Source organism: Lonchura striata, chromosome 2 (assembly GCF_050655825.1).
Source record: "Lonchura striata isolate lonStrDom1 chromosome 2, ASM5065582v1, whole genome shotgun sequence".
Taxonomy (NCBI): Eukaryota; Metazoa; Chordata; class Aves; order Passeriformes; family Estrildidae; genus Lonchura; species Lonchura striata.
Window position 1 is genome coordinate 111585050 of NC_140704.1, and position 288087 is coordinate 111873136.

Sequence of the window (288087 nt, forward strand, 5' to 3'; positions counted from 1 at the left end):
CATTGGTTGCACCCGGGCAGCCCCCTCTGGCGCAGCGCGGGGTGGAGCGGGACGGGACGGGACGGGAGATGCGGGAGGCGGGCGCTGGGAGTGCGGGGGCACCTGTTGTGGGGTCTGGAGCATCTCATGAGGAGAGACTGCGGGAGCTGACCCGGTTAGTCTAGAGAAGAGACGATTCATTAATCCATGTACACGTCTCAAAGGAGGGTGTCAAGAGAGTGGTGCCCAGCGACAGGACATGGAGCGATGGCCATAAACTAGAACACAAGAAATTTCCACTTCGACATGAGGAAGGGCTTTTTTACGTGGACGGTAGCAGAGCACTGGAACAAGCCGCCCAGGGGCTTGGGACGGCTTTCCTCGATGAGTTGTGCGGCTGCAGGTTTCCTGCCCTAAAAGTGAAACAGAGCAAGAAGAAGCAGCATTAAACATAAAATTACAAACGCTGGAAGCCCTGAAACCAGCCTTGATTTGTTTCAGTGCAGCCACTGGAGGGAATCTCAGTGTCGCTGGAGAGCCTTGTGGACAAGTCTGCAAAGTCTAAGACAGATTTTGGAAGAATGAAGAGTTGCAACCAGCAGTTGGTACAGGGACATGAAGGTCCCCAACCAAAGCATTTTAAACCTTCTTGTTCCTGGGCACATCCTTTGCCCAGCCTGTGTGCATTCCAGTGCCACACTACAGGCTAGGGTACAGAGTTGGCCTTTGGCCAAGTGGTGGCTGCTCTTGCAGCTGGCCGAGGTGTGTGTGCTTCCATGGCTGGCAGGACATTGCCTGCCCGGTGACAGGATACCACAGCCCACGCCACAAGACGTGAATCTTGAGCCTTGCTTGCTTGCTCTGGTTCTCAGCAGTTGCTGGCGGAAGGCCCTGGCTAAAAAAGCCAGGCCTTTTGGTCACAGCACACGTTTGTCAGTGGCATCCATGGCTGTGCAGCTGCTTCCCAACTGGCATGCTCTCTCCTCACACTGGATTTATGCTGGCTCCTGTCCCCAGCCCCATGACGATTACTCATGCTGGCTCTGCTGTCTCAGGATATGCTGCGACTGCCCATCACCCCCTGCTTTCTCCCCCAGGCTTGCTGGCTCCAAACTATTGCATTCCTACAGTATCCCACTCCCCAAGGGCTTGCCCCCTGGACCTGATGCTCTGTGTTACCAGAATGACGCTACTGCCCCGCCTCTTCAGATTATACAGGACCCAGAGTTGATGGGATGCTAATCTGGTTTGCTTTTCTCTAGGAAATATCTGTGGCTCAGTGCTTGCTCTGTAGGTTATGCTAAGATGGATCAATGCCAGCATGTCCTTTACTTTGTGTTTGTAACCATTTCACTCACCACTGTGGTCCATTTTCTGGACTATTTTAGTCCATTTTTTCTGTCTGTTACACACTTTATCATCACCGCCATCATCATCATCACTACTACAATACTTGCAGGAAACCAAAAATAAAAGAGGAAGATTTGAAGAAACCATATTTTTCTAAAGTTGATACGCTTCATGGTGATCTATGGTTATTATTACATGGTCTTGGAGTGAACTCAGAGAGTAACTGTTGTAGTACCTGTGTTCAAATTGGTACTTTTTTAGTTACTACAAACAGCAGCAAAGAACTCTACAAATGAAGAATTCTTCATTCTTCATTTGTAGGGTTTTCTGATTTGGCCGTGGCCAAATCAGAACCAACCATCTCCTACCCAGTTAGTAATAGAATTATGAGGACTGTTTTTTTTTAACATATACTTGTCCCTGAAGAACTGGTGAGGTGTCAGAAAGTGTCCCAAGGCTGCAGGCATAAGAAACACATTCCTATGAAATATACTGAACACTGGTATTGCCACAAAATGTTTTCCCTTTTTCACAGGTGTGACATCTGGATGTCCTACTCTGGTTACCTGACCCCTGTGTATAAAGTATTTTGCACTGTGATGCCTTGATGATCACAATGTTTGAGATGATGGGTTAGGTGCCAGCCACATAAACACTGCTTCTAGGATCTGAATGTTACATTTTGTTCTTCCACATTTTCAGGTTGGCTCTGAGTTGAGGGAAAAAAAAATAATCTTGTGGGAGGCCACAGGTGAGGAACCTTAAAACTAAAGCAGTAATTTCTCATTTTATTTCCCCAGATAGTCCAAACTATGTGATTTTTTTTTAGTATATTCCTTGTTCCATGCAAAATACAGGAGAGCAGTGTTTGAAATGCAACTCTGTCAGTTTCTAGAGGAAAGATATAAGATTATTCATTCATTGTTGTTAAAACTATCTCCTTTGACTCATTTTGTCTGAGGATTAAATTAAATTCTTTTTTTTTTTTTGCCATTTGTGATATTTTTTCATTCATGTGTTTAACATTTTGGACTTCCACATTCATAAATAGCAGCAAATCTAAACAAACATTGAAAAAAGCAAGTCTGAAGCTCTGGGTTTTATTACCATGCAAAGAGAAATTCACATTCAAAATCAACATTTAAATAATGGCACAGATGCATACAAGCAGGGAAATAGATAGCTACAATGGAAATGTGCCACATGTCTCAGAACACATAACCACAACAGGGTGTCTCTTTTATGACTTCCTTAATGCACTGCAATATGTCTAGATATCAAAGGACATATGGTATATTTTCCCTTTAATTGCACATTTCTTTGCTCTTGTGAGTTACTCACAACCTTAACATTATTTAATTGTAATTTAGATGAATAAATCTCAGTCATCATCAAGAGTTTCAAATGCAAACATGTTTCAATGAGATCTTATTTCCACCTCTATTTCAACTTTTATCAGTGTAGTCTTTCTTTTTTGTTGGTGTGCATTTGAGTAAGTCATATTTTTTGGAGAGAGAAAAATTAAGACAGAGGAGGATCAGTCCTTTTCTGGAAGACTTTTTTCCTATGTTTCCAACTCATATTTCTTAGTAACAACTTGTTGTCTGCCACTTGTATTATCTGAATTTCCTCAGAGTCAAGGACATTTCCATCCACAAGAAGGAAAATAGAGAATGCTGATTCATTAACATTCTCAAATGTCCATTTTAAATTTAAAAAATTTAAATGTAGTATTTATGAAGCTATATATGTAAGAAAGGGACAGCAAAGAATTTTATGGTAGCACCACTTGCTTAAAGACTTTAATGACTGCAGGTCTTGATATGAAAGTTAAGAATTCTTCCTATGAGCCAGGTGTTTCTTAGACAAATCTTTTTTGGTGAGAGCACCTAATTTTCTGTACTCACTCCAACTGACAGCAACACACTCATTTTCTTTGCTATAGTAAGGATGGATGATCGCTCAGGATCTACTGCTAACAGATAGGATAGCGGTGAATTTAAGCCTCTTTTTCAGAGTAGACTACTTTTGCATCTTGAAATTTAAAAAATAAAGGAGGTGTTTATCTAGGTTTTTTGTAACATCAACAATACCATCAGGTAACAGAGCAGATCCTAAAGAAGAAGGGTCTTTCAGTAGATGAAAAAGGAAGATGGCAAAAGGGAAAAAATTCAATTTTTGGTTTAGTATTTCTTTAACAACTAAATTTGGTGATCTCATCATTTTTTGGGATTTTCTACATGCCCAGTCTCTGTGTTAATTCATCTTGTGGCAACATGAAGCTTGCACTTTAAGGTCTGTCTGTGTAAATGGTTGATGCTCAAGTTCTGTTTATTTAAAACCCAGCAACTTGTTATCAAAATACAGAACAATATCAGAGTGGGTTTTAGAGTAAATGGTGCTTTTTGCTTCCTAAAAGGGATGATGCTAACAGAATAAATTTGTCTTGAATTTATTCTGACAGCTTCTTACCTGATTCCCCCCCCCCCCCAAACACACACACACACAGAATTTGGTAATTTCTATTCTGTATTGGCTATTGCATGGAATAGTAATAAAAAGTAGCACCTGAAATGCAAGCCTGTATGTTCCAGTATAAAATGAAGTTCTCAAACAGCACTGCACACTACAAGGATATTGGTGGCTCTGCCATATTCCAGAGGGGCAATAACAAACCCAAAAAAAATCATTGGGATGCTAAACTTTTATTCTACTACTTGTCATTTTAGTCTGCAAATATAAATATTTAGAATAAAGAAGCTCACAGCAGGTTCAGCGGTTTGCATTAATGGGAGTAATTGCAATATCTGCAGTGAGAAAATCTTTCCATGTCCTGATTTTATTCTTCAAAAGGGAATCTCCAGCTACTAGGAACATATGCTATAAATAAAAAAATAGCATAACATCTAATCTAAGCCTCCTTAGAGCTGCAAGTTCCTTAAGTATTCTTAGAGGTTAATATTTTATTCTATGGCATAGAAGCAAAGTGCTACAGTTCACTAACTTCTTGAGTTCTTGAAAGCTGAAAGCAACATTCAAAAGACAAACATGAGAGGGCACTGCCAAGACATACTGAAGAAAAGTCAGCAGTGATCTTGAAGATCGCTGAACCTTCATATCTGGTAAAAGGCAACACATTTGCAGTGGAGAGTCATACTGTTCTTCTGGGGACTCTTACTTCTGCATCATCTGCATCATCTCCAGCATCTGCCTTCTGAAGGACAGAGGAGATGGCTGAACAATTAGAGGGCAGGACTTCCGCCTTATCACAATTCCAATCAACTCCTGAGGGGAAATAGAAAGTGCAGATTATGTCAAGTGTGATTTCCTTTCAGAGACTCTGTTCCCATGAGGTAAAGAAGACTCCCCTAATTCTGCTGGCAATGCTCTTTCCAGTGCTGTCCAAGATGCTCTTGCCCTTTGTGGCAAGGGCACGTTGCTGGCTTACAACCACCTTGTCCACCAAGACTCCCAGGTACTTCCTGCAGTTATCTCTCAGCATGAGCTGGTTCATGGGGTTGGTTCTCCCCAGGTGCAGGACTTTGCTCTACCCTTTGTTGAACTTCATACGGTTCATGTCTGACTATTTCTTCAATCCACTGAGGTTATCCAAATCAATGTGTATCAACAACTCTCACTCTTGGAATATCTGTGAACTTGTTGAGGGTCCAATTCCTTGCTGTCATTCAGGTCAGTAGTGAAGAAGTTGAGCAGCATTGGCCCCAGCAGTGGCTCCTGAGATACATCACTGTTGACTGGCCCCAGTTGGACTCCGTGCTGCTGATCCCAACTCCGTGAGACTAACGGTTCAGCAAATGTTCAGTACTCCTCACTGTACATTTCTTTAGTCTGTGCTCCATCGGCTTGCCTATGAGACTGTTGTGGGAGGTAATGTCTAAAGACTTACCTAAAGCTGACACTATTAAAATACCCCTCTCTGCTCAGACAGTATTTCTGTATTATTCCTCTAGATCGCCTGTCCTTGCTTCCACCTCTGGTATGCTGCATTTTATGTTTGAGTTTTGTCAGGAGCTCCTTGCTCATGTTCATCCACGCAGACCCCTTGCATCTATGCATGTGTGTTTCTTTTCAAGAAGGAGCAAAAAGGAGGAGAGGGAAGATGCTTTGTGTAAGTACAGTCTATAAGAAGATGGTCCCAAGGCAGAGAAAAACAGGAAAAACAAGAGAAAACATAGAAAAAAATAGTAACTATGTAGATTTCTATTATGAATGTAACAATGCTTTTTACCACTCTCTTTTCCTTATATTCAGCATGAAATTTTAAACCATGCCTCTCATGCAAAAAGATACTTTAAAAAAGTGTTATCCCATAATTGCAATATATTCTTTTCCAATTAAAATAGCAATGTATCTTACTATTAAGTCAGTCTGGAAATCAAGTTGAGTTTGCTCTTGGTATCAGTAAGAAAATTTGTAAGTTAAAAGACTAATTAGAAGCCTTGCTGATGGGAATGTGGGCCATAATAATAACTTAGGCCTCTTTTATGTTGATTCTATAGGAATAAGAAAGTTTTTTCCCTAGACTATAACCTTCATTATTAAATACTACTAGTCTTAGAGTAATAACAAAATGTGGTTTTGTGCAATTTTCTAGATACATCACAGTCTAGCTATTAGTGTGTATAAATTTATGAAGGAATAAGTACTATTGCTCAAATAAATTCATTACCCCATTTTGCTCTTTGCTACTCATAAGTGCTCTATTCTTCCTTAGTCATTCCAAGTGAGCCTTTGATTCTGCCATACATGATGAATCATTCTACCATGTTGATTTAGCTAGTGAGAATAATTCAGTTTCGGATAATTATCTTTTGTAGGACTCAATATTTATGTATCTATTGAAAATACTATGCATGGATTTTATTTTTCTTTGTCTTTCTCAGAATTCCTCATAGTACTTGGTCAGCATCAACTTGGAAGGCTCATTAGAGATGGTAAATTTTAACCCATGAATGAAGAATGGAAGTAACTTTGCCCTCTGGCAAAAGGAAACAAAAAAAATTTGAATTCATCAGAAATTATGACAAAGAGAGCCAAGTGGAAGAGAGAGTGATCAAATCTGGTGAGGAGAAGTAGATTAAACCTTCTATGTTTATGGATATTTATTGGTTTGGACCTAATTTTTCTAAGCAATGTGAAGAATTTTAAGGATAGAACAAAGGACAAAATTTTAGTGGACTGACATGTAGCATGAAACTGTTTATAAAAACTCTTTGCTGGCATATTTTAAGATAGAAGTTTTATGAGCTGTAAACCAACATTGATGGCTAGATTGTATGTAGCTATTGGTTTGGACTTTTGAAAAGAGCAAATATTTTATATTAGAAGTATGAAATCATAGCCTGTTATTCTTTAATGACCAAAATATCAGCTTATGTCTTTTAAAATAATACATCCTTTTCTACACTTTTGCAGATAATATTTTACCCTGTGTGTACTTTATATAAAATACTCACAAAAATTGTAAAGTTTTATGCTGGTTGTGATATACCAAAGCTCTGGTCTTAGGTAAATGATAAGGAGAATATTTATCATAAGAAAGTTGGGTAAAAAAGGGATGAGTTTTGTATGTAGTGTACTAAAAGAGCTTATTTTTCTTGAGTGCTGGATAAGAAGATACATTTCTGCAAGGAAAGGACTAAGTGTGTTCCTGTAAGCCCTCTTTTACATCAATTCATTAGTGTTAGTAGGAGAGCATCTTTGAAGACTGACTAGGCAAGGGAGGGGTTGCTTATGTTGTATTTCAATCATGCTTGAGATGTTCAGCTCAAAATCCTTTAGGATCAATTTATCACTGATACTATCATTCATTTAATTTCTTCAGTCCATTGTCAGATCTGACACGGTGCTGGTCAGTTTTCCTTTTTATTTATTTGCATCTTCTAAGAAAAAGGATTTATGAGGGGAAATGCTGAGCCTCAAATAACTGAGACAGCAACAGAGTTCTTATCTGCTCTTGAGATGTTGACTAACTTTCATTTCATTAGTCTCTCTCAGAAATTTTCAAACCAGTAGCTGTCCCTTTCCCTTTCCCTTTCCCTTTCCCTTTCCCTTTCCCTTTCCTTTTCCTTTTCCTTTTCCCTTTCCCTTCCTTCCATTTCTCATAAATCTCTGTAGTGCATCTGCCTTCAAAACTCATCCCCACCAAAATATTTATGACACCAGTCACAGTGTTTAAGTTGCAGTCTGGTATTACCCTACAGCTAAGTAAACCTCACAGCAAGCTTTTACCAAAATTCTTGTTTTTCCTTCAGTCCCCTCTACACTCACTTGCGTTCCCCCTCTGTCTCCTGTGCCATCACTTTTACTTGTCTGATCATGTAGCGAGATGTTTAAGGAGGTTAAATTGGCAGAAAACCAATTTTCTTTCTTTAAAAGTGCTTTTCTGACTGATCAGTTTCACAGATTGGGAGCAGATGAGTTTCAATATCAAAGCAAGGGAAAATTATTCCAGGGCAGAAGAGTGGAGCAGCTTTACCCTTCTTTGTCAGCAGTTAACTTTTAGAAGATTGTAGCCATGACTACACCTATAAACAGTGAATATAATTCAAATACTACTCACCACAGTGATCTGTGGTGACTAGTTATCTGCCTGGGCTCTCATGTCTGTAACCACCTTATTTCCTTTCTTTTCTACTTGGTTATAAGCCTTTTTTCCAGGAGCTGCCTATCTGTACTGTTTTTGTAAACCACAACTTTTGCAACTTCAAAACTTTTCAGAATTTTTCTTTTTTAACAGGTGTCAGACATTATTATTATTTCTAATTTGGGGAGGACAACACAGCCTCCAGATAACTGTTTGCCAATGTCCTTGTGAAAAGGCTTATTATTACAACATCTCCTCTGCATAACATAAATAAATATGTGGATAAGAAAAATTTATCCTTACTTAAGAGGATGGAATTTGAGGGCTGAATACAGCTGTGTTTGGTATATGAAAACAAAAATGTTACCAAGCTTCAAGAGGAAAGAAGTGTGAGGAGAATGTGTGCACTGGTTGATCACATTTGTTTGGCTTTTGCAGGTATTGTTACCAGTTACTGCACCACAGTATGTTGCCTTGCAGGTATATGGTACGTAGGAGATCTTTAAAATTAAATTTATGAATATTGAATATATCAAGATAATTGAATAACTTGAATAAGATTGAATTATGAAGATAATTGAATAACTATGAATTTATGAACAATATTGTGAAGATGGACACTATGGTTTGGGACATTAGAACTAGGACATGAAGGCTTCTACACAACTGTTTTGAATATGACCAAGGGATTCGTATGGGGCCAGTGGGAATCATTTTGATTTTGCAAAATTAGAAAATTAGTGGTACTTTATTTTTTTTATCATCTTTTAGGTGTCTGTTTGCATTTCATTATTAGGAGCAAGCCACTTGGATAGCAGAAGTTGCTCTTTACTAATTCCAATGGCAATAGACAGACTGAAAGGGACAGGAAATGCTAACCTACAGATAAAATTAATCAAAACAAATGAGGAAGATATTGGAAATATTTCTGGAGACTTGGAACTCAACTTTGGGCTTAAATCTCTGCTGCTGTCCTTCTCCCCTGCCCGAGCTGCTGCCTCTTGACAAGTCCATCTCTTAAAAGAGACCCCTCTTCCAAACATAAATAAGCCAGCGCTTTAAAACATTTGCCACCACAAGGAATATTTTTCTTCAGATGAGAACTGAATGAAGGCAAAACTGCCTTCAGTGGAAGCTCAGCAGACAGTTAGCAGAACTACCTAGAGCATGCATATCATCCCTCTGTACAGTTCCATGGCACCCCTAAAACAACTGGTCATTGCTACCTGGCACCTCAAGGCAAAGGTCTTACCCCAGGCTGTGCTCTGCCACTGTCACTTCTGTAGTGGCCTTGCTGCCTGGCTGGGGTGTGGTAAACCAGGCTGCAAGCCCTGCAGGGCAGAGAGATAAGCCAGGAAAACCAGAGAAGGCTTCTTGCAGTGTCTCACCTAGGCCAGGTGAGAGACACAGACTTGGAAGAAGAGGCAATTCAAAGAGCAAAGCCACAGCACTGACTTAGATCAGTCTAAATATTTTTGTGTGCTACTGGGTGGTGGCACTTCTTCCTCCTGCCTCTGTTCTGTCCTACTCTGTCCTAAGCATTGTCATCTTCTCCCTGGTACCCTTTCCGATGGTGCTTTGGAGCCCTTGTCAGTTGACTCAGCTCACCAACCTCCCAGAAAAAACAAAAAAACCCAAAAAAACCCTTCACTTTCTTGTTGCATTGTTTCAGTGGGCAGCCATATGTATCCCATACCTGTGAGAGAAAGGAAGTGTGAAGGAAGTAGTTGGGTGAGGAGATGTAACAGTCCTTTTTTGGGGGTCAGACCATTGTGATTATGCAGACCCGACTGCTGGTGCCACAATAGTGATTGAAAGCACCAGTCTGACTCTTGAGGGTCCAGCCACAGCAGAATACATCACACACTGTGTTGCAACTTTAGTAGATATGGTTTGACACTTTTGGGTTTCTGCTTAAAAGTGTCAGATAATGGTGAGTATCATGAAGAGGTATGGAAGCTGGCTGAGGAAATCCTCTGGCTAAAGGAATAGTCACACCTGACACCAGCTGGTGTTGTCCATACTTTGTACTCAGTCCAACAAGTATTTACCACTCTAATCCAGTGGAGTAATTTCATTGTTGCATTTGTGCTTAGTAGATTCTGAAAGCTCTTACAGTGCCTGAGCTGATGGGGCGCCTCTTCACTAGTGAGCAAAACTGCTGAAGACCAGGTCTTGTCCTTGAGCCTGTTTTCAAACCAGAATCTCCTTGCTTCCAGAATGGATCAGCTGTGCCTTGGCTGCAGGTTCCCAGTGTGTGCCAGAGACCATTGAAGAAATAGAGATGAGCATGCTCCAGTGCCTGATGACCTTTCTGTTCTGGTATAGGTATAGCTAAGGCAGCTGCAAGTTGCTGCACTGGATTTGTCTCCCCAATGCACAGTGGGTGTCCACCTTCACTGATCAGTTTTAATTAGTTCTCTTTGGTAAGGCTTAGTAGGAGGGAGGAAAATAGTGTATCAGCACATTTTGTAATTGCTTCCATTCTTTGGTTATGAATAAAATGGAACAATTTTTCTGTCGAATTAAAACTCCCCCAGACCTATAAGAGTATGTGCCTTGGTGAAGGCAAAATCAAGGGCCTTTGGCTTTGAGGCAAAGGACTGAAGGACATAAGTATCCTTAAAAGGCTTACATGAATTTTATATATGTTCTGTGTATTTCATGATTTTCTCTGCTTTTATCCACCAATAAAATAAAAAAAAATTAAGGTTGAATTGTGCTAATTACTTCTGTGTTGACCTATCATTATTTCTAAGTGGGTAGTTTTATTACATAAGTACTTCTCATTATTGTGTTGATATGCCAGTTCTATCAATTTATCAATTTTGCCAATTTTCTTTAATCTCTTAATGTTATTGATGCTTTGAAGTAGTTGCTAGAACTGGTAAGTATACACTTTGTGTTGTCTCTACTTAAGAACCTTGGTGTGGAAATTTGCTTTCTGATAATTTGCCAGGTGGTAGCCATTCTTGCTGTTACTATTATCTCCCTCTTGATTCCTTTTTGCTCAGAGATTTGGGCTCTTAACTTGGAGGTTATGGACAAAAGGTAATGACAAATCCTAATTCCTTCTTTTCTCCTTTCTTAAGTACTGCATGTTTGTTTGTGTGGTTTTATTTTTCCCAAGGTAAGCATAGAGTAGCAGAGTTACTTACCAATGCAAGTGGTGATGTTTAACTTTGCAGACTTCTACTGTTCTATACTCTGATGTGCCCATCACACCTTCTTGGCTCCCTGTCCTTCTGGGACCTGCCTGTACTTGCCTCTTATTCCTTAGTTTTTTACTCAAGAGTGCAGTTAATTGGATTACTGTTCACGTTCTCTGCTTAATTCCCAAAAGAGAGAAAGCAGGGAAGCCCTTGCCCCATCTGCTTTTCCCATCCTCTGAATACACTTTTTTTTCCCCACACTGTAAACAGTGCAGAACACCTTTCTTGCCATTCTGATTTTAGTTTTTAAAAAATGATGATGTATTATGCTTGTCTTCAGGATGGGTGAGCATGTGTTGGCAGTTGGATCACCAGGGATACCATTTATTGAACAATCATGGCACAGGTGAAAATGGTTGTAATCAGTTCTTCAGTAAACCTGGGTGAAGCTTCTGTCCACCTTCTGCCCCTCTTCTAAACGAACAAATGCTACTGGTGTTTTTTAGTGCTATTATATTAGAATAATTTTTTTATTATTAAACTTCAGGGTGGGAAAGATAATAATTGAACCACTACAAATATCTATTCTCTAGATAATGTAAGAAAAGAAAACACAGCACTAGAAGCTAGTCTTGCACATTAGACCATTGAGGACAATCTTCAATTCACTAGGAAGCTGATAGTGATTTAGATGCCAATGCAACTGGAAAAAGTTTGGAATTCCATTTGTGAGAAACCCCATCATGCCTTATTTTCTTATCTAATGTAAAGAAGTACGTACCAAACTTTGCAGTTCTTTCAAATAGAGCTTCTCGTCTGTTTTTGCAAAAAAACCCTGCCTAACTCAGCCACGACATTCCTAAAATGCTGAATATAGATCTACATGGGTTAGTGAAATAGTCTCTATCCCAGCTTACTTGGAATGCTTCTACCCATGGACAGAATTTGAGTTCCTTCAACTGTTGCTCACAGGAGTGTGTTAAAGGATTTAAGTTTTTGTGCTTTCCATAGCTGTTGATCAGAAGAGATTTTGGCAAACAAGTTGCCAGAGAACAAAGAAAAAGACATGTGGCATAAAATAGTTGAGAACTGCTCTCTCACGTAATTATTTCTAGATATCCTAAGATGAAGTACTGGAACGTTATCAGAGTCTAACTACGAGCTGCAAGGGGAAATGGTTGACCTGGCAGACAGAAAAGTTGTGCACTGCATGTTACATAGTGACTGTGAGGGAGTCCCTCTGCAAAATATACGTGAACCTTTATAAGATCAATTTAAGCAGGTAAATTCATGTGTGTTGTGGTGAGATTGGCAACTTCCTTTCTGTCATCTGCAATTGGTGGCAATGCTAAAACTGGGTAAGAGTTTTTGGAACAGAAATACCCCAAAGTTGCTCCAGGAGCTCAAAAGACACCATCAATAGCTAAGAAGTCATCCAGTACTAAGTGCATGCCAAAAGCTTCAAGAAAAGCCTGGGCCTCTTTCCTTAGTGAAAATGCAAAATACTTGGTAAATGTACTTCTTTTATGATTTCATTGTATGCTACACTGTGAAATCTGATGGAAAAAACATTGAACTTTCTATGATAAGGAGAAACCAGCCATCCCAGGTATGCATTAATAACTCTATAGGAAACAATTACATAAATGGTATGCAAAATCTTCTCACAAAAATTATTCCAGGTGACACCTGTGCATTCAACTTGATATATGAAATCTCCCCTAACATCTGGTGGTATGATGTTAGGTGACTTTTGTAGTGTCTCTGTAGATTGACAGAGCTGAGAGCTATAATGGTTGCTACTGATTTATAATAGTGTAAGACACTGTTGAGAGCATTTCATGCAGGAAACAGTATAAGAAGGTGTATGGAAAATGCTAGTTGTGGGGGTTGTCTAAGACATTATCATTGTCTTTGAAAATGATGAAAATTGTAGCAGTGTTTTATCCTATAGTGATCCTTACCACAGAGTTTCTGACATGTTGTTGTCCCTTTGTACCTAAATAGCTGCTGTTTCCATCACAGGTGGAAGATACTGGCTATATTGTGTATAAAAAAATTTGCATTAAAATATCATCAGAATGCAGAATTCTCATTTTTCATGATAGTTACTATAATAATACCTCTATAAAGTACTGCCAGCAGGTTAAAGGAAGACAAACACCTGGAGTGGTGTATTCTGGTCTGGGTTCCCCAGTACAGGAGAGACATGGATGTACTGGAAAGAGTCCAGCAAAGGGCCCCAAGGATGATGAAAGGACTGGAGCATCTCATCTGTGAGGAAAGGTTGAGAGTGTTTGGATTGCTTAGCCTGGAGAAGAGCAGGCTCACGGAGATAAATGTCTGTAAGTATCTGATGGGAGGGTACAAAGAGGACAGCGCCAGTGTTGTTCAGTGACAAGACTGGAAGTAACAGGCTGAAGCTGAAACACAGGAAGTTATGTTGAACATCAGGATTATTTATTTATTTATTTATTTATTTATTTATTTACAATGAGGATGATGGAGCACCAGAGGGTATTGTCTGTCTCCAGCTATTCATCTTGAATAACAAATTTTAACAAGTGTGTACTTTGAAATTCAGTACGCAATTCCTCTCTCCCAGTATGATACAGTAAGTGACTGTGACTTGGATGTTTCAGAAACAGCACAGAAAAAATAGGGGAGGGAACAGTATGTAAATGCATTTTCCCAAATGTTTAGATAGGGCAAACAATTTGCTTTGCATTAATGCTTTTGAAATTAGACTAATTTTTCAGTTTTAACATTTGTTCAAAGTTTAAAATACCCCTCTTTCCCCCTTCAAATATGAGAACAATGTGAGGGAAGGAAGAGGAAGGGAAAAAAAAATCTCAATCTTTTTATTAATGACCAAAAGGAAAAAAAGATAAATACAGGTATTCTTTGCAGGTACTTTTTGATCAAGTAAACCAGCTTCTTTTAATTATCTATGGAACGAAAACAAGAAAAAAAGATTGCAGTTCCAGGTTCAGAAATCATTAGCTTTCTATGCTTTTATGCTCTTTGTGTATTAAGGGGGAACCAAAATATGAATTCCCAGTGGAAGACCAGCAGTTCATCTAAAAAACATGCACCTGCTTAATCTGAGACGATATGCAAGCATAGGGAAGTGGAAATTTAACACACCTCTCCAGCAATAGTCTTCTACAAAGTGATATTTTTGAGGATAAAGGAAAAATAGATTGGAGCATCACAATTGAAAATCCACAGCATTAATAATTTTGTTTTACTCAGATTTTTAATACAAAAGAAACTGAAATGCAAGTTAAAGAAGCAGAGAAGGGAAAAATATCTAAGTGACAGAACAATTATGACAGCATGTTTTTGAAGCCCTAAGAGGTACTAATTGTCCACAGTGCACAGAATTGCTGAATGAACTTGTTTCTGTCTAAACTGAGTTTTGTGTTTGTCCTGAAACATGATGGAGCTAGGGTTGTGCTACTTCCAATATGCTTGAGCTGTGTAAAAAGAGGCTTTTTTCCCTCGCACATATATTTTTCACAAAAGATTACTGATATGTTTTCCAGAAGCTGAGGATTGGCCTGGGTTAGTGGTGGTACAGGATATGTAAAATCTGTCAGAACATCTTTTTTCCTCCTTTTTTATTTTAATTTTTGCAAATAGGCTAATTACTGCTCAGTGGTACTATGAGTCCAGTAAAGATCTTGTGTTATGTTTCATTTACTAAATGTTGCAATATTGTACACTATTCATGAGCAATATCAATAAATAAATAAAATAGCAATGTCACCTTACATAATGCTGTATTATTATAGGCCACTGCAGCGTTAGTGATAAAACTCTTTTCTTTGAGTGAGTTTTACTGGATAGCAAGTGGTATCCACTATAATTTCATGGTATAATTCTGTAATTCTTACCATATTAAGTCTGAGATCAATTGATTTTATTCTGTGTTCTGTAGTGAATATATTTGTGCTCAATGGCTAAACTTTAATTTGTGGATCTCTTTTGTAGAGGCATTTTTACTGTACCTGTTTCCTGTTACTGTTTATTTTCAGTTCCTCACGGCTATCACTCATGCCCATTCCTCTGTTCTTTCTCCCTTTGTTCACTTTGTTTTCTGATCTATCTTTCTCACTTAGAGCAAAGCTTGTGAGGTGCATGTGCTTTCTAGACCTTCCCACCTCACCAGGTCACTTCCAGCTGAACATGAGCCAGCTGTGCCCAGGTGGCCAAGAACGACACCCTGGCCAGTATCAGGAGTAGTGCGGCCAGCAGGACCAGGGCAGTGATTGTCCCCCTGTACTCAGCAATGGTGAGGCTGCACCTCAAATCCTGTGTTCAGTTCTGGGCCCCTCACAACAAGAAGGACATGGACATGTTGGATCACGTCTAGAAAAGAGCAGTGGAGCTGGGGAAGGGCCTGGAGCACAAGTTGTTTGGGAAATGGCTACAGGAGTTGCTGGGAGAAGAGGAGGTTGAGGGATGAGTCTCTTCTCCCAAGTAACAAGTGATGGGACAAGAGGAAATGGCGTCAGATTGTGCCAGGGGAATCTTAGATTGGAGATTAGGAAAAATTCTTTCACTGAAAGGGCTGCCAGGGCTCCTGAGCATTGGAACAGGCTGCCCAGGGAAGTGGTTCAGTCATAATTCCTGGAGGTATTGAAACAATCTGTATGTGTGGTACTGAGGGACAAGGTTTAGTGATGGACTTGGCAGTGCAGGGTAACGGTTGGACTTGATCTTGGCGGTCTTCTCCAACATAAATGTATCTATGACTCTGTGATGTAGCTTGAGGTTCCTCAAATCAGCTGGCACTGCAGGTGTACAGCCAGACAGGAATTTTTCTGCTGGGACTTCACATGCCTCACTGTTAGCTCTCTTGCTGTTAGTAGCTCAGTATAGTCAACCAAGATTTATGTCATATAACAGTATAAAAATATATGCCCAATTTTTTTATTATACCTTTCTGTGTTATTTTTAAATGTTTTATAAGGTTTTAAAACTTCAGGGTATTGTACCTCATGTAACAAAGACTGTGATTTTTGCAAATCTCTATATACATTGTGACCTGAATATCCAAAAGAGGCATCTCCATGAAAAGATCATCAGTCAAGACAAAAACCAGGGCAGACTGTATCTCTGACTATAAGCAAGCAAACAAACAAATCTACTGAAATTGCAACCAAAATGCAGGTGTGTTTACTGCTGACATTAAATAGCTATCTGTGATTTCACTTTGTTTTCATTAGTAAATATATACACGTTTACAACTTTCATTCCCCTTACTTAGTCTTTTTGCTCATGTATTATATTCCCGAATTTCCAACTAAGAGAATATAAAACTTTTGTAAAAAGAATCATGGACAAAAAAAAACCCCAAACAAACCTTGAAGCATACTAAATAGATTTTATAGGATTATAGGAAGCTGAAATCATATTGCTGTATGTGAAACTGGCTTAACACCTAAGGACTTAAAAAGGTCCATCTTTGGAAGAGTTAAGTCTTGGTGTGTGGATAGAAATTTTGGAGGGCAAGTGGCTTTATTGAGGGTGGTTTGTGTTTTAAATATGCTTTTTGAAAGCCTCCAGAAAGTTTAGAACAGCACAGACTGATTCAGTGTGCATTGTGAAGGCCTCAGCTGTTGGAAACAGGTTATGCAGAGCAATTACAGGCAGTATCTATCTAACCTAATAGCTCCTGGAAAGGAAATCTGAGCTGCTGTTTGCTGTAATGCTTTCCTGTGCCTGGAAGGTGAAGAAGGGACATCCATATGAATGTCAGATGCACCCATTCATGGGTTATTTGAAGTAGTAAAGCAGGTCAGTTTGCCAAGGCTGGGTGTTCATGGAAGGAACAGTTACATGGTTAGATGCATCTTCAGCTGGCTTTGGAAAGCAATTACCATGTTTAGCAGTATCCCTTAGATAAGGTCTCATGGGAAAAAAGAGCGTAGACAAGAACGATGACTTAATTCAGAGTTTTTCAATGCTTGGTTTTTGGGGTTTTTTGATGGTGATATTTACCCAAGAGAATAGAGATTTTTAAAAACCCCAAATCTCCAGGAAATGACAAAAATAACTTCTTTACATGTGTTGTAACCTCTTAAGTTATGAAAACATCTTTCAAGTTCCAGATCCTTTGTTCATTTTTATTCTGAATGACTTTTTGTATTTCTCTTAACTATGTTAATAAAGAGTGCATACTGGACCTCTAAGAGTGCATACTGACCTCTGTTTATTGATGACACATTTCCAGTGTGGGAAAAGGACTCATTTCCTCTGCAGTTTCATATAATGATGGGTGCCCTCTGCTTTGTTTGGAGAAGATACTTATGGCACTTTAATTTTTTAAAAAGATATTCATATTTCTGTATATTGTAGGTATGTTTTTTTTTCTCTATATTGCAATTGTGGTATGTCTTTTCTTGTAATGCATTCCATATTGCTTCCTTCACTCCTTGATTTGTGTATTTTTTTCTCTCACTATGCTGTATTTTCTATTTCTCATTTTCACACAATACCTTGCAGCTTCGGTGCATACACTTCTGTTGTCTTTAGCTGTTTCTTTTTGCCTCTTTCAGATGCACATTCATTGCTGAGCATTTGCATAGGGTCTCAGAGATTCCCTCTAAAGTTAAATAACTGCAAGAAGATAAAAACTTTAAGCAAAAAGCCAACTCCATTCTTCTTGAAGTCCAAGAATAAAAAACATGATGCCTTGCTTTGCATCCTCATCCCTTCTGCAGTCAGTCACTGCTGGCCTTCGCTGAAATCCCTTGAAGCATCCCTCTCTCCTGGTCTCTGTGCATCCTTTGGCATGTAGGAGGTAACTCACTGTACCCTGGTTGTTACTTTATTTGTGTAACACAGCTTCATATGTGTAAGAAGTGATGTAATTTGGTCCAACTTGGCAGAGCTGTAGGAAGCACAGAGGATGCTCTCTCTTGCGTTACCACCTCTTATTTTTCACCATCTTCTTAGCTCGCTCTGACACTTGGAAACTCTGACCATTGTTGCTGCCACCTCTTTGAGATTTTGGGTTGATTTGCTCTGGAAGAGAGTAGGCATGGCAAGAGGTAAGAAATTTCTCTTCTCTGTTTCTGCTGACAGCAATATAAAGCACTAATGCTGTGGAATCAAGCAAAGTTGTTACTCAAAATGGCCAAAAAGAGGAGTGTTTACCTTTTTTGTCTACATTTCTATCTGAAAAACGTAGTTGCAAGGGAAGTCTAATACAAGAATAATTTTTTTTCCTCCTAATATTTTTTGGATTTCGAGCTTTTTGTACCACTTTAATGAACCATACAATAGGCCCTGTATTTTGTAATTGTTTATGTTGTGCTCAGTTTGAGTAGTTGTAAGCAATACTCCTTAAATTTTATGCATAAAATAAAGCATGTGCATCAACATGCTTCAGAATGTACTGAAATTTAATCTAGACTCGGCTACAATACACAACGACCTCAAAGCAGAATTACTGAAGGTCATGCTGAGTTCCATATCACAGTTGCAAAAACTTTCTGTTATATTCTAAAATTTGTTTTTAGAGCTGTGTCGTGTGTATTCTGTCAGCATCACCCTTGCTTCACAAGGGGGACTGAGTTCCACGTCCTCTCTCAGCCTTTCTTCAGGTCGAGCCCCGGGCATGAAGGTCAAACGAGACAACGCTGTCCCCTTCATCCATACAGATCCGCGCTGGCTTCGCCGCCTCGGTCTGTCAGCAAGTTCCCATCACGACACGATGAACTCCCACACTTGCCGGAGCCGCTCCTGTTTTAAATGGAAGCCCAAGGGCACCTGCAGCCCAGGTACAGCCGGGGGTGGTCTGGCGCAGGTAGGCGGGCCGGAGGCTGGCAGGGCGGGAGGAGCAGCTCCGCGGCTCTGCCGCGGCCACCCGCGCCTCGCCCCCATCCCGGGGCTCCGGGCGCGTCCCGCTCCGCCCGCCCGGACTCTCTCCGCTGCCGCCAACTTCAACGCGCCACGGGCGCTGGAGTCCGCATGGCTCCATAAATACGGGCGGGCTGAAAGGGGCGGCGGGGCCGGGCCGGGCGCCGCCGCAGTAGGACGCGCTGGCGGCATCGGACCGCCCTTCTTCCCTCCTCCTTCCCTCCTGCCCTCCCGCCGCCGGCAGGGGAGGCCGGGCCGGCCGGGCCCACGTGCGCGGCGCCCGGGAGCCGGAGGAGCGGCGCTGCCATGTGTTTCCGCGGGCGAGCCGCCGGCCGGGGCAGCGCCTGAGCGCACCCCGCCCGCGATGCTGCGGGGCGCCGCGGGGCTCTGCGCGACGCGGCCGCCCCCCGTGCCCCCGCCGCCTCCTCCTCCATGAGCGCCTCGGCGGCCCCCGTCAGGCTGATGCCCGGCGGGCACCCGGAGCAGGCGGCCGCCAGCACCCCAGCCGCGGGCTCGGCGCCCGAGCGGGGCCGCCCCGCCGCCGCTGTGCCCGGCGGCCCCGCTGCCGCCCCGCCGCGTCCCGCGGCCGCCCCCGCGGGGACCCCGGCGGTGCGGGGGGCCGCTCCCGGCGGCCCGCGGCCGGTGGCGCCCAAGGGGCCGCCCACGGCCGCCCTCCAGTTGCCGGCCAACTTGCAGCTGCCCCCAGGTGAGTGATCCCTCCCCGGCTGCCCCGGCTGCGGGCACGTCCCGTGTCGCGACTTAGCCGGCATGTCGCGGTCGTCGCTGCCGGGCGGGCGGTGGGCAGGACGGAGCCCGCCGCGCTGCCCTTGCTGCTGGAGACGAGCCGCGGCGAAGGACGGCGGGCGGCGGGGGCGGGGGTGATGTAGTGGTGGTGCGTGTTTCGGGCTGCTTGTCTGCCCCAAACTTCTGGGAACCGGCGTGTGAGTCTGCCTTGCGGGCATGGGCACTGAGACTAGATTCAGTCGGGTAGCCCTGGGGATGCTTACAGCCTGTCTGGAGGATGGATCTGGAAGTCTCTGGATAAAGGCAACTTCTTACTTTGGTGGATAGCACGAAGAGCAGAAGTAACCAAAAACTCAGCTAAGCTGCCCTTATATGTGACTTGAAAAAGGCTGCTCGAGGCTTTAGTGGAACTTGGATGAAGGAGTACCTCGGGGAGGGGGTGTGAGCGTGGGCTGGCGGCTGCAGAGCGGCTCCGTAACTTACGGAGGGGTCAGGCCGCCGCACTCGCCTCCGACCGGGCGGTCCCGCGGGAATTTTTGTCACCGGCACAACCAGGCCCATGCGACTGTTCACGGAACAAAATACTGCCGTGCCTAAAGAGGACAGAGTTGATAGTTCATTACGTGTTGCTCCTTGAAACCCTTCTTTTCTATAAACCCTCTGTGTGAAACATCAGGGTTCGGAGATATACCGCCCTATTTATAGATGTGCTTCCTATAGCAGCAGTGAAAATAACGTAGGAATTGCTCAATGCTGATACAGGCATCTTAATACTTGGATAGCAACAGAGGATTAGCAAGAGCTTCCACCTGCACTTTCTCTTAAGAGGAAGAAGATGCTGTTGGTTCTGAACTTCCCACTTCTCCCTGTTGGGCTGTATTTAAGTGCTTTAAAAAAAAATGGGACATTGCTTCCACTAGTTTTGATCTCACTCTGTTGAGACCCCGAGATATGTAATGACTTCATTGCTATTTGATGCTATAATTATTTCCTGCCAGGACAGTTCTGCTGTTGGAGCATCTGTTGCAATTACTTTCAGGTTGGATATTGCTGAAAAGGATGACTGGCTTTACAGTAATCCCTGTGCTGGTAGTGCATATTTGGTTTTTTTTTTTCTTTCCTCATTTTTTTAAAAATCTCAGTGTCTTTGATAAAAGACATGCACCTCCCAAGAAAATATATAATGCTAATTAAAAAAAAAAAGTCTTTAGTCAGTCAGTTTGACTGTAGATTTCCCAGCACTCATGATGCTGTAATGTCTGGGTAACAGCAGTCAAGGATGAGTTTAAATCCTTGCCAACTTTCCTCTGAAATGAACCATAATGGAAATAAATTAATTTCTTGTAGCAGGGCTTCCCAGGTATTCAGGTTTTTTATCTAATACTTTTGCTTTCTGGAATGTATTGATGTTGAGTTAAACACCTTTCTGTGAAGGTGGATGATCATGTGAGTTGCCTGTGGTTTGGGAACTTCAGGTTATCAAAACTTACAGGTTTTTTATAGCAGCTTTGGTTTGATTGCATTCAGGTATAGTGTTAAATGTCATCTGATTTGTATTGTGGTAGGAAGCAGATGTCTCAAAAGTAGTATTACCCCTCAGTTGCATCAGATTGTTTTCCTTGCTCCTGGAACAATGCAGTCTCTGTATCAGAAGTTCAGAGGTGCTGGTACTCTGCAGCATTGTAAATAAGAATAACTGCATGGACTTCAGTGCTTCAGAAGAAACTAGATGTCAGATTTCAAATTGATCAATGTTTCAGGGAAACTTGTCTATGTAATTGTTGCAAGGTTGTATAAAAATGCATTCTGTCTTGAAAAGATGTTAGTATTTTACTTCTGTCTTGTAGGTGGATTCAATTTTTAATTAATAATAAAAAATGCAAGATAGCATTAAAGCTACAAGAGTTAGCAGCATTAAAAAAAGGAAGTGGAATAAACCACCAAATTCCTAGGCTTGAAAAGTTTTTTATTTCAAATAAACCGCCAAATCTAGCTATACAGAATAAAATACAGAATGGAGACTGCACTTAGGTTTAAAATCATGGCATTCATCTTTTGTGGCACCTGTTAAGAAAAATGCGTACAGAAAACATCCTTCCCTTGAGTTTCAAAGGGCCGTATTTGAGGTGGCTTGTTCTCAGGAAGGCTGGACAGCACTGCCCTTATTGGTCGTGCTGAGTTACTCATGAGCTGCTTGTGGCCTGGAGTGGGCATTGCTTCCATGGCGCTGCAGTCTGGGGAAGGAAGGGCACCAGCGGAGCTGTTTGCCTCTGTGACCTGGAGGGCAGTGGAGGTTCATGGAAAACTGGGATTTACGCTGTTCTTTCTTTTCTGTCTCTACCTCCCCTTTACTCTTGCTCAGAGTAAAGCCAGGAATTGGGAAAAGCAGATGACTAGATAATGGCTGACTCCTCGTGTCCCTGAGCACAGGTTGCCCATCTGCTAAGTGCCTCTTTTTGTCTGATTGCCCAGGAAGGACAACTGTGCTTTACGAGTTCTCTTGGTCTTGAAGGACTCAGGCTTGCTCATGGTCACCTTCCTATGATTTCCTCTACAAAGTGCTGGTTTTCAGTGGGGCAGCCAGCTGTCAGAGCACTGCTGCAGATACCCAAGGCCGTCCTCCTGCTCCAGTCCATCCCTGGCTGACCACCACCGGAGGTTTGAGCACTCACTAGGACTCAGTTGATCAGATTTCAGGGGTGGGTTTGGTCTTCTTACTGTGCTACCATCAGCTCTCAGACTCAATGGTTGGGCTATGTCCTCCCACATGAAGGGAATTCGATCTACTTAAGGGACCTTTCCTCAGTTGCCCTCTTTGCTGACGAGAGCAGCGAGGCTAGCAGCATTTCAGAAGCTTTGCACGTAGTGGTCTGGGTCTGCAGAGAGCAGAGCAGCATGGTGAGGACAGCGCTGCCTCAGTGCTGAGCTCCATGTGGCCTGTGCTGATGTGAACAAACCTGCAAAAGTCTCATGTCATGGACCATCTGCTTAACAAGATATTGTGTCCTTGGTTAACCGGAGCTTAATGGGGAGGAGAAATGGATGGGCTGTGCTATTAAACAGGAGGAAATAATTGGGAAGGGAGAGACAAGGACCGTGACAAATGTCTGTAGTTCACCTTAGTGTCTTTGGGCCCCACACTGCTTTGGAGAAGTGGAGGGTAGAAAAAGAGCATAAAAAAACCAAAAAGAATGTTTTTTCTTGCTTTTGTTTGCTTTTCTTGAAGTTAGGTTTTTGTCACTTCTCTGTCTGTGTTTTCAGTCTATCCCTGGCCCTGGAATGCTCATTACAAGCAGGTCTTGAAAGGACAAGATAAATCTGCTTCTCTGCTGATGGGATGAAAAAGTACAGAACTGAGCCAGATGCCAGGGATCCTCCACTGTTACCTTCAGTTTGCTTAAAGCAGGAAAATTCTTTGAAAACCTCACCTCATGCCATGTAGGGCTATGGCAGCAGCTGCCATCACTCTCCACTGTAGCATTGGCTGCCTCTGGTGCGTGTATTTCTATTTTATGCTTTCCATTACTGCTAACACTGGTGGGGCTGAGCAAGCACGGTGTCAGCAAAGAAAAGGTGCCCTGAGTGTGCTGTAATTTCACTAGTGTGGTGCAAGGCATGCTTTCCATGTAAAGTTTCCTTTACACCTGACTTACAGGGCAACAGCAGCAAGTTCAGCTTCCTGGTTTCTGTTTGCAGCTCAGTTGTCTTTGCTTGGATGTTTTGCCTCGTCTGTGGCAGGTTTTCCACTGCCTGCAGCTTATCTAGGCTGATAGTGGGTAACTTCAGAAAGCACAGCCACTGTTTGTGTCAGGTGGCTGGGCTGTGTGGCGTGAAGCAGGCAGGCAGCATGTGGACTCCTGTGGGTGGGAAGGAGAGAACTGGTGTAGATATTCCAAAACTGCAATGGGATGGTATGGAGCTGGGTCTTGTTGAGTTTCTCCTAATTGTCTGTAGAACCTAAGGTAAGAGGGTAGGGCTGATAAACATTTGGATGTTGCTGCCTTCTGCTTTCAAAGTTGACCTAATACATCTCATGCAGAGCGCTGTGAATCTCCATCATCATGTTCTAGTTGTTTCTATGGTTTTTCAGTGGTAAAACCGTATGAGGAATTTGATATTTTTCATATTTGTATCTGGTCCGTTGCTTTAGAATAGGAGGGAATGCTGATTTTAAAATATTTCTTAATTTATATTATGTTTGAGTAGGAGTAGGCTATCTAAAGATTTCTTGTTTCAACAGGCAGAAAACTGTAGAAATTCCTTTAAAGTATGCAGCTTCTGGATGTTGATAATCCCATGAAGTCTGAGCATAGTATTTGTGGTTAGACGAGAAGGGGCTAAATAATCAGTGCTTGTAACTTTTTTTACGCCAATAACATCCTCTGTTTAGCGGGGGATAGATTCTCTGCAAACTTCTCTATTCACATTAGGTGACACTGATTAACTTTTTTTTTTTTTTCTGAGGAGGGCTGAACAATGCTAGAAGAACTAAGTCAAACTTAGATAACAGTGAGGAAATGTGTTGTGTTGTAACTAGTTGAAATTTCAGCTGCACTGTAGGACTTGATTTTGCTTTCAGGAGTGAGTGTGTCTAGCAAAATAATGCCTTCATATGATTAAATGCACAGCAATGTGGGAATTAAGATTTAACTCTTGGCAGAAGATGTAAAGCTAATGTCTAGATATATTGTTTCCCACACACAGAAAAAAAAAAAAGACGCATTCAGAATACTGAAGCATGGAAATATGATACTCAGTAAAATTAATGTTAAATGCTGTTCAGACTTTTACCATTGATTGGAGTGTATTGCAAAGAATTGCAGCTACAGTTTGGTGAATAGTAAACTTTTTTTAATCCTTAGAAAACGTGAGCATGATCTCTGTTGTTTGTGCAGTATTTAAAGGACCTTTCAGCTTGTAGCAGTAAAAAATAGCATCATCCACACAAGTGAGAGCTGGATGAAGCACTAATTATGTTTCAGTATTCTTTTTCCCAAAGATGCTGTTAAAATCTAGGTAAGTTCATGTGCTGTTATTTTGAGTAACCATTCCATGTTTTTAAAGTTGTTTTAGAGAACCAGGTATTTGTTATGCCACTTGATTGGAGTCTGTGCTGTGCCTAGTGAAAAGGATTGTATTTACAGATATGTGTATATGCTACTTTTGATGTCAATTGCAACACTTCTGATAACTATAAAAGATTAATAATTATTACTGCATTAACCATTTAGACAAAAGCAAAAGGCACATACTTTTTTTAGATTGCTTTTTGCATGAAGCGATTTTTCTGAAAATTGATGTCAGAAGAAAACCAGGTATAATTTGCAAAATGGAGAAGATCACCATAGATGTTTTTAAGTGTCTTACTCTTCAGTTGGTCAGGATTAAGGTCTGCTCTGCCATCTGGGTCACCTTTAGAGCAAAGTCCACTAACAGATCTTTTCCACCAGTATCTTGAGGAAATAGTCTCTGATTGCAACTGAAGTGGGGTAACGGCAATAGATGGAAGATCCTTGTTGCTAATGAGCAAATCTAGGGTCTGTTAAGGCTGGAGAACTGGTGAAGCTCAAGTGATCTTACTGTGCCATAAGAACAGTCCAACCATATTATAACAATTTTCATAGCTTGTGTTTGCAGACTTCTTCCAGTGCACACTTCCAGTTTGGTGGAGGTAGAGGAGATGCTTTCATTAGTACTGGCTGCTCCTAGGAGTTGCCTGGGAAATCAGAGTTCTTTGGGTGGATATCCAGTCTAGATAACAACTGGATGAAACAGCATGCCCTGGTTGGCACAGCACCTGTAGACTTACCCTGGCAGCTTGCCCAGTGGCAGTTGCCACCTGTTCCCAGTGGAGTCCTGGAAGCCAGGTCCAGCTGACTGGTGGGTGGTGCATACCAGGCAGTCTCAGTGGGGCAGCCAGTGTTCTCTGTTGAAGGGGATTAGTGCACTCAGAACACCTTTATACATAGCTGGCATACTAGGCACTTAATAAATATTACACATTTTCCACAGTGACAGTTTCCACAATATCTGTGTAGACAGAAGTTAATGCTTCCCATGAAGGTTTTGCTGTCTTCTGCAATAATTTTTGTTTGCTCCATCACACTTAGAGCAAGGTGGCGATCAGTGTTAAAATTCAGTGTTGATCCCTTGCTTGCAAGTGAAAAACCATCCAGCCGAGGAGTGAATTTGCACTTTCATAAGTGGAATTCAGCTTTCTTCTGGTCCTCAAGTGAGCAATGAGGAAACAAATGTCACATTGGAAAATTAATCTGAATTAACTGACCTCTTACTTAAGTGAAACAGAGCTTTAAAGGGGGCTGATCTTGTCTTTTGTTAAAACACCAATGATGTTTTGAGCAACTCTTGGTTTAAAATTAAGATTTTTAGTTCAACATTTCAGCTTCAGATTTCTCTGTAACAGCTAAATGGCTGTTCCAGAAATGGTAAGTACAGGGTGTTGGCATACCTTCTGGTCCTTAGAAAGCTGTCTGCTGTATATATATATGACTGCACTGTGCCAAACATATAACTTGCTATTTGAAGAATTTCACTCCAGTGAATCCTAGGAGTACACAAGAGGTTGTGGTGTAGAGAGTCAGTGCTTCTTTCAGTGCAGTAGGAATTGTCTTGAGAGTAAGGAAGTGTCACTTTGCTCCTTTGCAGTACTATTTCACTGCCATCAGCTGAGTCCCCAGCAAATATTTGAAACTCCTGTATGAGGTAATTTGGGTCCCAGAAAATGTTCAAATCAGATCATCTTCACTGTAGACAGTCCTAGAACTGTCTGATAGGAAAGCAACCAAGCCTCAAGGTGCAAAGTTGCAAACCACAAAGATGTGATGGGGAAATGCTGATGGGAAATTATCCCAGTTGCTGAAAGGTGTGGCCCAAGGACAAGAGCTAGATGCTATCACAATATCAAATAAGCCTCTGCCTTGTGGTACACAGCATTGGCTGGGAATCCCTGATGCCTACACACAATAAAAATAACACCTCTTGGGATTCAAGTGTAATAAATACACTCTGAATCCAAATAGAAACAGTAGTGTCATCTTGTAACAATGCTCAGAAAACCTATTGGTTGGGTTTTTTATTGTTGGCTGTACAATTATGCTTTTGCTTCAGAGTTCTACTATAACTGTAAAATTATGTGGATATAAATGTATTCTCAAGGAAAGAAGCTCATCTGTATGTGCAGTCAAGGAGAACTTTTTTAACGCTGAAATGTGGGCCTGTATTCCGTGAAAAGGCATCAGAAAATGTGAAAATGATGGGGGCCCAGTTGCTAGACTGTTAAACAGATATCCATCTGGGCACCAAAATTCATCGATGAGCAGCTAGTCTCCAACAGCTGGTTGAGCAGTGTGTGAAACTTGGCTTCAGATTTTTGCAGTTTTAGCACTTCATGTCTAGTTCCTGGAGTAAGGGAGGGAGAGGGGACTTTGCTTACATCTTTAGAAAGATGTGTGGTGTCCATTATTCCAGACTGTTTTAAACAATAGGATACTAGAGTCTGCTCCATCCTGCCTTGAAGAGATGTCATCATCCCTTTCCTGGCCCTCTATGCTTGGAAAGCCTCTGTCTGCACTGGCTATCTCAGGAGCTGGTGCCTGCTGTTAGCACAGAAGGATGCTTAGCTAGAGAAAAATTTGAGTTACTGGGGGCAAAGGCTGTGACTGTAGGACTGTAAACCCTTTGAGCTGTTAGTGTGTACATGGTGGCTGTTTAAAACACTGCTCACAGCAGCCCAGACAGTCTGGGAAATGTTAATGCTGGTGGAACTGTCCTGTCAGCTGGACAGTGATGTCTGTAAGGAAAGCTGGTCACTGGCTTTGAAAAGGTGGGATGTCAGACATCAGCCTTGAAAGTTGTGTTCCAGAGTCTACATGAATCTGCAGTGCAGATTGTGCAGCTAGCTAGCAAAGATGCCACCAATATCTTTAAAGAGTTTACAGGTATAACATTGTCTATAGACTGTGTTCTGTAGCATGGACGAATATGGGGAATTATGCCCTTTGAATTTTTCTCCTGACATGGAAATTAATGATTTCCTTATCCACAGGCAGAGAAGGTGTCTTTCATTGGAATTCAAAATCTGACATTTCATTGTGACTCTGTAATATCTACATGCTAGGCACTGGTCCTGAGCCATTACTATGAAGATCCATAAGTTTAGAAGCTTCCCTGGAACAAAGGGAATGAGCACAGAGGGTGATTTCTGAGAAATGTAATTACTTAGTTTCTGAAAAAAAATGTGAATGGAATTAATTGGTAGAGGGCCTGGATGTGTGGTGAGTGATTCTGGATGCTGCAATAGCAATTTTTGATTGTGGGTTGGACATTTCTGAATTCTTATATCAGCTAGAATTGACTTTTGAAGGTTGGAATGATTTGCTGTATGGAGTAAAATGTTTTGTGGCTGTAGTGTAGATGCTAAACAACTTATCTTGACCCTATATAGTGTCGATGAGCCCTCTGCCCTGCTTATCTGGGAAATATGAGAACAATCATAGGTGTTTTTCCCAAGAAAAGCCTAAACCAGGCAATCTTTGTGACTTCACAAAAGATCTGTTGTCTGAAGTCAATTGCATTTAAAAACAGAAGTTAAGAGATCATTATTGAGAGCCTGTGATGAGGTAACTTGGTGTAGTCTCTAGACCACTGTTGTAGCTTCATTCCTAAAACAGTGATGCGTAGCTAGGTGTTGCCTCCAAATTGGGCTGTTGTCCTTGTTTCTTCATCTCCACTACAGTGTTTGCATAGACATCTAGGAAAGCTCAGGTACTGAGTGAGGCTCATAGGGAGTAAATAGTTCTCCTGCGTGCACTACAGACCAAACTTAATCTGAAAACATTACAGCCCCTTCATATTAGAAGGATTATGTCAATCATGTAGAAGTTAAATTACTGTCTTCCAATATTTCATTAACACTTTATGCCTATTTAGCACTCCTTTTCAGCTAACCTACTGACATAATGCACCTTGATAGAATCACTGCTGCAACAGTCTACATCTCTAATAATGCCCTCTTTTGGTCTGTCTTCTTCAGCCCTGTAATGTATTTCTTAAAACTTTTAAGTGGCCTATTCTGTGGGGCTCAATAAATGGAATTTAAGAGGAAAAAACAGGATTTTTTTTCCTAAAGAATGGCTTTAGAGAGAGAAACTGTGTGTTCTCCTGTTGCATGGATTAGTAGTATTTGGTATGTTATTTTCCAAAATTTGAATAATCCTAAACAGTCAAAGAAACTTAAAATCAGTATTCCTTTTTAATTGCCACTTAGTTTCCTATTAAAACATCCCCTTTAAAGCTTGGTCTTAGCTTGAAATAACTTCCTTAAGAGCTATTGCTTTGTTTTGAATGGTTCAGTGAAAGAATGGGATTTGTTTAAGAACAGAGACCTCTGACACATTACTGTTGTTTTAAAACATTTTTGTTGTTTAGTTACTGATTTGAGACCTGGAAGTTCCTGTTTAGCCTTGTTTTTATAATTGGGTTGAAGTGTGCTTTACTAAGATTGGCAACACACCTGATGCAGGCGCTCTTTGTTTCGAAATAAGATAAATTTACCCTTCTATGAAGGCAGCTTCTGTGACTTGTGTTCTCTTAAATGAGCTTGGTCTCATTGTGGTTTGTTTTAGCTTGTATTTTATAGGAGCAAAAGACTTATTTTCATTTCCTCAGGTTATTCCCTAAGCAGCAGCTCCCAAGAGCTGTTTGGTTGAGCAGCTCGGTTAGAAACCTTGTAATCAAAATGGTGGCTTAACTTGACAACTTCAGCTTCACCTGTAGTAACAACATAAGGTGTATCTCCACTGGAGCACAAATGCCAGCTGGTTCATCTCAGGAAATTCCTGGGGGAAGTTCCCCTTCAGAAATGTCTCGGGCTTGTCTTATGTGGTGGAAGTTGCCGTTGCGGTGGGATGCCTTTAGCATTCATTGGTGTTCAGTGCTGCTGGATGAAGCCCAGAGCTTCAGTTGGCAGCACAGGTTTGTGTTAACAACGTTGTGGTTTCCTTAACACTATTCCCTGAAACACAGTGAAACCCATGCAGGTGGCATTACAAACAGTGGCATAAACAGATCTCTGCTGTTATCCCCCAGCTTGCTGCTGTCTCCAGTGAGGCTTTGGTGCTTTCCAGTTAAAATGCAGCGGTATCTGGAAGCTGCTCCTCCTGCTGACCTGTGTTTCTTGGTTCTCAGGTTGGGAGCTAAACCAAGTTCAGAAAAAGTTGGGTTTCCTTCACCAGTGGTGTTGGGACAGTGAAAATTTGTAGCAGAGGGATCTCAAGTTAGCAAAATGAAATTTCATCAGAAGGGTTCTGGTTTCCATTGCTTGCAGTGCTGGCATGTCTAGGTAGAGGCTGACCTGCGTGGTGGCTGCTGGAGCTTTGCAGGATGGCTGCATGGCACTCATCAAGCTGGTTGTCTGCTGCCCTGGTTCCAGGAGAAGGCAGGGCACTGAGTGTAGATCTCAATGAGACCTCTTGCCAATGAGGCAAGAAGGTATAGCATGACTCTTTCTGTGTAGCTTTGGAAGAAACTGAGTTGGGTTTTGGTTGTCAGGTACTTCCCCTCCAGGGAGCCCTTCACAGGGTTACAGCTGAAGAAAGATGTGCAGAGAACAAATGGCTGAAACAACTGACTGTGTTCTAACTACCTTTTCAGCCATTGTAGGAGAACCAAATAACTTTGCAAAGTACATTTTTTGGCAGGACAGGCAGAATATCTAAGGACAGAAATCTCAATTAACTGCAAAATGGTTTTGGTTGTTTTTGATCTGCAAGAGACATCTGAGTACTCCAGTGAAGCATGTTAGAAGTAATCCCTGATGGTAACTGGTCACTTTGGTTTGGAAATAGGAACAGCTTTGTAGCCACAAAGGGGTTGTGCCTTGCTCTTCATAACGAAGTGCATGAATAGTGAGGAAGTCATTCTTGTTCTCTGAAACAACTCCAGTAAACAATGTTCTAGGAAGTTCAGCCCAAAAGAGGGCATCTCTAGTGTTATGAGGATGCTTCATCGCTCATTTGCTACGATTGATGCTGATATTTTGCTCAGATTGCCAATACCTTTTCTGTTTTTAAATGCAGTGGTGAGAGGTGTTGGCTGAAACTTTATGCTTCAGTCGTTCAGAGGTCCTGTGTTGTTTCGTATGTTCTCTCTTCCTTCTCCCCGTTTTCTCGTGGAGTTGCAGTGACTGCAAGACATGATGTGTTTTCACATTTATTTTGTTAGTATTTGCCTTCTACTGAACATGAAAACAGCTCTTGATAAGAAGTACTATCTCTCCCCCCTCCCCCCCGCCAAGTGAAGAATGTGGATTCTTGCACTTACCTTCATTTCTGATAGTAGCATCTTGGTATCTGCACAAGTCTGTTTACATGACCTTTCTATTGAGAGCTTCAAGGTTACCATCACCTGCTGTTCCCTCATTTCACACTTGTGGAGCTGTATAAAGTGTATGAGACTTCAGGCATTGGTTTGGAGAGCCATGGAACATCTTCTTCTGTCATAAGAGACCTCCTGTGCCACCTCTTGGAGTCTGTGCAATTGGCTGCAGTATGGGGTTATTGCTTTTGTTTCCAGGTGGAAGGGGAGTATCAAAGTTGTGAAAAACTGTAATTAAACTGTGGCAATGGGAAGTAAAAAAGAAGTGTTGTTCTCAACAGCGTTCAAAGTGTTTCAAGCAATTCATGTGTCAGTTTAGTGTCCCTTTGTGACATTAGGTTGTAACTGCCCAGAACTGTCTCTCGTCCTTGGACAAGATGTGGCTCTTCATTGTGTGGAACTGTAGCTCTAGCAGCTGTTTCCAATTTGCCTTCAGCTTTATCTGTGCATCAGGCATCAATAGCATTAAGTCTGCAGAAGCAGTAGTTAGTAGATTATCATTATACTGGTTTGGAGTTAAAATTTTGCGAGTGTCACAAAGAGCTGCTGCCATGAAAAGGTTACTATGCTTTATTAAAAATTCTGCCACATGGAACAAAGATAGGGAAATGATTGTTTTTTCTGAGGGGATCAATTTCTTACTCCAACTTATATTCCAGTAACAGGCATTATCATAGTCAAATGTTCCAGTCGAGGCTATGGCCGCTGCAGTGACCTTAGGTAACTTCTTCTGTGGATGCTCTCACCAAGTTATTTTCATTTAGTGTGGATGTCCTTGTGTTGCCTAGGGGGAAGGTTGCTTTATGTTTTGGGTTACATCCTTTTTGGGATCATTGTTATCCTGCTCAAATATAAAGGGGCTACTAGTTTACCTTTTCTTTTTTGGCGATATTAATGAATTTACATATGAACTGTATTGTATTTGCATAAACTTTCTAGCTTGCTCTTGAGGTAATTTCCTGTCAAGCAAGTAGATTGTGCTGGAAACTCACCCGTTCAGGTGACTGGAGGATGGGATACTTTTCCAGCAGGGTCTCCATCTCTGGTGAATGCCAACTGAAAATGCAGAACAGTAGTGCAAAACCAGTCCCAGCCCTGTAATCAAGTTGACTGGTATCAGCATGGTTTCTCAAATGCAGAAGTAGAAAATGCACTTCTGATAATTTGACTTAACAGACAAATTTAATGAGTAGTGACAAAATAGCCAAGTACATGAAAACTAACTCTTAATGCATTCCAAACCTCTAAAGGAATGAAACAATAAGTTTATATGTGCCTTCCCAAAGTAGTAGAGGTGTCAGTCATGTTTTAAACCAGGCTTATAAAAGAAAAGCCAAAAATCTCCAGTAGCAACCCTTCTGCCATTCTGAATGTAGACCTAGAGCACAGAGAAATGCTAGTAAAATGTGGTCAGCTTTCTCTCTTTCAGTGAAATCTGCATAAACATGTGGTCTGAACAAGGGAAACAATGCCCTTTTTCTGGCTGATGATAAATTGTTTGCCATGAATCACTGTCTAAATAAGATGGTGTGAAAAGAAAATGAGAAATCTAATATGTTTTCTATAATTCCGGTTATTCATTGATTAAATGAAATGATCCATTTGTACCTCAATATAATTATAGTCAAGTCATCAGTGGAGGAGGAGAAAGCTGAGTTGTCAGGTGGAGTTAGCAGTGTTTTTTTCTGAATATGCAACTTGCCTTGTGCATCTGCCCCATGTAGTAAAAGCTTATTGAGAAAGGAGGGGATCATGTGGATGCTGCTTTTGCAATTCTCAGCTTGTGTCTGCTATGTAAATGGCAATATGTTGATGTTACAGAATTTTACACCAGGTTTTGTGTCATCTTGCAATATCCTCTTATGCTTTTAGATGTGGAGGATGAAAAGCTGTTTCTAAGCATGTGGTTATAGCTTGATTGTTTAAAAAAAAAAACCAAAACATACTCAACAAAACCCAACTTGTGGAGCTTGTGGCTTTTTCTGTTGTATGCATTTAAACTCCGACAGAAGCAGTGGTTTAGGCTGTATTGTATGGTTATATTTTGACAGCTTTCAGACTAACCAAGCAGTAAAAAGACTTTCATTGCAGTCTTGTTTTACACTAGGAAAGATCGTTAAGTGTGCATAGAAGATTTGGGTTTCAGACATTGGATAACTTGAGAGAAAGTGTAATGCAGTCCTCCAGAAACTTTCCTTAAGGAAGTCTTAATTATGTATCTGGATTTTCCTGTACTTCCTCCTTCCTTTTATTTGAAAGGCTGGTGTTAACTGAGGGTGTTTGAGGATGGTCTTTTCAGTGGTGGACTTTGCAGCAGCTGCTGCTGGAGGCAGAGCAGGTGAGACAGCACAAAGGTAGGATTGTCTGCAGCTCTCTTGAAGGATCTCAGATGGTACAGACCAAGTATCCATCCAGCTGGCATTTTGTATTTGTGATTGTTTTGAGTCCTCTGAATTTTTCAGAGATGAGCCCTTAGGGGAAGAGGCTTTAGTAGCTGAATGGTCTTTCCCCGCCCCCCCCCCCTCCCCTTTCTGTTTTGTTTTTAATTCTTTCCCACTGCAATCTCCCTGCTTCAATAAAACCATGGGTTTTAATGCTTGACAGAGGGACAGCTTCAAATACTGCAGTGACCTTGATTTTCATGGGAAACTACTGCCCTCTTGGTTGGGGAGGATAGTCTTGATGGAGGTAGGTGAGTTGATACTAATCAGGCTTCAGTTCCCACTGCAGTTTTCTCTAAGCTGTGTTTTCACCTCTAAGTATGTGCCTAAATGTTCAGAAACTGAAGAGGCAGCCAAGTGTGATAGCAGTGATGAATTTTGCAGGTTGAAGAACTGCTTAAAATTAGTGCCAAAGTAATCCCAGTGTGTGTGTGTGTTTTGTGTGTCTGTCTTTTTAATGTTCCAAATATCTTTTGACTCAAATGGTGAACTGCTTTGCAGTTTGCATCTTGTATGCACACCGTGTTTCAACATGGCCAATGGTTAAGTTTTTCTCTTGAATTTAGGAATTCTTTTCTGTCATAAGATGCACAGTAAAGCTGATGTGCACTTAATTCTTATATTTCTTGGCAGCTGTTCCATGGAGTAATAAAGTAAATATTGCATTACCAGTGTGGTCTAGTTATTTCTTCCACAGAAATATAGGAAAGCCATAATATAACTTAATTTCACAGCCTGAATGTGTTTGGGTTTTTTTTTTTTTTTGCAACAGGAACTGTTCTTATCAGAAGCAGTAATGGTCACCTAATGCTGGTATCTCAACAGTCAATAGCAAAACCACAGAACCAGACACAAAACAGCACAAGTGTGAGACCATCTGTGCCGACCAGCACACCTGCAGTCAGAATATGTGCTGTGCAGGTAACTTCTCTCATAACTTCAGTTTGACATAGCTGTATGGTATGTAGTTCTAATAGGGTTTGCAAATAAGTTGTGGAGGGTTAAATAAGCGTTTGAGCCTTTTCTGAATGGGGTGACGATGTTTGGTTTTGCACCAATAAACATCACTATGTGTTTTGCTTTCTTGCTTGGGAAAAAACTTGCGAGCTGTTATATATGGTAAAGGTCAGATTAGTGAACTCCTCTCTGATGATGATGATGATGTAAACCATTTTAAGAAAAAAAATTGCCAGCCAGAATTGACTATATCATTACTGCTAGTGTCTAAAACATTGTGATCCTTGTTGGGATGTTTCTCCAAATCTGAGTAAAGCTGAGGACCTTTCCCATGTCCCTAGGATATTCCTCCTTCCCTAAACTCTGCTGCCTTTTTCTTCCATCTCTTGTAGTTTGGTCAGCACACAAGGCTAAGGAGCTACAAGAAAGTAACAATTTATGTATTTCTTTAACCATTTTATTCTGATGATGCATTATCTCTAAATGTCTCTGAATCTGTTATTGAATATTAAACTGACAAAGAGCTTTGTTGAACAGTGTTTAAACTATATGGACTGTGTGAATGACACCTGTGTTGTTACTGTAAGAGAATGTGTCTCGGTTTGTATCTGACCCCAGCTTCAATGCCTATTTTGTCATTGACTTGTCTGACATCTGTTTTCTGCCCATGTGTAATTATTTTTTATTTTTATTTTTTCAAAGAATTCTGGCACACAGTTAGTAAAGAAAATAGCAGCTGCTCCTGTGAAAACGTTATCCCAAACAACAAATGCTGTGGTTTCTACTGTTCAGACACCTGCTGTAATACAGGTACTTTGCGAACTTTATAGTATGGTGGAATGAGTGGTGGAAAGAACTAGAGAAAATATGGATGCATTCTTGTTATTTCTATCTGTAATCAGGTTTTCAGTAAGCTTAGTAACCTTTGTCCTCATAACAAATTATTTCCCAAATCGGTTTTTTTAAATGCATAATTTAATTAGGCTTCTGTCAGCATGTGTCAGATAGTCTTATCTCACTACAGTAGAAAGCACATGAACAATGAATAAAAGCAATAGTTCAGAGAGTCATTTCCAGTGCTTTTGTATGCTGTGACAGAGCTCCTTCAATCTCTTGCTAAATCTTCTCTGGGAGATGTGCACATGTTGGAGCACATTTTCCCCTGATTCCTTAGTGGGGAAAAAGGTATACCTGAGATGATGTTGAGGGGAAAATGAGGTCTGCACCAATCAAGCTGTTTTTCATGTGTATGATGTTTTTTCCCCTCATTATAAGCTGAAGACCTGTTCTCTAATTGAGTGTGGCAGATGGGTTCCACAGGTACAACTGTAAATAGGCAGTGGTTGAAAATGCCTCATTATTTTTAGGTAGTAGTTCTGTCTTATTTCCTAGGTTTTGTTTTGCTTTTTCTAGAGAAAAATGTTGTAGCCCTTTTCTGAAGAGGCTTTTATCACCTGCAGAGTGAGATTTTTCCTACATATGGTTCATCATCTGTTCTTGGGGAACCAGATTTCTGGATAAGCATGTGGAATGAAAAGAAACCTACATTTTTCTGCAGATAGTATGCTTTGTTCTCATAATCTGGAGGAGATATCATGAAGAAGTCTGGCTCATATCTCTATTTTGTGACAAGACTTTGAAGGAGACTGAGCTATAGCAGCTGACAAAACACTCTGTAAATGAGCAGGATCAGTCATTCAAAAAATCGTGCTGGATGTATGTTCTTGAACCTGAGGATGTTTGAAGGACTGGGGGATGTGTGTACTGACAGTGGTAGCAGTCTGACTAACAAGTTCATCCTTCTGTTCTTCTGTATCAGCAACTGAACACTACTCACACTCTGTGCTCTTTTTTCACTTCCCTCTCACTACAGATGGATAATGTTGGGGCTAAAGTGGAAAACCTAGAGGCCTCTCTTAATACATTTTCTATTTTGCTCAGAATGGAAACAGTGTACGCTTTGTGTCTGAATACAGTAATGGATATTCCTTACTTTTGCTTTGGAATACTAGCTTGCAAACCCTGTATTTGTGATCTCTGAATAGAGAGAGGTCTTTAGGATAGAAAAACAATAGTCATTTACTATACTACCCTTGCACAGGGGAAAAGAGATGAAGGTCATCCATCATCTGATGGATGAAGTCACATACGTCCTCGCACTCTCCTGTGGGTAAACAGTGAGATTCATCATGCTATTAACTTCTCTTCTTAAAATTTTTATCTCCCTTTGGCTTGTTTTTTCTGTACTTTAATTCAGTTTTGATGTAGTCTATTGAACTTGTGTTCTTCTGAGATATTTAAAGACATAGACTTGGAGAATTTTTTGTGACTTCCTTGAGGCCCCTCTGTTTTACAGAGGATTTCAAAGCCCTCTGTACAAGCTCCTTGTGCAATGAAGAGTAAATAGATGCAATGCGGATATATCATGCCATCATGTGGTCATGTTGCTCCTCATCCTGGGGTGGACAAGAGTGCTGAAAAGGGAGTCAGTGCAAAAAGTTGACATAACGATCTGGGGAAAGGATAGCAGAGCCCTTGAGTCTGATTTCCTTGGCAGCAATTCATTCATCAGTCTCAAAATAACTTCCTGACCTTAGTCTCGATAATTTTTTGAGGTCACAGGGAGTGGAGTGTTGGTGTGGAAGTGTGATGTCACCACAGAAAGTGGTGGAGAGTAGAGAGGAAATAATCCTTGGCTTGGTTGTGCATCTTCAGTCTTGTGTGAAATACAGCTTGGAACACTCTCTGCAAAACTCTGTAGGTACTGACTGCAGGATTATTCTTCTCATCAGTGGAAATATTTCCCTTTTCTGACCTCCTGAATGTTTAAGCTATGAGGTTAGACAAAATTCCTTGCACATTCTTATTTTTTACCTGTTTCCCAGATGGGGTAACAAACCTGCAAAGTGTCTAATTAGCATCATGCTGGGGCACTTTCATTTAGATGCAGAGCACTTCTCTTGAAATTACTTCAAAATATGCAGGATTAATGCCATTTTTTTGTGGTGACGGTTTCTCTGTTGATCAAAGTGAAAATGAGAATTGTCAGTAGTGAAAAAGGTTGATGGCAGATGACAGAAATTAATTCCCATGTATTCATTTTCTTGGGAAAAGGGTCCAGGAGACTTCCTGTTTTTTCCTCCCTCAGCTGATAAAATACTATTCTAGTCTTGATGTGTAAGCATGCTGGAATTTGCAAGAGATCAGCTCCTGTTTTCGACTTTTAAGAGCCCAGGGCATTGCAACTTGGCAGATCTGCACTGTGTCCCCTTCCGTCTTCCTCCTGCCCATCTGTTTGTGGGATTCCTGTGCCCAGTTTGCCTCCCTGTGGTCTCAGAGCTGTTGAGCCTCATCCTTGGAAGAGGCAGTGGTGGTGGCAAAGATCCTGCAGAGAGCTATTAAAGTGTTACCAACAGTGGGAGCCTAAGTTAGAAAGCTTTCTGGTAGCTGCCTGCTGCTTTCATGTCAAGCTGGCAGCAGCTTGGGGAGGGGAGGGCACCCACCTAGAAAAAGAAATTGTAAATATATGACAAAAGTGTTGAGGTTTTGCTTTACCTTTAAACGTTTGTTGTTTCATTTTCCCTATCCTGAAAGACTGCTATTCTACATGACGTCTATCCCACTTTTAATTATTTTTTATTTTATCCATGGTAGGGTAAGTTAGACTCCTGTCTAACTCTCTTATGATTGATGCTATTAGCCAGTATTAGTTGTGCCTGTTCGACTAAGCTGGGTGCTTAAATGTGTTAAGAGTCAGTGGAAGCCATTACATAGTGCAGATCTGAACCTGGAATTTGGACTACAAAACCAGACTTTCCCTTCCTCTTCACAGGCTTGGAGGAGAGATGACATCCAACTTTAGGTTTCAAATGTTAACCTGGAACTCTGCCTGTGGGTTCCCTCTAGCTTTAAGTTGAGGAATCAAAAGTAGTGGTTTTTTGCATGGGCAGATTATTTTATTCGTATTTTATTCTGTTGTATCAAATGAACTGTGTTGGGGTTTTTTTGTTATGGTTTGTTTGTTTGTTCTCTTTAAAATCTGAAGTAGAAATACTTCAGTTTAGTGGGTTTTAGATTTAGCCTAGTTTGTAAAGAAGGGAGGTATTTTTTCCTAAGCCTTAATTACTCTCCTGTTGCTGGAGCTTCTGAATCTGTTGGTAAATTATAATGAGCTTTTAAAAAGAGGCCTCAAAAATAACTGAATTTTGTGATAATTTCTGTAAGGGCAGAGGAGAAGGAGATCCAAATTGCAGTCCACGAGGAAAAGGCAGGAAGAACATGTTAGGTCAATTTGCTGAGCTGGCTGCTTCTGCTGGCATTTGTATCCTTCCAAAGTGGATGTGATGTCTTTTGCCTGCTCTGTGTGTAATAGGAAAAGCAAGGGGCGTTGCCATTGGGAGAGGAGCTTCAGGGCAAGACTGGAAGATAAATAATCACTGCTGGTTCTGCTTGTCTTCAGAATAGTATCATCTGGCTTAGCATTATCCAAAATCCATTAGTCTTAGATTGTAGGAGCCTGGCAAAGTTAATATACTGGTTTCTTCAAGACAATTTTACCTTCCTCTCTTCCTTCAAAGTTGCCAGCAGTGCTTTGGTCTGGATGTGCCTCTGTAATTTCTTCCCAACACTTTTGACTTGTAAATAGAACTTACTGTATTAAATAGAGCTTCCCAAAGTAAATGAATCTAAACTCTTAAAAACAAGAAGAATTGTTTATTTGTGTTTCAAATAGCAGTGTGGAGGGAGGTTGCTACTTTTTATGCTAGCAGAATCCAGGGTAGTCGCTACCTTATATGCTAGCAGAATCCAGTATGTTTGTCACGTTGTTCCTTGGTTAAAAAGTGTTAATTTTTCTCTTCAGCCAGCAGCTGCAACAGCTAGTGTTACTACAGTTACTGCTGTAAAGCCTTTGAGTACTGGAACACCTGTAAAACTTCCAGTTACAGGACCACCTGCACAAGCTATCTCCCAAAAGGCAGTCTCTGTGAAAGCAGAGGGCACAACAGTAGCACAGACCAGCACTTCTACAGTAAGGAAAAAAAAGTTTTTAATTAAAAAATAACATTCTGTATGTTCATCAGAGGTTGAAGAGACAGTACAACATCTAACAGTCTTCTCTTTATTTCCACACTAGGAGATGCTAGAGAATGTGAAGAAATGCAAGAATTTTCTTGCTACTCTAGTAAAATTGGCATCTAGTGGACCTCAAGCCCTTGAGATGGGGCAGAATGTGAAGAATCTGGTGCAAAACCTACTGGTGAGACTTGTTTTTCAAAACAAAGGCTGCATCATTTGTCTATGGATTTTTGACATTTATCACAGTTTTGTTCCTGTTATTTTGTAGATTTTATTTTTAACAGCTCAAGAGTTGGATTTGTGTCTGAGTGCATCTGACCCTTGTTAAGTCTTACATTATAAATTTTATTTTAACTGAATCCCATGCTGTTTTATTTTCCCCCCTCACATTTCTGTTTCACTTTATGCACATAGGTAACTGCTAGCAGGAGGGGCTGGTAGCGTTAATACAGCCTCTGGGTCTGTATTTTTTTTTCATGTTAGTGTAGTTTTGAGTCCTCAGTAGCAAGAGTCTGATGTGCAGGTTGCAATGCAGTCCTAAGTCCATACTACTGCTTTACTCCAAGACAGAACTGAACAGTGGAACAAGAATGACATTATCAATAGCTTAAAACAGTAGGATGGAGCAAACAATGTGGTGGCTGCCAACCTCACTCTCTTTGCAGGTGGCTTCCGTATGGTGCTTTGTGCTGTATCCCAGCACAGCTGGATTTTCCTGGTAACGATTTCTCCTGCCACTTCTTGTCATGGCATTTGACCGCTGCTGCTGTGTTGTTGTTCCACCGTAGCAGAAGGCTGTGTGCTGGTGGAGGGGGGTGGCTTTGCTAGTGGGACCAAAGGGCTTTTCAGTCTAGGAAGGTGTGATGTAGACAGGTGTAATTTCAGAGAGCAGATTGTTTGAAGAATGCAGCCTTGCAAAAATTTGCTTCTTTAGCCCTCTGTCCCTGCTGGAATATACACCTTCCTTCTGTGGGAAAAATAGAGTTGTTCTTTCTTGTGCTTACAGTACTTGTTGTTTTTTGGGGTTTTTTTAAAAGATCAATTATTAAGAGACGTTAATACATTAACTGCACACTTGCTTGCTTTTTGTAGTAGTTTAAAAATCTGCTATTCAGTATGTGTATGATTTGTGTGTATGAGAGAAATGAGTAAATTGCAGCTGGGAAGCAAAATGACTCTTAAGGCAGCATTTCATGAAGTGGGTGTCAAGCACCCTGTATGCACTGAGCCTTAGTGTGCCAAACCACTTGCATCTGTGTCAGTGAGACCTGGGTGACCCGTGTCTGCATCTCAGTGAGATCTAACAGTCAACAGATCAAGTGGCTAAATGGGAGAGCTGCTGGAAGCTCTGTTTGTCTGCAAATACACAGTCTTTAAAATCCCTGTTCTGGTTATGTAGCAACTTGGAGCAGTTTCTCCAGAGGTGAATATGAGTGAGAGGAGTAATTTCTCAGCAGAAATGGAGATTGGTGCTGCTCTTTGTGTGTCTGTACCTTCTTGGGGGAGATAGTGTTCTTGATGACTCTGGGAGGGTGAGGAAGAGGAGTAGAGTCTGGGGGTTAGCCCTGTGTACAACTAAGGGGTCACAGAAGCTCACTGCAGCTTCCTAACCCTCCTGAGCCTCTGAGTCAGGTGTTTGTGTTGGGACAGGCTGGAAAGCATTAAGAAAGGAAACAGTACTCTGCAATTCAGACGACTGTTACCTGGGGATATGCAGAAATGTTTTGATTGCTTTGAAAAGAGTGTGTTAAATGTTCTATTATGATGTGAATGCAGTAGTCTGCAATTGTCTTATAAAAACTGCTAAGTTGTCATTAGTCTTAAATGTCTCTAAGTTTATTTTTATGCAGATAAACTACCTTTACTGAAAGAAGTACTAGTAGTTGATTTAAAATATATCTACATAACAACGGGATACTCAAAGGGATCAGTGTTGCTTATAAACTTCTTTCTATCCCTTTACTTCAGTGACTAGTTGTGAGCACCTATCCCTAAGTGTATTAACTGCCTGTAGCTGAAGAAAGCATAAATAACTTGGGCAATACTATATGAACATGACAACATTATTCTATCCTAACTCCCCTTTTTTTTCTTTTTTAAATAAAGCAGGAAAAAAGCTTTTGAGTACTGAAATTGAACGATGCCATGATAATACAAGTTTCCATGACCTTTTGATACATCTTGGGAAAAAACTGTGGTGGATTCCGTTATAACTTATTATTGTACTTATATTTTCCTCTTAGGAAGCAAAAATTGAGCCAGAAGAATTTACAAAAAAGTTGTACATAGAGCTTAAGTCATCTCCACAACCATATTTAGTTCCTTTTCTCAAGGTAAGTGTCTGATTATGGATATGTAGTATTTAAAGAGGGAAGGGAGGAGGACCAGAAAAGAAAAGAGTTGGGGGATTCAAATTTGTTCAGGTCAGTTGAAGAATGGTACTTAGGGATACCTCTGTGACTGTTGTGCTTGGAAAGGCAGTTCTTAAGGGGAAGGGGAGTTTTTGAGGAGTAATTTATGCTGTGTTCCTAATGTTGTAGAGTAATTGCCTTCTAGGTGTTAGTGGAGACTAATATGCTGGAACCTGTGCATCTAATCTACAGTAGAGCAGCTGTGTTAAGATGTCCTCCTACTTTCTCATCAAAATTGTAGCAGTTCTAACTCAGAGGCTGACAAGAGTGGTAATGCACAAGCTTATGCCATGTTAAAGATCAAAGAATCTGCATAAAGCTATTCATCTTCTGCTGGTTTACCTTTAGCGGGCGGCAGAAAAAATCTCTACCCCTTGCTCCAGAAAGGGTCTGACAAGACTACTGTAGCTTGGGAAAAGGATCCCAGGGACTCTACTTCTGTTCAAGCAAATAACCATATAAAGGAAAAAACATGCTTCCTTGGGACTCTTAATCATATTATAGAATGGTATTAACAAAGTAAAGATTAATTATACAGCAAGCATTAAATCTCAGTGAAAACATGGAAAACTATGTTAAATTTACTAAATTTCAATGTACACCATACTCTTAGGTTTGTTAGATCTGTACATTCATTATAGGCATGATGGTGAATAAAAGAACAGTTAAGTAGTAAAACTGGGACAGAGATTTTTTGGAATTTTCCCTTTTCCTTGGTATAACAATGGTATAACCTTTTCCTTGGTATAACAATGCATGTGCTAATGTTGAATTTGCTCTAGATGGCTGGTGTTAATCTGCAGAAATCTGGGATAAAAATTTTCCAAACTTATTAGCAAGGCTTCTAAATGCCTTGCTAATAAGTTTGCCAGGAGTCTGAAAGAGTGCAGTCATCTCTTTAAGCTGAGATGGGAGATTCAGATTTGATATTAGAAAAAATAATTTTCACCGTTAGGATAGTCAGACATTGGAATGTGTTGCCCAGTGGGGTGATGCAGTCACCATCCCTGGAGGTGTTTAATAGGATCTGGATCTGGTGCTAGGTGGTGAGATTTAGTGGTTTAGGGGATGCAGTGTTAGTGCTGGACTGATGGTTGGACTTGATGATCTTAAATGTCTTAAAAGTCTCTTCCAACCTTAATGATTCTATGGTACCCAAAATTTTCTAATTGGTCATTTATTGCCTGTTTAATTTCTTGGAGGCTTCTTAAATGCCCATGCAAAAGCCAGAAAAATAAACAGCTCTGAGAATGGGCTTTCTGCATCCAGTGTGGCTCTGGCTGCAGAAGGACCAGGCTGAGAGTACAGGGTCAATGTGACTGGCACCCACAGAAGTGCTCAGCTGTTACAAGAAGCCATCCAACAATGTGAAGAGCTGCTACACTTGATGCAGAGAACTCAAGGCAATTCTGCAGGGGTTAAGTTTGCTTCATCAGCATGGGTCAGACCCTGACCTGTCACAGCAGAGCCCTTGTGTATTTCACCTGCGGTGCACTGCCAGGTACTGGCATCATCTAGGCTTCCTTGATTTGGGCAGTGTCCATACCACATAATCCTTGGCATGGTGCCCTCTCCCTGTTGTGTGCTACATTAACAAAGAGGCACTGTGACTTCAGAAGTGTTGTTCAGACGTGGTCAGAGTTAGCTGACTTTGCGGTGCTGCCAATCCTTTAAAACTACTTGCACCCACATTGCCTTTTCCTGAAACCCTGTAAGGGTGTGCAGTTGATACAGACAATTAGGTTGATCTGTAACTGAGCAGCTGTGACAGGACTGAGTGCCAAATGGAGGATAACTTCAGGAGCACTTCTCAAAGGTGCTAAGAGGATCAGTGCTGGCCTTGTTTGTGGGGGAAATGTTTGCAGCTTGAGCCTGGAAAGAAATGTGATACGGCTTTTTGCCAACCCACTTTTAGCTAGTGAAGTGGAATTTTAGGGAGGTCTCTCTGGAGTCAGCTCTTATCTTTGAGCTGCAGGTTTTTGATGAAGTTTTGCATGTGTTTTGTTTTGTGTGTTCCAAGAGGTGGAAAAAGAACAGTGGCTTTGGCTGTGAAGCCTGCTTGATTTTCAAGTCTGCTGGATGCTTTTGGTACGTAAATTGCATCAGAAGCTAAGCAGCTTTTTAAAAGAAAAAGAAGTGAATGTTAAAAAACAGATGGGCTGCAAAATGCTCAGTTGTAGAAACAATATGATTACTTGATAAGCTGGCATGTGAGACATGCACCTTTTGCATGAAGTCCGAAGTGGCTGCACTTTGTTAGGAGCTCTTTGAAACTTTAGCAACTGTTAAAAGAGGAAGAAAAAACATAAGGGTTTTCAAGAATATACAGGTAGCTGCAGAGCTGATTTCCCCTGGTTCAGAGCCATAGCAGATTATGAACAGTGAAGGAGAAAAATCTTTAGAGAGTTTGAAGATTATTCTGTCCATTAACCTTCTCAAACACAGCTGTAGTAAAAATGAGATGTTGCCAGATTCCTTTACTTTTGTTCTCCTATTGCAGAGAAGTAGGCGGCTGAAGTTGTGTTGCTGCAGCTCTACAGACATTATTAAAGTGGTATCCCCCCCTAGTGTAGATACAGCTGTATTGGTATAGAAGTATTCTTGTCTTCAGAGCTTGTTCGTGACTTTATTGGTTAATTGGTAGCTCCCTATCAGGCTCCATGAAATAAACACAGCTGTTCCAATACAGCAGTTTTTTTTTTTCTGGCAAAACAAAATTCTTTGAGGTAATAAAGCAGTTAAAATAATCTTACTCTGAAACATAAATTCCAAATTGAAAAATCTAAACAGAAGAGCAAAGTTATAAGGGTTTCCCCATAGATGAGATTACTATGTGTAGTGTAGCTGTGGTGATGGTTGACCTTTGTTCAGCTGGTGTTGGTGTTCCTTGTCATCTTCACTGAATGGGATTGTTATGAATTTAAAGGTGCCTGAAATTTAGCAAAACTTGTTTGCTGTTTATTGTCTCATGAAAAATTTAATTGGAAAATGAAGAAGAGGATTCAGTTACAAATGTATTATTATTGTAGAAAACTCTGCTGCTACTACATCCAGTGTTTTTTCATTTTTCTTTTAGAAAAGCGTGCTTGCCCTAAGGCAGCTAATGCCTAATCCTCAGAGCTTTATCCAGCAGTGTCTGGAGCAGACAGCCCCAACTCAAGAAGTGGTTTCTACTTGTCCCTCTGCAGTACCAGCTCCTGTGACAGAAGCGGCAACTTCGACTGTAGCAACAACTGCTCTTCCAGCTGTAAAACCTGTGCCTGCCTCTGCAGCAGCCACAGCCCCTCTCGTTATCACACCAGTCCTTGCCAGCACATCAGCAGCTGCTCCTCTGCAGGCTGTGAAGGCCATTCCTTCCCCTGCCGTGGGGCCAGCATCGCTCAGGCCCGCAGCTCCCGTCCTCGGCACGCCCGTGGCATCGGCCGGGCTGACCGCTGGCCGGCCTGGCAAGCTGCTCTTCACCTCCACGCTGCCAGCGCCCTCCCTGCAGGCTGCAAAGCCAGTGCTGGTCTCTGCAGTGGCATCTTCAGCAGCAACCCCTCTCCAGCCTCTGAAACCAGTCATCGGAACCCCAGTTGGTATTAAGATCTCGCAGCCCAGCTCCATGGTGGCGCGGTCAGTGGGTGCTCAGCAGGTGGTTAAAGTGAAGCAGCTGGTAAGGCGGATTCTCTGCTTCTCTGTAAGAACCCGGCTCCTTTACTTTGATTCTTGCCATTTAATAAAGAGGATACCTGTTTGGACCTCTGGTTCTTCTTTTGTTTTTTTCTTTTACTATATGAAGCTAGTCTGTCTTGAGTCCATCAGTTATGTTTGTGATAGTTTAGAAACGCTGAGCCCTTGTTGGAAAGGTGAATCGAAAGCCAAGCTGTCAGCTTGGTCTCTTGTAAGACATGTTGATGTTGACCACCATTTCACCAGACTGAACATCCATCTTGAGACACAGGGGAGATGGGGTCTAGCCCCCACTAGGCCCACAGCCAGGCACCTGGAAGAAAGATTAGGAAATGCAAGTGTCAGAAACAGAAACTGCTGATGAGAACTTCTGTTGTGCTGAACAGAAACTTACATTAATTGCTCCTGGATGCCCTGTTGGGGCTGTGCCTCAGCTAGCCACCAGGGATGCCAGTCTCTCTCCCCTGGTAGTCCCTGCCCTGGGTACTAGGCAGGCACAGGTGGCTTGATATTGTTCAATGATATGTTATCTGAAATGCATGAGCTACCTCAAGGAGCTTTTCTCATCTGAGTTCTGACCTCCACATTTACTAAGACGTGTTAATTATAAAGTTGTCCAAAAGTGAGTTTTTTCTATCAGGCCTCATTAGCTAACAAATTCCAGGAGGAATAACTGTCTTATTAAAACAATACCCTCAAAAGCAATGTGTTAACATTTTTTATTCTTGGCACAGGTTAACTTCTTGCTAATATTAATATTAAATACCAAGAAACTGTGGATCACAGGTGTGCCCAGAAGAACAACTTTGTGAGATAAATTAGGTTTGGCTAATATTAGATGTTTAGGATACCAAGTAGCATAGTGTCCAGCTGGTCTACCTGTTAGTAATGCCTTCAAGTATTTTGAGAGAATTAGTCTCCCTTTGGCAGATAAAGAGCTCAATTCTTGGAAAGGAATTCCTTATAAAAATTATTTTTCCTTACAAAAGGGGGAAAATCTATTAGACTTCTTCTGAAACCAGATTTATGTTCCACAGGTAAGGCAGGACATCTGCAGTATGAGTTTTCTTTTTAGCTTGGATATTATGTGTACTTGATTTAACAGTGTTCAGACCCCTAAAATGTTTGCGTTTTTAATTCCCTTCCTTTCAAAGGGCATAAGGTAGATGTAATACAAGAATCTTGCATTCTAAATAAAGAGTTCATGCTATGGCTAGCGTAAGCTAGCATAAGAATGAGCTTTTCACCTTTCCAGACTTGCTTAAAAAGAACAAGACACTGGAATGGATCAGGAGACCTTTTTCTGAGTAGATTAAAAAAAAAAAAAGGCAAAATACCCTTAACCCCAAAACTCCAAAGAAGAGTTATTAAGCATATGCACTGACAATCTTGGCTAGTAATAGCTAAAGTCAAGTTAGAAAAGGAGTTGGTACTCATATTGTCTTTGAGGGCTACATTATTTGAAATTCCAGCCAGAAGAAAAGGAGAATTTCTTGGGTAGTACAGGGGCAGGAGAGGAGTTTGTTGGCTACATAGCAAGTCTTGTAATCCAAGGGAAAGGTTGACCATCTGTACAAATAGGCAAGGAAGCTTAGCTCCACACAGGGGAGTCAAAACACTTTTGAATTTGATATTGGTGAACTCAAGAAATGGCTTCTGCCTCTACACTGCTGCACTGTGGCAGTCTGCTGCAATTGCTTTTCTTTGCTGTGCTTACATATATTGAATTGCATACAAAACATGTTTTTATCCTCATTTGGGTATGTGCAGTGATTAAAATACTTGCTCTTCTCAGATACAGTTGGAGGACTGAGTTGGCTGCTTCACAGCTTAGCCATATCAGGAGCTTGGTGTTTGTTCAGACAACTTACTAGCACGAAGGGCAAATTAATAGAAATGGCTGTATCTCCTATGGCTTCCCTGGTGCCTTTTCTTGAAAGGGCAGAGGGACTATTTTCTCCCATAAGGAAACAAATCTGGACTGCCCTTCCTAAACAGAAGGGTCCTACTGCCAGCTGAAAAAGGAAGCACACTGCCAGCTGTGCAAATCTGTTCATACAGTGCTGCCAGTAATTTTTTCCCTTTTCAGCCCACAGGGATGTCTGATGCCATACACTCCCTCTGCATGCCCCTTTCTAATTTTGGCCTCTCGTGCTTGAGAGAATTTGAACTCTCATGTGCCAGCTCCATTATAATGTTGGTGGTGCTCAAGAATGCAGCATCACTCAAAAATGCTGTATTTTAATATCAAATTTGTGACTGGAGTGATGCTACATGAAACTTTTCATTTCTGTATCATTTTTAACAAAACTCTGTGTGGACACTTCAGGACCTGTTCTTCAAGGGTGCTCTTGGGATTGATTGCACTTCTCTGCTGTGAGAGTTACACATTTTGAAGGATTTTCTTCTCTGACTTTCTTAACACCACCTCATTTAAGGGTGTTGGCTTACAAAGACTTTTCATCTTGGAAATAAAGTTTGTCTTCCTCTACTATTGCTTTGTCTCTTGTTAAAGCACCATAAATGAAAATTTACATTACCAGATACTGGCATCCATTGCTGAGAAAGCTTCTGTGAGGTTACAGCTTCATGTCAGGCATAACCAGCTAGGGGTTTATGGTGTAGTCCCCACAGTTACCAGTGAGACACCCTGCCTGGAGATTATTAATGATTGAACCAAGGAGTGAAGTGTTTATGCTGCTGCAACTGCTTGTTCTTAGTGAGTTGTTAATGTCATGTCCCGTCAGAGCTGAGCTTTCATGAACAATCATCTCCATTTTTTTTTTTTGTCCTGGTTATTGCTCTTGCATTCAATTAGTGAGTCTTCCTTCATGAAGCAATACTGCTTGTGTGTGATGATACCTCAGCATGCCTCTGCTGATATCCAGACTTTGTTTTATGAATGTAAAACAGGTTCAGTGGGGCTAATCAAAGTCTCTTTCAGGCAGCTGTCTCTTCATTGTCAGCTGAATATTGTGTTGCATTTCTTTTAACTTAAGAACATCAATAATTTTATTCTGATGTCTGTGTCAGCCTGCTTAACAGCACACAAAGGAGAAGTCCCTTTTCTTTATTATTTCTTGCTGCTAGCCTGGAGAAAGGATAATCTCACAGATATTACTGATGTTGGTAATGCTTCATTCTGACATTGGATCCTTGTTGAAATTTCCAGTGGTGTTGTTCTCTCCTACTGCAACTCTCAAGGACTTCCAGCTTTTGTTAGTCTAGAGCTAGAAAGGCAAACAGAAAATAAACTCTACTGCCAGCACATCCTCTCTGTTTCTTGGCAATGTTGCCTCTTTGGTTACTTGACTTACATCCCAGTCTCCACTTAGACCATTTTTGTAACATTGCTATCTCTGTTCTTTTGTTTGCTGTACCTCAATCTGTAATGCTTATGTTTCCTCCTGTGCTGTTCCAGTGTTTTGCACACTGAAGATGAAGCATCATTCTTCCTGGTGGTAAGAAGGATCTCTAGGTATGTATTAGTGCTATGGAGCCTATGAGTAATGTGTCCAAGCTGGTTGGCTTCTCATTAGTACCTGAACTCACAGAAGACACTGCTCACATTATTCACAACTTGCAGTTCTGGAAGCCAGATCTTTCTGAGAGATCAATCTGAGCTTTGCATAAACACATAGTAGTGAATGTTAGCATCTGTTCTGTTCCATGAGGAAGTGCTTCATATGTGAGCCTCATCTCTGTCCACAGTCTGTCCCTGTATTCCGGCGTTCTTTCCTCCTCTAGATATTAATGTTGTCTGTCAGATTTTCAGATACCACTTTCAGCTCAGTTATTCTATTACTGCTGCTACTCCCAGCCTGAGTGCTACCAGTACAGAGATGGTTGCCTCTTTGATACACAGACTTGACTCTGTCATACACAAACTATCTTTTTGTGAATGTGTGATGCTTATGTTGATGATATTTATTAATAGTGGAGAGGTGACAGGAGAGAGCATAATTTCTCAAGTATTGTAAGTGTCAATTCTTTAATTACACTTGTGCAAGCACCTTCTAGACTTTCTGAAGTAAGAATGAAAGATGTAGAGGAGAAAAATGGCTTCTGGACCCTGACATTTTCTTTGTTAGTTTTCTGCTGCTAATAAAATAGAATTCATTCTGAAGATGTTGATCTTATGCTTTGGTGAAGTAACATCTTTCTACTGTCCGTAATCAAGAACTTTTTAAAAGATGTATCAAAGCTGAAGCCCACATTCTGCTAGCTAGGAGGCTTAGAAGTGAGATTTTTAGGGATGCTGCAATTTTACTGCTGCAATTTTATTACTTTCTTGCATTTTAATAGCTGCCCCTGAAGAGGAAGGATTAGCATTTATGGGCTGTGCCTGTAGGTCTGTGTTGTGATGACATCCTGCTGTCTGGTTTTGTTTCTTTGAAGAGTCTCTTTAAACAAAACTATGAACTGCCTTCCTTTTTACCCTTCAGCTGTGTACTGATGTCTTTGTGTAGAGGCTCTACTTGCTATAGGTGTTGCTATTTAGTACTTCATGTTCCTGGCAACTGTTTAGAGTGTTTTAGCTTAACACTTTGAAACTCAGCGTCTAAATTTACAATTGAGGTTGCAATTCCAAAAGCACATCAGTAATTTTATAGCATGTACTCTTTAATTCTTAGCAGGTGCAGTATTTCATGCAAGACTTCAGTTGTTTTGGTGTTCTCCCTTTTTGACTAGGTGTTTGTGATACCTATGCTTTTGAAGTTACTGGCAGACTCACTATTTAATAGCCTGCTGAGCGAGACTTACACAGAGAAAAGCCTCTCAGTGTAATGGCTTGTGTGATAATTAGTGGAACTTGTCAAACAGTCATCAGTAGAGAACAGGGGTGAAGTGTCTGTTAGAGCTCACTGAATGAGCTTAAAGCTCACTACCACTTGTTAAGATTTGTTGACTTGAAGTTAAAAAAAAAAAAGGCCTTTCCTGAGCAAAAGCTGTTTGCTTTAAATTGGAAACTAGACAAACATACCTGCCCAGTGGCATTCCTGGCTAAAAGGAAACATTGATACTATTTACTTCTCTGTACTTTTAGCTCTTCTAACTGTTGATATTGGATATTCCACTTCCAGGTAGTCCAACAACCATCGGGAACCATTGTCAAGCAAGTATCCACACTCCCACAGCCCTCAGTGCTCACCCTACAGACATCTGCTGAGAAGAAGGTGCCTCTGAATGCACTTGTTCAAACCAACCAGTTTCCCGCAGGTAAAGTGCAGGAACTTCTTTCATGGAGAAAGGGGAGGACTGCTGAGTGTAGAAGTGCATGCAGGTGGTTGGTGGATTGTAGGAGTGCAAGAGGGTGGCTGTCTGCTGGAGCAGCCAGCTCTGTGCATTAGGTTGAACATCTTTACTGTCTGGAGCTCTGATGAGAAAATCAATGTAACATCTACTTCCGGCACTTGTTAAGAGCACATCAATCAAATATTTGTTCTTGTTAAAATACAATGACTGAGCACCTTGCAGTGAACTTCCTCTAAGCTGATGATTTTGAGAGTTGTTTCATGAGGCCTTGCTTTTTCTTTTAACAGGTTCAGGTTGATGTACATTAAGAGTTTGTCTCAGCCAGTTTTCACGGAAACATTTTCCTGGTTAGCACAGAAGGGAGGAGGGAATTTGCTGGGAATGTGTGAGGCTTTGGGCTATACAGAACTTGTAGAATGTAAGATTCTAGAGTGTCTGGTTTTCAGATGGATGCAGTTAGTTGCTACTGAGTCTGCAGTAGCCTTGCTTAGAATAATGAACTAACTAAACAGTTGTCTTAGCATTTTTCTTTCTACTATAGCATGTTCTTTGTTTTGTTTTAGGTTCCACTCTGAAGCGAATTACCTTGCCAAGAAATAAAATATGGTCGCTTCAAGCATCTCCTGTTCAGGAAGCGAAAATGAAAGAGAATGGAGCAACATCCTTCAGGTAAAAATGAACAATATCAGGAGTTAAGTATAGAAAGGAACAAAAGGAAGAAACAAGCATAGGGGTGGGAGTGGAGCCCAAATATTAGCAACTTTCTTCAGAAGCTTTTTTCCTAATACATGTTTTTCGTGTCACACTGCTCATGGGCAATAGGTAACCTTAAAACTTCTATGCAGATGTTAATTATTCTTAGTGTAAGAAAACTGCCCTGGTGAGGTTGGGTTTTTTGTCAGTTTTTCACTAACATGTTTTCCATCCTATGAATACAATTACTAATCTAGTTATCTTGTAGTAAAGTCTCTCAAAGCAGATAGAACCTCTGTTTTTTGCATATAGTCTGATAGCATTGAACTGTTACTTGAGCTGGTTTGTAACCTGTCTAAAGCTCTGTGCTGCATTTTAGAATCTTTTATTAGCTCCTTGTTTCTGTGTGTAAGGGTGAGTCTTTGACTACATCTCTAATCATGATTTCTAACATATTTTCTAGGCCTTTAGACTGCAAGAGTGCTTAAAGCTTTTCGCTCTGGCAACCAATTTAACTTTTCAAAAGCAGAAATTATTTTTGCAGCAATGAAGTTTGATGTTGGAACAGAGGTACAGACTGCCATCAGCATTATTAGTCTTATCACTTCAGGGCAAGTTTGACATTTCTCTTCCAAGTTAAAAAAGCAGACATGATGACACCTCTATTTTATTGACCAGTTGACTTACCATCTGTTGAAAGCTGCAGCTTTGAATGCACTGGTAAAGACAGAAAGCTGCTACTGTTTACAGTAACATACAGTATACAGTGAACAGTGGTTGCCAGAAGCTGAAATGAAAAACTCATATTAAAGCAACAGCTCTGTTCATCTGCCTCAAGGTCTTTTGAAATATACTTTAGAAAGTAATGTGGGATTTAATTTTGGGTAGTGATGTTGAAAAAAAAAACCTTCATAATAAAAAAAAGTAACAATAAACAAACTCATACCCAAAAAAGAAAAAAAAAAAAATTCCATGATCTTCCAAATTGAGTATATTAGCTGTCATACATGACAACTTTGAATTCTTGGAAGTCTTTCCCTGAATTGTTAAATTCATAGCGTAGGGAAAACCCTGCTTTTACAATGTGTTTAAATAGAGCTTTTTCTTCTTCCTTTTGGTTTGTGATCCTCAAAGTAGCATATCAATGAGCACATTCATATCCAAAGTAGCAAGTCCATGAGAATTTGGGTAGGAAATCTCCAATTCACCCTAAATTTTCTTTGAAGAGTCTCTTGTCTCTGAAGAATTTGTCTTTGGATACACCGTTGGTGTTTCTTCTATTAACTGCTATAATCAAACTTTCTTACCTGTGATCGATCAAATGCTGATCATGTGTGATCATCTTTTCAGGTTTTGTGATGAAATTTGTTACAAACACACAGCGTGTCTTGTAATTGATGTGGTGACACGTCTTGTAATTGATGTGGTGACACATGTGGCTCTAACGAGAGTGCTCTCACTGTGCACTCTCATTGCAGTGTGTCCTCCAGCCTGACTCCCTCTGCCATTGTGTCACTAGGCTAGCTTAGGATTTGAAGACATTCTACTCACTAAGCTGTACTTAATTAGCTGCAATTTGACCTTGTCTGCTCTTTAACACTCTGGTTTAGGTAGCTCAAGATAAGCAGTAGAAAGAATGGTGATTTCCTGCCCTTCCAAGCAAACAAACAGAAAAAAACACAACAAAACACAAAGCATTCCAACCGTCTAGATCTTGTTTCAGCTAATGGACATTGCACCGTGTCATGTAAAGAAATAGTCTGTTTTTAAAAAATCAAAATTTTTGTTAACTAATCTACACGTTTCTGTAGAGTATATGCTAGAGTACTCTGGAAAAAAATAAATTGCATATTTCATCTTCAAATATTCATTTTGAATTTATTCTCTTTAATAGAGTTGTTCTCCAAAGCACATGCTAATTTCTGGCTTGGCTGGAATTGTTCTGGCCTGGGTAGTTATCGGGGATGGTGCACAGAGGTTTGGGTTCAGTGTGTCTTTCTAGTTTTCTCTTTGACTCTTGGATAAAATGGAGTAAAGATAAAGGGATTCAGAAGACAGGTGCAGTCGTCAGACACCAGAGGGTGCCCCAGACTCACTTTTCAGGCAGCAGGCAAATTCAAAGATGTGAGGTGTGTCTGCATTGCTTGGGCTTATTTTGCAGTGAATATCCAGTAGAAATGTCAAACCTGACTTTGTGCAGTGTATCACTCAGAACTCCTGAGTTCTGCTTTCCACCTTGTCCTAGTAAGCTTAAATCACTGGAGGCTTGTAACAGCTGGGTGAGTTTTTCCTGGTCATTTCTAAATGTGACACGATCAAATGTAAAGAGCATTAAAGCAAGTGGTGCAGAAAAGGGGCTTTATGAGCGGGATTGCTGAAAGTGAAAGCAAGTCAGTATCCAGCAGAAACAGCTTTGTGTACACTCTAATATTTTGAATTTATCACCTTTGTAGAATGATTTCAACAGCTTACTCAAAGTACAGGGTCCCTTACTTAAAATGATTGAAGTTTGTTTGAATAAAGAAAAAAGAGTAGTAAAAAGTATGAACTTACCATGGCTTCTGAAACTTCCATTAATCTTTAGTGAGCACTTTTCTAAGGAATATAGTGGCAATTTCTTTGGGTTAAGTAAAATAAGTGCAGCGGTGTTTTCATATATTTAATCAAAGCTTGACTTAATGCAAACTTATGTCTCACAGTGAAAAAGTTAGAATTAGTACTGAAGAACACAGTACAGGTCTGCTTGCATATAAACTCTTGCATGCTTGTACACTCTAGAGAGACTGTGTGCGTGGAAATAATCAAGAAAATAGTAACCTGGTAAAGGCAGGTTATAAAGAAATGAAACTTTTGTATGTAGAAAAATTGATAGAAGTTTATCTATTCTTTGCTTGAGTGTTTTCAGTATGTGGCCAGATTAAAAGCAGAAATTATTTCCTGAAACTGCATGTTGTACCTGGGATGCAAGCTTCCTTCCTGGGATTCCATAAACAGTTCCACTGGAGTAATGTCAGGTTCCAGCACCAAGAGCTTGTGATGTGTGTTCCTGGTGCTGGTTGTGCTGATTTTGTCAGCAGATCTGTGGCAGTCGCTGTGCTTCAGTGGGATTCTTGTCTCTGCCATCAGCAAAGATTTCTCTGTAGTGGTCACTAAGAAGAGGAAACTGGAATGTACTTGTGAAGATCAGTTAGCACTCAATTATCATCCCATGAAGATTCATTGACACGCTTGTTGAAAGTTCAGAGTCTGTTAGGCTGATAGAGCCTGAGTATACACTTGGAGCTGTTCAGCTGCTGGTTGAGAAGGGGTAGGAAGAGGGAAGCTGTTCTGGCACTGTTGGCTTCAGCTTTAAATTGTAACTGTGGACATCTAACTGTTCTGACAGTCCTGGAATTTAACGCTTTCCTTAGCATGATGGATTTGGGGCACAAGCCTGGTTGGGAAGCTATTGTGTGTAGTTAGACCTAAAGAGCTGGAGCTAGTTTGAGAATCGATTGAGTCTCCTTTTCCCTGAACATACACACATAGGACCTGCTAGCAATGAGGGCACACGAATGGAAGGAGTGACAGAAGAAGGCTGGACTCAAGGCTAGACTCCTTTTCTGGCCAGGTCTCTCACTGGAAGTTTGCAGAAGAATTGTGCCATAGAAATGGCACACTGGTTTGTGCACTGAAACCCAAAGGAAAAAATGCATCTATAGTTTTAAGAAAAATATCCTAACATTTTCTTTTGTCTTTCGAGTATTGCTTAACCTCAATGCCAACTCATGTTCTAATAACTTTAGCTTCTGCCTCTAGTCAGTCAAAGGATAGCCTCCAAGAAATATCATTTCACCTTAGAACGACAGATTTCTGGCTAACCCCTTGTTCAAGAGTTATTGAGGCCACGCATTGTTTTCTGAAGGTGAACTTTATCAAACCTTGCTGGAGAATACTTTCCAAGAGGGGGTTTGTTTTCTGTGCTTTCCAAATAAAAAGATGTTCAGATTGAGTGATTTTACTTATCTGTCCTAATACTATGGATGTCTGTTTTGGATTGGTCCTGAATCCCTGAAGGCACCATTAGGTCCTTTGTCACATTGTGAAGTAAAAATGCTTTCTCTTTATGGTCTGAACTCATTTGATAAAAGCTTGGATTGTTTCACTGCCAAAGTAGTGCAAAAACATTTTCAATGTAAGATTCATTCAGTATTTTAACTTAAATGATCTCCAAAAAAAACCCATAGGCTGAAGCACACTGGCTACTATAGCTAGTCTGAGTGATGTTCACCCTAATTGAGTTTTCATTTTGAACACATAGTCCAAAGCTGCTACATGAGAATCCAGCTAATAGTGTTACCAGCTAGAGCTCTGGCATGTGCTTCAGAAGCTGTGGCATCTTCCCTGCTATATACACAAGTATGGTAGGACTGATTCAAAGTACAATGTCTGGACTGTTTTTAGTAAGTAATCAAGGAGTGTTTGTATCCTGTGTTTTAAGGGAACTCGCTAAAGAAAACTGAAGATCATGTCTGTGCTAATAAGCCTGTGCTTTAAGCCTCAGTTTGCAAGATGTACATCTTGGTTAGAAAATGGGTTGTTTATAGTCCAGTGAATCAACATTCAACTTCATTCCACACTTGGTTCTATCTGGTGAATTAATTTTCGAACAAATTTCAGGCTGCAAGAGTGGTGGTGCAGGGTTAGGGCTTGTGGGAACTTTTAATCTGGGTTTAACTCAGTCCTAGTTTTCCAAGGTGGCTCAAAATTTCAGTTTCATATAAAGGATTTGCATGCCTAGCAACTGAGGCATTAGCCAAATTAATGTTTCAGAGGCACCTTGAAGAAGTGTGAGAGCTTTTAGGAGCTCCCTATCCACACCCACACTGAACATCTATTGTATGCAGGATATGTTAATGTGGCTGCTTGTTGATAGTTGAGATTTTTTCTTTGTCTATTCTGAACAAAGTTTAAAGTGTTGGTATTCTCTTTTGTAGAGATGAAGATGACCTAAATGATGTGACTTCTATGGCTGGGGTTAATCTCAGCGAGGAGAATGCCTATATTTTGGCAACAAACTCTGAGCTCATTGGCACAGTGATTCACTCTTGCACAGATGAACCATTTCTGTCTTTGGAAGCTCTTCAGAGTAAGATCATGAACATAGGTGAGAACAAAACACACGTAGCAGATATGCATGGATGTAGTGTTTCCTTGCCTCTTTCATCAGCCAGCCTCCAGTCTTTGAAGAAGGACCTGGAACTGTTAAGATCTGCCATCTCAGTTCATCTCATGTGTTTCTATGAAACAATAATGAGTTTTCACTTCCCCTTCTAGGAAGCAACTGTCCTTTAAGGTTTTTTTTACATGGAAACAGTCTGAAGTACAACCAGAAAAAAAACAACTGATGTCACTTTAACATGTGAGAAGTGATCAACTTTTTTACTCTTAAACCTAATGTAACACTTAACAACAATAAAGGTGCTGGTGTCAAAACACTTAAATCTGCTTTTGTCTCAGCAGCTTCTAACTTGGTGCATTACACTGATTTCTCTAACTATTTTTGCATTCCTGAGCTGGTTCAGGAATATGTACTCTATTGAGTAACATTAGGAAGAAGTTTCAAACTTCCGATACACACAGAGCAGAGCTTTGTGTATGACTCCCTCCGTGGAAAAAGAGATGTTGGAGCAGTTTGTATGTATAATGAATAATACTGTGGAATGTACATTGAATGTTACAGGAAGTTTCTAGTGTAGATATAATTTCAGCTATTATCTTTTGAGCAAAAATAACATGTGTTGCTTAATAATGTTGTATTATGTCAGAGCAGGGAGCATGCAGCTGTGTAGCAGCACACTGGCTGGTCCCACTGCTGTCGACAGCAAACTCAATGCATGTTGCTCCTTGCTTATGCCCTCTGCTTGCTACTTGCTGTACTGAAACACTGAGTTTTACAGCTGAGTATCCAGGAAAGCCTGAATGTGCAGTCACAATTCTGTCACAGTGGCTTAACCATGTGTTAACAGTCTTTCTGTTTCCACATACTACTGGTTCTTAGACCAGAGAGAGCAGCTAGCCTGTGACAAGCACATAACCTGCAAGTGCTACCTGTGACCTTGGTGCTCCTGCCCTGGTCAGCCAGATGTGTCATCTCGAGCTGTAAGGGGCATAAGAAATGCTGTGTTACTAGTGGCAAAGGGAAAATGCACATCAGACCTGGTGCCTAGAAGATGTTCTCAAAGTTCAGTAGAAGATTAACCAGTCATTCATGGGAATAAGTGGGTATAAGGAAAAATAAAGAGCTCTGCAAAAACAGAGAGAGTATTTCTAGAATAATTTGCTGGTTGTGGATGTAAAGACAAGGTATTGAAAGATGGGAAATAGAAACCTGACTGTTTCATAACTAGAATGGTAGTTGTTCCAAATTAATAATAACAATAATAATAGCAATGTCAGTAATTCATGTCATAAATGATGAGTGCTTGTTTGCAAGGAAAGGAATGCTGCCAGGGAGTAGAGCAATTCAGAAGGTTAACTTTTTTTTTTTTTTTTGAACTGAGCCATCTTTGGATTAAGAAATGTGTGCGTGCATGTGTGTAGGGAGGTCTTGATGTTTGGGGGGGATTTTATTTCGTCTTTAAGTTGGTGTTTCAGTAATCTGATAGTCTAGTGAGAAGCTGCAGAAGAAATATTGAAAAGTACTTGAGCAAAATGAGCTTTGCAGTCAGTTAAGTTACAGGCCAGTGCTTACTGATCAAACAGAGTTGATTATGGTTGATTGTATCTGGGACATTATAGGTTCTCCCCGCCTTGTGAGATTGTCATTCATTTTTAGTTACAGTAGCAAAAGCAAATGAAATAGGTGATTAGTTTTTTTACAGTGCGCTGTTTATCCATTCTTAACACTTCACTTGGCAGTAAATACTGAAATGGGCTTTGAAGGCGTGCTGTATATTGCATCATAAAGCATTACAGCTGCTGTAAATGCAGCGTAGGGCAAGGAAAAGTGCTTCTGACAGGTACAACGTATGAGGCATGTGGAACTGCTGCCTGCCGTGCCTACCAGGGAAACGCCGCTGCCGCCCAGGTGTCTCTGGAGCCGCGCTGAGTGATGGATGCTGTCAGCCATGGCAAGGCTTCTCTGTCGGCAGCCTGCAGCCGCGGGAAGGTCGCAGAGGTGATGCCCAGCTCTGGGTGCAGGGCCAGCACAGCCTTGCCTGGAGCTGTCAGCAGCCTCGGTCGCAGCTGCTGAGCCGCGGAGATGCGGCGGCAGCCCGAGAGGAAAGGTTGAAGGTGGCGGCAGGATGGAATCTGCGCTGTCCGAGCGGCTGCTGTGCGTCGGTCGGGTCGGTCTGCCCCGTCTCGGTCAGTCAAGGCAGTTCGGAGGGTCTCGTGCGCCTGCAGTGCGCTGCTAAACCCATTCCTGCTCGTCAAATAAATGTCATGAGTTGTTAACAAGCACGGTGTCAAACAGGGCAAAATGTAATTCTGTATTTTTTTAATTACTGGAATTAACAGAATATGGCACTAATTTCTACAGCTACCGCTTCTCCCCCTCCCTGAACATGAAGCTTGATTTGTGTTCTTATTAACTTTGTCCTATAAATGACCTTGCAAGGAGAGTGGTTCTGGAGGCTAAGTGAAACAATGTCTATATTTTCTGAAGCTCCAGGCTAAGTTTTATTAATGTAATGTCTAAGATCTTTGAAGTTGTGACTTTACCAGGAAAATCATAATCTCCAAACCTTTATTCATAATGGGTATGACTTCCAGGGGGAACAGAATACCTGCTGTGCTAATTATTTCAATTATCAGCTACTACTAAAACACGTAATGGATTTTCTCTGCTTCCACAGGTAAAAGGCATGACATTATGGAACTTAACTCTGATGTTGTGAACTTCATCTCCCACGCTACACAGGAGAGATTACGAGGACTCCTAGAAAAACTAACTGTAATTGCTCAGCACAGAGTATCAACCCACAAGGTAAAGGAAATCATTAGTAAGTTTTGCACAAAGTTTTCCTGCTTTGCAGCCTTGAAGGTAAACCTCCTTCCAAGTGTAGGCACATTACAGGCAACATTTGTGTTCTCAGTATCTACCAAAGGCTGGTTTTAGCTATGTCTAGCCCAGCATGTAACTGTTCCCTTTGATTGTTGGACAGGTACTCTTAAAACCCAAGACTAAATGAATGTGTTTCTTCTCTTCCTTAGCAGTGGTGGCTGTTATACAAAGTCTCTTTAATGGTAAATGGAAAGCTAATTTTGAATGCTCTTGATGGTGGGTTGATTTAGGGTCTTGTGTTTTCCTTATGCATATAGTATTGGTGGAATTGCAGCCAGTATTGGCTCAGTAAAAAGCCTTGGGAAAAGAAATTGATTATTTTACTTTTAGAAAATGCTTCATGAAGGCAGAGGCCCTTTTCATCTTAAGATTTTTTTTTTCATCTTAAATCTTTTTTTAGCTTCATTCAATATATATTGTGTCCCAGTGAGCTAGTATCCCTTAAGATGCTTGTATGGTGCAAATGGGAAGTGATAATTTACTGGCCAAACTAGCTCTTTCTTTTTTCTTTTGTCATTCAATAGCAAGATGCTAATCCTTGCTTACAATGTGAAGCTGTTCTAGGAAAAAAAGAATTGAGAAGCAAATGTGTCCATCAACTCATAGTTTCCTGTTTATTCAGGTTGAGTATTTTTGCAAGAACTTTATGTTTAATGAAATTTAGAAGAGCATCCAACTGATAGGAGTTATTTTTGTACTGAACACTCTTTATAGGCTTTTCAGCACTGGAGCAGCAATAGTAAAGAGGAGCAACCATTTGGAAACTTCTGAGTATTTATGGTATTTTCTGGAGCAGCAGGAGTATTCTGTTCCTTGCCAGAAGGAGATGTTATAGAAAAGAAAATCAAGACAGGACAGGCACAAAGTTTTGAATGAAAATACTTCAGAAATCTGCACTTGTTGTATGTTGTTTTCTCCGAAGTGGGAGGTACAATTGAGCTTGTGAGCAAAAGTGAGGAGAAAGCTGAAGTCCAGAGTAACCAGTAGGACATGGTGTCTTGCAGACACCAAGAGCAGAAGGAAATGGTTTTGGACAGTAGGCCGGATAGGGCTAGTTTCTTTCTCATTGAACTAAAGCAATAGAAAAACAGGTTTTTGTCTGATTGAATTGCCAGAAGCAATGATAAGATTATGAGATTGCAATAAGCTGGCTTTCTTTTCCTCTTTCCTCAAAAGCAAAACAAACAAAAAAATCAAAAGTAACGGGCACAAGTAATCTTAGAGGCACAGATACCCTCTTTTGTTAGGAAGATGGTATTACGTGACAGAGGAGTGTCCTACAGGATTACCTTTGTGAGCAATGTTATTGTGAGGGATGCTGACAGGCTTTTAGAAATCTTAAGTTCAAGAAGAGAACACTGCAGGATGCTGGAGTCCTGTTATGTATTAATAGAGGTATTTATACAGCCCTGTATTCCATCTGCCCTGGTGCTTACCCCCTGTTCTCCTTTCCCTCGTGGCTTTTGATTGGTACCCCTGCACAATGTGGGCTACATCTATGTCAGATAAATTCCCAGAGTCTTTCCAGGAGGGTTGGGTGGTTGCTCCATAAGGGGCTTTGTACTGGGCTCTCTTCATTACAGAAATACAGTAATAGGGCTAGTTGTGGTGAAACCAAAGTAACTATTGTTAGGGTAGGAGTTGGTGTAAAAAGGCCAGTAATTGATGGGATCATAGTCAGGAAACTCTTCTTCCCAGTCTGCTCAGCTCATGCCTAGCAGCTTTCATCTGACAGATAGCCCTGCAGGGAAAGTGAATTGGCAGGGTAAAAGCTTCATGCTGTGCCATCATGTAGACTTGTCAACTGTAGTCCTTTTTTTGTTAAATTTAAGAAATTATATTTGGAAGCCACTGACTTAATTGGGATAAAGCTATGATGGTGGTCTCTTTATGTGAAGTAGGAATAGCCTTTCAGATGGTTGGGAGCTGCTCTCTGTGATGCAGCTCTTGTTGCAGTGCTTGTATAGTCTTTGGAAGACCATAAAGGGAAAAGGTTTTTATGTGGATTCATAATCATGATCAGCTGCCATGCTCCTGTGTTTGGAGCCCCTGAGCTCATGGCTCTGAGAGGCATGGTGTGGTGCTGAGCTATAAATGATGCACCATGAACACATTTTCCCTTCATGCAGTGGCACTGAAATGCCACAGCACTAAACTGCATTACCTGTAGGGCCATGGGATGTGGATGATAATGCTTCATCATAAGAGCACTGGCTACAAGTCATGAACAGGGCTACAATGTAATGTTTTCTGTCTGAGCAATTCCCTGCTAAATGACCACAGAGAAGTTAATTGAGTAGGACAAAATATAACTGCAGGTGTTCCTCTTTAAAAATTCCTGAAATAAGCTATCTTAAAAGGTGATGAGCTGAAATACTGTTACGTATGCACCTATTTCTTGTCCCATATAAGCTCATGGTAGTGCATTGGGGAGCTTCTGCTTGAGAAATTTGCATTGGTGGTTGGTATAGGGTCATGGATTTGTTTTAAAATGTGTAAATATCTGGCTATTCCAAAGCGAAACACTTCTAAACTTTGGAAAAAATAATCTTCTGGTACTACAGCTTTCTTATTTGTCCTTTTAAAAGGATTGTGGCATGGTGGTGGATTATTATAAACTGCTGCTTCAAAACAAGTTGTACTGATGTACTGAGAATGACTCAGAAATAGCTTATGCTTTGTGGGGAGCAGTTAAAAAAGACTTGAGCAGTGACAGAAGTGGAGGGGAAAAGGTTTGTTGGACTTTTTTGCAGAGCCACAGATGCTGCTTGAGAAGGTCTCTGTTGCAGCATATGGTGTGTTTTGAGCCACAGTTGGTAATACATGACAATGAGGTGGCTCATTGAAAAGGACCAAACGTAATACCAGAAAGGGGATTGATTTCATGCTCTGACTCAGTTGTGACAATTCAGATCAGAAGACAACAGTGCTCCACAAAAAAACTTTTACTTTCCTTCTGTCTTTTCATAGTGCACAGCTGGGTGTGAGAAGAAGAGTCTGAGTGTCTTATCCTTGGAAACTAAAAGCTGAGTAACTGAAGTCATGGGTAGTCCATATACTTAACATACAACCTTGCCTAAAATACAGCTGTAAAATATCCTGTGCTTCTTTTAGAATAGTTGTATGTCAGAATTGTTTCATTACAATGTGAGCCTGGTGTGAGATAGAACGAAGAGTCACCGGAAGTGCATAGTGGTTTGGCTGGTAAATGCTTGAGGATAAGTTTCTCAAGAAAAAAATAAAACAAGTTCACAAAGTAACAGAGAAAGAAGGCAGCTGTAGGACGTGTACTAAAAAGTGGTACAAACAGGTGGCACAGACATGCCTCATCTATAATGTGCTCCTTGTCTTGTGTTGCCTAATTGCCATCTGGCCAACGCATGGCTGAAGAAGTCTGTCTTGGGAAGAGCAGAATAGTAAAACCAAGCTTTTCATTGCCAGTTGACAATGTTTGGGATCTTTCCTTTCTCTGCCTTTCTGAGCTAAAGTAAATGTCAACTCAAGCTTTCCAGTAGGGGCAAAAATAAAACATAAAATAAACTACTGATTGATATTCTTGAGACCAAAAGGACTTCAGTCCTGTTTCAATGCCTGTGTGTCCAGTGATTCTTGGACTAAAACTAATCATTAGTATTCACTGGCCCAGCTTTGTACAGGTGGCTGGACCAGATGACTTCCCTAGGTTACCTTTCAACATAAGCTATCCTGGGACTTGAAAGATTCACTGAGGCAAAAATATGTATTCTTAAAGCTATAATAAACCTTATATAATATATTTCACCTTCTTCAACCCTAAGACTCATTATAACTGGTTCTAGACCACCCCTCCAATACATAAATCATCTTTTTGGAAATCCCAGGTGATGCTTGTTTCAACTTCTGCATTAAATGGCTGAAACTGGAACACAAATCACTAGAAACTTATAATATCAAATTCTAATTATTTTTCTCTAAAAAGGAGAAAGGAGATTATGTCCTGCTGCTTTACAATTCCTTTTTCTTTTCCTAACGTGTTTACTGGATAGTAAGTTGATGTTTTAAAACAAAATTTCTTTAGTCTTTAGTCTAAGATTAGGGAAGACTTCTATTATTATAGTCGATATAGACTGGATGTTGTTAATGTCACTTGTTCAATAACCTCTTACTAGTCACAGTCACCTGGAAACATACTTCAGTGGAGAGGAGATGTGTAAATGACTACCTACCACCTGAAGTCTTGATAAAACAGCCCACACTTTTCAGCCTTGAAAAATAGTGTTGTTCTTCTCAGGTTGTTCCCATTAGGTTTATCAGCTCAAGGTTGTCTATAACAAAGTTGTTTTTTCAGGGAAGTGATAAGTACATTGTATGTAGTGACACCAGAGCACAACTGAGATTTCTTGAGAAGCTCGATCACCTGGAAAAGCAGAGAAAAGATGAAGAGGAACGTGAAATGTTACTTCGAGCAGCCAAGGTAAGACTCTAGGTTTCCAAGGAAGTAGTCATATCCTCTACATTGGTGAGCATCTTCAGATTTCTCCTACTTCTGCTTTAAGTATAGTAACCATTAATTCTGTCACTGCAAATCTATAATGTTTAGGACAATTGAGGCTATACAAAAAAGGATTTAACCTATTTACATTTTTTTAAAAGTCCACAGGAGTTCTTTGAAATGTGTGGTGGGGTGAACTGCTCTTTTGAGATTATTTCTACTGGTCAAAATTAAGTAAAAATCTATAAATGTCATTCCTGTATCTCTTTTTGCCTCTGAAACAGAAGCCTGGTGAGATCCACCACCTTTGCAGGTGTATTTGTTTTCTGTAGTCAAGTTCAGAGGGTTAGCCTTGGAGCTGGTACCACAGGATCCATGAACCCCTGGTGGAGCTGTTGCTTGTACAGAATAAGTTTCTTCTCTCTTCCTTCCCCTCAGGAAGAGGAGGGGAAAAAAAAAGCTACGACAGTAGATGTTGTTTCATCAGCTGTGACTTGACCATCTTCTGTTTATTCTTTTCTTTTGGTTTTGTTTCAGGCTGAATTCTGGAGCCGCTTGGGTGGAAGCCTGATCTAGGGTTGAAGGAACAGTGTTGTGCTTGCATGAATAGAACTCCTTTCTTTCCTATACTTCCTGTCCTTTTTTAAGTGTCTGCTGCAGACATGAACAACATCATGCCTAGACTGGACCTGACTGACAGTGTTAGCATCATTTTCAGCTTAATCTTGCCTCTGGCTAGAGCAGAGGCAGCCGGCCCAGTTGAGGAGGGGTGTGCACGTATGTGCATGGAGGGGGATGGAAGCCCGTCTGGATTGAGGCATTCACCCCTGGAGCTAAATCTTTCAATCACCAGAGAAAACTGTCATTTATTAAATATTCAACAGATAGGATGGTGTTTGGACACCAGTAATTTCTATTCAATCTTTTTCTTCTTCCTTTGGCAGAGCCGTTCCAATAAAGAAGATCCAGAGCAACTGCGGTTAAAGCAGAAAGCAAAAGAGGTAAGAGTTTCCAGTTACCATGCTTGCCTTTGTGTGTTGAGAGGAGGTTGGCAGCCCTGTCCTGGCAATTAGGTCAGGGTTTATTTTGCTGCTGCATACCATTTGCAGAGGCCTTGGGGAAGGACAGGAACTGCCACAGGCAAGGGCAGTGCTTCAAATGAGGTCAATGAATTATGAGCTCTCTTTTTTTAACATTTTATTTTTGCAGTTTCAGTCCTGTCTCGAAGCAGTCCTTTGTAAACTGCAGCAGTACACTTGGTAGGAATATAATGTGGGATTAGAAAAAAAAAAAAAAAAGAAACTTTGAGATTTAGCATCTGGGACTGTACAATAGGCTACATTTTTCCAGGGTAATTGTTCGTTTTGTAAATCTGATACTGCTTATAATTCTTTGGCTGGGAGGCGGTACTGGGATTTAGTTTTAAATGGAAAACGCCTCTGGCTTTTAATTTTCTGGGCCCAGCAGTTTTCTGTTCTGGAATGGAGCCCTTGTTTCACACAGTTCATGTTTAGCTGCAGGGGTTTTAGTTTATAGCTTAGACTGGTTAAGCTTTTACTCCCAGAGGCCTCTGCATAGCAACTGTAGAAATCAACAAATAAGTTCATTTATGTCTGCAGCCTCCTCTCAGTAGCTGACTTTTTACATTTCCCAATATCCATTTCCTGACTTTTCTAGCCTGAGAGAAAAAAGCTCCACTAATTGGAGCTTATTTTAATTGAGCCTTAATATTGGATCTCACTGGAGTTGCCCCCAGAGCTACTGGGAACAGAATGAAATGAAAGTACCTAAGGTTGAAGATGTGTGTGCGTGTGTATGTGTGTGTGAAATTTTTCACTTGACCTACAGATTCTTGTCCCTGCTGAATAAATCATCAAGCCTGTTCACATTTCTGATTAAGGATCTGACAGCAGACGATAATAAAGACAATTGAGGTGTGAGACGTGTGATACAGAGCTGAAGAAATTGGTTTCTATAGTTACTTGACTGATTTCATGCAATTTTTAAGGATCTTTGTGCTAAATGAGAGTGATTTTCTGAGCAACCTTTTTCCTTAACTGTGCCTCTTGAACTATGAAATTTGTTGTTGCTTAACATTGCTGCACTTGGCTCCTAGGTGCCAGCAGCAGCAGGTTATTTATGAATGCTTTAAAGGCCCTTATTGTTTGGATTAATGTAGGAGCCCAGGCAAAACAAATGGAAATCCAGTAAAATAGTATTTGAATCAATGCTCTGGATTTGGACCACAGTAGATGAAATTTGTAAAGTGAGAAAGAAGGAACTTGCTTTACCTACCTATCTTTTAATTCTTTGTTTCTGCTTACAACTCTTTCTTCATTGCTACAATCTGTGAGTACAAAGTTGCCCTAAAGCCCTTCCCACTTTGCCTCTAGTGCCACCAGGATCAACAATCAGTGGGTGATGCTAATCTGTTTTGTTTTGTAGGTGACTTCACCTCAGCATCATCTGATAATTTCTAGATGTACTTTCTTTTAATAAAGGCTGCAAAGTATTTCATTTATGAAGCTTTTTTTCCCTTGTTTTCTGAACAATAATGTGTAAAATTATTAAAACTATTCTGTGGTTTGCATATTTAGAACACAAAGAAGGTTAGATTAGATTCTCTGATATTTTTCATGAGATCTCTTTTAAAAAGTGGCATGGTGGTGTACAAAAAAAGGAGCCAACAGAGCAGAGAAGGCATATAAGTTTAGTGCTTGGTGTTCTAATATGTCTTGAGTTCCCATCCTTCAGTGCATCTCATCTTGTGCCAGACTAACTCAACCTGCATCACTCTTTGTCCTGTGTATTTCTCCATACTGTGCTGCTCCCAGAGTGACAGTCTCCAACTGCTTCACCAGAAGAAGAGGAGGCACATGTGCCTCTTGGGGCAACACAGATCTTTGTGTTGGTATTCACTTGCCCTCTGTCCTGCTGCTTTGTTCTCCAGAGAATGAGGCAGCCAGAAGCTTCTCCAAGCTTCATATGGAGAATGGGGACACCCACCTTCTATGCCAGTGGTGCTTTTTCATCTGAGACCATCTCAAGATTGAGTGGAAATGAGACAAATCCATCTGGAAAGAATTAGCACTTTATTGACAGCTTAGGAGAAAACTGGTCAGCACACATTTGCATTGAAAAAATGCAAGCATGAATAGGACTGGAATAAGAACAAAATAAAAATCAACAAGTATCCCAAGACTAAAACTGGTAACACAGAAGCATGGTGTACAGTGGGATGAAGGCTTGAAATGGCTTACCCTTGTCTGTCTGTCTTGTCATGTTGTAGTTATAGTCTGCTCCTAAGGAACCAAACTTGGAAACATTGATACCTTGTCAGCTGGAATCAGATCCTTTCCAGGCCACTGCAGTCGAGTATCTGTTGGAAAGCCTGATCTGATTGTCTGCTTATAGTTCTTTAAGAATTAATATGGACCTGCCTTCCTCAAAGCCGTCTTTTGTACGTTGATGGGAGAATGGAGAGGGTGTGGAGTAATGGCACTGTAGCATGTTCTAGAACAAAGTTTCCCAAAATGCAGGGTGTACATCCTGACAATGAATACTTATAAATCCAGGATGTGCTGTCATCCAGTAGCTGGAAGCAACATCTTAACATTGCTGGAAGTACATCCAGAGACTCTGCAGTGGATTCTTTTATCCAAAAAGCTATGCATAATTGCTGTGACCTTTTCATCCCTTTTTGCATGACCTATTGCCTCAAACTTCTCCTATGCTAAGTCCTTTAGTTTCCTATATTCTTAGTCTGTGTAGCTTGCCGTGAATTAAGTCTGTATTTATTTCCGTCTTTCACCTGTTTCAGCAGATTTTAATACCTATGGAAAGTGCACATTCCTTCTGAGACAGCTGCAAGGCTTGCCCCAAGCTGCTGCATTGTGCACTCAAGAATTTTGTCCTTGCTCTCCTCACGGACCAGCTCTTTGTGCAGTGGCGTTCCTGCAGTCTGGGTAAATTACCCCTGTTTTTCATTCTGCTTTATCTGCCTCTTCAAGCTGAGAGGATGCAGTCCTCTCATTGTCCATGATGTTTGCACTATTAAACCGTGACTTTTTTTAGGTGGTTTCTGCTATTTCCTGTTCTACTTTCCACAGTGCTTCCAGTTACAAAGAAAATGTTCAGTCAATGTGATTCTTGCTGCTGTATTTATGGTTTATCTGTGGCTTCTTCCCCTTTCCTAAAATGAGCTTTCCTAAATTGAGTAGGTGTAGGAGGATACTGTCAAATGTGCAAGCCAGACATATGAACAGTTCATCGCAGAAGACCTGTAAAAATGTCAGTATTAAACAGTGTGTACTATAATTCTAAATATAAACTCTGATCCCTCAGAGTCATTTAGGTTGGAAAAGACTTCTAAGATCATTGAGCCCAGCTGTTAACCCAGCACTGCCAAGTCTCGGTCCATCACTAAACGGTGTTCCTAACTGCCACATCTAAATATTTTTTAGATTCCCCCAAGGATGGTGACTCAACTACTTCCTAGGACAGCCTGTTCAAATGCTTGACAACCCTTTTGATGAAGGAATTTTTCCCAATTTCTTTGTACTTCTGTCCACCCTCATCTTGTACTGTGGCTTCAGGAAGCTTCAGGCTGAGCCTGGGCAAACCTTTCAGAATGTACCTGGGCAAGATACCTGCTTGGGGTTGAGCAGGTGAAGAGGTATTTTACTGAGAGCATCTTTGTTTATTTCCATAGTAGCCACCTCTATCCCTGCTCTTACCTTGTCTGTCAGCACATAAAGGGGAGCAGATACATCTTGAGCTAGGGGAGGAGTGTGTGAAGCAAGCACCTGATGGACAGCAGATTTGCCTGCCCCATTCTTTGCTCTCTCAGCAGCTCTGTTCACTTGGGACTGCACAGATCTTCCCATCCCCTTGTTCCTGCCTGATTGACAAACTCGTGCATTTTTTGACACAGATACAAGATGGCAGTAGATGAGATGCTGAGAAAATTCAATACCTTTAGTATCAGCTGACTGGGAAGAAAATGGCAAACCCTAGAGTTTCTGTAGAGACAAAACAACACCAAACAAAGAGCCAGCATGATTCCAGTGCATTCTTACATAGTAATGACTGAATTTGAGTTTTTCTGTAGCATCTTTTCAACAGTTACCATCTTTTGTTTTGTGATTCATATAACCTTCTAACTCCTTATTTCCTCCCACATGCTCAGGTAACAAGTTACTGTAACTTGATTCTTTGCTGCTTTCCCTACTACCTCCAACTCACATTTTCAAGCTGTTTTCTTTTTCCTCTTGTGCTGCTTCTCTATCTAGTCTTCTGGACCCAGTGTTCAAATTATTTAAGACCACTCTTGTGGGAGGGGAGAAGTTAACCATAACCTCTCAAAAAAGCAAGTACAGGTTGCTGCAAACAAAACAAGACCTTGTTATCAATTGGCTTTTTTTATGAGCCTTCAGTGGCAACCTAAGAGCTTCTGCTTAATTACCTGATTTATATTATCTTTATTGTTCTGTAGTGTTTCTTAACCTGCTTCTGCATGTTTTGGAAAAAAAAAAACAAAACCACATGATAATCAAAGAGACATAAATTTTATTAGCTGCAATGTTGCCTTACAAATTACAAAGGGCAATCATCAGAGATTTGGTGTGTTACAAGTCTTGTAGAAAGTCAGGAATAGAAATTCCACATGTTAGATTACTGGGCAAACTACAAAGCAAATCAAATGGCTATAACCAACTCACATTGGTGTTTTGAAGGAATGTAAGAAAAGAGCAGCTGAGACACTGCATCTAATACCCTAAAACCATCTGCCTGAAAGATGGTAACAACTATCTTTAGTGAAAAACAGCCCCCCTCAAAACTCCATAAAGGGTGTTCTTGGATTTACAGTAGCCTTTTCTCAGTTTGTCTGAGAGACAGAGAATGAACATATAGCTGGTTGTAAGTATGGCCTTGTATTTGAAATTTGCTAATAGAGGAAACTTTAGGGCTGAAAGTACAAAAAGAAAATGATAATGGCGATCTGGAGAGTTGTCTGCCAAGAAGAGTTGGGTGGACTGTATGATGAGATGGACAAACCTGCCTGCTGAAGGTCATTGAACAGCCTTCATCTAAGTGATAGCATCTGAAACAAAACCTGTGGAATATGTTGCATTGGTGGGGGGTACTGTAGTCTGTTTCTTGTCCTTGCAGCAAAATTAGCCTAAGCAGTGTCTAAAAGCACACAGAGAGTTTGATGGTGGATGCCTGATGCCCGAGAACTTCCATGGGTCGCCAAGTAAGGCAAGCTGACGGTACTGCACAGGGGAAATCATGTTCCAAGTGTCCTAGAAAACACAGAAATGTATCCATAATGGTTAAGAAAACAAAAAAAAACCTGGTAAAAAGAAATACACACTCCAACACATTGGAAATTCTTACCAAGAGTGGGCAAAATAAGGGGTCAAAAAATCACTGTGCCCTGGATTTTTTCCTCATGTGGAGTTAATTATATATTAGGAAATATCCACTAAGAATACCAGTTTTTTTCCCCCTCCTCCTGTAGATTACTTCATGGGTATCCTAGGAAAATGTTCTGTTGTTCTCCAGAACATTTAATTGCACCCTTTTAGACAGGCAAAGCACCTGGTCTTGGGGCACACAGCCATGGTAGGGCCTGTTCTGCCACTGAGACAAGTATGTGGTATATTAACCTGAAAGAAATCTACAGTACTACATACAGCTCTATTATAAGTCAGGGCTGCATTTCAAAGCAGTGCATGCTATTCTGCCTTTCCGCTGTTAAATCTAAATTACAACAGAGGGAAAAGTCAGTGGAAACTAATTGTATGGCTAATTAAAACAGTTTGAAAGGAAGCAATTGCAAGAAGAGAAATTGCATTATAGGCAGGAGGAGAGGATGGTAAATGTTTAAATATGCAGCCTCCAAGTGTCAGTTTTCCTCAGAGAATGTCCCCCATATGAGAAGTCTGCTATTCAGCCACGTTCAACCTGTAGGGCAGAAAATTTTGTATAGGAAAGGTAGAGGCTGGAGGCAGTAATGCTCATTGAGCTTTATGACAACCAGTGTGAGAGGCTTGGGATTGAAAGCAGATTTTAAGGTTTATTTTTCATTTTCTTCTCAAGTTCCTTATAATGCTTAAAGGGAATGTGAAAAAAAATGCAGTTCTTTCTTCCAAAGACAATGAAGAGAGAAGTGACTGAGAGCAGTAGACAACTTTCAAAGCACTAAACAGAGGACTTAATGAAACCCAGTGAAACCTTGCTTGAAAAAGCTGGTCAAAAAGAGAAAATGGATATAAAAAAGAGAAAAGTCATTTCAGTGGAATAAGTGGACCCACTAAAAAGGAACCTTGGTGTTTAATTCTTTAAAAATACACTGTAAAGGGCAAATAAAATGCTCAGATAGGTCCTGAAGTTTCTCTTTCACAGATGCGGGCTAAAAAAGGTAGAAATTGAAAATTGGTTACAGTTTCTTTGACTGGCTTTGACTTTTACTATTTTTAATTTATTGTTTAGTTTCTTCATTAATGAATCTGATAGGATTGGGAGCTTCTGACTCTTTTGTATGCCTATATTCCTTTCTTGCCTGCCCCCCCCAACAAGTCTTATAAAAATTCTTGTTCATCTACTTTAGTGCTTTTATTACTCCTGATGTACTTATTGCTAGATAGCACACATAACCCTTAGGCATACATTAAGTTGTCTTCAGCATCCCCTGGTTTCCTTTCCTGCCAGTTCTTCTGTTAGTTTAAATATTTATTTAATCTGTCCTGTACTCTATCTGCCTGTAATGTCATATATGGAGACATCCTCACTTTCTACTTAATATTAAACCCAGTGTCTTGTACATGTACTTTTAAGTCTTTCTCTTATATTAATTATAACCAAATCCAGAATTGTGGTGTTTAGCCACATCAGTCTTGCTAGCATTTTTTCTGAGCTCATTTACATCCATGGGGCTGTATTTATTTGTTACTGCATTGCCAAGACAATTTTTTTGGCTTTTTTTTTCCCCAGGCATAAGTTCCTAGCATTCAAATGAAGAGAGATTTCTTTTCTCTGCTCCTCAGATTTGTTTCCTAGTACTTTGTCTATTGAAGTGCCTGCAGAAGCAGACAGTGGTATGAATTTCTCATGCCAACACAATGCTGGTGTGTCATCTGCTGGACAAGGGCCGCCTGTCTGGATTTTCTTTAACCTCAGTCCTGTTACTGCCCTGTGAGCCCTGGCTAAGACAGGTGATCTCATCTCTACCTGTTGAAAAACCTTCCCTGGTAAAACCATTTTCTGAGGATCTAGAGCAAATGTTTCATGTACTTTGTCCATTATGAAAGCTTATATCAAATACCTGAATCCTGTCCTGGGTACTGTGTGATCAGACATGAAGACTTTAATCTACTCTTTTTTCCAAGGTGAACTTGTATTCAGCTAGGTAACACAATTTTTCCCTACCTTTGATAATACAGCCACCCTCTACTGTACACATCATGGATTAGCTGCTGTGAATTAGCTGACTTTATTTGTAGCAATGTATACTTTTCATCATTTGTGGGATTTAAGGGATTCTTTATCTTTAGGGAAAGCCTCAAGATTTGCATAACTTGCATTATTGAGGCTCTGATAAGGCAGGCAACCACATTGTCGTGTTCTTCGTAACCAAAAGAGTTTAAAACCAATCTGCAGTATTGCTTTAAGTAAAAGTTTCAGCATCTCATAGTTGAAGTACTTCTTGTCTTCTTATCCAGCTTGAAATTTTTTAATATTAAAGTGCCTCAAAAATGTCATTGGTGTAACAGTAAAATAGATTTTGCGTATTTTCTGAAATGTGGTGTATGAGACGTGAGAGAGTTTCTGTGAGCAGGAAAAAAATCCTTTTCTCAGAGGATTGAGTGAAGAACAGAGAGGTCAATTTTAAAACCTTTCATTTTGTGTGATTACAGCCATGCTGCAAATGCCATTTCACTATACAGAAGGACTTTAAAATGTACCTTATTTCCTGATTTCTGCTGCAGGTCAGATTAACTAAAATGGTTATTGTGTCACCCTAGAGATTCCGGCTTGCTGGAAGACCAGACTTTAAACCCTATTTTTATTATTAAAAAGGCCAGCAGCAACAAAGACTATTTTACAAGTTCTGAGACGTTTTCGTAGCAATTTGATCTTTATACACAGGTTTTTAGAACTCTTTGTACTGCAATTCTGAGCGTATGTGAAATCGGAAAGGGGAGGAAGGAAGCATGAACATTCATTTGCCACTTGCCTGTAACCCATCCCTTCATAATGCCCTTCTTGGGGAATGAATTTTGAATAGGGCATGTGTTGGGTTCTTGTGTTGTGATGGAAGAGAAGCAGCTTGCTAGTTTGGGGGTCCAACGTATGGTGCAGCTCCCCCCTGCTCCTGTGGAATTACCATCACACACTTCAGTCTTCAAGGAAGATCAGTCTGTTGTCAAGATAAGTATGATGGTGTGATTTCACCTGGGTGTGACAGTTCTCTTTGTATCCTATCATACTCAAAGACAACAATGATAATAAAGCTGACCTCTAGAAGGGAAGCCATGCAGCTTCTCTATGTTATAGTTTAATAAAGTGTATATACTACTTTTACTGCCCTTATGCAGTGATCTTTCTTCCCTAACTTATATGCTACAAAACTAACCATTCAAGAAAGATTTGACTCCACATAGTCACCTCTTGCTCTTTCCTAATCTTGTTTGAGAAAATCTGGGAGTAGTTAGCCAGCCAGTATCCTCAGGTACCCCTTGACATTATCTGCCTGTCTTCTCCTTATCCTGTGCTTTTAACTGTTCACACAATATTTAGACACTTAATCTGCAATTTTTAATGGAACAAAACTTGATGAAAAGATGATTTTGCTGGCTTCAACTGGGTAATTTGGATGTCTGCCCATATCGCTTAATGGGGATCTGTTGAGTCTGTTATAGAAATTGAGTGTTTAAATTCATTTGTCTTAATTATGTTCTCAGAAAAATCCCTGAGATGTGTGGAATGCAACAAGATTATGACTTTTTTTCTTCTTTTCCTCCAAACCCCTGGTGAGATTCTTTATGGTTTGAAAAATCCTTTGACTAGCTAGGAGGTGCAAAATGTATTGGAGAGAGCAGATGTTGGTAATGACATGTGATTCCAGCATTGTCTTGGGAACTGCCTGGTCGAAGATGCATCAGTTCTGTTTCTAGAAAGCACATCTTTTTTATATAGCCTCCCAAGTGTCATTCTCTCCTTTGTTACCTCTGTCAGCACTGCCCTCCAGCAGCATTGCTCCCTCCTGCAGAGTCTGTGCCAGCAGCACGCTTGGTCTGCTAGAATTCCATGGGGTCAATGGTGATGGTGCCAGTCCTGCATCATGAGAGCCTCAGCTTGCCCAGTCCCTTCCACCCCCTGCTGATGCCAGCCCAAAGCCCTCTTGGTATTTAATTCATAGCTCTGCCTTTTGTCCTCACACTTGACCATGGCTGCCCATCAACAGCATATGTAATTATAAAGTTGAGAGGGAATGGGGGATGTGTTTTCCAGTGGTTCCCAGGGATGGAAGACTAATAAAGGCTTTTGGTTTGTTTTGCTTTGTCTTAAGTTTAATAGTTTTAAAAGTTGTTCTACTTTGAGTGTAATGGTTCCTAAATTAAAGCAAATCATCTTTCCCCTTCTGGTTTTCTTTTTCACTGGAGGCTTTAGGAGTTTAATCTTTCCCCAGAGGGATGCTGTGTGCTTGACATGTTGCAGTGCCCCTTCTCATGGCAAGAAGACTGTGGTGTACATGTGACCATCATGATGACTGAACTACACTGCTAGCAGGAAGGAGTGCTTTACTTCTGCAGGGATACTCCATAGCTGCTTGCAAGGATGGGTGGCTCCAGGTGTTGGAGTCCTGGGCAGCTGAGGCTGGAAGTCAGCACCTGCCTCTGCCAAAAAATCTCAGCATTTTATTGCCGAGATTTAATGCTTATTCGAAGCATTTTATTGCTCCTGCCTAAATCTTTCGCCATTTGTGATGTTTCAAATTTTTCTTTTAATTTATTTTCACTTTCCCCCATCTCTGATTGGCTGGAGTGTGTTACTGAATATAAAGATATGATATTTAATCTTTATGTGAGATTAAAGGAAAATTTATCTTAAACATTTTATGCTAGTAGGCTGGCTGGAGTTAACCTCAGACAATTGCAAAATACTAGTAGTTTGAAAGTTCATAGTCTGTAAAGTATTCTTGAAAGCAGTTGTGTGTATTTGGATAAAAACAAGCTGACTGAATTGAGTGAATTTTGATAAATAAGGTTTTAATTGTGTACACTGCGCACAAAAGCAAGAATAGTGTGTGTGGTAAGTGAATGATGGTTTCTAGCTTTGAAGAGCTACTACTGTGTGAAGAAGTACTACTACAATAAAAGCCTCTATAGGGTGATAAAAGATGACTTGCAAATAGTGCTGTTTTCAAAACTGAAGCATACAACCCCCCAAAAACTCTAGTCTCAACAAATTTGTTAAAATCCCGCTTTCCCTGATTTCTGCTGAAAAACCTTGAGCAGTTTGAGTCTTCCAGGGAACACTGTCCTTTTTGGAATCTTGACCTGAAATACTGTTTTTTTTTTAAAATAGCCTAGTTGTTGCAGTACCAGATGTGAAGTTGCTACCATCACTGAAGTCTACTTACATGATGTAAAGTAAGGCTTGTAGCAACACTCCCCCAGAAACCACCCAGCCAAAAGCTCTCTCCCCCAAAACACTCCCCCTGAACCCCAAAGTATTTCTTTGTTGTGGATTCCTCTCTATTTAAATGGTAGCAAGTAGGAGACTTACACCATGTAGGGACTGCAAGCTCAGTTGTTCTCAGCTGCTCTTCTCCTCTCCAAGTGGGATCTCTGAGAGCTGAAAAGCAAGCAAAATCATAGAGTGTTGCAGGCTTGGAAAGCAAGATATCTGTATTGACTGGGTGAGGAAGTCCAGGGAATTTATTTGGTTTATGATGGGGGCAGGGAGGAAACTTGGATGCTTTCCTACCCATGGTATGGTTGTACTTTTAATTTTTTTAAGATGTGGACACACATCCATGCAGAGAATCCCCATCTGGACAATCTTCTAAGTCCTAAGTTTGTGGGCTACAGAGCTATACTAGTTGCAGGTCAGACCATCCCAAGGTTGACATCAGCCAGAGGTTTATGTTTGGAAAGCCTTCCTTCTCCACCCATACACCAAGTTGGACAGCTGGTGTATCTGGAAGCAGTGTGGTTGTATTAGCAAGGTGGCTGATCTAAGACAGTAAGTCTGTCAGCAGACTTGACTGGGTTGGGCTCCAGAGCAGCTGGCATCAATAATTATTGAATAGAATGTGTCTTAAAATGCAAGAATAATTTTTTTTCTTTTTTTTTTTTCTTTTTTAATTTTTATCCTCTTTACTGTGGTTTTCTATCCCATCCCAAGTTTACCTAACTCAGATGAAGGTTGTTTCTGATGACTTCTTAGTGTTCAAAGTTTGGGAGGTGAGTGAAAATAAACATGCACTGTATCTCTACCTTGCTTCAGATGTTCCTGAACATTCAGATATTTGCTGGGAAAAGAAAGAATAGTAGTCAACTAGCAGCATACTGTTAAATTGGGTAGTACAGTGTTTTACAAAGGCAGTATTAAGTGCTGAGTTCAGGTAATAGAGGAAATTTGGTATCTTTCTTGTGCAGTCAGGAATTGAGATTTTGAAATAAGAATAAAACTAGGTCATATAACCTGGTAACTTCAATTTTTAATACTAATCCAGCTTCATAAACCAGTTCAGACCAAGATTTTTCATTAACCAGAAACAACAAACCTTATGAGGTAAGGAAGCAGCTGCAATGCTCGTGTTAAGGCTGCATTGGTACCACAGTGTGGTCTCTGTAAAAGGTGTTACTTAAACAGTGCTGTCCATAGGGCTCCAAGCATGACTGAGTACTGGAATTTGTCAAAAGTGACCAGAAAGAGGGGAACGATGCTGTGAAACACATTGTTTCTGTAGGAGCTACAGAGCCATCTGAAACAGCTCTAAAAAGAGCCTTTAATATAATATGTGTCATAATTAATGTAGATATTTTTTTTTTAAACTAGATGCAACAGTTGGAATTAGCACAGATGCAACAAAGAGAAGCCAACCTCACAGCTTTGGCAGCCATTGGACCAAGGAAGAAAAGACCATTGGATTCATCAAACGTTGGATCTGGGCTCGAGGTACAGACGTGGCTTGCAATGACTTGCATGGTGTTACATCTTCATACTGAATTGCATTTACCTTTCCCTGTAGGAAGAAGTGGGAATTCTCTAACACAAAATGGTTTGTTGAGTTCTGTAAGAAACCTAGATTGTGTGTTTGGTGCTTGAAAGGATTGTTTCTGGTAAATTTGATGGGAGGGTGTAATTGTGTGTTAAAGGAAAGATTGTGCATAAGAGCACAGCGTGTAAAGGACTAAATGAAATAATGACTCCGAGAAATTCCCATCTACAGGAGAGGATAACCAAGTTGTGGTGGCCTTCCACAGTGGAAAATTGTCATGGCCCCACAGGTGAACTCACAGTTCCTGGTTTGGATGGCTTTTGAAATGGCTCTTGATTTAACATTTGACTGAGCACATTTATCTCTGCACAATGCACAGGGACTCTTCTCCAATATTCTGTAAGTCCAGCTAGGTTATCCCAAAATGCTGTACATAAGTCAATAAGACCATTCACTTCTTGAAACAAACCAGATCATCTTCTATGGCTCATGTTGAATACCGAAAGTGCTTTTTACAAACCTTTTCTGAGTACATCTCTCAATATGCTGAAGAGTAACTGTTCCCAGTACCTGGGAAGCTTTTGTGGCTGCAGAAGTCCTGAGGAGACTGACAGCCTACTTCTGTTAGAGGTCATCATATTTGCTGGAGATGGAGAAATTGGTGTTACAGCCAGTTTTGTCCCACTGTCATGAGGCCTCGATATTGCTCAAGTGACAGGCTGGTTGGTCTGACATAATCAAAATGATCAGGAGCCTGGAAAGTAACTCTTGTGTGCAGGCAGTGGTGATAAAGTTGTCCTTTCTGATCAACCTGCAGTCTTTTTCATTCTTGTTGTCTGGGAAGTTTAAATAGATGGTGGGATTGAAAACACTTGCATTTTAACATATCAGAGTCTGGGAGGACCTTGTCTTCAGTTATTTGCATTGTAACTGAGACAGTGGTGGCAACTGTCCAGTAGTATTTTCTTAATCTGGACTGTGACAAGAGGCCTCACTAAGCAGGTGAGATAGAGTTGCTTCAGTGAATTTTTAACTTATTTTTCCCTGACATGGATACAGAATTAGGTCTTTGAATACTCCCTGTTAACCACAAGTGAAGGGAAGCAATCTTTCTCTAAACAAGCTGCAGAAAGCAGTGTTCACAGCTTTTGAGCGGCTTTTCTTCTCTTCTTTGAAGCTTTTAAATGCACTTTCACATGAAGCAAAATGTATGGTTATTTTTTTTTAATACCACTGGAAAAACTTGAAAAAAACAGTCTAGCACAAGAACAGTTTTCCCCATCCTTTTCTCATCTTCCCCCAAGCTTCTATCGGGTAACTATTCCTGTTCTTCATAGTGGTTTTCTGTAATTAATGCCGGATTTGTTTCTGAATATTTAACAAGTCTGCCTGTTAAGTAGCTTTCAGTTATTTCTCATCATCTGTGGTATGTCTGCTTTATTAAAGGCTTCATGAGATTATGCCAAAGTGAGGCAGATAACAGTGTTGCTGTTGAAAGCTGGTGATTTACTTTGCCACTTCAAAAGAATGTGGACACAACATGCCTAAAACTGACCATAAACCTTGATAACATTCCATTGTCACAAATTTACCTGCTGTATTTTAAGCAGCTTCTGTTATGTTTGCCATATAGACTGATTTGTAAGGGCAGTAGGTGAAACTGATGCTGACAGTGAAACCACTTTGGTTTCTTGCATGCAAGCGTGCATTCCAGTGCTTAGTTCTTAGGCTTCATGCTACCAGAAAGCATTTCTATGCAGACCTTTTTTTTTTTCTATTTTGTGAAATTATGCAGGATAGCAATCCTTGAGAAGGATGTTTGGATTTAAATGTTTTTAAGTGTCCCAATATATCTGAGCAGGATTTATAAAAGGCTTAAGACTCCTCATGTAGAATAAAGAATGGTTTTGACAAACACTCTCTAGTTCAAGAAGCAGAACATTTGTAATACATTCATGATAACATTGCAAAACATCCTGAGCAGTAAACAACATTCCATTCTTCAGAGATGAAAGGAGGTCTTTGAAACTGAAAGCAAGTACAATATGGCCTTAGGCTGATACACATTTGGGCATCTTTAAAATCATCTTTTTGGGCAACCTGTCTGAGAATAATTTAAACAGGCAGCATGTACTGTTTCATTTCAAATTGCAAATACAGACAAAATACAGAGTGTTTATTCGCAAATAATCTTAAATGTCAGAACTTCTAGACTATGCAATGGCAAGTAAATCTATGCATAATACTCCTGTGACTTTTTTTATTATTATTTTTTAAGACTATTAACTTGGTAGACATGTATGATAGAAGAAGTTATCCCTAAATATTAATGATATATAACATTATTAAGTGAAATCACTGATGCTAACTGGATTAAGATTTTTAACTATGACTTCAACTTTCTTTGGATAATGTTCTTTGTACAATGTTTGTGCCTCCTATGGCCATGTCAGCTCTGTACAGCTTCTTTTTATGGTTGCCTACTGCAATAATTAAAGGAAAGGAACTGTTTCAAGCAATTATCAATGCAACCAAAGCCCTAATGTATTTGAGCAGACAGGGAAGAAATAATCAGTTACAGTATGTATTAAAAAAGTGAAACTCTGTAAGCAAATTTGTCATATATTTACCTTTCTTTATTCAGTACCAAAATGTATTGGGATATTGGGAAAGTTCAGTTCAGCAAACTGGGTTGGTTGGATCTGCTGCCTACTGTTGCAGTAAATGTGAAGGGCTCAAACCAGCATTTTAGGGAGCATGGTGTGCTGACTTACCCATGCATGAGTATCTGTGTTAAACTGGGATGATTCTTCAGCCCAAGGTTTTCTATTTCTCTGCACACCAGCACTGGGCTTTGCTCCTCTTTTGAAAAGTCCTTTTCTCAATATACTTAAGCACATGATTCCTGCACGTTCATCTTATTTTGATGTCTGAAATTGTGCTTTACTTGGTTTTTCCAGGAGACCTATTATGGGTCATTTTAATGTGGTAACTAGAACATGTGGTGACACAAGCATGTGCTTTCCAGCTAGAAGCCTGCTTGCCAGCAGCCTCATCACCTCATAGTGTAACAAGTACAGAAAGAGGCTCTTCTCCAGAGGAGTGCCTGTCAACTAATTTGGACCTAAAAGCAATACAAAAAGCATAATCTGTATATTGCCACGATTGCTTATGTATCTCTAAAGTTGAAATAGCAGTAGGGACAAATCCGTGATGATCATGGAATGAGAAAATAAGGCTAATGCTCTAGGCCTAATTAAAAAAAAAATAAAGAAAGAAAAGGCATCAGTGTAATGGGAATTCTTTTTCCTTGTTGGAAACACTAGTTTGGGTAGTTTCGCATGTTCTCTTCACTGCAACTTAACATTTGAATGGTATTGTTCAGAAAGAGCAATTTGAGAGAGCCTTGGTAAGAAAATCTCTCTGTTGTGAAAATGTGTTAATTAGTCCTACTTGTAATCCAGAGGTGGCAATATCTTCATCTCTCTCATTCTTATCCCTCTGGACAGTTTTGGATACAATGAATAGGAGAGGCCTTCGGATTTCATTTATATGTGTCTTGGGGTTTGTGTATTTGTTACCCACCTCTCCTCCTCCCCTAGTTTGAGGGCATGTGGTAAATAGTGATGAATTAAAGGGTAGGAAGAACTGAAAACTAACTCATCTTGGGAAGGGAGGACACTTCTAAAACAAATAAGAAAAAAGTAAACTTGAAACCACAGACTCATTTTCTCAATTCTTTGTTCTGTTTCATAGCTTTTATTGGTTGGTAACACACCCCATAATGTTTTCAATGTTGATAAATAGTCAAGAATTTTTTGTATTTTTTTTATTAAGCTTTACTGCTTTTCTGTTGACAGAGCCATTTTGGAAACAGCTTTTTCTTATTTCCACTGTAACTGGAATCTTAGAAATTTGAAGACTACAGTTCTGAGTACTTAAACTTTCTTTTCTTTATTCAGAGGTGTCTTGGGTGCAAGGTCATCTTTGGCCTTGAACCATGAGCTGTGTATTTATGCAGAATCATGCACCAGGGAGGAAAATTGTCTGCAGATGTTTCTGAAAGTAGACTCAGAAGACTGGCTGTTACACTTATGGTCATCATCTGAATACTGTGGTTGGGTCCTTCTTCTTCTTTGTATAAGAAAACTTAGTTGAATACTAGAACTTCTGTGTAATTTTTTGGGGTAGACCACTTGCTTTGCATTACTTTTCTGGCTCCATGATAACACATTAGAACTTATTATAACTTAGAAGTGATGCAGTCTCTCCTGCCCCAAAGACTATTGGTGCCGAGTTCTTCACTTGCTTTCTTCCAGGTTGGTTCCACTGACTGACTCAGGGGTGTATATTTGTGTCTTTTCTTTTTGGTAGATCAAATGGCAAAGGAAATTCCTTTTTCCAGATACTGCTTGTGTCTGCTGTGTCCCTTGCCAAGACTGTCTGCTCTGTTAATAAGTGTGGGTCTTGCCTCATCACAGGCTTTGCTGTGGAAAAATAAACTACTGCAAATAGTTGCTACATACGTAAATCATGCAGCTGATATGCTGTGGTCAGTGCAGAGCCATTCAAATACTCCCTTTCTGTCAAACTCCTAGCCCTGGCCAACGTACTTAAAATAATGTGATAATTCTAGGGTTGTGCACATCTAATACAACAGTCCACACTTGCATTCTCCTTCTGCAAAGAAGTTTGGCAAGCAAAAATGGAAGAAATGCCTTGTTTACCACAGTGGTCATTGTTCATTTTTAGTATTGACTGTGGGTGGAGGAAATGAGCTTGTCATCTTCTCTTGTGTTTGCCACATCTGATCATTGTTAGCAGAACTTAAACTTACCCTTCTTGCTTTACGACTTTGGGATGCTGGTATACACATTGATTAAATATACTCTGTATACAGTGCTCGTTTAAGCTTTGGAAATGTTCTTTAGGTTGATGGGGGAAGAAGTAAGCCTCTGAGCAACAAGTCCTTTCTGCAGAATAGAAGTAAAACCCACCTCTTCCAAGTGACTGGGGAGGATATATGATCTGTTTTCTCTGGTGTGTTGACAATCCAATGGCTTATTTTATTTTATTTTATTTTATTTTATTTTTTATTTATTTTATTTTACTTATATTTATTTTTATTTTTTATTTCCAGAAGGGGTTTTGCTCTTATAAGTGGTAGCTGTAGAAGCTACTGCCACTCATTTTGGCCATAAGCTCTTCTGATGAGAGAACACACTGGGACAATTCATCAGCTTCAGTATTGGTGTTAAGGACATGACTGTGTCTAAGTGTGAGTTTAAAGGCATGAATTGGCTCTGTAGCAAATGATAGCTTTCTGTGCAATGAGGCCACTCCTTGGTCTTTGGCATGGGTACATGATAGTCTGCTAAAGTATTTTCTTAGAAGCTGCATAAAATTAATTTAAAAGCAATCACTTTAAGTTGGGCTACTTATATATACATAGGTGTTCATAACAAGGCTATGTTTCTACACTTCAGTCGTTTCCCTCACTTTCTCTGTGTCTTTCTCTCTCTGTCACCCCTTCCCCCAACCCACAGGTATTAAGTGATACTAGAGGGTGAGGTTTTTTCCACTTTGCATATGCTTAATGTATGCAGACTCTTGATTTCAGTTTCTGGTTCTTACTTAAGCACTTGGGCAACTGAAGTGTCTATGACATGGTCATACCTTTGGGGAAGAAGGGAGCTAAAAGTTACTGCAGTTATAAAATGTCTTCAGCATCTTAGTTACCTGTTTCAAGACCTAACAAAGCACAGCTCTGTCAGCTAAAGAGTTTCAGTTTCTGTGCTGAATTTGCTGGCGCCTGTCAGTCTAGGCTGTACACTTGATCTGAATTTTTTCCCCATGTAAGTAGGCAAAAATATTCTCAACTGCCATTCACACACTTCAGAAACACCGTTCATTGGCCCATATCTGTGCCTTCTCTGTACTAGAGATGAACTTAGTTCTTCTTATATGTGAAAGAGATCTGCAATTTAAATGACTAATTGCATTGTAGCTTTAGGCTGAACATATTGGTAATGCACAAATGTTGATGACATGTGAAGGGTCAAGAGATTTATAATTTAGTTGACAATACATTGCTTAAAATGATGTGGCAAAGAGCCAGAAAATTTCAGCTTAATAATTGTCTGTTAACTAACATGACATATTTGTATAGGATTCATTACCTCCAGGTACAGATTAAGCATCTGATGTACCCATAAGAAGTGACATGCGTACATGAATCTTGGGTATAATAGTGAATAAACTGACATTGCATTCACAGTAATTTGTTTCAATATGTAAAACATGTTGTTGCCTACATTTGAAAGGACTTGTAGGAATGTTGCAATGAAGTCTGAAGAAAAATGTGTAATTGAATGGAGTTTTCTATTATATAGATCTGACAGCTCTGTGAGGCTTTTTTGTAGGCTGCAGATAACATCATAAATACACATTTGTTTTCAGCTGCACAAGAAGCAGTCTGGACATAGAGATCTGAGTTTTTCAGCCATTGGCTTGAACTACCCTAATGGTCTATAGGGTTAAAAAAAATATAAAATCCCCAGACCCCAACCTAAGACAACCAACTTTACTTTTAAAAAAGAATCATATATATACTGAGTCATGTAATATTTTAATGTTGTGAATGTGGGAGTATTTCTGTCAGACTGAGGTTTGTTAGAATAGGCAGCATCAGTAGGCTGGATTGCCACCAGACTGCTAGTCAAACTTCTTTCACTTTGTCTTCTCTGGCCTACATTAGAGCACTTGTGTGTTTGAGCAAAAATGTCACAATTTTGCCAGGGTCTATTCCTTTCCCCCTGGCTGCTGGAGGAGACTCAGGTAAGTGCTTGAACACAATGTGTTAATGGTATTTTAACTCTTGTTTCCTCTTGTGAGACAGAAATGTGTTGTGTGTTTTACAGCTGGAAAACCAAGTACAGCATACACTAGATATCAATGATCTCGGGGTGACCACACATGACAGAGATGGGGGTTGAACCTGGATGCTTTTGCTTCAATTCACTAGGTGCTCTTACCACCTTTCAGCAATGTCTCTGCTGCACACAGCTGTCATTTTTCAATGTTTGGGGATGTCATTGTAGTGTCTCATGACTTTGCTTCCTTCTGCTGGTGGTATTTTTATAATGTGCAGCAGAGCTGCAATAACAGTTTACTCTCTTGGGATCTTGGCTCTGGGCCTGTGATATGTTTATGCCACACCAAAAATTGAAATGAGAGCTCTTGGCTTGACTTTTAAACATTTGACTGAGTACTTTTCTTCCTTAAAGTTTCTCCCTCCCAAGAGTTTAAAATTTTGAATTATGGTTGGTGTCATTGAAGTAATTGAATTTGGGAAGGGAACGTGTACTCCACCAGGAACAGCTCACTGAACCTGTCTGGAACTTGGTGGGGAGGGACATGTCTGCAGACCTCTGTGGGTTTTGTATCAGGGCCTGTAGAATAGCTCTGAGCAGTTTTGAAATCTTTACTGGTATCCATGGTCCAAACTTAGAGATGCCAAGCTCCAGATACCTTGCAGACTAGAAGTAAGGTGGTAGTAGTGGCTCTGTATTAGCTTTACTCTTGCCTTTTCAGCAAATTTGTATTTCATTCTCCATCCAGCCACTGGAGAGAGCTCTAGAGATCTTTAAACAGGTTTCCAGAGCAACCTCTGAATGAAACTGGCTGTTCAACAGCTTGGGACTACAGCAGGAGCACCACAAAGGGTTCTGCTGCCAAGTGAGTGTAACTGATCTGTGTCAGGTGTTTATAAAAGACTCTAAGGGTGACAGTGTGCTGCTGTGGAAAAGGTGCTGATTTGGACTCAATTCTGAGGATAGTTCAAAATCAGGACTGCTGCTGTTGTGACTTCCTGGGCCTGATTTTCAGTCAGTTGTTGTCTCAGTACGGGGATGGGTGGTTTACAGTGGTGCAGTTACGCTGCTGTAGTGCCTCACCTGGCTTACAAACAGGGTCAGCTGTGATACCCAGGCTGGCTGGCAGAATCTGCACTGGTAGCTGGCCCTCCTGGGCTGCATGTGTCTGTCATTTCCCTTTTGGAAGGAAGGCAGGAACTTCAAGGTAACAACAAAAAGCAAAGAGTGAGAAAAAAAGAAGTTGCTAGTTAGAGCACTACTAATTAGATGTTGCAGAAGGGGGATGCAGGCTGATCGCAGTACCCTTTATTAAAACTGATTCTACAGGGATGCATTTTCTCTTTGTTTGTCTTTGTACTTGTCTGTGACCTGGTTGAAAAGCAGCACTTTTCCCCTAGAAATTGACAAAGCTGTCTTGGTGTATGCTAAAGACTAGCGGTGGAGAATCCCCCAGAACAGCAAGACACAAGTGGTTGCTGCCCGAATGGGAGGGCATAATAGAGATTATCTGGGAGCAAGGAGTCAGCTGGTGTTTTTCAGGTCTCAGAAGTTTTGTGGTTTTGAGGAAGGCATATGTGAGATCTAAAGGAGAGGATTATTGACTGTTGCCTAGGGCCAGAAAAGGTTGACCTCCTGCCCAACAGGAATTTGCTCAAGTGGAGCAGCAGAGGACCCTCCCCTAAAGTGTCCCTTGTGTCAGCTTGAGAGCTCAGAGCTGGAGATTGAATAAGTCTTGGACATTAACAGCGGGTTTGTGATGGTTCTTTGGGATGTGCAGGTCTTGGACCACTGCTTGGTCCAAATTCCAAAACAAAACCAGGAAAATCCAGTGTTTCAGTACAACTGTGGAGACAGTAGCCAGCAGGAGATAGTGCTCAGCACTGCATAAATTCACTTAAAAGTAGGTTCCCTAGCATGGTCCCTATCTGGACTGGAATGACGTAGGCTGTCTGTCAGCTTCTTTAATTTTAAACCATCATGTACTGTGAGAGAAGGACACTTTCTTTTAACTTGTGGTAGGAGCTGTTGGTTGTTAAAGAGCTCCTTGGCCCCTGAAATGCTGTGCTTGGTAGCTTTGATAAGCCAGAGTGATGCTATGGGAAATTTAGAATTGTGAATGGCTGTCTTAGTAAACAGGGGCCCAGGATAAGCTTTGACTTTGGATGTGGTATTACTGCATAATATCACTTTATGTCTCTGCATTGGGCATGATGGGTAAGAATTTAAGAATAAACAAGTCCATAACACTGTCTCAAACTCAGGCAGCTTGGTACTTCTGCCCTGTTGTAGCATCTTGCAGCTACAGCAGCTTCCAAAGCAGGCTGGGTGATCTGTGCTCTCTGTCTGCCTTTTTGTAAAAGTGAACAGGATTGAGTGGCTTTGTTTGGTGTCTTCTTAAAGGTAAGACTTCTAGTCTAATGACTTATTTAGAGAGGAAATGCTTTCACCTCAATAAAGTTCTTTGAATTATAAAGGACATTGCTGTTGGGTTACTGAAGACCCTTGGGGTTTGTTTCATTTATAACATTGCCTCGGGCCTTCTGCTGCATCCTGTTGGACTGACCTCCTTTTCAACCCGAGCTGGCAGCTGCATTGCAGAGCTATCTTTTCCCTGGATCCTTCAGGGTTGTCATATGACAAACTTGAACTGTGACCCTTTTGTGTCTTACCAGGACAGCAGTGCCCTCTGTGCAATGTGGCCAGCAGTCTTCCCCATGCACGCATTTGTTCCAAGCCATTTAACAAACTGAAAGTTTCAAATGATGGCATTTCATAGTGTTTAATAGTATTGACTGTAAAGCAAATGAAATGGTGCTGAATACCCTGCGTGCTGCTTGTAAAAAAATACAGCTATTTCTACAGTGTGCCCTGAGTTTTCTGTGGCTTGCATGTGCTCTCTGGTGAATCTCTTTATATTTTTAATAAATTTCAATGTTTCCACCCTAAGAACAGTAGCATTTGCTGCTATATGTAGTCCAGCACTGGTAGTCATTTCTAATAAATGGGAGGTATAAACAGATTTCTCTAAGCAAAGTGGGCAAAGTCATTTTGCAGAAGTCTTGCAGAGAGTGTTAGGGTAAGAATTTATATAGTTAACACTGCATCCAAGCAACACCATCTCCAAGTGGTGTTGATGCTGGGAGGCATTGCCTTGCTGAAGTTACAGAGACTGAGCACTCGTATTTGTACAAATTACATTCATTACCAAGAACCCTCCAGTAGTGATAAGAGACTGGCTGTGCAGCACAGATTGGCTCCAAGATAAGTAGCCAGTCTATTGTGCAGCTCATGGTAATCTTCCTCTTCCACACCCCTAATAATAAATCTTGGGGCATTTTGGAAAGCATGGGGGTTGCTCATTCCAGTAGATTGAATATAAAACTACTAAATATCATAATCTCCTACCAATTGTATTTTCATAACCAAGCAAGACAGCTGACTGTGGTGGATAGGTTCAGATACAGTGTTCTGAATATCTGGATGCTTTCACTGAGTATTTGTTGCCTTCTTAAAGGACAGAGCACAGATGATGGCTGGGATGCGTTTCTCCTGGCCACGTTCTAAACCTAGGGTGTACTCACAGTGACAGTATTCCTCATAAAGAGATGGAAACCTCTGGAGTAAGCAGTAGTAAGAGCTGTGCATGAGTGGGGCTCTGCATAGGTACTGTATTAGTACCTTCTTCATAGTTGCCTGATCCTTTCTCAGTCTGTTTAGCAGACTTCAGTGAAATGGCAGTTATTTATCTTACCATATTAGTATAATTTTAAAGGAAGAAAGAACTTTGTGGTTGCTTTGACTGAAATAAACCATCAGCTGGCAAGTGCTTGCTTTGTCTTTCTCAGTATCTAATCTGCAAGGATTTTTGGATTGAAGGTTTTCAATGTGGAAAGCTGAGCATCAGTGGGCTAGTTTTATACAAGTAGGCAGTATAATCCAACCAGTTTAGTTAAAACTTCTATTTACATGAAATTCTAATGTTTCTGATGGGTTTTTTCTTCCTCTCTCCCCCATTTAGGGTTTGAACAGCAATGGAATTGCTGGATCATCAGGTTTTAGCCTTACGAAGCAGATGCTCTGTCCAAGAGTAACCCGTGTCTGTCTCAGGGACTTGATATTCTGCATGGAACAAGAGAGGGAGATGAAGCATTCTCTACGCTTGTACCATGCTCTTCTGAAGTGATTTGAATCTTGCATTTCACCATGCTGTCTACTGCCAAAGATAACACTGAAGCATTGTTGCACTGTCTTGAAGTTCCAGTTTCTGGAAAATGATCCGTTGTAAGGATAACTCTTGTTTACAGATAAACATTTTTATTAAATACCTAACTTAGCACCTGGAAGGTTTTCAGTAATACTTGGCTTAAATCAGTCTGTAAACCAGTGAAAACACTGAGCTGCACAGATAAGCACCTATCTGCTTGCATTTAACTGTCTTACAAGGTCTGAGGGCTTGATAAGTGTCCCTAGTTTATGTATGCCACTTGCTTCAGTACTCCAGAGTCTGCAACATCTGTTCAATGTGTAGTGCCACCTTCCAACCCAATCTTATTTAGGGAAACAAATATCATTATAATGGCACAGCATAGCATGGCAACTGTATTTAATCATGAACCAGCAGTCAGTAAACATGCTAATGTATTGCCTGTCTGATTCAATATCTTAAATTTTCTGGGTTTAGAATTACTACTGGGTGCTCATTTGTGGAGATAAAAGTAGCAAGCAAAAGGAATGAGGGGTCCTTTCTACCCCACACTTTGCCTCAATTGCCCTCAGCCTTTCCTCTGAGAAAATGACTGAGGCAAGGAGGACAAATCAGTCATTCTTGTAATTGAAGTACATCACATAGTGTAGTTAGGGCATACTTGGATGGTCATGGAAAATTTGGAGTTACTAAAAATAAAAGGAGTAAAAGATCCTAAAAAGGGAAGGTAAACAGAAAGAACAGTTTATCTTTATGTGGATACAAAAAATAGCATTGAACTTGAGCATAGATGGAAAGATATTTTAAAAAAATGTTCTGACTACAATAAAGGAAAAAGTTGAGATGCATTGAAACTCTGGAGGTGAAGACTCTCCTTGGAGAGGAGCAGTGTTTGCAAAGCACAGGATTCACTGCTTTAGAATATTGTTTTAATACTTTAATGTGGTGTAACAGGGAAGCTTCTCAAATAGAAAGTATTTAGGCAGTTGCTTTGTTCCCATTCAGTGAGAAGGAGGACTCTGGATTATAAAGACTGTTTGAACAGGTTCAAAGATTGTCTACTTGCTGGTAAAGACTGCCTTGTGGTGGAAGGAAAGCCCTCTGGGTCACCCTTCTCCCCAGGCTCCAAACGTTGCCTTTCATGACACAGCACTGTATAGTATGGCTGTTTCCCAAGACTGGTGGGAAAGACACTGACTGTATTTGTGGAATCACAGAAAATCCCGAGTTGGAAGGGACGCCCCACAACGATCATCGAGTCCAACTCTAAAGTGAACGGCCTACACAGGGATTGAACACAGAACATGATTTACACCATGCTCTAACCAACTATTGAATGGCCTCCTGCTGAATCTTCTTTTCTTTGACAAGAAACAAGCTTCCTATGGTTACTTGGCATGCTGCTTCAAAACTTGAAGCAACTGTTCACACAACTACTCTGCACTGTCAGAACCACTGTAGATGGTTACCAAATTCATTAAGTTGTGAATTGGTTATGTTGGTTTTTGTTGGAACAGTAGTAAACAAATTAGTAAATGAATACTGTAAATTATTTATATATGTATATATAGCATATATATATATATATATATAAGAAAAGCAGTACTTTGACTATAGTTTGCAAGATATTGATGGCATCGGGCAAAATTGTTTTGTATTATTAAATGCTTAGCTTTACTTTTTATGTAAAGTGCAGCATTTTCCATACTTGTGTACTGTTATTGATCAGATGTTAAAAATTATTTTAAATACTGCATTAAAGCAATTATTTTATTAAAAATAATAAATTGGTGACTGTGTTTCCTGATGTGAGAAGTTCAGCATCTGAAGCTGTCAGCACCATGACTGATGGTGTGACTTGGAGAGCGAGTCCCAGCTGTCTGCCCATCGCAGGAGCTGGCACGGTTTCCTCACGTGACATATTAACTATGAACATCCCTGTTTGAAGGGGTTTTAAACAGGAATAGGTGACAGAGAAAAAGATTGCTGGACATGGGTGGGGTGGGCAGAAAAGGCAATGTCTCATGTCTGATTTCCTGCTCTCAGCATGGAGACTGGGTTGTGGGGGTTTTTGTTAACAGCTGGGCAGCGGTGAGAGCTTTGCACATGTTCTGGGAAGCAAAAGGATGAACTGTGTCAGACTTCAGCAATGTGCTGTGGAAGCACTGTCCTAAATTATTTTTAAAGCAACTCACAATTAATTAAGTGCAGGCTGGAGAACCACCAAGAGCATCTGCAAATTGGCCTGCCTCTTTCTCTTGAAAGTAGTGCAATACTGAAGTGAAATATGTTGGAGAAAATAATTGATAAATAGATATATCTAAAGGATTATGGATTATTTAGGTGTTTTTATGGCCTGCCTATGATGCAGATCACATGCTTTTATTGCTGCCAGAGCAAGTTGTCTCTCACCAGTAGACTCCCTGTGTGCTCCTTCTTCCCCCATGTGTCATGTCCACACCCATCCCACTCCCAAAAGATCTCTCAAATTCAAAAATGTTACACTGTAAGGAGTAGCAGATGTTTCGAAAAGGTTTTTGAGCAAGTCTTTGGGCCTAATTTCAGACAGGGACAGCTTTGTCTTTGGTGCAAAAACTGAAAATATTTGTCTCCTTGCCAAGAGTTCATCCTGCCTCCCATTTGAGATCAGCTTTGCTTCTGAGAAAGCTGTCCTCTAAAGTGGCATTTAGGAAGTACCTGGGCTTTACTCAGCCACATCAGGAATTAAAGGAGATATCACCAGAGGTTCACTTCCCTGTTTTTCCCCACTCTTCCTGCCCTTTATGGGAATACTGAAATCCCAGTCATAAGATTATGAGGACAAAACCTGCTATCATACTCCCTTGCCCTTTAGTTCTCTGTGTGCTCGTGTTCAAGCTGGGGGACCTAGGGGAACGGTCTGTGCCACTGGTGCTGAGAGGGCTCTAAAGCTTGCTCCAGGCACTTCCTGCTTTCCAGCTGGCCTGCCAGCCTAGTGGCTGTTTCTGCTGCACTGAGCAACTATCCCTGCCACTGAAGTGCTCAACCTTCAGACAAATGGGTATACACCTGTGGGGGGAAAGCTGTTGTTGCTTGCTCTTTACTACTATCTCAGCAGCATTCTATGCCAAATTTCGTGTATTACTTGCTGACAAAAGGGGGCCAGTACTGTTTCTCCTCCAACTGCTGCTTTTTCCTTTTATTGCCATTTGGAAGTCTTAGCACTGAATCTAGCCCTTTGCACTGTCTTTGACTCCAGCTTTTCCCTTCTCCCCATGGGAAAGCCTAGCTGGAGTGCACTAACACACCCTGCAGCTTTGTTCGAGGTTTAATGAGGAAGGTAGCAGGGGATCATGAGACAGTGCTGGATGATTCCTCAAAGCCATTGCACTCTCTTGGACACTTTGACACGAGTAGCTTAAGGCTACTGTTTGCATCAAGTTGTTCTAGGCCCCCTCTCTTTGTAGGCACCTGTGTCCTGCCATGTGAGTGCACTGTGCTGAGCAAAAGTGCTGTCAGCTGTTCTCCAGGTTCATTTCTTTGCTCTGTTCTTTGCTTTCCTCTTCATTTGTAATCACTGGGGTGAAGAGAGAAAGACTAAAGCAAGTGAGGATGTCCTGAAGGGGCAGACAGTCCAAGTGATTGGACTTGGTGAAACAGGCGTGTTCCCAGCAGCTTTTCAAATGAGGGCTGCTGGGTTTCAGAGGCCAAGTGCTCCACACTCTTCCCTGTGCATGTAGCACGTGATGTCTGCCCATGTTGTGAAGGCTGGATGCCATTGTTATCCCAGGTCCTGTGGCTGTAGCTCTGGAAATAACTTCAATCTGTAGTGAAGGCTTTACTCCTTTGAGGGGTGCAAAGCTGAGCACCCAGACTGAAGACCACAGCACACCATACCTGTCTGTTTTGACACTTTGGGTTTTGGGCTCATTACAACGTGTCAGTGGCTTGTCCTTCCCTTAATGGATGCAAAGGCTGCTTGCCTGCAGGCCACAATGCCACTGTTTCAATTGGTGCAGGCCTTCAGTAACATAGACAAGCACCCCATCTGGCTTTGTAACATTGAAGGAATAAACTTTGTCTATATAGCCTATGTCCTCTTCTTTCCTCTCTTGAAGGCATGAGATGGTCACTCATCGCCTGCTCTCTGTAGCTGTTCTGTCATGTAAGCTGATAACTTTGCTCATGAGCCCCTGCTTCCCAGTTCCCCTTCTGGGGAGCCTGGTTTGGAAAGAGTTTTTTGCTGTGAAGAAGGGAGGAAAAGGAGGATTTTTATCCTGGACTTTAATGGTTATTCTGGAGTGGAAGGAGATGGTGGCACAGCTCAGCCCACAGCCTGAGGCTGCTACTTTATGTGCCGGGAAGCTCCTTGCAGGAAGTTGGTGTTTCATTGTGGCCAAGACTTCCACCATTAAGTCCTACTTCAGTCAGAGGTTTTCTACAAGGTCCTTACAGCAGCAGGTACCTGCCATCTCCCAAGGGATGTTTCCTTGGCAGCCATCCAAAGTTCCTGCTGGACACCCTGTCAGAGATGGTCATCCATTCTCTTCCCCAGTCCCATCTCAGAGCCCCACAGCTCTTCCATGTGTCTCGTTGTCCACCTTTGTGTCTCAGAACTAGCAAAGGGTACAGAGCCTGTTTTGTGTGATTCAAGTGGACACTGAGGAGTGTCAGGATGCCACTGAGGCCCCAGAGCGTGACCAGTATGTGTTTCACCAGAGTTCTGCCTGTTTGCAATGTCACTGGAAGGCTACTTCCCCTGCATCCTGGTGGGAGGGACCAAAGGTGGGGGTCTTCTGCATAGGTACTGCTAAGGCATAAAGTGCCTCTTAGCAGCTTGGCATGCCACGCTCCCACTCCACAGGCTTTGTTTGATAACTGCTTATCAGTAAGCAGTTACTGTCTCTACCAGATCACAGGGAACAGTATTTTTAAATCTATTTGAAATGAGAAATTATCTGACAGATCATCTGTATCTGTTTTTGAGAGCTAATTCATAATTATGTGTAGTTCCCCAAGCTTCTTGAGATATTTGCTCTTCCACTTTGAAGTGTTTAGCATGACAGCATTATTATTTACAGTTATTTTAAGGTGTTTCTTATTTCTGTTCTTAGAAGCTGGAAGGGAGGATGGAAGTATTTTTTCAATTATGTGTGAATATACATGTACTCTGTGTGTATAAGGATGGCTGAGTAACTTTTTAAAAGAAATACTCTATGTAAAGACTGAGTTATAACAGCTCCCAGGTGTGAAACTCCAGCAACAAGGAGAGAGGCAGGAAGGAGATAAATTATCTTCTTTCTTTAAGAGGTTTCAAGTTTTAATGTGTTAAAATCCTTTGATACCTTTGTGCAAAATTGGGCAGAGAATAAAGACTCCCTTGAAGAGCTGATCAGCGGGAAGTCTCAGGAAGGAAGGGTAGGAAAAGGAGAATGCATACAAAGAACAGAAAACAGAGCTTGCTCCTCTTCAGGAGCTTCAGTGATACACTTATGTGCATCTGGCAGACCCTTTCTTTTAGACAAAAGACATAAAAGGACCTTCCTCGAAACAAAGTAGGTGAATACATGTACACAGACTGTATATTTAACAAAGCAGACTTACTGAGGAAGAAATCTTTATATTGTTGCTTCCTGCTCAATGCAATTTTCATTATTAACTCCATGTCTCTTACAATTTGGAAAACACTTCTGTTATCACCTCATGTCTCTTTGAAGCAGTAGCACGTGCTATCACCAGCACAGAACAGCTACTGTGGGCTATGGGCCACATGCTGTCTATGGGAGTTGGTGGCCCAACGCTGAAAGAAGAGGCTGGAGTAAGGAGATGTATAGCTACATTTGACATACCAAGAGATGTGTAAATACAGTGTGGGCTACTCAGCATCTCGTAGCTGAAGCAGTTTTCCTCTACTGATGTGAATAAACCACGGCTGGAGGCTTATAGCCTGTGTGAGCATCCGCCTTGCATCAAGCTGAGGTGGTAATCAGGCTTGTGCTACCTCTTGTCAGGGCCAGGTCTGTAATTTTCTGCACCCTGCCTTTCACCAGCCCATTCCTTAGCCCTTTGCAGACGGGCTGGCAGGTGTTGCAAGCTCAAAGAGGCCTCATCTCACACAGCTCTCAGTCTTTGCTTCTAATTTGAAAGCTTTAGCCTTCTTTATTACAGGGAAAAAAAAACCTGAAAGTGACCCAAATGTCAAGTACAGAGGGCAAATATTAAAAGTAAGCTTGTTTTTGCCTTTGAAATTCCACACTTCTTAGAAGCTGTTGGTGCCCCAGAGCTGGGGAGGATGGCTGCAGAAAAAGATCCCCTCAAGTGTGCAATCAGCCCTTCACAGCAGTCTGCTGAGGATGCTGGAACAGAAATCAGCGTTTCGAGTTTTTTTTTTCCCATGCCGTAAAGAAGAACCTGTGGGAAGGTCCTGCCTATGTCCTTACACAAAACCAGGATATCCAGTTATTAGTGAGATACCTCCAGGGCAAGCTCAAATTTCGCAACACTTCCCAAGGCAGGGAAAATGCCCTGGGCTAGGGCAGTCTTGGGAAGAGAATGAGTCAGGAGCTCTTTCTTTCTTTTGTTCTCTTTCTTTTCTTTTTCCTTTTCTTCCTTTCTTTCCTTTCTCTCTCTTAGATTCTTCTTTCTTTCTCTTTCTCTCTTCCTTTCTTCCTTTCCTTTTTTTTTTTTTTTTTCTTCTCCGTAATCCTGATTAAGTAAAAACTTTGTAGGGATGAAAACTTTTTCAGAGACCTGACTCTTCCAGACGTCCCCTGTACCTGGGTGAGGCTCCTCCACCTTCTGAGCTAGACTTCTGCCTTTTCAGGCTTTTTCTCCTTAACAGGCTCAACTTTCAGCAGTTCTGAGCCACGTCTGGGAACGGGGAAGCCGAGCTGACCCCAGGTGCAGCATTCCCCAAGGAAGAAAGCCCGGGAGGTGCCACCCAGCCCTCGCAGAGTGGAACGGGTAGTGTGTGCTGCCTCTTTAGGGGATTCTTTCCTCTTCCCCAGAAACACACGGACGATTTAAAGAAGGGATCGAGAAGAGGTTTAAGATTCCTGATTAGGTGACACATGGGAGCAGCCGAATCAGCCCAGGGCCGGGCAGGGGGGCTGGCACAGGGGCGATGGATGGTGGTTGACCCTCCGGCAGCTCCTGCGCCGCGACCCAGCCCCGGGAAGGGCGGAGAGGCTGCGCTGGCGGAGGCAGCCTTGAGAAAGCTCCTGCTTGGCCCCGGGCCGAGGAGCCAGCACCGCCCTGCTGCCCCGGGGCCGCCGTGCTGCCCGGCCCAGCCCCCGGAGTGGACAACGGAAAGGCCACAGATGTCACCTGAGTGTCTGTAAAGCCTTTGACACAATGTCCTACAACATCCTGCTCTCTAAATTAGAGAGAGAACAGTCCATCCAATTTGGTGGATGAACTCTTAGATGGATAAAAAATTGGTTGGATGATCATATTTGGAGGATAGTGGTCAATGGCTCAGCACCCTGAAGGACATCAATGACAAGTGATGTCCCACAGGGGTCCATATTGGGACTGGTGTTATTTAGTATCTTCATTAATGACATAGATAGAAGGTTTGAGTGAACCTTCAGCAAGTTTGCAGATTACACCAAGCTGAGTGATGCAGTTGACACACTTGAAGGATGCTATCCACAGGGACCTGGACAAGCTCAAGAAGTAGGCTCATAGAAGCCTCATGAGATTTAACAAGACCAAGTGCAAAGCTGCACCTGGGGTCAGGGTAACTCCAGCCATGAGTACAGATTGGGGAAGAAGTCACTGAGAGCATCACCGATGAGAAGGAGTTGGTGGTTCTGGTGGATGACAGGCTGGACATGAGCAGGCAACATGTACTTGCAGCCTGGAAAACCAACTGTGGCCTGGGCTGCATCAAAAGCAGCATGGTCAGAGGATCAGGAAAGGTGATTCAGCCCGTCTATTCTGCTATGATGATTCTGTGAATTCTGTACTGGGAGGGACTGTCTGCTGCATCCAGGCACCCTCCAATCTGACTTGAACTTCTGTGCTTAGGCGAAACCCGAGTGAAATGCTCATGGACCAGCAACAACCAGACCAGGTGCTTCCACCTTCATATTTTACAGCTGTTGGGTGTTTCTGCTCTGCCTAAATGCCTGCCTTCCTCTTCAGCTTCCATGGCTGCTCTGATTCTCCTCCCCATCCCTCATATAACTTGTTTCCCTTGGATGACTGCCATCGCTTCTCAGCCTTCTTCAGGTTTGCTGCTTTGATTGCCTTCCATAGGAGATGTCTCCTGCACAAGCAAGTCCTCAGCTGCCCCTTGTCTGAGCTGAGAGCTCAAAAAGCTTTATCACAAACCTGTTGTCCAGGAAGGAATTGGAAGCACTTGGGGGTCCCTGTGTGCATATTGAGACAGTAAATCAAATTGAACAGGGCTAAAATAGGGCTCAGTTACCTTCTCTGCCATTATCTTTGTTAATGAGTAGGCAGTGTCAGTCCTGTGGTATTTGCGATCTTGAGAGCTTCCAAACCTTGAATGTAATTTCTGGAGAGCCTTGAGGAGTGCTGGCTGCAGAAGTCTCTGCTGTCATTTCTGCTTTTCCAAGGTGTCAGAGAAGTAGGTTCCCTCTTCTCCAGGGAAGGACTGCCAGGGTGGAGCAGTTTTCTTCCCTAGATTTTTGTGTGCACCTCCTGCAGAACGAAGGCAAGCTGTCCCAGGCAGCTGCAGTGCTTTTAGGCTATTCAGCTGTTTCAGATGTCTCGTTCAAGTTGGGCTTTGCTGTGATGCCAATAAAAACTTGCTTCTGCAGCATCACAGAGAATGCCATGAGACGGAAGCACTCACTTCTCAGCAGCTGAAACCCTGCACTGGGGATTTCCCTGCATCTATTTTTTGGTAGTTCCCTTTCCCAATGTGCCACCATCTGTGGATGTCCATGGCCCATTGCTTGAGGAAATGTAGACCAAGGACAGCACTGTGTTATACCTTCCTAAGATTTACCACAACAAAGCTTTTTCCTGAAATTAGCTGTGAATCCTAAACTGACTGGAAGGTCACATCTTGTAACACCTCAGAGCATTTGAGGATGGCATTTTGCAAACCCTCTCCCTTATCCCTTTGCTTCCTGATTCTGCTTTGTCTTCAAGTGGGCAGGGAGCTCTCAGAGAAAATGGGAAACAGTCTCCACTCCATAGGTTCATAGTTTTACCTTCCACTGTGCCAACAGCAGGCTGTCTGAGGGAATACAAATGGTGCTCAGCACAGGGCTTGGATAATTAATACTGTTTCTTTGAGCTATGGTATTACTTATGCCTCTGGTTGATATCTACAGTGATAAAGATACAGTCCTTTCTATGACTGCACGAAAGAAATATATGGGAGGAAAAAATGGAATTTTTTCTGATCCAAATTAATGTGGACCCAAAAATCTCACATTAAATCTCCCAGAACAAAACCATCCTATTTTCATGACCCCAGGAAAGGCCCTTACATGCTCTCCTAGGAGCTTATGTGCTTGCATGTACCCAGACCTCCCTCCCCAGAGCAGCTGGGGGGGACAGGAGCTCACCTTTCCCACAAAAGCATGTGGGGACAGATAGGTCACATCCATCACAATGGTTCAGGGCTTGTTTGCCACCCCTAGCATGGCTGCAGTGGGGGAGGCAGCATTTTCCTTCTCCTCCTTGGGGAGAAAACCCCTGCTCAGTATATCCTGCCCCAAGGCAAAGCAAAAGCCGTGAGGAGTCGCTCCAACCTGCTGTGTTTGGTTTAGACTGTAAAATTGTGGGGGATTTTTTTTGGTGTTATTTAGTGAGAAACTCACTGTGAATTTAATAGATGAGTTTTGCTATCAGTAACAACCCCCCTAACCCCCAAGCAGTTTATTTCATGTGTACAAGAGTAAAAAAAGGGAAAAGTAAGAACACCTCTGGGGAAAATAAGGGGTTGGGAAATGGCTGTAAGTGTAAGCGCAGGATTGCCAAACCCACATGTTCAAAAAGTATGAATCAGATCTCCAGGAATCACAAGACTGGTGGTCTGAATTCCAAGTATGAAATCTGGGCAGTTCCTGAAGGGTATTTCCCTCCATGTTTTCAGTGCTCTAGGGGAAGCTGTATGCCCTCCCTTGGGGAGAGAGTGTTGGTGGGCTACAGTTGAGGCTTACACATGCTTGTAAATCCATTCTCCCTTTGCTGGAGCCTCAGATGGTTGTCATGCCCTCCAAATCCCCCAAGCCTGCCTCGTTGCATTGCTCTCTCTCCAGTGTGGGGCATTGCTGCTGCTCCCTCGTATCCCTGATGCCTGGAAGCACAGCCAAGCCCCAGTGCCCCCCTTGCAACAGCGGGGAGCGACAGCTGCGTGTACCATGGTTATTCTCCTCCCTGTGGAGAGGTGCTGAGGAAGAGGCGTCTTTATTTAGACCTCAGACTTTAATAGGAGAGAGATGCCGCTTTGAATAGTCCAAAGATGTACTTAGCCAGGGCCATAAAACCAGCTCAGCACTGCCTGAGGTAGGGAGAGTTGCCTGCAACACCTGTTCTGGAGGGACATAAATTGTTTTTCCATACTGTGCAGGAGCTTGCTTTAAGACAAAGCTGAGACTTTTTTTATCTGGGAGTACAAATTAATACTTCCTCCCACAAAGTTATCCAAAACCCCCAAAAACCTGTGAGGACTGCTGTGGCAAACTTCCTCTGTACTAGACCAAGTGGCCCAATTTGTTGGTGCCTGAACCCCCAGGCAGGGAGCAGCCGTCACCCACACCTCCAAATATGGATGTGCTGGCAGGAGAGGGAAGCTTACTTTGTCTCCTGCCTCACTTGAGGGCCTCTAGATCTATAACTGATCTAAACTACAGTTGCCCAACTTAGCCTTGCAGAGTCAGCTTTGCTGCAAGTCCTTTCTTGTTTCCCTCTGGAGTCCTTCAGTTACTGTCAGCGCCACAATGTTGGTCCTTGCAAGCTCTTTGGTCATGCTGCAACTGCTCAGCTACAGCGGTTCCCACTGAAGGAGCAACATGACCTCCACAGGAGAGGACTCCCTAGGGGATTGGCTAGACAGCACCATGAGATGGTCTACCCAAGCCCAGCATGGTTGTGTTGCTTCTCTGTGCTGGACCAACATCTCTTCTGTTCCAGCAGAAGCCACTCTCATCCTTCTGTGTTGCCTCCTTGTTGCTCTTACATCTCAGCTTGTACCAGTCAGGACTCATTGGTGTGAAACATGGGGAAATCCCAGGCTGCATGGCTCTTCCTGAGCTCCTGTTGGCTAGGCAAATCACCTGTCGCAGGGACAGGATTCAGGAGTTTGAGGGAATTGCATGCAAATGGGAAGAGTAACCAAAGAGCCTCAGTTCTCCCAGATTTGCTGAGGCTGAAGACTGCAGTTGGCAGTGCACCTGCTTTGGTGAGGGGTGGAGCTGTGCAGTGAGTAAACCTCACAGCATTTCTCCTTCAAAGCCAAGCATCATATTTTGCTCTAAAGCACTTGTACCACCCACCTGTGAAAGTGGAGTACCAGTGACTTCCAACCAGGTGGAGAGCAACTAGCAGGCAGCGAAACCACTCACATCTAACAGGAGCTGCAGCTCTTGCATTGGTAGCTGATGTGCAGAAGCTGGTTGGTTTCCAGGGCAGGAATGACTCACACCACATCTGTGATTACCTGTGAGTCCTCATGTCCGGCTCCTGGCTCCCCAGGGCCTGGTGCAGCAATGTCTGCTTCCTGAGTTCAGTGAAAGGGAAAAATGTCTTGCTCCCTGTTGATGAGTGTGGATTAATCCCTGCTTGCCCTAGGTTGAAGGTAATGCCAAGAGCACCAAGCACTTCCTCCTGCTGCATATCAAGTGTGGGAGTATCCTGGCCTGAAGGACCAGACATATTAGCCTGACCCATGAGTGAAGCATCTGCATCAAAGAGTACAGAAGATTAACATGTACATGGACAGCTTGTGGCAGCAACCCTTCGTAACTATGCCTGCTTGCCTCACTAGAGGCCCTTTATTTGATAGATGGACTCATTTGCCAATATAAATAAACACTTGCCAGCAGGGGTCAAACACAGTGCATAAAGTGCTGGGGAAACTGAAGAGCAGAATGTGTCCAGCATACACAGCAATGCCAGGAGAAGAGCGCCATTGGAGCCCAGGAGAACAGAACCAGCCATATCACAGTGTAGTTGTGTCTTTGATTTCTCTTCCCTCAGTCTCTCTATAGCCATGGCTGCTGGAAGGAGAGACAAAAAGAGCAGAAGTCCCTCTCAATGCTCACTGCAATCACATAGATGACATCAACCCACGCTGTTGGTTGAAGCAAGGTGGTGGGACCTTCAGCTGCTCCCAGGCCAGCTCTCTGCATTATGGTGTCTCCAGGCAGGAAAAATTTGCTCTCTTTCACTCTCAATGTACAGCTGACCCTCACAACCCTCTCTTCTTCACATCAACAGAGCATGTGGGCCATGCTTCCTAGGACATCTGCCAACACAAGACTCCTACTCTCCCACAGCACTGGCTCCAGGGATAAAGGATGTGGACACGACAAGGAGCTTCTGCTCCCTTCCAGCAGAAGCTCTGCTACAGCTGGATCTTCATCTGAATGCTGCTCTAAGTCCACACAGTGATCACCCACCAGATCTTTGTGGAGTTCCCACTCTTCCTTGGGACCAGGAGTGCACAGGGTGCAAAGCTTAGCGTACCAAGCTCTTATCCACATTGCAAGTCTGGTGAGTGATTCCTGTTTGCTAGGTTTCCTGATATGGCTTTCCATGTCTGGATTCTGCCCACAAGCTACCTGGAGAGCCATTCCCCGCAACCCCCTTGTACACTTCTCCCAGCTGTCTCCCTCTCGGGAGTCACATGCAGAGTGGATATTTTGAGATTTGGAATGTCAGTCCAGAAGCAGCAAGTGAGCACTTTTGCCTGTTCCAAGCTCCCCATAAAGTTCTTCTGTGTGCAGGCTCTGAGGAGCTATCAGGTTGTTTCTGTGACGAAGTACCTGTCTGGTTGTAGCTACATTTTCCATCACTCTGCTGAATTCTCCTCTCCTTTGAACAGGGAGGGATTTCCCATGCTTGCTGTGAACTTTCACTCATGAAAGAGCACATCAGTGTGGTCAAGATGGCCTCACAAGTGATGGCTCCATTCTGGAGTTCTGAATACTGCTGACTCTTCAAAAGACTGGATTTGCTGCTCAGCCTTTCCCTCAGAGTAGCAGCCCTTATCCAGCTAAATTCAGCTGGGGGAATTCCACCTGTAAGATGTGCAAGTAAGGGCAAAGACATCCTTTGCCTTGTCCCTGTCAAGTTTCTGCTCCCCAAGGCCTTGCTTTCTCTCTTGGTAGATCCTGCAAGCAGCAGCAAGTCTGCTCCCTGCGTGTTTCGCTAAAGCCAAGATGCCCACACATTTTTTCCAATGTGAACCTGGCTTCATCCCTGTCAGCTCACGCAAGTAGCTATTGTTAAGTAATTGTTTGAGTCATCCACTCAGCCCACACCCAAGCAGCCTTTTCAGATTTAGAACATGGGAGATTCACTACTGTTGGCGTGGCTTTGGGGTACCCTGCCTCCTGTCTCTACCCAGGAGGAGGGCAGCAGTGAACACACTCCACATGGGCCATTTCAGCCCATCTTTGCTTTCCCAGCCTCCAGGCACCAGTAACAGAAACTTAATGCAATACAGAAGAGCCACCATCTTGCACACAAGCTGGAGCAAGGGGGTTTTCTCCTGATGCTGCTGGAAATCAGGGGTATCCCTTTCTTCCCCTTTTCTCCCTATTCCCACAGAGCAAATGTCCAGAGCAAATGTCAGAGCTGCTTCCCTCACCAGTGATGATACTTCCCCCTCAACCCTACTTGATGAGTGGGGTTTATTTTAGTTTGGCACAGTTGCTACTCCCCAGCTCTGGGAATTAGAGAATTTGAGAAGTTCGTTATGGAGCCCCAAGTTTTCATATGGTCATTCTGGCTGACAACACACTTTTTACTACCTTTTGACATACACAGCCAAAATACTCGGCACATTTTCAGAAGAGGAAAGATTAAAAACCCAACCGAATAAAAACCAACCAAAAAATAACCCAAAAAAACACCCAGGAAAAAGCCTGAAGTGAATTACTAAAGTTTATAAGGCTAATACTTTATAGGGCTAGTATGCACAGGCCTGGGGCCTTCAAGATAATATAATCTAATACTTGGAGATCCCCTGATGAAAGGCACTATATATGCAAAGTGCTTTATAAACATTAATTAGTTAATGTTGAAAATTTTGCCCAGGGCAAAAAAAAATCCTACCAAAAATCCCCCTTCCCTCCCTCTCTCTAGTCCCTAACTACACAAAGTTAATGATTCTGTGTGTGCAAACTTAGAGTACATTTTAATTTCTGTCTACTTCTGGGGAGATGGAAGCACTGGAAGTACTTTCATATACTTTATGCTTCTGCAATCATTAGAAACATGGTGGCTTCTCCTATCAAGTGTTTAATCTCCATGAATGAGGACACCCCCAACATTTACAGCACAACTTTGGACCACAGTGTTTGCAGCAAAACTGCCCAGGCTCATCCATTCATAGTCTCTAATCACCAAGCAAGCAAGCAACCAACCAACCAACCCATGTGTGAAGATATTTGTGACAACAGTTTCCATTCCAGGCCACCTTTTCAAACCTTGGGCAATCAACAGGTAGTTTCACTGTCATCACCACATCATATGCCACCACAGAATGTATGCACAAGGAGCAATGGACAAAGTAATACACATGTTGCTTATCACAAAAGGAGGAGTCTGAAGAACAGAGCAAACATTGCAGGATGAGGTTGGGTTTCAAAGTAGGTGGTGTAAAAGGCAACAAGTTCTGCATTCAATGATATTTCCAGCAATGATGTTCCAGGTATATTTTATCTCTCCTTCATCATCTTTCCCAGGGAAACATTCAGCTTTTAGATAACACTAGGGGTTGTTTTCCCTGGAAGCCCATGTTTGCTCTGGCATAGTAGTCCACCACAGTCCATCCCACTCCTTTCAGAGCACTGTGCTCCCTTCCAGGCTTTGAAAAGCTTAGCGACCCTCATAAGCAACACTTTTCTCCTGAAAAACCCTTTGCATCCCTGACAAGGCCTTTACAGAGTCCACTCAATTCAAGCAAGTCTGCATTATGTATGCTCCTACTATGCCACAGACTACCAAATCAGCTGCCTGACTTGGACCTCCCTTTACCACATCCACCAGCAAAGGGCCAGCAGGCCACATGCCCTATGGCCAGGATGGGTGACCGCTTCCCACCACTCTTCCCCCAGGTGCAAGGGCAGCAAAGACCCCAAGATGTGCAGGCAAACTCCTTCCCTGAAAAGCTGGTGGTATCTTCTGGAGTTCTTTTTCCCTATCTGTCATGTTGGAACCTCAAACTCATGCGTGTCAGCCCAGACACTGGGATAGAAGTGCTTGATGTAGCAGGAGAAACTTTATTGACTGAGAGGCAGAATGCAACCTGCTTGCAGGACCAGAGTCTGGCCCAGCAGGGTTTGTTAGGGCTGGGTCAACCAGGTCCCCATGGAAGTGACTGGGTGCAGAGAGACCTTTTATTCTGCATCTGATGCCTTCCCTGCCATCTGGGTTTTTGCAGGCATCTGATCTTCTCTCAGTACCCACAGCAGCTGCCTCCCTGACAATGGATCTTTGGCGGGGGATGCTTTTCCTTTCCCTCTCCTGGGTCCTGGGGGTCTCAAGGGCTGCTCTTAGGATTTTGGCTCCGCACAGTGCCACCCTGTGAGATGTTGCTGTGCACGAGCAGCAAGACACTAAGCTAGACAATTTTCTGTCTGCCTGGACTCTCTCTGGGAGAGGCAGCATCATGGTACCACCACTTCCCTTAGCCTCAGACTTGGTAACTGGTATGAGCAAAGTCTTAAAGTGAAGTGGAGTCAGCCCAAGTGACCACAGGCCATGCTGATGGTGGCTGTCTTGTGCCTCCAATGCTTAGCAGCCAGGCAGCTGCATGGCTTGGGAATGCATCTCCTCTCCAGCAGCTCGTAGAGGTGACTTATTGAGCTTCACTGCATGTGGGTGCAGCACTGTGCTCAGCAGGTGAAATAATGGGACTGAGAAATCAGTGCATTCCCAAGGACCTCAGCTCTAATGACAGCCCCCCTTAGTATCAATGGCAGCTGTTGATGGAGTCTTTGGAGAATCAAAGTCTGTAAAGGTTTGCTCTGGTCTATTCCAATCACTGCCACCTCTGGGGACAGTCAGAGTTCAGCTGAGCATCTGACTCAGGTGAGTTGTCTTGGGGGAGTTTTACCTGTACACGAAAGCATGATCAAGCTAGTGGAGAGCAATTGCTTACACACGTCTGGTGCAGATGTACCTGAATGAGCTAAGCTATACTTTCATCTTGTGCAGTTAGGAATGTTTAATTTTAATCCTGTGTCAATGGGGAAAAAAATTGTATGAAGTCCTAATAAATAAATTATGCTGCCGAGTGCTTGTATCAGCACATCCTAGCTAGAAGCAGTACAGAAAAAGCCACCTTCCAGCACTGCAGACTGCTTTAAAACATCTCTTCAAATAGATGTTGTTGCAAGCCAGTGATACCAGTGCTGTTGTGCTGGCTTCAAGTCATGAAGCATTTGCCATACTGAGGGTGTGCAACTCTGAGGAAGAAAAAAAATTAGAAATATTTAGTAGTATTTGGTGATCAACTGGAGAACTCTTGAAGAACTCAGATTTTTCAAAATCATTGCACATTTCCTCTCAGACAGCCTGGCTGCTTTCAGGTGTATCATGCTGGGCACCTGCCAAAGCAACCACTGAAATTGCAAGTCTGCTTGGAAAATCTAGATGAGAGATTGTGATGGAGGAAGCTGTCTGTGCAACTGTTGCTGAAGTTACTGATTTTTACCTCCTCTGTTTTTAAATTACTTTGTGGTATTATTTGCTCTCAAAGAGACAGCTAGGGATGCAAGGAGAAATTGGAGACTGGAAGCATGTTTTATATTGCTACGGGCAAAGTAGCAATATAAAAAGACTTGATTTTCCTGGGATTTCTTGTATACTTAGACCCTGGTTAAGTTCCAGGGACAGCACAGGTGTGTAGGTCAGATACTAACAGTTTCACCAAATGTGTTGGTCTGTGCTGCAGCAGAATATTTGAAATATGTATTAGGACAGAAGCTGTTTACCACCCACTGATGAACTTTTATGTGTAAAACGTCCCTTTCAATTTGTACTGAAGCAGGCATTTGCTTTGATAGTTATATGAAAAAAACCCTTAACTTTGCTTTGGGATATTTATAACCAAAACATGCAGAATTATTGCAACATAAAATCTGCTTCACTGGGTCTTGGTGATATAAAACAGGCAAAAAAAAAAAAAAAAAAAAAAAAAGGTTAATATAATAAAAAAAAAAAAGACAGATGAGTACACAGAACACACTTCAGGTCTACACCACTATATTGTCCCAGCAATGCCACCAATTCAATTTAAATCCTAAGGAAAAAGCTAATGCTATTGAGGCACTGCAAATTAACAACAGCCCTGGCCTTGTACATCACCCCTTCACAACAACCAGCCCATCAAACACCTTTGTGGCTCCACATGAAGACAGAGTGGAGGAAAAGTGAAATAGTTTCTCATCCTCTGCCCTGCCAGAGGCAAGTGCCAGCTCTCACTGTTGTAAACTGTAAGGCAAGGCAATCTGCAGTGCTATGGAAAGAAAACAAATACCACAGTAGCAGGCAGGCAGAATGAGACAGATATTTTTAATTGATGCTAGAGGAACATAAATAGATGAAGCTGGCATTAAGCAGCACAACCCTTCTCTCTCTGCCAGGTACCCATTTACCTGGGCTCATAACCAAAGGCCAACATGACATCAGAAGCCCTGTGGTGTTTTGCCTTTGGGCAACAGCCGGTAAAACTGGTTTCATCTGGCAGATGAGCATGTGAGCTGAGGTAATTGGTGTGTTCTTTTCTGCCTCAGATTCCTTATCTCGTCCTGAATATTCCCATAACCTCCCTTTTTCCAGTCCCTTTTGTTTCTCAACAAAAAAAATATTTATATTGAAATAAACAGTGGGAGCCTCTAGATTGCATCGGGAGACACGGTGCCAGTAACTTCACGAACAAAGAGCAGTGCAGTGAGAGCTGCAGAAAGGATAAGGTGGAAAGGGGGGTTTTTTCTAGTGGGGCTGTTCCTGAACAGAAGGAGATGGAACAGACACCATTTGATAAAGGAGCCTCACTCAAAACCTTCACTCAAGTCCTTCCGCTTTTATTTCACTCCTGAAGTCAGTTTGGATTCTTTTTCTGACATATTTTGCAACTGCAGAATAAAACCCACCTGAATGTGATCAGAGCACAATGAGGGAATCTTTCTACACACCAAGGCTGAAAACAAAAGGGCTGCCTATTCCTAGGGCTGTATTAGCAGTGCTTTGGCAGCACAGCCATCCTAGCTATGCAGAGGTTGGACAGGCTTCCTGTGGGCATCCCTCACATCTCTGACTGCTTTGCTCACTTGAAGAGAGCAGGGTCATGGAATAAATCCTGCCAGCAAAACTATATTTTCTAGCATATGACTGAATGTACATTACTGGTGGTTTTGTTGGATTATCTGTGTGGATGAGTGATTTCACCCACCGCAGCTGTCATTTAGAGATGGCCACAGCATGTCTGCAGGACACGTGTGCTGACAGCACTACTGTGGGGCAGCACCACAGCCAGGTAACGTGTGACTGGGTAATCTGGGGGATTGGACGGAGATTTCTGGCTTGTTTGGAACATATGAACCTCTACAAGCTTCCCCTGGAAAGAAGTTGGAAGGCAAAAAAGGTTTTCTCCTTTCTTCCTTTCAAATATACTACTGATATGTATAAATGTGGCAGAACGCCTGGGCACCATGCCTAGCAGGGACATGCTGGGGATAAGGTTCCTGCTCTGACACATTGGCTCAAACCAGGAAGGATGCTGCCTCCATCTCTGTAACTTAAGGAATTGTGTCCTGCTTTTCAGAAATACTGTTCTTTCTACTTATAGGTCACTTTGGAGCTAGGAGATGCTGGAAGCATGGAGACGCTTGGAAAATCTAGCAATAGACAAAACCCAGACACTTGGGTTTAGCCTCTCATATTTTGAATGTTCTCCCTCTTCTCCTATGGAAATCACTGGGGAAACTTCCCACTGAAGTGAAGCTGGATCCCAGTCTGTTAATGCTGACATATTAAGAGGGAGAAGAAAATGCAGAACATAAGATAGAAAAAAGAGCCTCCAACCTGCTAAACAAGGCTAAAACACAAATCCAGTGGTTATGTTAAACAGTCCAAATGAAAATTATCCAAATGTACAGGATTATAGGAGAAGAAAGAAAACAGACAACTGGAAAGAGATGATGAAAATTGGGCTAAGGGAGGAGGAAGATTTAAAAGGTGGGAAATGAATTGGAAAATCCACTTGGAGATGTGAGAGAGGCTGAAGAAGATGTAGGAGGAAGACACAGTTACAGGCATCGACATGGGGGCTTTGACATGTGGGTCTGAGCCTCATAGATGACAGGAGGAAACACCTGGAGGAATGTGAACACCTCCAGAGGGGCTGGAAACTGTCTGAGCTCTTTGTGGTCTCTATGGAAAAAAACATAGGGGAAAATGGAGCAGGGAAGGAATGGAGGGGGCCCCTTGTTTGGCCCACCCTACTGGACATGCCCCAGAGATCAAGTGTGGACAGGTGCTGCAGGAGCTCCTGCTTTTTCCTGAGGGGCTTCAGGGTTTCTGGCAGGACTGAGAAGCCTAGGTCACACATGTAGTCCAAGCAGTGAGCAAGGCAAACCCAGGTGGCTCCTCCAGCACATCCTTCTGCCAGACACACACCTCTGCCCCCCCACATCCCTCTTTGCACCACTCTGCTGCTCCCAGCCCATGGTCCAGCACTGTGGAGCTACCCAAGACCTACCTGAGCAGGAAGCCAAAGATCTGCAGCCTCTGCTGCTCTACACCCCTACATGGCACATACATACTTGGGGGCCAGAGGGCTTAGGAGATTTCTGAGCTTGTCCAGGAGGATCGCTCTTCCCTCAGATCCAGCCCCATAGTGACAGCATGTGATGCTCCCTGTCTACCAGGTTTTAAACCAGATCCACACTGACAAAGAGCACTGTTTTCTCCTCTCCTCCTATCTCTGTCCTCTCTCCTGCACTGAGAATGTTTTGGCCAGGGTCTTAGCAGCAGAAGGACATGTCCCCCACTGCTTCTCCCTTTGGTGAAATACTAACCAGCACACCACTTCGGCAAGAAGACAAATGCCTCAGGTTCAGAAAACACATTTTGGACTTCTAAGAAGAGTGAAATGAGGCAGCTGTCCATTGTGGGCAATTTAGCTTAATGTGATATTGAATTCAGCTGTTTAATACACCCAGATGCTCCAGCAGTGAGTGTATAAAAAACCCCCAACTTCAATAAATAATGAGGATGTGAAGAATTTTTGTTTTTCCGTTTGTTTCTTTTTTTAATGAAATTGGCAAACTATTTGCTACTGTACATCTGCATCAGTTATTTAACATGACATCTTGCGGTAGTAATAATCCATCAACATCCAGTATTACATATGGATTCATAAAAAGGTTTCTGTTTGTATTGGTGCTTTTGCTGTCTGCCAGACTAATTATATACATTTTACAATAAATTATACATATTGAGCTGAGAACCTGCTGTGCTAATTGCTCACATTTTTGTAGGGGAAAAATGTGGTCATGGAGTGCTTTTTTCATTTTAAGCATATTGAGAACATGGCAGAAGAAGATGCTATGTCTTCAATTTTTCAGAGCTGAAAAATCAATATTTAGCCCAACAATAAGTAAAACAAGCAAAAAAATTAGGAAGAGAGAACTCGGGGGAAGCTTTCTCTGGTGTGTTCTTGCCCCTCTGTGTCTTCATTTGGTGAGCTATGGAAATACAAACATAATTTCAGTTCTGCAAGTTCCCATGAAATAAAGACAGAACTTCTACTGTACCAAAAGCTAAGGGCCCCTTGAAATGCCTTCCCAAATCAGGACCCCACTAGGAAGATATAAAGGAGCTCTGCATCTGCCTTTCTTCGAGTTTTTTGTTTGCTCTTCAGCAACAGTGACATGTAATTATGAGATACAACTTCACTGTTCACAGAATTTCTGTATGTAATACATTAAATATAGTTTATTACATTAAGCCCAGCACTTGCACCCAATGGCTTTCAAGTCCCATTAGGACAGAATCCCCATTCTGCTCCCTACTGAAAAAAACGTAAAAGATCCTCTTGATTGAAAATAAAGAGAGAACAGAATTAAAACTCCAGAAAATATGACAATGGCACCATTTAAAGAGGTAGGGCCACATTTCACACTCCCCGAGGAACCTTTCACATCTCAGTCCAGTCTTCTTGGAAATGACAGAAAACATAGAATGGCTGAGGTTGGAAGGCACCTCTAGAGATCATCCTGTTCACTCCCACCTGGCACAAGCAGGGCCACCTTGAGTCCCTTGCCCAGGACTGTGTCCAGATGCCTTTTGATCTCCAGGGCACCCAGAGAATTTGCCTGAAGGTGGAACAGGGAGCTGGGCACGCAGAACCCCTCACTGCCAGCAGCACCTCTCCCAGCCCCAGCAGCGAGTACAGGCACTGCCCTGGGCTGTATCCCCTCTTGTTGCTGCACAGTTACAGCTGCAACACTCTTTGGGTGGTTTCTCATCACTGGTGCTGCTCTTGCAGCTCTCACTCATGCAGCGAGGCCCCATGGGCTGGGGAGGACCCCATCACAAAGGCTCTGTGCTCACTGGTGCCAAGCAGTCACCACATCTGCTGTGTGGAGCATCAGCTGAGGCTGGACCAGAGCAGGCTGCTGAGACAAAAATAAAGCCAATCCAAACACTGAACACAAGTAAATGCCCTAATTTTTTAAGACATGCACTGAAAGGGGTGGTTTATCTTGTATTGCAGTTGTTATCAAGCCAATAAAAAAGCAAGGAACAAAAGCAAAAACCAAAGACGTGTCTAAATCTCTCAAGTTGAAAAAAATGTACTTTTAATATGAAGGCATATTAGCTAAAAAAAACCCAAAAAAACCCAACCAAACAAACAAAAAAACCCAAAAACCAAACCAAACCAAAAAAAAAACCAACCAAACAAAAAAAACCCCAAAAAAGCAAAAAAAAAAAAAAAGACCACCACCAAAAAACCAAATATAAAAAAACCCCAAAGATAAAGAGTAACATGTATTACAAATGTGTAGGAACACCCTGGTCCTCACCACACTACATGCCCATATCATGTCTTTGATAGAAGAGATTAGAAAAAGACCCATAGCATATACAACAGGGAACAGGAAAGCTTCATTTCCTAAACACTTTAAAAATGTGCACTTTTTTACCCTAGCAAAACAAACTATATGCTGTTCTGATTGATTTATTATCTCAGCATTGCCCTTCAGGCTCAGTGGATATATTAACATTAAGCAGGTAAAAACTTAGGAATAATTTAAAATAGAGTTTACAGCAGCTGCAGATTAGACTGAATTCTGCTGTGAGATGGTGAAAAAGACAGAAATGCTCTATTAAATTTAGAGAAAAAGACAGATGTGTTTAAGTATGTTAGTGAGAAGAGTCTGAGACTCACTGTGGCTGTGAATTCTCTGCCAAGCTGGCACATGAACATCATGGTACAATTGGTTTGGTCTTACAGAGAAGGTCCTTCCTCAGAGCCTGACATTCCTTGTTTCTCCAAAGAGCAATGGATGACTTTTCCCTTTGACCAAGGAGCAGATAAATCAGGAATGAACTTAAATGCATGAAACATGTTAAACCCACCAAGTTACATGCGCTGTATTTGGTTTTCCTTAAACATTGTTTCTTTGTACTTCCTTGCTAGCCTTCAAAGTATGCCAAGTACTCTGCTCATGCAATATCTGGTTTCAGGCAAACCAGCATGGCAGTTTGCCTGAGCTGAGAAAATATGCTTGAAGTCGGCGTTCACAGGCGGCTTCAACATCCTAAGGAAAATGCTTTGTTTTTGTAGCCTGAAAGTATGTCACAAACATGAATGGAATTATACACTCGCTCTCCCTCACCCTCAATCCTCTTTACCTGAGGAAAAAATTATACACTTCCAATTACAGGGCCAGTTAAAATCAATACAAAGGTGGGAGAAAACAGATCATTTTTCTTATGGAAGTAACTGTTTTCATTAATTTTTCATTAGTCCTGCTTTTGTTGTGCTATCCATCACTGAAGAAGCTGGTATGCAGTAGATTACATTTAGGTTATCTTACATGCTTCCAGGATTTAGTAGATATTGCCTGATAAAGCTGCAAGCTTTATGGCTTTAACTTACATCTATCAATAATGCATCAGAAGAGAATTTTTCTGCAGAACAGCTGTCCCTGAGCCAAGCAGCTTTCTTCTGGAATAGCTGCACTGGTTACAGCAGAGATGATAGCAAAGCTTTTACTCATCTAAAGGCTGCAACTGTGAGAAAGATGAGCAGATGCTTAAGGAGGAAGATAATCCGTGAGGGTTTGAGCCCTAGTTTCCCACTGTTGTAATTTTTATTGTGGAGCATTTGAAGCTGGGAGCCAGCTGTGCCTTGCCCCATCTTAGCAACCACACCTGAAAAACATTCCTGCCATCCTGGCATGCAGCAGGATTTTGTTGTGACCACTGTATGAACAAACAAAGCTCTTTCACAAACTGCACTGGTTCCTTCTCCCATTTTAATGTCTGAGTTGTGTGCTAAGGAACATAAACATAAACAGAAAATGATAGTCCCTACTGAAGAGCTGAGGAATAGAAAGGAAATTAAGTGGACCATCAGTAGACTTCACTTAAAACATGTAAGGTAAAGGAAGTTTTATGTAATTAAATTATTTTTCTCTCACTTTGGAAGGAATAAGAAAAATAACTCAGAAGGTGCATCAAGCCTAACATGGTTGCAATGCTAACATTTTAAGCTCATTCAGACAACCCAGCAATGCCTTCTATGTGCTTGAATGGCTTCTAATTCTCAGCTTAAAAAAAATAAATGTGTCACAGTTCCTCCTTGATTTCCACCTCTTTCTATACTGCAAGAGGGCTTGTGGAAAAGTGGAACTCCAGATGTTTGAGACCTAAGTGAGTGATAGTCAAACTTCTTCAGCCTTTCCAGCTGCAAGGTGAGTTTATTGCTGCCTTCTTCCCTTAGAAGTAGAGAGATGCTTATTTGAAGGTCTGTACAATGCTTTGAAGAGACCAAGCACTGCATTAGGGCCAAAGTTATTACTCTTGAGCTGCCCAGGCATAGCCCCTAGCAGAAGAAAAATAAGCCTCCTGAACTGGAGAAAGCAAGGGAAAGAAATGCACAGCTGCGTTTGGTTTTAATGTAAGCCACCCAGAACTGAAATATTTATTCAGAAGCAGCAAGGATTAGTGGAATTATGGCTCCAGATCTTCAGAACAAGCATCCATGCTCTGCATGTTTTGCCTTTTGTTTTTGAAATTTCAAGGCTGTTAATCAAATGGAGTATCAAACATCCACTGGTGAGCCTCACTGAGCCCTCTGGTTTGATCTGAAGTCAGAATGAATGCAGTACATGAGTTTAGGGGACTTCAGCACATGCAGTTTTTGCTTTAAGTCAGTGTCACCCTGTCTTTTAATCTGCACCCTAATGGTAAGAAGACAAGTCCAGCCATCCCATGTTTCACATTTTCCTCAGGAAAATTAATAACAACACTGACAAGCTACATAGTAGAAGCCACAAGACCATTTAGGGTTGTAGATGAGATCATTTATCAGTCCAAACTCCAGAGCACAGAGACAAATGTCCCTCTCTCCATCTCTCCTCAGACCAGCAAGCCAGAGCTGTGCTCTGAGGACCACAGGACAGGGATCAATGGGCTGGGCTACAGCACCAGCACTCTGTGCTCCCCAAGAAGCACAAATCAGCCTGCTCATACTAGCAACAGCCTCTCCAGAGAGAACTCATGTATATGGGGCTTTAATGAGGTTGAGAGAAGAGTCTCAGCAACCCATACTTCCTCTGACCTGCAGTGGAAAATACTGTATTTTTAGAAGCAACAGAAATGACATACTATTGCTGTGGATGCAATGACACTGACAGCTCATGACCACACTGAACTCCTTGAGCTTCTGACTGGGGTGTGAGGCAGGCTCACCATGAGTATGAAGGGCAGAAGATGGGATCTGGCCCATAATCTCCAACATCACCTAAAAAATATTACACCCCTGTTGTTTTAGGGGCACGGGACTCCTATTAAGTCTCTAGTAAAAAATATGAAACAAACAAGCAAACAAAACCCAAACCAAAACCAAAACAAAAACTCAAAGCAAACAAGAAAACAGTACCCCCAAAAACAACAAAAAAAAACCCCAAAACAAAGCAAAACAAAAAACCCAAAACAGATTCAAGGAGAAGTGAGCTTTTCTCTATTTGTCAGAGAACATTTCCATTTCTGGAGCTCTTACTTGTGCAAATAGAAGATGCTTCAGCAGGCTAGCACTAGGGTTTCCCCACAGCATCAATGTTAACATCCAGGTTACCAGCTAGCAGAGCTAGCTCAGCTTACAAGAGGATGAACTTGTGTAATATGTGCCTGCATTTTTTATTTTTGAGAGGAGTTAGGTTTATGATTTTAGCAGTTCAGCCTCAAATAGATGATCCCATATGCTAAGTCAGTTTTGGGGTCTTCAAAAAAACAGATCAATGGGGCAGCAGCCAAAGCCAACACTGGGACCTGGTGCAACATATTGATTTTTGGTGGTGGCGATCCCTCCAGACCCTCAAGAAAAAATAAACCATTCAAACTGAAATCTGAGAAAAAGCAACTGGTCTACAGGCCCTAAGGATATCTTGGTTTTACTTCCACTGTAAATAAACCTCAGGCAGCTTGAATGCCAGCATACAAATACCAGTTGTCCATAGAAATAATTCATAATATAGAATTCTGCAGTGAAGAAATGACAGATGGAAATAAATGTTTTTATTTCTCTGAAAAACTGACCATCGGTCAATAAAAATGCTTTTCTCAACCCCCAAAATCCAGCCCTTCTCCCCCTCCCTCCTCCCCAACTCATGCAATGGAAACATTAAAGAAAAATCCACCTGACAAGTCATTTGGATGACAGTAAAAACCCTGTAATTAGTATAGAAATCAATTTTTAAAGCTTGCTGCAAAAAATTATGCTTATGAACAAAATGTTTGACTTCAAATTGAATTCAGTGCCTGTTCAGCATAAAGGAAAATAATTGAATGGGTGGTTCAACTTTCATGTTTTCAGAGTTTACTAAGTTTTCCCCATTGGTTTTTGTGATGCATTTTAGTGGGTATCATAAAACAATGCGTCAACTTGACTTGCTTGTGCCAGTCAAGCACTGAGATGATCAGCTTCCTTCTGTAGACATGGGGCAACAGAGAGGGAAAATTCATAGTACATACCTGAAGACAGAAAAAACTAGCAGCACCTATTTACCAGTGCTGCTTCTAGAAAGAGAGATCAACCCAGTGACAAAGTAGGACTTCACTATCTCCAGCACAGAGTAAATTAGCTCAGTCTTCAATTCAATGGGACACTCAGTTTTAAGGTTCATCCAAGCGTGCCAGGATCCATACTTACATTGTGCAGCTGTTTGGTACATTAAGGGGAAGAACTAAACCCTGGGTCGATGGCTGTTGCAGAAATCCAGCATTCACACTGCCCAAAGAAAAAGTGAGAACCAAATTCCTCTGCCTGTGTCTCACTGTGGGAAGGGGAGTTGGTGCCATCTGCAATCTCTGCATGTCTGCAGGAGTTCTCCTGGCAGCTGCTTAACCAACTTGCTGAAGTACAATGTTGGCAGCTACCGCTCACTGCAGTTCTGCCTCTTGTTATTAAATACACTGATGGTATAAAATGGAGTCAACACTTTATAATAAAAAATTAGATAAATTTAGATGCCAAAATTACTAACCTCCAGAGACAAGCTGACAGTAATCTGGTCCTTCCTGGTTCCCCCACCCCTCCCACATTCCCAGAGAAATTGCCCATTTGTTGATCAGTTTTTCTAAAGAACATTTAAAAAAACATATGGTTATAAACCTCTATTGCAAGCAATTGGACTAATCTCATTTGCTCTCTAAAAATCTACAGCCAGTTTATTCCTGTATACATTTTTCATCAGCCATTACTTTGAATATTCATGACCTCTTACTCCATGACCACATTGTAAGTGCAGAGAAATTTACATTCAGGGTGTCAGAGGGATTTTTTACTCCATCAACAACAAAAGCAGGCTTGGTGAGAGAGTGCCCAGCCAAGCAGAGGATTTGGAAGGAGCACAGTGGGATCTTTAATGTCATTGACTTGGACAGGTACACGCTGAGCAAGCAAAACCACCAGCAGAGCACAACCTGCTGGCTTTGGGAGTCACATATTGGAGAGCAGCAGAGGAAAGCTCCTTGCCTTCCAGTCCCTGCCTGGGCAGAGGCTGCAGGCAGTGCAGCCCCCCTGCCTGCACGGGGAGGACACCTTTGGGCTTGCTGATGCTCCTGGCCAGGCAGGCTTGCAGTGCCTGCTTGCCAAGGAGCAGGGAAAGAGCTGCACACCCCCCAGCTCCAGCCTGCACAACAGTCTCTGAAGAATCACATCACCTCGCGCTGGCACCCATGGACTCTCAAACCCATGGGGAACGGCATCTTTTTGGACATCACAAATTTCATCACTTCCAACGGTTTGAAGATCTGTTAAAAATATTTATTTCCCTGGGTTTTAGCTTTTCAGCTTTTATGCAGACTAACAACCAAATTGTGGGCAGTAAGAGCAAGCATTTGTTTATTTTGTAAGAGGGCTTCTTGCTGCTAATTGAAAACAAGAATTTTCAATGAGGCAGCTGTTTCAGTACTGTGAATAGACAGATCAGCATCGCATTGAAGATCTAATAACCCACTAATGAATCTTAATTTTTAGAGGCCCCTCCCTCACCCATTTTCACATTTCAGTAATTCCAAACCATTGATATGTGCTGCCAGTTATTTAAAGATGTTCTCAGACACATTTTAATAAAAACCAGATTAAAATTTAACTTGTTCTTTTTTTAGTTAGACTATGTTGGAAACCTTGTTACATGTATCTAACAGCTTCTTTTTTTTTTTTTTTCTTTTCTTAAATAAACAGCAAAATGCCACCAAAATGAATGAAATGCCAGCACCATTGTGTTGAGTTTCCATACTAGGATAAATACACAGTCATATTTGGTAACAGTGCACAAAAAGAGACTTTGGAGGAAAGGTGGTGGCTGCCGGTGCATCAACCCATGAGTGGTCCGTGCAGTGGCATGGGGATGTGGTGCCTGTGCAAAGTGTCACAGGCCTGGAGCCCCTGCCTGCAGAGGTGGCTTCAGTGAGACTCTGCAAGAGAGCAGCTTGCAGGACGTGTAACACAGAATGTGGAATTACTGCCTGCTACCAAGGGACACGCAGCCGATGCTAACCCAAGGGGCTGACCATGTCACTCTCTAGACAGAACAACGGCTTAAAATGAGGGAAATGAGGAACCTGAAAGCCAAACAAGCTAACTAACATTCAGTAAGGCAAGGGCTTGGAGAGTCCAAGCTGCCAGCTCCTTGATCAAGAGGGAATGATGCAAGGATTCACTGTGACACTGAAGGCTACAGAACCAAGTGTCATTTTTGGATGGATTTCCCTGGGTTGAGCTGGTGTTATTTTCATGTCTGACCAACAGTTTCTCTTCCAACTGGGGCAGTGCTGAAGGAACAGCAGCCATGTGCACCACACCACAAGGTCCCTCAACAGCCTCTGCTGCCTTAAACTCACTCCATCCTGTGCAGGCAGCTCCACCTGCCCACTGCCTTACCTCTCTACATGCTGGAGTCCAGTGCCATCCCACCTCTCTGCTTCTGTTGGCTTAAACCAGACCCTTGTTATTTTAAACAGGAGTTTATTGTATTTAATACATTATAAAATTTGAAAAAATTGTAGGAAAGCAGCAGATTCAAACCAGAGCATCTCTACCAAATATTAATTATTCTGGCCCCCTTTGAAAAACACAAAACAAAACAACAAAAAAACTCATTCAAAAGAAAAGTTAACCTTTCACATCTGTGAGGGCTGACAAAAAGTGTGCGACTTCTGTACAAACTACATTTAAAATTTCAGCTTTCCAATGCAATGGATGGTTGTCTCCTGAACACCTGCCCATCCACCTCTAAAAAAGACAGACATAAACCTCCATATGCAAATAAAGTTGAGTCAAGGTGTGTACACATTAAAAAGTGGATGGCTGTTTGGTAATGAAAATGGGTGAAGAACAGTCCATGAATCCCCCCCAGCAATGGCTTGTTCACCGTTAAGTGGGCCCGGGAAGGGCCTAGGACACTTAATGGCCATCACAGCACCAACCTCATCTACCACATTTTGTCATTGCATTTCCTACCCTTTGACATATACATACATATATATATGTACAGACATACATATACATACATATTTTTTAATGTGTGTGTGTGTTTTCTCTTATACCTTGAGGTTATTATTATTATTATCACTACTATTCCAAGTGTTCCCATATGAATTCAGGTGTGGTCTCTATATTTGATATAAATGTGTCTTTTATTAAATTTTAGTTCCAGGCCTTGTTTGGAGTCCAAACTGCACATGAAATGTCCCCCTTTTTGTTTTTCCTTTTTTTTTTTTTTTTTTTTTTGCATAAAGAAACATGTCCATTTTAGTCCAGAGGCTCTTGCTTTATTCGAATGACAGAGGGTGCACGAGATGTCCTTCTGAGTTCTCGTCTCAGTACGTATTCACTGAATTGGGAAGAGTCCACTCCACCTCCACATGAGCCAACAATCTCAAATCCTCTTTGCTGTAACCTCTCAAGTACCTGCAAAAAAGAGAAAACAAATGCCAATGTATAAGTAAATTAACAGACTATTTGCTGTCCAATGATAATAACTGCTGTTTTCAAATGGATTCAGCTAGGGGGAAAAAAAGTGGCTACATAGCTTAACTGTACTGGATTGATTTCTGCTGACTATGGCCACTGAGCAGTGAAAAAGAAAAAAATGAAGAAACATTTATTTTATTTTTTTAGTACTGCCAACCAATCCACTCTTCTGGCCACAGGAACATGACTAGAAAAACACATTCTCTACTTCACAGAATTTACAATACAAAAGGGCAAATACATGACTGCACAGCAAATGCTGAGCAAACACCACAATGAAATGGTGACAGTGTAGATAACAAAAGTCATAATTTCAGAAAACCTACCACAATATTTACTAGAGACTTAAAAACCAACTCTTTGTTGCTTTTATCATCCATCATCTTCACCTGTTCTGGACTTTGCCTCACCTGTGGAGGAGACTTCCTGGGATTTACCAGGGTCAGCCTGACAGCCACCAAACCCAAGGAAGGGGCTGATGCTTCTGGACCCCAAAGGATGTTGGACCCTCTATTCAGCAAGACCAGACCTCACAAGGGTGGTGCTGGAATCAGGTGCCTCCCATGGCTTTCCCAGCTGTTTCATCAGTTGTCTTGCATGTGTTTCATCAATTGGCTTGCATGTGTGCTGGGACAACACTGGCAAGCGGAATGGCAGAAGACTGCAAAGGACTAGGTCAGGGGAAGAAGCAAGCTGAGGTTTAAAAATGCTTCAAAGAAGACATGCCATGTCTTTACATAAAATGCTTCAGGTTGGCAAATGTCTTTCCAAAGTACTTGAGCATGGCTAATTGCCCAGCAGTCACATGAAAAAGGAAGGGATAGGAAAAGAGACTTTGAAACAGTGATCAAAACACGTGGTCTGCAGCTTTTAACAATATATACCAAAATCCCCTGCCCCTACCCAAATGTGTCAGTGCAAGCCACTAATAAAAAGAACAGGAGAACTTGGATTTGGATAAAAAACATGGTGGAAGCAACTCTGGACACTAATACAGGCCTGGACAATCCATTTGATCTGTACCTCATTCTTCAGGCCTATTGGTAGTCCTTGTCCTGTCTCCCATTTTCATTAGTACTGGGAGATGTTTACATCCTCCTGCTATCAATGTGGGATCATTACCTCTCAGGTTTTTCACATCAGTAAAAATGCTTTGTAATTCTTATTTAGGCACCAAAAATGTAAGCATCAGAGTAAAGTGACAAAGTGCTGAAGGATACAACTGCCTTGATAACTATCATATGATATATGATAGCCATCCTTGAAACCCCTTTTCAATTGTAATCTGACATCTAAGGCTGTCCTAAATTTGCATTAATCTCTGTGACAAAAAAATTTTGATGTTTCAACATGACAGTCAAAGGCAGTAAGAGGAAGCTGTCCAAGCATAACATAGGTTAGATAGGTCTATCTAGACCCTTGTGTTAAGTGCTAGCACAAGTGCAGTGCCTGGCCAGCCTTCAGAGTGTGCCCCAGTGCTCAGCTTGCTTCATCTGGAGAAAAAAAAGCTCAGGGGTGATCTTCTAAAACTTCCTGAAAGGAGGCTATTGCAAGGCAGGTGTCAGGCTCTTCTACCAGGAAACAACAGGTCAAGAGGAAATGGCCTCAAGATGCACCAGGGCATATTCACTGGTTGGGCTGGACATCAGAATTTCCTCACTATGAGAATAGTTCAGCATTGGAATGGACTACCCAGGGCAGTGGTGGAGTCACCATCCCTGGAAATGCTCAAGAAATGACTGGATGTGGCACTTAGTGCTGTGGTTTAGTTGACATGGTGGTGTTTGATCAAAGGCTGAACTTGGTTGATCTTGGAGATTTTTTCCAACCTTGATGACTCTGTGATTCTCTACCTGGATTGTGGGACCTGGCAGAGGAAAAGAAGCCAAGCCCAGCTTGCAAGCCTGTTCTGTAAAAGAATTCACCCATGAGCCTGCAGCATTTAGGAGGTGCATTTAAACCAAACAGCATCAATTGTGCCATTGATGATTTCATATGGGAAGTGCTGGCTATGCAAGATGTGCTAACTAGGGGCAGGCAGGTGTCTGAGGTTGGTTGCTTTTAACCAACAAAAGACAAATCCAGTAACAATGAAGTTGATTATAATTATTCCAGGAATTACCTGCATTTGTCTCCCAGATTTTTTCTTACCCATTTCATAACATCTACTGATTTTAGACATTGCTACGCTGCATCACAGAATACTCTGGGTTGAAAGGAACCTTTAGAGATCATCTAGTTCAACTCATCTGCAGTGAGCAGGGACATCTTTAACTAAATCAGACTGTTCAGAACCATGTGCAGCCTGACCCTTGAATATCTCCATGGATGGGGCATCCACCACCTCTCTGGGCAACCTGTTTCAGTGTTTCATTATCCTCACTGAAAAAATCTCCTCCTTTTATCTAGTAAAAATCTACCTTATTTTAGTTTAAATCTTTATCCCTTGTCCTATCAATCACAACAGGCCTCTACTATGCTATAAAAAAATCAGGAAAAAACACTGGAAGTGAAAGTTTTCTTTGACCACAGAAAATTCTAACACTACTGCAGTTTGTTTGCAAAGAGTTTTGATGATACATGAAATAAATGGAGAAAGACAACATGACACACAGAAAAAAGGCTTAAAGCCTCCAACTGATTTGCTCAACAAAACATGGAATATTGCTACAGGGACATGGAATAGGGTCAGCCCACTGGTACCTGGCCAGCAGCTCCCTTTCAAAAAATGCACGTGTGACTTCCTACCTGAACTGAGTTGAGGTGGCAGTATCCGTTCAGCGGGAATCGGATGACGTGTGTAGAGTCGTGGTTCCAGCCGGCGTTGACAGAATTACACATCACATCCCCGATCTCCGGGAACACCTCCTCTATCAATGACTTATCTCCGCTCAGTGTAATCCTCTCGCCGAGATCTGGGGCAACGCGCACCACCAGGCACTCGCAAGACTTTGAGAAGCGGCCACTCTCCCGGTCCTGTTTCCACCGTTCCATCTCTCCTAGCATGGGCTGAAGTTGGAAATACTTTGCTTCTTCATATAACAAGCTGTAGTCCTGAAAGACACACACATTACTGTGCACAATTAAGAGAGGCATTGCTAATGTGGTGCTTAAGTCATACGGATATTCAGACCAACGCTGCTCTAGGTCTGGAACCCTTTGGACAGAGCACCTAATTACTGCGTAGGAAGGTGTAACAAAGTACCAGTGCAAGCAAAAAACAACCATCAGCCACTTGAAACACAATCAGTATACAGCACTTGAGAGAGTAGGGAAAGCTTATGCTTGCTTAACTCCCTTTTGCAAAAAAAAAAAAAAAAATCCCACTTTTCCCCATATTTCATCCCCACAGTGATGTCATATAATAATGATCTCATTGATTGAACAGATGGAACAGAATTCAATCAGGATTTAGCAAATTCATCACTAGGATCCATTGTGTCTTACAGCAATACTAGCAGGCATTATAACAGGTATAAGAATGTAAATGAGGAAGCCTGCAATGTTTGTTAGTGTAAAATGATTCAGATATTTGCATAATGTTTGCACATATTAGTGCATTTTAAAAATTAAGTATTTTTTAATACTTCCCTATTTTGCCACTAGTATTGTTTACTATATCATCTCAAATGCCAGAGCAGAGGGAATGCATTTCTAGGCATAGCCACTGCAGAAGTAATTTAGAACTGATGATGTGGAGTCTGCCTACTGCCATTTTTTAAATTTAAAAATAATTTTTTTTTTTTAAAATCTTGTTTTTCTAGGTATAAGAGCATAATACCATTTGGAAAATATTTATACAGAGGAAAGAGATACATGAGAATTAGGGATGAGAGATAAACAGAATGACAACAAGAGAAGCCTGCTAACAGTTAATATGGTCCTGAATTTGAACTAGAAACCAAATACTTGGCGAGGACACCTAAATCATAGTAAAAACACTGCTTACATTTATTGTGTAACAAAGAAGTAATGTAACCTATGTATTTCTAGGAAACAAAAAACACTATTCATCTTAATCACTGTTTTTTTTGTGCACCTTAAAGCATAACTGGGGAGGACACCCCTTTGAACATCACAGTTGGATGAACTTGCCAGGAATTACATTTTTAATTTCAACATAGCTACAGTATATTTATGTGCTTAAAAAGCTCTACACATGTAATTTCTTAATATTGCATGAAAGGTGGCTTTTCCTTTTTCTGTATTTCTGATTACCTGCAGAAGTGCCGAGAGCAGCACAAAGCCATGCTGAGGCTTCAAAAAGAAGGAAATTATGCTTATCTGTTTGCTACAAACTCCCACATTATTCAGGGAGACCTGCCCTTGTCACTATGGGAGCAGCAAGGATGTGTCTACAGCAGATGATTTAAAGGTTGCTGAAATACAGCTCTTGAACTCAGCCTCACACCTGTTATGCCCAAATGCCTGAAAAACTGTCTCAGCTGCAAGGGGAAAAGGACTGCATACCAGTGTGAACTGCTCCATCCCTGCCTCACCACACCTCTCCTGTTCAATCACAATTGCTGCATTTCCTGCAGTGAACCATGTGCACTGATGTGTGATCATGAAGGTAAGGATCTGTTCTGATTGACGACACCATATATTCACCCTCATACCTACTAGCAGATAAACATCACATTAATCCTGAAGCTCTGCCTCTGTAGGCTTTGTCTGATATTGAACTTCCATTAATTAATTTTATTACTAAAAACTAAAAAAAAAAAAAAAAGGAGGCTGTTTATTAAAGTTTAAATAATAAACAGAACTATTCATTCCTGTCTTCTCTAAAAATCCAAAATTAAACTTGCAGTATGCATTCAAGAGTCTGAGGGAGAAAAGATTCTATGACTTAATGCCCAAATATTACCATGTGTGCAGTTTATTTTGTCAATATTGTGATTCACACACCATTTTCTGAATTTCAGTGTGGGAGCGGAAACCGAAGCTGCCGCAATCACTGGGGAAGCATAAAAATGGATAAGAGGACAAGTAATCAGCAAAGCTTGTGAGCAGTCAGTTGCAGATTGTAACATTGCTTCTGTTTCCACGAGTATGGTACAACATTTAATTTCCCTAGGTCAAATCTGGCAAAGTTGCTTTATTACCACTATAGCCAGGAGCAGGAAATTTAATATTGGTGACACTCTAGGAAAGGAAGACACCACTTTAGCAACCCCATTCTTACTTTTGCCATGTACCTGAAATCAAACACCATACCCTGCAAGTCCACCTTCCCTATCCAGGGCTCTGTTTTGACTACACATCAGATACTTGCTTTACCGAGGTACATGCAAAACACCCAAGTTCCTTGAAATCTCACCTTGAAATCATCAGGAATGAGGAGTTTTGATGTCCTTAAGAAATTCAAGATATATCTGAACATCTGCCCATCTCTGTCGATGAAATAATGCTGCTTGAGACTGTCGAGGACAATGGGCTCCGTGCCATCGAAAAGCCGACCAATTCTGGAGAGGAAACAAGAGACAAGCAGCACAGTCAGACTAAGCTCAGCTCAAGAGCTGCTGAAACAGCCCAGCACTACAAAACCCTCCCATGCAAACTTCACTGAAGCTGCTCTGTGGCTTTCTTTCATTAGAAAAGTGCTAGCTTCAAAACAGTGTGTAAGCCACATATTTTCCAGCATGGCCTCATATTTTCCAGCATGGCCAAGCAGCACAGCTGGGGAGGTTGAAGGGAAGAAGCCAGGCCAGCGGCCTCCCCCACCATGTCACTGCCCCAGTCTGTACCTCATAAGATGACAATCCCTCAATTATTTTGGATGCCTCTTGATAGTCCCCTTCAGCACAGCCCATCCCCTCTAGATGCTCCAATGCCCTGGACTGACTCATTCTGCTTTAGAGAGCACTGCATAGGGAAGTTGATTTAGTTTGGAAACTGTACTTGGGAAATAGTTTGGTTTGGATCTTTGCTTGGTTTTCACTTGTTTGTTAAACACAGGTCACTTTTTGGATACCATTTATAGCAACCAACATTAGGGCAGGCACAGCTAAGGTGAGGGGCAGCACATTGTGGTAATATAAAGATGAGGGTACAGAGTTGATAACATTTCAATGCTAGGTAATTCTTTAATGTAACAGGTAAGTGCTTGTGGCAGGTATCAATCAAAACACTCAAATAATACAGAAAAATGTGTCAGCTTTTTGACCATTCACTGACCACCAGAGCCACAGTCATCTAGAGAGCCTCCACTTGGCAACAGGTTTTGCTGGGTACACATACATTTCTGCATGTGGGTCTCCCAAACCAGCTTTAGTTAGAGCAATTGGAAGAGCTGAAAAAACCAAACAAAACCTTCAGAGTAACACCAAATAAATGTTCTGTTACTGCACTTGGGCATTTGCAAAACACTCCTGAATCACTCCTGGTTTCCCAATGAAATGAGCCGGAGTGACTAGCAGGTCTGATTTTGTGTGCCTGTTCAGATGTCTCTATGTGCAACATGGAAGTACTTTTTGACAACAAACAGTTGCACAGTGAATAACAGTGAATAAACCCCCACCACCAGCAATAAAAAAAAAAATGCCACCAAATACTCAAGAGATGATCAGCCCTCCAAGCTGAGAGATGCCCCATCCACTGGCCAGCAGAACGTCCAGAAGGCGTTCAAGAGGCAAAAGACAGAAGTGGCTCCCAAAGAGGAGGAGGCAGCAGGGCTTGCAGCAGGGTCTCTGCAGAGGGAACTGCAGAGGGGCAGGGCTCCAGGTGCCCATACACTGTGTTGCATCAACAGCCAAATATCCTCCCTTTGAAAATGGCACAGGCAACCCAAATTGAGTTTGGAATGATGTCTGTGCCTGGAGCAGGTATATATGTAAGTTGTGAACAGAATACAAATTTCATCTATAGTTTCTCACCAGCTGGGAGGAGACCAGAAAAGAAATAAGTCTATTAACCCCAGCTGGCCATTTACAATTCTGTAATAAATACATGAATCAATTCAAGTTGCATGAAATCTGTAACATATAAAGAATTAAATATATTTTGCATCATGAGCAGGTACAGAGCACTTTTTTTTCAAAGCCATCCCTTGAACTGTTTGAGCTTTCTTCCTCAAAGACTTGTTACTGCCTGCCCTGCTGCTCAAAATTTAAGCTGTGACAGGCCATATAACACAGGCTCCTGTTCACGTGGTATATGAACCACATTTTATGTCTAATATGGAAATACTCAGCATTTGGAATTAATTTTCCCTTATACTCAAGCATGTCATCTTCAAATTTATCACGGAATTCACACACAAAACATGTATTTGGCCAAGTCAGTCATTACTGAAATGTATAATTGTAATTGGTTTCTGCAGCATTTTCCTAGTTCTAAATTACTTCTATAATTACATATTTTAAACCTCTAGGCTTTTTGTCTCCATTTTATTAATTGTTTAGAGAAGAGCAAGATAGTATCAGAGCATGGAGCCTTCAGACAAAACCAAAATGCTGAGGAGAGTGCCCAGCCACTGGGAGTGCTACCTGGGACCTGAATGGCTTTGGGAATGGACTGGAAGTGTTAACAGAAAGCACTGCCTTAGTGCTCTGCTGCTCTGCAGCAGCAGCAGCAGCAGCAGCAAAATCCTAGGAACTGCAAAGTCCCAATTCCTTCCTGACTTCCCTCCCAGGGTCACTCTGCAATACACTTTCACATGTTAGCTTTGGAAGGGTAGACCCTCAGCAGAGACACTTCTGTAAAGAAAATTAAAACTTTTTTCCTTTTCAAATGGAAAAATGTAGATTCCAGCTTCCTCCACATGGCCTTCAGGGAAAAATCTGAGGTACTGTGGGATCCAAACCTGGTGACCTGATCCTGCTCCTAATCTGCATTTGCTGCACGCATCAGGAGAGGAGACTGGGCTATGCCAGGATCTGGGGAACAACCAGCATCCTCAGCTTCCAGCATCCTCAGCAGGAACTCTTGTGTTCCCAGGGACACAGTGGAAGCACTCTTTCATGCCTCACTTGTCACCTCCCCTGTACAATACAATTTGATAACCATCCTCCCTGCCACCCATAGCTTTGCTGCCACTCCTGCTTGGTCACACACTGGGATTATACATGCTTAAGAGACACCAGTTTGCTAGCACAAGAAGGGACTGGTAAGTCATTATAATTTCACTTCACAAGAAAACCTGAAAGATGTTTTTCCCTATCTCCTTCTTGACAATGTTGGCTGATGATTGGCAAAGACACCTTTCTTTTTTAAATGCCAAATATTTAACAGCTGAATGGAGTTTTGAGACAGGAGAGCACTTTGAAGGAGGCTTGTAAAATAAGATGATAATTACATGCAGAATTAGCCAAATATCAAGGGTAAAGCATAAGAAACTCTAGTCCATTTACAAGAAAATGTGCTTCTGAAATATTTAATTAAAAATAACAGGCTGAAATTTTCCATATATCAGGAAAATTAACGTCCCATGGGTTGAAAGTGCGACCTCCAATGGGTAATAATTAATGTCTGTGGCTTTAAGTATCATATTCCACTGACAGAAATTGAATCCTTCAAGAGTTGAAAATATAACCAGTGGAAAACCCTGTTTCCATCAGAGAATTTGGTTTTACTTAAAGGACACAAGCTAGGTATAGCTACAAGCCCTTGTTTACTGGAGAAAAAACAATAGGGAATGGAAAAGATCATTGCTTTAATTCCATAAAATACCACAGGAATGGATCTTTCTTCCCACAGATCAGCACTCCGTAACAGCATTTCTATACCAAAAAGCTAGCACAGGAAGATGACATTGCTTGCAGGATTTCTCAAATTCTTCAGAAAAAAGTCCTGCTTGTCAAGTATAAAAATATGCTGTCTGCAGCAAAGCTGTATACATAGTGCTTTTATAGCCTTGCTGTCTCGTTGTATATATATTTAAATATATAATAACAATATATTTAAGAGAAAAGATTTCACGTCAGTATATTCTGCCTCTGCTGGAAATGTGGGAAAACAGCAATAATTGGGAACAGGATGGCCAGTAGTAATTAAACAAGTCAACTATTGCAAAACTCTCTTAATGCCAAGAAAAAATGACAGAGCTGTACAGATTGTTTTAATGGCTTCACTGGACAGAGCTAAAATTATTCATTTCTGTAATCAAAACAATCCAGGGAACATGGAATAGCTGCAAGACTTGATGTTTGCAAACATGAAGAGTATTACATCACTTTCAAACTAAGATAGAAATAAACATTTCTTCTCTGAGAAAATACAGGTTTCTTATAACGTGATATATTCAGTATAGACCCCGAACTAACTGAAAATCTTTTGCAATAACCTACTTTCAACAGGTCTGATCTACCAGAGTTCTGTGCTCCCCATGTCTTTCACAGAACAACAAAAAGGGAGGAAAACTGGTGAGAAATCCTTTTCTTAACCCATCAGAGGGAGCTGTGCAGCAGGAGGAGCATCAGTGATGCCCTGGAACCTGCAATCCCATACTAATGGCAAGGCAAGTAACTGTCTGGATCTCACCGAGGGTGGATATTCAGCAGCTAGCAAAGAGCAAAATACTCATGAAAACACATCTCTCTCCCTCCAGTAATGAATCACATGATAAAGTAAATGGATTTAATTTGAAATTTTACTCATCTGGTTGGAGCCATTGCAGAAAAGTGATTAGGAGTTTGGTCCTTAAAAGTTAAGTGCAAGTTTTATTATCACAGCATTATATTTATGTGGCTAATGGGAATGCTTATTTAACACTCTGGAGTGTGTGGAGAGTGAGCTGTAACAGGCTTTTACTTTTTTTTTCCTCTGCAACTTTTTAGTCTGAGCTGTCCTTATTAATTTCTTTTCATTTTCTTTTACTGAGTGCTCAAAGGCAATTTGCATAAGAGTCCATTATAAATTAGATCTGTTTAATGGTATGCTCATCTCATGGCTATATAATTTTACTTCCTCATATGTCTAAATTACATAATTTTGCACCGTCCCCTAGCAGCTAGTACAGTTGAAGTGGTGTCCACGCCAGTGAGAAATGCTATCCTACTCAAGTGGAGAATGATAAGGTTTTTATTCTTTCTTTTCAGAGAACCACTTTGACAGTATCAACCTGCTTTTCTTTCTTGAGTAAATCACATAATTTGGATCCATAGAGACTGAATATATAGCAACCTTTATAATTCTGCATAACAAGAGTTGGCTTATAAACATAACAGAATACATTTGTAATTTTCAGGAACATATATTATGAAAACTGCATTTCAAGCAAATACCCTGTTGTAATCTCTTGCTCTCAGTGCTATTATAATTTGTTCTTATCTTTTTCTTCTTACATTCAATTTAAGGTTCATGTCCATGAGTCTCAGGAATTTCTTGGCATATACAATTCCTACGTTATGAGAAGATGCATGAATACAAATAATTATAAAGAAAAGGCAACAGGGGAAAATGTATTAAAACCTAAAAGCTCATTAAACTTTCTATAGAAAAAGTATTTATATAGGAGCCAAAATTACAGAGAATAAGAATGCACAGGAAGAGGTATTTAAACACCAGTTCTTAAGAGATTAAAAAAAAAAAGTTACATGGCACTTTAAAGAACAGATAAATGCCAAATACTGAGTAAAAGGATGTCAAACCTTTGTAAAAATATTTGCTAAAGATTAAGGAACTGAATCATTTACATGGAGAAGATTTCAAACATCTTAAGATTGTTACTTCAGCATGACAGTAAAAGAAAAGGTAGGGGCAAGCTCAGAGGGCTCATAAGGCATTTAGAAAGAAGTGAGATAGACAAAAAGTGGTGAATAATCTTAAAGGCAGAGCAAAGCATGCAAGGAGCAGATGGGAAGGATCTGAAACCATGAGTGACATGGTATCATCAAGGAACACGCTAGAGACAAAAAAAAAAAAAAAACCAAAAACAAACAAACCAAACTGAGAAAAAAGAGAGAAACATGGGATTTGCTACAACCTGCCTGATCAGAGGCAGCATCAGGAGCAGAGACGAAAGCCAATCAGACATATTACAAAATGAACTAATAGCCGCTGGATCTAATCCAGATGGACAAACTGACACTTTAACTGGAAAAGTATGAATTGCACAACATGGTGTAGTCATGTTGCAGGAATGCTACTGACACGAGAGCAAACTACATCTTTCTACGCCACAGATGAGCATGGAGAATGAGAGACATGTATCGAAATAACAGCGGAACAAACATGGACACATGGGTCACAGCAAACACAGGGGGAAATTAAAAAATGGATGGCCAAGGCTCCACAAGTCAGTAGAAGCACCCTAACCTCTGTTTGCATAAAAAGGAACTTTTTCCAAAATAAAATAAAAGCCGTATTATCCCTGCTAAAGAGGTGACCTAGCTACCTAGGAGTTTCACACCAGAACTAATTGTTACACCATGAAATAGAGCTAATACAGCAACTCCCCTGGTGTACAGGACATATTGGTTGACAGTCACCCTGGTAGGTTTAGGGTGCCTGCATGTTCAACAGAAGCCAGTTCAAAAATGTAGTCTCTGCCACAGCCTTCTCCCAGGATGTTCAAACCCTCATTCCCAAACTCAGGACCATCATGTACCCAGACACAGCTGGCACTCATAGAAATGCTGACATTTTAGAACAGAAAGGAATAAATCATTGGGATGGGATGTTGAGAGCTGTTGACTCATGACCAGAGAACAGTATATGCAGGCAGATGGAAACCATCTCCCGCTTTGCAAGATGGCAACAAGGGTGAGGCCAGGAAAGCACCACCCCAGACCGTATACGGGCCACGGAGTTTCTGTTTACCATATTCCTTCTCTCTGCTCTGGTGTACCAGGGAGATGCAGACTGATAAGAGGAACAGGCTGAAACCCTAAGCCGCATTTTTTCACACAAGGCTGGGCAGGTGTTTTAAAAGCAATTTCAATACCATGTCAGCCAAGCCTCCTGGATCTTTAGGTTGCATTACAGGCTTCAGATATGGCTGAGAGGGGTCTATCCTCTGCTCACCAGTTGTTCTCCCACCCCAGACCAGGATCTTTACCCCACAAACCCCATCATTTCCCAGAAAGTGAGGTTCCTCCATCTGACAGACACTGAAGTCACTGACATTTCCCAAGACATGTATGGGCCATTCACTTAAGAGCTGGAGTCAATGGTCCTTGTGAATTCATTCCAATTCAGAATATCCTTGGACTGAATACATCCTTGATCCTCACAGTTTTGCTTGTCTTCAGATACCAAACACACCTTCAAGTCCTTTTGCTACCATACAGATATGTCTTCAGAAAACTGAAGAATTGCAATCCCCAAATAGGTGTTTCTTCAGCCAAACCACTGTCTACAGATTGATGCCACAGCCCCTTTCTTCCTCTAGAACTTTCAGACACCTCTGGCACCAGCCAGCATCCTGAGTGACCCACCTGCCAAATCCTGGAGACTCAGAGCAGGGCTGGAGGCTGCAGATATCTGCCATCATCCCTCTCATCACAGGGGACAAATCTCTCAAGGTATTTGTGAGGACCTCAGGCAGAAAGGACCTACACACATGGCCTTCCCTGCACACCCAGGGACCATAGACACAGCTTGACCGTCAGGATTTTAGCCTTTTAAAATGCCATCACTACTCTTCTTTCTTTTCAGGTTTGTGCACGCACTGGATATACCGAAGAACAATCTACAAGCCTTTAAACCCCACATGTCCTACAGTATTTGGAATCTTGCAAATAAGTCCTTAAAAACTTTATAGTTTTCCAGAGCATATCAAAACCACTTTTCCTAAAATCACTTAAACCAATGAAATGTTAAATCAATTATTCATGCAAATACTTTTGCCATCTCTGTTTTTTGTAACCAAGTTTTCTTGGCAATGATAACATTTCACAGAAAAATTAACAAATACTCTCTTTGCTTGCCAAGATGATTTTACTAAGCTTGAATCCGATTTCATTGAGGTATGTTATTTGCTTTATCTTGAGGGAAGCTGCCTATTAAGTTAGTAGCAACCGTGTCCTTTTGCTTATGATATGGTTATTACTGAGCTATCAGGAGTACCTTTAAGTTATTAGGGTGCAATGGCAAATTAAGTACTTTGCGTCATAATTAGCTAATAACTTCTGAATTATATTTTAATCATGTTTAAGATGGTCAGGTTGGCTGTGAGTACAGATAATGGAGGATAGGAGCAGAACAGGAGTGTTTATCATTCAATACCAAAAGCCAGAAAGTAGGTAAACCGGTGGATGCACAACATCCCAAAGGCCATGATAATCTATATATTCAGAACACTGAACTCCTTCACAGGCAGCAAAGTAAAAAAGTGGAACTTGTGTCTTAGGATCACATTTAAGTAAAAAGCAAAAATAAATCAGTTTCAACTCAGCCTCCTTTGAGACTGTCAACTTTTTTTTTTTTTAATAAAAAGATTGTTAACAATACCCATCCTCAAATCCCTGTTGATAAACCTGTTCATGCAGATTCCACAAAGAGAGGACACCGTTAAAGCAGTTTGGAAAAAACTACCAGAGCCATTTCCCTTTCAAAACTCATGATCAAGAAAAACCAAACAACCAACAAAAAAATCTTCTCAGAATAGGGGAAATTCTTTGATGTGTTCCTTTGTACATCAAGTTTGCCCCTCAGCTTTCATGAATTTCATTCAAACCACTGTTAGCTCTCAGTATTTCCTACGTATCCTTGAGAAGACTCAGCATCAAAATTCCACATAAGAATCACTGGAAATAAGGAAATACTCCAAGTTTCTCCATGAAGTGCCTTAGAAAAGTAGTGGCAAAACAAGTTCTGGATCCAAAACCAGTAGAGACCCCACTACAGCATGTATATGCTTTGTAAAATCTGTAAGGTGTTGCTAATTCTGCCCCTTTCCAGGATGTTACTTTGAGAACCTGGCATCACTGTCACATGCCTGGAACCTCTTTCCGTTTAAATTACAAACATGGCAAGGAAATCATAATGAATTAAGCTTTCCAAGATATTCACAACTTTGTCTATTTAGCCAGAAATCACATCTATGTTGTTTTGTTAACTGCAGCCTTCTCTAAGAGAAAGGACAACACGTTTCCATAGACAGGACAAGAACACACTTGCCTTTCCCTTTGCAAGAATTGCACAAGCTCCTTCTTCATTGCAGCCCATAAAAGCAGGAGACTGCACAATTAACCTCTCTGTGCTCTGTGGGGAATTCTACAGGAACTGCTTCCTGAGAGAGAGAAAGAGGCCACTACTGCATTAAAGCCTAAGTAAAAGCTTCCCATTAATGAATAAAATTCAGAGAGACAAAGTGTTTCTAAAACTTTTAGATGTCTTGTGTCTCAACTATGTCTGTGCCTGTGTCCCCAGAAAACACCACCCTCCAGAGCCCAGAATGAAGGAATGAAGTATTCCCAAACATCCTCACTCTTCTGCTTTCAATAAATACCCATATAAGTAACACACAAACTTTGTAGCATCCTTCTTAAGTGCGGTTCACGCAGAGGACAACGATTTGCTGCTGTTAGCTTGTGCAGCAGAAGCCTATAAAACAGATTATCAGGTCCCAACCCTCCTGCTGAACTAGGGCTTGGATTATCAGAAGACAAATTTGCCAGGGAAGGTGGAAAAGATGTTCACTCTACTTTTTAAAATCCCTACACAAATAGACAAATGAGAAAAAAATACTTGTACAAAGAACACTATTAAGGTAGTCAAAACAAGCTTCACAAGTTAAGATATGTCAGATATTAGAGATGCTCCTGCAAGTCACATTTGGAAACCTCCCTTTTTGTGAAAGATTTTAGACTTTAGATTTTAATGATCAACTCTTTTCTCACAGCACCCTGAACGTGGCACCCAAGCCAGGTATAAACCAGGTATGTACAGTCTAGCAGGCTGTTGCCCACGGGACCCCTGCTTCATCTGCTGGAGATATAATGGATGTGGAATGGACTGCAGGAAAGGAAAATGGGTAAGGTAAATGAGGGCTGACCTGGAAAAATGAACTCTTGTCCAAGCATGTGCCAGATTTCCTCTGTGATGCTACCACTATGCACACCTGCCTTAATTTTTTAGCCCCTTTGAGTGAAGCAAGAAGGTACCAGACTAAGGAACGTTGTGAAGAAAGCATGCAAGAATGACTTTTCAGAACAGGACTCAAATAATATGCAGAAAATACAGCCCAAGGGACACATGCTGAACTGAGGAGGAACAGGAGATGCTGATGACATGTGTAGTAAATAAGCAACACATCTCTCTGCACAGAGGCAGGCAATGTATTGGAGATAGTATTATTACACGTGTACTGTGAAAACTACAAAGGTCACCCTGGCTGCCCAAATAATGTTCTTCTCCTATAAAGCTTACTTTAATTGCAATGAGAGAAGCTGCAAGGCCAGCTACCCAATTGCGCATGTATTATACTTCAAATATTAGTATTTTCCCTTACTTACTTAGGCCACCTGCTCAGAGATTCCTCTACCTCGACTGAAAGCAATACTTTCAGACTAACACCCCAGATTACAAATTCTTCTAGAAGGATAATCCATAGCATAAAAGCATACACAACAGAGGCAAGGAAGAGGTGGGTGTTATGAGCACAGAATTTAATATGAGAAACACAGGTCTGTACGCTGCTCTTCTCTTGATTAACTCACATACAGTACAATCACATTGTGTGATTCCTAGTGTGGACACACACAAGTGTCTACATACAGAAACGTGTTTATACCTGTATAACTCATTCCCATACATTTACATGTTTAATTGCTTCCATGCTAGAGGCTGAAGTGCACTTCAGTAACTAGAAAAATCACACCATTAACCAAATCAGTTCATACAGAACCTGCCTGCTAATCAGTTAAGAGGACAGGAAAGTCCACCTGAAACATCTTAGACAGTGGCTCTGAGCAACAAATAATGCTTATTGCACACGTTGGAAGTGCCAAAGCCACACATGAACATTTTGGTGGTGGTAGGGTGATAAAAAAACACACAGATAACATTATTTCCATTGACAAACTTTACATATACAAAACAGTGGCTTTATTGTTTATTAAATTAGATGCTGCCATGGTGTAATCATCCCTGCAGCCATACCAAACCCAACAGCAGGTCAGATGCAGTCCTGTGGAGGAGGTAGAGAGAGGAGAAAGGAAGAGAAGTGAGACACAGCAGAGAAGCAATACAGCCCCATAAACTAGTGGTGCAAGGAATAATTAATCCACAGATTTGAAAACAGATGCTGTAACTGTAGAAAGCAAAATCTGAAAAAATACCACATGACAAAAGTAAATGTTACAACATGGTTCCTTTAATAAACAACATCCAGGATGTGATTCAGCTGCCTGTTACCACTTGAGATACTCTAGGGCATCCCAAAGTGCTGGGTGATGGAACAGGGACACTACTGCAGGCTTGTGCCCTGCTTGAGCAGCCACAGAGTCCAAGCAGAAACTGTGCACAGGCATTAGCTTTCCATGTCATGGTGACTGCATCCCACTCACAAAAATGACCAGAAACTAACTGTACCAAATTAATATATTAAACAAAATCTAACATTCTTCCTAGACACTCATTTCAATTTTTAAAAAGTCAGGCTGTCGCACTATGACACAAAGTAACTCACACACTCAATCTAAGATGCTAAAGAACACAAGAAGGAAATTTTATTTCTTCACAATATATATAATTCTAAAAGTGATAGTGGATTGAATGATGAAATTGCTACCTCTCCAACCACACTGGTCAAACTAACATTCCATTAATTCTCTCCTCCTACAAAGAAGAATGCAAAACAATTATTTACATGAACAGTGCATGAGAAACTCTAGTAGAAATATGTAAATATCAGAAGGCATAGAAAACTTTTAAAAGAACAGGGTGACATCAGGCTCTATTAAATTCAGAGCAGAAGTTTGTATAGGAATTTGTAGAACTTTTTTAATTTAAGAGCTCTTTTACCCGGCAGCTCAGGTTAATCTCACACAGAGGAGATGACTGGTCCTAACTTCTTCCTGAGCCAGCTTGACTACAGGAATACAGAAGAGTGACATTCAAAGTCATATTGCACTGCAAAGTGTGTGAGGAACCCCACTTCCTAAATGCAGGCAGTCAGCCTCCAGTATTTTAGCAGGGTATTGAGGTGAGCTGAGTCTAGAATCAAGCTACAGCCCCCGGACAGACACAGACTCCCGTGGAGGGCAGCCCACCCACTCGGGGCTGGCTCTCATTCCACGCACACCTTGTGCACCACCGCAGCAGTGATGGTGCACCCCAAGGATTGCGACAGCTCTGTCACATAGCAACTAATAAATGTTGAATGCAGGTGGGAAATATCTGTGGAGAAACACTCAAACAAGCTTAACTCTATCAGTCTGGAGGATTTCCAGCAGTGAGGATATATGTCCTACATCCGTTGTGATCCTCCTGGTGGAAACCAGCACAGCCCAACAGTGAAAATCTTCCTGGGGTGGTTCCAGGATGCTAATAAGCAAGCAGATGCCTATTAAGCTGAGCACTGCTTTTAAACTAGTAGAAATACACTGCTGATGAAGCAGACTACTGCTTGAGTTTGTAGGTTTTCATAATTTCATTCACTTAACTGTGAAGCTTTTCTCTAAAAAGAGCAAAATATAACTATGCTCAGAACAATAGAAGCAAAAAAAGCACCATTTCCTAAGGGTGTCTCCACATTGCATCTGCCCTTTTCCCCAGATGCTGGTAACACCACACAGCCCTTATATAAATAAATTAAGTTGCAGTTTGCACTAATACTGAAAAAAAAAACTGATCAAGAACCAACAGGGGTACGGACACCAAAAGACAAGGATTTCCTTAACAACAAGAAGGAAAAACAGCTGAGAATTTACTGAGAAAAATACTGAATTTCAAACCTACAGTTTTTTAGAACAATGCAAGTTCTGATACAGGCATTTTCGGGGACAGAAAACTGTTCCAGAAAGTCCTCCTCCCCTCTTTTGAAAATCAAACACATTACAACCACCTTGCATTATTCCCTTCACTTGTGTACTTAGTTAATACCAATGCTTTTTGCTCCATATGTGAATGTAATAAAATTTTAATTTCGCAAAAATCCAGGTGTCTTGGTAGATTTCTGATATTTTTTTTCTTTCCTCACCCCAAGGCATAGATATAAATTGTTTTCTGCTATCTTTACAGGAGATCTACGGAACCGTGTTATCGAAAGTTGCAGAAGACTGAAAATAGTTTAGGGTAATCAAGAGCTGCACTGTTTCATCAAAGCCCCATCTCTCCAAAAGCCACTGGTTTTGCAACAAACAGTTTGGGGCTATAGCTTGATTTTGATAATTTTCCATTACCTTCCTAAAAACCTCCTCCTGTCATGGCTGGCAGAAGCCAATTAGCACCATGAAAGGAACAAATCTGGAGAAAGATAATGTGTTAAAATGACCAACTTTGACTAGGAAGTCAGACCATCAAATTAAATATTGCTAACCACCCTATGCACAAGAGTCTGTATTTATTTGGTTTAACCTCACAGTCCTGTATGGAAGCTGATAGTCCAGTTCTTGGCCCCTCACTTTTGCACAGCTTTGCTTCCCTCGGTGTATGCCACAAGATGACTACCCACAAGTAGTGACAGGAGGTGAAATGGACCTGGGCTGCCCAGCTGTCCAGCAGAAGGCAGAACCTGCTGCTGAGCACCATGATGGGTTTTAACAGGAGGGAGAAAGCACCCGAGGTCAGACTGGGCTCTGTCATATCCCCACTGATACTGCAGCAGTGCAGTCACCAAGAGCGGCCAGACCATAGGTCTCATTTACTTGCAGCTGCCCCTCAGAACAGATGCTTTCCCCAAGCCCTACTGCTCAGCAGCTGTGCCCACTCCACCCCTGAATCCTGCAGCCCACCCAGAGCTATAGCCACTGTGGGTGCAGGCACATAATCCATCTTTACTGCCTCTAATTGCCACCAACCACTATCCATGTGCTTCGATGTTAGAAGACCTCTGGCAGAGATCTGCCCCAGGGATTTACACTGCAGTAAAGAATGAGTCTGCCATATTCACACTGGTAACACAAAGGCAGCAACAGCTTTGCAGGGATCTCTGGGAAGTGTTTACGAAGAACTGAGCCTCACAACAGATGACAAAAGGCAGGGATATTTCTTCCACTGTGCTCCAAGGGTTGGTTGATCTTCGAGGAAAATCCTCTGCTAAACAAATACTGAGGGGCACAGAAACAGTCAGCATATGACTGTGGACAGCAGCTCAGGCTACTTTACAGGATTGAAGCTAGACAAAGCATGTTTGTTCCTCAGGGTCTGTGAACACAGGCAAAATTAAATTCCACGTCTGATTTTGGGAGCACATCACTGACTTATTATTTATTAGAAATAGACACTCAGACGTGACAAAGAAGGAGCTTCACCTTAACTCTGAAGCAGGGAAAGCTGACAGCATTCTTGCTGGCTGAAGCACTTCGGAGGAGGGGCATCAACTCCCTCCACACTACCTGCCCTACCATTGCCAATATTTTGTTACTACGGCAGAATAATATTAGGACATCAGTGAGGAAAATAAACTCTGTTATGATGGATGTGCATTTAGTCAGCAACGTGCTACAACAAACTTGACCTTTATCAGGACTATATTTCACTGACTGGTTTTTTGGGACCTCACCCCATTTATTTTGTTCTGTCTACAGCCTCTGCAATTTCCAACTGATAACTTTCACCACCTTTCCCAGTGGAAGCACACTGCAAATAAAAATATTTTGGCATGCAAGGTCATGGGACAGAGCCCTTTCTGTGGTCCTTCACAGCAACAGAAAGGGGTATTGGAATAAATACTCCCAGAAGAGCTGCAGATGAGTTGTCCCAATGTGAAACAGCCTGGCACAGCCCAGCAGAGTTTCTGCAGTCTCAGGTTCAGGTTTGCAGAGCAACGTGACTCATTTTTCTTCTCTGAATAGGAACTGTACTGCTAGCCTTATGTTTTTACACGGTACCAAACCTGTTACATGTTCTTCACCGCTCCCGGGGCCATTCATGTTTATCATGTTTCCAGGATTTCATTAATAAACAAAAGGAAGATGGGCTTATGCCTCTGATTGAACTACTTTGCATTTTAATAGGAAATAATAAACTGACCCACGTGGACTCTAACCACAATTGAAAGTTGCACCCATACCAGCTGTTTCTATTTTCAAACCAGTGCTTTACACCTTGTAATGATAGCAGACAGCAGTGACTTCCAATAGCATCTTTTTCATCCTTCATTTTATTGAGCCTACCCAAGAGAGAAGCATGAAACATACCTGATTAGGGCTTTTATTTCTACTTCCCAAGAGGGGAATTAAATGCTCACCTAGAATCAGACCTCTGTGGTCTGGAGAGCAGCATCCATTCAGTTTCAGAGAGCTACACCATTAATCCAAAGTGGAAATGGGAAAGTGCAATTGTAGCTCTGCTGATGAGTTTATCGAGGTTAGCTACTAAGCAAGGGAAGGCCAGTATGAGAGGCATGGCCCAAGGCCCTGCTTTATGAGACTGCAATATTAGAAACTGGGAAAATGAGAATGCTTGATGAAAAGTGGAGCCTCCAAATACACTTTAGCTACAGAAAAGCAGCACTTTTTCTCCCTTCCCTTTCCAAAAAGGTCTTCCAAAGGGAAAAGAAGCAGGCAGGTATCCTAGCTGCCACTGTTCTGTCACTGTTTATCTCCCTAGAATAACATTTGCCACCACTTCCCTACTCATGCATCTCCTTTGCATCTCCAACGATGGACATTGGGCTTTTCTCTATGGCAGCACAATGGAGCCAGAGTGGTTCCCTGTGGCATTACTGCAGCAGAGCTGGAAGCTGCCATGAGCAGAACACCACCCTCATCAGGTTTTGAAAGGCCAGAGGGAAGATTATCACTCAGGGGAGCTCATACACAGGAGAAGCCAGTAAAGAAAAATTAAACCTTAATATTCTGCAAAGAATAAGGACATTGTTTTTGAAAATGTTAGTAAGGCAAGGCACGAGAAAAATGTATTTAAAAGTCAGCCACTGGCACATCAGGAGTCAATCATGCTGGGCAGCAAAATATTCAGAAAAAATATAAGATGAATATAAATATAGCTTACATGTTTGAAAGTAAACATTAACTGCTTTTCACATGCTTTATGGCAACTTCAGTCCTGTGCAGCTGTAGCCACAGCACTTGGAGAAAAAGCAAAACATCTCATTGTTTCAAACAAACATGAGCAGTTTCATGTGACAAACTCCAAGCATAAAATCAAAAAAATATTCCTAAAACTCCCACATTATACTGCTAGTAAACTAGAATTTCATAGCAAAAGTGAATAAACAATAGCTTTTGAGGCTGGAGAAATTACCATCATGGTGATATCTAATCTCTCCCCAGAAGTCAAGAATTATGACTAAACCCTTCCAACACAGATATAGCCTGAAATTCTATGTCAGAAGTATGTCCAATTGCATTTGGCAATCCTTAGCCAAGAGAGAGGCTGACTATAATTGGATGAATATTTGAAGTGCTTCATTATTCATGTAGGAAGGCTAGGTAAAAAGTGTTTTGTAGTCCCAAGACACTGGAGGGTGTGTGTTATTGGGTAATAACCAATTAGGAATGTTGACAGCGCTCTGCCTTTGGGATCACCCTGGCCAACAAAGCACCTGGGTGTATGTTGTGCAAAGGCACACACCTACTGCCTACTGCTCAGTTTATTTAAGCTAGGCTTTCACCAAAGGAAATGGAGGACACCCCAAAGGATGTGTGTTTGACAGCTCAGTTACAATCAGAAATAGTGCTTCTTCATTGTTCCGTCTTCCAAAAATACACCTTTTTTCAATAGTATTTCTGAATTACTGATGCTACTGGTTATTGAAAACAAATTCCAGTTCTTCTGTTTTACAGCTTATAATCTAACAAAAGAGCAATATTCTTACTATTTCCAATAAGGAAACACTGACAGAAAAAGATCAGCTTCTACCCCTGTAATCTGGTAAAAAACTCCACTGTGCTGCTATAAATCCTTCAAACTCAGAACAACAGAAATCAATGATTTTCCTTTCATGCTAGTCTAAGAAAAACATATGAATCATTAGTACAGGCATGCAAAAGATTTTTAAAACTTTAGCATTTAAAAACTAAGAATCCTGACTCTTGCTCACAAGAACAAGAAATTCAACACCAATTCAGTTAATGATAAAGCAGTTCAACCCTATCTCTACTTCCCACAACAAGGGTAGAATGTACTGATGGTACAAACACTGATTTTTATTTGCTCCTTTATTTTCTTTATCATTATAAGGAAAAAAAAAAAACAACCTGCAAATTTACATTATTATTGAGAGCAAAGAAATTACTGTACAAGCTGCTCAACAGGACTTTATACCACAAAAGAAACGCTCAAAACTTTTCCTGAAAGATTTGCTTGTTTCAAATATGCAAAATTCAATATGTTATAAGGAGGAACATATCAGTTTTTCTGCAGCTCTCATTTTCTGGCTTGTATCATATTTAGCCTGTCCTGTGGCACTGAGAGTACTGCAGCATTTTCTCTGAAATCCCCCGAATGCCCCCTCACCCTCTCCCCCATGTATCACCAAGATGATGATGTTTTGATGAAGCATCAAGCACAGGCCCTCGAGATAATGGATTCAATGGGATACACTTAAAAGATCATTTTTCTCTTTTGTATTGACTGCTTGCACTGCTCTAAGACAGGAAGGGCTTTCATTTTTTATGTAAGCTGCAAAACCCCGAGGGTCCTCTAAACTGTTTAAGAGGGATCAATTTTCAAATGGGTAGAAGGGGCCCAGCAGACCGTCACGGTTTGGAGCGCCTTCTTCCCCTCGGATCACCAACAAGTTCAGGCAAACCAAAAACCATCTCCCAGCTGAGCCACTCCAGCATGGCAGAGCTTCCCACTGTTTGGGATTTGTGGTTAGCACTCGAACAGAGCTATAATTTAGAGCATGCATGGAACAAAATAGGAAAAAAAGTTTCACAGAACCAAAATAATCACAGGGGCTGACGCAGATAGACAGCATTAGAGCTGCTAAGCAAAGCAGTGTTTGGCATAGTGTAGGGGCAGGAAACCATTGCCCCATGACACGCGTTTAATGCAGTGACATTGTTGCAATTACACCCAGGCAACCTAACAAAACAAATTTATTGTACGGCACACAATATTTCCAATTCAACATTGCAACATTTATTTTTAAATTACAGAACAAAGAACAACTTTTGGGGTGTGGAAGGACATAATCCATCACTTGCTCTTAAGTGACACACTTATGGCAAATGCTGTATATTTTAACTTTCTATGCCACAATAAGCAACTACAAGCAATTTCTTAGGCAAGGAATGCAAAGGTTTTGGGTGTGGTTCTGTGAGATACTGCTTATCCCTCCATCTCCCTCTGTGTCAGCAGGGAGCCAAAGGCAAGCCACATGTTGCTGCACTGGGACTTCAATCACTCCTGTTTTACATGTGTCACACAGCTTGTGACAGCCTTTCACCTGCAACACGCCTCATGTGGAAAGAGTTTTTATCGTTTAAATATGGCCTGAACAATAACTTAAAACACAATTTTTAATTAAAAGTAATGGGATGTTAATAGGTCAGTTAAAGAACAATTATGTCTACCATTTGATCGACAGGCTTCTCACATTTTATCAAGAAAACCCCATTGCAGTCTAGGAGATAGAATTTATCTTTCTAAATTGCTGAACTGCGGAAACATACCCCATTGCATTTGACATTGCTTTTTGCAACTATCTTATCTTCTGAACAAAACCCTTTCATCTTCCTGTCACTCTCCCCCTTTACCTCTTTTAATCCTTTGCAAACAGAAAGGTTTTGATTCACAGAAACTGAATTGCCAGTGTTGCTCTCCATCACCGAATGCCTGTTCTGCAAAATGCAGCATGAAGAAATTGCAAAGATAGGTCTTCAGTAATTAGCTTGGGTACCAGACATGGCACTGCTGAGTTTGCTGGAAGCAGGAAAAACGAGTCCAGGTGGAGCATTGTGCTATATTGCTTTGAGCACCTGAGCTACCCAAGTGTCTACACACACAGTGCTGCACAGTGGAAAGACTGGATAGGAAAGTGACTGTGAGCCCACTGCTTTCCTAAAGGCACGTCCCTGCAAAGCAATCCACAAGTAGCAGCTACATGCTCAGCTTAAATGCTTTCAAACAGTTGCAGAAGCCCGTTGGTTCTCAGAAGCAGGCAGAAAGTGACTTGAAAGTGCCTGGAAAAGTGCCCACATTTGCTGCAGACAGCTGCAACTGTGCTGGAAGAGTCCTTCAGACTCAAGCTAATGTACACATCAGGGCTAGAAAAAATTTATTTGATTACCAATTTAAAGACTCAGTGAAAGAAATCAATGTGAATGAGTCTCAGAGACATCCCTGAACTGACGTCACTAAGAGCAAAAACAGTATCTGAGATATCCTTAACATATGCTGGCTGCTTACCTACTCTAAGATAGCTCACTATTAACACAAGCCAGAAGACCATACATGTGTGAGAGGAAAAGGACAAGAAAGCAGACAATGTGCTTTGATCTGGTCAGGTGAAGATCAGTTGTGACCTATGTGAGCTCTGACTCCTTCCAACAGAGACAGAAAAGTGTGTATGAAAAAGAAATGAAGACAAAGCAACGAGGGACTTTAGTTGACAGAAGTAGGGTCAATGCTCAGAGCAGAACAGGGACAGGAAAAAAGATACTGAAAGGCAAGAGTCAGAGACATCAACATCTTGCAAGGTGTAGACAAAGGCAAAAAAAAGGTTGAGAACAAAAGACAAAAGGAGAATAAATCTTGCCAGATGACACTTGTCTGGTTATGATATTTGAATAAACTGCAGACTGGTTAAGTTAGAGGAAAAGTTCACATAACAGGAACTTGTGATATTCCTTTGGCCAGCACAGCATTTGTGCCTTACTTGCATCAAAATGACTGCAAATAACCATTGAGTCCTGAGCAGTTTTCACCATTTCCTATGCAACCTCTGCAAATACATCCCCAAATGGCAAGCATACTTGCATACATGAAACCCAGCCAGAAGGTTGATCATCACCAGAAAGAAGTAAGCCAGAAGTTGGAATCTATATCCTAAAGCTTCAAACACACCCAAGAGGTGGCCGGGTGTTGACGGCAAAACTGGAAGCCAAATATATTTGCTTCTGCAATTATGTATGTACTAGATGCCAATTTGCTTAGCAACTACATTGCAATTTATGAAAGACCCATGAAGTACAAACAGTTTATGCGGGAGCAGAATGAGAACCTTGTGCTAACACACACTTTGCCATCAGGAACCTCTGTAAGTACAGCAAAAGGCAAAACAAACCACTGAACCTCATGACTATGATTCAAACCTGGGCCCTATCAGAAGTGACCAATAAGCAGAATACTTCAGTGCCACCTCAGTTTCTAATGGGATTTTTTCCTATTAGGTCAGTGAGACCTAGAGACTCAGAATATTGTTTTATCTTCCCAGGCCAGGCAGAGTGAGAAATACTGCTTGGGTGCCTTCGGTCTAGCTTATGATACCATGCTATTGGGCAGAAAAATACAAAAGTTGTAAGGTTCCCATCCACAATTTTCCATCCAAGGATTCCAAGCAGCCGTTGCAGTCAAATGATTTCTCAAAGCACAGACCCTTAAACTAGTTATTGACAACCTCCCTTCTGCTGGACTTACAGGCTGATTCAACCCCTACAAACCCACACAAGCCAACTGGCAAAGGAATCTCTACACTGATTACATGGCTATGGATTTTCTTCTTTCCCCTCAAGAAAAAAAATGATTGTTACTTCTGAGGATTACTAGCCTCAGAAATAAGGAGCTGAAGTCTTTAGCTATCTAAGATTCCTGAATGTAGACATTTATTTCTCTGAACATACTTCCTTACACACTGTCATAGACAGGCAGCCAGAACAAGCATGTAATGAATCCCTGTAGCATCAACTCTGCACATCTACTTTCCCTGGCTCTGCATACGTGCAAAGAGCTCTCCAACAATCCACTATCTTGATTTTACTGTCATTTTACAGATTTGAGTGCAAAAGCACTGAACAAATAAAGGACACTGCTTTTTTCCCTCCAAGTAAATACACATAAGCCCACTTTTACTGGCATTTCGAACAGGAAAACAGACATCAGTTTTGTGGCCCCTTTCAGTGATGACTCACCACCAGTTCCTGACCACATGATGTGAGAACCTGCTAATCTGATGGTGCTATTTCTTTCACCAGTCACCTGCCACAAGCAACAGCATCAACTTGCTGACCTTGCAAGTTAAACATATTACAGGACTACAATTTGAAAAATATTTACTTCTACTGAGGCAACAGTGATGACTGACCTGTGGTGATCATTAATTGAGGCAAAACGAGGTCAATATATACCCTAAATTCAATATACATACCTAGAGCTACAATTAATCTTGGTTCAGCCAGGACCAGAAAATACCCCTTAGAGCTCTTTATTGACAGATGTGTGTTAAAGAGAGATCTCTTTAAAATATCAGTTGTGTAAATTCTCTGAATTTCTTTAGGTAGGCATAAAGTATAGTATCATTCACAGTTCTGTTTCCATTTTCTTTCCAAATCTGTATATGTGGTCACTCTAACCAACACAACTGCACTGCCTGACTCTGTTGAGTCTGGTCCTCATGAACCAACAGTTAATTTTTTTATTAATACATGCTACTGATGATACCAACACCATCAACCTCTATCTCAGTTACAGGATCTATAAATATTTATGCTTAGAGATAGTAATCTTTTACACTTTCAATCATCATCCCAAAGTACTCTACAAATTGGTTTTTTGTTAACCTTGGTAGGAAGCAAGTGAAGCTCAAAGTTAAATCAGTTATCTATTTTTTTGTTAACCTTGGTAGGAAGCAAGTGAAGCTCAAAGTTAAATCAGTTATCCTGGGTCACAGAACAGGTCAGTGAGAGTCAATGTATTTCCCTATCTCAAGCCCTCACTTTTCCTTGCCACAAGACCATGCAGCAATCAAATGATGAAATATAAAAGGTGAATAACGAGATGACTAAGACAGGATAGATAACAAAGATTGAACAGACCCTCTGCCAACTTCTTCTGCCTATTTCCCTCCTGCCAGGAATGTTACAAAAAGTTAAAAAGCTGAACCATTCATGCTAATAGTCCTGGACCTGGACCATTCATGCTAATAGAGCAGATAAAGCTGGTTACAGAAATACTGAAAACTTTCACAGAAGCTTGCCATTGATGTTGTTGTTCTAGAAAAGATACAGATAGAGATGGACCTCTCAGGAAGATAAATCTAAATAAGGAGAGTGGAAAGAAAGATGCAGTAACACCCACTCTCTCAATATTTCCTTAAAAAACCCAAATCACCAAATGCTTATTAGTTAGAAAATGTTGTATTTCTTCAAGTTTAGCATAACTTAAGAGTAGTCTGAGAGGTGCTTTCCAAGGTGAGCAGGAAAATTGTGACAGGGTTGCTTTCATGAAGGTGTTACAGAGGGAGGCCTATGCCAAGTGCAGACCACCCTCACCTCAGCAGGTCTCCTACCAAGACAGAAGTCTCCAGCATGGTGCTTCAATTTGCAGGAGCTTGAACAAAGGGCCGTGTAAGTTTGTTTTAGACCTGGGGACTGATAACAGAAACCGCCAGAGCTCTGATACAGGCAAGCATTTCTGCCTGATTCACAGCATGTCCTTGGAAGTCTACCTACAAAACTTGTGAAGGATAAGTCTTTCTTCCAAACTGTCAAAAAAGGCCAAGGACAGTCTGGGCATTCTCCTAAGTAATTCTGTGCTCTTGATGCAAAATAAACCCTTACCAATTAAAAAAAAAAAAAAAAGTCAGTGTCCTAACTGGATCCAAGTGTGTGAAATTTAATTTCCCTGAGGGCTGTGAGTGAGGATTGGGTAAGAAAACTGGGACACGAATGGATTGGTTCATATGAAAACCTGAAATAGCCCTGGGCAGAAATATGGAAGGATTGTGAAATACTGTATAAGAAGAATCCATCTTCATATGCAGGGAGTAACTCAAGATGGGAGATGTAGCAAGACAGACACTCCAAAAAGTTCTACAAAGTTATATACAAGGTTTTAAGTGATTTTTTTCCCATTCTGTGGTGGGAATATAGGATGTGGCAATCCAATGTCATGGTGTTATGCAAATATTTGTACCAGATGACTTGGACAGAACTAATTAAAAGTTCAAATGCTTTGAACATACGAGATAGACAACACTGCTGATATCGCTGATATCAGAGATATCAGACAGCTGATGCTTGTATGATCAAAGTTCTACATCTTCCCATTCAGCTCCGATATTCAGTTGAGGTTGTCTTAGCCTGGTAGACAATAACTTTTGGTAGATGCCATGCAGACAGCATTAAGGCTGATAGATATAGGAATGCCAACTCCCAATCAATCCTGCTACAAGATGGCAATGCACTGGAAGGAAAGTAGGCTGCTTGGGTTGAAGTATCAGACCTAACCAACAAGTGCTTCCTCTCCTCACAATAGTAAATCCTAACACCTCAACCTGTTCTCCTCAAACTTTTTGGTGACCACCAGGAACAATGGCACTGCATTAATGTGCCTGAGCTCTTAGGGGAGAAAGGCTCCTTTAGCAGACCCTCATCTTGGATCCTCCTTTCCTGGATTTTTTTTTTTCCTGAGCAGTGGGAAAAAAACTATTAAAAAAAAAAATCTTTATTTTCAAAAACCAAGCAATTAAAAAAGATTTTGTACACCAAAGTCTTAAACCAAAGGTTGTACAATCTGTGCAGGGCTGAATGCACCAAGGTCTACAGCCTCAGTGGAGAGAGCTACATTGAAGGACACCTGCTCCCTCCTCAGACTTTAATAGAAAATTGCTATTTATTTCAGCAGAGAGATCTCATATTGGGTCTTCTTCGTAAACAGGCTGATTCAAACTTAGGCTTCTTCCTGAAGCCTAAGTCTGGCAAATTGTATTATTGAGCTTCATGAGACCATGTTTGAGGCATGGTCTTACTGGTTTCTTGGGAGAACCTGAAGCCTGTTGATGAGCTAAAGTATTCATAGGGGATTTTCCTTGTGGAAACAATAGGTCCTCCCTAGTCTGGATTACAACTGGGCTCTTTGAAATTATATGATACTAGATTTTTAAATCAACTTTGAGGGCTTTTTAAAGCATTATTTTAGCTTCAGAATTTATAATTCTAGGATTACTCAATTCAAACCATCTATTAGATAAGCTGCTTGTCTGTCGGATTGCTTCACCAAGTCAGCTTTTGCCCAAAACACAGATCGGTTCTCATTCTTTGGCTTCTTCAAGCACAAGAGTATTTGAGAGAAACCCACAATTGTCTTTCCAAAGCAAAGGGCAGGGATCCAGCAACAGTAGCAAGATACTTTTACAGTCACACCAAGGTTTCTTTGGAGGAATGAATAGGTAGGTATCTGTCAGTAGGCATTTTACATGTCAAGGCACAAACCAGGTTGGGGAACCTAACAGAAGAATTATGGAAAATGATCCCTTCAAGCTACAAGTCTTTACCTGATATCATTTAAGGAACTATTTTTTAAAGTACTCTTTCCAATTCCTACTCTGCTGTCCAGGAAGAAGAAAACAGCGAGGTACAAGATGGGGTGCTATTGACTCCAAAAGGAGAAGGAAGAGTACACTTGCTCCAAAGCAGAGACTGCGCTATCAGAATAGGTCTCCCTCACACCAGCAAGTCAGAGTGACTCCAGAGCTACTGGTTTGAGTATCACCCTTTCAATCTCACAAAGAAAGATGACTCTGGTACCTGGCCCACAGATGAAAGGTTCATTTTAGGCTTCTGGCCCTTAGAATACATGTAATACGAGTCAGAAACCTAATGACTTTCATGTCTCAACCTGTTACATGCTGGAGCCTGCAACCGATGCCTTGACTCATCCCTGGAGCAGTGCTCTTTCAGGCAAGATAATCAAGACCTTATTTTTCATAGACAATTTTTCATATAACAGTAAGAATCAGGAGGTTTCAACTGGCCCAAAAATATCTATGAGACCTTCCTTAGTTTTGATATCATTCACACATATGATATTGGCAGGAAAAGAAACATATAAGCAATGTTGACAAAAACCTTGTGCTAAAGTTGAGTAATGAAGTTATAGTCTAGCCAGGTATGAAACTGACCAGGTCAGGCTTCAAGAAACAATTTGTCCAGATATTACTGGATAATTTTTACCTAGCACTCACTCTATATAAATATGTACAGATACATATACACACATATATACATCCCAACCCTTCACTGGAAAAAAGCCTCATGGCAAAATCTCAGACAAAACCCAAACAACTATATCATGATTACCGGCATAATGCTTCATGCCATTGTCTTGACATTCAAACTAGTATAATAATTACTCTTTTGAAGCTGCTAATGTTAAAAAAAATCTCTCAAGTTCTGGAAGTGGCTGGGAATTCCAGGTTCTAACAGCTACACTGGAAATATTCACTCATCAAGAGGTTCAAAAGACACTGTCAGAACTGAAACACAAACACGTCAGAACGACTTGAAACAGAATGACTATAATTCAGAATTTGGGTTTTCTTTAAATTATGTTTGAAGAGCTTTTAAAATGTTTAATTTATTAAACTGGCTTTGATACTACAGGCATAGCTTTCACTTTCAAGTGCTACAATGGCTCAATTGAGCATTGAATACATTAAGCTTAAATTCCACTGCCACCAGACACATTTTTGAATGACATTTTAGTGTTTCTTCACTTGTAGTAATATACTCTCTCTGTGAATTTGACATGAAAACAGAAACATCAGCCTCTTATTCTGCATATACAAGAGTGTCAGACACCATCACTGCTCCAACTACCAAAAAACCCACAAAGCAATCACAACTACTAGGAGCTGAACACAAAAGGCTTCTAAAAAAAACCCCAGAAGAACAGATTTGGTTCTCGAAGAACAGTTCAAGTTTTCCCAGACGTTACTTGAATCTCTCCTGGCAGACCCAGGCTTTGCATGGCTTCTTTTCTTCCCCTCTGCCGGGCCTTCCTTGAGGAGGCTGTGACAAGAAAGGCCATGTGCCTCGCTGTGTGTACGGCTCTCTTCCTGCAGCCCTGTCGGGAGCACTGCCTCAGCCCACCTAACACTATCAGCTGATGGCGCAGAGGCAGCAGCATCCAGTAAAACCCAGGCTTTGAATGAAGTCACATCCCATCAAGTGGGCTTTGTGCCCTTTGAAAAGGCAGGTTAGAGCTGTGAGACCAAGAAACTGAAAATCTCCCCCCTCAGACCGGAGAGAACACAATGGGCACGCTGCCTGCCCTCTAGAGCAGGATTGGGCGGTGAAGGGCAAGGTATAGATTGGTACTGTGGACACAATGGTTTCCTGCTGTCTCATAACCAACTCTCAGAGTTACAGTACCACTACACTGCCTGTCTGCCAGCACCACCAGGTAATGACCACACACACTGCTAAATGCACTCTAGATTTCTTAGATGCACTCTTGTTTTAGCTACTCTACAGGCACGTTGGCTCACACATGCAGCAGTTCTCTGACTGCTTAATACCAGTGAGCTACCAGAGTCACAAATACCTCATTCAAAAGGTACATGAGAGTTAACAGCCTAATTATTTTAAAAGTTCTAAGATTCTATAAAAAGTATTCAGTTAATACTGTCCTGTAGTTTATTTCATTCAACTTTGCCTCAAGTGACACATGTGAGATGGTGTGTTGACAGCACAGGAGAGCAGTTACTGTTCCAAAAGAAACAAAACAAATACTCCAACACCCCCACCTTTGGGATTAAATGCAGTATCACTAGTTTTTGAATGTAACAAACCACAGCATGGTGCTTTGGCATAAACCCAGAATCCTAGGTAGTAGAAAGTATGTGCTCTTTTCTCTCAGCTTTTTTTTAGTACACACACATCAGGATTTGCAGAAGCGCCATTTGTCAGAAACACAGTGGAGCAGGGAAAGAAAAGTAAGTCTCTAACTGCCTACTAACAAAGAAAGCTAATTTAATTTTGAAACAAAAGGAGCTAAATTCATCATTCTGAGACAGCCCCAGGACGTCCAAGCACGAAAAGGAAGAAAAAGGAGTTTGCCAAAGACATGCAGAAGAAGCTTTTTAAAGTTACCTGGAATCGGGATATTTTGTAAGCGTGGCCAAGCTGCTGGTATACATGTGCCCACCCACATCAATGTGAACTGGTGCGTTGGACTTTGTGAGCTGTGCTGGAGTGGGGATGCCTTGATTGTTCAATGGAGATGCAGGGGATCTAGTGATCAGAGGTCTTGACATATTGGGCCGACTGTCCTGTGAAAAGATAGACCTGCGTTAATGATCTCCTTAAAAATCTTACAGAAAACCCCAGTCTTGACTCAATAGGACTGTCTCATAGACTCAGACTATAACTTTTATCTTAGTAAAGCACAGACAAATATTTGGCAGTTTTTCAAACGAATCCAGCTCTGAGAGTTTGAAATGGCTACATTTTAAATAAGTGGGGCAAAACGCACTGATAAAATCCACAAAGAAGAAATCACGTTCAAAACCAAGTTTTTCCTGAACACTATTCACGACAGAAAATCCATACCAACAAAAAGGATCATTCTCATTTTTAAGAGCTGATGAAAGCACTGACAGAAATCGATACAGACAAAAAGACTGAGAACAATATTTCCCCTAACTGAGACGACCCCAGGTAGAGTTTCTGTTCCTTCCCAAGCCCTCCGTCACTGCCGTACCACCAGAACAGGAATACAAACCCTCAACTCCTCCATCCTGCACACTCTTCTCTTGAACTCCCAATTCACATAGCACAGGAACAGAAGCAGAAACACCTGGACTGGTCAACTGCTCATGGGCTGCAGACCACTGGACATCGACAGCCTTTGAGAAAGACATTTTCCATTTAAAAGTTATACGTATGGCGCCAGCTGCCCCCGCATAGGCTGCAGGTCCGAGCGGCTCCCCGGGGCCGGCGGGCGCGGAGCGGAGCCGACGCTCCGCGGACGGGAGCGGCTCTCGGCGGCGGCGGGAGCGCCGCGCAGCGCAGCGAGCAGCGGCCGCCTGCGCGCCGCGGGTGGGGCAGGGCAGGGCAGGGCAGGGCAAGGCGCTGAGCCGGAGCCAGGAAGGCAGGCGGCAGGCAAAGTTGGGGATTAAAATAGAAATGCGTTCAAGAGCGGTTTTGGGACAGCCCCGCTTTCGACTGAAGGACAGCTCCACGCAGGGTGGAATCTTATAGGGATGCCCTGAGAACTAAAAGCCCTTGCAAATGACCGAGTTTTACATTTAAAAGGTAAGCAAAGCAGCGAGAAGTCAGATACGCTTCATCACAAAACTCCCTTTGTTCTTTCAACACCGTCTTTCAGCTGCACAAAGTAATGGATTCCTTGTAAACATCTCCTGGGAGCCAGGCAGCAAACCTCAGCAAAGCGGAGCGCGGCCAGCACAGGGAGTTACGGGGAGCTCGGACCAGCAAAGTCCGCCGCCGCCAAAACCAGCGTTCCTCCATTTTTCATGGCTGTTAAAGGACTCAAATCATAATGGCAACGTGAGCCAGGTAATCGTCTGGCTGAAATGATTTACAGGCCAACGTTGCACAATAAATCAGAGTAATATGTAACAAAAGACATCTATAAACCACAAGGTACTTAACAAATTTTCCTTCATACGCAAAAGCAAGCTTCGGTCTAATTCTGATAAAAACTAAGGGAATGAAGAAAAACGTCTAGTTTAGATGTTGGGGGGGGGGGGGGGTTGGGTGGGGAGGGAAAGGCTGGGTTTCTTCTCTTTCTTTATAAGCAGAAGTTAATATAAATCTGCAGAAATACCAGGCTTAATCACTACAATTGCTGGAGGAGGTGCCTGCAGCGCAAAGAAGACAAGTCCAGACAAAATAAGGTACACACGCTATGCAAAACTAATGTCTGCTATAAATGCTATGTGGTACAACCACCACCCAAGATGTTACTGATCTGCAGAGCGGTATTTAGCAAAATAATGAAGAAAAAATTTAAAACAACAACTACAAAGGTGAAAGTAAGAAATCAAGGTCTGATAAAACCTATGTGTGGGGGGAGCAGGGGTTGGACGATTAGCAGGAGGAAAGCAGCAGGTCTGATGAACACATTTCAGTGCTCAAAAGCAGACAATTTGGCAAAAATAAAGATAAAATTATCAATGAAAGTTGAGACCAAAATGAAAAATATATTCTGTAACTTGTACAAGACGGACACCAGCATGTCCCTTCATAGGATCCTCTCTGGCAGAAAAAACATAGCTCTCTTGCAATTTAGCACAGTGCAGCACCACCGAGTCTGTCACAGTTTTTCAATTGGACACATTCTCCTGTATGCCCTGCCTGGGGCTGCTCCAGAGAAAATGAACAGATTTGCAGGGTTAATATTGTAGTTAGGCAGGAACCTCATTCAGCATAGCTGTGATAGTACTGGCTGCACAAAACAGTAGAAGAATGTGTGGTATAAACATCACTGCCAGGATGGGAGATAGGTTGGAGGACCGTGGGCATTTTAAAAGGCAAAAGAACCCACAAAGCATAAGAAAAGGAAACCAGTTTCCAAACCCAATTCATAACCAAGCTGCCATTTACACAGTTTACCTACTAAAACTCCCAAGAAATAAAAATGCTTTATAGTAAAACCTTTTACTCTTTTATTTCACCCTCCTCTTTTTCAAGATTTCCTCTTCAAGTTACCTGTGTTTATGTGTCTCATGAAACAAAGTCCTTCTTCTCAGTGGCTGATATTAAGCACAATAATGCTAATCTTGCTCAGCCCACATAGCACATTTCCCTGCATAAAAACAGTTCAGTAGCATTTTGGAGGCACTTTGAAATTAGAAAATTGTATTTCTATTGCAGTTGCCTCAGCGAAAGTAAAGCAAAAATGTGATTCAGAGGAGCAGGTTGTTAAAAAATCCCCCCCTTTTTTTTTTAATGTGGCACAACTCAATTGCACTGTCAGAGTACAGAAGATCACCATTCACTGGGTACAGCATTTAACAGATCAGAGTTATATAACTGCATTAGTTAAATCACTGTATTGTTCAGCCATGGAAAGGATAACACCAGGGCAAACAGTCTCTGAAGAAATACATGGGTTGCATTGGATTATTGCAAACATGGAAGTGAACAAGCTTTGGTAAAAAGTAATTAAAACAAGGCACTGCTGGTGAGCTAAGCTTCCACCACCTAATGTGATTACAAACACAATTCCTTAGCAAGAATTACAGGTGGAGAGAAAGAAACTAAACTCAACAGGCTCCAGCAAGCTATCTGGAACAGATGATAACAAAAATAATCAAAAAGCTCTTCAGAAGCCTTTCTTGGTATCAGGCAGGTGAGACATGAACACAGGATGGTTCAGAGCTCAACCATAGTTATTCCCACAGGAGATCATAGAGGTTGTGTCTGCCTTGGGAACTGCATCAGCTTTGCTCATGAGTGGGGCACAGAGCATGGCCACCACTTGCACTGGCTGGATGGGCAGTGACCCTCCTGACCTGTCAACAGTCTGACCCCTCATAGCTTTCGTCCTCAAACATTTTATTATTTACCTAAAAAAAACCCAAAAATAAGAACAGAAAATACAGTTTTATAACAGTTCCATGAACTAAAATACTTCAAATACCCTGTAAAGCATTAATCATTATTAATATCCAGATGATTCCCTCCTGCCTCCAACAACTTTTCATAAAAATTAGTTGCTGCTTTCACTCAGAATGAGTGTATGACTGAAATTATGTTATCAAAAGTGCCAAAATCTATGTGCTAGGCAGGCTAAAGGCAATTAGGTCGTCTAAAACTTTTCCGTTTTGAATTAGCACACAAAAGCACTGCTCTTAGAGTAGTTTGGGGCTCCTCCACTTCCTTGTTGATATTTGAAGGAGTCTTTCCACAACAAGCAGCTCATAGGCACAAGTTTTTACAGTATATCTGAACCTGCTTCACATTTTCTGCTCTAGGCAAGCCCTCCTGTAGGCTCAAAAAAAGCAAAAGCAGCCCTACCTTAACTGCTCCTCCTGGGATTCACAAAAATCCATATAATTTAAGAAGCCTTCCTACCTAGGGGCCAAGTATCATGGAGAAGAGCTTACAAATCCCTTCTCCTGTCCCTGCCTTTTCTTCTATACCATCTTCTCCTCAACTCCACTCAAAAACATTGCTAAAGAATAAGCCTTTATAACTAGGTTTAAAAAAACCACAGTAGCTGCCGGGCTGAGATGTGCACTCATGCAACTGATTACCAAACGACAATAAAATAGGAACCATGTCAGTGTTCTGGTAGCAAGTGGAAGGAATAGGAGGTATCTGAAGAACATGAGTCATTACAATGTGCTAAGCGTACAAAAATCACAAAGATGGAAGGCTTAATCCTCCTCTCAAAATATTAGCACAGGTGTCCTAAGTGTTATTTACACTCTGTGGTCTTGAGTAAAGTCATCCTGGTTCCCTTCTTAAGACAGAAACCTTGACAAAAACCATGCCACTACAAGACAAGCCAAGCTTAGGCACAGAAGGACTGGCATTCAAGTACAAACTGTCAGCTTGACTCACTGGACTGTGAGGATCATTTTAGTTTGCAGGTCAAGACACTGCTGGCTGGAATTATTTTAGCCAATGTCTTCCCTGTAAGCCAGCACAGCTCAACCAGAAGTGCAGATGCTACTCAGTAGCATATATATTCCCTGTCAAAGCCCCAGCAATTATTACTGCTGAGAAACTCAGTTACACATTTCTAACACCCTTGGATTTTTTGGGTGAGGTGAGGGCAAGCTTGTCTTATATGTTCTAGACATTAGAACAAATAATCATGCAGTAGTTTATTCTGAAGTATCGAATCAGTCTGTGTTCATTATCTTTTTTTCACAACAGAGAGACATGAGACAGATGTTTCTCCTCACAAAAGCTTGGTGCTCAGGAACAACTGGAAACAGCAGTTAACACATCCACATCAGCCACCTCCAGCACAAGAGTCTGAACACACATATCCCACTGTATGGGGAATGAATCTAAAAGCAAACAAACTTCAGAAGTTAGCATCAAATCCCTTCTCCTCCAGTACAGCGCAGAAGTCACTCAAGTGTCAGGGACATCTGTCTGCCTGCACTCTAAAATAAACAGCAGGCTGATGCTCCGGGGTGCTTGTGGGATGGGGGAAAGTGCTGCTCAAGAACCTCATCCAAACCAGGAACATTAGGACTGCTCTTGGATTTGCTCCTCCACAATTGTCCCCATTTTGAAGATGCACTTTTTCAAAACAAACATTTCATTAAAGATTAAAAAAAATAATCATGATCAGGTCTCACCACAATTCTTAGACAAGTACCCCCCCACTTTTTTGAATTCAGCAAAAAGAGTTGCCACAACAAAGAGGCTGGAGAAAGCATTTATTCAACATAAACAATATCAGTATAGTACAAACATCACATCTGGAAGGTGTAGCAAGCAGGCAGAGATACAAAGCTACGTGTCCAAGAAACTCAGCAGCTTATCCTGCTGAAAGGGGAAAATGCCCCTCTGGGTACCTCTATGGGCTAGTGATGTCCTTGCACCATTCTCTAGCTGTAGCTCTGGTATTCGGCATCCACAGATGACACCAAACTGTGCTGGCCCCTCAGACAGAGCCCTGTAAGGTGGTCAAAGATGACCATGTGCACCACACAGAGCATGCAAACTGCATTTTGATCTCAAGGTGTGCATGCCATCATGGTGCTTTCTCTTCACCTTCATTCTGAAGAGCCCAGAAGCACAAAGAAATTGCTCAAAACTTTGTCAAAAAGTCTTTGCATGTAAGCACATCCATCCTTTTCTTCTGCTTCTTCACCCTGACACCAATGGTCGGTAGCTCCCTGAGGACATGGATGGGCTTTACTGCTGCCACTGGGTCTGCAAAACAAAAAAATAGCCCATTGTTTTCCCAGCAAAAATATGCCAGTTGCACTGTCATGTTTTGCCTTTCATCAATATAATACAACTGCCCTTTCTCTCATAGCTGCAAGGTTTAGGATTGCTGACTCTGAACATTAGGAATTACGTTTATAAGGCAGAACTCCAGAACAATTGTGTTTGAGCATCACATGAAAAACAGACCCAAAACACAATCAGCTGCAATTCAATGCCACAGTAAGCTAAGACACCAGGTCCTCTGAGACTCAGTAGTAGTACTAGATTTATTATTCTAAATCTCTAAAGCTTCACTTTAAACCCTGAATATCTGTCAATATACAACAGAAGGTCAAATTATCATATGCAAGACTGTCAAACACAATGGGGAGCTTGAGAAGCAGGAAGGTTTTTTGGATATGCTGAGCCACCGAACTGCAGAAGATCTACTATGCCAAGCAGCTGCTCACTCCTCACACCACAAGTGCCATGCTTGGGGCACTCAGTATTATTTGCAGAAATACATGCAGCAATGCGTTTTAGAAAGGTGGGTGTCACAAGGCCACCTGAGAGAGGGGACAGAGATACACAGAAGGGTCCCTCATAGCCAGAGTGTCGAGTATAGTTCATCATGAAACAAAAACCTTAGCTGAAACTCTTTCCTGAAGGTGTCAGGAACAGCATTGGGCTGTCCTCTCTGTATCCTGAAATAGTCCAAATGCAGATCAAGCCTAACAGGAGATAAAGCACCTCTGGTCACACCAGAGTGGTGCAGCAGTGGTGACTGGAGCACTTACCTGAGGGGACAATTTTAACTGGTACATTCTCCTTGTCCCAGAGTCACCGGCCCTGGAGTGGAGCGCTGATCTGGCCCCTCAAGACAAGGGTCCCTTGCAGCACATCCCAGATTCTGGCTGCTTTCAGCCTTCTCCTCCTTGAGATGCTGGCACAGCAGAGCATGTACGCATGCTAAGTGCTGCAAGCACTGGAGAGATGTGGTGGCATTCTCTTGGTAAAATGAGCCTTGCTGGGATTTCAGAGCTCACCAGGACCTAGAATAAATGACACAGGTGCAGAGAACCAAATGCAAGGCAAGGGGCTGAAGGAAGAGAGGTATTTGTGCTGAATGTAGAAAGTTGTCTACCTGGAGATGCAGGACAGCTAAAAACCACCCTTGGACAAGAGCTTGGAGGAACCTTGATAATTCCAGAGCCCAGGAGCCAAGTCTATAGCACACAACTAGCTTGAGCAGAACAGCTCTAACCACACTTTCATCAGAAACTTGTCATTGAGCCCTTAAGAAAAATCTTTAAGTGAAGAAAAATAATTCATGGAAAATGGCAGAGGTCAAATGAGGGCCTGTGCTCACACCAGTACAGCAGTAAAGGCGAGTCCAAAATCCTGGCGAAGTTTACAGAGACAGGATGTATCTTCTTAAGTGCTTATAAAGTTATCTGAAAACCTCCCTAAGACTCAAAACTGCAGACAAAAGTTTAATGCCTCCCTCAAAATAATTTATAAGAGTGCACTCTTCACAGAAGATTAACTCAGCCCCTTGCTTGTCTGGGTGAGTAGTGCTGAGGTCAGCCCAAATGTTGTAATTTATTACATCCCTTTTCTCCTGCACTGCCTCCCCATTTCTTCCTTGGGTCAGGCACAACCCTTCTGCTGGGGGTGGATGATGTGCACACTTGCTGTGCTTCGGTCAAGCAAGTGGCAAACATGGCCAGCACAGAATCTGACTGAAGGACTGAAGCCCCTAACACAAGCAGGATCTTTGGAATACATCCAACCTACTGTATTATTAAAAAAAACACAAACAAATGAAACTTGGAGGTCCAGCCCAGATTCACTACCCCCAAACACAAACACATTGTCTTTCACTTCTACAGCCTTTAGAGGTGCCGATTCAATTCTCACTCAGCAAAAGCGTCCATTTCATTTACAAGCAAAACCGGATTTGAAAGCTGCTCCCAGTTAGTGCACAGCACACCACTGCCCACCTGACACTGTAATGACAGGGTGTTCACCCCAGGATGCAGCAGGCAAAAACATCCCCTAACCATGCTGGAGGACACAGTGTTTAGATGCAGGAGGACATGGGACCAAAGGTAACAGACTTGCCATGACGCTGCTAAGGGTATCCTATGATACCCAGATAGGCAGACTGCACAGCTGGCATTTCAGGCCACTTGCTCCACCAAGGGCTTGTCTGTTCTGCACCAGCATCAACTCAAATCAGCAATGAAACCAAGTTAGGAGTGACCAAATTAAAGTGTAACTCCCCAGCCTGAGCTGGACATAATCAGTTAAAAGTATTCTTCTTTATTCTCACTTGCAAGAGAAGACAAGTATCCCACCAGATACTGCAGAAACAAGCCAGTAAGCACAAAGTGCTCCCTCATCTGAACACAGAATGACTGCAGTCATTGTGGACACTTTAAAAAAATTAAAATAAAAAAAAAAAGGACACACTATTAAAAGCTGAGCAGTCCCTGGGAAAGGCTTCCAGGTCTGAAGAGCCTTCAGCAGCCTGGCAGCCCTGCCCACAACACTACAGCTTGATACTAAAGTCTTTGCTTCTGCTGCCCTGAGGACAGTTTCATTTACTTTCCTTTAAACCTGGAAAATAGGTTGCTTTTCTTCTTGTACCTCTATCAAACCTCAGGTAGCAGAGAAAATGTGAATTTACTTGTACTTTATAGGAAAGCAAGCACACACAAAGGGAGTTTCACCTTTTGCAAAGGGCAGAGATGACAGATTACTTCCCCACCATACAAGGCTTCACTCATTCCAGTGAGAAGCATAGATCCAAATATCTTGGACCACTTCATCCCTGCTGCAAGAGGTTTGGCATGCCAGCTACTTTGCAGATAGCATACCTAAATGCTCTGGGGCTCCATTCAGAGTCTACACCTCCTCCCTGAAAGAGGCAGCCACTCAGTCAGCTCTCCCCAGTCCCAGCGAATAGCCCAGCACAGAGAAGTCATCAGCTCCCACTGCCTCTGTGAGGGATGCAGCATCTGCCAGCTCATCTCCTGCACCAGTGAAGGCAGGAATGTGACAGCCATCTTCACCACACATACACGGGGTTTGGCCAGGAACAGCTATGGGAAGGAACAGGAGAACTCTGAACACTGGAATCTATCTTTCAACTGTTCACAAGCAGATTACTTGTAGATTGAGATTTATTAAAAATGTAATTTTTAGTCAGACTTTTCACTCAAGTGCTGTTGCCTTTTATCCACTTCTAGCAGGCACTCTACACATATTTTGCAAGTCTTCATATATGGATAAGGAAAAAACAACAACAAACACTCCCTCCTGAGTTTAGAAGGAAAGGATTTCTCTCTGCCAGAACCATGCTGGTAGATTTGAATGCAAAGTCAAACAAATCCTTACAAATGGTGTCAAGATTTGAGTGGGAAAGAAACCAAGTGGTTACATTCTTCTTGGACCAAACTTGTAATCTGTCCAATAATCTTCTGGTGAGAAGTAACACTAAAAAACAAACATTGTTAAAATCTGTTTTGTTTGCAAGGTAAGATCCTATCAGCGGTACATGAATAAAGATTAATGTCTTGAATTGCAGTTGTATCTGAAGATTTCAAAGACTCATAAAAGTGTAGACTTCAGTGGGATAACTGGAAGATTGTCATGAATTGTCAGAATTTGAGAAATGGGTTTATCTTCCTTAGATTTGACTCACAAACTGAACAGAAAGCCTGTACTGCATTATTTGAAGTCAGTTTACACTCCAGTTTGAATAGCACCTGCCCTTGGGTATGTTCCAGAAGAACATCTACCTTTCCACAAAGGGAGACTAACACCCATTGTAAAACTTCCAGAGGCACATTAGATGTCTGTTCTCCCCCCAGCAATTTCACCCTTAGAAGTAGAAGGAACGCTGCCAGTTACAGCCTGTGCTGAGGAAACACGAGTTATAATTTTACCCTGGGAAAATTGCTGAACTGGGAGCTTCTGGTGTGGCATAGGTCTTGCCTTCGCAATCCAATGGTTCTTTTGATTCAGAGAGGCTTTGAAAGGGTGGTGATGAAAAACATAGCCTCTCCCTTTGAATCAGCCAGCTGCCTGCTTTCCTTTGCACTTTTAAATTTGGCTTATTAATCTGCCTAGGAGGGGAAAGAAATAACACTGACCCATCTAGAGAAGATATCTACTTCAGACTGAACATGAAAACAATAAAACACCCTCACTTGTGGACTATCTGAAGAGTTTTGTATCTAGAATCACCTTTATGATGCTTAAGAAAAATACAAGAAAGTCTTTATTAGGTATCCTGGCCATATGAAGAGGAAAAAGGTAAGGGACAAAACAGAAGTATCTGATAAAACCACTTCTTTGATATGTTGTAAGACACAAGAGCTCTAAGCACTCACCAGATGTTTCTTGAAGCAGCCAGTAATAAAATATTTCCAGCTGGAATTGCAATTTTGAAGACATTGAGTCCATTTGGTAATTAAGGCAGTAGCCAGTAAAACAGACAGCTTCATCTATATCCTGACTGCAGGAAAAAGGCATGAAAGTGCTTTGAAGCCACACATTTGTAAATATCTAATTCATGATAAAGATGTAAACAGAACCACAATTTCGAAAGTCACAGCTCAGTCTTGTAGAGAATTAGAAAGAAGGCGTGAAATTGTAATATTAAATTATACATTCCTAACTCTAGGATCAATGAAACACCAAACAAAAAACCCTGACCTGCAGGACCCCTGTGTCACTCAGTTTTCTTTCTTTCTTTCTCATCTATTCCCCTTCCAACAAGTCTCTGAAGTTGAACTTAGCAAAGCAATGTCCCAGTCTCACCAAAATGATAATTTATCAAAACCCCACTAGAAGGACAGAGACTGCCAAGAGGGAGAGGAGTGCAAGGAAAGGGTAAGAGTTGCACTTACTGAGGCTTTTTGGAAGTTCTTGTCAAGATGGACTGCAATAGGGAGCATGGTTCCGCCTCTCCCATGCATTTCCAGGGCTAGCTGGGAATTTTTCCTCTCCTCTTGTAACTCCCATTAAAATTATCAGCCTACAGATTTCATAACAAGCAGGGGAATGAAAAAAGCCAAACATTATCGCGAGAGAAATCGTACTATGATTAACTATTTCAAAATACCTGTGGGTTACTTAATACCTTGGGACAGGCAGCATAACACCACAAAGATGTCCCTGTATGGGGACAGGAAACAGCCCCCTGCTAAAAATTTGCATGAAGCAGCACACAGCAATGGCAATCTCTCCCCAGAGCTCTGGGAATGGGCTATGCATGTGGCTCATGAAAACTGCACTCAAACCCATCGGTGACCCAGACACTTCCCTACCCCCATCCCACTCCAAAATCTGCCCACCTTTGGATTTTACATCCCTTAGAGAAGCAGGTATGTTTTTGGGTAGCTGGCAGGAAGATGCTGAAGTCCCAAACTAAGCTAAATACAACTGTGAGTAAATTAAAAAGGCTCCTTCAATGCAGTATCACATGAAGGTCTTTTATTTCACTTTGCCTCTTTCCATGTGTTTGGAGTTTTCTAAAATGCTGGAAGTGTATTCAGGAAGGAACGGACAAAGTCAGATGCCCACCATTCCCTGTGTGGGTCAAGCAGCAATTCTGGTTTGTTAGTGTGAAGGGCAGGATTCAAGGAAAGGAGAACACAGGAGTCTGCTCTGGCAGGCAAAAAGAGAGCTTGGCAAGACAATGACCATATGGCACATGAACAAAGCATAGTTTAGATTTGGTTCATTTGATTCCATTATATGTAAAAGATATTCTAAGATCCATGGCTAAGAAATACAATTCTGGTTATTGTTTTCAGACCTGTAGGGATTTCCCCAGGTAGTCCTTGTAGCTTATATGATAAAAACAGCCATTTGGCAGCTTTGTTAGCTGCCAAAATTTTAGCATTTTTTACCCACAGGAGTGATTAACCCTGAATCTATACAACACTGTGCTATATGCTAACAGCAGCCATCATTGCCTCTGCCAACCTCATGAAGCACCAATCCACTATTTAGTTGTGGACAGTCTCTGCTAAATAACTCAGCAAACTCTTAATTTTATATTAAAAGTCTTTTACTTGATCCAACACCAAATCAGACCATGCATACAAATTCAGAAGAGTGGATGAAATCTACATTATATACAATATGCACTCCTTTGGATGGCATAGCCTGCTTCTAAGTCTGTGGTAATACTTTTCTGGTCATTACTAAAACACAAAGCACCAGTGGTTGGGCAACAAAAGGACCCGAAAATGTTTAAAGAAGCAGTAAAAGCCATCAAAGAGAAATTCCTATCTCACTTTCTCTAGCTGGACCACAGCTGGACCAGCCACCAAGGGGCAACAGGCATTTGGCTATGAAATAAATGTCTCTTTTGTCAGGCTGCCCTGTAATAGGGCTCTCGGAGAAGCTGGCAGCGGCCAGAAGGCTCAGCTCAGCTCAGCTCACTTAAACTGCTGTTAAGGCAGTAAGCTTTAGATGAACTTACCCTCATTCCGAATAATACTTGAAGAAACCTTTTGTTGGGTTTGTAAGGAAGCAGGGGAAGACTTCATTTAAACAAAGCTAGAGGAAAGAGACTCACTGAATATCTTGAGTGGTAATAACCAGTAAGACCATGCTGCTCAGGGGCCTTTCTAGGCCCAAACAGAGTTTTGAACCTATCTTCTGCAATACAGAAAAAACAACTTCAAAGAAGGAGAAAGACTACAAGGTTGGGGACAAAAAAGATAAAAAAAAAATCATTAAAAGAACAGTTTTGAGTATCAAAAGTATGAAAGGTGTCAGGTACAGAAAGCCAACTATGATGAAATAATTTTTTAAAACCATATGCAAGAAACCTACCACATTCCAATAGGGACCTGAAAAATGGAAGAAACATTCACAAGAGGAAAGGTTGACAGGTACAGGGACAATTGTATATGGCAACACTTCCAGAGTCTTTAAAAAACCAATCTCAGATAAAGTATGGGAGATAACTACAAAGGATTTTGTCTGGACCAGGTAAATTTGGGGGAAACATCAAGAAGGCCTTACAGCTTAGGTCTCACTTCATGCTTGCCTCCACTCAGGAGCAGTGGAGGAAACCATCAGCTTTCTCCCTGGTGTGGAAAGGAGAAAAGCAGAGGCTGAAGCACTAACGTTCCTGAAAAGGGCAAGGATAGAGTGCAACAGAGACACCAAATTACAATAAACAATAAACCCCTGCAAGGAAAAGGAAAGAGCAGACAGAAGAAGGAGAAGGCATTAAATTGCTAAGAGTGGGGAGAAAAAAAACAAAACTAAAGCAAACTCCCTCCAAATGTCAAACATTTCAGTTCATAGGTCTCTTCTCCATAAAAAATATTTAAGAAGCCTGGCTTCAAGAACAGAAGATTTGTAATGTCAGAAATAAAGAAATATTTGAAACAAACAGTTTTTTTCAGGAGTCTTGCAGTGATCACCCACTAGAGCATAATCAGTAACAATCCTAAAGTTGTAGATTGTCTCAGCCATCTTCCATCCCATTACAAACACAGTGAACTAGTCACTTGGTTTCTCATGAACACCATCTTAGACTTGAAGAACCAAAAGGAAATAGCATGGGGAAAGGTTTATCTGTGGGGAAAGGGGCTAGAGTGGAAGGATGAATGGTTAGATTTTGTTTTTCAGCAGGAAAAACAAGCCTCATGATTTCCACTCACACTGCCTTGCACAACAAACAGAACTTCAGCACAGAAATCAACAAGGGGTGAGGGTTTGTGTGTGCCTTATTCCACATATTTGAAAAGCAGCATGGAATGAGGTGTGGCAAGTGGAATTCCTAACTCCAGCCCTGGCCAAGAAAGATGGCTGGGTGCTAAACCATGCCATGAAGGTCTTGTCCTCTAAAATTCAACTAAGTCCTGAGGTGCTCAACACTTTCTCACACTGAGGTGTGCCTCAGACACAGAAAAAAAATTATATCAGACTCGTAGGGTTTGGTAGCCACAGGTGTCTTCTCTGCCACACCCTTGCTTCAACAAAACCTCTTAACCCATCTCACAGTGATGAGTCTTAGAAAGTGCTCAGCATCAAGTAGCTTCACCAAGAATAACACACTCCTGCCAACAGCAGCCTCACTTGACCAGAAGCAAGTTTGGAAGTTTCTATGATGCTGACACTGTAGATTCCAGTAATAAGGATGGAGATTAATCTTGTGAGGGCACAGTGAAGCAAGCCAGGAGGTTCATTTAGGACTAAGAAACCAGGAGAAATGTGAATGCATGGGTGAGCTTAAGCAGTAGTAGTTACATTATAAATGGTTTTAAACACAACAAAGGAATGGAAGATAAGCAGACAAACTCTAATACTCATATGCAAATTAGAATCAATGATGATGATTGATTTTTAGAAAGCTTCTAATGATGCAATGCCAAATAATTCTTCCCACTTGTAGGCTGGCACCATTTAGTGTATATATAATTAAAAAAAACCATCTGAGTATGGTTTTTTCTTCTCCCCCTTTTTCCAAGCTGACGCTTGTTTGCATTACATCTATTTTGAGCTAAATTAAATAGGAGAAGCAGAGTTTTGATTCAGTAGTAGCAATAAATGGGGTTAGCCTGGCATTGATCTGTGTAAAGGGGCCAAAGCTAGGACTGCCAGAAGCAAAACATGGTCAGTGAACTCTACAGCACAAAGAGTGACCCTGCAGCTGAATTCCTAGCCCTGATTACAACAGAAAGAGACTTGCTTTTATGAACAAAGAGTATTTCAGGCAAGAGATTAGCAAGAGAAAGTCTACTTGCAATGGCAATCAGAGGAAACTGGCCCAAAATTAAGAACCACAGCAGACTTTGGAGGATTTTTAAAAGCCTCTGAACAGTCCAAAACAAATGCCTGCCTTACTCTGAGTTTCTTGTATACCATCATCAAGTACAAATGCTGAAGAAACAATATTTTTCTTTTGCATCTCAGTTAAATAGCTTTAAGTTAGTAAAGTGTGCAGCAGGGAAGATGAGCCAAAACCATGTTAAAGATAGCATGCCAAAAAAAGTTCCCTTGAAGACTAAGAACATTTATCTTGCAGCCCTACAGAAAGGGCAATCACATTTACTCTAAGACGAAAGGCTCTTTTTATAAATCACGCTTTAAATTCAGCCAGCACATTTGTACAGAAGGAGAATTTCACAATCCTTAGGAAACACGGATCAAATTTGCTCGCTCTCTCTGGGTGTTTGTGCTGTTATGCAATGGAGATCAGGGAGAGCACAGCAGTAAATCTGGCCTCATGACTACCAAGTTTAATCACAGTGTATCTACGATGGAGAACAAAGCGCCTCTTATTCCCACTGCACTGTGATCCCACCAGATCTCAAGCCAAGGAGTTCAGGCCAACTTTTGACTAGAGGCTGGCAGAGCACTGGGATCAGCCATTCCAAAGCTGAAGCAAGATCATGTCTCGTCCAGTGAGGCCAGTTCACACAGGAGAAGTACACAAGGTGCTGGGTATGCAGTCATCCCTAGCAGCACCTTCAGCCACTGCTCCCAGTGCTTCGGCAGCTCAGCTGGCTGTTCACAGGCCCTGCACACAGGGAGAAGCCGGCAAGAAGCACAGCCCTGCCAAGTGATCCAGGGCTGTTGAGCAGCAATGCTTCTTTTATTCTCATTTTTTAACCCACACATTTTTTAACCATGGGTGACATGGTGCCCATGCCCAGAGCTCACCCTTGCTGGAAATCCTGAGTCAGGGCTGATGCCCAGCAGGACAGCCCAACTCCTCATGCTGGCTTCATTAGGAGCAGTGAGACTTCAGCCCCCAGAGCAGTGAGAAAAACAGAGGAGCACCCATTATCACTGCTTTGACTTTTAACCTATTTCTTTTCCATATTTTACATGAGCATTTACTTAAATACAAGGATCACCAAACATTGAGCCATGTCAAGTCCTTATGTATAAGCTACTAAAGATCTTCAGCCCATTTTCCCTGCACAAAGTCCCATATGCAATTTTTGCTTGCTTTTTTACCAAGCAGAAAGAGGCAAGGTGGAGACCCACAGAGGAAAGGGGGGAAGGTTTAAAGAGTCTGTCAGCATACTGACAGCCTACAAAAAATTAAGTCAGAAATGAGAAAGACAGCACCTTGGTTTTTTTAATGCTGTTTGTTTGGTTCACCACTTTTATTAGGGGTTGATTACATCCCTCTCTTGAGTTTTGTGGTGGCTGCAATGCCAGAGTGTGGTACGTAGTTGTCATGACTGGGAACTTGCTGACTGATTTACAAGAACATACAAACCCACATAACCAGAAGATTTTTATTATTCACTCATGTTCTGAATGTTCCTTTCACCTTTCATTGAATAAATCTTAAGAAAGTAAAGATTTATTTCTAGTTTGAAATTCAGCTTCCCTTTTGTAGAAGGGTGCCTAAGCATAATATACCTTTGGTATGGAAAAATCACTTCACAATATCCCTCTGAAGAGCTTGAGGTCAATATACCTATATTGGTAACAGCATCTTAAAATTAGGTTGTCATTTTAACTGTTTAGTGGACATTGAGCCAACTCAAATAGATCAGTTCATTATTAAAAGTGGCCATTATTGTAAATTCTACTATTCATAAGAGCAGCTACCTAAGCTTCAAATATGTTATGATACCTCCCTGACCATTCCCTTTAAATGAGGATAGCTGAGGGCTCAGACATCATCATGCAGCAAATAGCTGTGCAATTTTGGACAACTCTTTTTTAAGCACTCCTCTCCCCAGGGCTACCAACCCCATATCAGAGCTGGCAAAACAGACTACATGCCCCTGCCTCCTCTGTTCCAGTTCACAGAATAAATGTGGCAACTCAATTTACCAGTGACAGTAACAGCACCCAAAAAATACTAATCCCTTGACCGAGGTTTGTTGTAGCTGCTGAAGTGCAGGCACATGGCTCCTTTTGCTGACTCCACAAGGGAGCAAAAGCCTTCCACAAAGGAGGAGGGCAGCCGAGGGCAGAAACATCAAGCTAAGATTTGCCAGGGCTTGTCTGTCAGAGGACAAAGTTTTGCATTTTAACCACTTTTGGCACATTCCACATTCGGTATTTCAGGAGCTTTCTAGGATGTTTATGAAATAACTGCAGGGTAGGCAAGTAAATTGATGGTGGCACAAAAGAATGCCTTCCCATTCTCCCCATGGGAGAATTCTTCTCCCATGCTCTTACCATTGAAGTAAATGAAGATGTAGTTTATGTTTCTGTAATTACAGTTTGTTAAAAGGAGAACAGGTTGTTAAGTTATGGTAAGGAGCCCATGAGCCTGTCCTCTGCTTTGAATACCACAGCAATGTAGATTTTACTGAATAAAAAGACCAGTCAAAACATTACTCAGAGAGAATCTACACTCTGATGCCATCCAGCATAAAAGTACCTACATCTGCAATAGTCACATTAATCAAACAAATCAATTAGAAATTGTTCTTATGAGAGCTATTTTAACATAAGTTAACACTGTCAAGTTTCCATTATTTAATATTTACTGAAAGAATACTACCACACATTTGCTCTATGACACTTCTGTACCATACATCATCAGCTGTTTGCTTTTAATCCTGCAATTCCCCCATTAAATACTTACAGCATTTATACAGCCTCGTAAAACTCTAGTACAAAGAATAAGCCACCAGAACTTTTCCCCATACATTACTTACCAACTTAACTATGTAACACAATGTGAAAGGTTTATGCACACCAGCTGGATCTCATTACAGCTAAGTTTCTGTCTTTTTGAAGTGTACTTTGTCTGGAATATTGAGGTCCCTTAGAATTTCACTTAAAAATACTGAGCTGACATACACACAACTTTCTACTGCAGGATGCTAAGTCAGTAAATAGGTTCACAAATCAAACCTATGGACACTTATTTCTGGAGTTTAAAATGCATTACGTTCAATTCAAATATCTGAAGTCAACTGAAAACCTCAGCCTAATTCAGCCTTCCCCTCCTAAGCATGACTACAACTAGATGCTTACTTGTACAGTAAGAAAACCAGCAAGAAAAGTAAGAAAGGAAGAGTTTCAAGACAGCATTGGTATCACCTCCCTACTGATGGGTGCTAAGGCTCAGAGGTACACCAGCTTTATATAGTAAGATACATCTAAAAAGCAGGAATCTGAGCTGTGATGAATTCAGTAGGAAGATGATCAAAGAGTTTGCTAAATACCCAGATGAACCAAAGAAAGCTTGTCAAACACTTTGGTATTACCAGTTGAGAGATTCCTGTTCAATCGCGAGGCAAGAATTGTGGTTTAATAAAAGCATAGAACAAAACCAAGCATAAAAAAAATCATGTGCAGTGATTTTATTTTTGTTGTATATTTGACTGTAATTACTGTCTTAAGTACTTTAATTGCCTGGCATCTCCTCAAGTGCCTTGCCTGTGGGGAGGGGAGGCAGGGCAGTTTATAGTTAGTTATTAATGAATGAAGTACAAACAAGTTTACCTTGTCTGTAAATCAACGTTCCCATCAAAACAGTTTGAGAGGAAAATGCAAAGGGGTCCATACATCCCACAAGCCCAAAGTGACTCTGTTAATATCTGCTTTTTAATGATTAATTTGCTTCTGACATGTCACACCTCAGAAGGAGAAGTGGCAAACATCTTTATAACACCCACATGAAAAGCATCACCTATCTATTTGTGTTCTCTTCTACAGACATCTGCTCCCGGCCACTGATGTGGGGATGGGGTATGGGGACATGCCCCATATGACCTTCCTCGCATGCATCTAGGTGAGAAAATGGGATATGCAAGCAAATCTGTAGGGTCACTTACAATAGCGCTGGAATGACACACATCCAGCCCTTCTTCACTGGAAATAATTTTTGCCTGGAGTGGAAACAGAGTGGAGGGAAACAAGAATAAATGATGAAAAGCAGATCACACAGGATAAAATAAAATATAATTGTCTGCTTCATTAAGAAATTAGAGACAAGAAGCCATAAGTAAAAGTCAGTGAGTTATATGAAAAAGATGGTGAAGCCAGGAGGATGGAGAAGCAAACTGCTATTTTTCACAATTAGTGAAAGACACAGAGTATAGAAATTTGGCCATTAGTCTTGTTTTTCCACTGAAATTGGTACAGGAGTCTACTGTTTTGAGGTAATATCACATCAACAGCCTAGCAGCCCATCCAGGCAGCAAGTGCACCACTGGCAGAGCAAGCTTTCTCTTGTGGCTGTCACCATGTCTTGGTGAGCTGGTCAGGAGCTCACCTCTGGGGCAAGAGCAACTCTTCACCACCCAGGCTGCCAACAGCAGGGACAACCAGCATGAGTTCAGTAGCTTCCACTGCAAGGAGACTTCCCTACTAAGACCCAGACTGAGATTCCTAATTTTCTCACAAGTCACCAAAAAACACGCTTTAGGAACAGCTAACATGCCTTCCATTTTTACAGATGGGGACCTTTTTCCCCTTTTTTTTTTTTTTTTTTTTTGACTCTTTCACTAGTGCAGCCAGAATAACGTCTTATGTATCTTGTATCCTGCTTACAGCCTTCCATTAGCTGGTACAGCATCTCCAACACTGTCATCTCCTGTGTCTCGAAACACAACTGAATTTAATGGCACTGTCCCATTGGCATGCAGGCAGCACACTTGCTGCTCCAGGGAAGCTCAAAGCTTGTGGTAGCCACTTTTCTCCACAGTTAAACACAATTTTCAAGTCACAAAATGGCCAGCATATTTGACAGTTTCTCCAAAGCACATTCCTTATACAACTGTGCTCAAAGCATCCCCCTATCATTAAAAAAGCAAATATTGCTGATCAGATGAACACTTCCCCTTGAATAAGTTTCTTATAAAATGCACAACCATTGATCTTGATATAGCTACATATATAAAGCATGAAAGCAGACTCTGTAAATATTGATTTAAGCCTCCTACTCATGCAGATGCATAGGCAAAAAATTGACAGAAGAGATCATAAAAGTTCAAAATATATTTATGAAAAAAAGCAGAGTACAGTATGGTAGCAGCTTAACTTCTCAAGAATGGGTTGCTGGAAGCTAGCACCCAGCAATCTACCTACCAACAAGAAATTCCTGACTTCTCAGAGCTATGACACCATGTGTTTCCTTAGGGGGAAAAAAAACAAACCAAAAAGTGTTTTGATCAAGCACACTGCCGAGGCATTTAAGGTTGTCATGTAATATGAACTGACTACACAAGAGAAATTCAGGCATTAACATACACAGAATAGACTAGCGTGCACAAGTCATTTTGGATGCAGACAGCTATTCACGCAAATAATTCAACAATCCTAGTATTCCACTAGGAAACTGTGAGTCAGATAAACATGGGAAAAAAAAGACACTCCAACTGTCTCCCCTTGACCCCATACATTCCATCGTGCCCTCCCACCAAAGAGTGGAGCTGCACTCCCTGTTTGGCATCCAAGTGGGATGAAGCTGTCTTTGAAAGCAGGAACCCACTGGAGCTCTTCTCAGGAATTTTATGAAGTAGCTTAAAGATTAAGAGAGTATATGACCAGCTTCTACAGCACTCTGATCAAAAACATGTTTTCCTGACTTCCTCAGTGAGCTTTAATAAGATGCGAATGAGAAATTGATCTGGACACTTTAGTTTACAAGGAGTACTTCAAGTAGCTTGAAAAAACTACTTTACTGTCCATTAGGCATAAAACCAAACACAATGCTTACAGGCCATTTTACCACCGTGCTGACAGCAGATTTCTTTCAGAACACATACCCAAGAACCAATACTGACTCCAACAAAAAAATCTACAGGAAACCATTGTTTTAAATTTTACTTTTTAGAAGGTTAAGGAAAAAAACCCCTTTAGATTTTAGTTCACCTAAGAGGCAATAATACAATGCACTTAAGTCCCACTCACTGTTTTTTTTAACTCACTCTAAAGTTGAAGAAAACCCAGACTTCATTCTCTGCCCCTTAACTATTCTTTTATATTTTCCTCTAGATTTTGTACTTTAAAGAAAAATATGCATAATTCTTCTTTTCCACCCCTCTGGGTCTATCTTTTCCTTGATCAGATTTTCAGTGCACCTACTACACTTGTTATTAAGCATTAAGAAAGAAGGATGTTTCCCCCTCCCCCCTAATTTCTTTCTCCAATTTCAGCTCCTCTCCAAACAGAGACATTATTTTTTTTCTCCTTGAATCCATTCAACTAATCCAGCAGAAGCACACTGGCATACAGAAGTTAATCTAGTTCCCCAACTGATATGCTGCAACAAGATAGTTGGTAAGGTATTCTCACCCTGCTTTTCCTCTCCTTCTTATTTTCCATTTCAACTTATTACTTCCATCTCTTTCTTCTCACAAAGTAATCATGCTCTACCTTCAAAATCCTGCTAGCTCAGTTATTTAACCCTTTCTGGCCTCCAGATAGGTTGGAAAGCTCACATCTGCTCCTTTCCCCTCCTAAAAATCTAGTCCCTTCAGATAAAGTAAGTAACAGCTATTTCAGACCACTATCATTAAAGACAACTAAAGCTTTTCAGGGTGGGCCTTTTTTGGAGCTTTTTGATTTCATGAAGATTGGGGTGAGGGGGAAGACATTTTCATTTTTCCTTCTAGCATTAGTTCCCTTTTTGAGAGGAGGGCCTGAGAAGACCCACAGAACCCTGAGCTGCAGCAGAGCTGCATGGCCAGTGCTCCAGTGGCTGGAGCCTGAAGCAGCTCCCTGCAGGAGGGACAGGGACAGGGCACTGCCACCCCCTGTGCCAGGGGGTTAGGGTGGCTGGCCAGCTCTGGCAGCTCTGCTGCTGGTAATCTACACAGAACAATGCCACAACACCACGACACCAGAGCATTTCACAGCAACTAAACTTGTAAGATCATAACCCTGTAGCAAAAGAAGTGTCCAGTCAAATCAGTGCAGCAGTTTATAGAAATAAAACCGCCTTAATAAGTTAAAATAGTCAGCTGAGTTACCAAGCAGGAGGAGGAGGTGTGGGTTTTGCTGTTTTAGCAAAAATTTGGACATGAGCCTTCTATATTAAAAAAAAAAAAACAAAAACAAAAAAAAAACTCATCTATTATATTTTTTTCCTGGAAAGATAGAGATTTGACCTTTGTATTCTCAACAATTAAAACAACATACACAAGCTTCTGAATATTTTACATTACAATCACAGTTACTACCATACCACCATCCTGTATTTCAAATCTAACCCACTATTATATTCATGATCCTGATTATATCCACTGGCAGTTTGGAAGCAAATATACTGAGACTGAGAAAAACTGAGTGGTTAAAATTCTGCTTCAGCACAAGAAGGAGAGATATTTTCTTAATTAATTACCACAATAAACTCTGAAGTCTTGAATTATCCTCCTCTGTACCGTGGGGATAATTTTGCCAGTTACACAGTAGTGTAGTGCTACTTCCATACATCAATACAATGCATTAGCAACTCAACTAATACTATATTTAGTATTGAGTCACTGTACATTCTGCATGTCCATTTTGACACATCTGTACTTCCTAGTTAGAATACACCTAGTTTTCTTTGGCTTTTTTTTTTTACTTCCTTACTTTTGATACTTTCCCAATGCCGAAACCTGAACAGAACAGCTTGTACCTAGAGTACTTTCAGTGGAAACAAAAATAAATTGTATTCAAGTGCATCTCAAAAGTAACACGCTAAAAGTCTCCCAAAAAAGGTAACTTACAAAGACTTCTAAGAGATAAAACCAGTAATAAGGTTACTTTGAAAGTGTGTCAAATACACCAAAAGGAAGGCAAAGCTACAAAGTTCTGAAAGGACATTAAAGTAATTTCTGCTTTTCAAAAATCAAACTGTAACTGTGTTACACATACTGTTTTGGATTTGCAGCAGCTTCAGAAAGCTGATTTTTCAGCAGTTTGAGGCTTACACTGAAACCACGTTAGTCCATTCTGCCTATTTTATTTTCAAACGGTACTTGAGGGGGGAAAAAAGCAGATTCAAAGGCTGAGGAATTTTGCATTCCCATCCCTGCTAAGGAATATAACTGTTTCAAGTGTTTGTGTTGGGGAAAAAAAAAAAGTCATATTCTTACCAGATTCAGTCAGTTCTAGAGAACTTAAGTTTTCCTCAGATGGTTTCATGAACCACATAGCTTTGCCTTATCTGCTCTTCCTCAAGGAACAATTACTTTGCCACTCCCAAGTCTGTCAGTCACAGACCAGTGTGTGTTTTCAGAGAAAGCGACTGTTTGTTTTTTCCCAAGAAACTGTATTTTCCAAGAGATAATCAGCAAGATATATACTTCAGCATAACTAAACCAAGAGACAAGAGAAAATTAACCAAAAAGCTCAACAGGTCATTCTAAACTGTTGATTAGTCAAACCATGCAAGCTTAGAGCATCTGATTATTTCCCCTATGCCTCAAAAAGTATTTTAAAAACTTGAGAAAAATGTGATCCTGGTCTTGCAACAGTCTAGGAAGAGCTTCCAGAAACTACTGTATTGTGACAAGAAAGACATGGCATTTTCTAAACCCAAGCTGTAAACCAGTACTGATCAACTTGATAAAAGCCTACAAAAAGCATCAGCACAAACAGCCAGTATTGCTGTCATATCTGAGATAAGGAGGAATAGCACAAAAGCTTTTTTTATAACTAGCCAGTGCTGCTAGTTATAAAATCATTAGAAACACAGGAAAACTCTGAAAAAGGCAATCAGTTGAATCAGACTCCCTCTTTATCTGAATTTCCAACAGTTTGTACTACAGCCATAGGATTCTGTTAGGACATCTGTGCTCCCGTTTACACTTTCCAACTTGTCAACCCAACTCTCAGCTAGGTCCTCCCAATTTGGCATCAAAACTAGACGGGTTAATTACAGCACTTCAGATGACTTGAATTCTTCTGAATGGGGTGATTTCAATACAAGGGAAGGAATTTATCAGGCATGTCACAGGTGAAACAGCCAGCCCGAAAGAAGGAAGGAAGGAAGGAAGGAAGGAAGGAAGGAAGGAAGGAAGGAAGGAAGGAAGGAAGCTATTTAAGTCGACTTCATCTCCCTTGCTTCTCCTCTTCCCCACTTTTCAGAGAAAAGGTCAAAAAGAGTCTCAAGCCATCCCAAATAGACATGGAAGCGAGGAAGGCAACATGAGTGGATTTCCCCTTCTCTTTCATGCTAAACACACACACCCATCCTCCCACCCCCCACATTGGCCAGACACACCACACGCTTCTGCTGCTACTTCTCCAGGGCAGCTTTCAACCAGAGAATGCTCAATAATTAACCACTGGTGCTACTGAGCCCAAGAGGTTCAATGCTGTCCCTTGGTGTGCACTGCAGACACCTCTCCCATGACACAACAGCTCTCACCAGGAAGGTGAGGACAAGCTCCCCATCTGGTCACCCTGCACGAGAGTAAGAGCTCAGTATGACTACACTGGACTTGAATGACTCAAAGCCAAGGCATCAGACACAGGATGCTGCCCTTACTGCAGAACAACCTCCCTCTTCCACTTTTGAAGCCTACTAGAACCTACAGAGAAAAATCAACAGCAGCAAAAGAAGCAGCTAAAAATATTGATGTGGTGAGTAAAAGCTCAGGATTTAGCTGAAGGGTGTTGAGAAATCACTCTCGAAATTTTTCTAGCAATCTCTAATTTTGAATAAACATAAGCGGACACACACACACACAAAAGGCTTAAAAGAAGGTGTTTTAGGGAAGCTGTGCATTTATGCATTACATTTCTGACAGGCTGACACAGAAGTACTAAGAGAGTACACACAGGTGCCAATTTGCAGGGGAGCCTGAGAGCTGTGGCTCCTTTATTAGAGCTACCAAGCAGAAGAGCCAACTACATAGGCTCCTCTTCCTTTCACTCCTGATATCAAAAACCAAACTGAAATAAACAACAGCATCATCAGACCTGGTCCCTAGGCACTTAGAGGAGGAGAGTGATAAGTGGAAGCACTGTGGTAGAGTTAAGCTCAGCTCAGAAATCACCCCAGCAACTCCACAAGACTTTTTGGATAAGGATATATAAAAAGGAATACCAAAATTCAGCTTCACACCTTGCCTCCTGTAAAGAGCTTTCCGCTCTCTTGCCTTTACGCAGACAAGTGCTCCAGCCTGCGTTACCTGAACAGCACCTACCAAACAACCTCCCTTCCACCATGAGCTACCCTCACTACCAAAATGCTCCACTCAGCCCTCATGTCCTATGCTACCTTGAGGAAGGATTGGTTTCCTACAGCTGGTGACACTGTTTGAAGAGATGTGATCACCTCTTTCCAGAAGTCACACACTAATGCATTATATCCAGACTACATGACCTATTTTAAGTACCAAGAACACTGCAAACCACATCAGTACACTCAGGCTAGGATTTGAAGTAAGTCAGAAGTCCCAAGGAGGTGCTAGCTCAACTATGCTATACGAAGCAAATGTGTCCTAAACATACAGTGAAAAAAAAAAAAAGAAATCCATACATTGGTAAAGTGAATGGGGCTTTAAAATGTCATTCAATTTCCATTTCATTAAAATGATCTGTCCTAGTACAGAAGTGTACTGGTGCATACAATAGGTAAGCTTATCAATTAACTACGAATTTATTGGAAATGTTTATAATATATTTATGCACTACAATTTTGATTATTTTTGAAACTAGAAGTTATATTAAGAACATATCAGAGATTCTTGTTCTCATTGGGGATTAAGTCCTTAGCAAGTTTGAAGGTTTTCACATCAACTAAAACTGGCTGAATGCAAAGCATGTACATTTTTTAAATCCCAGAAAAGCTATTTTTCCTTGCTGATAATCCCCAAAAAACAACCAGAACAAAATTCAATTGTACATCTTCCAATGTTACTTTCAGATCAAGGTATTACAAGAAGTTCCAATCCTTTCCTTATTCCCTATTCGAATGCCCAGAAGAATCTGAAAGCATTCCCTGGAAACATGATTATATATTTTTACTGTCTCAACACTAATAAATCTCCTCCACATCAGATAAAATGCAGTTACCAACACTTGTCCCTTGAATCCAAAATATGATAAAAAAATTATCTTCACATACATATTTGGCTACATGCCCTTAACAATTTTCTTCTGAAAAGAAGGGTACATTTGTTGCTTCTGAAACAGAAAAGCAAAATAATAAGAAAGGACACAGGGAAAAAGATGAACAGAAGGGTTTAGAAAGTGACTGAAAATCTACAACATCTCTAATTAGGTTCCAGCTTCGAACACAATAGTGGGGGTACCATGGCCTGTTATCAAGTTTATAGCCAAGGGCACAAGACAATACAACCCCACATTCAATTTAATTACAGCCTATGGCTTTTGCAGCAGTGGTGTGTTTCAAAGGGTTTAAGCACTCATTTATTTCTACACCATACATGAAATAAGGCAGCTCCCTGTCACACAGACTCACCAATTAGACTGAGCAGTTTCTGATCTCTTGCTCTCTAGAAACAGAGCAGTGGGCAAAGGAAATCTTTTACAGGATAATCACAGAATACTTTTTATTAAAAAAAAAATCAGCTCTCTGCTGCCTTTAAGCTTGTGCATTTTATCTTTGATGTGCAGAGTACCAACATAGTAATTTCAGATTCTACAGGATGTAAAAGAGTGTCAAAATACAGCAGCACCTTCAGGGATGTTATTTTCTTCCTCCCGATTGTATTACAAAAGTCATACTCATTTGAGCTATAAAGAACTGGTCACCTCTTGCATTCCTGCCATCACTGAAGCAAGTCCTCTGACCAGCTCATGTGATGCAACTAAATAAAATTAGTCTAACTTCTAAAAAGGAAAAATATTTTGAAAAATTAAGTGATAGTAGAAATCACCAGCTGAAATAGTTGCACAATTTAATACCTCCAACATATAATGCTAATGCAACCAAGAGGACCTACAAAGACAGTATTGGACCTTTAGCTCCACAGCCACCATTCTAAATGCTAAAACACCATTCTTGGATCTGCTCTGAAATACTCTCCCAAGTCACCTTAAATCAACTCCCAAACAGCTGATTCAACATGGACCAACCTTAGCCAAACAAAGAAAAACCAGTTCCCTCATTCCATTCAGTGCATGTACCCCCAAAGCTGTATGTAACATTACTATGCCTAATCACTGTTTTGCTTGTCTTGTACTCATCTTGGAAAACACTCACATGCCTACCAAGCTCCAAGTTCATTATAAGGAATATAGCCTGGGATATTCTACTTTCTTAAAAAGAAAAACCCTATTTCCAACAATATTTAGAAGCACTCAGTTACAAACAACACTGACTTCCACCCAAAAGAGCAAAAGCCAGGATTCCTGCATTTCATTATGGAAATTGATAAGAAAGCTTTGGGGACCATACTTGACACCACTACTACCTTATCCCCCTGCCCTCCATGGATTTCAGAGCAATTTTGATGATTATCTACTTTCCACACCTGTAACTTAGTAGAAAATAAAATATCTTCCTCATTATAGAACCTGTAAGTAACAAAGCAACAAACTACCCTCAAAGGTAGATACCGTTTCTTATACCATAGATTAAACTTTCTTTAACCCCTACCTTCTATGATTTTAACCTCAGTGTTTCTCTTAAAAAAAGACACCTAGCAAATTGTGGATTTTCTTGCAACATGGGATAATCCAGTAATCAAAGAGAAGAGCACTAACTGCACAGTAGGGCAGCCAGCACTAACCTCTGAAACCTGATCAATAGTAGTACTGTCACAAGAACTAACAAGGTATTTAGCAGTTATCAGCCTTAATAGCCACTGTACTTCAAGCCCTTAAGTCAAGGATATTGCTGCATCTATGACCCTGGTAGAAATAAAGCCTAGCATCTTTACACCACTATCCTAAGCATCCCTCCTTGAAGCTACCTGATGAGTTCTCCTGCCCTGCATACTGGGAAAGCAAACGATTCTGGTCAGAGTACTAGATATACCTGTACAAAACACAAGTCTTTTTTGTGGCCATTTAAGGAATGGGCAGGATGTTCCCAGATCGGATTCTTATCCACGCCCTCTAAAATCCAAGACTAAAAAGGGTTAGACTTGTTAGCTCCATTTGATTTGCTCCTGGTGCCTACTGCCTACTCATACTACTCATGTGCTATTGTTGTGTCTTCTTTTGCAAAACCTGCAGCCAGAACTAGATTTCTCATTTGGGTCAAAGTAAGCCCTTTAAAGAGAATGTAAGGCAATGAAAAGTCATGTGCCACATCAAAAGACATTAAAAAGGGCAACTCTGAATTTAAAGCAGAAGAAAAACAAACAACAAAAAAAAGACATTTCAAGATAGCCCAAAACAGCTTTGATGAATGCATATGGCTCAGGTTTTTAATCTAATCAAGCTTTTGGTAGGTATCTTAATAGCTAATAAATTCTTCACAAACAGTCCAGAGAAACACAATCAAGTTACAAAACAAACGCAACCAAAGCATTTGCAAGTGACAGGCAACTCTCCTCCCCCATGGCAGAAGCCAAACTATTTTCTTACACCTATTTTTGGATATTTCTACCGTAGGAAGTTCAGCACAAACCAGATCTATAAAACCCAAAAGCTACCACCACATTGTGACATCAAAAGTTCAAGCTTTAGCTATTGTTCATCTTTCAGCAACATGGGAGATGAACAACAGCCAAATTACATCTCTCTGTCATCAACTTGAACCAAAGTACTGCTGTCAGTGGCAGGAAAATTGCTACACTTCAGAGCAAATAAGGACTGAAAAGAAAGTTATGCCATGATGGCAATGCTGTATGCTTAAAATACACTATAAATGCTGCTCTTAAAGCTAAAACCTAAAGCAATAGTTGGATCAAGATGAACATTTAATGTACGTTTCCTGAGCTCTGGAGGAGGCTCCTACAAACTCAGTGTTGAAAAGACAATTCGGGGTTAAATGAAAAATGGGAGCTACAACACAAAAACATAAAATTAACATTCTTGCTCAGATAGTCAAGGCAAATTGAAGACACCTCATTTAGTACTTTCATTTTCCACACTTTGGTAAATGCTATTAAAAAAAAGAAAACCAAAACTCACAGTATAAAGAATAAATGCTAAGAAACCCATACATTATGCCACCACTTTTTCACCAGAGTATTGCACAAATCCATGAATTCTGTACAATCTGTCCCCTGGAAGACTAATTACAAAGACAAGCAATAAACCACAAACTTATGACCTTCATGTTTTCAAGGAATCAGTAGTATTTGTCAACAGTGGAATTTATTGTCATGGTACTTGATGAGATATATTCAGTAAAAAGGCTTAGAAACTCTTTGTTTATAATTAAGCAATAACAATTGAGGGCCAGGGCATTTCCTGGGGATTAATGACCAGGATGGGAGAGCCAATGGCTTGAGGCAATACCTTGGGCCATTAACCTCAGCCAGTCATTAATTTCCCCAGGAAATGCCCTGGACCTCGATTAGTGTAAGTATCATAAAGGGTAGCAAGAGAGAAAAAGTTTAGCATTAACAGTCTCCCAAGGAAATCCATTCCACAGCCAGTATTTTTTCATTTTGTCACATCTCAGAACTGCATAAGTTAAAACTGACACAAGAAAAATTGGTGATGAAAATGGAAAATAAAATTTAAAAAAAAAATACACTTTTTTTTTTTCCTATTAAAGATTTAAATGAATGAGGTTTGTAGCAAAGGCAAGATTCAGCTACAAAAGCGAGTGGGCATCTTGTTTAACTCATGAAATTATGAATGGACATTTCCATATAATTACTGAAAAAACTCACATTGTCTAGTTCTAGTACCCTTGGTGACTGCTCATTTTCTTTCTTGATACACTTATGAAGACAGCAGATCCCTGTGTATCTATTTTAGCTATTTCTCCCTTTCTCCCCACAGCCTTTCTCTCTCAGTTAATGAGAATTACAGCTCCAAATGCTTCCCGTAGGAAGCTCAGCTTTGCAGCAAACACTACGGCAGCTGGATTTCTCCTCGCCTAAGCTTTATGCAAGTGTGAAGGGATTTGTGGGCAAGGGTAGAGATAGAGTTCTTTAGTCTGACAACTGAAAGTACCAAGACACCTCATTTAACAGGTTAAAGATACACACACTCCCTGACCACTGACTGCTCTGCCGAGTTCCCTCTTCCCCTTCCCAGACGAATGTGCAGTGCTCCTCCTAAAAAGCTGAACTGTGCCCAAAGTTTCAAAATTACTTTCAAGATCATTAAAGATCAAGGGGAAGAGGAATCTGGGGTTAAATACGGCAAGGAGCATTAGCTTTTACCTGAAATAATGAGCTAGAACAAAAACATTATCTGCACATAATCAAGCCTCTAAGCCATTCAGAGACACCAGATACACACAGCAGGGGATCAAGCTACAGTACTCCACTGAAGTGGTCCAAAAAAAGCCTCGCTGAAAGAAAGGAGAGGTCACAGGTATCTTAAACATAGATGCTTATGCAGGCATTCACTGGGAGCCCTGCCCTCCCCCTCCCCACCCCAATTAGCCTTCAGGCTAGCTGATTAGTTGGCAAACTCTTTGAAAGGGTCAGTCTGTCCAGAACTGGTATTTCCACTCGGGAAACAGCTCAGGCATGTCATATACCTGTGCTTGCCCAGCGCCGCGCTCCCTGGCTGACGGCTGCGATCCCTGTTATTACTTGACATGAGAATGTCAGAGGGGTTTTGTAATCATGTAGGGCAGCCATCAGTGAAGTTCTTGCCTGAAACGCGGTATTTTATGGGGCACAACGTAACTGCATATGCTTTACAGATTTAGTTAGAATGGCTTCCAAACTTCAAGCCAATTGCAGAGGTGCAGCGAGTCTTTAATTGAAGTAATTTAGCTCCGGCGCTCAAACACCCGAGAGGAAAGTACTTTTGGAGGGGATGGGGAGCAGGCACCAGCACGTGCTGGCATACAGCAGAGGGGGCTCTGCAAGGCACGCATTAAGGCACAGCTCAACAGCGTTTTCGACAACACCGTTTTACCTTAACGAAACACATCTAATGAATTTGGGCTCATTCCACAGCTAAGATGCACCTAAACCCGTTTAATTGTGCTCTTACTGTATATTTCGCCACTATGGTAACTAATGCAACTAAAGCCAATTTGCCTTAAAAAAAAAAAAAGGATCAGTGCCAGGAAACAGAGCTATTTTAAATAAACAAATACAAGATGAATGCAATTGCCATATTAACCCTCTTGTTAACTTCTGAAGTTTAAAATTACACCCTCATTACTAGTGTGTAATTGAGTATTCTCCCGGCTGTTTCTTGCATTTGAGGTTATTCAAATAGTTCATTAGCACATCAAGAACACCACACACACTAATGATACCTGATGCCCCTATCTACTATTCTGGCCCGACTTTCCTAAGTCACGTCTCCCGCACAAAGAGAAATAAAAGAGGGGGGGGAAAATAAAAAAGAGGAAAAGAGGAGCCCATAGGGCTGAGCTGTCAGTGCTGCCGCTGAGGGGGAGCATGGCATCACCCAAGCACCATTCAAGTCCAACACCCAGGCACACAGAGTGGCCACTGGACCAGTGGCGGGGCATGAAGAGACTGGTGGGACAAATAAGTTGGATAACTCGCATTTGGGCTCTTTGGGTGCCTGAAGAGTGAGCGTGACCCAAGAGCCACCCCAATGCTGGCAGTGTGCCTCAGTGCCCAGCCTCGGGGGAAGAAAGGAGGGGGCCAGTGCAGACTATGTGGGGCAGGGTGAGGGGTTGCCACTTTTTTTTTTTCCTTTTTCTTTTTCCGGTTACCTGTGTGGGGGAAACAATAGCAGGTGAAACTACTGTGGGTGAAGTGGTGCTTCTGTGCCCATTTGCTTCGGGGAGGAGGTGAGGCAAGGGGTCATGTTTCACTGAGACCACCACCACGGCGGGCGCAGCGGCATCCAGGGGCTCAGCGGGGCGGCGGCAGAGTCTTTTTGGGGAGGCAGAGGGCCCACATGCATCGCCGCCGGCCGCAGCCCCTGCCGGGAACACTGCCTCGTAGAGCGCCCGCTTGGCCGGCGCCACTGCGGCCGCCTCCGCTTTCACCGGCGCAGCGTCGCCGTCTTTGGGCAGCACGTAGGGGTTGGCAGCGGGTGGCCGCAGCCGAGGTCCACCATTGAGGGCAGCAGGGGTGTAGAGGCCCCCGCCAGCGGGGTGGTGGAGGAGGTGGTGGTGGTGGTGGGGAGGGGGGTGGTGGTGGTGGGGTGGCTGCAGTCCTCCCAGCTTGGTGCCAATGCCAGCGATACTGTTGAGGGTGGCAATGGAGACGGCACCAATGCAGTGGTTGGTGTAGGTCTTGGAGAGCTTGGCCGCCTTGGAGAGCATCTGCATGCGGGTACCCAGGAGGTTCTTCCCGATGGCCTTGTTCTCGTACCAGGTGATGTCACCCTCGCTGCAGTGGTCCCGCGGGCGCTGGAAGAAGGCCTTGCAGAGGGGGTTGCGCTTGGAGAGGTACTTGACAAAGCTGGCGTAGGGGCAGAACTCTGTGCCAGTCTCATACATACGAGGCAGGTTCTCCTCGTCGCTGCTCTCCGCCCGCTTCTTGCTCCAGGAGGACGAGCGCGACTTGTGGTAGGGCCCCAGCGCCTTGAAGTAGACGAACTTGCGTCCGTCCTCATCCACGGCCAGCCCAAATGAGTCCTCCTCCAGCTCCCGCTGGTTCTCCCGGCCCCGGGTGCAGAAGTACATGCAGGTCTCAAACCAGACCTTGTTGAGGAGCCCGAAGGGACTCTGGGTGCTGAACACGCTGCACGTGTAGAGCTTGCGGAGGTCGGCGCGGGTGATGGCCTGTTTCTGCACCACCGGCCCGGCGCCCTGCTCCTCCAGCTTGCGGATGACAGCGGCCAGGGTGAGGTTGGCGGCGCGGAGCTCTGGGTCCTTGGTGAGGTCCAGGGTGCGGCAGTAGGGCGGCTCGTTGAGGTAGCGGTTGAGGGAGCTGCGGATGCTGATGAGGGAGGACTTGGAGTAGAGCTGCCCGCTCTTGGAGCGCGCCTCGGCGTAGAAGGAGCGCAGGACCCGGCAGAGCGCCCCCTTGTCCATGGTCTCGAAGTCAGGGCTCTGCGCCTTCTCGCTCAGGTACTCGCGGAAGATGCGCACGGCGTAGCGGGTGGCCAGCCGCGTGTTCTCGCTCAGCCGCGCCCGCTCCGGCCGCTGCAGCAGCAGGGCCGCCTCCAGCTCCGCGTCCTCCGCCGCCCCCCCGGGGCCGCCGCCGCCCCCCGGGGCAGCCGCCGCGGCGCCCCCCGGGGCAGCCCCGACGCCGCTGCTGCCGCCGCCCGGCGTACGGCCCGGGGCGGGCGGCAGCGGCTCCGTCTCCTCCTCGCCGTCCCACTCCAGACCCATCTCCTCTTCCTCCTCCTCCTCGTCCAGCAGCAGCCCCCCATCGGCTCCGTCCTCCTCCTCCTCGTCCCCCGTTATCTGCACCTCCTGGATCTCATCCTCCTCCTCGCCCTCCTCCTCCTCGCCGGCGCTGCAGTAGCGGTGCGGGCGGGGGGCGACGCCGCGCCCGGACGGCCGGTCCCCCGCATTGTTCCCGCCGCCTCCGCCGCGTCCGCCGCCCCCTCCGCCGCCGCCGCTCCACTCGCCGCCGCCGCCGCCGCTGCCAGGCATTCTCGCCATATTGCCGTCTCCCTGCCAGTCCTCGGGCAGGGCGCATGCGCTATATTGGACCGCAGCGCTGGAGCGCTTTTGTGTTTTAATGACCTTCAGCTACCGGGAGGCAAAGCCGGGCTCTTAAAGGGGCCGCGCTCCCACTGGCGGCGGCGGGGAAGGGGCGGGAGAGGTTGGGATGGATGGGGAGGAGGCTGAGTCGCGCTGAGGGGTACCGCGGGGAAGGGAGCGGTACTTACCGCGCCCGCCGCTCACCTCGGGTCCGTCCCGTCGAGCAGCGCTGATGGGCGCCGGGCGCGGGGGGATCCGCCGGGCAGGTGCGCCCCGGCCCGGAGGCTCCCCCGCCACCCGCGGCGTCCGTCCCACCTCCCCATCCCCGAAAAAGAAAGCATTCCGCCCGTGGAGCGGCTCTTTCGTTAGGAACGGACCGCCACCGAGCTGCTACGACGCCTCGCACCTCCTCATTCCACAGTAACTTAAATACAGACCAAAAGGAAAAAAAAAAAAAGAAAAAAAAGAAAAACCCGCAAAGCGAAGAAAAGAAAAACCAAACAAAAACACAAACCAAACCCCAACCCCCCCCACACACAAAAGACTCGGGCTGTGCTTGTCCGCAGCACGGCTCAGACCTCGACAGGATGCTGCCGGGAAGCGGGCGGAGGACCCGGCCCCGTTCCCCGCCTGCCGTGCTGCCGCGACATCGCCTGCCGCCGACCTCGCACCTTTAGTCGGGCGCCCGGATTTCGGTCGAGGGGCTCGGGATGCGACGGACGCTCGGGGCATTGCATCCGTGCGGCTCGGAGTCCGCCCGGGAACAGCCAGTTGGTAGCCGCGGCGCTCGCTTGGCTTGCGGGAGCCCCGGCGAGGTTGGCTGCGGAGAGGGAGCAATAAGACTCGGGGGCTGACGGGCGCTCCGGGCCGCCCTCTCGCTCGCTGGGGCTGCAGACCTTAGGGCAGCCGGAGGGGCCTCGGCCCCCCCGTGCCGCCGCTGCCTCCCATCGCGCCCGCGTTCTTCCTCTGCTACCCTCTTCCGCGACGGAGCAAAACCCGAGGGGACTCCCGCAACCGCGCCGGGGTGCGGAGCCGCCGGACCCACCACGGCCACTTTGCGGGTGTTTCGGCAGAGGGGAGCCCCGGAGCGGCGCGGCGCGGGCGGGGGGCACGGAGCCCCGGCTCTGCCCTGCCCCCGCGGGCCCGCGCCCCCCGTCCCGTGCGCGCCCGCGGGGCGCTCCGTCCCCCGCCCGGCTCTGCCCCGGGAAGGCGGCTGGCTGCACGCTGCCTGCCTTACCCTTCCTTCCCGGGAAGGGTCCTTGGCCGGGCTGGGCTCGGGCAGGAACGAAGGCATAAGCCCACGGCCGCGCACCGCGGGGAGAGTGAGCCTGTCCCACTCGGGACGGGAGCGGACGAGGTGGATCCCCGCTGGGAGCACCCCCACTCTCCAAACCAAACTACCCCACAGAGCTCCCCGTGCTATTTAGCCGAGCCATTTCTTTTATTCGGTACGATGAAATAAATATTCATTGCGACTGTTGGCTACACCTGAAATTGTAGCCCTAATTGCAGAGCTGTTGGCCTGAGTTACCACATTTGCTGCTTACTCATCCGTACGAATTGCTCAGCGCCGGGCCCCAGCCGTGGTGGCTCGCTTTGGGGGGGCTCGGTGCCCGCGGGCGCTGGGCGGTGCCGAGCTCCGTGGCCGCTCCCCCGGGGCAGAGACCGACGGCCACGGACGGGGCGACCCGGACAGCCCCAGACCCCGCCGTCCGGGGAAACGTGGGATGCCAAAGAAGGGATGTGCAAATTGTTGAGCAAATTAGGCCAATTCGAAATAAATAAGCACTGCGGGAAGAGAGCCTGCCACTCCCGGGAAATAATTGAAGAGAAACCCGGCACTGTTATATTGATGTAAGCCTGGAGTAATTACGCGGAGGTCAAAGTTGTTGCACGCGCTACAGAAGTTGTGCTCACTCTGTAGTTTGAGAGCGGATTATGTTCCCTCTTAGGTCGATGGCACATATATAAAATTCTGCATTTTTTTCCCTTTGCACATAAGAGGATATAAATAAGGTTTTGTTTGGTTTTTTTTCCTTGTCATACTTTATCTGTAACCTAATCCTGAAACAAAGTCTCAAAGACTGTCCCACGAGATGGACCAAATGCTGAAAGAGATAGCTAAAAGAAACAATACCTTGTTGTGTTTAAAAGCTAAATGCCCCAGACAAGCTCCTTGTAGGAGCTATTACAACCCACTCTAGAACACAGAGAACTGCAGAGCTTGCAGCATAAACTTTTAAAATGCAGATTATTTTTCTTTATTGTTCCTGTAAATGCTAAAAATTACATGATCGGCATTGACCTTTGATTCTGTCTTACGATGCGGAAGCCACTTTTTTTCTGAGACCTTTTCAGAGCCATATGAGTGCAAAAGGTAATTTAATATTTTTTAGCTTTAAAAAAGATGAACACCAGGTTGACAGCTTCTGTACTTGGATGTTCATTTAATCACCATTTTCTGATTACAGGAGGTGAACTATGTTGACAGACTTGCAGATGAATATGCAGCCCAGTATACGAATAGTAAGTATAAAGGACATAAAGAACTTGCAGTGAGGTTGGAGGGGAAAAATGTATACAGAGCTTCCGTATTACACACATCAACTGGAAGCACCTCAGCAGCCAGGGGGGATTTAGAGAGTAGCAAGAGAGGTCTTCAGTGTGCTTCAGGTGCCCATAACTGGGAAGACACGTGTAAATTATATACCTGTATAATCTATATGCATATAGGTAAGTTAATCAGATACATATATGTTAACTTACCTATCTGTCTACGTTCCTAAAAATAGCATTTAGCTTAGTCAATTGTATTCCAGAAGTTTAAATCCTAGTGTTCAAGCTCTCCAGTTAGATAAGGTAATCAAACTGCATTCCAAAACTGACTGAGTTGCACAAGGTTGTCTAATGTGAGCTGGCATATAACATTAAACTTACATCCACTCCACCCTCCACGTCACTAATCAGAGGTTTATCCTGCTGAGAGCTCTGTGCTGGCAGAGACAGCATTCTACATTCTCCTCTAGGACTCAAGGTTCGAGGCTGATTATCAAATAGGTCCTGTCCACACTTGGAGAATACATTTTATTACTGCTGTCAGTAAAGAAGATGTGATACCCACAGAACACTAATAATGGACTGGCCTCACTAAGGATTATCCTTAGGAGTACTTGCAGATCAGTTCATATACCTCAGAATGAGCATGCCAGTTTAAAAACCAGAACAACCTCCTCCATGAGTCAGTTGGTTTATAATAAAGGTAGTGCTTGTTACCACATTAGCAAATAGTTTCAGGTCTTTCTTCACTTCTTTTTTAAGCTGCTCTTGCCCCTGGCCGTGCTCCTGGCAAGCAGAGAGCTTGCTAGAGCTGTGTTCTTTGACAATCGGCTATTGTGCTGAAGCTCTCCACAGCCCAATTCTCCTTCAGACTAACAAAATCTACTTCTCCTGTAGCCTCTATAAGTGGTTATTTCATTGCAGCCACCTAAACCTTTGTGCTTTGGTGAGTCTTGGTAGGTGTTTCATCATGAGGCTTTACGAGGAACTAAACTGGAATACCCCAAAAGCCAACAAGCAAAGAAAAAACAATGCATCTGTTTGCTTCTTAGGATCCTGTCTAGGCATCTAGAAAAAGTTTATTTTAAAAACACTCCTTAAAACAAACTTGTGGGTTAACCCTAATGCTGGCCACCAGGCATTTTTAAAGGAAAATAGCTTTTTCTCCACATACACTTTTACTGTTAGTTTAAATACAAGAAACATTTTCTTTAAATGTTGTAATATGTTTTCTAAACACAAGATGTTTTCACTGTAGGGGCAGGCTATGTGGAAATTGGTATGAGAAATCCATATTGACACTACAGAACTAGAAGGCAAATAACACTTGGGACTCTTGGAAAATTCACTTAGGGAAAAAGCATGTCCTAGAAATCCTTCTCCCACCCAGAAACATGCAGTTTTGAGATAAGCTTTTTTAGCATTTCAGAACTGTCACTTCAAATGCTAATTCTGTTTTTCTTTTACTCTTTTATTTTTGTATATGATATTTCTAGTTGTTTCATTACTTCTTCATACTAGGGATAGCTAATGCTAACATGTAGTGTGCTATAACAGATTTTATATCTCCTTTATTTTAATTTTTTCTTTTTTCTTTTTTTTTTTTTTAGCATTTCCCATCTGCGTGGCAATGAAACAGCTTCATATAACTCAACAAAGGAGACATTGATTTAGTAAAGTGAGGATGTATCCATCAGCACTAAGTTACAGCTGTTCTTAATGGATTTTAAAATACAAAAGCTATTTCACCTCTTAGATTGTCATATTATGAAATGCTAGTAGTAGTTGCGCATATCAAAGCACCAGCTACCAACCAAATCTTGTGAAAGGTGAAGGCAGCATCAAGCCAGCCCCCTTTTGAAGCTCCCCGATGCCAATTGAAAGCCTATTTCCCCAGTATGCTCCTATTTTATTTTTCCCCCCCTGCAGGTATTTGCCATTACCCTCTCACTGCTTGCTTTTTTTTTTTTTAATCCTTTTACAAAAGCAATATTTCTGCTACTGAGGCCACAATTTGTTTCCCAATTGCTTTGTTTTCAAAATAAACCAGAGAAAACCCAAGCCATTATCTTTGTACGAATGCACACATTCAGCGCTCGGCAAACTAAAAGGCAAGATTTGCAAATCACCTTTATTTTCAGTGTCAAGCAGCTGGAGCACTTTTGCTTCCAAAAATATGGAAGAGCCATGTTGTCAGACAGCTTGGAGAGAGGCAAGTAATAAATTGCATTGTGCTGCATAAAGGTTTTAAGGGTCTCTTAAAATGTGCTGGAGGTAAGTTGCCAGGAGATATATTAATGCTTTTATTTAGCTGTATTTCAGTTTGTGTTTGTCTTTGCTTCTCTGGTGTTGAGGGCGCTTGAAACAAATTGTGGCACAGTGGTAGCTGGTTAAAGTTGCTCTCGTGGTTGTCTGATCATTTCTATGAATTACTGACACCAAGCAACCTGGTGTGTTAGTGGCACAAAGTTTGCTCTCCATGGAGGCAGAAAGAGCTCTTTCTATCCAGGCTGATAATTGGTTAGTTTTTATTCCTTCTCAACTGAGTCCATACATTCTACGTGCAGGTGAGGGAAATTTAGAGGGATCAAGCCAGTAACTCAAGAAAGGGAGTTCCAAAGAGAAAGATCCCTTTGAAACCAGAAAGCTTGCGGGCATTGTAGATCTAAGTACAAGTTTTTACTTCATACAGTGTTTTAAGCACTATGTAATAGAGCATAACTTTATGCTCTATTGGATATGGAGTTCTTGAAATCCTATTTTGTGATCATAATCCTCAAGTAAAAGTTTATTTTGAACCATGAGTTCCGGCTGGAAGTCACACTGGGCTGGATGAAGTCTAGAAATGCAGGAAGGGACAATGGTTTATATGATAACAAGGTCTGGCTAAGAAAACTACTAAAATATTCCTTTAAGAAAAAAGGGGGGAAAAAAACCAAACAAAAACCAAACCAAACCAAACCAAAACAAACCCACAAAAACCCAAAAAAACAACAAACCACCAAAAACAAAGCCTGAATCCAAACAAGAATGTAATAACATGAGACTCTGAAGAAGTGCACTTTCCAACTTGTTTCTGTAGCATATGGATTTTATCTTGGTTCCTTTTACCATCCCCATTGAATGACCCAAAGTTTCTGTGTTGCCATGAGGTGTGCTGAACACTGATTCCCGCACAGAGCCAGAGGTAGAGCTTAACACCCCATGCAACTTACCCATACCAGGCTTTTCTCAGAGCATGGGGTCCTCAAGGGACAGGACAGCTGGCCTGCAGCCCAGCATGGAAAAGAGAATCTTTTGACCATCGACTGGTGGCTTTAAAGCCTCTTTATACCATGAATTCACTGTCAATATACTTCTGTTTTGATTTAGTGACTGAATTAAACTGATTATTCCCCTTTTCCAGCAGTATTATGTCTGTGTCATCATGAATTTGGAAATTCCCTTTCAGGTATTTATGTAGCAAAAACCCCAGTACCAATGGTCTGTCTTCTTGGATTTTCTCTTCTCAATTGAGTTATCTCAGCTGGGTTGACACAAACCCAATTTAAGCAACTTTAGAATTGTGTGAGTTCAAAGGAAGCCCACAGAGGGTGTAAACACACTGTTAAACAGTGTCAGAGACCTTCTCTAGGCCGTCACCCAGACCCACCTTTCTGTTGCTGTTGAATTTTAAGTTACACAAACTTGTAAAGCAGCATTCAAGTAGAAGGGAATAAATTCATAGGTCACATGAAAGGAGAATGCTGGGATAAAAAAAAGCATTGTAATGTTTACTGCCAGACCCCATCACCTCCTTTATCAGCGTGGTTTAATTCATACCGAGAAAAAAAATGCTAGAAAATATGGCAGAATATTAAAAAATAAGGGAAGTCCTTTATGCAAAACCACTCTCATGAACTAAATGTCTTTACTGTATCTGTCTTCAAATGAAACTGGGGGAAAAGCCTCAGGATACTGTCAGGACTTTTATTTGAGGTTTAAAGCCAGAGGCCATAGAGGACCTTTCAGGTCTCTTTGCAGTTTGCACCTGCATTTTGCTGCATTTTAAGTTATAGAGAGTAAAGCCTGGAAAAGTGGAAAACCTGAAATGATTCAGAGAAAACAAAAAGAAAATTTATAGAGTTTAGTGAAAAAGGCTATATTGGATGCACCTCTCCTTTTCCATCATCAGGTAATAAAACAGATGAAAAATACCTTCTAGCATCTGGTAAGCATCAGTATTTTGTAAGAGTTTGGCATTTAAAACACCCCAACAAACCACTTCTGTAACTGTTGAGAATGCTTAACTGCAAAGCTTTTTTGTCCAGCCCTGAATTGTACTGTGCTTTGAAGAGCCTTGCTTTTTCTATCTATGAAAGGTTAAGCTGGGCTTGAATCAAAGTTTTCTTATTTGAAGATCAAGGCTAAAACTCAATTTCTTTTTACAGAACAAAAGGTATCACTAAATAAATTAAAGTAATCTAAAAAATCATAGAGCCAAGACTTTGCACATTCATGAATTATACAACTACAAGCAGGTGGTTATTTGCTAGTAAAGACCATGCTTTTAGTAGAAACAAGCATTGTTAAAATAAGCAAGAGAAAAATTACAAGCTCTTCCTTTGCCTTTGACAAAACAAGGTCACATTTGCAATTTGCAGTGCTTGAACTCTCCCTTATCAATCTTGGCAAAGGTTTATCAAGTTATTCTGAGTAATTTTCTTCAAGTTATGAGTGTGTCACTTGGTCTGTTATGAACCTGTTCCTTCAGTTTACTCTGATGTTTACCTGTGAATTGTCACACTTGTTCTTGCAGATCAGTGTCAAAAGAAAAAAAAATAAAACAGTGTTTTAAATCAAAGCTTCAGTGTAGAAGGATATAAAGTGTGAAATCCAGACCCATTGCTTTCATTCTGGCTTTAGTGATCATAGAAACCTGCTGTAGGGCAGGACTAATCTGCCAGAAAATTATTATTGAGCCCTGGTAACTCAGATATATGTGCAGACTTGAAAATGTTGTATTTTGTGCCAACTCCAGGTCCTACAAGAACCTCACACTGTATCCTCCACCTGGCTCAGAAATACGCTGTGTTCTACCATAAAGAGGAGGAAGTTTGTTAATTCCCAAGCAGCTGTGAACAATTTAATCTCTTTGCAAACAGCCCAGCATCCTATTCCAATTGAGAGTTTCTTGGAAGATGGAGAGTTTGAAGAGCTGGTTAGAGATAATAGCATCTTTCTTTCAAGGCCATTCCTATGTATTTGGCCTCAACAGTAGCATCTTGATGTTGCCAAATCTCAGAGCCTCACGATACTTGGTTGGAGTTTCCTCCTCCATATGCTGGAACTGAGAGGTTTAAAATTATTCTTTGGCAGACAACTTTGAAAGCTTGAATTACTTCTCCGTAAATAGTTGGAAATCAGGAGGCGAACCACAGTTTTGCAATTTTAGGAAGAAGAAATCCCTGTAATTTTAAGATATGATTAAGATTTTAATCTGAATGCTAGTGGTTGGAACTCCTGGGACTTCCCAGATAAAATTGCCTCTGAGAACTGAGCTGATAACTTGAATTGGTTTTCTGGACAAGTCTCTAAATTACTGACTTCTTTGCCTCACACAATTTCTTAATCAAAAAATCACCATCCAAATCCTACACACAAGCCATTTTTGCTACCTCTTTGGCAATATGTTTAGAAGAGTCAGAGAATCACAAAGAACTATTTCAAGAAATTCATACCCAGATTTCTTTGAGTTCTCAGAACCAAGAACTTTTTTGTTCTGATTATCAGAAGGTCTCTGCACTCAAAAATGGTTGTATAGCTATTTAAGCCAGCTGTACTTTTAAACAGGCTTGCACCTGATACAGTTTCCATGGGAGCTGCTTGGTCCTTAGCCATTTGCAAACATGGCTGCTTATGTAGATAATTAAATTAGAGTTAGTGAACACAGTGTTCTTCTGAACAGCTGACCTTCCGTCTTTCTGGCACACTGTAGTAGAGGGAAGGGAAATACATTCTTTCTATGGTTTACATTTTCTGTACCACATTTTTCTTTTCCTTAAGACCAGCTAGATGTGACTTTCTGGATACTTTACCAAAATCTCTTACCATTTCACTGTATTTTCAGCTGTTACCCTTGAATTGCTCTGAACAACTCCAGACAGAGCATTTAATCATCTTAGTTCCTCTATTTTCACTGGAGTTCCCAAATTTTCAAGCTTTTATTTTGTCCAGCAAGATATATGGGGCTTGGCTTACACTAAAATATTTAATAATATTCTCTAAGAAGTAGTTTTATTCAATCAGAAAGTAGTGGAGTTTAAGTACTTAGGAATGTCAGTCATATCTAAAGTGTAGAGGCAGAATTATAGGAGCTTTGTTTGTAAAGCTAAATGGATCTGGAACAATTTTTAATATTTGGGGGGCAGGCACTGTATTTCAAAGGAAGTTGTAGATTAATTTTGTTAACCCATTGCTTCAAATGAGTTTGTCAGATTCCAAATAGGATTTTGTCTACTGAATTCCAGTTTGGCCACAAGTTTCACCACCTAGGCTGATTAAGGATGGGTAGAGAGAACCCCACATCAGCTGAAAAATTAGACTAGAAACTAGAAAAAAAAAATAAACTAGAAAAATCCTGATGTCCTACTGAGGTCAGCAGTACTAATTAGCATCCACAGACAGGAAATCTGTTTGAACCTGCCTGCTTTGCTTCCTGGCTTTGATCACATCCAAACTCATACAGGAAAATGATTCTGAAGCTATATCATGCCAGAAGCATGTGGTGGTGGGATGTTCATGGGCCAGCCTGTCCACCCTGGACTTTTATAATTATTTTCACTTACTGGGGTTGCTGAAATTTTGTTGTATGGAGGATAGAAACCCAGAGGCCTTTTGGCTGCTCAACAGAATGAGTTTGACCCTTGCAGGGGTACCTGTCTGCCTGGCTCTTAAGCTCCATGAAGTCCAAGAAGCCTGGTACTATTCTAGGAAGTCTTGTTGAGAACTCCAGCTGTCTGCAGTAGTACCAGACACACAGAGAAGCTACAAACTGCCTCCACGTTGGGGAATTTTGCCAGATCTTCATTTATTTATACTTTCTGTCCATGAACTCTGAGCTTTCACGAAGCTTCTCCCTAGTACCATGGATGAATGCCACTACCTCCCTTCTCTGTGCTGCTCAAAAGCCCACCTGAGGTATAGGGTGCTGAATTCTGATTTTGTTCATGCTCTCTGGAGGACTGCACCATCTCTTAAGCTTTCTCTAGAGCTGGGTGACTGTTGATAAAACAACAAATATACATAAGTCCATTACTTTTTCAGTACTTTTGGTTAAATTAGTGGAGTAATATCTGAAAGTTTATAGAGTTTTGTCTGCTGATCAACAGAACAATTTTGAAATAAGAAAAGTTTTCATTATTTAAAAGCTTCAGAGAAATAAAGCAACATTTTCCAGCATAATTTGAACATAAGTACTGTGCTATTTGTATTAGACAAGACTCCTCCATACAATACAGCAGTAATAATACATTTTTAATGAAAGGTGGCAAATATTGGCCCTACAGTAGTAGTTTCTCAAAGTTCTATGCATAAATTATTATTTTAATAGGCAGCAGGCAAGCTATCACTTGCCTGTATGAAAAATCTATCCTTCATTTTAACCTCAGAGAGAGAATAATTTGTCTCAATTTCTTCTGCTTTGCAGAAAGGACATGAAACAAACAGGAAATGTTGTGAAATGTTCTACAACTTCAATTGGAATACAAAAATAAACCAAAGCAAAAAAAAAACACTTCAGCTGAAAACCGACTAATATAAATAAGGAAACAATCAGAAACAGTTAATAAAACTTCTGGCTTTGATGACACAACTGTTTTACACAGTGCTAAAAGAGTGTATCTTTCAAGTGTATGTAAAATGTTGCCAAATCACAGAACAGTATGCAGAAATGGGCAGGGATTTTATTGTATTGGCATTACCATTTTGAAGGCACTTGGCTGGATAATGAAGACCAAATTTTATCATGTGAAAATTACCTATTGCTATAAAGCACCTATTACCTAATCCTGCAAAGTACTTCAAGAAACACTCCAAAAGCAAACAAAGAGAATCTAAGACCACTGGTTGCACCTGTCTCTTTGCATGCAGTCATGAAGAACATCCTTCTGTTCTGGGCTGACACTGCCTGGGTCGACTCTGTTGAATCTGCCAACAGAATAAGGCTTAGCAAATAGACTGGGGAAAAGAGAATTCTGTCTCAGCTGTTTGCAGTCATCTGAGAGCTTCTGGTGATCCATGCCACTCTGTTTGTGCTCGCTGCAAAATGCATACACCTTGGGGGAAAATATTAGTAATCTGGGCACAAGAGCTAAAAACTTTCCAGTAGAATAATCTGAATCACATATTTGGCTTGGTTTCCTCATGGAAGAAATAGGAAGTCCCCTTGCTCTGTGAAATCAACCATCATTCAACTAACTATTACATTTTTAAAGGGCATTCTCAGTAAACTGCAAGGATGCCAAGACTGCTGCTGTGCCCTAATGATATATATGAGACCTTAATGTTGATACAGAGCTCAGGGTCATGAAGATTTTCTAACAGAGAGCAAGAACTCTAGAAAATCTACCACCACATTAGCAAAATTAGTAGTCTTGAGGGGAACTCTTCTTGGATTCATGACAACCAGTCTGACCCATTATAACTTAAAAGTCATATCACAGAGAAGTAAAATTTCACCATGGACATTCCTCTTGAGTAAAGACCTCCCCCTGCCAAGAAAAATCCCAACCAAACCCCACAGAAATCCAGACCAAACACATGTCTCTTTCCTCTACTAGCATCCTGTCTTGCTCCTTTTGAACCACTACTACTGCTGTATCAGAGATTTGATACTGGGTTATCATATACCCAGCCCAAGTATATCCCAGATTTGAGATATAACCTGAGCTGGGTTAACCAAGATGGAACAACAGTGAACAGGAAAAGGTGGGGGGCTGGAGTTGTACTACAAAAGAACATTAAATAGTTCTGAAATTACTGCCAGTTAGGTTGTACTTTTCTCTAACAATCCCTGTGTGCCCAAAGTTTGTTGGCAGTTAGCCAAACCTTAATAGCTCTAAAGTCATCCTATTGCCAAACTGTCTACAAGTCTCCTAAATTTTGCTGAGAAGAAGATTTAAGAGAGGAAGATGTCGTCTGGTTACCTGCAGCTCTCCCCATCAGCAGACCTAGTGAATAGAAAGAGTCACTGTAGGAGCATTCCTGTAGCCCTAATCCATTTATGTTCCTTTGGCACATGCAGGCATATTCGTGAGCTCTATATCCAAAACAAACAGGTGAATTATTCTCAGCAACACAACTAAATTTGAACTCTTGTCCTAGTGAAGGGCAGTAGTGGACAAGGTTCAGGGCAAGAACATATTTGACACAGAAAAGGGAGGGGACACATGTAACAGAGACATAAAAGGATGCTGCAGAAACATATTTCCTTCATCCTGCTGCTGACAGGAGGCAAGATTTGCCTCTTTTCCCTCCCAGCAGTGACTCTGCCTTGGTGAAGGCAGCAGCAGGAGCAAGTCTCATTTTCTAGGGCTCTGACACAGATGATGTAGACTTGGGACCAGAGCTGATTTGTTCCTCAAGGCAATCTGCCCTCAGCAGCTTCTATGTTGCTAGAACCTTAGGTCAGCTCTGTTCAAAACCTCTAGCAACCTTCTCTGAAGACAAACTCCTGCAGTCACAGTTGAAGCCTAAGTAAATTTTCTGTGCCTGCAGAGGCAAGAGAGGGTTTCTCCTGGGATACCTGTTAAGACTCCAAACAGTGGTGCCAAGCAGCGCATATCTTGCAGTTACTTTCATCAGACAGGACCACTTTGCCCCAAAGGTGGCTGAAAATGAACAAAAAATTGTGTTTTAAGGTACACCAAAGGTTCTATCATTTGCCATTTTTACAACTCTCAAAGGGGTACAAAATGTAATAGTTTTTTTTTTTTTTTTCACTCCAGTTGAAAGAAAGTAGTAATTTAATTTTGATGCCACTGTCAACAGTGCAGTCTTGAGCTGGTAAATCTGGCTGATAATTATCCTTGACCTGGGACTCTTCTTTCTTATTCTTCGAAGATAAACTCCTCAGTTTTCCCCTTCTTCCTTGTGCACCATACCCAGGTAACTGAACTGAAATGCAACACATCAGTCCCAGCTTGGGCAGTGCTTCCCCTCCTCATTCATCCTCTGCTCTCTCCAAATCATGTCATACTTTCTTCCATACCCTTTCCTTCACCACCTGTTCTTCCTTTGGGAATGAGCAGAATTACAGATTACACATCTGCCTTAACTGTCTGCTATGTTTCTGCTAGGAGAGATTGGAAAGATTAAAGACAGGGAAAAGTGGTGCAGAAAATACACTGAACTGGTATGTGAAGCTACATTGAACATACAATCTCCTCCTTCTGATTTATCTCTTCTCCTTTGCAATCCTGTGGAAAACAGGAGGAAAAAGCCCCACTGCACAGCTGTCAGCTTCAAAGCAGGAGAAAAGAAAAACCCTTTCCTCTCTGAGTGATTACACTGTGATTACATCTCATGATAGATGACTTCCCACACTTCTCTGGGAGAATCCCTGGCTGCTCTCTTGCTCCTATGAGCCCACACAAACAGCTGAACAAACAGCAGTAATATCTGTGGGAAAGACAGAATTATTTTACCCCTCTTTCTCCAAGTTTCTTAATTTTTCTATAACCCTGCCTGCCTCCTCAGGAGGTTCCAGCTCCTCATCTTGGCACATGGTGCCCAAAAATTGTGATGCTTTACTCAAGGTGGCACCAAGCACTGCAGTCCTGCCAGGACTGGTGTCCCTAGCCATATGTGGGGGAATCTCTCTGCTTTCAGCCACGTGTCCTTGCTGGTGTTTGGGTAATCTCTAGTATTGCTAATCTCTAGTATTCATGACAACATGATGCTCCAAAACAAAGCGTGAAGAAAGAGATGAAACCTGGATTATTTTTTAAACAGTGTGACTGGGAGTAGTCACTTAACTTCTGGGTTTGAGTTTTCAGACTACAATAATTTTTAAGTCCTGTTCTACCTTTCCCTTCTCTTACTGCCTTATCCATTTATCCTCCACCTCAAACATAAAGGCTAAGTAGCCTTCATCCCAAACATAAATGGTGATTGGTTTTCCCCTTTTAAATCCAGGAATCTCTTTAATACTGTATGTGAGACAATGGGAAACATACCAGGAGGTGAGAGGAGAGGCTTGGCAACACAAGAGAGAATGCACTAAACCAGTTATTTATTTTCCAATCATTCAACTCCACAGCCTAGAGTTACTGGTCTTTATAGCAGTCTGGTCAAATAGAAAAAGACACAAGGCAGAAGAGAAAGGTCCTATGTTTCCAAACTGATGCATGGACAAGGTGCCAAATGATCACATTTCATTCATTTGCCACAAACTAGGTTAGCTTTGAGCTCGAAGGAGAGAGAATAGCAGGTTTTTAAGTACTGCTTCTGGGTCTGGCATCAACATTTTTGTTGCCATAATGAGTCAGACATTAGAGGCAATACACATGAAAGGATGCAGGCCAATGCCTAGGCAAACAGAAGCGGGAAAGCAGAACTGAAAAATAAGTGCACACATCAGGGAAGAAGGACTCTATAATCACAAAACTTTTGCAATTATAACCTCAATTTCCTTTATTTCATCACATATATTCACTTTAAAATAAACCTACTACCACCCCCACCACCAATACAAAAACCCCTCTAGAATTCTGGGCAAAGATAATTTGCCAGAGGCAGAGTTTGTTCTGTTAATGGCCATTCGCCATGTACCAATGCCACAGTCCCCAAATGTTTTTGCACATTTCCCATCAGGCAAGCACACACATGATTAAGAACATTTGAGCAGTCATCCTTAGAACTGTGAAAACATTAATCCTTAAATGAAAAGAAATCAGTCTTCTGAGCCACAGAAACCATGGCCTCAGATGCTCCTTCCCTTTGCCTTTTGTGAGGGTTCCTGAAGGGATGTTGGATGATGAGGGGTAGATAACTGGCTGTGGCAACAGACTATGGGGTGGGAAGTGCATTCATGGTGCATTCATTTCAAACTCTGATTTGCACTCTTACTTGGGGGATTCCCTGGGAACTCAGAGCAGTCCAGACACATATTTGGCACTTTTCAGCTGTCAAGTAACTCTCTCAATTGCTCTCTTACACCTCACATTTTCATTGTCTTTTCTTCCTCCTTTCTTTTTCAGACCATCCCTTCTTCTCTGACTCCTCTTTCAATGTGTATCATCATTACCTACAGAGTTGATGTGTTGCTTGGTGCTCTTCTTTACTACTCTTTGTTCTCTCCAACACTTTATCAAACATAATTGTCACAAAGAAAATTTTTATTCCAATAAGTTTGTGATCTGCTAACCAACTAGTACAAAATATTCAACTAGAAAACTCTAGGTCTCCCATGTCCCGTCCTGCCCTCCGTTACTAGGCTTCTTTTACTATATCAGGACCTGTCTGTTGACAATTTTAATAACATGACTGATTAATGGGGAACTTTTCATTTTATTTTGACCAACAATTGTACTAAAGAATCTCATCACTGTTAGTACAGTTGCATTGATGTGAAGATACAAGTGGGCATCACCTCCTTGATCTTGGTTAGATCACAGAAGCTGCTTTCCATCTTGGGAATCAGAGCTGCAAAATTTTGTCTTACAAAATTATGTGACATAAAAAACCTCTACTAAAGCACACAGAATTCAATAACCATGTATATAACCCTCTGGTACCTCCATTGCTACAGTGTTAGATGGTGTTGATGCAACACAAGCCAAAATGGTGAGGTCACTGCTCCAATAGGAACACAGTAATGAGGTCCAATATCCACAAAGAACTTGTACTCACATGTTATTGTTCTGGAGTCGGTTAATGATTAACATGGGTTACCTCCTTGTGCCTTACGGACATAATATCAGGGTTTCTCAAAAACGTAGGGATACACAGAGACACTGTAGGGATTTTGGAATAGATTCTATTCTTTAGAGCTGGAAAACAAAGATCTTACAGAATATTAAAAACGTGTTGAATTCCTGACTCTGCTGACAAGAATCAGCCACCATTTTGCATGTAGTGCCTTGATATTTCAGGCCATGCCTGCCTTGTGTGATCCCACGCATGTGCTGAAAATAAAGAGAATGGATAAGGCAGCAGAAACATGATTAAGCTTTGATCTGAAAAGGGATCCTGGCTCTCTTATGCTGCTGAGAGTTTGTGGACACCAAAGAGAATATGGTAAGTTTGCTTAGCAAACTAGAGGTGTGACATTAATACAAGTTACCCAACACTAGAGCCTTCCATACAGCCACAGCTAAAATAAATCTATTTCTCCACTAATTAGCTTAAACCAAACATAGCTATGTTGCTTCTCCTACTGCCACATTTTCTTTTGCACTTAATGATCTAATCACATCCTCCTTTTTCTACAGGGCCTTTGCCTCATTCAGTGCCCAGGATGGATGCGACTCATTGAATAGGCATCTGCAGTCCGACAGTTTGTCTCAGATTTGCCTGGAGCTGAAGATACATCCTTTGATTATATCCTTGGCTCTGCTGCAAAGTTTCTGTGTTAGGATACTGGACTAGTAACTTAAACCAAACAAAGTGGGCATGAAAATCTCCTTATTTTTTTGCTGTGGGTGTCTGACTGTAATGACTTGAGATCTCATTTGTGAAAAAGCTAAGTGCTCATTACATGCAACTAGGGCAGAATGCTGTAAAATGCTAAATACTCTGAAAAAGAGAGACATTCAGAGGTTGAAAATTAAAATTAGTAAAACAGTGTCATACATGATCTCCCTGGACTCCCTTTCCTGTATCCAAAATACTTTTTTCAGCATAGGGACAGTGTAACAAAAATAAGTATATATCTCGCAATATATATATATCTCGCAATATATATAGCAATTTTGAGGTTTAAAATCCCCATTAGGACAAAAGGAAAACCATTCTCAGGTCTGAAGGGTGGACCTCTGTCTCATACAGGTTCCAGGTGTCTAGGCTCTCCTATATAGCTGCTCAAATCAGCAGACTTTTGGTACTTTTAAATCATTTGTCCACCCAGTTTAACCAGGAATGCTTTGCCCTTCATGATTTAATCAAAACTGAAAAATGTCAGCAAAAAACTTCAGTTTTTACAGAACTTTTCTTGTAAGACAGCTGTTTTGTACACATTTCCTGTCTGAACTGCTGAGACTATGGCAGAGCTCTGGGATGAGTGTGCCAGTCCCACTGTACAAGTTTTTGTTTGCAAGGGTTGTTGCTCTGGGAGTAGCCAAACTAGGCTTGCAAAGGCATGTCTGGAGTTCATCTGAACTCTTCTGTAACAGCTACAGATGCTCCACAGTTCCAGGGGAGCTCTCCTGGCCCAGGCCATCATGCCATGCTACAGACACAGACAGTGACCAATTTCCTTGCTACGCCCAGTAACTCTGGGCCATCCATCCAACCTCAAGGCTCCCAGGTTTTCCCAGCAGGCTACACTGCTTCAGGCTTAAAGCAGTCAATGGATACAACATTTGAATGAAGCTAGCACCTATGTAAATGTCAAAGCTTCATACCTTCTTCACATATACACATCCCTGTCCACACCACACCTGAATCTCTTAATTTTCAAGGAGAAGATTTTAAGTGTCTCAGAGATCACCTGTCCTGCAAGGCTGATGTCAAAGGGCAGAAAGGAGCATCATAAGCAGCCCTGTTTACTAGACACTACAAAAGCAGGTGCAACCAAAGCTGTTCCAAGGAGAAGAGACACTCATCTCATCCCTCTTGGACTCTAGCCAGGTAATTCTATATCCTTTTCCAACAAACCTTCCCACTTTTTAAAAGACAACAAAATTTAGGCAAGGCTACTAAAAGAGATGGAAAGACTTCAGGAGGCTGTGGCAGCAACTACAGCCTTTGCTGTCTGGGTTCTGTGCACATCACCTCTAACAGGGATCAGTGCAACCTGGCATTTCAAGAATATTACTGTGGGAGCGGTTCTCTTCTGCAGCATGCTACAGTTTCTCATGCAGCATCAAATTTGGGATCATTTTGACATCTGGTCTGTGGCACTCATCCATCTGTTGTAACTGAGTAGGTGTTGGGTGGGGCTGACAGGAGAGACTTGCTTAAATGCTTGTTTTCATTCTGTAGAGGAATGGCAGAGCCAGTTCAGTAATTAATTAAAAACTCATCTTAAAAAAAAAAAAAAAAAAAAAAAGAAAGAAAGAAACAAAAGAAAAAAAAAAAGGTGTGTGCTAATATTTTAAAGAAATGGTGAATAATGTAGCTGGCACTTCTCACTGCTGAAATGTGGGGACATTGTTCCCATTTCTGCTTGGTTCTATTTGTTTTAGAATGCCTTCCCCATTCGGCTGGCACTCTGGTTTCTACTCCTGACTCAGCCAATTGCCTCCTGGCTGAATTTGGATAGGTCACTCCATTTTTTTTTGTGCAGCAGTTTCCCTCTCTGGAAAATGCATCCAAAGTAAAACACCTCTTTTTTATAGACTTTGAAATCTGCTGATAAAAAAATGCAACAGTATAGGTGGCCAATATAATTACTACCATTATATTAATTTGTGGTTTTTCTATTCAAATAATCGTCATTTTTACAATGACTTTGCTGTCATCTGCTCATAGCAAAAGAAAGGATCTGAGCACAGTGAAAACAAATCCACAACTTCTATGGCTGACTCTCTGTGTCTTTTGGGAACTTGTTTCTCTCATTTCACTCAGAACAGAGCACAAAAATACATCTCCTTGTTTAACTGTCTGCTCATAATCTTCCCACCATTCACAAAATGCCTGGTGCACCGAGCAACCATGTCCTTCCCTGTGAGTGACTAAGGAATGTCCTACCTGCTCTTTTTCAACTTCTGGACAGACCTTGGTATACATTTCTTTGCCTTAGGACAGTGACTCCTGCTGTTCTGTTTGCCAGTCTACTGGGATGTAGTTGTGCTTTCAATTAGCAGTGAGTTTTACCCTGCTCTGTGATCAGTTTATGGATTGAAGAAGTTATCAATAACACTTGAAAATGCCTTCAATAGAACATCTAGTTGCAAATGTACTAGATAACCAAGGAATCAGGGGAATTCCCTATGCATAGCTAAATATAGTAATTTTTGTCCAGCGTGTCTAATCCTGTGAGGCTCTGACCACCTCCATGAAACCCTGGCACAGGCAGGGGTGCTCGGAGCAGCTTGCAAATTGCTATTTTGTGACTGGCAGATATGAATGCCATATTCATTAATCCCAGAATATACATAAAGATGTGCACCGAGCTGTGGAGATGACACAGTCTGTCCTTGTGAACAGAAAGCTGTGCAATGTGGCTTTTCACTTTCCTCCTTCCCCTTCTCCTGCACACACAGCAAGAGGTGATAGCCTAGGAGCCTCTTTTGCACCTAAGATTATCAGTCCTGTCATAAAAAACAAAAGTAAAATCCTGGGCTTTCAAATGTAATTTCTTCTAAAATACTCAGAGAACATGAGAAGCATTCACTGGGGACACTGATTAAGAGGAACAAAATGCAAGTCTTTGTTTGTTTGTTTGTTTGGTTTGTTTTAGATAATAAAAAAAATCAGTGTTTGTAGTATCACCCTGAAGGTATCTACCATTTCACCTGTAATGTTACTCTTTGCCAGGGAAAGGTGGAGGAATTAAATGGATTTTATTTGTAGATCAGGTTAGGCAGAGAGTTTTCATATGATTATTTCTTAGCTTGCAGACTGAAGCATGTACTGTATGTTGGAACTAAATTCCATTTCTCTACTGTGATTTGAGTCATAAGTTTCTTCTCCAAATTATTTCCCTCTCTCTAATTTCCTCTGGTGACTCCTGGACCCTGAAGTGCCACTAGCTGCAAAATTACAGATAGGAGTATTTTGAACTTCAGTCATTCTCAAGAAATTCATAATCCTGACATCCCACAAATACTGTATTTGGTGTGAGATGAAAGGAACTTATTCACTTCTTTAATCATGTCCTATTCATTTCTATAAATGAGGATTTCTCTTTATTCAAGCATCTCTCCATTTCTTTCTTTCCCACTCCAGGACTGACAAAATTTCAAATAACTCATAACAAACAGAACACTTTTGGCAGCGGAACATGATCACTGCAGGAGTAAGGGAAGGAAAATGCACAAGAGAAGTGAAAGGAACCTTAGGATTACAAAATTTAGTAATTTTTACAGGAAAAAAATGGAACACAGCTTTGTTGTAAGGCACTAAGTCCCATTTTTGTACAGTCTTCTCTTCTATCTCTCTCCTAAGGACCAACCCCAGGTGAACCTCACTGTGCCAATCCATGCTGAGCTGAATGATATTTGCTGTCAGTTGCAGAATCTTCAAATCATAGAATAGTTTGAGTTGGAATGGACCATTAAAGGTCATCTTGTCCATCCTGCACCAGGGAGTTTCCATTTAGTATCAAAATATAATTCCTCTTATCAGCTTTAGACTTTCTGGCTTTATGTTTCCTTTTGCATTTCTGATCTTTGTGAGACCATTGCCCTGACTGGTTCAGTACGCAAAGGCAAGAAAATAAACATGGAAATAGGCAGGAGTGATGCTGCAGCCAGTTCTAGCCAAGAATTTAGAAAAGTTGAGTCTTCCAGGAATAACACTGGGCTTTTTTTAACAAACTAACACTGCTACACAAAAAATTTGTGGCAGAGCAAAATTAAAGATTGAATTAATTTTCCCAACTGCATTTACTGTATAATTTACTTTTATGATATGCTCTATCTCCTCTCTTAATAAACCAGTTCTTTTGGTGCATTTTGGGTCCAGAGCCTGGCTGCATTAAGGGAGTCCCTCTCACTGCTCTCCAGGTTCTGGTGCTGCCTGGAGCCTCTCCAGTTCTGCCTTCAGGTGACTGAGCACCAGTCTGCCCCTTCCACTCCTGCTCTGATCTAACATAACAAAGAAAATATGAGGGTTTAAGAGGTTTTTTCATAACCTGAGAGTGTTTTCAGAGAACACAAAATATTTCCTCTTGTATTTGGTGCTTTCGATGTTGGCAAAGCAATAAAATTAATGTCACTTTCCTCCTCAACTCAGTTTATTTGAGTCCCCATATTTTTTCAGAGTCATCTTACCCTGGATGACCAAGGGGCCAGATAATTTTCCCAATGTTGTTATGTTTATATGTCCCTGATAATTCATCAAAGTATTCTACTGCCTTCCTTGCTAACCCTTCATTTTTCATTCCTGCAACACTTCCTTTGTTTTGTAAAACAGATCTAGGGCAGAATTTCACATCTCACTTCATGAATTAGATTTTCTTAGCAACATCTTCTGGGATAAACTATCAAAGACTTTCTGAAATTTCCTTAAAACTTTATATTTAATGGTTCTGCATAATCACTAAGATCTTCAAGATTTTTTTAGGAAATTATAAAAGGTGTGTTTCACTATTACTGGATCAGCCATGCTTAGCATTAAGCAGATTTTTCGTTTGCCAACTTATATTTCAACATTTCTTCCTTTTCCATTTGGTTGTGATGATCTTGATTTTAAAGTAAAATACATGCAATATTCCATTGCTTTGGTATAGCAGAATAGCCTATTTTTAAGGGAAACTTACATGATTTTGTTAACAGCTATCAGTCTTGATTGATGCCATCTGCTCTGGGAGGTTTGTTACTTTAGCATGTCAATCCTGCAGTTTCTTTTCTGATACCTCAGTGTTTGACAGGCACCCATCTACAGTAATTAAATAGGCTATCTAGAGACTGACTGCATTTTCAATTGGTAAAGACTGATGGGAGGATATCATGTAGTGCCTATAATTGTATCTTGTCATTTTTAGCTGCCCCTTTAATCCAGCAAATTCACTAATTCTGTTTTAGATATTTTAATTTCTGGTTTGTTTGTAGAAATGTGTCTCTTTGCATTTGAAATATTCTCTCAGTACTCCTGTTTCCCCGTGTTTCATTTTCCCTTGCCAGTTTACGTTCCTGTCTTTTGGGTTAGCCAGGGCTAGATTTCCTTTTCCTGAAGGTTACCTGTTTGGTTCATCATGCTGTGTTTGTTTTTTCTATCCTTCCTGCTTCCTTTTTGGTTTCAGGGTATGCATACCTTCTGTGATGCAATTATGGTAAGCTTAAGTAGTTCCATGTTGAGGGTAAAGATTGCAATGCCTCCACTTCTGACTCTTCTCTGCACTTCTATCCAAATGCAAGAAATTTAAAGGATTATATTTTAATTGCAGTGCAGTTTAGGTGTGATATTGTTATTAGGCTTCTATCTGCACCCCAGGAGGCTTTATACAATGTTTTGTACTTCTTGTGTTTCACCAGAGTGGGGGCGTAATTGTGTATTAGCTTCTGTATTTAGGACTGGCCCAGACCCAAGTCTCCACACTTCCAGAAACTGCATAAAGTGCAGTTGTGACACAAACAAGCAACAAATATGATTTCAAATAAAGGTCCTGCCAAGGCGCTTTGAAGGGAAATGATAAATTCAGGTCAGACCATTTTATGCTAGAGCAGGCTTTAGTGAGTTCAAGGACACTAGCAGGCTATTGGAAAAAAAGCTGGTTGTGTCATCAGGCTGGTGGTCTCTGGAAAGGTAAGAGTTGCTCTGGGTTTTTTACACTATGATCCTCTTTAACCATGATTGCTAAACAAGCAACTGGGGAAAAAGAGTAAGAAAAATCCTGGTTTAAGACCAAGAGACACACATGCTTTGTTTTAGCATCTCTCTGCCATGGTAGGACAAACTGCTTTAATCAGTTTCGAAAACCATGCACAGCTCTGGAACCCAGAGGAATAATAGAGGCATTTAAAGGAAAATGCCCAGAGCACTGAGAAGGGGAGGAAAGGGAGGAAAGAAGTGACATCTTGCTTTCTACTCCCACACTGACAGGAGGAATATGATCTGTACAGGAAGTAAAAATTAGGGAAGGTCAGGCAAAGCTCTGCATGTGAACAAATGGTTTGCACATAGAGCCTGGCTGTGAATGACACCAGATCACAGGACTGTAAAGATGCAATGAAATCTGCACAGGTCCAGCTTAGACTGAGGAACCTGGGAGTGCTCCAAGTCTGGATGAGCTGGATCCAGGTCCATCCCAGTTCCCATCACTGCGGGTGAGCATGGCAGCCAGTGGGAGCTGTGCACCCTTCGAGCCACATCACCAGTTTGGATGTCTCAGGAGCAGAGCAGGGCATTAATGTCACTGCACACAATGGAGGCCACTTCAGAGAGAGTGACATCGACTTTGGAAAAAGTGTCATTGACTTCAGCATGGTGGGATGGGGCTTATTTGGCTGAAGTCAATGGGAAAAGTCTCCTTCCTGATGTAAGTGCAAGACTGACACCTTTACAGAGAATAAAGCAGCAATCTCCAGCTTTATGTTAAGTTCTCTGTGACCATGGCAGTAACACAACATTACATTCAATGGAATTCAGCTTTGAAATGAGTTGCATAGAAGAAAAGAATAGCACCACCATACTTTTTAGGAGAAAATGAAATAAGAATTTTTTTTTTGAAACTGACCCTTGGCAGCCTGTTTAAAAGAGCTTGAAACTATCTGAACTACACAAGAAAAAAGAAAAGAAAGAAAAACATGCCCACAAGGGCTGAAAAATCACTTCAGTAATAGATGGCTTTTAACTTAACATCAGAAAATGTTTGGCAGGCATAATTTTAAAGTGTTAGGAAAATGTATGTGATGACTGTTTGGGTGAAAGAGCAAATGTAGTCCACAGTGAGATTTATCAAATGTTCACATAAGCAATCAGAATCTGGCAGGGCCAGCCACCCATAGAGAGGGGCAAAGAGGATCACAGCTCTAAACTTTGAAAATTTAATGAAGCTCACTGACTTCTCACGGAAGTTTTTTTTTTTTTTTCAGCATGTTCATGTGTCCTGGGAATGCTAGTGAGCAGAAGGCTATGACAAAATGCCAGCTATAAGGCATAAGGGAAACAAAGCACTCCAAACCCCACTAAAATCCAAACTACCCTTTTACTTTTTTAAAGCTGCAAATATTCTTGATGTCTCAACACCCCTGAGCATCCTTATGTCTTATCCTTAATCACACAAACAAGCCTATTGACCTGAATGGGGTTATCAGGAGTCTTCCAAGGTTGGCCTCTTTTCACAGAGGCCACAAGAACACCAAATTTCCTGGGGCTTGCACAGGAATATGTACAGAGGCTTGAGCTCCAGCAGAAGGATCAGACAGTGGTGTCTGGGGGGTCATGAAAGCAGGAGCTGTTTAGAAAGGGAAAGAGAGATATCAAGGCAAAAAAAAAAAAAAAAAAAAAAAGAGCTATGGGATAGGGGGAAAACAAGCAGCCAAAAATGCAGTGTAAAGAACAAAGTAGTTTTCCTTAGCTTTATGCTACAAATACCTAAGCAAGTTGCTTTTGTAATTCTGCTGGAATAGCATCCTATCAAAGCGTGTTTTTCCAGCATCTTTTGTGGCACAAGAAGATTTTAAAATAAAGGTTCTCTAGTTCAGACAACTCATAGATCTCTCCTCCCACTGCCTGACACATGACCTTTTTGCAGCGAGCGATGACACTTGGGAAGGTGTGTGCCTGGGAAATTCAATGGAGTTTGGGCTGTGACAGCAATGTACACTCATCCACAGTGCTCCTGGCTCCTGTGTGCCAGAAATCAGGCACCAAATTACACACCCAGGCAATAAGGTGCCCCAGACCTGATGTGGGCTTTCGGAGAGTGATAGAGGTGCTAAAAATATGCAACAGCCAGGCCCTGCTGTAAACGTCAGAGGAGGGAACCAGATGGGTGAGTCTTATGCTCCTTGTAAGAGCCTTGACAGGTTGTGGATAATTAGTTTGTGTAGACTGGAGGCAAGCCAGCAATACCTTGGTCTAGATCCCACATGTGGGAAGTATGAGTGGGAGTTAGGGGTACCTTGTGTCTCCCAGGAACAGGCTATGTCCTACATGTAAAAAGTCAGAATTTGATCCTGTTTTTTTACTTTCATCAGGACTGTGCTGACTTTCTAAATCCCCAAGGATATATGGAAGTCATATGTCTGTTGGTCCAAATCACTAGCAACTCATACTTTCCATATGAAGCTCACTATAAAATAACAAAAAAGAAATTGCTTAATTGAATATGTTTGGACCTAATATCAGAGGAGTGTAACAAATAGGAAACAGTCAAGCACCATACAAAGTTAGGGAGAAGTTACAAATTTCAATACACATGCAGCTGCTTTGTGGAAAAACAATCAAAACCACTATATTTAATATGGCTAAGCATCTAGAATAATTTCCATATAGACATGGAGAAACACTTAAAATATTTTGCTTGAGACTTCCCCATTGTATTCTCTGGAACTAAAAGGGAAACTGAAATTCTGAAGCCAAGTGATTAGTTTAAGGTCATAGGGCAGGAGATCTGGAAGAAGAACTTTTGAGTCTCGGTAATATACTTTGACCACAATACCATCCTTCAGTCTCTTTCACACTGATGACTTTGGAACTAGCTTTAAAAGATCCAGTGAGAAGCAAGATGGGAGTGATAGATAGCTACACTAGGTAGCCAAAGGCAACAAAAAAGATTAGAGACGTGTGGGGGTATTTCTAAACAAAAAGATTAAAACCAGAACTATTTCATTTAGAAAGGAAAACAGTAAAAGATGATGGAATTGAGGTATATAAAATAATGAATGGTGTGAAGGAGAAATCAGATGCCCTTCATAAAACAAGAGAGCACCTAATGGAATTAAAAAAGCCATTAGCTTTTAAATGAATAAGGATATCGCTCTACAGTTTATGTCTCAGCAATCTGTGGAACTCTCAGTTGCAGGACATTGATGCAAATACTTGAGGAAGACTAGGAAAAAAGGAAAGACTGTATGCAGCCAATAATAAATGCCAATTTTTGAGTTAAAGAAAATGCTTCTTCAAAGCCACAATTTTCCCTGAAAGAACCACCTCTCTCCCTGAGAAAGAGCTAACAGTTTTATTGCTGACCAGAATTCTTCCCAAACAGGAACACTCCTGTCTACTGGGTTCTCAGGAAGTCTCTTCCTTGAAAAAGCATTGCCAGCCTTAGAAATTCAGTTTTCTGCTAATAGCAAAAATCACGTCTTCATTTTGCCTCCAGGAATTCCAAGCTATTTTTGTACCACAGAGGCTACTGTAAGGAACAGCTGGAGGATATGGAAGGTTGCACTCTCTCATTTTGTCTCTCAGCTCACATTTGCAGCCATCCTTGAACTCTACTGCTTCTTTCCCCCTTCTCCAGAACCAAGCTGCAGATCCATGTGAGATTTCACCTGGATCTCGTCAGTGACCAGGTGAATTCTCTTGGCATTCTCTTGAATGCCTAGAATAAACCCACTGGCCTTTTTTTTTGTCAACACAGGCTGGAGTTCTACCTGCCCCAGCTCTCTCTTTTGACTCTGAATTCCTCCGTTGGACTTTCGCCAGTCTTCAAGGCTCTCCCTAACTTCCTTGCATCTGTGAGCCCCCTTTGTAACCAGGGTGTAAATTGTACTCTGCGCATTTAGTCAGCCCTTTTCTCATTTTCTCCTGTAATGGTCTCCATGCCTTCACCTACAGCCATCAGCTGGGACAGCTGCCCTGACATCACTATAGGCCCTCTCCTGTACAGATGTTAAGCCTGCAAAACCCCTTTGCTGCCATCCCACTTAGAGCAGAACAGGCTGCTGCTGTAGATGAATGGTGTCAAACCTGCCTGTTACTGGCAAGCCGGGAATGTCTGTTTACCTTGTGTGAGTGGTCCTTAGCGCATGGATTATCTCTCTTTAGTGTTTGGAAAAGATTCGGTGTAATGGGTACATAATGGGCTACAGAAATGATAACGATCTGTGAATTATTCAACACTGCAAAACGGATGGCCCATCAACCTCTCAGGGCAACTTAACTAAACCTCTAGGTGAGTCTTGCCTTGTTTAGAAAACATCCCGGGGAGACTCGCATCGGTATTTTAGGTAGAGACCCCCATTTCATCCCATTCCGTTCCCTGGGTCCTGGTGAACAGGGCGCTGCTCCCTCCTTCCCTTGACAGCTCTGCGATCGTGCTGATGGACCTGTACTCCCTTTGGAAGCTGCGCGACGCGTCTCTTCCACCTAATGCCGCCGCCAAGTGCACTTCGCGGAGGGAAATAAAGCTGTTTTAAGGCAAAGTGCTCTTAGGAAGAAAACGTTCAGCTGCTTCGGCAGCCTCTGGATCCTTTGGTTTCCAACAATTATTCGGAGTTCCACTCAACGCCTGCCGCTCCTCCCCTCTCTTCTCCCTGCTCTCCTGGCAATACTGATGGCAGGAGATGTTATTAATTGTTGAAAACCTGCAGCGCTCTGCTGCAGGAGGGGAGATGGTCCTGCCCCACCAGGATTTACAGACTGGGCATGGAAGCAAACTAGCGCGCTGAAAGTTGACTGGGTGACTGGATGATCGAGAGGGTGTTTTTAAGTTAAGTTTGTAAGGAAGTGAGGAAAAGAAAAAAGGGTTCTTTGTTCATGTTTCTTTGCTGAATCTCCCTCTCCTTATAGAATGTGTTGAAAATAAAGTGAATGCCACTAAATAAATCATAGGAAAATTGTAAGCATTAAATGCCTAACTTGGAAAAAAATTAAGAACTATAGAAAGAGAAATAGTTTTGCAGCTGGAAAATAAACTAAGGATCCTATGTGAAGAGCAAATCAGAAATTCCTCCCATTGACAAAACTTGTGCAAAATTTCCACTGAATATAAAAATAGATATTTTTTTCAGTGAAAAATTCTGTGTTTTAAAAACTGATTCCATCAGTTGGCGTTTTTCAAATTTCTATCTAAGGAACATTAAAAATAAATAGTGGTTTTTGGGTATGGAAATTGATTGTTGACACACATATCTGTATATAAACACACACATATATATAAATGTGTATATTCTTTATTTTATCCACTGACAGAAATGTTGATGAAACAAACTTAGTTAATCATAGCTTATTGGTCACAGAGGTACCTTTTTGGAAATATTCTCCAAGTAGCCCAGGTTTTAAAGGCATGCATAAAACAGAGTATTACCAAATTTAAGGTCTCACTTTAAATGCTGTATCTTCTAGATAATGCATCTGAAAATGTTCTGGGAAACTATTGCCTAAACAGGCCCAGTTTATATCCATGTTTATTGTAATTTAACTTGAATAGCTACTTCTCTCCTCTCTGGGATTCACTGCCTGTGTGACTTGATAGAGAATTTTCATATCACTTTGCAGAGTACACATTGCTAAAAAGGACATTCAAGCCTCTTCTAAGCTCCTTTCAAAAGCCAGACTGTCCATTCCCCAGTCAGCCTTCTAGCTGTGGTTCCAGCTTAAGCTCACCTTCCTCAAAGACGAACGCTTGGAGATGCACACTGTGCTGTAGATTAAGTTTCACCCGCGACTTATGTAGAAATACTAACATTTCCTCATGTCTGGAGATATTTTGCCTGAGACAACCTCCCATGATTTCTGCCTGATCCAATCTTGATGTGGCTTCAGAGATCACCTGTGAGAACTGAAAGCTGACAGGTGAGGTCCAACAAAGCCTAGTACAGCAGTTTTGTTCCCACACCAGCCTGTTAGAGGCAACCAGAATCACAGAGTCAGAAGTGGGGTGCACATGCCTGTGGCTCTGTCCTGCAAATCGTCCTGAACTATGCCAGGGAAAATAAGGGCAAACCCATAGATGCCTATCCTGAACCTGAGGTTTGAGGCAGAACTGAGTCATAAATGCTGGCTGAGGGGGAACAACCATGGATGTAAAGCAGAAAGAGCCATTAACCTGTGTGAGACAGAGCTCCTTTTCCTATCATTTTTTAGGAACCCTGTTGTTCAGAAGCATTTTTTTCAGTTTTGGGTTTTTTAAAAAGCTGTTATTTATCCATGAGTGCACTGGGCAAAGAAGACCAGTCGAGTAAAAGCCACTAAATAACTTGTCAGGATGAGTTATTTTTTGCCCCAGCAAGCACTCCTAAACTTTGTATCCCTCACCCGGAGTCTTCGGCTGCGTACAAAACACCTGCAAAGCCGCGTCTGCACAAACCTGCCAACCACATCAAACCGTGGCTTCCACCGCCAGTGGGGGAAGGCAGCCAGATGAGGAGCTATCAGCAAGAGGTTATCAGGTGAGCCATTCACTTCATAAACACGGGATTACAACTGAACTTTCTACAGCATCAGCTTCGGCTCATTTGGAGATGGGATGCTGTTCATTTGATTTCTGCATTAAGAGCATGATTAAAATGCACATTAGAAAACCCAAGATTATTAGAGCTACAGCATTCATCATCAGTATGGAATGTGCTAATGGCTTTCACTTCTAGATTTTTTTTAAGGTATTATCAGCCAGGAAGATAGTAGCTACTCCCTTCTCCTGCCTAGACATTCTCCAAACATACATACTCAACCTAATTTACCATAGAAGTAGAAAAAGATCTCTGCAAGCACAAGTATTAAAGGTGGGCAAAATAAAAATGAAGATGTACATTTTATATTTGTCTCCTAAAATTAAACTTCTTTCTTAAAAAAATGTGTTCTGTGGAAAGTGGGAAAACAGAAATCTGTATTTTAACACAGAAAAACAAATTAATGCTTTGTGAAACAACACAGAAGTTAATGGCACTATACCAGAGATTAATTTTATCCTGGCTGTAAAAAGAAAACATAAATGCAACACAGACCAACAGAAAAGATTCCATTTAGAGTAAGAATTATGTTTCTGTCAGAAAAAAACCCAACAACTAACTAAATTCATTTCCTGGAAGGAGATCCAACTTGGCTCCACTGCAACAGTGTAAAAGGATCCAAAATAAGTAACAGCAGGCATCCCCGCTAAAACTTGTTTCTGATCAACATTATTTTTCCTCTGGTAGAAGAGTTGAACATGCACTGCAAGCGAGGCACAGTAGTTTACTGCACAGAACATGAGAAAGGAGGCTGAAGCTCTGGCATTTAAAACTCTGCCCAGTCAGGGAGCCAGTACAAGTTCTTAAACAAACCATATGCACTCTGTGGAGCTAATTCCCAACTCAATGCTGTCTATTTCAGACATATAAGCTCAAACTGGAGCAGGGGGATGGGGTGGGATAGCCTTAATTACATCCAAAATCTATGCCTGCTTCCACACACATGAAGATGTCAGGTCAGACCCTCACTGCAGCGATGTCAGCAACACTGAGGGAATGTCAGCTCCCTGAAGTACCAGCATCTTCCTAAATTCATCTGATGACATGAAAGCAGGAACTTTATATTGTGCTTTAGTGGAGAAAGTTTGTATATACCAGCATACATTAATAAATGAAGAGTAAAGCACCACAACCGCAATCTGTACATCTGTGTCTGCTTTATGGTATCCTGAAAATATTTCTAAAGTAGTTGGAACACAGAAAGCAGAAATTATTATTCCTTCCCAGTTAAGCTCATGTGAAATGCTATCTGACTGTGACTGGCAGATTTGGTATTTTGTTAATTGTGAGAGACCCCACTTTGAATAATGTACAAACATTTGTTATGATCAGTGAATATTTCCCTTCACATCGCATTTTCTCCATACATAAACTTACCATAATCCAATAAAGAGCCTATGTGTGCAAGTCTACATGCAGCCTTTCCACTATGCAGGGGAAAGCCTGGCTGTTTTCACATACAGTGTTCATGCAATTTTTCATTTCTGCCTGAGTGAAATCTGCAATGAATGGAAGTTTTCCTCACACAAAATCTTAGGGTGTTCCAACATAAAACTGAAGATTTCATTCTGAGATATCTATTCTAAGATATCTAAGAAATGTTTTTCAGAATCCAGTAAAAAAATCTGCACTGGACATGAGAAAATCATTCATTAAAAAACCTGCAATATCAAAACCCAACTAGGGAACTATGCTGAGGTGACAAATGACATTGTAACGGGGGAAAAAATAAGAATACTCAAAAGCCAGCTGAGTCTAAAGTTTCACAGTAATTTGTCTTTCAAAGAGTGGATGTACACCAAATACTCTCCCTAAAATCTTGCATCTAATTCTCTCATGGTCAAAATGGAATTTGCATTAAGTCAGTGTTTCTTAGGGACAGGGGAACACATAAGGTCCAAACTTGACTTAAATCCAGAAGAACTCCACTGAAATCAATGGTTACAGCAGTGCAAATCAGCAAGAGATCTAAATCTGTCCTAGCTGATTCCAGATCTATCTTTTATTTGTTATATGGCTTCAGGCAAGTCAGTGACCTTCTTTTTATTTCTCAGTTTCTCCATCCGTAAAATGGTGATAATATTGTTGTAATACATGAAGACTGGGGGGACTAATTAGTTCTCTAACACAGTCTGGATATGGAAATTTCTTGGGATCAATGATTTTTAGTCGCCTCAATCATCTTTATTGACTCTTTATAATCTTAATACTTGGCTTTTTGCTTGCTTGCATGTTTCTCTTTTAAAAACCACAAGCCATTGCCTGGCATCCTTATTCAAGTTTTACGCTGTTTAGTTCCATGGCAGGATTCACATGAGAAAACAGAAAACGGAGCACAAAAGTTGGAATTGGCCCCAACAACAAACGGTGAGGCTATTTCAAACAAAACTCATAAATCACTGCACGAAATTAATGCCGTTTACATACATTTTTTCAAGAGCGCAGTTTATGAACTGAGGCCCAAACAACCAGGGCACAAACAATAAAGTCGCAAAGCTTTCTTCGCCCTTATTTGAACAACGCTCGCTGCGCTTGCATTTGAAGGGACAGCCAGTTTTGTTCAAACAGTTAAAGCGGGGGAAAAATAAATAATGAAGAACAACCCAACCTGAAAACACGCTAACGTCTGACAGCTCTGAGAGGGACCTCTAGCGTGTGCTAGAACATTTTGTGTTGCGCTTCGGGCGCAATTAATACACCAAAATCACCGCAGTCATTTTGAATAGGCAAAGGGAAGTTTCGCCAAGTGCCTCCGACCCGCGGGGCCTGCATCCTTCCGCGGGCGCTGCCGAGCCCCACCCGCAACTATTAAACTGACACCTTTTTTAATTTTTTTTTTTTTCTTTTTAGTTTTTTTTTTTTTTTTAACCTGCCGGACTCGGCGTGCGCAAGGACCCAACTTCCCCCGGTCACCCCGGAGTTTCCCCACTCCCCACGCCCGCACCGCCCAGCCCCCTTGCACGGCCCCCGGCTGCCCCCGGGAGTTCGGGGGCAGCTGAAGCTGGAAAGTTGCGTTCCAGGCCCGGCCTTTCCTCCAGGCTCGTGACCGGGAACAACAATTACGGGAGCCAGCAGCCGCACCGCGCCCCCGGGCACCGGGCGCTGCCTGCGGGCACCGAGCGGTGCGGCCCCTTCCCTTCCCTTCCCTTCCCTTCCCTTCCCTTCCCTTCCCTTCCCTTCCCTTCCCTTCCCTTCCCGGCCGGGGAGCAGCCGCGCTCCTCGGCAGCCCCCGCCGCCCAGGAGAGGGAAGCGTTTCGCCCATCTTTAATTCTCCCGAACAGTCCGAGCACGCTCGGTGCCCGCGGGGCACGCTCACATAAACTTGTACCGCGCTGATTGGAAACAGGCGGCGGGTGCCTCGCTTTCTTCTTCCTCTCTCTCTTTTTTTTTTTTTTTTTTTTTTTTTAAAGGCCGGCGGACCCGGCTCCCTCATCCGGGCCGGCGTCGGGCACGGGGGACGGGGCAGCGCTGCCGGTCCCGGGGGGCACCCGCGGTCCTGGCGCGGAGGCGGGGCCCCCTTCCCTCCCTCCGCCGCCCCGGCAACAAAGGGCGCCGCGGGGGGCTCCGGAGGGGGCGCGGGCACGGGGGAAGGTGCCTCCGCTCCCGCACAGACACACACACAATGGCGGCCCCCTCCTGCAGCCCGGCGGAGAACAATGCCAGGCGCGCAGCCCCAGCGCGGAAACACGTTTAAATTAAACACATCCCCCCCGCCCGCCCCGCACACACCGCCGCCCGAATCCCCCCATCGCAGCGGCGGGGAAAGGAGGCGCCCCTCGCCCGGCCCCCTCCCTCCTTCCCTCCTTCCCTCCTTCCCCGCTCGCCGCGCTGCCCGCCGCCTCCCCGCGGCGCTGCGCGGGGGCGCGGGTTGCGCGGGGAGCGCGGCGGGCGAGGCGGCCGCGCCGCGTCCCCGCGCGGGGTGCGAGCGCCCGGCACATGCGTGGAAGCGAGAGGCGCCCGAGTCCCTCCGCACCCTGCGCTGAAACAACAACAATCCCGAGCAGCCCTTACCTGGAACATCGGAGCCGCCAAAGTCTGCCTCTCTTTTTTTTTTTTTTTTTTTTCCCCCCTTCCTTCCTTTTTTTTTTTTTTTTTTTTTTTTTCCTTCCCCCCTTCTTTCTCCCCTTTCTCCCCCCAACTCACACTTCCGATATTTCTCTCTCCCGGCAGCGGTCTGCTCTCCTCGCTACACCAGAGAGAAATGCAATAGCTTGGCTAAGGTAGACAGAGCAAAATACAGAGAATAGTTGCTCCAGGGCTTTGAAACCCCTCAAGGCAAGGATCAGGATACAATTAGCTCATGTCTCTACCTCCAGTCTGAATCAATCTCCGAAATAAAAGTTAAATTAAATTAACTGATCACACGGGCATAAAATTGATCTCCTTCGAAACGTGCATATAGAAAGAGATATATATATATCGCGTGTGTATTTTTTCGGATTTTTTTTGGTGGAAAAAACAGTCTCATTCCAGCCTACAACTTGCTTTTTACTCTCCTCTTGCACAGAAAAGCTGATTTTAATCGTTGTGATTAGTTTTGATGTAACGTTTCCGCGGGCGATTTCTGCAAATGGATGGAGTGTTTCTTTGCCAGAAGAGGGAAAAGCAGCAGATGATGATAATTATAAGGATTGTTGGTTGTTTCTTTCTTCCTTTCTGTCGCTCTCTTTCTTTTTATTTGTATTTAGCTCTGTCTCTTCACTTTCCAGAGTTGACCTGACATTGCCATTTCACTAAGGTCGCACAACTTGTTGATTAGGATCACCTCCCGTTTTGATCGAGGGATATGGGATAATTTGGCAGTGGAGCAACACATTTTCTGTTCCCTTGGCTATATAACTTCCCAAATGACGTGTATAAAAATAAGCACATGGAGTCTGCTTTGCCCCAGTCAAGTCTGAATCAATGCCTGAGGGTGATACACAAACTCATTTCAAATGTTCAACCATGCAGAATTGCAAAAAGATTGAAGGAGTTGCACTGCATTTTTAAGATTTTTCTATATGTGTCTATCTATATTTATTTTTTTTAAGCAGCAAAATTAAAATAAAACAAATCCGTGTAAGCAAATCCCGGAATTTACCACTTAGGTTCGTGTGACATCTTTCCAAATGCTGCTAACTTTCCTTCTCCAATTACTCAATTACAATGGAGCCTTGCCTTTTTAATTTTCTTTACCCTGCAGTTTGCAGCTGCCTTCTCCTGAAGATAACAAAACCGTGAATAGACAAATAATTTACAAATCTTATTCTTGGTCACTTTTCCCTTATTCCACCTTTCTTTGCCTCCCACGCCACTGTGTATTGCTTTGTTCAAGGCTTCTGTGCACAGAAGCTGTATTAATTTGTTGTTGTTCCTGTTAGAGTGGACTATTTTGTCATAAACCCACGGGTCACCTCCCATTAGTGTCACATCCTCGCTGTATACTTTTGTGAAACGGTATGTTTCTAAGCACTTCACAGTCCATTAATTCAGGGACTTTACTGACATTTCTTAGGAGAAAGACCAGGCTATGAGGCCAAAACTGCCCAGAAAAGCCCCTGAGTAGAACCAGACTTGTCCAGAGAATATCTGCAATTAGCTTTTTATGATATGTTTTTAGTATTTTAGAGAAAGTAATGCAAAATATAACAACCGCCTTTTTTCCTACGGCTGCTGCTGCAGCCTAAGGAATGACTAATTATCTTGCTTAAAAACACATCCAACCTAACGCATTCTTTTGGGTTTTCCTCTTTTCTTTAAGTGATAAACCTAATAACATGGTAGGACTTCTCATGTAGGAATCTCGCACCATTTGGGAATGCTTTGTCATTCTGTTGTAACAAGAACAAATAGGTTAATTAACCAGGAATGGCTGACAGAAATTAAAAGGAAAAGCTAGAGTAATCACACACTTAAGTGCTCCGAGAAACATGGCTTCATCTTCAAATTCTATTTTTAATATTCTTCCAAAAACTAGTAGCGCACAAGAGGAAAAACTCCCCTCAGCCATATGCGCCTTCCCCAACTGGGTTTGTATGAAACAGGATCATTGCAACCCTTACTAATGTTATGCAGCTTGAGCACAGTGATTTTAAAGTACTTAAAGCTGGTTCAACAATTTAAAGGTTCTCATGGTTTGTCAGTTCACAGTAAAGAAAAATTTCAGTTTTCCATCCGGATGAAATAAAACCTTACATAAAGTCCAGTACACCTGTGTCGTGACCTAACTTTATTTCTGTTTTACAATGTGTCAACATAAAATAATTTTTATAGCCTGTGTATGCGGCTTTTAAATGCTTCACTGCTCTTCTCTTTCTAATAAATAAATAAAGCCATGCCAGCATCCTGGCACTCATTAGCGACCTGCATAATACAGAGAGAAATCATCAGTAAAGGAATAAACTTTAATTTCAAGCTAGTAAATGGTTATTATAGTGAAAGGGGAAGAAAAATACCAATATGGCATCCTTTAAAAATATGAAAAATATCCTTGTACAGTTATTTTACCTGCAGCAAGGAGTTTATCAAATGATGTCAGCACTAGATAAGAAAAGGTATATTTTCTCATGAAGTAAAAAATCATATTATTTTTTACCTTAAGGAGGCTCATTTAATAAAACTTTCTTCTCCAAGACAGAAAATCATGGGCTGAAGTGGGATTGGGTAAATGCCCACAGGGGCAGCTGGAAGCCCTTTGGGGTAGATATTGCTGCCTCAGTTTGTCCACTATCACATCAAGATGGTACTATAACCTGGTTCTTTCCTCTACACAGGGATACAAAATATAAAGGCACATGAATAAAATGGAGATTTACTCAAAGAAGTCGACATTAACTGCTTCACTAAAGTACTATCACTGAAGTACTATCTGCATCTCTTTTCACATGCAAATTTAACGTTTCCATAGTAAGTCCCCAGAAGAGGAGAGAGACCCTGGCTCTGGTTATTCTTTCTTCTCACAGTTTGCAGCATCCTCAGCCTTCACTGTCTAAACTCAGGCCTGAGTTTACAACTGATGGGGCCAAACTCTGATCTAGGGATGTATTTTGACATTGGTAATGTTCATAAGATGTAAATATAACCCATACAGGTTGCCACATATATCTAAATAAGATAGCAGTGTTTACCTTATTAACTGCTGGGAGGTAATTTGCATACAAAGGAGATCACATTAAACCAAATTCTGTTCCATTTTACTTGGAGTTATCTTTTTTTAAACAGGTTTATAAAAACTACAACATGTTTGTGCATTATGAATATTTTACTGATGCTGAATAGCAACCTTAATGAGCTCAAACTGAGCTCAATGTTTGACTTCTGAATTTTTCCTCAAATCATCACCTGTTCATAATTAGCCTCTGGAAAACTACAGTAGTTTTTCCGTATCATTGTCAATGTTAACAGTTTGGAAAATAGCAGCTTTTGAACAGGCAAGTTTTCCAACGGCTGCAGATCATATGTGTCCACTTGCTAAAGGGCATTGTTTCTGATTTAGCTATAATTTTGTATGGAAACCAGTACATTGGCTCTTCTCTGGAAGGCCCTCTTGTCAGCTTGACCTTTTCTTAAAAGCTCCTTCCTGCGGTTCATGGACTCCATGTGTGTTGCAGTCTTGTTTCAAAAGTACTGAGAAGAGGAGCTTAGTGTGGAAATGTAAAGCTAGCAACAGTTGCCTGCACTAAATATTTTGTTAGTGTCTCTTTCTTGCTTGGAGAAAAACAGAAATGATTTTACATTGTATTTGAATGGGGGAGATTTATAAACACAGATTTTCCAGATTGGTTTTTGCCAAGGAGTGTTAAAAATAATGTATCTTTTTCTTTATTACCAGAAAAATTTTGATGCAGTGTTTGAAGAAATAGATTTTGTTATTTAGCCATGAAATGGATTGAACAGTGTGAACTCTACCAAACAGTGAATAGCCTAAGCGACAACATCCCTTCTGCATTTGTGAGAATAACAGGGTATTGGATCTTCTATAGGAAGGGAACTGAACTTGAGCAGCAGCAAGTGCTTCTACCATATTTCTACATAGTCCTTTTGTACTGCTTGCACTTAAGTCCTTTTGCTGCTGCTTAAACCAGACAAAGTTGAACAAAACTACTTCTACATCCCACTACACTTCCTGGTTATGTGGTTGTCCCTGTGTTAAGCAATGCAAATCCATACAGAAACAAGAGTGGTGGATTTCCTTGTGGACCCCTTAGCTCTGGCTTCATGTCATGACCAGGTACGACAGTTCTGCCTGCCAGTCACTGTAAGAGGGGGTGATGTCTCTCTCTGCATCCCAGCACCAAAATCTCTTGTACTGCAAGGTACTTCAGTTGTCTGCTTCAGAGGGTAACACCAGACTTACTGAGTCGCTGTTTTAAGGTGAAATAGCATCACTGGAATGGGACATGAAGCTCATTTGTGTCATTTTATCATTGGTATGAAAACTACCAGAGTGAACTCCCTTCTCCAGAAACACATTTTTTTACAGAAGGAGTGTACAAAACTCTCCTGGGAGTTTCTTGCTCCTTTATGAAGCTATGGATAATCTTACAGCCTGGATGGGTAATCAAGGGATCACAGAGTAGTTTCACAGAAAGCCTCTCTTCAGGTTTTGGGGGCTTTTGTGAGTGTCTTTTGGAAGCCTTCAGCACTTCTAAATCCCTCTGCAGCAATGGAGGCTAGAGATGTTAAACCTCTAGCAAATCACGACACTTGTGGATAGGTTAAAAAGGTTAGAGTATTGCCTTTGAACAATTGCCTTTAACTTTGGGAAATTCTCTGCATTTCTCTCCTGTTCTTTGCATTTCTTTTTCCTCCCCAGTTGTTCTTTCCCCTGAGAAGCAGCTCCTCTGCTTGCTTGGTGATTGCAGAAGCTTTCTGGGGGGCACAAGAGGATAGCACCATGCTTTATTTCCTGCTTTCGGACATTTCTGTACAGAAAACCTTTCTCTGCTGCAAAATAGGTGAGAAAGGACCCACTCTAAAGAACTTGTGAGGGCAGAGGCAAGTCAGAGTTCACCTCTGCTCCTGTTGTTGTCTTTGACTGGATGTTCCCAATGCACATTAGAAACCCCTACCCCCTCACTGCAAGCCAGATGTTTTTTTCACATTAGTCAATACACTTTGCAAAAGGATTAATGCACTCATACAGTTACTGTAAGCTTTTCTGGGCTGGATCATGTGAGATACAGCAGGGTTGAATATGGAAGGAGCTTCAGATGGTCTCACTGTTCAGAGAGACTGTGCAGAATTCAGGGCATAACTGATAATGTATCTCATGAGATTGTACAAATTGCTCTAAGATCGTTCCAATTTTACTGCTCAACTCATTCTAATTAAAGACTACACTGAGGAAAAGTGGGTAAAATGTGCTTTTGTGGGTATGTGTGTGTATGTTGGGGGAGAAGGGAAATTGGTAAGGAGAAAAATAAGCATTTGATTAACTTGTTTTGCTTTTTCATATTTCAATAGCCTATAACAGAAAACGTGGTTTCTACAGGTAGTATAATCTGCCTCATTCTCAGTTCATCTAGTCCAGAAACACTCAGTTTTACTTTGTGGTCCTATTGCCTGGGCCAGAACTGTTCATGAGAAGCCCTATAATACAATGGAAGTACCTTCAGGGCACCATAGGAATTTATGTTAGTGTATCTCTTTGTGCATCCTTTGGGTGTCAGAATCTCTCCGCATTCCTACCTATAAAAATGATTCCCTGAGCACACCTATATACACAGACACAATGAGCAGAGGTATTTGGTGTTGTTAAATAATAAAACACACCAACAACCTTCCCTCATGGATTTTTAACATTAAAACTACCATTCTGAGAAGTGTTACTCAAGTGTACCTTGAGATTTCAGAAAGGAAATTGACATTGGTGTTACAGCATTCTCTTTCAAAGAGATATATTTCTAAACACTCTCCTTCAGAAAATGTGTGATTCAGCATAATATGGAAATACATTGAGATCATTATTTGAAGTATGAATTTCTACCCAAGATACCATCCTACTGAACTGAAGAAATATTTCAGAGTGATACACAATACAGTTGCAAGAGAAACTCAGGCGGTGAAATCTGGATTTGTATCTGTGTTTTGAATAGCCCAAAGTTTGGGAGTGGGTGTTATGATCTGGGGTTTTCAAGGATCTGGATAAAGAAAGGGGCAGATCACAGAATATAAACAGGGCTGTTGCTTCATCCACCCTTCAAGAACAGTGTATTCCAAGTCTTCAGACTTAGAAATACTTCTCCTTAGGAGTGACCTGCAGATTTTGGAACCAGACTAGTTTTCTAGAATCATTGTAGAGTAAGTGCATTTGTCAAAAGGATATTTGAAGGAGATACTCACTACCCTTCTGCTAAAGAAGTACCAAGTGTCTGAAACAATCCCTTTCCAAAACAAAAACATGTTATGATTTGTATTATATTTATGTGTGGCAGAAATTATGTTATGCCTTCAACATTATACATGAACTTTGAAAAACTGATGTTGCTAGCATCTGTTCTTTGTAGAAACAGGAATCTGTGGAAAGAAGTGGAACTTTTTTGTTTCAAATAATTTGGAGAAATCCACTTTTAAATCAATAATATTTTTCTCCCAGCCACTTCCTGAAAAGCAACAGTTTTTCACATACTGATTTTATATCACTGTAATTTTCTGGGTTTGCAGGGAATTACAGGACCTAGGTTACTCTGGCCATATTTGATGGATGAGTTATGCAAAGGGGAGAAGTTGCTTAGATGTTAAGGTATGGTGTGTCTCTTTCTTGGTTCCATGTATATCCCAGCTGCAGTTATAAAGGTAATTTTCATGTTTCATTAATGTCTCAGTGCCTATTTTTATATAAGAAAAATTTATATAGTAGGTGGTGATAGACAGCAGTACTTTTTTGGGTAATGATAGCCATCAGGGATATGAGCCTTGTGGCCTCATCACAATCCATGTTTGTTAATTTCTTGGTCAAAACCAGTGGCTTTACCGGAAGCTCATCAATATTTTAATCCATGCCCTGCTGGTCCTATCACAGCTGCTAGAGGGACATGAAGAGACCTACAAGTTAAAGAGGATTTTAGTTGACTGCCTGTGAAAATAAACACAGTCACATTTCCTAAGGCAGAGGCTGAAAATGTCTGCTAGGGAAAAATGTCCATCTGGCAAAACTCTTCCTCTCATGCCACAGTCAATGAAAATTGTTGTACTATGCAAAGGCAATACTGCCATACATACCTCCAGGCAACCTTCCTCCATCCAGACCAGCAGAAGACAGATGTTGAGAGAAGTCCCTGCTGGACTGCTCTGGGTTTTTTTGTGGTATTTCTTCTAGTCTTCAGCCTTTGGGTGAGCAACAGAACCATGGAGAGTACACAGGAAAGGGGAGCTCCTAAAAAGGAAAGGACGTGATAATCACCACATATAAATCCAGAGACCATTCAAGGAAGGTGGCACAAAAGAGGCATCTCAAATGTAAGAGCACATCAGCAGGAAAGCATTGCTGCCAAGGTGACATCTATGCTAGGAACACTCCCCTGACAGATATAAAAGCAAACAGTCCTGGCAAGGAGTCAGTGGCTTGATGTAGTTGGCATTGTTGCTGGTGCAAGGAAAGAAGGGCTTGCGCCAAGGCAGCTGATTGCCTTCTCCTCTGCCTGCAATTACACTACCTGTGTGCACTGAGAGCTACTCCAAAGTGAAAAACAACTTACTGCAGATGCACCTACACTGCCAAAGGTGGCTTATCCCTCTGTGTTCTGAACTTCTCTTCTGCAGGAGAAAATGTTGCTAATGCAGCAGCCTTCTCTTTTATGACATCAGCCAACAGAGAAAAGCATATCCCAAAATGATCAGGAAGGATTACAAATGCTGAGAAAATATTCCTTTGGCTTTGCCTGGTGATTTGCTGCCACTTATCAATGGCTTGGCTGTAGTATTGTCCTTTTGATTTCTCTCTTAGCTTTTGTTTTCAATTTGCCTTTTAAACTCAGTAGTCAGTGAAACCCACACAGATGCCTAGGAGTGATCCTCAGTTATTTCTCTATTCTATCATACAGACAGACATGAAAATGTACTGGCTGTGACTGTGCAGTAAATTAAAGCCAAACTTAAATCAAAGTAAAAGCTATGAGGTCACAGAGAAAACCCTGCCAATGTTTATTCCCTTATAGTCATCCAAGATAAATTTCATTTGATCATCAGTCATCCCCAGATTGAGGATACACCAATGTTTTTCAGTTCCTCTCAGGCTTCTCACAGTCCTCTTCAATGGCATGAGAAAATGAGTACCAGCAAGTGTCACTCACTCACTGTTTCTTTTCCTCTGCCAGCTCGCTAGTGCAAACACTCTTTGAGGGAGGTTTTGGTGTCCCCTTTGGGAGCACTTCATTGTCCTTCTTTCTCCACAGCAGCTACACCCAAAATCCGAAGGACCTGGGCAGGTCCTGGGGCTCTTTAATAGCTGTGGAAAAGGAGTTGGTGTGTGCAGCCAACACAGGAGCAATACAGGTGTGTCCAGCTGTATTAAAGGGAGTTGGTGTGTGCAGCCTTTTTCAGGTATAAGTTGAACGAAATAGGTGGAGTCTGTGTCAAAACTGGGTTCATTTTTCTTCTGGCTTTCATTTTCTGTAGCATGCCTTAGAGTTTATTGGTCATGACTTCCCAAGAAGCTAAATGTCCCTGCTTCCCTGAGAGAATCCAGCGAATACTCTTTCAGCTGCTTTGCAAACATTGACTAACTAATCCATGCAGTAACCCTCAAGATAGGAAAAGGAGGCAGAGAGATTATATGACTTGCCCAAAGCTATAGAAGGAATAAGTGTCAGGGGTATTATGAACAGGGCATATAGATCAAAGAAAATACAATGAGCACTCAGGAGTTCCTGTCTCCCAGTTTGCTTTTTACAACAGAGAACAACACTACTTTTCTACTTGTAGCTTTTACATGATTTTTTTGGTAAAGGATCTTGTCAAAAGTTTGAAGAAAATCCAATCCAAATAAATCATCTTAACTATAGTATTTTGGTGTGGATGACTTCTGTTTGTGAAAGGAATTTACGTGCTTGCCGGATTTCAGGGAGAAATGATGTTGTAAGATCACAAAGGCACAATCTATTTCTCAAGTAAAGTTAATACAACAACTTTCCTCTATGGTCTAAGCTATACAGCTGCGAGATTTATTTTTATGTATGTGCTTTTAGTGTTCTTAACTAACATAGTTGCAAAACTTTACTAAGTGAAAGATTTAAGTTGCAAACTTCCTTGTAATGAATGCTGGGAATCACAGCACTTCTGGGAATGAGGAACATACAAATAGATGTGTACCATATACCACCCTTCTGGATTTTTTTGACAGTTACTTGGTACTTCAGGGGCTTGTATTTCCCGAGAAAAAATAATTTTCATGTCAGCTGTACTCCTTGTCAAACTGGAGTCAATAGTAAAGTTCCTATATATTTAAATACCCCAGGTTTGTACTTCTCATTTCTATCTTGATCTCAAATTAATTTTACTATGGGGATCATACTACAGATCCCAAGTGTAAGCTTGTGTAAACAAGCATACTGCAATTTCATATTATCTTTAGTACTGGCAACAAATATGTTGTGTTACCTTTTTTCCCAGGTTTAAAAATTTTTTTGGCTTATGAGAACCCCTTTAGAGGAGTACTAATACTGAATGCCCTTCTGTGTATATCTGTATGTGTGTATAAACACATACATATCTATCTGTGAGCAGCAGAGTCAAAGCTGTGCACAAACCCCCTTCATTTTCTAATTTTAAAATTATGAGCTCTACAATCAATGTTTTATTCAAAATGGTTTTCTTCAACTGAGTATCAAAAAACTATTTTTAAAGAAAGATGGGACAATCAGAAAGACTGCTCAGCAGATTGTGGAGAGAATTGCAGGAAGATGTGTAAACACCATAGTCTTAAATTGCTGAGTTGGATCACAGACTCCTGGAAGCTCTCTTGAGGTGCAGGTTCTCATTTCCCAGCCCAGGCACTGGGTGCTCCTGAGTGGCTGTGGATGGCAGCCACCCCTGCACACAGTGGGATCACCAGTGATGGGAGGTGACGCATTTCCTGATCACTATTTGGAGATGATCTAATCTTTTCAAAGGGTGTTTTCTAAATTTCACTTGCTGGATTCTGCAGGGTATGAAATTTGATTGCTTTTTACTGTTTATTTTTAGTGTGAAAATGCCAATAGGATCCTCCTTAGGCTCCTCACAATACCTGAATATTGTGCTCAGTGTTGGGCTCCTCACTACAAGATATTGAGGTGCTGGAGTGTAAATGCAGGCGAACCCAATGGGAAGAAATAACGATGTCTGACTCAATTCAGAAGGCTGAATGATTTCTTTATTATAACTATGCTAAAATACATTAATATACAATATAAAGGGAGATACCAAAACTACATACTACTTTCTCTAACTCTCACATAACTCGTGACTCTCAAATGATTGGCCATCAGGCTCAAATAATCCTCACCAGAATCCAACCAAGCAATCACTCCAGGTAAAAAATTCTCCAAACACATTCCACATGAGAAAAACAAGGAGCAGAAATATAAATTGTTTTCTCTTTCATTTCTCTCTGTGCACCTCTATGAAAAATCCTGAGAGAGGGAGAAATGTGCTACCACACTGGAGTGTGTCCAGAGAAGGGCAATGGAGCTAGTGGAGAGTTTAGAGCACCACTCTGATGAGGACCAGCTGAGGGAACTGAGGTGTCTGGAGAAAAGGAGATTCAAAAAGGGAGATCTTATCTCAAGTTGCATCAGGGGAGGACCAGATTGGATATTAGGAAAAATTTCTTCACCAAAAGGGTTGCCAAACATTGGAACAGCATGTCCAGGGAAGCAGTTGAGTCACCATCTCTGGAGTTATTTAAGAGACATGTAGATGTGCCACTTAAGATTTAGTGGTGGACTTGGATAATTTGTTGGATTCAATGATCTTAAAGATCTTTTCCAACCAAAATTATTCTATTCTCTGATTCTATAATAGCAACAAGTTCATTCACTGTTTTAAGAATTTTCTTTTGCCCTTTAGCCCTGCTTATTCTTTTGCACTCTTTGCACAAGTGCAATGATACTTAGTACATGTTTAAATGCTTTGATGGCTGGGTCCTAAACCCTCCATAGTGCACTGATTATTACACTGTTTAAGGTGGCAATTGAATTTTTCTGTTTGGAAAAATGAGTTATTTTTGGCATTATTGTTAGGACGGACATTAATTTGAGCATACTTACTACCATATGACTTGACAGAAATGCATGTTTTGTTCCTCCAGCACAAAGTGAAAATAAACAGCAGCAAAAGGGAACCCCCTTGCTTGTGGGGATGCTGGTGTTTCTAGAATGTCTGGGTCATGATATCTTGGAAAAATTCTGCTCCCAGCCAGTCATATAAAATAAGCTAGCGGTAGGTAAAATAGTTGCTGTCCTTGTCATGCTGAATTCTGCAGGTAATTCTGTACCAGGTTGCTTTTGCCTGTATGAAAAGCATTCCTTCTAATGTCACTTGCTACATCATTTTAGCATAATGTTTGTAATGGATTCATACATCTCTTAGCTATGATGTCTAAATAAACATGTCCCTACATGTTTTGGCAGATTTTTTTTTTTAGTTTCTTAATGCCTGGTTATACACTGTACATTCACAGGGTAAATGCCTAAACCCTACAGTTGTATTTAGTTTTGGTTTGCTGAGCTTCATTGCAGATTTGAGAGGACTCTGAAAGGTAGGTGATGGTGTGCCACCCCAGGCACATTTTGGCAGGTGTTGGCACAATTTCCAGGACTCCTGGGGACTGCAGTTCCCCTGCAGGCATGGGCAGGCCTTTCCATTGTTTCTGCCTCACTGGGTTGAGAGCTTAGCTGGTTCACCTTGCTTCCTAATCATGCATTTCTTTGCTTTTCTGCTGCGCTTCCTAGCTGGAGAGTGCTGTTTTTTCACTATTTAACTGAGTATCCTGAGTGGCAGTCATTGCCTCCTTAGTTTACCTTCTCAACTCCTGCTTACAAATGACATGAACTCAAAACATCTGAAAGGTGGACCAACAGATCTGAACTGTGTGGATACAGAGTAAGACAGGTAGGTGTAAGAAGGAAAGTTTTGCTCTTCTTGCATGAAGTTGATCAATTTACTGTTTGATTTGTTATTCTGACACCAAAGCCTTTAAGGGAGAAAATAGGTCTCATTTGATTACACCCAGCTGACTCCAGCAGTGATTTGTTTATTAAGATAACAATACCTTTAAATTAGGATAACACTCCCTTGTGAATTAGATTAATACACCCAATGTGAATGTGTAAATGTTGCTTCATTCCTCACTGTTGAAACTGCATTGATGACATCTTCCAGGAATCAACAAAATCATCTTGGACTTACAATCAGGATTGACATGGCAGGGAGCTAATGCAGGAAAGGGACAGCAGCCCTGCTTGAACTCCAGGCCAGTGTGTGTCCACAGACACTTTGTTTTCATGGAAATGTATAAATAGTGGTTAGATGATTTTATATTTTAGGATTTAAAAAAAAAGAAAAAAAAAGTAAGATCCAGCTACCTGGTAAGTGCTTCAGGGTAATGGCAAATGCAGGATGCAGCCCTGCAGGATACAACAGCCTCATGCCTGGCTCATATCAATGACAGTACAAGGTTATCAGCACCATCAGCTCTATCACTAAGCACTATCAAGCCAATGAAAGAAGGGATTCTTCTCCTGGTCTAAGAAAACAACTCAGTATATCTCTGCTGGATACCTGACACTTTTGACTGCCTGTCCCATTGTTGCTGATATTAAGATACAAATATTAGTTCTTAACTGAGAGTGATTGTGTGAAAAGACAATGAGAAAATGACTGTCTCATAGTTATCTCACTGTCCAGGGACTACAGCACCAGAAATGCAGATTTGTGGCTTGCTTCAGAACAGAGTGGCAAGAGAAACCAGATTGAAAGTAAAATCTTGTAAACACAATAAAAAATGCAGTTAATATAAGCACTGGTTTTAGTTGTGCTGAGATCTTTGTTCCAAAGCAAAGTAGTTCACAAGAAATTTAACCAAAGGGTTATGAAACGATAGAGTTTCCTTAAGCTGCTCCTGCTTTCCTCAGAAGGCATCAGCACCCTCTGTGAATGAATCATTCATTATGGAGCCTGTGTTTACTTTTCCTTTTGGCATCCCAATAAATAAAATCAATTTAAGATTATTTACACAGTCACACTGCAAATGGAATAGTCTGATTTATTTCATCTGAAGATCTGGACCATTATTATTTAAGTTAAAAACTCTGTGTAGAAAGAATCCTCACAGTTCTTGTCACTTCCCCAGATGAACCTAAATAATGAAATGTGTGTTGTGAAAAGAAATACAGAAGAAAGGAAGAACGAGTATCTTGATAATTAGTCTTGTCCCCTTCTCTCCAGCCAGACTGTCTTAACATCCCTTTTTTAGAAGATGCACTATTAAAATCTTCCAAAGCAGCCTGCTCTAATTATCCAGTGGAATTTACTGTACAGAAACTCTGGAGTTTTATAGTGGAATCTACAGTGTGATCATAAACCAGCCTTGCCGTGTCCTAAATTTTACGGCACAAAGATTGCTTGAAGGAATAACCCCTTTTGTTTGGCACATTGGAGCCCAGATTGCCATGACTGTGGCTCATGTTTTGTTCATGTGTATACATATGTATATATTTTCACTTTCCGCTTCTTTTCATTTCTCTTGGAGCACTGAGGCTTGTGTATTCACTAGTTTAAAATTTCTGCAGTAGGGGAGCCAAGGAGTTTGCTTTTCATTTTTTTCCCCATTTGTTCCCTGAACTCTTCTTGCAGTTTAACAAGTCAAATACAAAACACAGGGGGAATAAACATCCACATGACGGTACCATGCGTGATATGGCATCATTGATTGGATATACTGCATTGGAACATCACACAAAAGAGCCTGTAACGAAAAAAAATCAGTTGCCTGAAGCTTTGAGCTTTCAAATTAGACTAAAGAGGTTCCCCTGATAACCAGCAGTGTTGAAGCTTTCAGTATTATTTAGCTGCCCTGGTATCAGTAACAGTTTTCAGTTAGAAGAACCCGGAGACCTAATGCACTGCTAAGGTAACCCACCTGCCCTCCCAATACTTTGGGATCAAAAAGCCTATCTAAAAATCTCCAGTTTACTAAGCATGACTGGGAGCGAATTCAACTCTCCCTTCTTCAATACTATCTCAGTCTGTGCAGCCTATTTTGCATCAAAAGATCCATTTGAAAGTAGAGATCCCTTAGAGCTAAATATTCTAAACTGACAGAAGAATTTCTAGTGGCACACCAGCCTAGAGCCATATTTTTATGAGGACATCACTTTCTATTTCTAAGCTTCAGTATGCACTCATGCTTCCTCATTGCCAGGAGCCATGCCACATCAAGTTGCCTCCTCCCAGCTTTTATAGTTTTTTTTTCCTTTTTTTTAAATGGAGTCCAGTTTTCTGCTGAATTTATAGCTATCTCCTTGACAAAATGTCAGACACCTATGTCACTGGGATGGAGGTGTCCTGGTACAGCACAAACCATAAAGGACACTGTAGGTGTCATTAAAAATTTATATGGGACAACCATTTGTAAGTCTGATTAGTCTTGAAGGTTGGGAGAGATTAAAAAACACCCCAAAACCCAGACCCGATATGCAGTATTCAGTCCTTAAGTATAAGATAGGAAATCGCAATAGATAAGAGCTTTAAGTTCATGGGGCTGACCCTGAATTGCTTGGCACCTCACAGTGTTGCAGAGTAGGGAAGCTGTGCTGGATCCTTGGCACCAGCAATGCTCTGCAGAGCTGCCCTTGGGTTACAGCCACCTTAGGGCAAGGCTCTGGACTCCTTGGAGGTCTTATTCAGCACTGAGCAGGCTGCTTGCACTGAAATAAACTGCCATCGCTTCAGTGTCTGGCTAGAGCCTGGTGAGTCACACTGCTGGGTTTTAAGAAACAATAATGGGCCTTCCTCAATTTCATGTCATGGGAAAACACTGCTTTTACAGTAATGAAACTAATTTTTTTCCCCAATGAAAAGGCATCAGGGTTTAGCTGCTCCCACGCAGTGTCAGGGAGTTTAACATCCGCTAAAATATTCTCAAGGACTAGCAAAGGATTTCAGTCTTAAAAATTCCACATCTATCAAAGAAGGTAGGAATTTTTATGTTAAAAGAAGAAAGATGTGCTGTTATATGTCAGCAACTTAAAATGCCTTTATCTATACAGCCTGCAAGACATCTGCAGAACATTCAGCAATTAAATATGCCCCCAGCTGAACAATAATGTTGCTGCTTGGTCTGCATATAAATTAAGAATATGTTAAGGGTGTGTGTTCAAGATGGGCTCTGTTGTTGTCAATATCCTCTGCCATAAGCTGCCCTTGAAATCACCCTGAAGTCTGCAAAGGGCACTTGTAAAGGTCCCAGCCACACATCTCTTACTCTCTCACCCCAATAAAAGAGAGTGCAGATCCTTGAAAGAGGGATAAGTAGTAATCATTCATCATCTTAGATAGCTTAGATTTTCTCTCAGCCTCCCAGAATATGCTGGTTTGGGAGGGATGGAGGAAGAAGAAGAAAAAAAGGCATAATTTACCCAGGAGTAAATTTGTCCAGCTCCCTGTTTCATGTGAGTACCAAGCAAGGCTGGGATTGTCTGGTGAAGCTCACCTCCCACTACAGTACTAGGGTTTTCCCAAAGGTGACACCATACCTGGAGGTTGGTTTTTAGGCTGCTGAACTCTCAGCAGCTTTCCTTGCTTGGCGGCTTTGACTGGAGGGCCAACAGTCTGTGTTTATAGTAAATGTCCTGTCCATCTGTGGTTTGGAGCTCTCAGGTGTGTGTAGATCTGTGTGTGTGCTTGTGCTGGAGGGGCTGGAAAAAAACAGCTGGAGAGGCCCTGCTTTTCTTCCACTGCATTATTTCTGAGGGTGACTAGAGGGTGTTGGCACACCTGTCTACTCATCAGGACTTTACGAATATATATATTCTTTAGTGTCTTCTGTGTAAGGATCCCAAAGTATTTGCAAGATATTGAGGCATTTCTTGAAGCTGCTGTATTGTTCTAGTGAGGCAGACACCCTGGGAAGCTGCTGTGGGTGCCCACTCACATGTGGAGCAACAGCAGCTGCAGTTGCTTGAGGGACAGCAGCCCTTGCTCAGGTGGCTGCCTGTCTCCTCTGCCAGAAGTCACCCCTTGCAGAAGCAGAGGAAGTGAGACAGATGCTTGTCCATGTGTCTGTGGCTCCTATGGGTGCAATGGTGCACATCCATCCTGGTCCCCCAGCAAAGCACAGGGAGGTGGATCAGGGAGGGCACTGGCACTTGATGCTCTCTGTGACCCTGCTCAAAGGAGGGACAGGAGCATGCACATCTGCAGCAGCAGGGTTGGAATTTGCCATAGCTCATCATTCAGGACCCCGAGGCATTAACTTCTGCTATGACTTACACCATCCTTATGACTGTAGCACCTTTATGTTTACATTGAATTGCCTTGAAATTACAACAAATGATAAAATTAAAAAAAAATCATTTAGCTTTTGCCCGTTGGGCCTTATTGTCCCACAGAGCAACAGAAGCCACATCTATATCTGAAAAAGAGAAGCACTCTTGCTCAATCCTCCTGGTAGCAGCTTTGTGTGGATAGTCTGGTGAGCACAAGAAAACATACAGCTATATGGCACAGCACATGGGCCCAGGCACGTGTGGGTTTACAGTAAATAATCCAGTTGGAGGTCTTTCTTCTGGGCAGAGCTTTCCATGTCACCTCTCAGCAGGAGAGAGCTGCTTATTCTGTACCTGGATTCTAATTTTAACAATAACTTTCTATTTAAGCACTACAGACTATGTTTTCTTTCAGCAATCTTGTAGCAACAAACAGCTTATACCTCCCTTTCCTCGTCAGATTTTTTTTTTTATTCTTTTTCATTCCTTTTTTTTTGGGTATTTGAAAAGAAACCCTGAATTTTGCCTGGGACAAACATCACTTGACTTGTTACAGGTGATATAATGGGGTAAAGAGACTTAAAGTGTGCAGGGAAACCAGCATGTCTTGATAACCATATAATCTTCTGGGAGAAAGGTACAGAAATATCCAGAAGCAGTAAATATGGTAAGGTATGCATAGGGCAACTCCAGACCATTAGCTAGGGACCCATAATGGAACATTGCCATCTTTAAAGGCATTTTTGTTTCTACAATTTTTATGACAGTTTTATGGCAATTCTGTAACTACTGTACTTCACTGCTTCACAGTGATTCCTTTTTATCTCCTGAGATTTTTCCAAGACATTAGGATGTAATATATGGAGAGAAGAGCAATCGTCGCATAGCAAGCTACACATAAAAGAGTCATATAATCAATTGTTCTGATGTCATAAAAGTCACAGCCCACTGATCTGATGTCACTGTGATGGATTGGGAATTTTAATGCTTCATTTATGGTGTTTAAAAAAAATGTGGGAAGGGGTGGTTATGTCAAAACACATGCCATTCTTAATGTGGCATTAACAGAGCTAAATGGGATGCAGTGATATTTATTTATTTGACCACAGAAGTGTGAGCCAAGATCAGTGTTAACAGCATTAAATGTGACTACTTCTGTGAGCTTTCAGAAACCAGTGGGCGAGAGCCAGGAGCAATGAATATTTACTCCAGCTGAGGATCTCCTCCAATGTTTTAATTAATAATAAGGGAAGTAAGGGCTCAAATTTGACTTTGCCCCAGGTCAGGGGCACATGGCTGTGGTATCCAAAGAGCAGCTTGGGAGTCTGTGGCTGATGGTGTTGCAGCCTGCTGCTGCTTCCCACATGCTTTGGCAAAGGAAATACCCCCAGCTTGCCCTTCCCTTGCTTACCGTAATCAGCGGGTGGGGAGAGGAAGAGGAGTGGGGGCTGGAACAAAGGTTTGCAGGTATTGCCATGGCCAGAACTGAATGGACACAGCAGTCACACAGAGGTGGCTCTGCTCCCTTCACTGTGGCCCACAGCTAGGGAAAGTTGCTTGAAGGGGAATGTGGCATGGCCCTTACATTTTAGGCGAGACAGTGCAAGATGGGTCATATGGGGCCATAAGATTCAAGACATCCATAGGTCACATACTCCTAGGATTTAGGATTGGAAAACTGTCCTGTTTCAGTGTTTGCACTCCTGAGCCAATAGGTTGTTCAGCAGGGCATGGACTGGTTCCATTTTTGTGGTCACTGTGTGGTGAGGAGAGGGAGTATGACTTTTATGGTGGAGGAGCTTGAGGCTGGCATTTCCCATCCTGGCAGTCAGCCATAGCCCTCTACTAAAACACATCAGGTGGCTGTTTCAGTTCTAAATTTCATTGGGCTGGTCTTGAAAGTGCCACTGACAGGTCTCAAGGTCTGTGTGTGCTGGGGGCATGGACAGGTCATGAGTCCCAGAAACTGTCCTGGACTCACAGGACTTGGTTTAATTTTGACTCCTGTTAAGAAGCTTTTATTTGCAACCAAGAAGACTGTAAAAATGAAAGACACTCCTTATCAAAAACCACAGTTGTGAAATCACCATATACATGGGTGTTATGCATGAGAGCATTACTACCTCAGTTTGTGATGGGCACGTGAGCTTTTGCACCTGGCCAGATGTACATCTGGAAAAAAAAGAATAAATCCCATGCAACATTCTTGTTCATCCTGGCCACAGTTAAAAGATGATTCTATGCCATTGCCAGAGAAGTTATCACTCTTCTGTCAGCGCTGTTCTTAACTCCTGTCTCCCTCCCCTCATCTTCCCTTTCTCCAGTCTCTCCCCTTTCATTCCTTTGCCTATAAAGTCCTTTCAGCCTAGAAGTGTCCTTCCTGGCTCAGCACAGCTGGAAACAGTGACTTTAGAAGAATTTCAAGCAGGGTCTCCTACAGCCCAGCACTGCAGAGGACTTGTGGGCGTGCAGGCAAATAACACTGGGGTTCTCTCTGCAGTGGGACAGTGCCCACTTAGTGCCCAGTGATGGCCAGAAAGGGAACACAAGAACTGGCTTGCAGAGAGGGATCCTCTGACTTCACTAGAAAACCTATTGTGGGTTTGCTGGACAAAAGTGAAACACTATCTTTGTGTTCTTGTGCTTCTGAGGCTTGGGAGCAGGATTTTCACTGCCACCAGGACCACTGCCCTGTGCTGGTCTGCATCTTCCCCCTTATCCAGCTTATTTTCTCCTCTTCAAACATAAAGTTGGAAAAGAAGCCAAGGGATCTGTACTAGTGTATATTTTTTTTTTCACCATCATTTTTGAAGTATCATACAGTCCCCTTCCTTCATGTTGAAAGCGGAATAAAAGAACTCCAATTTCATGCCTTCAGGCCTGAAAGAAAGAATAAAAACAACACAGCATTTGCATCTGTTTAGCAAGCTCTGTTCTAGAAGTCTCCATGCAGGAAAAAAAATGGGGGAAAAAACCTCATCATTTCAGGTGACATGGAGCTGTCAGAGAGTACTGAGGAAAGGCACAGAAGAAAATTATTGTCATAAATGACCTAAGAATTCATGGCCTTATGATTGCAAACACAAAGTCTAAAAAGGTTACATTCTCTTGCTTCTCTGCCTACCCCTGATATCAATGAACATCAGCTAAAGGTGGCTGAAGAACCAATTTCATGCATCTACTGTAGAAGGAAATGAACTGAGCCAAGGGCAAAAATAAAATTATACAAATGTTATTATAGACTAGCCTGCTTCTGTCCTAGTTTAATTCAAATTTCAGTGCTGCAGGCTTTGCTGCTGGCAGTAGCCTTCCTGAATAAATCAACATTTGCTTACATCTAAATTATTAGAGAAACATGTGACTTTGTTTATTGTATAAATTATACGCAAGGTTAAAGCATTAACTGTTCAACGGGCTTTGTGCAGCCACACAGTCACTCCCCTCCCCCCCAAACCTTTCTCCCCCAATACTGTTTTGCCGACAAGGCATCCAGGCTGGGCTCAGTGGGGGCTGCCTGGCAGGAGTGCAGCTAAAGGCATCATTTTAGGGCCTTTCCTTTCATTGTGCTGCCCTGGGGGAAATCACTCACTGCCATGCAGAGCACGCAGAGGATGTACAGCACCCTTGTGCTGACTGGGTAGCTCTTCAGCCCTACTTTGCAGCAGTGTTTGTGGGTGTAGGAGGTAATGGGGAGAGAGGAGCTCAGTACCTGGGCACGTGTACAGGCAGGAGGAAGGAATCTGCTGCTACCAGCCCTTGTGGTGGATGGTGGGGTCCCATCTGCCACAGCCTCCACAGCAGGTTCCTGGCTGGAACCACAGCAACCCAGGGCCTGGGACCACAGCAGCTCTGAGGCACACAAGCTTGTGTGCCACAATCCCCAGACTCCCTGTGGGTTTCCAAGTTTCATGGTGCAGCTGCTGAAGTTCATCTGGGAAGGTGCTCATTGAGAAAACCAGGCAGCTCTGCTGCCTTCACCACGCAGCCCTGAAGGAGTCAGGGGCTGCTGGGGCAGCCAGAGTCCCATCCCCTGGCTGCCAGCTCTGTGTAGGGACAACTGGTGTGACCCCTCCCAGCTGGACTCTTCCCATAGCTGCTTTCCTTATTGCTCTTCACATAATAGAAGCACTTTGCTTCCCTTAGAAATACAGTCTTGTTGCACAGTGCTGTAGCAGTCCTAAGCACTGCAGCACTGTAACTTCAGACTGCGGTATCTGGGATTGTTGCTGCAAAGTATTGAAGGATCCTCTTTTTAAAACAAAGAAAGCAAAAAACCCAAAGGAGCTCTTCTCCCCCAAAGCCAGCAATGTCTCACGGGCCAATGGTGTGCTGCTTTTTGTCACAAGTATATCACTACATAGCAGCTGTGTAAATCTTTTCCACAAAGGTATCAGATGCCACTAGCTCGGGGTCTAGGATATGGAATCCAAATGTATGTCTCCTGAGTTCCTGCCCTGAAATACTATCCTGAAATACTATCAGGAGGTTTCTGTGGCCATACTGAACTGAATATTTTGTTTACAATTAATTTACACTTATAAATTAATATATACTTTCAACGCTGCTAAAGGGCCATTGAACAGAGCTGTAGTTTTATATTCAGCAACAGGATGTAATTCCCTATCAATAAAATTGTTGTTTGTTTTTCTCTGCACTCGATTATTATGGAAATTTCACAGTTTCTCAGCTACAGTGGTGTCTAGTGAAATGAGCAGGCCATTTATGTGGAACTTTTTTCAAGTGTCCTTACTCTTTTCTATTTATGCTAATGTTATTTCATGCTAATAGCAGACTATATTTTGCTTTGATACTATTAAAACCTGGCTGGCTTGAGTAAAAGGAACATTTTTATAATGTTTTCTGGAAATGATCTAACACAGTAAAATCATCTCCATTACAAGTGTGATTTTAGAGGAGACTCTGTTTCTCTGCCCTTCAATCCAAAAAGTGAAAAATTCTTTAGACATAAATTAATTTCACTGGCTCCTTTTCCTATTTTTTGTTCTTTGTAAATGATAACTCACTGTGTAATTTAGCTATGCTGCAAGGAGTTCTTCTTCCAAGAGGGATTCAGGAAGCATATATTGTTTATCTCAGCCTGTGAACATGAGGTTTACAAATCTCATTACCAAATAATGGGATTGGAATTCCTATTTCAATGTTTGTGCATCTTTTTGCAAAAATGTGACCTCCTTCTCCATACTGAATAGCTGAGATCTTCCTTCTCCATTAGACAGGTCTCTGCACCTGGCTTCCTTCCTGTGTATTGTCACAAAAATTGGCGGGCTCTTTAAACATGAGAAATTAACTTTCATCCTGGAATGGAAGCTAATGAGAACTCCAGCTCCTTTGCCTGAAATTTATATGAGACCTGAGAGAGGAGACTCACCGAATGAGAAGATTCAAGGCAGAAAATGTAATCAATATTTAGGCATTTCTAATGACAGAGTTACTCTGTCTTCTATAGTGGTTCTGTTCACACCTGCCTTCAGAGCCTCCTACCTCGGTGGCACTGAAAAAGTGCTGAGGAAAACCAGGTTCCCCACACCCACCTGCCAGGGGAAGGTTCCCATGAATCCCATGGCAGTTTTGGGGGAGATGTCAAAATGCAAGCTAACTCCTCCTTGGCCTTATGCTGCTGCCTCTGAGCTCGAGCTCTTAAACCAGGGATAAAAATCTGGTGCAGCAACATCTTGCCTTGATTGGAAAATTTGCCTCATCTGACTGACAAGCCTGGGCGCCGGGGTCAGCTGGGAGGCCTGGCTGAACAGAAGGCTGTAATGAAGACATTTTCTCTCTCCTGGCTGACCTCCTACAGCCGACAGATTTGAATAGCCTCTTCTCCAGCTGACAGAATGAAATGCAGGCTAGCAGAGATCAAAAGCACTTACCATTTATCTACCTAGTTATTCATAAAGTCCCCCATCACCATGGTATCTGAAAGCCTCCAGTGAACTGGGGAGAGTTCCCTGGGGCTAAGAGCCTCCAGTGCTTCCTCACAGCAATCAGAATTGCTTCCTGAGGGTTGGTTTGTTTTTTTTTCCCTTCTTTCTCCTGCTTGTAATTTTTATCCATTACTGCAGATCATCATGGGGATTAAAAGGAAGATTGAATCAACTGGGCAAAGGCTTTGACTGAATTTGCATACACTCTCATCCAGCTCCAGTGCTCTAGCTTCTGATTAAAAGATTTTTTGTAATAGTAAAAAAGTGGCTGAAGAGAGAAATTAAAAGTTCCCATCCACGAAGTCCTATCTGAGAGGAAATTAACAGAGACAAGACTACCATTTTAAGACCAGAGTGTATTTTACACAGTGAAAAGACAAATAAATGCATGGTTGAAATATTTTTACAAAAAGGTACAGAATTTTCTAGTGAGAATTTTCTCCTTGCAATTTGCACAGTGCTTTGACAGTTGGACACACAAAGCAAATAGATCATTGCTGTTAAAGAGAATAAAAGGACAAATAAGAAAATAAAAAGAGCATTTCTTTGAAAATATTTGTATATTTTTTACACTAATCTCATGATTTCTCAAAATCTAATATGTGATTAATAAAATTTACCTCTGACCATTACAAAAATTCCATGGCACAGATTTTTCCAAACAAAGACTCCAGTTTTACACAAAAGCAAATATATCTTTGATATCAAAAGCCAAACTACAAGCAGGTTTGGCTATTGAATTTCATCTGTAGCCTGGTTTTCTTTCTATAGCCTTCTAATCTAAACTGAAAACTAACCCCAGGACTCCAAAATGGTTGTTAGATAGGACAAACTGGTAAACAGCCTACTCTACCTTGACATTGGTGTTACCTATTTCTTTTAGGACTGAAAGCAAGATTTTTAATTGATCTTTGCTCTGCTTCCTACTTGTCAGCCTCTTTACATCACACTTGCACTTTTCCTTTGCTGCTACAAAACCAAATCCTTCATTTTTGAGAGGTGCTGGAATGCTTCAGTGACAAATATCCTGGAGTTTCTATTAACAAACTATGAAAAAATTTAGTCGTGGGATGCCAGTGTTTTCTTCTTCTGATTCATATTAAACAATCAGTGATTTATTAAGAGCTTGTTAATTAGTAATGTGGCAAACTTGATGATTAAAAAGAAACCCAAAGCAACAGAGAGGAGAACCTCTACTGGATTATCTTATGAAAAATGCAATCAGGCTGTAAAAGCAAGCTAAAAATAAAACTAATGCCTTCTTCATTGACCTCAGGCAGTTGCAATCGGATAAAACCCTCTTCAGTTTGTTCCCAGCAGTTCTGTGCAGTGTTGCTCTATGATAGGACTGGCAAGTGTATTCTGCTTGGAGGAAGATTCATCTTGGCTGAGTGTGTGGGAATTCTGAGTTCAAGTGAAGCCTTAGAAGAATCATATTTCAGGTGCCTACAAGTTTATAAATACAGGTTCATAGAGAAGTGGTTGCTGCCAGAGAAGTACCTACTTAGCCTTTTATTTAAACATCTGAATGGCATGAGCTGTGGTACAGGTCATTAATGTGACATGGCAAAAACTGTGGTTGAAAAGGAATCTGTCCTTTATTGCCCAGGTGACAGGCATCCCTTTATTTTGTAATCTGGCTCTGTTGGAAACTGCAGTAGCAGAGCTCCATTTTGGTGAACCTGCTTGGGTTTTTTTTAACAGGATTTACAAATATATTAAACTATTTAAAGTTGACACCAGGCTTTACCAGAACAACTGCTGTAAATACATAGTATTATAAAATTGTACTACAGTATATACTATGTTATAGTAATCTACCATATTACCACACTGTTGTATAAAAATATATTACATCGGTCAAGGAAATAGATCTAATGCCTGAGGAAGCATCCTTTGCTGGTTTGTATGATAGTGTTTAGTCACATAGCTATTAGTTTACAAAAATCAGTATTTCATAGTGGGGCTTCCACTAGCTATTGCTAATTAAACAAATTCTGCCATACGTGTAAAAGTTATTGGAATGTATTCTGAGCAATAAGCTCTCTTGTTCACAAGGGATATATAAACTGGACACAGGGCAGTGCATAAGGTATTAAGCTCCAGTGTCCTGTGTGTATAAACAGTCTTGATTTTTTGGTTAGGAGCATAATGTTCTATCACATGAGAAACCTGGGCTGTGGTGTTAACCTCACCCAGCTCAGAGTTTAGGAGCATCACAGAGGTGATACTTTTAGCCTTGGAGGGATAATGTATCATACTTGAGCACCTTGTTCACAGCAGTGCTGCAGTCCTGAAATAGGCTATCATCACTTCTCGGAGCTGATGGCTTTCTGCTGCAAGGTAGCAGTGTCACCTAATACTGTGAGGCAAGGGGATGAGGGTGTGGAAGGACAGAATTTAATGAGGAACAATACTTTGCAGTAGTGCTTTAAATGCCTCAGGCTTGGTGTCCTAGAAAGCTCTGGATAAGTGAGAAAAGGCACAAATAGCTTGGACTTCCACATTAAAAAAAAAAAAAAAAAAAAAAAGTTTATTTAGCTTGCAGTTATGCAGGGATCTTTCAGGGAGCTTTACTTTTTTCAGGGAATGTTTGCAGTGATGGTTTCAATGCTGTGCAATTACACACAGTCAGATCTAAAGCAGGTTTTTGTGTCAGCTGGCACACAAACCTAATCCCTGCCCTGCCCAGGGCAGATGAGACCAAGTGACAGTGCCATGCAACATGTGCCACGAAGCTTCCAGTTCTCTGGTCTCCTCTGTCCAAGGGAATGCAACCTCCTCTCTCATTCCCAGCTGGAGGGAGACCAAAGGATAAGGGTTTTCAGGTTGTCCCTCTCCACTTGCTGAGTCCTTCATACAAGGTCAGTTCCAGCTGTTGAAAGGACCAGCTCCTTTTCCGAACTAGGAAAGGAGTCCCATGACCCACTGGGAATGGGGTTCTAGGCAGTGAGCCCTAAACATATGTTAATTGTGCCTTACAAGAGATTAAATACCTCAGCCCCTGAAACAGGTAAAACTGAAGATACACCTGTTTTCCCATCGCTTCATGTCATGTTGCATTTGTTTTTTGGCCTCTGTTATGTGATGGTCTCTATGTTTTGTCAAGCACTCTGTAGTGTCTTTTGACAATCTTTTGTAGTGACCAGACACTCAAAAGTTAGCCAATAGCAAGTGGAATGACCCTGCCCAAAGAAATTCTAGGTAATTTTAGTGCCTTTAAGATGTGAATTTTGAAGCAGCCCATAAGTCCATGTTAAGAAATTGGTTCAGCGCTGACAGAGAAATGTGGTGCCTGATGTATCTTCAGGTTCAAGCATGATGCTGCAGTAACACAAACATGGCTTTCAGGCAAGTGACTTCCAGTAGGGAACCATGTCTGGCCCACTGATGATTCTGTCATTTCAGTGGAGGATTCAAGTGATCAGTCTTATCTGGCAAAAAAGGCAAAATCTGAATCCCAAACATTATGAGAGCAAATGATTGAATGGCTTTTAAGACTGTCTGCGTCAAGGACTTGGTGTCCCTGTTCCAGAGCAATAAAACTAAAACCAACAGAAGCAAATGCCAAATCTAGACATCTCCATTCTTGCTGTGACTACAGAGTTTCTGAGACATCCAGAGGAAGGACAGAATACACGTGCAAGAATAGTCTTGTACATGCTGCTGGTGATGCAGAGTGAAGCTCTAGGGGTGTATTCTTCATGTACTCAACAGCCCTGGATGATGGTGTTTCTGTCCTAGTTGCTGGAAGTTATTACTCCTGCCAGAAGACATGATTCAGTGAGAGTTCCTGAGCAAGGCAGCTGGCTGAGGTTACACAAATGAGGAAGGCAATTTTTCTAACTGTCTGGCTTGCAGCAGATAAGGAAGGGCTTGTGCACCCCTTTCTTGGCAGGGCTGAGGTGACAACACTTTCTGGTAGGGGCATGGAAACCCCCAATTAGGAATGATAGTCTTTGACAGGCACAGCTGTTTGTAGAATCCATGACCTAGTATCAAGACTTCAAGTGTCACTTGAAAATTAGCTAGACAATGGCAAACAATATTTACAGATGAGGAAAATCTGGCACTAGAGGCATTAGAGGGCTTGGCACACAGTACTCTGGCAGACACATGGCTGCAGGACTCCTGCCTTGCATCTTCCTCCTCCAGTCTCTCCCCACTTCTGCCTTCCAGGGTCCCCCAGTGGCAGGGTCAGATGGAGGGGTGATCCAAGGGATGCCCTCCCCGTGATGTCATCCAGTTTGGTCTGTTCAGGAGCAGAGCTCCACACCTCTGATACTATTGAAAGCACACACACACAGCCTGCAGCTCTGGCTGCCTGCAAAAGCAAGTGCTGGCCTTCAGCCCTGGCAGCTGGAATGCAGAAGTGCAAAGCAAAAGGAACAAAAGCAGTGCTTCATTTCTCTCCTCTTTATCTGTACACTCAGTTAAGATGGTTTGGGATGCTGTCTGTTCTGTGGGCAGTCTATCATCCTCAAGCTGCTGTAGCCTTGATTAAATCCAAGCACTTTAATTAGAAGAGAGCTGTAGCTCTGTATGGCCGTCCCCCACGCTGAAACAGCGGTAGGGAAGTACAATTACACATAGTGACAGATGGAGAGCACTAAGGTAGGTGTTAAACCCGTGTGTAGCTCACAGCCCAGCAGGGCTGGCTCAGCCCCATGGCTCTTCAGGGCGAATGAGCTGGAGACTTGGAAGTTGACAGAGTGAACATGCACTTTCATAGTAGGACTTGAAAATTGAAGGCACAACATCTTTCATATGCATAGAAGCCTGCTGGGAAAAGCTTAGCAGTAACCTTTCCATTCCCTTCTGGCCATTCTTCCCAGAGGTGTGTTCTGGTTTTGTCTTATTTTGGGAAATCATGCAAAGAGAGTTTGGTAAGAGCCTGCTTTGGGTAGGTAAACTAAACAAAATTGAAGATGGTTTTAGCATTGAATTTTTCATCTGATTATATTAAGATCGCTTATAAGCTGAAGAGTTGATCTTTGGCTCTCCTCTTTTATAGTATCTTTATTCTGAGTGGATTCTTCACCCTGAGATCCATGGAAAAGGACAGAAAGACAGAGGGAGAAAAAATAAGATCAGAGATTTTTTTTTTATCTCTTGATCAGCATCTTTCGAAGAGAGGCATGTGCAGGAGTTTCCACTGCATTGGCTGCAGTTAATGAGGCTGCAAGGGACTTTATCTCAGCAGGTGACAAGTCCTCTTTTGAGTGCCCAGAGTAGCATCACATAGTATTTCCAGACTTAGCTACCTCTTTTGGAAGCTGGGCTTGGCAACACCTCAGGATGGCAGCTATGGCACATAATCCAGCAACTTTCTTCTCATCGATTAAAGGGCTAATGTAGTAAATCTCCCCATAGCTAAACAAGTTGGGTTTTTCTCTAGGATTTTCTGCGTTCCCACAAGGAGAATGGGGAGAAGGGTGAGAGCTTTCAGCCTCAGAATGGTACAGAGTCTTACTGGTGCGAGTACAGCTGTGGAAAACAGAGGGTTTATTGTTTAGCATGCCCATGTTTCATGCACAGCCAGGGAAGTGCTGATGAAGCAGTCACACCTGGGGGAAGGGGAAGAAAGAGCATTGTTTATTCAGTAGGGAAATTATAGACATGGACAAACACTGTTCCTGCTCCTCAAAAGTGCACCACTGCTCAAAAGGCAACATCTGAGATCATCTATTAATAGGATTTATGCTAATGAGCAAGCTATCTGGAGAATACAATAGAAATTACTTACAGAACACCTTTGCTTCCTGATACTTTCGCAATCCAAACAACAAAGTCAAGATTGCTATCTATATTTCTTTGAACACATAAACTTCCATGTCAAATTTGGCCAAGGGTAAGTAAATGCCATCCAACTGCACTTTTTTCTTTCAGTCTGCTTAAAAATCAACACTAAGAATTCTTCCTTGACTTTAATAAGGGTATAAGAGAAGGGCTAGAGGAGAAGAAAGCAGCTTTCCAGATACTTCAGCTGATCAGCTGGCTGCTGTGCAGGGCTGTGAAGTATAGGAATAATAGCCGTGATACAGTTCCTGGGATGCAACTCTATTTCATCTCACGAATTGCCTATGCTGGCTGGAATGCTGCAGCTCCCACATGGGAGCTGGAGTCAGGACATTCCTCCTTGCTGTCCCTGCCCTTTTCACTCCTTACAGAAAAATGCTTCCAAATAGACCTTTGTTGCAGTGAAAGGTCTGCCAGGCACATCACTGCTTCATAATTTTCCCCATTTGCTTAAGTGCATAAATTCTGGATTTCTCCTTGGTGGTCCCAGTGTATGCTGGAGGGATGGAGGAGACCACAGAGACTCAGAGACAGCCCTGCTGACTGAGCCCTGGGGAAATGTCTGCTCGGCCTCCAGTGGGCAGATATGGGTTTGCTTCAACCAAAAACTGTACACAAGGGTTACCTTGCTGACTGTCTTGTCTGCCTCCAGCTATGTGGCTTCATCTGAAGATCATATGGCTTGAATCCAGGCCTTGAACCCTTGATCAGCCCAAAATTTGATACCTCTAATAATCAGTCCTCTCTTGGTGGTACAGATGTGTAAGGAGACCTTGTCACTGACACTGTATGAGTGAGCAGAAATTCTGAGAGGGAATTTAGAGCTGATTTTTCCACCTAGGTGAAAGGAATTGGTGTGTTAGCAGAAGGAACAACTTCTGATCCTGCTGTAGAAGTGGGTTTTTTGCCAAAGGACAGAGAAGGTTCCTAGACCACAGGCAGCCTGAAGGCTGTGATCCAGAAGAAGATGAAGGAGAAGCAGGACTTGAAATAAAAATTGCAGGTCATGTCTCTTCAAAAAAACATGTACTACAAACAACACAAAAGAGGAGGCTCTAAACACAGAAATTCGGTGGGTTTTGAACAATAGGGGAGAGAAAACTAGAGGACATTAAAGATTATATGAAACATTTTCTTCGGGACTCTGGAATTGCAACATCACTGTTGGCAAAATTTACAGATAACTGTAAATGATAAAAGTGGGGACAATTACATAGTGATAAAATACCTTGGAAGAATAGGACCATTTTAAAAAAACCAAAATGTTTCCATGCTTAAAGTACAAGTCTAGGGAGGTTGTCTGTGGGGTATGGCAGAGGAGGGAGAATGCTCAGAAAAGGAGCTGAAAATGAGCATCCTGTGGTACTCAGTCTACAAAGAGAAGGAGTAGTCTTTTGTGAAAGCTTTGTGAGACCAATACTGGTGTGCTACCAGCAGACCTTGTGCTCACATGGTAAAGGGGGAAGAGTAGAAAAGAGCACTGAAGAGAGTCACAGAGATAGCTGTGCTGTGGTGTATGAGTGTGAGAAGGGAAAAAAAAAAATACTGCCTACTGAAGGGCTTTAAATTAGAACTGATGGCTGGAAGTTGAAACCACAAGTGTAATTCTCAATACAGAGCGTGAGTAAATGTGAAGTAAAGGGGCCAGGGAATTGATGGGGTTTTGTTTCTCAGTATCTTTAAATCAACGTAAATCAGGGATACTTTTCTTGAACATATATTTTTTTTTCCTGAAGTTTGATGTATCTTTGATCCTAGAAGAGTCACCACAGCTTGTAAGCATAAGGGAATGTGCTGCTTTGTGCTTACTTGGAAAGGCAGTGTATCTCAGGTTCAGATAGGTCTGTTTTGCCCCTAGTAGATTCACAGAGACATTTTGATTTTGTAAAGGAGAAAAGGATATCGGATAGTTAAAGGATACAGGATATAGCATGATCAGAGCCCAAGAGTCAGAAGAATAACAGTAATTAAAATATTGTGATCTGAGTGTAATGGCAATGGCAGATTTTTCATTCCAAAGGTAATGCTGCTGAAACTTTTAATGCTTGCACATTTCTCTTCAGTTCTACTAAATGTGGGGCACTGAAATATTTCTGTTTGAGGGAAGGATCACTTTCAATTGCAGGGAGATAATCTCTGCTTCACCAATTTCCTTAGGCTCCTTTGAGATTGTGGGTTTCTAGCGCAGGTTTCCTGTGCCAATTCTGCCCAAGTCTGTTGTGATTTTTGATGCTGGAGAAATAACATTGCAGATGATCTTGAAGGTCACATGAAGGCAGGAGAACTGCAAAACAGCATGACTGCACCCAGCTGAAAGCTGATTGGGAAGAAAATGGTTGCAACTGGACAGCCTATGTCCTGCTAGCCTAAAGCTCATGGGGACAAATGTCTTCCTTCATCTAAAGGCTTAGCATTTCTTACTGGAACTGTGCAAAGAAAAGAAATCAACTCCCCCCTTATGGGATGTGATGTTCTTTTAGCCAATATTACCATCTTTGTTTATCCACTCCTACACCACAAACCCTGAACATGTGCTACGTGTCCTTAGGCACCCATTGGTTAATTTACTTGTGTAGAGTAAGGCAACAAAATTATAATAATAAATTACGAAACATAGTACAACTGGAACAAAAGATGCTCTACAAAAATTCTTCCTGTTTTTTTTCCTTGGTATTTCTTCTCAGCCAGAGATATATAAAACTACAGGTCAAAGTGTGGTCTGTCACATTAATAAATCTTATGAGAAAAACTAAATAATTCATTAAAACAAATTAACAAGAAGTGAGTTAAAACACAATAAAATATTATTAATACATCTCAGTGTGTATGTAGAGCCTGTTTAAAATGAATCAATGTACAATTAATGGGAAGCTGAGCTCACGTTTTCATATGATTATGTATAGGGTAGATCATGCAATATCATCTAATCTGCAAGGTGTTTAATCTCTTTAGCACTTCTGAAATGAAACTAAGTATAATCTGGACTTCAGGATCCTCAGTGACTGCAGTGATGGGAATTTTAGAAGAGAAACTGGTAGTCAGAAAATAGCATATATATGTGTGAGACTATAATCTATAACCTCCCACTGTATTTTCCTCTCTTCATAATTTTTCAATTTAAATAGAAATATTTGTGTTGGAATGAAACCATCAGAATTCTGGATAAAATAATGACAATTTTAATTGTCACACATTTGTTTTGAGTGTGTTAGATTTATTATAACTGCAGAATTGATTCATGACATTTTCATCTTTTTGTATTGGGATTTCTGTGGCTGAAAAGAAACCCACAAAAAAACCCCACAAAAACCCCACAAAAAGCACCAAAAAACAAAGGAGACTGTCATGGAAGAAAAAGCTAAAAGCATTTTGGAGGCCAGGAAAATGAACTACAGCATAACCCTTCTGAGCTTTTTGGGTGAGGACAAAATTTGCAGTTTATTTGCTATCCAGGGAATGATGATTTCACTGGGACTTTCTGGGCTTGATATTGAAGAAGCAAGTCTCATCACTCTGAGATTTTTGCACAGCAGCACTTTGACATGTTGAAGCAAATACTGTGAGGTTTGTGTAACTTCAGTTTATCATGCGTTTTACATCCTTGTCACATAGGTAAATGATCCAAGAACTCAGAGAAATTCCTGATTTAAGTAGACATCAAATACCAGGTGTAAAACAAAGTTTTGTCAGAGAGAAAACGGTCATATTTGTCTCTGAAAGAACTTAGAGTCCATGCTTGAACTTCTCTTTCTAGATAAGTCTTGCTCTTCTCAGGGGCAAGGCTGGGCTTTTCTATCTCACCATTGCTGTGCTTCCTGAGGACTTTGGTAAAAGGTAGTACTTGGATTTTCTTTTTACTTTGGTGGATGTTTAGGAGATAAAAAGACTGTGGCAGCAGGGGGAGGGAGTTGAAGTTGTTGAGTTTTCACTGCTGCAGAGGAGACTACAAGAAGAAGGAAAGCTGAGGCTAAATCTTGATTCCAAAGAAAGAGGAACATTTCCCTCTTCTACTATAATAAGCAATGACAGCTGCAAAGGCATACCCTGTCTTGCAATGCAATAATTTTTTTGCCTTTCCCCTACCCACAAGCACAGCCCTTTCTGGCTGCCTAATGTTAAATATTGGTAGCCCAGCCTGGAAGACAGCATGACAGACAATTCTGGACATAATCTCTAAGAGAAACAGGTAGTAAACATGGTGAGTTGTGAGAAAGAGGTGGCTCCTGAAACAGGTAGGGGTAGGAGGAGTATAGAGAGGGGCATACAACCATTTGGTCCATGTCACCAATGCCTTCTGCATTGGAAAGGTAATATCTCCAGCAGACCTGACTGTGAGGAAAACCAGGAGCAAGTATTCTTTCTAGAGTAATCTCCCAGCTTCCCTTCCTTGTGTTCCTTGGGGTACATCATAAATCAGTGCCAGTAGCTTTGCCACAACAAAGCCCCAGATGCTGCTCTGGGTGAAACCCATCTCTGTAGGGGCTGAAGTCAGAGCGATGTCATGTGTCTCCAGTGCCTTGCTCACGTGCCACTCAGGAAGGAATTAAGCTGCCTTCTGAATAGATGCCCACAAAGGATGCAATAACTCTGCTCTGGACATGCCCTGCTTCTCAGTGGTGCCATACAAAGGCTCAGATGCCTGACTTTTGGATAGCTGAGGAAGTTACTGACACTTTTCCCCAGCAGCCTGGAGGTTTTTAATACTGCTTTCCACAAAAGTTTTTCACCAAGGACTTGCTCCTCAGCATGCACGTTGAGATGCACTAAAAAACGCAATAGTACTTGACTTCCTGTCTAATACTAAGATATGATGGGACCAATTTGAAACTCTTTTTGCCACCTCAACAGCAAAACAGCACAGGTCAGAAGAAAGGAGCCCTGGTCCCATGTAAAGGTGCTTTATACTTTCCCTACTTAACTAAGCCCTGTGGAAACTTCCAGGGTGCTCCAGACCCATGGAAGGGTCTCCCCTCTGTCTGCAGTTCAGCAGCTTGGGGCAGTAAGGGCAGAAGGAGCCTTTAGAGGTGTGGGTCTCCTTGCTGTGGTGTTGCCAGTGGTCAGCTTCATGGAAATTTTGTTTTTTCCTCCTATGTTTTTTTGAAACCTTTATCTGGGTTAACCTTCAGTCTGGTGGTGCAGATGTTCATCAGCCTGCATTCCTTTGAAAATAATGGGCTGTTTGTAGGGCACTGATTGTCTCCATTAAAAAAAAAAGCAAAAGAAAAAGACAAAAACCCTTATCCTTGAAAATGAAAAAGCATGCCTCTCCTACTCTGTCATCTCTTCTAACACATTGCACTGAGGGTTAAAGGCGTGTCTCCATCTCCTCCCCAAATGTCTTTATTAATAGCTTTCAAATATTGGCCTCCTTAGGCCATGGACAGATGCAGCTCTGGACATGCTAGAGGCTGCATAGCACTCAAGGAGATAAGACAGTTTAGTTTAACACAGCACGAATGATTCCAGCCTCAAGTCCCAATCAAAGAGATTTACAGCTGTTTTAAAAAGACAGTAATGTTGACTTGACTGGTGAAAGAATGCATGAAACCACTCTCAATAAAAGGTCTGGTTTTAGCAAGTAAATAAATATTAGAAGCAGAACACACACAACTTGACTGTTATTTCATTAAAAATTAGTGTCGTAGCCTAATTGTAACACACCACCAATATTTGTGCTTTTGGAATTAACAGTCAATACCCCACAAGACATACATATCCTTTAGTTAAAACAATTATAGAAAAGACATTGAAACAGATCTCCTTTGTCACCATTTAGGAGCAATTTAATGCACTCTGTTCCTAATATTTTATGATGCAGAAATTCTATTCTCTAATTTCCTTTTCAAGCCTCTGTCCCAAAGGGGTTTTAATTTGATGTTTACTACTTTAATGTAAGAGACCTTGCTCAGCACCCCCCTGGATCAAGCCCTGGGAGAGGCATTCAAAGATGAGAACAAGCCAGCCTCCCCCTCTGCAGAGGGACAAAGGCGACCCCACGGCGTGTGAGGGGTGCCTCTGCACCGATGCTAATGAAGTGGCCATCTGCAATCTGCATCAAATAATTATAAGTTGCCTCCCCTGGCTGCGCTCCATGTGCTGGCACAGCCGGGTGGGAGGCGCGGCGCGGGCTGCTGGTGCCCGAGCACGGGGGCTGCGGGGGCTCGGGGACCGGATCGTGTTTGTCCCTTCACCACGAGGCACACAACCTGCTGAGCAGACAGGTGCTGGCTGTGCTGATGTCCATGGGCGATGAAGCCTGGTTGTCCTAGTAGCTGACATCTATATCTAGATCTATCTGGATTTTTAAACTGATACAACATGAAGAATGTCACTCTCTGTTACTGTATGTGTGTATCTCATGGATATCCTTTAAGCACAATGCCTTGACCATGTCTGCCCTGCTTTCTTCAGCTGATGGGTTTTGCCATTGTAATAGGCTATTGTTTTCCACAGTTTTTTAAATTTATCCTTCAGTTCAAATGCTTCTGGACATGATTACAGTTAGACTCTTTCCCCAGTACTTTAACAACTCTATTGTTTCTACTTATGCTTAAAAACTTAAGACTTCATCTTAATAAAGCACAGCTATTGAAACCAAAGTAAATTCTGCCTTAACATATTAAAAAAAATTTAGAAGAAGCCTACAGAGCTAAGCGTGCCTAAACCCTATTGATGTCACAGGGAACCTATTACATTACATGTACTATAGCACTGCAGTAAGTTTAGGGCTTCCTTTTTTCTTCCTTTTTCTGCCTTGTATCCAGCTGCCTCTCTGCTGGTATTAAAAATATTTTGTTGGCTTTGCTTGGTCCAAAGTTTAAATAAAGCGAGCGCAAGCTTTTATAAAATACATTCCCAAGATTTTCTGTGAAAAACAAGGATGACATAAATTTTTACATCAGTTGAATTTCTTCAGTAGTATTTGAGACCTTGCTACAACAGAACTAGAGACAACTAGAAATAAAATACTTTTTTTTCTGTGAACAGAAAAAAATTTTGCTTAATTGAGCCATCACTGTCTTGCTTGCAAGAGGAAACAATTAAACCGTATGGTCAAAGGACTTTCAAGAAAACATTGTGGGTGTCACCCAAGGCAAGATTGGCAAGATAACTCTTATCTAGTCTTTGGTCCATTTTTGGTAGGCAGCATCCTGTACCAAAGGCTTTTCTGTTCCAGACCAGAGCTGAAGTCAGAACTGGAAGACAAGAGGGTGTTTCAGGTTTCAGCCCAGTTCTGGTTAGCTGCAGTCCTTCCCTGCTGATTGCCTGTCCTGGAGATCCAGCTGGGATCACTGGTGGGTGCACTGTGACTGCTTCTCATCTGCCTGTCCCCTCCTGGAAAAACCAAGGCAAGCATTTTCTGGGAGTGCTGGTGGTGACAGCCTTCCAGCAGCATGGATTTGCATGGAAATAGTGAGGTCTTGGTGTGTGACCACCACCTGCCAGCAGAGGTTTACAGAGAATGGGGTTAATGGGACAGCCCTCCTCTCTGTCAGCCCCTGGCAGGCACAGAAGTTGTGACAACCATCCAGCTGTGCAGCTTCCCTTGCTGCCTCCCTCAGGTCATGGAGCAGCTGAATCCAGGACCAAGAATACTGCAGTTTTCTAGCAACAATGCCTGCACACACAAGGAGGGATAACTCCAGGCAAGTGGTCTTGAGAGATGGTATCAGGCCCTTGTCTCGAAGTGGCTTTGTGCTGTACATCCTCTCATACAATCTGGGACATTGGGCTTGTATTTTGTACCTCTCCCTTATTCTTTGGAAGTCTTCCCTTGCCCACATACGGTATCTGGCTGACATACAGGGAATCACAGGAACAGAAATCACTGTGATATGTAGTAGTGGCTAATCTGTTGGGATTGTACAGATATTGTCACATGCCTTTAAAAGTCAGTTTCATCTTCTCCCTCCAGGCTGTTTTCAGCATCCTTGATATCCTTGTAGATAAATGAAGGTGGCAGAGAGACCACCTTTATAAACAATGAATTTTTCATCTCTCTAGTAACCCATGTGACCCTGTGCAGGCTTATCCACATTTTGTAGATGCTCAGGTAAGGAGTAAAACAGCAGTGAAGACCTTGCAGCAGTCCTTTGCAGAGGAAAAAGCCGGCTAAAAGTTTAAGGTAACTTAGGACGAGGGGCACACTCCTTTTGCTTCTAGGATTTCAGCTGTCTTCCTAGGACTCCCTCCCTCAGGAGCTGCTTTTAGGGCTCTTGAGTTTAGCTGGTGCCAGAGCTGCCTTGCACCTGTGTCACAGCCCAGCCATTATTGAAAACAAAGAGAAAATGATCATCTGTCCTTTGAAGGAGATTTTTAAAGTAAAATAAGTGTTTTTAGCTGGCAGGAGGCAGATCTTACAGACCCACTCCCCTTGCAGGTGTGCAGCTGCCTCTCACCTTCCTCTCTCCCATCATCAAGCAGATGGAAGCATAGGGGTTACAATCTAGACAGGTGTAAGGAAAAGGTTTTGGGGAGGCTCCAGGACAGAGGTAACAACTTTAAATTGGCCTTTGGACAGAAACTCAGCTGTACTTTGTGTTCTCCAGCCCCACCAAATGATCAAATGCAGCTGAAACATCCCTTCTTCTCCACAGCTGTGAGGACTTAAAGAGCACAGCTGTCTGGTTCAAACACTGCCAAGGCCACAGAAGGAACTTGCCATAAGAAAAGTCACCACAGTGGGTGCCAGAGTTAAGTATAGAAAGGAGGATTCTGTGACAGGAAGATGCTAATTCCAGGGCTGCCTGAGGTAAGATGTGGTTAGCAAATCCTGGTTGATGCATCCAGACAGAAGTTCCTGCTGTGGCACAGCATGGGAAAGGAAGGAACTGCTCATACACATATCACTGGCCTAACAAAGATGAGCCCAGGTTTGACCACCAATGACCACCAAAACACTCCCAGACTCATTTCTGGTGCCTTCTGCCAGAGAACTGCACATGGGACCTTATCACTTTTAACAACAACCTGAAAGGAGTGCATAGCCAGGTGGGAGGTGGTCTCCTCTTCCAAGGAACAAGTAAATTTTAAAATTTTTTTTGGTTTTAAAGAGGTATGAATCATTATCATTAGCAAATAAATTGTGCTTGAAGAACAAAATCTGCCACAAAGATTTACAAGTTCTAATTCAATCCATTTGTATTAGTGGAAATATTTCCTATGACTTCAGTATGCCATGGATTATTCTCTTATTATAATACTTGTCTGATCAAGAGCATCGTGCTTCAGGCATCACTGCAACAACTAATCCTTATATGGCCTTCTAGCAAATGGATTTATCATGCTAGAGCTGAAGCATACTAGGGCTCCATAACTGATATGTTGTGTCGAGGGATACAATTAGGGTAATTTAGGGTAAAATCAGCAAAAAGAAACCTAGCAGCAGGTTTACCTCTCTAAAACAGCCTATGGTAGGTGGAAGCAAAATGCAAAGAAATGGTTCCTACAGATGGACTGTCTGGCAGCTGGTGGCAGCCCTTGTACACATCTTTTTTTTTTGCAGAATGAGATCTCCTATAACATAGAATTTGCTAGCACCTCACTGTGGAAGTGTTTGCTGTGTTAGACAGCTCTTAACACCCGCAGTGTCAAAATAAAGCCATTATAGATGGGGAATAGGCATTCTGCAGTGAAAAAAACCACTTATGCATAGCTCACTCACTGGTTATTTAGGGCACTTAAAGATGAAAAAACCCCACAGAGTTCAAGGAACTCCTTTACCTTATAATGAATTGCCAAAGTTGTCAGAAGCTCAGTGGCAAACACACCCAATAAAGAGCAAAAGGTCAGCAGATTGAAAGAGGTTAGTAGCTTTTCTACAGGGTGTTATATTTTGCTTCAGCATAAGTCATAAATACACAAACAAATGATCAGAAATAATTTTGATGGAGGATTTTAGGGATATTGATAATTTCCTCCATATTAAAGCATTCCATAATTGGCTGTACCAGTTAGTCAAGGTAAGTGGCTCAGATTTCTTCTACTGACATTTCTCTACTAACAAACAGAAAATGAACTGTCTTCTTTGCAGAGTATATTTGTCTAGAAATAGCAAGCTTGGTAGCAGGACCATAAGGTCCAAAATGTAAATCCAATCCTAAAAATATTCCATCCTGCTCTTTAAACCAAAGGTTATGGAATGCCAATGTAAAAGAGCAAAACATTTATCCATCTTCAGGTGTGGCACCAAGACAGCACCATCCCACATCTGTACAGTCAGCAAAGGATCATTCCAGCCTGAATGAGCCAGCTTTTTATGGTAACTTTTACCATTTTTACTTAATCTTTAGCTTGTTCAATGAGAAGGACATTAAAGATGCCAATTGAGCCAAATGTGTGTTTTGAGCACGCAAACATCTGCCTTCATCAGGTGGCTGGTGACTGCCAGTCATAACTGGATCAATGCAGTGAACTTCAGGTGAATGTTTCCCTTTTCTTAACACACAAGGTCTGCTCATGATACCAGATATTGTCAAGGAACATAAATGACATTCTACAGAAATATCTTCAGTCCCCTGAGCTATATGCATATACTCTTCTATCCACTGGGAAATACACCACAAACAGAAGTTTGCAGCTGTATCCCCAGACTTTTAACTGCAGGAGTGAGCAGCTTCTCTTCAGGTGTCTGATCTGCTGTTGGTATTGATTGATTTGTCTCTTACTGCTTCCTACAATTTTATAAATGTCCATTTCTCATTCATCCTCTCTGCTACCAAAATTTTATAAAAGGACAGAGAGACAGCCTTGGTGTTTCATGAGCTGTAGTTACCACACACCAAGCAGAAATTTGTTAGTCAGGTCCAGGATGTTAGTACAACCCAGAGGGTGCCTACATGGAACAAAAAAAGACAGTCAGTGTCAGCTGCCATAACTGAGACTCAGACTGAGACTAATCTACTTTGGCTAATAAATATCCACCTTTGTAACAGCACCTTCCTGTCCTTGGAAAGTATGAGCTCCACAGAAACAGGTGAGAAACTGGCCTTGATTGCTTTCCACACACAGCTTTGAACAAAAATGATGCAGGTTTGTTCTGATGATATTTGTTAGGCGAAATTAGAAAGCAAAATTCAGAGATGTCGTTTATCAAGCACAGGGGAGACACTAGAAAGAACAGTAACAATAATCTTTCTTTCCTGCATCAGCATTTGCATTTTTTCTCTCCAGCAGATTTTGATAGAAAACATGTTAATGTGATCTGGGAATGGTCAAATTTTTTTGCCAAACTGTGGCTAAAGGTAAACCCAGCACCTTTCATGACAATTTCTTTTTCCTGTCTGGCTAACAGTAATTCTGATCAACCCATTCTGTGGTCAGGAAATAATTAAATCTGGGATGTGCTCTCAGGGATATACAAATTCTTATTTTCCTTCTAGATATTAAGAAGGGATTAACTAGGACTGTTTCAAAAGATATTATTTCTATGTTTACAGAGAAAAGAATGTGATGGGTTTTAACCTTTCAGGGTGTTTTTCTGTTTTTGTTTCTTATCTGCACTCAAAAACAATGAGACTGTTCAAAGGGGGAAAACCTGAAACAACCACATGAACACCAAATGATGGTGGTAAAAGGAGCAAGAGATTAATAGGAGGGGTTCACCCCTGGTTTATGCCTTTATAGTTTCCTCTAATGAGGTACAATGTTGGGTAACTGGTGTCATGTGTCATGTCATAATACATCATATCCATATCAGAGTCTGTCATGTCACACAGAGTAATAGGAAATGACAGATTCAATGGGACACTATCAGCTTAGAAATTAAAAAAAATTCATGTATAAAGATTTAAAATACATAAAACATGCTAGTGATAAGTTTAAAAAGATGAGGAGGGGAGAAAGAGGAGGGAACATAGAATAGTCTTTACAAGACAGAATGCAGTCCAGGGCAAAATGTCAAGTCTCAGACACATCAGTCAAAAACTCAGGCAAGCTGGATCCATGTCACCTCAGCCTGCAGGAGTAGCTTAGCAATAATATTTGAGCTGCTCAGAATTTGAACTCTAACTTTTGGGACTTTACCCACTCTAAATTAGAGTAGGTTGTAGTTAATTCCATTATTTTTTTGGTCTGGTATACACCCAGGGAATTTGGATTCAGGAGTACGTACAGGTTCATAATTTCCTGCAAGATCTTATCTCAGGGTCTGTCTCTGAACAAAAGGTTTGTGCTTCCCTGTGCCAGGCCAGAGCTTGCCTGGGGAGAATCTGTGGGGGAGGAAGGAACCAGAGCCATCCTTTACACCTACTCAAGGGCCTGGGCTGGCAAATGGCTGGACCAATGCAGCCGTGGCATGTTCACACTTGGCACTTATTGTGGTTTCTGCAGATCCTGCATTAGCTGACTTGGAGCCCCTGTTGCACCAGCAGTGTGCACACAAGCATTAGCCGCTGCCGACTAAGCTGTGGCCACACCACACTGCCATACTTCAACAGACTTCAACAGGGAGATCTGCTCAGGGACCCCACTGTGCACTGTCCTGCTGCTCCATGATGGTCTGCAGGAAGACAACACAGGCTCAGGACTGAGCTATTTGTCTCCCAGCATTCCCCCAGTTTCATCCCACTGTACCTCTACTTGTGAGACAGACAATGCCATTTTCCAAGTGGCAGCATGGCACAGACACTGTTGGGTGTTGTGGTCCTCACAGTGATGAATAAAGACAGGCATGGCTTAGCTTAACTTCCCCCAGGCTGCAATTTCATGGCTCAGGACACCTCTGGCAATGCCTGAAATCAAGCATATGTTCCTTTGGATATATATATTTTTTTTTTTTTTTTTTTTTTTCCTGGGGAGCCCCATCTTCAGAGCCAAGCCAAGATACTGCTCTTGGGGCAGGATGCTCTTGCTGACCTTCAGGGCCACAATGTTTAAACTGCCACAAGCTTCACTCCAAGTGCCAGACACACACGACCATCTTTTCCTGAAGACTTGAGAAATCATTCCCAGAGCAGCCTTTCAGAGAGAATTTGTTTGCTGCCTGGGTGAAAACCTCTCACAAATTGTTTGGATAGAAACAAGGAGTACCAGTGGTACCTTAGTGACTGAAGGACAGATTAAGGAGTCTAATAATAACTCTGATGCGTAGCAAAAAGTAGCTGAAATAATTGAAATGGTTTTATTTGCACTGCAGTGCTTTGATAAGCCTAGGAGTGAGACTTTCTGTATGTCCAAGGAGGGAGGCTGTAGGAGGTGCTGAGCAAATAGAAAGGAGGCTTCCACAAAAGGCTACTCTATGCTCAGAGCATGCAGGTGGGGATGTGTTGTGCTGCTGTAATACACCTGAGGATGACTGAAAATGATGCACATTCCTTTGGATTTGGCTCTAATCCTAAATCTGTGCTATGTGCTCTTTATTATGTGAGTTTAGCAGTGCACTTATTGCAGTTCATGTAGGGATTTTTTTTTTGCTTTGTCGCAGATTTTATTGCACTAAAAGGTGGTGTTTTAATGAACTGCTTATCAGGTGGAACTGTAACTGTAAAGATGTTTTAAAAGGTGTTTTAACTATAAACAAAACTAGATGTGTGTTGTTTAAATATGAGAAACAAATAACCAGGCAAAGTTGGAAACTATCATCTTTATACTAAAAGTTTCTTAGTGGCTGCTTTTCTTTTAAGGTACACGATGTAGAAAAGCAAACACTTTCAAGGTTAAAATGATATCTGTGCATGATGCTCAGGGGTGCACTCTGTTTCTTAGGGTTTGGGGATAATGGGAGAAGGACATGTCTCTCCTGTTAGAGTAAAATCCCTCTCAACCATACTGAGAATCGTTTATTTTATCTTTTTAATTTGTTTTTTGTTACAGTGTGCAGCTGCCAAAAACCTATTCCAGGTCACTGTGGCACGAAAGGTTCATCCTAATCTCCTGAGGCATCCCATACAGGTGATGGAGTGCAAGGAGTTTGTGACAAAGAACTTGACAGAACATGAAGCAACACGGGTTCTGTCTTAACAGAAATTATAGCACGGACAAGAGGGACATTGTCTTTTTCTTCTCATTTTCCCCTACCAGCATCTGCAGTGCGGTAGGGTGGGTGCTAAGGCTGATTTAACACCTGTCTCCACCCCCAGCCGGATGAAAGGGGACTCAAGAGATGACACGTCCAAGGAATTCGCCTGTGCATTCCAGGGCCGGCTCACACAGCGGTGGGAGAGGCGCCGAACCGCGGGCAGGATGCCTGGGGAAGATACCGCTCCTGATCCCAGAGCCCCAGGTGCTGCAGAAAGCCTGGTTATTTGAGCATCTTTGCCTGAAACACTTAATTTGCAGCTCTTTTGCATTGACACCGTGTATGCAGTACGCTGAGGTACAGAGGAACAGGATGGGTGATTGTGAACTTATTTAAAGTCCTTTGAAACAGCTTTGGAAGAAAGGAAAATATTGCTTGGGAATAGTCAGGCTTCATGTCACATTACATCAAAGGTGAGGGAAGCAGTGAAGCTGTGATACACAGAAATTGTCTTTGTGCTTTTATTTTTCTATACCTATTGATACAAGAAAAGTTATTTCTTTTCAAGCTCCTAATTAATCTGTATGAAGCCACTGTTTTTGCTAGAAGTGAAGTTGGCAAAAAATGTTTGAAAAACAGAACAAGAGCTACACAGCCCAAAATTTATCATCAAATGGTGTGAAGCGTGTACGGTTGCTGACACTGCAAACTCAGCTATGGTATCATGGTTTAGAGAAGGAATAGATGGAGAATATACATTCTCTGCATTTTGAACTACACATATTGAAAGCAGAGCAGTTAGAAAGAGGCTAAATCAACATGGCAGCATGCTGGCTGTTCTCTGGAATAAGGTGTTCCTGTCGCCTGCAGCTATAATGCATCAATATAATGCTATGAGATCAATAGCTCAGGCCTGTAACTGTAGATCTAGTTAAGGCAGTATTTGTATTAAACACTTTACTGTTATTAAAGTTTACTATTGCTGCTCTAAACTCTGAGGGAAACTTCTGCAAGTCTGCTATTTGTGTCAGCTGAACTCCCCATGACCTGTAGCCTAGTTAACTCCTTTTCATATTTCCTGTGTCACTGACATAAAGCTTTCTTGTTCCATGCCATGAATAACCATTTTTGGTATGTATATTCCCAGTTAATATATTGACTTGTTACTTAAGGAAACTAAAAAAGATTCCTCTTCTATTTGTTGTCATGGTACTATAGTGGTTTTCTTTCCTTCTGCTTATGAAATAGGAGATGGAAATCAGGGAGTAGTTCAGGATTTTTGTAGCAAATAAATATGGTATATATTTTGCTAAATAATCCTTTTGTCAAGTGATCTTGGCCGTTTCTCAGCTGGTGGGACACTTGTACTGAATCAAAGATGTGAGATTATGAAAACTACTCTGCTCATTAGCAGTGAACATTTGTATTTAATAAACTGAGTGAGCTAAGTCTGTTTGCTCTATGTTCCTTCTATTTATACATGATTTTTAGTAGTCAACAAAATAGATACTAGGACACAGTCCCCCATAAAGCTTGCATTTATTTGGGTTTCAGGTAATGTCTCTGTCCATGACTTCAGATGTTCATGGGGAATTTCTGGGCTCCGTCTAGACATTAAGGTCAACAAAATCTTGGGATTCCTGTTTTTTGGAATTGGTTACACAAAGGCTTTAGCAGCTCACAATATCTCGTGAGGGTGTCCCTTGCACAATAAAGAGTGTGCTGAGAGGCATGTTAGGGTGCCATAAGTACTTAATGAAGCGTTGCATACAGAGGTGGGAAGCCAGAGCTGGTTGTAGAAGGGAACCCTTTCACATCTGTTCTATGGAGGACAGATCAGAATTCTGAAGGAACCATCATCATCACATCCACTCTGGAAGCATGGACCTCTGACATAAAAGATTTCCTGATCCTCAGTGCCTCAACAGAGCATCTGTAATACTCAGGGCTTCATCTAGGGAGCAAGGCCAATTCATCTATTGTGGCTTTTTGGAAGACACAGTACATTAAAAAGATCTACAACTGTAAATTTTTTTCATGTGTTCATCCTCAGTAAAATCAGATGGGACCCACTCCTATGGACCTATACTTCTAGGGGACCCCCTTGTTTGGATGGGTAAGGTTCCCAGTTTCATCTTTGAGAGGAAACATACAGCTTTTAGAATATTGAATTCCTGACACTTTTTGATGACCCCCTTTTGAGCTCTGAAGGAATATTTACTTTACAAGGAAAAATGGTGGTTCCCTTTCTCTGCGCCAAGAAGAATAAAATGACATCTACATAACTTAGTAAGCTTTATGTCTCCAAGGTGGTCCATGTCACAGTTCTTCACTTGCTTTCCTCTTGTCCACTTGTGTGGAGGGTTTATTCTGGCACAGAGCAGGTGATACAGCAGGTGCCATCCTTAGCCCTTTCATCCCCATTGCCTTGTCAGAGGTCATGAGAGAGAAGTGGAACCACCCACATGTTTGATCCATGCATCTGCCTCTGAACCCTGAGGCACACAGTGCATCCCTCACACAGCTGGAGAAAACTGTCATGCCATAACAACAAAAGTCAGGGAGACTACTTGGACAAGACTACTGGAACCAGCACTAGTTTTTTCAATGCAACTGAGCAACACAGTGGTTCTCTCCAACCAGAACCACAAACCCTGCCTGGGGGACTTGGGCATCAGAGACATCGAGGATGGGTTGGTTTTCAGGGGAAGATTCTTCACTTGATTACCCACACCCAAAAGCATTTTAGTAATAAAAATTGTTTGATTTGTTATAAATTGATACAATTGTTTTGGGTATTTTGGTGCTGTTTAGGCAAGAAATAGAAAATATGAATTAATCAGAAAAAGTACATTGACATATATGTTTAAGCCCACTTCCTGCTTTGGGCTGATTGCACTGCAAAAGTCAATGATCTAAAACAGAATATCATAGTAAAGCAAATCATATAACTGCTTGTTCTTTGTTTTCCTTCTTTCCTTCTGTTAACAATCTGGCTAAAATATGTTAATAACCATAATGTACCTATTCCAAAACTGGGGAAATGCATATATTTAAGCCATCCAGTTTATGTTTCAGGAGAAATATTTCATTTTCTTATAAGATTATAGAGCCAGAGATAGTACCTGTCTCTTAACTGTTTAGGTATGAAATAGACATTAATTCAATTAGACTTCAGACCAGATCTTGAGGTGTTATGTAATTCAGAATACTTTCACTAAAGCTATAATGGTTTATGCCAGTGCAGTATCTAATGCATTGAATACTTTCAGATAAATCCATCAGCGCCAAACTTTTGTTAAGATTACACATGAAGTCTAAGGTGGGTGGAAGAACATTTCATTGATGAATAGTTTGCAATGTGTTATAGATCTCATTCCAGAGGGGGTTCAGCCTGATGGCTGTGCTCCATATGAATCACTGGCTCAAGGTGGAAGTGCTTGTGGAAGTCAAGAGCTATGTATGGTGCAATGGAGAATAGACTGTCCTTGTTAGGCACTTTTATAAATCCCTTATCTGTGCCATAGCACCTAAACATGCTTAATATATTTATCCTTGAAAACATCCCAGAAGGAAAAAGAGTGTTATCTTTATGGGCGAAGAACAGAGGAATAGTTATATCAAGGAAACGTTCATGAAATCTAGTTTGGAGAGCAATTAAATTCCTGTCTCCTGGGCATGTTCACGAACCAGGTACCCTCTCCTAACTCTCCTAACATCCGCAATGGCTCACATTGCTTTTAGAAGCAAAACTGCAGCAACTTTATATGATCCATCTGGCTTTTTTTTCTTTTACGGGAAGAAAGAGCTTCATAAATAGCACATATTTGCTAAATTTATCTGTGGCTTTTTTGCAGATGGGAAAACATTTGTTGAAACTAGATTCAGATCATTGGTGGAGCCAATGAATATGTACTTTTCCACCAATTCACAAAAAGGTATTGCATTTGAAAACTGTAGATTTTTCTCCCTGGTTGCTGAATTATTTGACACAAGAGAATTCATTTGCTTCATTCGCATTTCTAACAACCTATGTTAAAGCAGGTGCAAACCCTATTTTTTGTGGAAAATCTGCCTGGAAGGAAAAAAACTAAACAGCGTTGGCATTTCCAGCAGTTTCCCTACTGCTACCTGGCAGAGGACAGGAAGATCAGCTTTCCATTTGCTGGGTGTTTGCTGAACTGCCTCTCCAAGAGTGTAGGATCTATGCTTTGGCTTTTCTTCTCTTGGGTGATGTTTGGAGTAATATTGCCCATCACCAACTCCTCCTACCCAGTCACTGGCAGCCTGCTCTCCTGGAGTATTGCTGCAATTGGTCTTTAGAGCAGAACCTTGGTCTGAGGCTCATTTGTTGGAACATGCTTCCTACTTTACAACTACACCAGCATGGGAAAAGGGAGGGAGAGATGCAGAGAGAAAAGGCTTTGTGCAACTCAGGCAAATTCTGTCCAAGAAATAGAGAATACACAGGCACATTACCTGTGGATTAACATGAACATTGTAATGATACAGAAGGAATGTATACTGGCATTAACTATATATTCCATTTATCTCTTACATGGTAATTGCCTACTTGTTTAATTAAAAAAGAATTTAAATGGGAAACAAGTCATGGCTGCTACGTGGAAATCAGTCAAGCTTGTCTCCCCTGGAAATTGCAGTGGCAAATATATAGATACCACATGCTCATTCAGGAGGACTTCCCTTATAAATACATGAGTTCTGCCCCACAAAGGAAGAATAACATTGTCTACCTCTCCTTATCTGTACAGGCTAATTGAGTCACACAATTCTTTCAGCTGCTAGAAAAGCTGAAATAACAATGATGTTATTATTCTCTATACAAAGAAAATTTTTTCCCAGAAAAAAATTGGGATATATTGCCAAGGAAGTGATTCTGATTCCTATCGTCCCTCACAGACAGATACAGGTATATTTGTGAAAGAGTCATGCTACAGCCTAGTATGCTGTCCTTGGTGTCAGTGTCAAAATTAGAACATAATTTACCCTCAGAAACCTAGTTCAAAGGTTGAGATTGAGAGGTTCCTTGAAAAGCAGTACTTTTTCCATTACAAATACCAGAAGATCTACAATTAGGTGCTCCTACAGCTTTCTGTAGAAGAAACCAGAAAGGGCTAACTTATAGTGTGGACAGGTTGCTTTTTTTTCTGCTTTGTGATGGCACAAATTATACCTACTCCCACTCCTTTCTATCCCACATGGAGAAGCAAATGCACCATGATGGACATACCCCAGGTACAAGGCTCCAAGGTGGTCCTTAGTGACTTCTGCTTTGAAAGCAGAGGAAGGTACAGGTGGTACTAATTGAAAGTAACATAATCTTTTTCAGGTTCATAACCTGAGAAAGTAACCTGAAAGTAACACAATTATTTTTCAGGCAGTATCATCATCTGACAACACAATGTTCTTCAGGTCTGTCATTGTCTGTTTGTTTACTTCTTTTTCAATCCTGCTGGCCTCCACAACACTTTATAGTGATTTCTACTTGTGCATTAAAAAGCATTTCTATAAGTTTGCTTTAAATCTGCCATCTGATCATTACTCAAGGTGTTCTTTTTTTTTAAAAATTGAATAATCATTTCTTGTTTGCCTTCTCTGTACCATCCATGATTTTCTATATCATATTTAAACTGCCTGAGAATTCAGACGACTATTCACCTTTTCTTCAACACTTTTCCCATCACACGTGCCTATCGCACTTCATTCTTTGACCTCTCCCAAATAAAGCCCATCAATCTTCTCCTTCTTTGACACATAACTTTCTGTCCCCTCACCAAGTCTTTCCATGCCAATTCCCAACAAAGCCAGTCCTAAGCTTGTACCATCTTCTGGACATAGCTCCTTGTTGCCCAGCTTGCTCTCAGAACTTCTGAGAACTTCTAACTTCTTCTTTCCTTCATTTATCTGTGATTCTTCTCACTTTATTACCTAACATTATCATAGCCTATTCCAAAGAGGTAACTTTGGAGGTAAAATTACTGTTAGTACTTGAGATACAAACTCAACATTCAAGTATATAATGTTACAAGGATTCTCTGTTTTATTTTCACTTCCTTCTCTAATAATTCCAAATGTAATATTTGCCACTTCACTGCCATGGAGCTGACTTTTCAGAGCACTATCCATAATGACTCCCAGAGCTCTTGCTGGATTGGTAATAGCTAATTTCCCTAGCTAATAGCTAATTTAGAGTTCATTACTGTGTATATAGTCATATAGATAGTTGTTTTTTCTCCTTCATGCACCTTACTTGCATTTATTGACATTTCATTTGTGCTTCCCATTGAATTTGTGATTTTATTGCCTTATCACTCAGTATTGTGAAATCCTTCTGTAGCAGTTTGCAGCCAGCTGCACATTTCACTATCCCAAATAATTATTTTCTTCTGCAGACTTCCTTGCCTCATTTTTAACCTGAGCATACAGGTTACTTATGACAATTTTGAAGTGCACAAATCCCAGTACAGACCTTGTGGAACTCTTGGTAACATTCAAATATCATGAAGTTTATTTAAATACTTGCTTTATTCATCAGTTTATTTAAATGCTTGCCGAGGAACTCCCCCAACAGACACCTCCCACCTCTTTTATTTCTTTCCAGCTGTGCTTGAGCTATAGCTAGTGAGGCTATTGGACACAAAATTACTACAAAGAAGCTTGGTAAGTTCAGAAGAGAAAAAGACCCAGTTTTATTTAAACATTTTGTATTTATCGAACTCTAAAGGTGACCATGGATTGGAGGATGGAATTACCACCTCTCCAACTACACTGGTCCAAATATCAATCAATCATTTCTCTCCACCCACAGAGAAATATGTAAACTATTCTATTTATACATGAAATGGTGTGGGAACTCCGACTCTCAAATATGTAAACATTATCAGAACACTAAAAAAGTTTTATGAGAACTTTAAAACTTTCAAAAGAACTATAAAAGAAAACCTAACACTTAAAAATCAGGGTAACACCCATGGGCCAAGTCCCTGGGACTCAATCTCTGGAGGTCTGTGATGACTGAAGAAGCCCATGAGCTATCATGGGGAAGACTCTCTGGAGTGTCAGCATCATGCTGATATTATGGGGTCACAGTGCCACCATATGGGGTTGCAAAGGGACCAAGAGTCCCACAAGGATTCCATCCTGGTGTCTCTCCATCCCCAACCACTCATCCTCACTTTGAAGAGCTAAGTGGCTTTTAGAGCAGAGTAGAAGCTAAGATTTAAATTTTTGTTTAGATGTGGCTGGTGTGTGGATAGTGCTTGCTGCTAGAGTAAGCATAAATTATTCTAAGTTTTAACTTATAGCTTGCAAGAATCCACTAAGCACCCCAAAACTTTTGTTCAGTATATAAGAACCTGATAAACTGTAAGATTGAGGGGGAAAAATAATTTCTTAGGCCTCTTAGCTTTATTAATGTAAAAGTGAATATGTGTTTCTATTTTAGAGCATACAAAAACTTTTGCAACCGTGCTATCAACATATTTTTCTTGTGCAAATGTCATATTTTTTTTCCTTCTACTGATGAATTAACAGCCCAGCTCAGTCTTCTCTGAATTATTTGTACCATTCAGATGAGACTCAACTGTACAGGAGCCAATACAGTTTAGAAGGAAGACAAATGATTGTATGTGTTGAGAACAATTGCAAGGCAGTGTGAGTTTCACATTCTAGCTGCTTTGGACCTCTTTGCTAATCTGCATCATACTGCAGAAACAGCAAGTTTTAAGTTAATGTGGGATTAGTCTATTGTTTTAATAGTCAGGTAGTCACTCTTAGGAGAAATGATAAGGTATTGTGCCTTTTCTTAAGCAAAACAGTACTTAATCCAATATCTGGCACATTAAAAAAAAGACCAGCCCAAATATAGTTCCCCACCCTGTCTCAGCTTGTCAGACATGTAAGGATTCATAAGTATGAACATGTCTAAATGTTAAAGTGAAACAGGACAATAAAGGACTTTTGCCCAGCCTTCTAAGCCATATAAACCCAATTATGAGACTTCTGAATAGAAAGAAAACAATGGTTATATTTTACTTAACTTGACCTTTTAAGCTGCCAACCTTTTTCTTTGTAAAACATCTTTATGTGGTTGAGCTGTTCTCACTGTGCTTTTCTGACATGTGTAATATTTTTTGTGAGGTCCTCGATGAAGAGCTGGAATTAGTAAACATCTACAGCACAATCTGAGACCAGCAACATACCACATTTCTTCACAAAAATGTCCATCAATGATCTTAGAATAGGGTGGAATTTCCACACCATTTAGATTAATCACAGTTACTGGCATGCTATGCAAGAGAACATCCCTTTTAGATAAAATGTGACTTTTAACCTTTCCTCTAAATGCACTGGTACAGCTCAGAAACAGCTCTTCCTCTAAATAGCATAGTTTTCCATAGCTCTTCTCCCTCTGGGATCAGCAGAGTCAAAAGTGGTTGGAAATGTACTGAAAATGCTATTAGTTTATTTTTTTAAAGGGGAGAGCAGTCAGTGATGCCAGGATATGAGTCCATTAGCGGTTTCTTTTTTCCACGCACCTCCAGAGACACATGTCCAAATCATATTCTGCACAGCCACTCTGAATTTTGTTGTGAAAGCAACATAAGCACAGAGCATGAATAAGTCTCAGTAGGGAAAAATATGCCTTGGCTATTTGTGCACCAGGCCCAGCTGTCTATCCAAGTAGGGCAGTAAGAAACCTTCTGTTATTACAGGAACAAAGAGGTCAGGCTGGAAAAGTGAATTAAATACTGTCTAGTATTAGTAAAAGAGAAACATGTGGCTCTTGGGGGATATTCACAATACACTTCCACCAATTATAAGGTAACTGATTGGAGAGAGGAGCTCATCTGGAGTTTCGGTGTATGAGAAATACTGATGTTGAAGATACCCTGTATAGGAACAAGGGACGTGATGTTACACACTTTGATTTGTCTGCACCTGTGTTTTGATGTATCTATCTAACCACTTCAGAATCAAACAAATTTTGGGCTGAACTACTGGAAAATTGAACCTAACTCCCTTGAGTTCAGTGCCCTATCGTAGAGGCTGGTTTCCATTGCTTCAGCGAGAACTTTGTGTTCTCTGGGTTTGACTCCACCTAACAATTTTTTTCCATACAGGTTTCTTGCTAGAGTCCTGTGCCTGATGTAACTTACTCTCCTACTCACACCCTTCTGCAACCGATGAGCCCTGAGATGTCCCCTAAACAGCTGCACCCATCAGTGCATGCAGCAGCAGTGGCTGTGTGGGCATTCAGCACCTGCAATTACGCTGTGTTTCGTGCAGTGGGAACACACAGAGAGCAAGGGCACTGACCTCGCCTGTCACTGGCACGCAGTGTGTGAGAAAATACCAACAGGAGGACAAACCGGGCTCCTGACTGAGGAAGGTAGGCTACCCTGCATGCCAGCTGGTGCACTCACCACAACAGGCTTTTTTCTTCCAGCAGTTTCTATTCCCTTTTGTCACTTTGTTGCTTTTGCTGAGGCCTGAAATTTTTAAAATAGGAGAAGAAGCAAAATAGACTTTTTCTGAAAATGCCCTTGGAAATAGGAGTCAGAAAAAAAATGACATTTGAAAACGTTTTAGCTGTTCAGCATCTGACCAAGTTAGAACTTAGTCTGGGCCCCAGAGACTTTTTTTCTGGTTTTAGTCTTACATATAGCACCAACAAATGAACTATTTGTGTGAACCAAAGCAATAAGAAGATGTCCCAAACTCATTCTAGGCTGTATTTTAGCATGCTGCTCCCTCTGTATGTATGTGTTGGCACACTGTACCTTACAACTTGAGTAACTGTGGTTGCTATAGATTAATATAAACTCACATTTTGGGGCTTCATGCTTCCAAGCCTTTACTTTTGCCTGTAGCTTTCTGCCACAACAATTCTTCCTTTCCCCTCACAATTTATTAAAAAACTATTTTTTCACCCTTTGCTTATAACTTTTAATTTCTGTCTATTATTTAGTGCTGCAGCTCTTGAACTTTGCTGGATATTGCAAATCATACAGCATAAAAACTTTCTGTGAAGTTTGGAGTAACAATTTATTTTCATCCTCAGGGATACTTGTTTCCTTCTTTCCCATAAATGAGTAAAAGCTTATTTTTGCTCCTTTCATGTGAAACATTCTCCTGTGGATACAACCTGGGAAATTAGGGATACCTGAATTTTTTTTTTAAACCACTCTCTTGCTCTAACCTTGGGTGAGTCATCTGGACATTGTGTGCTTTTCCTATCCCAGTGATCAAAAATGGATATAAACCCCACAGATCTTCAACTTTTCTTGTGATTGAGATATATGGATGGAAAGCATTAAATAAGTGCTTTGAGTATCCACTAATTTTCTTTTAAATTCTGATTTATTACAAGAGGAAACAGTCTAATTTTAAAAACTTTCAAGAAGATATTAAAAATGGGGATGACAGACAGTGAGGGCCACCCAAGTCAATTGGGAGGTGCACCCTGACTTCAGCAGATTTGATGTAGGTGCCAAGTGTATTTTAGAGTTACTGCTGTAGGTCAAACATTCTATATCACAATATACATAGTCCACTTCATTGTAGGACTTAGGTGATTTTTCCTGCATAAATCATCTTTTTCCTGCATAAATCATCACTGATCTCATTGAGGATGGGAAGTACCTACATGTACCTCTTTCTGGATCAGGGGTTTTCTTCCAACACACTGATTGGAGGAAAGTCTTTATGCAATCTGAGTGTTTAAATAGCCAAATTATGAAAACAGTGTAATTTAGAGGCCCATTTCTTAATTAGTCAAGTGCTAGAGAGGACACTGTCCCCCTTTAGCTGTGCTATTTGTTCAATTCTCTGCATATACTATCTATGAACACTATAAGCATGTGAATCCTTGTCCCAACTTTAGAAGCTTGTTTGTGGTTTATTATGAGCTATTAGGGAAAGCACACCAAGCAATTGTTTTGGCAGGGCTCCAGGAATTGCTTCATATTGTGGCAGGAACGATTCTCTCCTACTAGACAGGAATATGAGGCTTTGTGGTTGGATTTGTTGCTCCCTTCTTTCTCCTGAGCATGCTTTATTAGGAAAGCTCATTTTTGAAGGAGAATATGACAAGCAGTCAATCTCAAAGGGTCAACTGCAGCTTTTATGTGCAAAGTATTTTTCCTTATCCCACACTTACAAATATAACAGCACAAAAATCACTTTAGCACATCCAGAAATACAATAACTGGAGAGAGGCGTAGGTATTAAGATTAGGTTTTGAAGTAAAGGTGTTGTCAGCAACCTCTAGGCTTTGAAAAAGGGCTGGCTGAAAAACATTAGGAGTGCAATGCTAGGAAGCCTGAATGTGGAATTTCTAAGTTAGAAATCTGCTGGCAGAACCTGACACATTAGGATGCTTCTCAGACTGACAGCAGGTGGAGATTAGGAGAGACTATCACGAGCACTAAGCTGTGCAAAACCAGTCATCACAGTTCCTACATGCTCCTTCATCTTTTGGCAATTGAGCAAGCTCCAGAAAGGTTGGAGTTTTGTCAGAGAACTACCATAAAATCTTAGGAGCTTTGGCTTTGGTAACTTCCATATTTTTTGGCTTATATATCCAACTCAGAGTGTACATGCTTCCAGATCTCTCTGTATCCCCCAAATTATTTACTTTCTTGGTTATTCTTCCCATATTCCAGGCAGAGGATGAGGTTTCTCCATCTGAAGATGGTATTATACATAAGACGAGCCTGACAAAGAAGAAAACACCATTCTCCCTTCCTAATCATAAAATCATAATGATAAAATTACCCAGCAGAAAATAGTAAAAATGAATTAAGTAGCCCTGCTATAAATTCTTGACAGTGAATTTCCTGGGGCAGAAACGCTATCAGTGCTATATGTGTGTCTGGTGACCAGCCTGGGAGAGAGCTGATTCTCTGCTAGGGTACTGTGGCAAAGTGATAACTTCTTGGAAGGCACCTGACCATAACACTCCTGCTCCTAGAAAGTGATCATCTCATCCTGTTGGCTGCAGAGGGGACCAAGGGTGAGGGGGATGAGGTTTGAGGCACCTGTTGCAGCTCCAGAGGTGAGACTGGACATGCACAGATGCAACTGGCAGCTGGAGCAGAGTGAGAAGCCCCCGGGGGCAGCCCAGCACTCGGGACAGGTTAATGCCACCTGAATGCTCACTGACCCTCTCTGTCAGCCAAGGGGAAATGGGGGGATGGGGCCGGGGTCTTCACTGCTGTCCTGTGATGTGCTGTGATTGCAGAGTCCACACCTCGTGCGGGAGGACTTGAGCTGTCTGCACTCTGAGCACAGCTTCCCTGCCCAGGGAGCAGCTCTGCTAGCAGCTGAAAACTGTCCTAGCTAGGGCCCCCCCACCTACTATAGCTCAGACAACCACATAATACTGTAATAAATTCTGAACAACTTTTTGAAATCCCCAGACCTTGACTGAAACTCTGTTAAGTCAGTTCCCATTAACTTCAGCCAGATTTGAAGCAGGTACTTACAACATTATTTTTAAACCTATAAGAAAATAATTTCAGCCTTAATGTTGTTACGCACACAACAGAGAAAGGCACTAATGCCTTCAAAACTCCCAGGTAATTTACAGAAGCTGCTGCCAAGGAAAGGAGCCGAGCACTGAGAGACAAATCTGATAACTTGATGCAATACAGGTTTGTATCTGTTAATCCAGCACTCATGAACTTCTGCACTTTGTAAAGGATGACTTCTGTGCAAAACCCATCTGCTGTGCTCCCTCACCTCCTTTCTCTGGAAAATATTGCAAAAACTACATACAGGCTGGGACCTCCACATACAGGTGATTTCTGTGACCAGTTTGAATTCTGGCTTTGTTCTGTGGCTAAGTCTAAAACACACACTGCATTTAAATTGGTCTAATCTCCTCTGTACAGTTTCTGGTTATTTTGAGCCACTCCATTCTGTGGTTGAAAAGAGCCTTACCCCCATCCTGAGGCAACTTGGCATCTGGGAAAAGGGGTTTCAAAGGAGGGCAGAAGCCATTCAGGGTCAGGCACCCCCAGTTTATTTTGGCATGGCAAATATTTTGTTCAAATTTAAAAATCCAAACATCAGGCAATTTGCCAACAGCCTAAAAGGAGACTTGAATCTTCTTGAATAGGCATGTTTAGATGAAATCCTGTATCACATTGGTAATTACAGACCCTGTTATCACAGTAACTCACTACCAGGTGAGAAATCCCTTATAAAATAACTACACCTATGATGATATACTTATGTAAGGCAAGGCATTAGAAGCAAATGCTTCACCCTTCTGTGTCAGAGGGCCAAACTGCCCTGTACTGGGGAAAAAAGAATGGACAGTAAGCCCAAGGAAGCCAGACATTCATATGCAAACCTAATCTGAACAAGTACAAAGCAGGGCTTATAATCCATTTCTGACTGGAAACAATTATGCACAGAAAACAAGCATAAATGCTTGAAATATATGTGTGGATCTAATAGGAAAGAGCTAGAAATTAGACAGTAGGGGAAGGGAGGTGGTCTGCAGGTAAATATGAATAAAGGAGATAACTAAACAGTTTATTATCTGCCAAACCACGTGGATCCTTGCTTACAGAAAACAGCCAATGCTTAGTATTCAGAACAGTTTTCAAGAGTACCTACACCTTCAGCCTAGGAGGCACCAGAACCTCCCAAGCTGTTTCATGTTTTCTTTTAAATTCTTAATTTTGCCTCCCCTCGAAATGTAAACAGCAGACAGGAACTTCTGTCTCTCCAGAAGAGTAATAATGTTCTCAAAGAACACCTTCAGAACATATAGGGCTTGTGTTACAGGAAGAATTAAAGGAAGAAATCTACAGTTTTCCCCAGAAGAATTCTAGGCATGGAATTAACAGCTTTTCTTTGCATAATTTCTTAGGTCCAGAGAAATAGGGAAAGCCTCAAAAGTACACGGAAGTCTTTCATTTAACAACCCTTGAAATACAAAAGCAGAAAGTCCACTTTGATACAAGGTATTGCATGTCTGATATTCAGACTCCTTCCCAAAATTCATGATAAAATTTGCTAGCAGCATTTAGTTTTGGTGTTTATTTTGCTGTCCAGGCACCTAGCTGGTCTGTGGGGTCACCTGCTGAGTAGTCACACCAGAGTTGCTCATCAACTGCATGCATAATCAATGACCTCTGTGTACCAATTCTGTTCCTGGGAGAGCCTGCAACTGATGGCTACAATGCACTGCTTCACTGCTCTCTTGTTCTCTTAGTTTTCTTTTGCTGTTCACATCTCTCAGTTTTTACGTGCTTACTTCATGGAGGCCATCAGGGTTTTCCTGCAAGAGGTGATTCTTTCAAACTGCCCACCCAGCTGTAAAACCTCTATGTTCACCAAGGTTTCATTGGGGAAATTATACTTCATTGCAAAGTGCAAACAAACTCATCATGTCTGAAGATTTCAGAACAAAATCTTCTTTGAGACAGTGCTTGGGCCACTAGATGCTGCCATTGGTCACCATCAATTGAGAGAGAGATGCTCAAAATCCACCACTCTTAGCATTACAGAAGGTAGAAGGATGATGTGATGTCAAAGTGGAAGACCCTACCCGTTCCCCTTCAGCTCCTGAGAGATAGCAATGGCAAAAATGAAAAGGAGGATGTGGCCCAAGCCTTATCACAGCCTGTCTTGCTAGAAAGATAGCAGAGAAGATGGAGTTTCGTAGGAGTGGACGTAGCAGAGGTAATACGAAACTGCTTGATTCTGAAAGTGTTAGGGGGCAGACTCCAAACAGTGAAAACACACCATGTCTCCAGTGGATTTTACTAAAGGTTTTCCTTCTCAGAAAAGGATAATGTGTGAATTTTAAAATAATAGTAATTTGGGTGACCAGATGAGGTTTCAGAAGAAAGTAAAATAATCTCACACCATCCTTTGCGTGGATATCCTGAGTTTTCAAACTGCAAGGTTTGCAGTATTGATATTCCATTAGCAGATCTCTAAACTTTCAAACATCTTACCACCAGCTAATCAATATCCAAATTCTCTGAACCTGCTGAGAAAGCACACATTTCTGGTGAGGGAATTGATATTTTTATCCCGGCTTCCTTTCTCCTGAATGGACCGGTGCAGTAGGACAGTCACACATTTGTGTGACTATTCCACAGCACAAGTATTAAAATGGAGACTGACAATGATAGCAGCAATTGTTTTGCTTGCAGTGAACATATAGTATGCTCAATCAGTCGGTCATTGCCTTACTCAGATTAGATACAGGGAAGAAATTTTTTACTTGAAGATGGTAAAACACTGGGGCATGTTGCCCAGAGAGTGGTAGATGTTCTGTCCCTGGAAACATTCAAGGACAACTACTTGAATGCTCACGGCTCTGAGCAGCCTGATCTAGTTTAAGATGTTTCTGCTTATTTCAGGGGAGTGGAACTGAATGACCTTTAAATGCTCCTTCCATCTATGATTCTATAGTTCATGTTACATCATAACTCAGGATATAAAAGTATCCCTTTGTACTCCACCAAGTCTGTGCCACCCTTTACTAATGATACCACTAATAATGCTAGACCTCAGGGCTCCTCAGGCAGAAATCTAGTGGCAGCCAAAGAGAAACTGACTCAGGAAATGAGGCACTGGCTACTGCAGGCTGCAGCATCTTCATCACTGCCTTTGCAGCAAAGATGTGACTTTTTCAAAGTACACAGCAAAGCTTCAGGAAGAAGCCAACATCAAATAAGCACATGGAGAGCTGCTTTCTTTTACCATTGATCAAAAAGCAGTGTCAGGAGAAGGAGAAATAGTACTGCCACTAAAACAACATTGTCTCTTATGCCTCATCAAATTGCGTACAGAGGAGAGCAACAAAGATGGTGAAAAGGCTGCAAGGCTCCTAGGAGAAAGGGCTGAGGACTTAGGATTTGTCTAGTTTGCAGTAAAGAAGGCTGGGGGCAACCTCATTGCTGCCTACAGCTTCCTGAGGAGGGAAAGTGCAGACGCAGGTGCTGATCTCTTCTGTAGTGACAGGACACATGGGAATTGTCACAGCTGTGATAGGAGAGGTTCAGACTGGACATCAAGAAGCATTTCTTTACCAAGGGTGTGGTCAAACACTGGAACAGACTTCCGAGGGAGGTGATTGATTCCCTAGGACTGTCAGCATTTTAAAAGGTGTTTGGAAAATGCCCTCAGTAATTTACTCTAACATTTGGACTCACCTGAAGTGGTCAGTTAATTTGACTAGATTACCATTATAGGTCCCTTCAAATGGACATTTCTATTCTATTCTATTTTCTATTCTATTCTATTCTATTCTATTCTATTCTATTCTATTCTATTCTATTCTATTCTATTCCAATCTATTCTATTCCCAAGCCTTGGTACAGATGCTTCCTTGCATTTCTGAACCTCTCTCTTCCTGAAAGTGATTCCAGGAAGCAGGCTGGAAGGTTCCATCTGGAGATCAGACACACAGCAAAGATCCAGCTTCTCTGTTCTGCATGCTTCATTTGGTGCTTCTCATCCCAAATGGGGGAGACTGGGGAGCTGCTGGGCAGGAGGGCCTGGAAACGTGCTGTGGAGCTCGGCAGCTGTTTCTGAAGCTGCGGCGTTTTGCCACGGGCAGAGTTCCCTGCATTCTGCACACTGCCTGACAGACCTCGGGGGAGCATGTCTTGCAAAATGAACACCAGAGTTACTCCCTAAGGATCTTTATTAAAAAAGGAAAAAAGGCGAGCTCTTTGTAAATGAAATGCTTGTTTACAGCATAGTACCACAACTCCAAGTGCTAAGCTTCATGGCCTTAGTGGGTTATAAAAAATATCCATATTATAGATATAGATGGTGCAGAAGACGTAGAAGACATAGAAAATAAGAATAATAGAGATAATAAAGATAGTAACACCCATTCCTCAGCACTTTCAGAACAGCAGCCCTTACATTTAGTTTTATGCTCCCAAAATACAGAATTTAACAAAAATTAAGTCGAGATACAAGTGTAATAGATGCAGGTAATGGAGTCAACATTAGCTCCTAATCTGTTACATTACTTCTACTTAACTACTCCAAATGTTTTATTAACTAAAAGTGACAATATTGCAATTACATCTTAGTTTTTGCAGCTGTTTTCACATCCTAGCAGTAGAAACTGCCTTCCCTATATACATAAAGGGAGTGGCAGCTATATCTGGGACTATGCAATTTAATATTTGCTGAGAGTTTAAAGATGATCCAAGACATGCTCAAGAACAGGCAAGAACCTGGATCTGAACATATAAAACAAGTATTTAGAGCAGTTCAATGAAGGGAAGAATAAGTTAAAGAATACCCTGGTTTCCAGCTGGCTGTGGTGAAAAAAGCAGAGTGGAAAGCAGGTGCATAAGAGAGGAGTTCTGGGCATGATTTCCACTTGTGATGCTCTGTGAGAGACCCGTGGGAAGAGGAAAGGGAAGCTGACTGCAGGATGTCAACAAAGAGCTTGGAAGAGACTGATCCCTACTATAAGCCTTCTGCAGACCCCAGGGCAAAGCTTGTGATTGTGCACAGATAAGTGAAATACTCTAAAAGTTATTTCCAGTGCAAAGAAGCTGGAAGTCTGAAGCTGGAAATCAACACATAGCGAAGTATTTACAGAATGCTTATTTGCCTTGTGCAGAGGGGATCAGTCTGGCTAATATTTGAGTTTCTGCACATGTTTCCCCATCCTCCTGGGTTAAAAGTTGGCACATTGGAATGGCAGGAGTTGAAAAGGTTTAATGTAAATTAAAGAAACCAAACCAACCTTAACAGCATGCAAACACAATTTCATTTCACTACAAAAATGAAAAACAAGCAAAAAATGCATGGACATATACAGAACCAAGAGGTTTACTTTAAATATTGCAATTGATTATGAAGCATTTGATTGAGAGGATGGGAGGAAGATAAGTCCTTATTCAAGTTGTCTGACAGAGTCTTATGCAACAGTGCAGCAGTCACAACTTTTGCAACAAGAAAGGTTTTTTGGAAAGTGATTAATTTGTAGTTTCTAAACCAACTGTTCCAATAGAAAGCACAACATCTGGGAATTCAGGTAACAGAGGCTTGGCTCCAATCTGCAACATGCCATCAAAAGTATTGTAAAATAGATTTTTTTCCCCAATGGCAGAGGAATTGTTTTGTATACTGATTAGGAGCACCTCATTGTTGTTGGAATTTCTGGAATGCTTTTGAATCTCCTCTAGAACACTGATGTAAAGACAATACGTTTTTTTCAATCAGCAGATTGAGAATCAACCCCTGTCTGCATTTCAATCAACCCGTACCCCCACTGGGCTTTAGGGTCTGCTGATTCTCCATCCCATGGCAGAACTCAGAATTTCCCATGGTCTGTGGTGCTGCATCATCCCCTTTTTCCTCCATCTCCTTCTTCAGTTATAGCCTTCCCCCAGACTCTTCTATCTGACAGCCATTCATCTCCTCTATTACTTCACTTTTTTTTCATGTGTTACACTTCTTTTTCTGTGGGCCTCAGCACAAAACTACCAAATAAGCAGTTTGTCTTCCCTATTTCCCTTTTCTCAGCATGCTCATTAGTTTGCTACTTAGCAAAAGGAAACCCCCTTGCTGTCAAAAGAAAAGGGCACCATCACTGATGCTGGACTTCAAATTATCGTGATATCAGATGTGTATTAGGAAACACTTATATCAAGGTAGCCCTATATGGTCAGTGTTCATCTACATTCAGACATATTAAAGGGAGACAGGATACGCCAGTGAGACAGAAATATGGGAGTCTCAATTATTATCAGCCCTCCAAAGAGCCCCGGATCCATAAATGAACAGATCCTTCTCACAAAGGCATGCAGATAGATGCTCTGTCCTAAGGAGGCTGGTGGAGGGGACCCAAGGATTTCTGTGAGAAGCATGCCTTGTACAAAGGTTCCTTGATATTTCTAAGATGTGCTTTGCTTTGTACCAGGCATCTCTCCATTATGGCTGTAGAATTTTAAAAATTTACTGTAGCCCCTATGGAAATGGTGTATAAAAATGGGATTTCATGCATTCTTTCTCTTATTTTCATATGGAAGTTGTTTTAACCCTTAATTTCAACAGAGTCAAGGTTTTATCCAAATTGCTTTCTTATTAGATATAAACCATACATACATATAAACCCTTCAGCAAATGGTTTCACTGAGGTCAGAGTCCCCTTCTCCCATCTTCTGTCTCTACACTGTCCCCTCTTGCTTTTCTTCTGTTCCCAGCCCTCCTCATCCTAGAAATAAATTGTATTCTTCTGTCAAGGAGCTGAATTGGACTATGTTTCAGCTTACAAATAATGTAAACTACTACTGCTGACTAGCCAAATCCAAATTAAACTATTTTTTCACCTAGCTTAAACAGCTGAGGCAAAAGATGGAGGAATCAGAATTATGTTCCCTAATTTGTCAGTTATCTGCACCTGCATGTAGGCACTGAAATACCACAGTTAACCCCAAGACTCAGCTTATATCACCCTTTGAGGTACAGAAGGAAAAAAACCCGACTATATAACAAACACAAGCCAACTTTCCTGAGCTGCTGAAGGCTGTAGCTGGGAGTTCAGCAGGATTAGATCTCAGCCATTAGGCACAAACTGCACTTTTGCTTACATTAAGCCAACCAATGCTTTGGAAAGTAATACACTTCTATAAGTCATTCATAGCATCATAATGCCAGTAATTCAACTCCTCTGGGGCCTCTGTAAGATCTCTGCAAAAAGCAAGTAGAAGAAAGTCTATGGCTGCTGCCTTAGGCCTTCTGTGGGTGTTAAATGCATGTAGGCAAATAGCTGACAAACCACATATTCAAATTAGGACATGAATATTCATTTGTTATACTCAGGTTTGTGTGGGACTGGTTTTAACTTGGTCAAGAAAAGGTGTTCTCCCTTCTCCCCTCTGTTAGTCCTGTCACTACTTATGGTAAGAAAGTAGCACCCTAAACTAATTAGTGGATGTGGCCTAAAAAATGTCAAGACAGAGAGGGAACACACACACCTGATGTATGTAGTTGAACTACATCATGCCTCCTCTGCAGCTGGTGCTTTTTAGCCCACAAGAAGAGTATTGAACATGTTTGGCACCTCCATTACAGCATCTCTTTATTCCCACATTAACTCCTGTTGTTAAATCCTCTGAAATTCAGTGAAGATGAGTGGGCACTGTCAGCAGGATTAGCAGCAGAATGGCAGTCTCTGCACTGGCATCTTTCCAGGAGCATGGCACAAAGGAGAGCTCCTGCACACCTGGCTCCCTGCAGGACTGGAGGGTAACCCTGAGGTGGGAGAGGAGAGCACAGCTTCAGGAGCAAGCACACAAGAGACTTTGTCATGATCATGTTGTAGGGTCTCAGGCCATTTTTGCCATCTCCCTCCATACCCAATGAATCAAGAAGAAAGCCAAAAGAACTTGAAACTACTAAAGTGTTCTTCTTGTGTTCCCATGTTCAGGAATCCTACCCAGAGTAAGAGCAAATGCAGGTGAAAGTTGATATTGTCCTACTGGAGAGAAGAAAAGAGATTTGGCTCATACTCTTCATTCTCACCTTTCCAGGAAGGTTTTAATTCACTACATATTTACCATTTTTGGTTTCTTATTTCAGAAAATATTCTGCCCTGAGTTTATTCCAAGAGCCACGCAGCTCAATAAGCCGAACTTGCGTATATTTGCCCCATTTTATTATTTACTGAGACAGGCTCTGCAGGACACTCTGCTCATGCAGAGTTGGATGTGATCAACAGTCTTTCCAGCTCTCCAGGCTAGTGCTGACCTGTGCCACCTTGCTTCCTGCTGCAGTGGCAAGACCAGCTCCTGCCTCAGATTTAATCAAGTCAGACTTGTTCTTACCTCTCTGCCACTACTCCTTGGCTGCTCTCTCCTTCTTGTTGAGCCCGGCTGGTCGTGTTCATCTTCAGCAGGTACCTCCTCACTGTTCCCTTTTCCTTCTCTTCACTTTTCAGCCCTTCCTTTCCCCAGTCCTCTCCTCTCCTACAATTCTGCTCTGAATTATAGTTTGATGAGTCCATACAGAAATGAATATAGCATTTCATATTGTCTACTCTATGTCTGACTTTTATCTTTTCAAAGAGTGCTACTGAGTATTATGTGTAACACATACCAGAACTTTTAACCCACAGAGGACATCTAACCCATTGGGTCCTCAAAATAAGATGTGACCAGCTACTGCCTATTTAATATAGTCAATTATTAGCATTTGATAATTATTGAGCACTTTTGTCATTGGCATAATTTTATCAGTATTTTTCTTCATCCCTTGTATTTACAGATATACACTTTCACATGCATGCACAAATAAACACTCACACACATATCTAAATGTATCTATATATATACACATATACAGGAAACCCAGGTCCACACATTTTTTCCAGATGCAGCCTCTTTGCTAGTAGAAAATCAGTCCTCTTACATGGTCAAAGCTTATCCTTGGCTTCTGAGGAAGTTTTCTGAGCTTATATTTTCCAGTATCTCTTTCAATTCCTTGGATTAGTTATCATGAACTTTCTTAGGCTTTCTAGATTTGATTCTTTAATTATATCTCTTTCCTGATGTATTCCACAAAACTTGGGGTGACTTTTGCTTTGACTGGCTTTTCTGCTGTGTTCCTGACTGTCATTTCAGTGAGGACTGCTCAGCAGAGGTCTCAGATCTGGAGGTGTACACTGCACTGAAGGTCTGCTGGGTACTTACTGCCTTGCACTGGCTCCCAACCAGAACCTGTGGTGCTCACAGCTGCTGCACCTTTTTTGCCTGCAGCACATTCTGAATTAGCATGTATTGAAAATATTCATTTCACAGATGTTCAGCTTCGAATTCCACTGTTTAGAAGACAAATTTTATTAGAAAAGGAGCAGATTTTAAGGGCAGAGTCTTCCCCTGGACAAGTGGAACCAAAGTTTGTTCTTTGCTTTCTTTTTGGAGTAGTCTTTGTGCAGCAAAATGTAAACACTTGAGACAGTTTATTTAATGCATGTTAATTGTTGCTCTGTGTGTCCTAAGTTATGATTATACTTGACTCTTTGTACTAGCCCTGAACTAATTAGATCAGCCACAGTAAGATATGACCAGGGTTACCCACCTATAATACAGCCCATATATTAAATGTGGGATTGCTGTGGTGGGATGGCTACAGGTGCATATATTTTGTATCCTCAGTTTTTTTTATGCCCCTCTGGTATAAAATCTTAAAATAACTGAATGAAATGGATTTCTGCCATCGATTTCAAGGGAATCAGGATTTCTAGTTTTTGTTTTGCCTTTGGTGCAAGACTACAAAATCTCAAAGTAGTCTGAAGACGTCTTTTTCCTTTCTGTTGTAAAGCATAAATTTCACTTTTACCTTCATCACCAGGACAGACATTACCAGAAGCTATCCTTTGGACAGAAGGAACATGAAAACTGCAAAATTCTAGTTTGATGAATGCTTGTGAGGAATTTTTTCAAATGTGTTTTTCCTCAAGGTTGCTGCTTCTGTGTGCAATAGTTGTTCATTTAATTCAGACAGCACCTGTCTCTGATCATTATTTTTTAGAGCGTTCTAGTAATCCATAAACTTAATCTGGAAAAGAAAACATACTGTTACTAATATAGTCTAGTAAAATCCCACTCCTGTTTTGATTACTAAGGTGCATATGCTGAAGCATTTTCTTCACTAGAGATATTTAGTCTCTACTGTGCCTTGCTTTGGTCTCCTTTCTCCTAATTTTATAGATGCTTTTTCTATCGCTGCTTCAGAATTTACTTATTGTTCTTATTGTAAAGGTTCCTCTAATATCAGCAGCTGATATGAACGACCCTCCCAAGAGCAAAAATTCCATAGGTTCTTATTGTTGCAGACTATAAAAAGTATCACGAAACTGTTGGCTAATATACCCTTCTAGTGAAGGTTCTATCCCAGCTCAGATTGCAGCTATAAATGCCATGAGGCATTGTGGATGGATAGGCACATAATGATGAACTTCCTCTCTGCCTGGAGTTAAAAAAGGTTTATGTTAATGTCAGTCTTCCACTGACAGTTTTTATGCTCTGCATCCACACTCTACATATGCTACTAATACTAGTGCTATTTCCCAGCTTTTTGGTGGTGAATATTTGCCCAGAAAAGGGCACTTGAATACTCAAAGGAAAGGAAAGGAAAAATGCAGCCACAAATTCTCTCTTTGTCTTGTAATTATGACTGCTGGTATGGATCTGTTGGCCTCTGCTTTGTTCATTCTGCCTACTGTGATGATTACTGGAGTTGGGAGCTGGGTCTCTGTCTCAGCCATTCTGAATTGGCATCTCTTCAAAGGCAGTGGCCTGCCTTCCTCATCTCTGGGACAACATGTCCAGCGCCATCAGTGGAACACAGGATCTTCTCTCACAAGCCTGTCTTGGTTTGACAAGACAGGAGTCTGTAAAAGAGGGCAAAGCCTCCTGTGCAATGGAGAACGGCAAACCCCCCTCCCTCTGAATTACCAGGATCTTTAAATTAAAAGGCTCTTAGGCAAAGATGTGGGAGTGGGAGTAACAATTCTTTACTAGGAGAAAACTAGACAACAATTTAAAAAAAAAAAGGCAAATGCAATCGGTACAAACAAAACCAGTGAAAGAAAAAGTCCAGAACCTGAGGGATACCAGTATCAGTTCTGCTGGGACAATTGCTTCCCTTGCAATAGTTGATGAGTTGCAGCTGCAGTGGTGATCTTTAGAAGAGTATAGTTTTCCTCTGAAGATCTGGTGGCAGTGGGGCCGGTCTTCCTCTGCGCCGGGGTTGCCTCTGAGCTCCGCCGCCGTCGGCTCAGCGCGCGCCGGCTGCTTCGCTGCGAGTGCCGCCGAAGAGAGAGCGAGAGAGAGCTGCTTCCCCGGGAATCCCGCGAAGAGAGAGAGAGAGCTGCTTCTCTCGGAATCCCGCCCAGAGAGCTGCCTCCTCTCCCCAAAAAGCTACCCCTTTAAACAATAATAGAGTGCCTGGCTTCCCCCCTCTGGGTGGGACCCCTCACGGTGTTACATTTACCAGCCCTTCATTGAATCAGTCAATGGTGTATAAACAAACCATTGCCTCTACAGGGCAAAACCATTGTCTCTGAGAGAGATAACAAAAACTTGTCCAACCGGTTTTTCCTTCAACAGATGGCAAATGGAATACAAGCTTATCTTACAACCCAGGACATAGCCTTATTGGTTTCTTTCTATTTTCTCTCTGTTCGGGGAGGGGAGGGCGAGCAGGTTCTGGCTGGATACCGATCCGAGGCAGTGGATACACAGCAGACCTTGCAGACCTTGGATCTGAGAGGCTGTTTGCTGATGCAGCCTCACTGGAGGAATAGGCAGGAACATGGAAGGATGGCCACTCAGAGCAAAAGTGCCTGTAGATATCTCAGAGCATAATATCAGGGAAGAAATCCAGCTAAAGAGGGGACTGAACAAGGAGCTCTGTGGGTGTTTGGCTGTTGGCTGGGGTCAACCCACCAAAATGGTGATGTGAATAGCACCAGGGTGTTCTTGTATGGCATAGAGGTAGTAAAATCAATTTTATGTGTTCTCTCATTTGGGTTAAAGGTGAGTTTATTCCTTCGACTGTTTTCTCACAGAATTCATAATGGATTCCAAAAAGTCATGGGAAAAAGAACAAAGGAAATCCTCTTGTTATATCTGGAACAGCAACTCTTCAACTGTTTCCATACATAACAAGATTCACTTATTTTGTTACTACTGCACCTTCAGTTCTTAAGACAGAAGAGATACATGGCTATGAGTAAAATATATTGTAATATATTATAAACTAGAATATTTTGATTGTGTACTCTTATAACAGGCTTTTGTGTACTCAAAAGTACCAATGGCCAAATAACTACTGTAAACTGAAAAAAACTAACATATATATTAATATATATGTATATATACACACACACATACATATATATGTGTGTCTATATGTGTATACACACAAATATATACACATATATATGCACACACATATAATATACACATATATACACATATATATTTTATATATACATACACACGGACTATCAATTTTCCAAAGAAAGGTCTCTTCCCTGCAGCTAATGAAAAAAAAAAAAAGAGATTAAAATATTCCTTAATTAAGCAGAGTTATAAAACAGTATAAGTTTATAAAACAGTAAAAGAAATTGTTTTTATCAAATTTAGCAATTGGACAGCAGTTTGCTTAGAATTACTGGGATCAGAAAAGAATTTCCAATTTTCTGCCTGAGTAAAAAGCTGAATATTTAAGTCCTCACTTTAGAAACACAGCCCTCCCATAGCTGCAAGTGCTGAACTGTACTGCACTGTTTACAGCCTGGGACATTTTGGGAAAATTTCAGTGTAATGACTCAATTTGCTGTCACCTGGGATGGCTAAGGAACAGGCTCACCTTTCTTTTCACCACACCTTACACAACATGGTGTAATCTACAACAGAAAGATGTGGTGGGCTGCTGGAAGTGGTAATGAAGTCACTGCAGCCAAAAACCTTGCATTCAACTATTAGAACACACCAAATTTCAGTGCTGAAGTTTGAAGATCTGTAAGAAATGAGTGTCATAAACCCACAGACAAGCAGTATTTCCTGAGCTCTTAATGTAATTTTCCTTTCAACACTCCTAGAGTCCTGGCATTCATAATGTTTCTTTTGGTACTGAAGTTGTGGATAGAAGAATGCAAGAATGTCTGTGCATATTTATGATACTAATCCCAGATTATTTTTAAAAGTCATTGCTGAGGTAACATTAAAGAAGAAAGAACTGATGAAGTGGTTTGGTTTTGGTGTTTCTGGTCATGAACTAAACATGCAGCATCTGCATTTCTTAGGGATAGTGATTCTTCTCCAAAGGGCAGAGACAAAGTAATCTAATAATTTAAATATGAGATAATTTTATAGACTTACGCTCAAGTTCAGTATTTGTATTGGCTGAAATGATGGGCTATGCACCATTTTCCAAAGCAAAAGCTTTGGAAAACAAGATGACCTACCAGCTTACAGTACCTCTCTTATGTGTTTTTGAGAATTAGGGTGTTTTAAAAGTCAGACCCCCAACAGACTTGCAGTAGAAGTACAGAACTATAAGAGTACAAAATCACAAGAGCATCTATTTCATTGAATCTAGCCAAGTGCTGAACTGCAATTAATTCCATTGTGCTGACAGGCTAATCCTTGGCAGCTTTCAAACTCCACAAATAAAAAACATTAACTTAACTTCTGAAGCCTCTGAACTTGTCTTAAATCTGTTGCTTTCCATTACCCAAGTGTGAGCCTTTCTTGATGTCTTACAGTGTCGAGAGCGCTGTACTGGATGCACGTAAGTGAAGCTGCAGGCACTGAGACATTCAAAAAGAGTTTTCCAATATGGGGGAAAGAGGTAGAGTCAAGATTTCTTGAAATTATTTCCCCTTGACAGGCCATAAATTCAAATGAGTTTGTTCCTTTGCAGGACAGTGTAAGGAGGTAACACTTCCTTCTATAGGGAGGATATAACACAATTCTTCCCTTCCCATTTGCATTACTTTCTGTATAACCACCTGTTTTTCCTCTCTGGAGGCCCAGGCACAAACATATAAGAATACTTTTAATTTTCTTTGGCCTCGCTCCACTGTTTCAAGTCTTTTTGCAGGTGTTCTTTTCAAGCTCCCACTTGACTGATGTATCTCCATCACTGAGCTTTCTGCACGAAATGTGTTCCTGTAGATGTTGTTGGCAGGCACTGGGTGTTTGGATAGCTCTGAATTGTTTTATACTAGAGGTAGTGGGGATTAAACATAATTAATCTCCCTCCTCCATCAGTCTTTCCCTTTTACCCATCTAATAGCACTGGTGTTGCATTTATGTAATTCAGTTACACAATCCTGGCTATGTATCTTTGTAAGCTGATGTCTGGATGGGGCACCATCAGAAAGAGCTGTTCAGTCAACCAGGAGATGACAGTGGGAAATCATTGTCCCTGGCCAGACAAACAGATGTTGCAGCTCTGCCAACCACTGATGCTGACAAAGGTTCAGCAGGGATACAGCAAATTTTGCCCTAATCAGGATGCTAACTCTAAGGTTTCCCTAGCAACAGGAGCTGTAAGTCCAAAGTGACATCTCATTTCTACTAATCTTTTATTTCATTTTCAGTAGGTAATTGCAGGTAAATCCTCCAGCAGCTGTTTAAGAAGGATGAAGTGGTCAATACATTTCATTCTGCTGCCTACAAATACGAGTGTGTTAAGGAGCAGTTTCATCAAATTTTTATCTGAGACATTTATCTGTATTTTAATAAGCATTATCTATACACTAGCAATGAAATATAAACTTTTCCAGTGATATGACTAAACAGAAGGCAACTCACATTACTGAAGCTGAGGTATATAATTTTAATAAGAGAATTGAAAATAAAATTCTTATCATGTGTCTCAATAGCACTGTGGACTTTCCTATTACTCAAGTGGTTTCATTTCTATTACTAACAGCAGAAATAACAAAAAGAGAAGTGCCATGTGCCATATGATTCCCCCTTTCTTTTTTTTTTTTTTTTTTTTTTTTTTTTTTGCCAGCTATAGTTAACCAGCACCCTCAGTCTTTGAAAGATGAAAAAATTTGGGAGGATCAGTTAACATTAGAGGGGAGATTTATAGAACATTTGCAAACATCTGGCAATAATTGCAGGGGTGAGCTGTTATAAAAGTAAAGCATGGCACTGCTCATTCCACATTAGATCAACTCTCTGCCATGTCATTGCTTTGCAAAGGGAGCACTTCACAATATCTACACTGGCTCCAGTGAGTTTCTGGGGAGTCTCAAGTGGAGATTGAAAGAGTGTGTCTTGCTCTCTGGGTGACAGCAAGCAGTTGTGATCAGCAGCTGTCCTAGGGCTAGAAAACTTAACAGATATGTAAAGAGGGAGTAGAGTTTTTGCCCTGTGTTTTTCCTGTTTCTTTAGAAAAGGAGCTCATGTTTCTTGCTAGGACTAACAGATCTTGGTTTTGGCTCAGGTTTTTGGTAAGGCAGAAGAAGATTTAATGAGTAAATGACTTAAAAGACACATGAATGTCTGGTGTGATTTGCTACTTTTCAAATGTTGAAAAAGTATTCCTTTTTATGAGAGAAGGATTTGGTTTTGAAAGGACAAGCCAATCTTGATAGACTTGATATTTCTCTTATAGTCTCATACTGTAGATTTTTCCAAGGAGTAGAAGCTCTGGTGTAATGATTTGAGAATGGAATATAAAGATTTAGAGAGAGAGAAAAGCAGGCTATGTCTTAGTATTTATATTGCCACTGACTAAAATAAGGAGTTTGTCCAAAACTGATCTCTGCTAATTTAGTTAGCAAAAGACAAAAGAACAATTGCTCTGTTAGTAACTGGTTTGCCATTACAAATGAATTTTGAACTTCCTGAATGGTATTCAAAGGAATGGAGAAGGAGCAGGAAGAAGAGAAGAAAAGGCAAGGAATAAAGGACACAGAGCTTGTATTTCTGATCATCATGGTCTTCCAGGAATAGAAGTAGCACATTTCAAGCTGCTTGCCCTTTGCTTTCAGCAGTGGGAGTCCCCCCCGGCATTTATGTCTCAAACACTCCCTTTGGCTGCTCAGCCTGAGACTTAATAAGCAAGGACACAAGCTACTAACAAAAGAAGAAATGTTCCACTTATTATTCACTCTTAGAGCAATACTTAGAGCACTTTCTTTGTTTATTTAACACAGGTAAATGTAGTGCAGGCAAAGCCAAAACAGCAAATACATCAATCTCAACTGCATAACAATTGCCCAATTTCCATCTGACTCTCAGGCATACGCCTGGGTCCTTAGCATAACCAGTGAGCAGCTGCCTGGAGTCTGCCCTGCTAAGGGTTCAGACAGTCTGTTTGGTTTGTTTGAAGCTGTCCAGACTTCCTCTACCTTTCTTGCTCTAATTTATCTCTTTTTTTTTTTTTTTTTTTTTTTTTTTTTTCTTTTCTTTTTTTCTTCCTACATGTTTGGATTTCCTTGGCATATCTGCTTCCTGGTCAACTTAAGTATCAAGCAAACCCAAACCATGGTTTTTCATCAGACAGCACAGAACACACAAACACCATGCTGGAAAGGACATAAACAGTCATCTGGTCCTTCCCCTACCCAAGGCAGGATCAGCTGCCATTTCTGACAGATCTTTCTCTGACTTGCTCCTGAAGATCTCCCAGGACATGTATTTAGAACACTCTCCTGTCAATGCATTCCTTATCCTTGTAATTTCCAGACTTTTTCTTGTATTACATATGAATCTTCTGATTGAAGTGAAATCCATTATTTCCCAATATTTCAATCAAGCAGACCCTGTTTAACATATCTCTCAGTACTCT

The 288087-nt window shown here is 41.6% G+C and overlaps 2 protein-coding genes and 1 long non-coding RNA gene across 11 annotated transcripts; 2 read left to right on the top strand and 1 right to left on the bottom strand.

Annotated features, from left to right (window-relative positions):
- The first annotated feature begins 18580 nt into the window (after positions 1-18580).
- On the top strand, positions 18581-95536 carry TAF4B (TATA-box binding protein associated factor 4b). 2 transcript variants are annotated; one of them, XM_085572030.1, is made up of 15 exons: positions 18581-18881; positions 34312-34460; positions 35199-35306; positions 39358-39525; positions 39631-39753; positions 41816-41905; positions 45060-45638; positions 50740-50875; positions 51475-51580; positions 56581-56750; positions 59443-59573; positions 63979-64104; positions 65067-65123; positions 77197-77316; positions 88253-95536. In XM_085572030.1, the coding sequence occupies exons 1-15, from the start codon at positions 18719-18721 to the stop codon at positions 88415-88417; spliced, it is 2391 nt and encodes a 796-aa protein (XP_085428156.1). In that variant the 5' UTR covers positions 18581-18718; the 3' UTR covers positions 88418-95536. The 2 variants fall into 2 exon arrangements, with proteins under 2 accessions (XP_085428156.1, XP_031359881.3); XM_031504021.3 differs by lacking the exon at positions 18581-18881 and adding an exon at positions 19139-19666 and having other exon boundaries at positions 88253-95535.
- A 20650-nt stretch (positions 95537-116186) lies between these two features.
- On the bottom strand, positions 116187-216795 carry KCTD1 (potassium channel tetramerization domain containing 1). Of its 8 annotated transcripts, none has more exons than XM_021551601.4 (5): positions 216731-216795; positions 150458-150636; positions 123670-123814; positions 121095-121400; positions 116187-118283 (listed from the first exon to the last, which is right to left on the bottom strand). In XM_021551601.4, exons 2-5 carry the CDS (start codon positions 150619-150621, stop codon positions 118125-118127), a joined length of 774 nt encoding a protein of 257 aa, XP_021407276.2. In that variant the 5' UTR covers positions 150622-150636; positions 216731-216795; the 3' UTR covers positions 116187-118124. The 8 variants fall into 8 exon arrangements, with proteins under 8 accessions (XP_021407276.2, XP_021407273.2, XP_021407271.2 ...); XM_021551598.3 differs by having other exon boundaries at positions 216599-216795; XM_021551596.4 differs by lacking the exon at positions 216731-216795 and adding an exon at positions 184496-184630.
- LOC110482385 (uncharacterized) lies at positions 184963-188132 on the top strand. Its single transcript, XR_002467412.4, has 2 exons — positions 184963-186350; positions 187991-188132. It is a non-coding gene; the product is annotated as an uncharacterized LOC110482385 (long non-coding RNA).
- Positions 216796-288087: the final 71292 nt, after the last annotated feature.

Coding starts and splice junctions, on each gene's coding strand:
- TAF4B (XM_031504021.3), top strand. CDS start 19,393: ATGAGCGCCTCGGCGGCCCCCGTCAGGCTGATGCCCGGCGGGCACCCG. Junction 34,461..35,198: donor TCAGAATATGTGCTGTGCAG/GTAACTTCTCTC, acceptor ATTTTTTCAAAG/AATTCTGGCACACAGTTAGT. Junction 45,639..50,739: donor TGGTTAAAGTGAAGCAGCTG/GTAAGGCGGATT, acceptor TTCCACTTCCAG/GTAGTCCAACAACCATCGGG.
- KCTD1 (XM_021551595.3), bottom strand. CDS start 183,782: ATGGCGAGAATGCCTGGCAGCGGCGGCGGCGGCGGCGAGTGGAGCGGC. Junction 150,637..181,934: donor CTATTGTTTCCCCCACACAG/GTAACCGGAAAA, acceptor ATCTTTTCACAG/GACAGTCGGCCCAATATGTC. Junction 121,401..123,669: donor TCATTCCTGATGATTTCAAG/GTGAGATTTCAA, acceptor TGTGTCTTTCAG/GACTACAGCTTGTTATATGA.